Raw genomic sequence first — 229,162 nt, 5'->3', positions numbered from 1 at the left:
TTTATGAAACATTGATTATACCCAAAGGTTGGTCATTGTGTTTCAAATTTATACCATTTACAATAGTAGTGTACACCAGCCCATGAAGCATGATCATACCCAAAAGGTACATTGTCAGAATGCCTCTAGTTATATGATATGTTATTTTCACCAATTGAAGTCAATTCCTTACTAATTAAGGAAAATAAACCGATGAGAGTATTATTGTTTTTGCCAAAGTGAAACGATAATGATACTATTATGCTTGTCTTACAAAAGGTGAATAATAAATAGTCTCATGTTTGTCTTTTTGATATGAATCCCATATAGAGCAATCTCTCACTCATATAGAGAATAAAACAATCGATATGAAGGTTGTCTATAATAAGTGGGAACACTCACAAGGCTCTTTATGAGAAGTGAGAATGCTCAAATAATCTTAATCTATTGCTTTTACAATCGCGAGTGGCTAAGAATATTCAAGATGTCATCTCTCACTGTAAGACAATGAATAAATTTTTGAAAGCCATTGAAGCAAAAATTATTGATTTAAACGATATTTTATCTCAGACCATATAGATCAGAAACTTCATCATTGGTCTTGGACTCTAATGGGCGGCCACTAAAAATCTTATGTGATAATGAAGTTATCGTGCCTTTCTCGAATAACGACAAGAGCTCCACCTCATGTTGACATATGGAGTTAAAATACTTTGTTGTTAAATAAAAGACTGAAAATCATTGAGTGTATATTGATACAATCGGTACGAAGAAAATAACTGTGAACCCTCTAACTAAAAGGCTAGCACCAATATTATATTCTCAACATGCAATGAAGATGGGACTATATGATTCCTTTTGATGTATAACAATATATTATGGTTATATGTGATCATATTTATGGAACTAAATTGATTATCTATGGTTTTATACACTGATGATTATGTGTAAAGTGTCTCTTATTTTGTGAAGAGAGAATAATAGAATAACAATATTAAATGACCAATAGAATGTGTCAGAGACCAACCCAATATTAAAACTAAATAATAGTGTAGTATATGAAAATATGACATCTCACATAGAGGTGTTCATCTCCATAAATTCATTTTTGTGATACAAGATAGCATGTGAATCCACATGAAAATTAAATCGAGATAACAGTAAAGAACCTCGATTATGTGTTTTTCCATGTCAATGAGTGAAGTGGAAGAATGTTGGATTTTGAATCGGATCAGATCTAACCTGGATGTGACCCATATTGACATGGGCATATCAAGGGACATATATAGGTATGACTCTTGGGTTTTGGAGATTACACGACAGTTATGAGTCCATTCATGCCATTCGGGACCTCCACTAGTGCCCATTATAGACCCATTATGGACCTCCACCAAATCTTCCTATAAATAGGAGACCTCCATGGATGCTTGATGAGGGCATACATAGTTGTTGAGTGTCACATTAGTGTTACATTTGTGTGTGATTTCTCTTTTTGAGTTCAAGGGTCCTGCTCACTGTGAACACCCCAAATTTTTTCAAAAATTCAAAAAATCCCTTTTTGCCCCTATGTCTCTTTCTTTGAATAAATCGAGTCAAATTTTAATCAAATTTCTATTCATTTCTCGGATTCACTGGAATCTAGGCTCAATCCTCATTTCTGACCCAATTCTGATCTTGGATCTCTTATTGTTCAAAAAAATAAAAAATTTCAAATTCTTTATATTTCTTAGAGGTTTTTCTCAGTTCAGGGTCCGATCTCAATTCAAAATCCGAATTTTAATGTTTTATCAAAATTCTTGGACCCACATCCATTCCTGAAACTCGATTTCCAAAATTAACCCTACTATTTGCCAAAAACCTCATTTTCAGAAAATCTTTAAACTTCAAAACAAATATATATTTTTTTTACCAGAAACTTTCAAAAGCCTTATTTGGGTCCTGTTTCCCTAAAATTCCTTGAGTTTTTAAGAACTCCTCTCATAAACATGGAAAAAGATTTCAGAAGAAAATAGCCTCTTTTATTTTGAAAAACATTGAAACATAAAATCCCCTTTTGAAAATTTCATAAAATATTGGACCTCTATTGAAAATAAGCCTAAAGGCTTTTTCTTATAAAACTGACCCTCAAGGGGGTCGATTTCTGACCGCTTCTTCACCCCTCCATCTACGCATCTGATCTCTCTCCTCCTTAGCATCATCCTTCTTTTTTCCTTCACCTTTTCTCTGAAGTCCCACAATAGAGCCTCTTCCCTCTTCTGAAGGAATCAATCCGAACTCCTACAAATATAGAATACAAGGGGGGTGCCTCCACTGCTTGAATTAAGATATTGCGGTAAGTATCCCCCCCCCCCACACCTCTCTGTAAAGATTTTATCTACGACATTTTCTTTGGGGATTTCGCTTTCTCTCCTTTGTTTTAACATTTACTTTCATATCACGATGCACTGGGGGCATGATCGGCCTGCATATAGCAGAAATGATCCAATCTGTGCTATATCAATCGGAATGTCTTATTCCAACATAATTTTTCATTTTTTTTTATTATTATTATGTCTCTCTTGTATTTTGCTGTATTGCTTATGTTGCATTTCAGTTGTATCCTGTTTTATTTCAGTTTCCTTTCTTTATTTTTTTTTTCCTTTTACATTTGTTTTTTATTTCCACTCTTGTTGATCGGCTTATATTTCGATGTTGGGTCCTCTGTTCGTAATCTTAATTTAAATTCATGTCGTTTCCTTATCGTTGTTTTATTTATTTATTTCTATTTTTAATTTTGGTTATTTGTGGTATTTTGATTTCATGTCTTCCCTCCTGATTCACACATATTTCCTCTCCATTATACATATATAAAATTCAGCATCCATATGCTTAGATTCTGCACAGCATCTCACCTTTCTCTTTAACCCCTGTTTCTATCTTATAGCATTTCGGTTTAATCATGTCTTTCCCTTTCGGCTTTCTTGTTGATTATAGATTACCTGCATTCCAATGTACTTACGCATCCCTTTTGGTTTCCATAGGCTTTTTGCATGATTTACCATTTGTCTTCTGTCTCCACATAACTTATTCTCTGCTTTGATTCAATGGCATCATCCGTATCGGTTGGTCTGTACAGTATATCAATCCATTTGTGTATTTTGATTTGATCATGTCATCAGATTTGATCACCATCACCGATTGCATCACAGTGTGAATACAAATTGACACTAGATGCATTTGCTTTGATTTGGTTTTTCTCGCATGATGCCTGCGCCTTCTAGAGCATTGCAAAATCTCATAAGAAATTCATCAGAGCACCGATGTAAACATCTCTGGTGATAATCATGATGAAGGCAGCAACTGATGCATGCTTTTCTGCAAGGTCACTATAAACATTCCATTGTGAGGTCTCTCCTCAAGGGTCAATTCCCCCTGTTCATTCATCGAATTTGCATATGTTCATTTATTGCATCCCAGCATTGCATCTCTGCGTCTAGTGTTATGATCTTCAAGTACATTTCATTTGCTTCGTTTACCCATCTGGTATACAATACCAGACCAATAACCAGTATAAGGAGGTCTAGTTATCTCTTTGTTTTAATACATATGCTTCTCCTCTCGAGTCACGGGTGCTGCTTCACAAGGAGTTGTTAACCTAAGAGTCTTGGGTCAAGGGATTTCATCATCCGGTTGGCATTCACCTGCATTTCGTTGGCATCCATTCATTCTTATGCTTGATACATCATACAAGCACAAGGCACAAGTAATAAAGCTAGAGTTAGTTTTGACATTGCTGGATAACGATGAATTGAATCCAGAGCAAAGAATGTCAGCAAATTACTTGGGAACTATGTTGAGTGCAACCAAGACTATTTGGGGATTATACTAGTAATGTGGTTGAACTTCACGATTCCTTGCCACTAGGAAAGGTGGACTCCTTTTAAGAGTTGGTTGCAAACAGTCCTGAGATTTCTAAGTTTTGGGTTTTGCCTTATTGAAATTGTAATCCCAGATACAAAAATTTCCAGCATCCGTAACCCCCCCCTGCAACCCCACATTCTTCTCTCATTTTCACTACCCTCCATACCACATCTCCATCAGTGATTCGATAGGTTCAACTGCAATCTCTACAGTAAGCTTCTTAATCACAACAGAAGCAGCCTCAGGTGCAGGCACAACAACCACTATAGATGGAACTCCAGTAGCCGACATCACCCTCATTGTATCAGATTACTAAAATTATGGGTCAGCAAACATTCAGGTTGTTGTTTTGTCAAATATGTAACCTCAGAAGAAGCAGATAGAGCCATTGAAGCCTTACATAATCATTACACATCGCCAGGGAGCTTGGATCCAATGCAAGTTAGATACATTGAGAAATTATCTGAAACAGAGTCGAGAGTGAGGATTTGTTAAATTTCCCTATAGGGAGATGGTGACTGCAGTTGTAGATGCTCTCAATAGAAAGCATATCATGAGGGGAATAATCAAACCTTTGACTATCAAATTCGCAGATCCAAAGAGATTGAAAACTGGAAATTCAAGGTATGAATCTTCTTTTTTTTTTGGGGGGGGAGGGGGGGGCAGATTTTGGCCAACGATCTGAGTCACCTTGTTAAGCGGGCCAACACCCAACGTTGGTGGCCAAATGGAACCAAGGCGTTATGCACCTCCTTATTGTGTTTTGCATTATTTACCAACAGTATCACTTGCAATACCTCATCCTTTGCTGCACTGCACTTCCTACAAGCATTCCCTGCAACAGCAATATCACTCCATTAGCCCTACCTGTCACCACCACTTGCTCCACTTCACTAATGCATACATCATGTATGTCATCCATGCATAAGCCTCCATCACATGCACAACAAACATGTTGTTGTCTCACTTCTATATGCAATATATGTACCCACAATATACCTCTCCCCTATTACCTACCGCAGTTAGTACACATGCCATGTATGCACTCACTAAACTCACCCATGTTAGCATCATTTCCTGCACTTTGTTGTTACTCCATCCTCATTTCCAGCATCATAATCACTAACAACATATTCAACACTTACACCTACTGAACATCCTTCACAATAGCTTTATATTACACTAATCACCACTTCCTGCACATCTGCTAAACACCCTTCTAGCCTCCTCCATGCTCAACTACATCACTAATCCCTACAGTGACACCTCCATCTAATTACACTATCTCTACTTACCTGCCACACATTTAGAATTTCCTGCAAATGACACTATTCATTATAGCACACCTTCACTGAACATTCTCTGTCTATTCACAATTTCCACATTTACTTGTTGCATCTCATTTACTACTTACACATTCATCATACCACAACATCTCGCTGGGACCTTTTTTCTTTTAATACTTTCATAGCACAACAACCCTAAGGATGTTGTACACTACCAATCTCCAGCTATCTTGCCATGTACCTATAAGCATTCACTTACTCCACCTTCACTGCTGTGCTTACAACATCATACCCTTCACTTACAACCCCAACATATTACCACTGTCATGACACTATTACACATACACAACTTCACCTCTTTTACAACATCTTCTACTTCGCTGCTTGCATAACATCATCAGCTTTATCCCCCCTACAAACAACCCAAGTAAGGTTGTAGGTTCCATGTACCTGCGTCCCTTTTTTTAGTATGTCACACATATGCATTCAAAATCTGCTTCATGGACCTATGCATCACACTTAAACCAAGGTATGTAGGCTCCATCATCAATGTAAGGTGCTATATGTACCTTTTTAAATACACCCCTCATTCAGTATAATCACCACATTTAGATAGATATATGTATATTTCATTACGATTATATGCGCATTGGCTCTTAAAATAATATTTTTTCAGTGTTCTTTATATTATCACATTCAGTCTTGTGCTAACTCAGTATTTTGCAGGAATGCATAGAAATATTGCTTTTCTTTCTTTGTTTAGGATTTTTTATTCAATTTAATGTTGTAATGGCTAAACATTAAATGAGAATATTTATCTTTCTAGCTTAGATTAGAATGTATGTGCATATAGATCTTAAATTGTCTGTTTTCATGTCATTTTTATCTTTTCTTTCAAAAATTCATGAATGAGAACACGAATGGTACGTGCACCATTGTAATAAGAGGTGATTAAATCCTAAGTTGATGATTTGCATCAATGGCCATAGTCAAGGTGTGAACAAGACTTAAGATTTTCATCTTTTATGAAATAACACTAGATCCACACTGGATTCTCCTTCCAAAAAAAAATCATCATATTTTCAAATATTTTCTTCTTTTATCAGAGTTTAATTTAAAATTAGCTCAAAAAAATATATTAATGGCCATAGTCAGGATATATTGAGAGTTAATTTCATTTTAAACTCTATAAAGAAACAAAAAATATGTTTTATTCTTCACTTGAATTTAAATATGATTACTATATAATACATTCAATGACCATAGTCAGAGATGTATTATATCTTTAATCTCATTTTAATTTATTTAAATAATGAAATATGCTTTTCAAATATTCAATTTTCAAAATTCTTTAATTCATTCATCATTTAGGATAGAATTACATCATTCTTTTTCAAAATCCAAAGTGACAATTCTTCAAAATATCTTCTTCAATTCATAAATTCAAATTCATCTTTTCATTCTCAATTCTATCTCATTTTCAAATCTCAAAGTCCAATTTGACTTTGAAATTTCAAATTCATTTCTGTATTCAAAATTTAATTTCCAAATCAAAATTTGAAGTTCAAATCAACTTTAAAAATCCAAATTTATCTTCAGAATTCTATTTCAAATTCAAATTTAACATTTTCAATCAAAATTCAAAGTTTAATTCAATTTTGCAAATTTTTAGATTCATGTCCTGATTCAAGTTTCATTCTCTATCCTTTCTTTCAAATTTCAAAAGTCAAATTTAGATCACTCAGATCCAATTCCAGGTTTCATCTGGATTTTTGAAATCCAATCCTATCTTCAAATCCCATGGGAATTTCTCAAATCTACTTCAGATTCAATATGAATTCTCAAATTCAATTCCAGATTTCTCAAAATCTGATTTTTCCACTTTTTTTTTAACTTGGATATTTTAAAGATCCCAATCCAATTCCAATTTAGATCTTGAAATCTAAATGCATGTTCAAAATCCATAATTCGGATCCAACTCTATTTAAGAATCCAGATTTCGGATTCAACTCTATCTTGGACTCCAGACTTCGAATCCAACTCCATCTAGGACTCTAGATTTTAAATTCAATTCTATTTTTTTTTTAAATCCCATTAAGGATTCTAAATCCAATTCCATCTCAGATTCCAGATTTCAGATGTAATTTCATCGTGGATTCCAGTTTTCACACCCAATTCTAAATTCTGAATCCCATCTAGATTTCTTCCACCTTCCATTCTGATTTCAAATTTTAAATCTAAAGTTCCACTCTATTTTCAAATTTCATCTCAACCCTCAATTCTGGATCCATTTTGAAGTCCATATTCAACTTTCAATTCTTATCTCCTAAACTCCCTTCTTCAAATTCAGGTTCATCTCAGCTTCAATTATTTCAAAGACTCAAGATCTATTCTAAATCCTAAGTTAGAAAATCTAACTTCTCCAAGTCCGTCTTCAACTTTCAAAAAAGCATTTCTTCATTAAATTTCAAAATCACTTGGATAAAATTTCCAAAATCTTCTCAAAAGAGCATACATCTTTTGCATCTACACAAGCATAATTCTTTGTGCATTTTCTAGACTTATAATAAATTCTTAAACAATATTAAGGTAAAGCAAAAAAGCATAAATTCGATCCTTGGTTTGATTACCTCTGGTAAAGGCGCCAGGAACGGCCGAATCTCGTATCGACGAGCGAGCCTTGTCTCCCAATTCTTCCCGCAAATATTTCAAAAATGGAGGTGAGTAATATTTTAAATCTTTTCAAAAATTAAGGTCAAGTGAGACCTTCGCAAAAGAATTCCTTTCTTCTTCTCTTTCTTTTCTCTTCTCTCTTCTTTTCTGTCTTTTATTTTTTTCTTTCAAAAAGGGGGAAATAGAGAATAAAAAGGAAAAGAGAAGGAAGAGAAGAAATCAAGAGGAAAATTTTTGCGATGATCACACTCACCTCTCGATATTTTGGCTTGAGCTCATTGAGGGTGTTGACTGACTGAAGAGAATGCCAATCACCCTTATCCATCGAAGCACCGTTTGAATCGTCCAAGGCCACATTTGGTAAATAGCTCTTCCGCGATCAATTTTATGCCAATACTATGCCCCAGATATTTTGTTTGATTATGGCTTCTTGTTGCTTTTTAGCAAATTTGATACCACTTCTCGTGCTTCTATTTTTTTTAAGAAAATGTTGGGTCTAATTTCATATTAAGATGGAGCAGTTGATATCATGTTGTGGTCTCTTGTGCTTCTGGCGGTTTTGGAGGCATAAGATGATCATTCATTTTAGTAGGGAGGAATCTTGAGGGTGTTATTAACCTTTGTTGCTAAAAGAAGTTATTTCAGTTGAAGGTGTTTTTGGAAGTTGTGAACACCCCAAATTTTCCAAAAAATCCAAAATGACATTTTTGCCCCTGACCTCCGTCCTCTGAATAATCGGGTAAATTTTTAACCAAAAATTTCATTCATCTCTTGGATTCGTTAGAATTCGGACCCAAAGTCTTAGCTCTGACCCAATTTTGATCCAAATCGGATCTGATCCCCTCTTTGAGAAAAAATTCAAAAATAAAAACTCGAATTCTCAGAAAACTCTCTTTTGTAAATATTTTTGCAAAAATACAAAAAATCAGTTTTAAATCTTTATTTCTTGTAAATCTTAGGATTTTATTCTAAAAATACAAAAAATAGAAGAATAACACAAAAAAAACCAAAAAAAAATGGAAAAAGCTACGAGAAAATAAAAAAAAATTTAAAACTTTTTTTTTTAAGGGGAGTCCCTCTTTGTAAAGTCTTGAAAATTCAAGGGGGCTCCTCTGTAAAAACGGGTTTTAGGGTTTTGAAAACCCTTCGTAAACGAGGAAGGGGCGAAAGAACGCCGCCCCCTCACTCTCGCCTCTTTCCCCTTCTCGGCTTCCCTTCCACGACACACTGGAACCCCCATGTGCTCTCCTCCCTAAGCCCTCCATCACCAACGAATTCACCTCCGGCCACCCATCTCCAACAAATTTCTCCCGAATCATCCTCTCCCTCTTTAAAAGAGGCACACAAAAATCCATTCGTTTCATCCGTTATCACCCATCCACCCTTATGTATATATGCTCCTTCTTCCTCTTCTTCTTCCAATTCCCTTTTCTTCCTTTTTCTGCCAGCTGAAGCAAAAGATCCATTCTCACCCCCGCATAGCCTTTCCTTCGGTTTCTTTCAATCGTTTTTCACCCCCTCCACGCGTACCCTTCTCTCTCTTCTGCATATCCCTCTTCGTCGATCCTCTTTTGCTTCTCATTTTCCTCTCCTGATGCCTGTCATCGATCAAGGAAGCTCTGGTCTCACTAACAACAGCCCAAGTTTCTCTCATTTGCTGGATTAAAGAAAGCTTCACCCCCAATTCCTGCAAAGCAAGCAGCTGCCGCCGACTCCTCCTTCACAGTGTTCCTTCCCTAGAGCTCCTGCAACTCCAAGTAAGTGCCATTTTTCCCCTCATTTTTTTGTTTTGTTTTTGTTCTTATTATTCTTCTGAGTTCCCTTGCTCTCATTCCCTTAAAAAGCACATCTGGTAGCGTTGGATTGCCTATGGCAATATCGACCTACCTCCGTGCAACATTAATGGAGTTTGTGAACTCCAATATTTTTCGTTGTTTTTACTTTTACATAGCTTCCATTCTTTCTTTTTCCCGTTATGCATTTTAGTTTCTTTTCGTTACCCGTTGATTATTGAATTTTTACTTTTATTCGATGACCAAGTTGATCCGGATGATCACAGGTTTTTTTTTTTTTTTTTAGATTAACCATTGAGTTTCAACTTAATGTTTAATCTCTGTTTTCTGTGGGATTTTAATCATTCTTCTAGTAAAAATGAAACCAGGGATTCATTAACTTAGTTGTTTCTGTAATTTTTCCCGTTGTAATTCAGTCATTTCTATTTGCATCTCCTCGAATCTGTTTCATCTGTGTCTCGTTTATAGTAATATTTCTGTCGTGTATGTCTAATCCCCCTGCTTTCGATGTTCTTATGTTACGATGTTGTGGTTCTCATCTTAGCAGATTCTTTCATCCCTGTATCTTGCACTTTGAATTCGTGGATTTTATCTTTCTGCGCCTTTTATATTTCTGTGGCTTTTATATTGTGTCTTATTTATCCCTCTATATATCTCAATTTGGCGTAAGCCTGTTTTCATTTTGTTGCTCATCGATTTAGCATGCTGCTCATTTCTTTTTCTCTTTTCTGTCATTTGTTTTGCAATTTCTTCCTCAAATGTCATTTTACACGCACATACCAGAAGGCTATAGATGTGTTTTGCTGCCTCAGTGAAAAACCCATACCTGTTATACAATATCAGCCCATCTTTTTTTTTCTTTCCATTTATCAGATTTAGACAAAGATAATTCATAAGTTACTAAGGTAACAATTGTGGCATTCCTGGATATAACAGCAATATCTGGCTTTTTTTTTTCTTTCTCTTTTTCTTTCAAAAAGGGGAATTTCATATGCCTCTTCGTAGGCATGCTCCTGTATACTTTTGCTCTTGTATGTTATTTATTTTTATTCTTATTTTTTTTTTTACTCACTATGCTATCATTAATGCCTGTGGGGTTCTTTTAAAAGGTCCAGCATCTCAAAGAAAATGGATCTGATAAAATTTTTTTGCAGTAACATGTTGATATATCTCTGAGAATGATGCTAGTTGTTGAAGCTGGGAAACAGGATTGAATTTTTTTTTTTTAGAAAGCCATGTGATCATGGAAAATTATGTATAATGATGTTTCAATTTTAAGTTGGAGTGCCAGATTTGCAGCAAACTTCGACCAAAGGCATAGATGCAGCTTCTTATGCATATCAAATATGGTTTTCTCTCAGCATTAAACATCCTTGGGCTCCAGAATTAACATTTACAGGTTCCCTGCATTCCTCTTTCCGTGGCCTGAATCTTATATTCCATTCCACTGTTCTAGATATTGCTTGCATTCTTTCTTCCTTTGTTTCGTTACTATGATACGTCGACCTTGAGTCATCATGGCATTTATGTTATTTATATTATAATTGGTTGAAGTCCAGTAGTTAACTTGGTTTTCATTACATTTTCTTTTCCTTTTTTTTTTCTCTTATTACAGTCACATGTTTAATTTCCCCTATAGATTATGACAGTGGACGTTAACTCCTTCCATATAGGATTAGACAATAGGTTGCATTAAATTTACCTTTCTCATTCCTGACGGTTATTTAGGTGATGCGTTGAACACATTAGTCTAACCACCTTAACACGCATTGTAGATACCTCTTTTGGATTCAGCATTAGCTCTATTATTTCCCTAATGTATTAAAATTGATCTTCCCTTTGTTTAGCATTCATTCTTTCGACATGTTTTATTTTCTTTAGGTAGATCATGTATTATTCGATTCATTTGACTGCTTCAGCTATATTGTTAGTAGTAATTCAACCAAATGGAAGTTAATATTTTCTATAGCTTGTTAATCAGGTGCTGGATCCTCTAGTATAACAGTTAGTTCATGGGTTATCATTAGTTCTTTTCCCAATAAGTCTGTTCAAGTAACAGATGTCCAACGAATCACCATTTCCTATAGCATTTCCAGAATGAGCATGGGTTTGGGACCTATGGGCAGTAAGAATACTTGCAGTTGCAACAGACAGTTCTGATGCTCTAATGGATGTTACCAAAGGTAATTTTGGTTGTGTTTACTGGACATGTTGCCGAATAGGGTATTGATCTTATGCATGCTATCATGTCGAATTTCGGCTTACACCACCAGGGTTAACCCGACTATCAACCAAACTCAGATTATTCATGACTGTACTTCCTTTTATCCACCCAGCAACACCTATCTCCTGTGACACGTTCCTCTTATTCTTCACCCTACTTGTAGCTTATACCTCTATCTGCCATATGCTACAATGACTTTCCACTTCACTTTCTTGCACACCATCACTTTCCTGGGCGTACATACACCGTGCACACACTCTATCTTTCACACAAGTCCCCATCTCATAACATTCATTTTCCTTATTACCAGCAGCCATTGTTTTTCATATAGCATCTCACCAACTTTTATATATATGAACATATATACATACATACATATATATATATATATATATATATGTATGTATATATACATATATATATGTGTATATATATACACATATATATGTATATATACATACATATATATATACATATATATACTTACATGTATATATAAGTATATATATATAAGTATATATATATATCATTTCTTCTATCTTTCCATCATATTTCATATCTTGGTATATCAGCGTTTTGTAGATATCCACACTATGCATGCCATTTTTTTCCATTTTTCATGATTAATCCAGTTGCTTTGCAGGGAATACGTGGAAGATATCATCATGGGGAGTTGTAAATTCAATTTCATGTATTGTAATAGTTAGATATTAATGAGAATTTACATTTCCTGTTTTAGATAAAATGAATGAGCATCATAAATATCATGAATCACTGGTTCTCATATTTTCTCCTTTGTTTTTCTAAAATCTCACGAATGGTGAAACACGAATGGCACGTGCACCATTGCGTAAGAGATAAATTAATCCTAAGTTGATGATTTACATCAACGGTCATAGTCGGGATGTAAACAAGACTTAGGATTTTTATCTTTTACGAAATAACACTGGATCCACACTGGATCCGTTTTCAAAATTCATCATATTTTCCTTAAATATTTTTCTTCTTTTATCAGAATTTAACTTAAAATTAACTCAAAATATATACCAATGGCCATAGTCAAGGTATATTGAGAGTTCATTTCATTTTAAATTCTATAAAAGCACCAAATGTATTTCAATCTTCTCTTGAATTTAAATACAGATTGTTATATAATACATTCAATGACCATAGTCAAGGATGTATTATATCTTCAATCTTATTTTAATTCATCTAAAGAATGGAATAGCAAATTCAAATTCTTCAAATTCATTCATTATTTAGGATAGAACTGCATCACGTCTTCAAAAAAAATCCTTTTTCAAAACTCCAAGTGATGTAAATATCTTCTTCAATCAATCTTCAATTCTTGTAAAAAAAACCAATTCATCTGTTCATTTTCAATTCTATTTCATTTTCAATCTCAAAAGTTCAATTTAACTTTGAGATTTCAAATGTGTTTTATATTCAAAAATTCCAATTCAAATCAGATTTCAAAGTTCAATTTGACTTTGAAATTCCAAATTCAATTTATATTCAAAACTCCAAATCAAATCCAAAGTTCAATTTAACTTTGAGATTCTATTCATCTTCTAAATTTCAAATTCAAACTTCAAATTCAAAGTCTAACTTGACTTTGAAATTCATTTGTATATTCAAGATTCAATTCCTAAATTTCATTTTTTAAATTCAATTCAAATTTGGAAATTTGGATTCATTCCAAACTCAAGCTTCAAATTCAAAGTCCAATTTGACTTTGAAATCCATTTGCATATTCAAAATTCAAATTCTCAAATCAATTTTGGAAATTCCAAATCCAAAATCAGATCAACTTGGATCCAGTTTTCTAAATACAATTCTACTTTTGGATCTTAAACTCCAGATCCATATCACATCTTGGATTCCAGACCTCAGATCCAATTCAATTTTAGGATCCAGAATCCGATTTCACTTTGGATCTTAGACTCCAGATCTACAATCCATTTAAGATCCAGAATCCAATTCTACTTTTGGATCTCAGACTTAAGATCTAATTCCATTTTTAGGATCCAAAATCTAATTCTACCTTGGGCCTCAGACTTCAGATCCAATTCCATTCTAGGATCCAGAACCCAATTCTACATTTGGATCTCAGACTTCAGATCCAAATCCATCTTAGGATCCAGAATCCAATTTTCCCTTTAGATCTCAGACTTCAGATTCAAAATCCATCTTAGGATCCAGAATTTAATTCCATTTCCAATTTTAGATTTCAAATCAAATTCCATCTACAAATCATATTTGAATTTCTTAAATTCATCCCTATTTTTTAAATACCATCTGGATTTCTCAGATCCCTTTTAAATCTCCAACTTCAAAAATCTAAATTCAATTCCATCTCAAGTATTCATTTCCTAAATTCAAAGTTCAAATTCAAAGTCCATTTCTGACTTTGAAACTTCATTTTAAAGCTTCAAGTCATTCCTTCTCATTTATTCTTCCAACTCTGATTTACTTCAAAGACTTAGAACTTCTCTGATCTATCTCAAGTTCTAAGTTAGATTCTATCATTCAAAAACCATTTCTTCACTCCATTATCAAGCATTTGGAGATTTTAAAAAACATCTTTCAAAAAGAGCATACATCCTTGCATTGCACAAGCATGATTCTTTGTGCATTCTTAGAACTTTAGGATAAATTCTTAGATGATATTTAGGCAAAGCAAAAGGCATAGATTCGATTCTTGGTTCGATTACCTCTGGTAAAGGCGCCAGGAATGGTCTAATCTCGTACCGACGAGCGAATCCCGTCTCTCCATTTTCCCGCAATAATATTTCAAAACGGAGGCAAGTTATCTTTTAAATCTTTTCAAAATTAAGGTCAAGTGGGACCCCGCAAAAGAATTCCTCTTCTCTTCTTTTCCTTTCTTTTTCTCTTCTCTCTTTCTTTTCCGTCTTTTATTTTCTCCCTTCAAAAAGGAGGAAATAAAGGTTGAAAAGGGAAAAGAGAAGGAAGAGAGAGAATATCAAGAGAGGAAAAATTTTGCGATGATCACAGAAGCATAAGAAGATTATTAATCTTAGTAGGAAGCTCAGTGCTATCTCCCTAGGTTGGAAAAAGGGAAGCCTTTAGTTGTTGGCCATTTCCAAGGTGAAAAAGGATTGTTCATCTTAGTAGGAAGCTCGTATATTATCATTTTGGGCTAGCAAATGTGCGACAAGAGGTGAGTTTGTTATTATGTGTGGTTTAGTCTCTCAGTCAGATTTAGCTATTGGTGCTTCAATCATTCAAGTTGTATTATTAAGTGTGGTGTAGTCTCTTAGTCTAATTTAGTTGTTGGTGATTAAGTTTTTTGAGTTTCTTTTGCTTTCATTTGAATTCTTGGGGTATTGTGTATTGTGGTTTATTAGTGTGTTTGTAGCTGGTTTTCTATGGTGAGTATATTTTTCGGTGATGTTCTATACTTGCTTTTCAGACTTTTAATGCTCTTAAATTTTTTCAAAAATATATTATTTGTTTATGTTTGGTTAGTTTATTTATATTGCTTATTCTCATACCTTTCAATGTTTTCTACTCTTAATTGTGTTTCTCCTTTTTGGTATGTGTAGGTTGTATCTTCCTTTATTTCTCTCTCTCTCTCTTTAGCATAAATTTGCAAGTTGAAAAATAAAGAAGTTTGCTATTTGGTTTGCCTTAAGAAGGTGACAAAACAAGTAGTTTTTCTCTTCTAATATATATTTTGGTGTTTCTTTTGGTGCCTTATAACTTTTGATGGATTTCTATTTATACCTAGGTGTTGAAGGTATGATATAATTATTTTTATAATCTTTTTTTATATTTGTTGTCATTGTTTGTTATTGGAAATTATGATGTTGGGAGTAGGTATAGTTCTGTTTCTAAAGAGCTAAAAATAGGTGAATATAAATATTTATATCTTTATGTTGATTATATATATAATGTATAGTTTTATGTGTCAACATTATTGTGGTGATTGCATGATTTATTCATTCATATCATGTTAAATCAATGCATATGCATATTGTCTTTGGAGAATATATTGTTGGCACTAGTTCTGGTATTGTTTCTAAAGAGTTAAAAATAGATTAATAGAAATATTTTATATATTTATGTTGAATGTATATATAATATATAGTTTTATGTGTGTCAGCATTATTATGATGATTGCAAGATCTATACATTTTGTATTTGGTTAAATCAATGCATATATTCATTTTTTTGATGATGAGGATCCCTCGCCTGAGCAAGGAAAACCCTTGGTGGGGCCCCATGACCACCTCGCCTTACGTGGCCTACCTCTGAAAGCTATGACGCACCTGTGCACCAATGGGGTTTGATTTAGTGCCTTCATCTTAGTACCCTCACAACCACCCTAATGACCACTTGGGTGACCCCCACTGATCTATAGTTGGAAAGCACATTGGTGGTTATAGCTTTGATTAATCTCAAATGAAAAACATCAATAGCTGGGTTGTCATATTCGGTATTGTTTTCTTAATTGTATGTATATTAACATTGTTGTGATGCTTGCAAGATGTATTTGTTCCATGTTAAATCAACATATCATATAGTTTCATTTTTTACATTCAACCTTGTTGCAGTGAATAAGCTTGAAGAAGAGAGAATTGTGCATTAGTTATCTCTAGATTTCTTCGACAATGCTTTCCCATCAACAAGTGATATTGAGAGCTCTCAACTTTTGAAGGAGGAGGATGAAGCTTAATTATGATATTGAAAATTATCTCCATGAACTTTTGTAATCTTAATATTGTTGGGTGCTTGTGGTCTGGTAAATGTTGGTAGCTTGTTTTTTTTGTTGTTGAACTACTTCAATTTTACTTTTGTGGATAGTGAGCCTTGCATGGAGATCTTGGCTAAATTAACTCTTAATTATAAAATTCTATCTATTTTGATGGGTTATTGAATTTGTTGCTCATATTATTTTTATTTCAATTGAATAAAATTCATCAGGAAACATAGTTTATTTATCTAGATGTACTAGTCATAGTTGGCAAAGTTGCCTGAGTCAAACTATTGACTTAGTGACTCGTCCAAGTTGAAGCTCCAACATTTTTTTATTTGAGCAAAAATTGGAATTGGACTAAACTTAGTTGTAAGAACCAATGCATTAAACATCTAAATGACAAAGTTTTTGAAGAACCATACTTGGGTTTGTTTCCTTATATGATATTTTAGAAATGGATTTTGAGAATGAAAGAACTTAGGTGTATTATGTTGCTTAATTCTTGAATTCTTCTTTGTTTCCTGAAACAATAATTTCTAAAAATAATTGGCATGTCATCTTGTCCATATGCCATCCTGAATTTGAGGTTGACAAAAGGATTGACATACAATTCTTCTCATGGGTTTTTGAATCTTATTTAATTTTGTTTGACCAAATTGATTTTTGGGTTTGGATTCTCTTGTGATAGGTGTCAGGGCGTTTTTTGAAAGGCAAGGTGGGGTTAGGCAGACCCCTACCAGTTATACAACTATACCATAGGGTTTTGAACATGCAACATCCCAACACAAGGTGATGTGCACGCGCTACTCCTACCATACAAGTGAAGCCCCCATTGGTTGATAGTCAAGGCAAGACTTAGGCACAAGAAAAAAAATACTTTTTTTAGTATGCTTAATAGTAATTTTTTTCATTGTAGAAGTTGATAATAGAAGAGTTTTACTTGCAAAAGCTATCCATATCCACACTCTAGGGCCCAAAGGTGTTTTTGAGGGTGTTTGTCATTACGAATGTCACCGAATTACGCATACGAAAGTGAAAATATGTTATAGCAGTCTCTTTTTGGTGAAGTTATTGGTTGTGGGGTGTTAGATGTTCATCGGATTGGGGAGGTAAGGTTGTTGATCTATAATTTTGTATTTCTCTTGTGATCTCTTTATTGGTAGCAAAATCTTGTTTAGCGTTTTTTCCCATGGATGTAGCACCTTGTGGGTAAACTATATAAATATTTATGTTATGATTTGTGCCTTCTTGTTTATGTTTCTTCTTATTGCTTTTGTGTACATGTGTTTTTTAACGCTTATGTGGGTTATTTAAATTGATTCAATGATGTTGAAATCAGTTTGAATAATAAGATTGGTGGTGGATTAACCACAACAACTAGCATAAGAACATCCAAGTTTTTTTGCACGCAAATTGTTTGTTGATTTAGAGACACTTTAAAATGTGGCAAGCCACAAATTTGATATTGTGAAGTTTAATGATATCAATGATTTTGACATATGAAAAAAACAAATGAAGGCTTTGCTAATCCAATATGATTATGAAAAGGCATTACTAGGAAAATAAAAGATGTCACCACTATGGATGCATAATTGGAAGAGTTCGATAACAAGACTCGGTGCACAATTTTATTAGGTTTGTCTAAGGGTATGTTTTTAAATATTATCAAAGAAACCCTAATAAAGTATTTTGTGAAAAAGGTGTTTGACAAGTTCACTATGAGCAAAACAAAACCGATTAAAACACCACTAGTGACTTACTTCAAGTTGTCTTTCAAAGTTGTCTTGCGATGAAAGAAGAAATGAATATGATGGATGATGTTTTGTATGCCAGTTTGGTAGGTAGTTTGATGTTTTTTATGTTATGCACTAGGCTCTATATAGTGTATGTGGTTATTGTTCTAAGTGGGTTTATGACAAATCTTATGAAGAATAATTGAGAAGCAGCTAAATGGGTATTTTGGTATTTGAGAGGTACAAGTGATTATGTTATCACATATAGCCAAGGTTTTAATATATTGCATTGTTATATGGGCCCAAACTATGCAAGTGATCTTGACAAGATGAGGTTTAATACAAGTTATGTGTTCCAATATAAGAATGGTCCAATAAGTTGGATGTCAAAGCTTCAACCAACAATAGTGTTATCCACTATCGAGAGCGAATACATGACATTGACATATGCTAGCAATGAAGCACTTTGGCTCTAAGGTTTGATATGTGAACTCTATGTGCATTTTAAACCTATGATTTTAATTATTTTGTGACAATATGAGTACAATATGTTTGACTAAAAACCCAATTTATCACAAGATGACAAAACATATTATGGTTATCATTACATTACTAAAGTGGTGGAGGATGGCAAAGTGAAAGTGTTAAAAGTTGAAACCAAGGAGAATTTAGCGAATATGCTAAGGTGGTTGAGGTTGAGAAGCTAGATTAAAGCTTATCTTTTCTAAGTATCAAGGCAAGGTGAGTTTGATGGTTTGGCAATGACAAGTGAGTGATTTTCTATCAAGGTTAGATTATTGGGCTAAGCGATATCAATCACCCATCTTTTCTCTTTAGAGTCGGCTAGTCTTTTTTTTTAAACTTTGTTGAAGGGTATTTTGATTATTTGTGTTTTATTAACAATAGACAGAAAATGTGTAGCATCCTTGTGCCTAATGATAATTTTTTTTTATTATAGAAGTTGAGAATAGAAGGAGTTTTGCTTTTAAAAGCTTCTCGCATTCATACCCTAGGGCCCAAAGATGTTTTTAAGGGTGTTTACTATCACGAATTTCACCGTATTGCATATATAGATGTGAGAATACATTGTAGTAGTCTCTTTTGGTGAGGTTGTGTTGATTGTGGGGTGTTGGGTGTTCATTGGATTGAGAAGGTAAGGTTGTTGATCCCTAATCTTGTACTCTTCTTGTGATCTCTTTATTGATAGTCGAATCTTGTTTGTCTATTTTGCCCATGGATATAGGGTTTTGTAGTTGAATCATGTAAATATTGGCATTGTGGTTTGTGCCCTATTATTATTTTTATTGCTTTTGTGTATGTGTTTTTGGACACTTTCATGGGTTGTTTAAATTGATTGAATGGTGTTAGAAACCTATATATTTGAGCAAAATAATTAGTAACGGTTTAACCACAACAACATAGTTAGGGGTGGCAAAATCTGACATGACCCGCCAACCCGCTTCTTAGCTGGGTTCGGGTTTGGCTTAAACGGGTTCGTGTTGTAAATGGGTCGACCCGCCTAACCTGTTTATTAAACGGGTCGGGTTCGTGTTAGGGGTATGGCAACCCGCCAACCCGTCTGACCCGTTTAATAAACAGGTTAGGTGGGTGGGTCAACCCGTTTACCCGAACCCGACCCGCCAACTCGTTTACCCGACCTTGACTCGCTCGCCAACCCGTTTACTCGAACCTGACCCGCCAACCTGCCCACTAAACCCGCCAAACCGTTTATTAAACGAGTTAACCGTGTCGTGTCGGGTTACCCGTTTAATAAATGGGTCAGGTTCATGTTTGCCACAGCCGTCCCATTTAATAAACGGGTCAGGTTCGTGTTGAGGTATGCTGATCTGCCAACCCGACACAATTGCCACCCCTAAACATAATGTTGAGTTGCGTTGTTTGAACTAGTTATTGAGTGAGACATGATTGCCACATATGAAGACTCTTTGTTGAGATAAACTTTTGGTAACCCTAAGAGATGAGTTTGAAACAGAAAGATAAAGAAGTTCCTTAGGTGTTAAGAAAAAATAGAAGAAAAGAAAGTCATTTTTGGAAATGAGTATGCATTAAATGAAGAGAGAGTGGATGGTTCTCTTGCAGAAAAATGAGTGTTAGTGTGCTACCTAGTCTTTCTCTTTGCTGTTGAGAGAAAAAGAAAGAGAAAGAGAGGGTAGTTATGCTCTCTTGGGTGGTTTTCTAATGTTTGTAATTCTCTTGGTTTGAGAGGAGTCGAGAGAGGTGTGACTTCTTCATGGTGATTGAGAAAGAAATTATTGACTGCGGAGGACCAAAGGTTTGGTGCAGTTGATTCCATTTGTGGTTTTACTTATTATCTCTTGTATTGACATGCGACTTGGTAATTAATTTAAAAGTTCCTGGTACTCTCTTCGCGAATATACACAGCTTGTCGAACCACGTAAACATAGCGTTGTTGTGCATGGTTTATTTCTTTGATGGATATATTATATTTGTATATGTTCTCTAATCTTATTAATATCGGATCCGACCTAGTGTAATCTTGGGCATAAATGCTATTGACCCACACGATTTTGAAGAAGTTGGCTTGATTCTTGCTTCTAGGGGACTTCTCATATTTGGCTAGGTGGGGTTTAAGATGTTAAAGCTACATGACATCATAAGTTCAAGCGGAGCAGCAAGTTTGCATTTCGAAGAGTGGCAGTTTCATGGTTTTACGTTGTCAGGCATGGTAACCATACTTTTGGAGGACTTTTTATCCATCAGCAGTTTTTCCATGCAATGAACCCAAAACAAAAGTTGGCTAGAGTCTTGGTGGTCGAATGGGCTTGAACGGACCAAGAAGTGGGCTCGACTAGATGCTAATTGTTCTTGGTTATGCACAAGTGGAGATTAGAAGTTAGAGTAACTATACATGGGTACAGACAACAACTTAGGCAGGTGAAATGTTCAGATTAGAAAAAAGCAAGTCTGTGAATATATGGGAGGGTTGTGTATGTTCGCCCCCGATGATTCACTGAATCCCACGTCCGTGTTCGGGGGATCGAATGAGCGCCACGTATTCATGCACATGGGGCTCGTATTCCCGTGTATGTTGACATAACTTTGCATCGGACTCTGGTGCTGTTGCAAAGACTTAATCACCCTTACTTGCTTTTCTTGCCCTGAAATGACGGTTCGAGGAAATGACAAAAATATCCTCCATTCAAAAGTTGTGAAACGACGGGTGGGGAAAAGGACAAAAAAGTCCTCCATCCAGAAAGTTTGATGTTAACCATTTAAAGTGGAGACGTTCGCCTGCGCCATCTGCTGTAACAGTTGCTCCCATTATCAACGTAAACTTTGCCTTTGTCTTCAATCGAGCTTTCCGCCTTGTTTTTTATCCTGTTGTACAACACACTGTCGCCTTCTCGTGCCTGCCTTGTGTTACAAAACATTCCAGTGTCTTCTCTTCATTTCTGCTGTCGTTGGGCATCATGGAAGAAAGCAATGATTCACAAACATTCCAACCAGTGCCATTAAGGCATCGTGAGTAGCTTTTCATCTCATCATGCTATCGATGAAGAAGGCATGTCGTCTTGTGTGCCATTAAGGCATTGTTTGGTTATTGCAGGTAGATCTTGTTATTACGAAGGTTGGAAACTTATCGATATTTGTAAGACGCTGGGACCTGTTGACAAGAAAGCTTGTTTGCAGATGCTAGGAAGGGCCTCTACCCCATCAGGTATCCTACAGTCACTCATCATATGCATTGTATCTCAAACCGCTGTATTAGTAACAAACTCTCATTTTTGTGAGATACATTTTTGTGAGTTAATATTGATTTGTTTGCTATTATGTTCAAGTTCTTCCTTATCGATTTGTAATTTATTGTGCGATATATTTATCGACCTTTTAGATAGTATGTTTTTATATCGTCGAGTTATAAGTTATAAATACTGAACTGCCGTATCGATTTTAAATATCCGACAAATCGCTATATATATCATTTTGTAAGATATTATATGTTTTGTAATATGTATTTGTAAGATATTTGTACACAGACTTTGAAAATGTTTGGGTGCAAAAACACATCTTGACACGCATGGCGGGGCGATTTTCACATGCATATCATTGTTCTCTCAGCGACTTCTATTGAACTCGCTTTAGAGCCTCGTGGATATTATGAGAGCGTTATCATCAACACACATGTACGACATGTTTATTTTATTGGCATGGTAAGCGACACGTCGATGCTCAGCATAAGCAAACATCGAACCGCACTTGCTTTGATACTTTCATTCATTAAATCGTTGCTTTGACTTGCGTAACCCTAGTGGTATCCGTTCTTATATGCACCCTGATTAAATCGTAGTAAACCTATGCCGCTTGCTAACGGAAATTGATATATTGCTTACAAAACATTCCACTGTCTTCTTTTATTTGTCGTTGTTGTTAGTCATTAAGGAAGAAAGCAATGATGCACAAACATTCCAACCAGTTCCATCAAGGCGGCGTGAGTAGCTTCCCAGCATCATGCTATCGATGAAGAAGGCATGTCGTCTTGTGTGCCATTAAGGCTTTTTTTTTGTTATTGCAGGTAGATCTTGTTCTTACGAAGGTTGGAAACTTATCGATATTTGTAAGACGTTGGGACCTGTTGACAGGAATGCTTGTTTGCAGATGCTAGGAAGGGCCTCTACCCCATCAGGTATCCTACATTCACTCATCATATGCATTGTATCTCAAACCGCTGTATTAGTAACAAACTCTCGTTTTTGTGAGATAATATTGACTTGTTTGCCATGTTACTGCAAACACAATTTGATATATTGCTTAAAACATTATTGAGCTTATCATCAGGTTGTAATAAAGACGATGTAGCTCAATCAATAGAAAGATCTGAAGAATTGAATATCTATACTTATGACCCAACTGAAGAATTGAACATCTGCACTAACGATGCACATGAAAAGAAGGGTGCAGGCATTAGACCCACTATTGACTTGAATGTTCCAGTGAAAGAAATGCAATTCAATGATGAGGTAGACTACCATGACAACGCACATAATAAAAGTGTATGCACCGGGAATGTACACGGAAATACACCTGACTTCAATGTTCCAGGAGAAGAAATGCAATTCAATAATGATCCTGATTTTGATGTCAGTACACTTAATAAAACCGTAGGAACTGGGAATGTACATGGAATTGCACTTGACTATGTTCCTGTAGAAGGAATGCATTTTAATAACGAAGAAGATGCATATAAATTTTACAATGATTATGCCTTAAAAGTTGGCTTCAGTGTGAGAAGGTTTTCTTGGTCAAAAAATGCACAGGGTGTCTTGGTTAGAAAGACATATGTCTGTTCCAAGCAAGGTTGGAAGAAATCAATGGGAAATCCAACTAGGAGCACGCCAGAATCAAGATGTGGATGTCAGGCGAGATTGGTTTTGAGAAGAGATCCGAATGGGAAATTTGTCGTGCGTACTTTAATCAGTGATCATAATCATGATTTATCTGCATCATTTATGACTCCTATGCTAAGGTCACATCGTAAAGTAACTGTAGCTCATGCTGCAATGGCTGAAATAGCCGATAGCGCCGACATTGCACCAAGGAAGACATACAATTTGTTTACCCGCATTGATGGTGGTCGCGAAAATGTGTCATTCACACCTTTGGATCTTAGAAACCACTTGAGCAGGAAGAGGACAGATAACATGAAGAACGAAGAAATATGTTGTTTGGTTCGTTACTTACAGAATAAATCAAGCAATGAACATGGTTTCTTTAGTGCAATGCAAGTGGACGCAGATGGATATGCCGTGAATATGTTTTGGTCAGATTCAAGGTCTAGATTAGATTATGAATGCTTCAATGATGTGCTTGTGTTTGATACTACAGTAAAGATTAACACTGAACAGTGGTCATTTGCGCAGTTTGTGGGAGTGAACCATCACGCACAGAGTTGTATATTAGGCGGTGCTTTTGTGTATGACCAGACCAAGGAAACCTTTGAGTGGTTGTTCAGAGTATTTACACAGGCAATGAACGGGAAGCATCCTGAAACTGTACTTACAGATGGTGATCACACAATTGCGGCTACAGTGCTTCATGTGTGGCCAGATGCACATCATCGTCTGTGTTTGTGGCATATCTTTCAAAATGCAGCAAAGAACATAGAACACATATTTAATCAGAATACAGGGTTTGACAAACATTTTACAAGGTGTGTACTTCATAGCGTAGACGAGGTCACCTTTAAGTCAGATTGGGACAAAATGATTAAGACATACGACCTTGCTGACTGTGTGTGGTTACAAAATTTATATATAGAAAAAGAGAAGTGGGCATTGACATATGGAAGATAATACTTTTGTGCAGGTATGATAAGCACACAAAGAGCCGAATCTATGCATGCCACGCTGAAGAAAACCCTGTATTCATGTTTAACAATGTTTCGTTTCATGGAACAATATGAATTATTTGTAGACGGTCTAAGACAGAATGAGCTTGAACAAGACGTGAAATGCTTCAATACACGACCTCTAACTTTTGGCATGAAAATATTGATGCGACCTGCAGCTATGTATACACTAATTGTATTTGAATGGATCAAGAAAGAGGTGTTGCATGTCATGAATTGCAAAATAGAAGAACTGGTGCAAACCGAGAATATGCACAAATACCATATTTTTTGTCAAAGCGAAAAGCATCTGGAAAGGCAAGAAGCGCATGTCACGTACAATGTCGACAACCGAAGGGTAGAATGTTCGTGCAAAATGTATGAATTCAAAGGTATCCTATGCTGTCATGCATTAAAGGCACTCAATCAAGAGAATATACAAGAAATACCTGAGTCTTACATAATGCGAAGATGAACGAGACGCGCGAAGATTGAAATGCTCGTTATGGACAATGCGAGTAAATCTGGTGTTGACGAGAAGTGCCACATAGCCTTCCGTTACCAACAACTGTGTAGGTCATTCATACATGTTGCTGATTTGGCATCGAGAAGCGAAGAAGGCTATGCATGTGTGAGAAAAGCTGCAACGAAGTTACTTGAAAACGTGGAGTTAATTCACATTAAGTCTGTTGCAGCGAATGAATACCAACCGAAGGTAATGGGATCGAACAATGTAGGTAAAAATCATGTCTCGCTTGACACTCCCGAGAAGTTGCGCCGAAGCGTAAACATTATCTTCAACAAGTTAGTAGTGAACGTTGTTGATTATGATGGACATATTCATGAAGCGCAGGGTATCAAAAGAAAACCTGCCTCTGATCGCAGTCGTCGGAGGGCAAAGGGTGCACTAGAATTGGTTGGCAAGAAAAGGACTAAGAAACAACCAACCTGTAATAAAAAATAACAAAGCCCTTCGAATGAACAGGTATGTAAAACATTATATTGCTTCACATTGCGTGAAGCTTGTCAAATAGCTAACTCGTGTAATGTCCATCATGCAGCAATACCCTGCAGAAGTACCGGCAAACATTCAAACCTACATTCCTTCCGACTAGATTTTTGGCAACGATCGCTACAGTTTTACAAGGCTTTTGGTATGTAATCGATGTTGCGAGGAGATATGCATTTCTTGTGAAACTTAATTCAGTGTCTAATATTTTCTCTTTCATGACAGGCTATGATGCAGTCGACAGATAGGTTTGGGACACAGGAATCTCGTGTGAGCTATTAACTTAGTTGTCATGCCTCTTTGCATGACCTGATCTCCACAATGCCGGATTTTTTGAGAGTTTATAGTCATTTGTCATTGGCGACTTGCGGTTCGTGGTTGAATTTGTTCAAATCGATAGATAAGCGGGTTTTTGCTTCTGCAGGAAGGCGAATGATGACATCACTGTATGGCGATTTGTGGTTATCGTTGAATAGCGATATGTGGCATCGCAGCGTAGAACGTTGTTGATTATTGTTGGACTGTCAATCTTAGCGTGATGAGAAGGATTGTTCAAGGGTGCTGCGATGTGTGGCATCGCAGCGTAGGACTGTCAATCACTGTGCTGCGATGCCACAGATCGCTATTCAACGATAACCACAAATCGCCAAACACCTTCAGTCAACTTCTTCTCTAGCAAATCTTTCGCGTTCCCGACACCTCCACTTGCCTTTTGAAATCATTATTGTTATCTTGTGAAAAGTTGTATCTATATATTATAAATAAAAGGCTACTCAATGTGTATTTTCCAACGGATACCCATAAATGTTTGAGTTGTCGTACAGTATTCATTGATCATGTTGGTTGAGCAGTACATCTTTTAGGTCATAAATAGTCGCACAAGCACTGGAAGGTGTGTTTGTCTTCTACTTCGTGAACCAGCAACAACCAAACCGACGGTTCCTTTATAAACCTGGAGATCTACCCTCGAACATAGAAAATTATAGTCGGTGAGGCAGACGAAGACAGCTACACGACCAACAATGGCAAATCATGGGTATATTGTCTACACATAGTCTACATGTTCAGCAAAATTCATCTCTTTCATGCGTTTTTTGCGATTTATTTTTGTGTACTATATAATGTAATTTAAATATCGGTCGTTGCAATGTCCGCATTCATTTCAGTCGAACATCCACCGACGAAGTTGGGCGAAAACTTAGTCAATCACTCTTGGAGGACATCAACCGAATGCGCAGTGAATTCGCACAATGCAACATGATCAGTAATTTTGTTAGTATGAAACTAGTAGTAGTTGTCTATAAACGTAAGCCATGTGTACGTATGATAAATACAACACCATATTTGCTGCAAACAGACTATATCCGATTTCGTAAATTATATTAAAAGCAACGCACCAAGCCAGACTGTGAGCGTCGTCAGCCCATATTTCATGGTATATCGGTTGTATTTTATGTTGCTTTTCATTATTGATTTAGTCCAATTGATTCGTATGTTAACGTTGGTGTTAGCAATGTTTCTTTCGGTTTGCAGACTATATTACGCCGTTTGCCATACTCCAGTGGATTTCAAGACGGCAAACCTTATTGGGTTAACGGTAATCACTGCAGAGACCTTATGACAAGTGAAAAGGTAAGCAAACAAACCTACAGTGCAATATTACAGCGTGACAGTGGTAACAACATTTTTTCGATCTATTTGCAGATACTGATTCTTACACTCTGGCAGTCTGAAAAGCATTGGGTCTTATACGTGATGGATTTACGCGAAAAACAACTATGGTGTTACAATTCGTTGGAAGTTGACAGTGGTTTACGGCTAGACATTTCCCATCTCGTAAGATTCCATCTATATGAGTATCGTGTAGTGTACTGGGGTCATGAATTTACTTTCGGTCGCATTATTCTCAGATCGGTTTCCTCATAGCCATTTTGAGAGTCGATGTCAGCGAGTGGATCTATCGCACGACATACCATGCTCCTTTACAAGATAATGGCGTTGATTGCGGCGTATTTGTAATGAAGTAAATTGAAGCGATATACAATGATGCAGAACCCTGTTTCGACGCTGTATGTCATTCCTTGGCCTCTGTTATTGGGAATTAAGGGCATGTCTATTGCTTCTAGTTTACAATCTGTTTTTGCAGGTTGATATACCCGGATTCCGCGAAGAACTCTGCAAAAAGTTGACGTCCTTTCTAATTTCGGAGAAGAAACTGACGGAGGCGAGGATCTAAAAAGCTTGTAATTGATAAAAGATGTGCGCTCAACCCGCGTGATTGACAGTCGCAGGGTGAGACTGCGATGCGTGCAATGAACAAAGACTTCTAATGTTCGAAATGATAATATTCAACATCGCTATGAAATGTTGTATGCTTAAACATCGCTTTAATGTCGCGTTCGTATTTTATGAATAGTACAAAGCGATACGCTTGGTGGTCTAACGTCAAACTACACTGCTACGACCATGAAAACCTGTGCCAGCATTTGAAAATTGTTTAAATTTTAAACGACGGTTTCTTCAATTATGATCTTACAGACCTATGAAAAAGGTATAGACGGATACGACAACTGCGTCGAAGCCGCCTATGCACTCGATTCAAGAATAAGTCGTTTATGCAGGAATTGTCAATTCTGTCGGTTTCTTATTCGCGAAGCAAAGTGGAACTGTGTGTTGTGTCATTCAAATATTAATGAAACGTCCTATCACCCTCCGTCAGTTTTCGAGTATATACGTCAGTTTCATTAAACAAAAAACAAATCTTAAATAAAAAAGCACTCCGCATTAATGAAAACAATGTCATGCCAGAGGGCTATTCTGAATCGTAGTCAATGCAATTGGACCGAATCTTTGGGTCTCAAATAAATCCACAAGTATGTCTCAAGAAATCGCCTTAGGTGTACATTACCGTCGGTTCATCAATACAGCGATTTCTAAGAACAAACCTTTCTTATTGATAAGTTCACGTAATGCGATATTTAGAAATATCTTTCATCGTACAGTATTCTTCATTGTTTAAGAACAACTTTACCAGCATTGGTTATGCGTATACAACACAAAACTATTTCTGAATACAATTTACTTTTCATAGAACACCCGTCAACGGAACGAGATGAACACCCGTCACCGGAACGACAAATCCACTTAGACCTCGCTAGGGAGAGGAAGAGGACTTGGCGGAGCTCCTGCTAGCCACTCTCAGCGCGACTGCACCGACTGGGTTGCTGTCGAGGAGGACAGCGAGAACGGTGATGGAGGGGCTCGTTATGTTGTACAGACAGAGTAATGCGATATTTAGAAATATCTTTCGCCGTACAGTATTCTTCAATGCTTAAGAACAACTTTACCAGCATTGGTTATGCGTATACAACACAAAACTATTTCTGAATACAATTTACTTTTCATAGAACACTCGTCAACGGAACGAGATGAACACCCGTCACCGGAACGACAAATCTGCTTAGACCTCGCTAGGGAGAGGAAGAGGACTTGGCGGAGCTCCTGCTGGCCACCCTCAGCGCGACTGCACCGACTGGGTTGCTGTCGAGGAGGACGGCGAGAACGGTGATGAAGGGGCTCGTTAGGTTGTACAGACAGAGCAATCGATAGGTTTCACTTTATACTATTCTGTCTGCCATAGGTTTTAAACTCAATCAATTTTTCGCATATTTCGTCGCGTATTACCGGCATATGTTCCTGCAACAAAACAGATAATGTGAAACCAATATATAAGAGGAATACCCAATAACATCGGATACGAAGCTCATACAGCGTGGAAACAAGGTTCTTCTCTATTGTATATTGCTTCAATATGCTTCATTACGAATATGCCACAATCGACCCCATTACTTTGTAACGGAGCATCGTCAGCACAGAGCAACATCCACTCACCAATGTCGACACCCATTTGCCCGTTAAGGAATCCCGTCTGTGAAAAAGGGATAATATATTACAGTCCGGTCCACCTCGAATAGCTACTTCACCTTTGGGTACAAGTTTACCAAATGCATAGCATCGCGTTCTACGCCACTGTGACAGTCCAATAAGTTGTAGCACCATAGTTGTTTTAGCTGAAAATTCATCTCGTATAGGACCCAATGGTCTGGATGTTGTTAGAGTGTAGGAAGTAAAATCTGCGAATCGATAAAATCATTTTTCGTTCCAGAGACTTATCGTGATGGAGATATTACGAATAAACCTTGGATAAGAGGTTTGCTCACTTACCTTTCCAAATTTCAAAATGTCTATGCACTCATCATCGTTGTTCCAACAAGGTAGTGCATCTTCGAATCCTATGCCGTATGGCTTTCGCCGGAGGTACATCTGTTGCACGAAATAACAAGGTTTAACCACCAAGAAACGTGAGTACGTCATGAAAGCAAACAGAACAACAGCGGCCCAGACATACCATGAAATACGGGCTGATGATGCGTACTGTATTGCTCGTTGGGTTGCTCTGAATGTAATTGACAAAATCATACATTGTCTGGTTGCACAAAGTTACGAACTTCAGAACATGCAAACCGATGACCTAGAAATTGATAGTGGACAAATACTTACAAAATTACTGATAGTGTTCCCATCTGCAAATTCATCTTGCATCTGCTCGATGTCATCTACGAACTCGTCAGGACGTTGCCGCCCACCCGAGACTATGGATGTTGCACTGAGTGCACCATGAGCGTGGTATTCAAGATTGGACATTGAAATTATTGTCTACAGTAAACAACATTAGTCCAAATACGACATGAAAAGCCAAATGTTCACTAAACCGCTCAGGCGTTTCAAAAAATATATCTCTTAAGCGCTAGTCCTGGTACTGTGGATGTGGTTGTCTTCTTGTTCAGAGCCGTGCGTGGCCGTTTTGCTCCCATCGTCCACTCCATTGGCAACGTGCCTGGTCGTTTAGCTCCCATCCTCCTATCCGTTTGCTCTGTGCCTGGTCGTTTTTCTCCCCTCGTCCACTCCTCTGGCGCCGTGCCTGGTCGTTTTGCTACCATCGTCCTCTCCGTTGCTGCCGTGCCCGGTCGTAGTGCTCCCATCGTCTTTGGCGTCGTGCCGGGTCGTATTGCTCCACTCGTCCTCTTCTTGTCTGCCATGGCTGGTCGTACTGCTCCGATTGTCCCCTTCTTCGGCGCCATGCCTGGACGGAGATATCGATGGCACCTTTGCAATGGAGATACTGAAACGCCGTCCTCACCTACAAAGGTAAAGTCCTTTAACGTGCAGCCATTTTTTGAAAACAGTCCGCTAATTAATTGATTGCGTTTTAAAAAAAATATAAATACGACTTTTCGCATGCCGCCTTTTTTTGATAATCGCCGCCAAATTAAATGCTTGCGTTCGAAGTATTCAAAAATACGTCTTTCCATGCCGCTCATTAAGTTTTAAATATTCAAAAATACATTTTCCACGTGTGATTAGACATTCGAACAATACCCACAAATCACTATGTTGCGATGCCACAGATCGCTCTCCGAATCAAAGCACGAAGCTAATTAATTGATTGCGTTTAAAAAAAATATAAATACGGCTTTTCGCATGCCGCCTTTTTTTGATAACCGCCGCCAAATTAAATGTTTGCGTTCGAAGTATTCAAAAATGCGTCTTTCCATGCCGCTCATTAAGTTTTAAATATTCAAAAATATGTTTTCCACGTGTGATTTGACATTCGAACAATACCCACAAATCACTATGCTGCGATGCCACAGATCGCTCTCCTACTCAAAGCACAAAGTATCCAGCGATGACAACAAATCCTTTCCTTATCTATTGATTATTTAACACAAATACCTTTTCACGATTATCGTATATGGATACAAACCTTTGTGCCATCAGAACTCGTTAAATTATTGTTCATGGCTTAGATCGCCAATACTTTGTGCGCTATTCTTTCGAGGCGAATACAAATACAGCGATTGCTAAACAGAAATGCTATATCTTAGCGATGCCAAAGAGGTTAGGCAATGTCACGATTTCTGAAGAAACATCTGTTTTCGTTTAAAGTTTATTTATTACCGAGACCCAAAGTCGGAAAGATGTAATAATAAAGAATTAAACAGTAAAAGAATTTCACGTTACCGCAACTCATTATACAATTACAACAAATGTATAACGTGATAAAAATGAAAATCTAGGATTTATTCCAAGTCACTAGACGAATCTGATGAAATTTCATAGACTTGTCTCTCACTTTTTATTGGTGGACTGTCTATCCTGGATGGCCTCCTCGTTGCGAAACCTTGCCTAAGAAGACTGGTCATCATGTCCACCACTGCATTCAATTGGGTCCCCATAGTGCTTACTTCTGTCCTTAATTTCTTATTCTCCCTCTCAATAAGTTCGAACCTTGCGGCAGAGACAGTCTTCTCTTTTGAAGCAAGTGTTCGGTCTTCCTCGTGATTTGTTACTGATGGACTAGTCGTATTAACCAGAGCGAGACGACGTTTTGGTTGTAGAGGCTAGGCTACAACATGAGAAGGGACAGTTGGGAGGCATGGGTTGACAATTTTCTCAATCTTCCGATTTCGCCGCATTGGTTCCCAATAGCTTTCGAAATAGAAGAGATCAAATTGTCGTCCTTCATGATCATACGGTACGACAGGGAAACCACCTGAGTTCCAATTTATTAATTCGTCCCTGTAGCGATCGCTCCAATTCACGTGCCTGCCCCCACCAATATTCATCTTCCTTCTCACCTCCAAAGGCTTATTTGGGATAGACTGCCCCAAGTCAGATTGTAGGAAAACTCGACTACCTTGCTGCAACTCGGCTTCAAAATTGCATAATAGCCACAAATCGCGGTCAGACAATCTGGCAGCCTCCGCAACAACGTCTTCATCATCGCCCCCATCTCCATAAGGTCTCCACAAAACCTGTACATTGGTAATTCTTTTTAATAACGAATGACAAATATATTAAAATTTATTTACGCATGATATGGCAACAACGATATGCACTACGGAAGACAATCCTGCAACGATGTATACTTAAGAATGTTGAACATTACAACGACTTAAAATACTCAATGGTAAATGCTGACGCGATTGTAAACAATTTTAGAACATTTACCTCGTTTAATTGCAGCCCATCTAAAATGGACTTAGCATTATAAACTGCGACGTTTATTCTGGCCCAGCGACCGATCTTTGGAAAATCACAAATCAGAGGGCCACACCGTGGACGCAATGGGATAATATGTTCCAACGCCCAGGCCTAACAAAAAAATTATTATTAGCAATGCCACAGACTGCAATGAGATTTGTCTACAAATACTAAGTATGTAATCAACAAATACCTGAACAAATGGCCAAAATCTGCCAACTGTTTTCGTACCATTACTCGCACGGTGGAGTTGACTGTACATGTGTGCGAGCATAGCGGCACCCCAGGCATAGTTGTCGACTTCGTCTAAGTCTGCCAGGTACTGCAGCCACATGGAACTTATTCTCGAACCAGAACAATCGAAAAATAATGTAAGAGCAAAAAAATATAGAAGGAAGCCGCGCAACTCTTGGTCAGTTGTTTCAGATGCACAAGTAGCGAAGTGGCCTTCCCATTTATTACGAAAAACTGAGACCTTCATTGATGTGGAATTGCTTCCACCAGAAATACATTGACTCCATTCGTCCATCGATATTCCTAGAAGGGCAGTGTAGTTTTCCCTTTCGTTATAGTTTGAATGCCGTAATAGGACAGTACTGCCATCGCACTTAAGGCCAGTGATCCTCGCCACATCTTCTAGAGTCATGGTGATCTCAAAAGAATCAAACTGGAATGTGTTAGTATTATCATTCCACTTATTTACAGGTGAGTCATGGTATTCCAGCAAGTTTCAAAATATTGCTGGTCCAAAAGGCCACCGAAGTGCATATTTCGTAGTCGGTCCTTCTGATATGCACTCAGTTGACCATACCAAGACAGAACTACAGGCCATTGACAGCGACCTCCGAGCTTTTCACCTGGTGCTCTACTTCTCCTGTGACCTCCCTGTAACACAAAATAACATATTATTCCTACAAATTATAAATTACTTCCATTTGTACTTATAAATACTATTCTATTAACCGCTATAAATAATATCGGTTGCAGACATACTATCGCAGTAATCGTTATAAATATCAATACCTAACACAGTAATCTCTAAACATATTATTAAATCTTCGCAGACATGATGGATATATTTACCTTGGTCGCTATTTTCTGTTGTTCTGCCTCCAACCTGGGACTTTCTGGTGGGTCCACTGCCTCCAACTGCCTTTCAATCTCCATCTCTACCGGCTCCACCGTCGCCTTCCTTTCTCTCGCCTTTCTTTTCTCATCCTCCTTCTGCTTCCTTTCTCTATCTCTATTCTCCTCCTCCTCCTTCTGCTTCCTTTCTCTCTCCTTTTTCGTCTGCTCCTTCTGATTCCTTTCTCTCTCGCGTTTCTCCTCCTCCTTCTCCTTTCTTTCTCTCTCCCTTTTCTCCTCCTCCTCCTTCTCCTTCCTTTCTCTCTCCCTTTTCTCCTCCTCCTCCTTCTGCTTCCTTTCTCTCTGCCTTTTCTCCTCCTTCTTCTCCTTCTTTCTCTCTACCTTTTCTCCTCCTTCTCCTTCTGCTTCCTTTCTCTCTGCCTTTTCTCCTCCTCCTTCTCCTTCCTTTCTCTCTCCCTTTTCTCCTCCTGCATCCTTTCTCTCTCCTTTTTCGCATCCTCCTCCTTCTCTTTCATTTCTCTCTCCTTTATCTCCTCCTCCTTTTACTTCCTTTGTCTCTCCCTTTTCGCCTCTTCCTCCTGCTTCTTCCTTTCCCTTTCCTTTTCTTCCTCCTCCTTCTCCTTCAGCCGCCTTTCTTTCTCTTCGATTTCTTGTTTCCTTCTTTGCCGCAGTTCTTCCACCTGCTTCTTCCTTTCCCTTTCCTTTTCTTCCTCCTTCTCTTTTCGCCGCCTTTCTTTCTCTTGCAGTTGTTGTTTCCTTCTTTCCTGCAATTCTTCCTCCTGCTTCTTCCTTTCTCTTTCCTTCCCTAACTCCTCCTCCTTCTCCTTCCGTTGCCTTTCCTTCTTTTCCTCATTCTCCTTCTGTTGCCTTTGCATTTCCTTAACTTCTTCGAACTACAACTCCCTCCTTCGCCTTTCCTTTTCTTCCTCAAACTGAGGAATTATCTGTTCCTTCTCTTCCTCCTCCTTATTCATTTGCCTTCGCCTCTCCTCCGCCTCCTTCAGTAGCCTTGCCTTGTGTCGCATTGCTCTACTCTCCAAGTTTCTCCTATGAGCCTCCGCCATCATATTGCTAACATCCTATTCCCACTCCTCCGCCTTCTTCTTCCTCTTTTCCATCTGCTGTGCGTTAATCCTCCGCCTTCTATTTATATTCTCATCAATATTTCTGGCCTTTGCCTTCTCTTCGTCATCCTTGTTCTGCATCTTTCGTTCTTCAGAGTTCTTCCTTTGGTCCGCAGCCTCGATATCTGATGGATAATCCTCCGCAAAATACGATTCCAAGGCTTTTTCCCTGTCTTCATCGTTCTCAATCTTAAGTATATTTTGGTATCTTTCAAAAACTTTAGATAGATGGGACTGGCGGATCACTTCTCTAATAGACAACCCATAGAACGACGGGGTATCTCTAATCTGATGAGGCGCAGACATTGCTAACCTGCACAACATAATACACGATCATCATCATTAGAAATCGTTGAAATATTTGGGTTCATAATACAATTCCTTGTATAAGAACCAATCTTCAGATTGAAGAAAGAAAACTTACACGAAACTCACTGAAACGATGGGAATTTGGATATTCCAACTGTAGAGTAAGCAACAGTAACAACTAATACGCAACAGAAGGTGGCAACGATGCTGCGAACGGAAACAGATGCTCTGGTAAAAAGGAAAGGATGTTTCAGCAACTCGAGATGAAAGCAAAGAATCTCCGGTAGAGTGCTTAGAGCGAGAAAGGATTTTTTTGAACTATTTATATCATACAACATAACGCTTGCTACATACGCAAACTCTGCGGAACGTTTTCCCGCGATATCGATGGAGGGCAGTTTTGTCATTTTCATAAACCGACGATTCAGTTTTCTAGAAGGAGGGCATTTATGTCCGTTCGAGGAAGAGGAACCGACGATTCAGTTTTCTAGAAGGAGGGCATTTATTTCTGTAAATTTTCAGCGATTTCTATTGTCATTTCATTCCCCATTTTAACTTCAACAATACATTACAACCACCTGCAGAATGTTTTCCCGCGATATCGATGGAGGGCAGTTTTGTCATTTTCACGAACCGACGATTCAGTTTTCTAGAAGGAGGGCATTTATGTCCGTCCGAAGAAGAGGAACCGACGATTTCGTTTTCTAGAAGGAGGGCATTTATTTCTGTAAATTTTCAGCGATTTCTATTGTCATTTCATTACCCATTTTAACTTCAACGATACATTACAACCACAATCATCAAAAGAAAGATTGCCCAAGCTAAGAGTCTTGAGAGAGTAGAGGAGGGCCTCACCACCCACCGAATAACAAAAAATACAACGACTCAACTTCAAGTGCAGTAAGGACCCAGAGTCGAATAAATTTAGAGGCAGCTCATCAGTAAGGACCCACAACAGTCAATGTGCAGGTCAGTCGGTGCTTGATGGAGCAATATAGGATCTTGTGATGGATGTGCACAGAAGCAGAAATAGAAGAGAGAGAGAGCGAGAGATGGTTGATGAGCCCGAACGGGTAGCATCCTGTAAGGGCAAAAGGCCATGAACACGCTGGGAGGAGCCCTCAGACCCCCCTTCTGTAAGGGTAAAAGCTTTGAATCAGACTCTATAACTCTTCAAGTTGAGTGATGCTACCCACACTAAGAGGAGCCCCCAAACCCTCCTCCTGTAAGGGTAAAAACTCTGAATCAGGCTCCACAACAGTAAATGTGCAGGTCAGTCGGTGATTGATGGAGCAATGTAAGATCTTTTGTTGGATGTGCATAGAAGCAGAAATAGAAGGGAGAGAGAGTGTGAAAGGGTTGATGTCCAGGGGAGATATCTTTCTCGGATAATCCTGTAGTGCAGAGACTGGGTCTTAAATAATCATCTTCGGGGCACTTAAGTCTTTACAACCACTCCTTTTCAAGAACCGTCATTTTTTTTTGCACCAATGGAGGAGAGGGTACTTAAGTCTTTGCAATCGCATCAAACTCCAACGCTAATTAATGCTGACAAACATGGGGATACGAGACGCACATGCTTACATACGTGGTGCTCTTTGGGACCCCCGATCATGAGATGTAGTTAACTGCCCTGTTCGGGGGGGGGGGGGAACATATAACCTGCTTCGCCCATCTACTATCACCAAAACGGTTAGAAGACCTCTAGATAGCAGCTTGTGGATTCCACTATTAATCGCGTTTATTTGGCTCCTTCCTTTGACCAGATGATTCTTGAAATGATTATATACTAGTTCAAGATAGGTTTTATTTGGGGGTATAAGTGGGTCGAGCGAACCTGATCCCAAACAAGAAACCATATCGATCACACCCACCCATGACCTGACACGATTTCGTTACAGTTGTTTGAGACTAAATTGATCCATGGCCAAAACCACTTGTATATCTATGCTCTGGTTCATTTCTGAATGGTTGATATATATATATATATATATATATACACACACTAGAATATGAGAACTAATGTGTGACCTGCGATATTCATGATTTTTTCGTTCTTTTCTCTTGAATCTAACCATATGGATGTGATATATATATGCTTTGTTTCATAATTGAGAAGATGCTCTTGAATCATCCGATTTTGATGCATACATGAGATTTTTTAAGGCTTTAAAATCAATGGCTCATAATCTTCATAAACATTCAAGCATTCAAATAATCATATTTTTAATTGAAAATACACTATCCAATAGTTGATTTTTAGCAAAATTCGCGATGCCAAGCACATCCACATGGTTGGATTTGCAAAAAAAGTGTTGGAAATACCTATATTTCTAGTTCTCATATTCTAGTGATTTATATATATATATATATATATATATATATATATATATATGGATCATAGATGCGCTCATCATAGTTTGTTTGCTAAGGATCATGTTTTTTCTAATGTAAAAATGTGATCTTTTGAGTTATAAAATTTTGGCACATTGTGGGCAGTTTATTTTTGGATTCCTTTAAAAACCTAATTACATATCATAATCATATGATTTAAAACAAGTTTCATACTAAAACGAACCATGTAGCGTAGCATCTGAACTACAAAAAATTAATTTTTTTTGAAGAAAAAGTGATTTCTACTCGTTAGTTCCTTACATTCATTATTAACCTATATATATATATATATATAATGAGCTCCTTCTTCCCACTTTTTCGTTTTTTTTTTCATTCTACCCCCTCAAAAATCATCATTTTTAGTATTTTTTCTCACATCTAATACCATAGATGTGGTCTATGGGTTTTTTTTAGTGGGAACCGACTTTTGGATATACGGATTTTTTTTGTGATCCAAAATCAATAGCTACGAAGGTAGCAATTTTATTTGGCTGATAAAAACATGTTTTCTTGTCAAAAAAACATGATTCAAGAGTCGATTTCAACTAAATCGAGCATGCTAAACACATCTAACTGTTCAAATATATCATTAACACTTCAAAACTATGGAGAATAATGGGGCAAAGCGATAAATGGGACCTAATACGTTCAATTCTCTCTCTCTCTCTCTCTCTCTTTATATATATATATATATATATATATATAAAATTGCTACGATCATATCAATTTCAAGCCCAAATCCAGCTCTCCCATGCATGATTTAGTTTGGATTCCCTTATACGCTTTGGACTATTACATAATGTTTGAATTTGGATTTAGATGTACTAAGATCCACGCATATCCTGCCTGTTTGCAACCCTAAACCAATAAATTCTGGATTTGACAAGAGGAACATATATAGTAGCAGGCTAGCAGCACTTGCAGCCAGCAACCAATCCCATAATCTTTTGCTTCCATTTTACTATTGATTGAAGGGAATAGAACACCTAGAATCAAGTCACGTTGGGTCCTTGTGCAAAGGAAGCCTTCATTTAATGGACCTTACCAGTGTGTCCCATGTTTTTCCTTTGAATAGAAGGAATTTTAATGTAAAACGTTGTATTATAGTTTTGTTTGCCTGCCTATATTCTGCATACATATGGGGTTCTTGATGCAAATGCACCCATAAAGACACCATTTGATAATATGCTAATAGGTGTATTAGACTAATTTGGAGTGTCAACGGGTCGGGTTTACCCAGGCTCAACCCATACCAAACCCTATAGGGTCCGGATATGATGATAAATAAGAAGACCCGAATAAGACCCGGGTATGGACCCAAAGGTCTGATTATTATATGGATCTGGGTATAGTTTGTGAAATTTTATACCAGACCTGGACCCAACCTGAGTTTGGATTAAGGCCCCCAAATTTTCAATGTAAAAATGATAAAAATAGTATTTTACCGGGTCTGGTTCATGTAGTTCTTATCGGGTTTGGGTATGGTCTCTCTATGATAGGTCCGATTAAACCTGAGTCTGAACCCGATATCATACCTAAAAATCGGGGCCAGGTCTGGTTCCACCTGGGTTCGAACAAAACCCAACCGGTTGACACCCTTAATTAGAATTTAGACCACAGGTTATGGTATAACTCTGTTTCTGTTCTTGTATGACAATCATGGAGACAACTACTGCAATGATGATTAGTGTCAGTGGCAACGATTGGCTAGTTTGAATTGTTAAAACAGAATACTATTTGCATTGCAAAAATGTGCACGCTCTTAAAAGCAATCAAGCTAACCACAATAAAACAAATGATCTAAAACAGGAGAGAGAAGGCACAAAGCCCACTAGTTATATTAAAAAATAGTTTGGATGCTGTTAAAAAACAGAATACTCTTTGAAAGTGAGATTTTTCTCACGTTTTTTGTTAAGTATCACAATTACATAATTTTTATTAGGCAACTACCTATCATTCTATACACTTTTTAAATTTGTAAACGTTGGTCCCCAAAACCAGCTTTCACTGGCTGGAGGAATCACATCGACTATGAGAGGATTGTGGGGTCCATCTAGAAAGTCGTCAAATCAAACGGTGGCGTTTCAGGTGCCGTTCATCACATGGATGAACGGCGAGCAAGGTACCCCTGACCGGATCCCCTCTCTCCAGTATAACAAGTCCAATATCCGACGGCTTATATCGAACCTGTGATTAGGGGTACAAATGGGTCGGTTTTGTCAGTCGTTCAATCTGAACCCAGACTTTCTTAATTAAGTATTTTTCATGAACAGTAAAATTTTGCGTACGCTCTTTTGGTCAAACTCGACTCGTTTGAACCTTTTACACGAGAAAAACCTGCTTGTTTCTTTGCTAGATCTAACATACTTTTTTTGATTCAAGATCCGAATCATACTCCCAAACCAGAATTGGACAATAATCTTTCGCTTAAAATTCATGTTTGGATAAACCACATTCAGTTCGTATCTAATCCATTCACTTTCCTTAGACATGTCGGGTTTGGTATAGACCCAAATGAGGCCAATCCCAGATTTGATTTGAGATGCTGGTACTGGGTCTGTACTTGGGTTCAATTGGATCTACCATAAGAAAAACCATACCTGAATCTTTTAAGGATTACATGAACTAGATAAAAAACAATATATATCTTTTTTTATGTTGAAAAATTACGGATCTTAGTAGAAACTCAGGTTCTTAGTCAGTCGAGCCTAAGTCTTGTATGAAATTTCACAAATCATAACCAGCTCTATATATTAATTGGACCTTTGAGTTTCCCCCGAATTTTAATTGGACCTTCTGGTTTATCACCGAACCTCGACCTATAGGGTTTGGTACGGATCGAGTCGGAATCAAACCCGACCCAGCGACATTTCTAGCCGGGGGCCGGGATAGACAACGATCAACTGAGGGCCCCTTTTTCTTGGATCTGGAGCCGTCTCTCGGACCAACCCGGTCAGAGCCGGCGAAGGGCGGGGAAACACGTCCACGAGGGTTACGCTCACTTCCCCCGTACCCGACGTGACGTTTAAAAAGTACGTCCCTCTCTCTGGGGCCGCACGGTCCTCAACCCTCTCAACTAAAACCACGCTCTTTCTTTCTCTTCCCACACAGAGGGAAAGCCGCGACGGGGAAGGATTTGGCGCCATCGCCGAGCGATCCGCCATGGACGCCTTGACAGAGCTCTGCGACCTCGTGTCGCAGAACCCCGACGCCTTCGCCGACAAGATCGCCTGGATCTGCAGCCGATGCCCCCCTCCCCCCTCCTCCGCCACCACCTCCGGCGGCGGCCCTCCGCCCCGCGCCACCCGCTCGCAGCTCAACGCCGTCCTCGCTCTCGCCAGTTTCCTCTCCAAGTGCCCCTCCCACTCCGACCCCCGCCCTCGATCCGATGTCCTTGACTTCCTCCGCGCCATCCCGGCCTCCTTCCATGAATCCTTTTGGCCTCCCGGATTCGGCCCCGACGCCGTCTTCGCCTTCTTCTCAGACCTCCTCGGCCGCGTCGCCAAGGCAGCCAACGTCTCCCCCACCTTCGCCGCGGAGGTCGCCGGCTTCTTCGGCGGGATCGTCGTCAACTCCGTCAGGTTCGCGGCCGAGACCCCGATCGCCAGGGCCTTCTTGATCGCGGTATCGCGGAGCTGCCCGCCGGTGACGGAGTCCGACGGCGACGAGCTCATCGGGTGCCTCCTCGAGGGGTTCTCGGTTCAGGAATCGCCGAGGGAGGTCGGATCGGTGTCGTCCCCGTCGGATTACGGCTCGTCCGTGGAGAATTCGGTGTCGGCAGCGAGCACGCCGTCGAAAGGGAAGGATAAGGAGGAGGGTTCCGAGGATGAGGCGAAGGGGTTGAGGTTGAACGGGGGCAGCATTGCCGGGCGGAGCAGCCTGGATCAGCTGGAAGTGCCGTTCAGGTTCAACGACGGCGCGACGGTGCTGAAGCAGCAGATGATCACGTTCGAGGAGGAGACAATCGAGGGCTTGGAGAGGCAGGAGATCACGTTTCGGCTCTTCGCGCACGTCCTTGATCGGGCGCCTGTGAGGCTAGGTCATCTGGAACAGATGAGGACGGTGGCCGCAAAGCAGCTCAAATCCTTACCGGTGTTCCTCAAGGTACGGCGAAAATATCCGAACCTATTTCTTCATTTTCTTCTTCTTCTTGCGGTTGCGTTCGTTTTGCTTGAATTGCAATGCTGGAATTGGCGAGATTCGTGTTCTGCAGATTCGGAAGCGGGATTGGACAGAGCAAGGCTCGGCTTTGAAGGCGAGAATTAATAGGAAGCTCTCCGCTTGCCAAGCAGCTGCTTTTGTGCAGGTCAAGAGCCTCCTTTCCCTCAACTCCGAAGGGAAGACTTCCAAAATGCTGCTGCGTGGAACGCTTGCATTGCTCCTGGATGCTGCGGATGCCTGTATCCTTTCTTTCTGGCGGAAGCTGAAAAGTTGCGAAGAACTCTTCAGTTGTTTGCTCAATGGGGTCGCGCAGGTGGCGGTTGCTCGCGGTGGGCAGGTGTTGCGGGTGTTACTGCTTCGCCTGAAATCACTGGTGCTAACCGTTTGTACCCCACCGCCTTCTTCGGTGAGCTACGGTGTACATTGGCTTTACCCCGCATTTGTTACCAGTGAATGCTTATGTTGATTACTTGCATTGGCCTTCTTTCTTAAACAGGGTGATGCTAAGGAGGACGCTCATGATGCGATGTTTGATAGCGTGACTAAAGCATGCTGCGAGATCATTGAGTTTGGTTGGAACAAGGACAAGGCCCCCGTGGAGTCGTTCATTCTGGCATTGGCTGCAAGTATACGTGAAAGGAATGACTATGAGGAGCAGGTAGCTCTTGTCATCTTGATCATTTTTATCACCACTTTTCATCTCCACACAGTTGATATTTGGTTGTGGATTGAAGCTAATCTTACTTTAAATCTAAAGCTTAGAAAGGAAAAGGCAATAGGTAAATGTCTTACGGAAGTGCATAACTACATAAAAACCGGAGTTGGTTAATGATGCTCTCTTCTATTGATATCGAATTTTACATGCTGAAGGGTTGGTCTTATACCTAGCTGAAGCGTGCAAAGATATAGATCTAGGATAACTCGTGCCAGAACTGCAAGTTTTGTGCGTCACCTCCACTCCTTTTTCGAGGTTTTGGCTATTGAAATATCCTATTTGCGATTCATCCTTGAAACCTTATTGTATTCATCCTTTAGCATTGTTCTTTCATTGCCATTGCCTGTGTCCCCTCTTTGCATTACCCTTTTCCTTTTTGTTTCTTCTACCACACAACAAATGAAAAGTTCATTTGGCAATAAAACTTGAGCTGCATGAAGCCATAAACTAGAGGAGGAAGAGGGCTTGCATCGTGAATGCCTAAAAGCAGAACTTTTAAATGAGGCTAAGTGGTTAGGATCCCGAACTAAAACTAGTAAAACATCAATAAACCCTAATCAGGGCTTATATGAGAGCAACATGTAAGATCCAGTTCACTTTACCTCTCCACGTGCCTTGGGAATGCATTGTTTGTTCAACTTTCTTCTTTGGCTGGTTTGGGGCAAGTAGGCTGAATTGAGAGCTGACTAGGAAAACTCCATAATTTTTGGTTTCTGTAAGTCTTCTGCCTATAACATGACATCTATCTTGTTCGGTGACCAAGGTTGCAACTTGCAAGTATATCATACTAACATGGGCGCTTCACACAGTGACCTCTAAAAAATAAGTTTTATGCAAGTTTGCCCGGTTAGGGAGCGGAAGCGAGATATTTTAATTATATGGAGTGTGGAGTAAGAAATTGATTTGAAAGTGAAATAAAAATGAAAAACAAGCGAAATGGGAATCCAGTATATAATAGGAATCGAGTGAGAAGTGAATAAAAACTAAAATAAAAATGACTACTTTAAATTTCATGATTTTTTTATGTAAGTTGATTTTTTGAAAAAATCTAAAAATGATGGTAGCCAATTTAGAGAAAACACATGAAAAGTGAGTGAAAAGCGTGAAACACATAAAAACATGAATAGAAGTGTGAGAGAAGCATGGATGAAGCGTGTGGGAAGCAAGGAGAAGCGTGAGAGAACCGAGATTCTCACCGAGTTTTAGAAGTGAGTTTCTAGGAATCGTGCTTCCTGCCTATTTAAGAAGCTTTCGATAACTCTGGTTTTATATGATCTGCTCTAGGTTCAATTTGGGTCAGCAGGGGCTGCTTTGCCTTTTCTTTCCTTTTTTTTTCCAGAACTATCTCTCTCTCTCTCACACACACACACACGATCCTTTTATTAGTTTAGTTACATGATTGCTCATGATGTCTTTGCACTAGCAACTTTGCATATTAACTGCTTAAATGGTGTCGATAGATAATGAAAAATTTAGAGTCTAATGCCCTAGAATGAGCTTTTTTGCTTCACCTTCTTATTCGGGAAACTAGATAAGTTGGAATCATAGTCTCCAATATTGCTGTTATTTTGAAAGTATCGTGATATTATCAACATTTCAAGGTCACCCCATATTTTCTTGAGATTTTCAAAATATCGTGATATTTTTTTAAGATTTTCTTGTGATATTCTCAATATTTTCAAAAAACATTTTTTACATATTTTAAGTATACAATTTAGCTATTAAGGTTAAAAGAGAGTTAATATCATGGTGGAACGAGGATGTCAAATTAGCTATTAAGGTTAAAAGAGAGTGTTATAGAAATCTAAGTAAGAGTCGTGATAGTGAGAATTTGGAGAAGTATATGATAGCAAAGAAGGAAGCTAAAAAAGTTGTTCGAAACGCGAGGGCTAAGGTATATAAGGAGGTTTATGACAAGTTGGATACCAAAGAAGGCGAGAAGGATATTTATAGGCTTGCAAAGATGAGAGATAAGAAATCGAAGGATTTGGGTATGGTTAGATGTATCAAAGATGAAACGCAAAGGGTTTTAGTCAAAGATGAGGAGATTAAGGAGAGATGGAAAGATTAGTTTGATAAGCTATTTAATGATAGTCATGCTCAAGATCTTGGAGACTTCTCCATTTCTTTTCATGAGATAAATCGTGACTTCATGCGCAAGATTCAAAAGAAAGAAATTGCAGAGGCTTTGAAGAAAATGAAATCAAGAAGGGCAGTTGGCCTAGATGGTATACCTATCGAGGCTTGGAAATGCTTGGGAGAGAAAGGTTTAGAATGGTTGACAAATCTTTTTAACTTGATTTGGCGAACAAATAAGATGCCTAATGAGTGGAGGAAGAGTACTTTGGTGCCTTTATATAAGAATAAGGGTGATATACAAGATTGCACAAACTATCGTGGTATAAAACTCATGAGTCATACTATGAAACTTTGGGAGAGGGTGATTGAGTCTAGGTTGAGGAAGGTTGTCATGATATCGGAGAATCAATTTGGTTTTATGCCTGGAAGATCAACTATGGAAGCTATACATCTTCTTAGACAACTTATTGAAAGATATAGAGAGAGGAACAAAGATTTGCATATGGTTTTTATTGATTTAGAGAAGGCATACGATAGAGTACCTAGGGACGTTCTCTGGTGGACAATGATGAAGAAAGGTGTTTCTCTCAAGTACATTAGTATAATTAAAGATATGTATGAAGGAGTAGTAACCAATGTCCGCACTTGTGGAGGGGTGACAACCAATTTTCCGATAACGGTTGGGTTACATCAAGGATCTGCTTTAAGCCCTTTCCTATTTGCGATAGTGATGGATGAGCTTACGAGATCAATTCAAGAAAATGTACCGCGGTGTATGTTGTTTGCTGATGATATTGTTTTGATTGATGAGTCTAGAGCTGGGGTTAATGCTAAGTTAGAATTATGGAGACAGACATTGGAAGCTAGAGGTTTTAAGTTGAGTAAGAGTAAGACTGAATATATGGAATGTCGGTTTAGTAAGCAACGAAGTAGTGATGGGAGTGTAGTGAAGCTTGGTGAGCAAGATATACCGGTGAATGATTATTTCAAATATTTGGGATCCATCATTCAAAAGTATGGAGAAATTGATGGAGATGTAAATCATAGGATAAAGGTTGGGTGGATGAAATGGAAAAGTGCTACTGGAGTGCTGTGCGATCGTAGAATGCCATTGCGGTTGAAGGAAAAGTTTTATAGGACGACTATTAGACCCGCTTTACTATATGGTACGGAATGTTGGGCTGCCAAGAGACATCATATTCAAAAAATGAGTGTAGCTGAGATGCGGATGCTTAGATGGATGTGTGGAAATACAATAAAAGATAAGATTCGGAACGAAGAGATACGTAAGAAGGTAGGTGTTGCACTCATTGAAAATAAGATGCGAGAGAATCGTTTACGGTGGTTTGGACATATTCGGCGAAGGCCTAATGATGCTCCAGTTAGAAGGTTGGAGAAATGGGAAAATATATTAGTTAAAAGAGGTCGGGGTAGGCCTAGGAAGACTTGGATGGAGATGATAGGAAAGGATATGAATGCTTTGAACCTCACCAAGGACATGGCGTTGGATAGAAATGATTGGAGGAAAAGGATTCATGTGGAAGACCCAAAATGAATTTCTTTTTTGGTTCATATCGCTGACCCCAATTGTTTTGGGATGAAGGCGTAGTTGTTGTTGTTGTTGTAAGTATACAATTTGGTTTCTTTTATATTTTAAAAACTTTTCTAATTGTTTCTTTGTATTTTTACAATAAAATTACTATACAACCTATTATTTCTTATCTTTTTATTACTCTTTGTATTTTTAAAGTTTAAAAACTTCCAATATTTTCCTGAGGAAAACATTTTTTTTAAAACTCTCGAGAAAACCTTGCCGAGTATGATATTGGTGACTATAGTTGGAATATTGCTTTATAGAGCAAAATACAAGTTCCAACCTACCTGTTTTTTTATGGATAAATGGGTGCATGCAATTGGTCCCTGTCGATAACTGAAAATTTTTACTTGAATTGAGAAAATGAGTTAATCACAAAATTTATCCTCAAAAAGACATTTTTGGCCTTTAAAGCCTAGCTTATGCTTATTTCTGCATAAGATGAAAGCTATATTGAAATGACTGTATTTCTATTGATCTTGCCTCATTTTTTTCCTTCACAGTTTCATTCACCCCTGTTTGTTTGCTTCTTCATTGTTGATTCAAACCCTTTCCTGCATTGAATGTGGTAGTTTTCCTGATATGACCATCTAACTATGTATATATGCATTCATGTATGTGTTTTTCTGCATGTGTTGTGTAAATGCATTATAGGAATTTTCAAATTATATTGCTCATAATGTGTATTTTGGCTCTTCCATTTGGATATCCTGGTGTCACTGCTGCAGATTATTCTTTAGAACTAAAAGCTATCGATCTTTGTTCTGTTAGGATAGAATGATGATATTGCTCAAAAAAATTCTGACGTGCCTGTTGTAAAATACTGTTTGTGCTTTGGTTATTCTACCAGCAGATGTACTTACATAGCTTGATATCGTTTTCTCTAGTCTATATCTTTTTCTAGCAGAGTTTCATTTTCTTATCTATAGACTGAAAATGCTTTTTGTGCATGCTTTTCAATTTACAGGACGAGAAAGATAAGCAGGCTTTCTCTGTTGTTCAGCTTAATGTCATCCGCTTTCTGGCTAACTTGAGCGTCTTTATTAATAAGTGGGAGGTTGTAGACATGATACTTCCTCTATTTATTGAGAGTTTGCAAGAGGGTGATGCTTCAGCTCCTAGTCTATTGCGCTTACGAGTATGAAAAATTGTTTCCTGACCATGTATTTTACACCACTCCTTTAATTGGTGCATCCTCTCGTATTATGTTTCTGGAGACTTATGGATGCATTTATCTGTTCTTGTGATTTCATGTGACTATTTTTACAGTTGTTAGATGCAGTATCTCAGATGGCGAGTTTGGGATTTGAGAAGTCCTACCGGGAGACTGTAGTGTTGATGACAAGGAGCTATCTAGATAAACTTTCCGCTGTCAATTCTTTAGAAAGCAAACCATTGCCTCCAGAAGCTACTAAAGAACGAGAAGAGGTCTGTATTGCAATATGAGACCCTGGTTATATATGATTTAGTAATGTGATCTTTATAACTTTCTGGGGTTCTTTATACTTGAAAAGTGTCATGCTAATCAAGTTGATTCTATTTTAGACACTTCCTGCAGGTTTTCTTTTGATAGCTAGTGGGCTTACAAATGCTAAACTGAGGTCAGACTATCGAAAGTGCTTATTAGTTTTGTGCTCTGATGTTGGGTTGGCTGCAGAATCAAAAAGCGGAAAGTAAGTCCAGTGCATATCATGTGGGAAATGTTTGTCTCTAGTTTGGCTTATTATTTATCTCAGTTGGATTTTGTGTTATCTGTGCATACATGGTGGCATTTCAGTAATATGTTGATGCAATGCTATCTTATCATAGTTGGACTTCTATCCATCTTTTCCACTATATATATATATATATATATATATATAGTCTGGAACACATTATGTGCCTGTTTTAATACTGGGTCTTCAATCATTCCAGGAGCGGGGGTGATTTCTTGGGACCTATACTTCCTGCTGTTGCAGAAATATGTTCTGATTTTGATCCTTCTCAAGATGTAGAACCTTCATTATTGAAGTTGTTTCGCAATTTGTGGTTCTATATTGTATTGTTTGGTTTGGCTCCTCCTATCCAGAAGAATTCAGTTCAAGCAAAGCCTGTATCCACCACATTGTCTAGTTTGGTGAGCATGAGTGTCCTTGCTCTTCAAGCTGTTGCAGGACCTTACATGTGGAATGGTCAATGGTCTGCGGCTGTTCAGCGTATTGCTCAAGGAACACCACCACTGGTAAGCCGAACTTTGAGTCCTTTCACTTATCTCAGATCATGCTTCTCAACTTATTCTTCATTTACTAACTGAAAGCTGTTAAAAGTTGTTCACGTATGTGTCAATTGCTTCGGCTGGATCAGAAGCAATTGTCAATGATAGACAAGGAATATGGGTATGGCATATGATATATATTGCTCTGGTCAACAAAATAAATGACACTGAATATAATATCTTTGTGACATGACTGTCAAGGGAAGTATTAGGGTCTGTTTCTGTAAAGATGCAGCCGAACATGCTTGTCTTTTGGTCTTAGTAGTGGAGCCATAAGCCTTTTAATTTATGTGTTGTGCATTCGCAAAAAAATGTCTAGAGGGTGTCAATCAGGTAAGCTGGCCTAAATCGGGCTAAGTGGATATGACAAATTAGGTGACTGAACCTTGCTTTTGCCCCACCTGGAAAGTTTTGTGGTTCTCATCTGGTGGCCACACTAGGTTATGCTTGGTTGCCCGAGTCCCGTATAAGAAATATGATAGTCTTGGCATTTTTAATAGATGGATGTACACACTGTCTCTTAACTCAGATCATCACCCCTGAATTTGGCTGGAACATGTTCTTACACAGGCCTTGCCTTGGCTGTGCAAATACATTGGAGATGGTTGGATATCTGAATTTGGCAAGTTATTTCTGCATTTGCATTCTTAAAATTAGATCTGATTGTGCATTTGGATTGGATTTGGATTCGCTAAATCATATTATTATTTTTTATTCAGATCGAATTCGTATCGGTATCTTAGGTTGGATCTATTTCAGATTTGCATCAAAATCCAATATGATTGCATTTTTTTACTGGATTGGATTCTGGATTCAACCTTTCCTCATTGGATCTGGACCCAGGTTTGGATATACTGTTTACATTTCAGATTTGGATTCAGATCTGGCATGATCCAGCCAGTATCCAATGTGTTTGCACCCCACTGCTTTGACTGCTTCAGCCATCTGGTTAGCCTTCCCTGTTTGTATCAAGCAGTTTGCAAGTGGACATAGTGGTGCGTAGTTTCGTTAATAATACAAGTCATGATTAGAATTGTTTAGGAAACAAAGTTTACTCATAATCTGGAGTAAAGATCATCCTTGGTTTCCAGATTTTAGTTGTTGTAATCATGGAACTGCATGCTTTTCTTGTCTGTGTTTCTCATTTTGTATTTATGTTTCCATGCATTTGTGCACTTGTGCAGGTTGTTAGTTCTGTGAAATGGCTTGAAGATGAGCTGGAACTTAATGCACTTCACAATCCTGGTAGTCGCCGATGTAGTGACAATGAGAAAGCCGCTGTGGCTCAGAGGGCTGCTTTGTCTGCAGCCCTTGGTGGTCGAGTTGAGATAGCTGCCATGGCTACAATTTCAGGTTCAGGATGTACCTTTCATTGAAGATGCAGATAAAATGTTCCACAAGTCTCATGGAGACTTGCTTAATTTTTAATATAAAGTTTTACCTTTCTGTATTTTTTTTAGCCTGTGCATATGTTCGCATGCTTTCTTAAATTAATGGGGTTTATTAGTTTCTGATTTCTATTTTTCATATTGTATCCGGCTTGTAAGGGTTGACAAATTTGCTAATTTGATCTTCGTTGACTTTTACATTTATCAGGTGTCAAGGCAACATACCTCCTTGCGGTGGCTTTCTTGGAAATAATACGCTTCAGTTGCGATGGTGGCATAGTTAATGGTAGCCCTGGATCAACAAGTTCTAGGAGTGCCTTCAGTTGTGTATTTGAGTACCTCGAGACTCCAAATTTAAAGCCAGCCGTTTTGCAGTGTTTGACAGCCATTGTCCATGGAGCTTTTGAAACAGCATGCACTTGGCTGGTACTTCTATAATAAGTGTTATCTAGCTATTTCATAACTGACCTTCCAAATTGCAATTTTAGTAAGTTTGTATTCATCAGTGTTATGTTGCTGTTCATAGGGCTGTTGTCATTTCATTGAAAAGACATCTGAAATTCCTATGTTAAGTTCCTTGCATTTTATTGGAATTATTTAAAAATTTCAAATTGATGATTTTCAATCTCCCATATTCAGATATCTTTTTTGCTTGGAACAGTTTGCGATTCTTTGTTGCTGTACCATTCTCTCTAAATTTGCATACATGGCTAAATAAATAGAGGTTCCACAGCTGCAGTTATTTTTTAGGACACTTACTAGCATTATTTAGGTTCTAGCTTGAAGCTCGTCATTTTGTGATGGCTTCACAATAACAGTATGGTTCTCTTGTCATAAGTAAGCGATGGTGAGATGCTCCCACCCCACCCCACCCCACGCCACCCCTTGATTTCCAAGATGTGCTACACCTTGGCACTCTTTACTTATGCACTCTGGATGTGTTTGTCATAGCTTGTTTACTAATTAATTCTATTCCAATTTCTAATTGATTTTATTTGGTTTCTGGTGTGAGTTCTTGGTGTCACTTTATTAATGGAATTGGAGTATGTTTTAAACTGGACATGAATCCTTTTCCTTTTTATGTTTTCCATTTGTAAGTATGTAGTGTGGGTACCATATGCACTTTATAAGAAGATTCTTTTGTTGATTGGTTGGGTGTGCAGGATTCATAGTCCGCATCAATTGGTTTTCGAGGACATGCTAATAAAAAATGAAGTTATCAATTATCATAAGTTTCATTCTCTAATTTTTTCAACAAAAGTCAGATCAATAAAGAAACGGATGTATTGTCTTTGGTTCATCCAATTATTTTGCCATCATATTCCTGGTTCTGCTGAACTAATGGATGGTAGAATTGTTAACCAATGAATCAATTGGTAAGAAGCAGCACAGATTTCTGTTGGGCAGAGTCATAGATCTGCAGTTTGTTTGGACTTATTGAGTGACCTAGGGAGCAAAAAAGCACAACCTTAAACTAAAATATTCTTTGCATTGTTTATTCCTATTTCAATAAGAACAGGCAGCAATATTTTTGGTTTTCAATAAAAAACTTGAGAAGCTACAGGCATGTTTCTGTTCCTTTCCCCTGGACTTGGTCATGTTTCATTTCCAGTTGATTTATTCACCTCATGGTTTGTGTCATGTATGGGTGTGTTTGCCTTTCTATTCTATTTTAGCTCCTCCCTAAGCAGGCTTCTTGGCATCATTAAATTGACTGGCGCCCAAGAATTTGGATAAATAGGCTCCACTTATTCAGTGCTTCTACAATGTGATGTATTATAGCTTTATGATCAGCTTACACCTCAACTGAACACATGAAAATGAATTCATAAAGCTGAAAACAAGGTCTTTGCATTGTCTTTTCTAGAAAAAGTTGAATAGAATATGATTTCATAACCTTGTAGTGACCGGGGTTACTTTTTTTCATGTTATGTTTGAGTTTGACATTGTTGTCTATATTACTTCATTGTAGTTGCATTTCAGTTTTATTTTTCATTTGTGTGCGTGTATGTTTAATACTTTGCAAGTCTTGCTAATACACTTACAGTCAGTTTAATGCGGGGATTGTTATCAGCCTGTGTAGTAGTGCATTTGATGGATATATGGAACACATAGTAAAAGTTGTTGCCAATAGCTCCCACGAGCTCCACAGATGTCTTTTGAAGACCTCCCAAAGTTCCACTTAACTACCTTAATGTTCGTGGCCCGTGGTTCATCTCTAGTTTCTCTGTCTTTTCCCCTGATGCTGTGCCTCTGAATAAATCACTTAAATTTTCAATGAATTTTCAGCAATCAAAATGCTTTGTTCCTATCTGAAAAAAACGGAAAAGAGAGAGGGGTGGCAGGGGTGGGATCCTCATGTGACACCTCTTGTTGGTAAACCAAACAAATCCTAGGACTGCTTTCTCACAAACTTTTTTTAAAAATTTCCTCTTGGATTTGTGTACCTTTGGTTGGACTTATCTATTTAATATTTTTTTTGTTTTTGAATGATCTTTTTTGCTTTAACAGTCATTACCATGTGAGCACATATTAGAAATAGCTTGCACAGGTTAAATGTGCCCAGGCAATTTTTTGCTTTATGCTCGAGGTTGGTTTTGATAGTGACACTCTGGTGAAAAACACTTATGCCTTTAATCTTGTGATGTTATTTACTCTAGCATTTTGATTGCAATTATTTTTAGTCCCTTACCAATGGGAATAGTAGAAGAAGGTCCCTTTCTTCCTCTATAAAAAGGTCTTTGATCATGATGGTCTTTTAACAACACCTTCTAATGGATGGTTAGTCCAAGATGCTGGACAACAAAATTTGATTTTGGAAAAGCACCATTGTTATGGGAACGTACGAGTGTAGAAAAATTATGTCAATCAATTTAGATATGGTATGCTACAAGTAAATATTTGAGACAAGAAATGAAGCTTGATTTTAAGATTGTAAGCTATGATGCCCATGCGGCTTGAGCTTCACAGTAAAAAGTGTATTATTGCTTGTTGCCCATGTGGCTCTAATGAAATATGCGGAAGCATGAAACACTAGCCACTAAGGGCTTACAAGATCATAACCATACAAGTGCATGTGCACAAGTCCACAATGGGACAATACAAAAGCCAATAAGGCAACAATAAGAACACAAAAAATAAAATTATATGACTTTATTGATCAAATGCTTAACATAAGCATTAAAAGAACAAGAGGGGTTGAGCCCCTATTTATACACATCTCAACACCTAAAGGGGAGGCCATTGGGAGCTCCCAACAGTCGTGTAAATATGAACGTTGGGCAGCTCCAACGACTCTTTGGTCCAATGACCAAAGAGCTCCTTAGTCTTTTGGTTAAAGACAAAAAATAAAAAATAAAAAATAAAAAATAAAATAAAAATAAATAAACTGATAAGTTTTATTACAAGGAAAAAAGATCAAAATACCCCTAACTCAAAAGTAAATTTCAGACATACACTTTATATATATATATATATATATATATATATATATATATATATATATATATATATATATATATATATATATATATATATATATACTATTTTAACACCCCCCACAAACTTACGGTGTAAACACCAAAAGTTTGTTGAGAAAAAAAATGGGGCAACAAGAGCTTTAGTAAAGAAGTCTGCAAGCTGGATTTCTGAAGTGACAAAAGGCAACTCAATAGTTCCTCTCAATTATTCGTCACGAACATAATGATAGTCCATCTCGATGTGCTTGGTGTGCTAATGGAAGGTGTGGTTGTTGGCAATATAAGAACATACACAAGCCACAAAATGGGCTCACACGCCAAATCCACCTAAGATGGTTAACACAATAAATAAAAAAAATATTTTATTGATGGTAGAATAATGCACGGAGCATACATAAGAGAGGGGAGTCATCCCCTATTTATACAAAGCCAACAGTCCCATAGAGAAGTTGGGAGAGGCCTCAACAACTCTATTTAGATCTGTTGGGCCTCTCCCAACGTCTCTTTGAATTGAATTTTAAGTAGTCAACTTTAGAGCTATGTCCAGGTACCAATACCCATGTCGACATGGATACAACACCCTAAGTGCTGTGTTGCGGTAACATAGGTTTAAAGGTAACACAACTACTTCATAAGTTTTTGCTTTCCTAAGGGCATCTAGTTCTATGTTCATAGCTTCAATCCAATGAGGAACATTTTTAGCTTCATAATAATGTGAAGGCTCATGTGAGGCATGTAATGCTATTAGGCAAGTCCTATACTTAGGAGACAATGAATCACAAGAAACAAACCTATTTGGTGGCATAGACTCTCTGCTAGATCTTTTAAGTGAAGTTTCTTCTATAGGCTCACTGTATTGATTTTTTTTTTCTAAGGCACTAGTAGGATTATTTTGCTCATGCCGGGTATAAACTTGAATATTCTTAGGAGAGCTATTAATGATGTCATCACTACTTGATGTCTCAATATTAAAGTATTCATGATTGCCATCATCTACAATTTCAAGATGATTCAAAGAATCATCATAAGTATGTGTATTTTCTCTTGGGGAGAGATCATACAAAAATATATAGTCTATTTCCTCTTTCTTATCATTCTCTTCAAAACCATTTTTATCTTCTAAGAATGTCACATCTTTAGAAACATAAAGTTTATTGTTTTTGGAATCAAAACATCTATATTCTTTTTTATTTTTATGATATCCAATGAAAATACATTCAATTGTTTTTGGGGATAACTTATCTCTTTTGTATAAAAGCACAAAACATTTGCAACAAAAAATTCGTAATTGCTTGAAATCGGGTGTCATTTTGAATAGTTTTTCATAAGGGAAAATATTTTTTAAAGTGGATGATGGCATTCTATTTTTCAAATAAGTGGATTCGGCCCAAAAACTTTTGAGAATATTCTTTGAAATAAGTAGAGTTTTAGCTTTTTCTATTATATGCCTATGTTTTCTTTTCGTTAGTATATTTTGTTGAGGTATCTTAGGACAAGATTTTTGATGGCAAATCCCATTTTGCTTTAAATAGTTTTGAAATTCATTGGATAGGTATTCTCCACCCGAATCCGATCTAAGAATAGATATATTGCTTTGAAACTGATTTTTAACTTTCATGTGAAATTCTTTAAAGAAAGAGAAGACTTATGATTTAAAATTAAGAAAGTAAACCCATAAAGTCATCAATAAAAGTAACATAGTATGAGTAACCACCTTTAGATATGACCGGAGAAGAGCCCCATACATCCAAATGCACTAATTCAAAGGTCTTGTAGAAACAAATGTTCTAATTGAAAACAAAATAGATTTCATTTTTCTATGAATACAATCTTTGCAAGTCATATCCTTTTCGTTACAAAACTTTATTTCAAAAGGAAAAAGATTCATTTTAGAATAGATAGGATGTCTAAGTCTTTTATCCCAAGTTTCAATACCTTTATTTTGGATATAGTTACAAAAAATTTTTAAAGGAAGACAATGAATCCATGAAATAAAGATCTCCCTTCCTATGGCCTTGTCCAATCCGCTTTCCAGACCAGAGATTTTATACAAAGCAAGCTTTAAATGAAAACGAGATTTCACACCCATGGTCGGCAATGTGAGAGACCGAAAAAAGATTTAAATTTAATTTGGAAACAACTCTTAACTTTTGAAACAAATTTTTTTTTGAAAATCTTTAGAATGTAAAGTTTTTATAATTTTAATTTTCAAAGTGGTTCCATCGGCGGTAGAAACACAAGACAACTTTGAGTTAATGCATTATATCGGATAAGGCATTATCATGAGGGGTCATATAGAAAGATGCTCATGAATCTAGAATTTAAGAATACATATCGGGAGAAGATGATGAGGCAATGGCAACACCATGAAGTTGCTTTAAGAATTTGTTGAAGTGCCATGGATATTTGGCCAAGTGTGTCTTTAAGATCACATCCACTTTTGCCTTCTTCCTCCTTGAAAGTAGATTTTTCAACGAAAGCAACCTTATATTTGAAGGTTCCATTCAACTCAGGACAACCAGGTTTAATGTCACTCGACTCATTTCAATGATGACAAATAATAAATTTTCTTTCACCACTATAGTTATTATGATTACTATAGCTATTTTGCCTCCCAAAGTGTGAAGGCTTATAGGTCTTTACATTGTTGTCGGGCTTAGATACCGCCAACATTTTATCACAACCTTTATTCATAATAAGACGAGTTTCTTCTTGGACAATTTTGGCATTGACATCTTCAAGAGTAAGAGGACTAGATCTGCGTAGGAGAGAAGATTTAAGTTGCTCAAATTCAGGATGAAGCTTAATACAAAAATTGAAAAATCTCTCTTGTTCCATTTGTTTTTGCCTAAGTTCTATATCTTCAATGGCAACCCACTTAGGCTTCAAGAGTGCTAGTTTATCCCATAAGGGTTTAAACCACTATAAAGTCTTGGACACTTAAGTCCCCTTGTTTGGTAGTTCTAATATTTTCTTGCAAAAAATATGCTCTTGCGAGATCGTATACATACCTTTCATGAAAAACCAAGCTTCATTTGCTTTTCAAAATTTAGCAATATTAGCACATACCTTAAGATTGACAATGTTCATGATCCATGCAAGAATTTTTACATGGTTACTCTCCCAATTTTTCACTTGCTTATGATGATCCTCAATAGCCTTGACACAAGCACCTCCCTATAAAGCTTTCTCTTGATCCCCTTCTAGTTTTGTGAGCTGGAGTTGAGGTTCGGGGATAGTGCCCATTACATATCCCCAAAGCTTCTTTCCTTTGAGATTATTTTTCATGGCGAAGACTCACGTCATGTAGTTTTTTCCATTGAGCTTGAAGGAGAGGTCAATTTTGGTCTTCATTGAGTGAGAAAGAGAGGAAGATGGAGAGAGTGAAAATGAGTGGAGGAGAGCACAAATTTTTTGGACACTTTGTCGTGAACATGATCACTTGATGGCAACGTTCCACGAGTCCAAGAGCACCATGGCTCTCATACCAAGTGTGAAAGATTTCCATCGCAGCCCTATTCTGCAGAAAATAAGAGAAGAAGAGAAGAAGATAAGAGAGAGAGACTTACAGGAAAAAGGGAGGAGGCTGCACACATGTTAACACCTCTCAACCCTAATATGATTACTTATACATGATTTACAATGTGAATATTATAAAATGCCACTGATTAATGAAAAGAATATAGCACATGCTGAAAACAATATAAGTGAGCAGTTTGGATCCATCAGACATTTGGATCTGGACCCAAACGTTCCCATACTCGATGCAACACCTCTTATCACCCTCCCTCAAGTTGTACATGGTCCTGGTCCATGAACAACTTGCTCTTGAGAAACCAAAAATGATGTTTCGTTAATCCTTTAGTGAGAAGATCTGCAACTTGTTCTTTTGTACAAACATACAATGGTTGGATTTCCTTAGTCTCCACCTTTTGTCTGATAAAATGTTGGTCTATCTCAATATGTTTTGTGCGTTTGTGATGAATAGGATTAAAGGCAATGTTAATGGCACTTTTGATTATCCACCATTAACATTGAATCCTTGACCTTTTCTCCAAGATCCTCAAGCAAGTGTCTAATCCAAGTCACTTCGGCAGTATCGGCTGCCATAGATCGATACTCAGCTTTCGTGCTAGATCGTGCCACAACTTTCTGTTTGCGACTACTCCATGACACAAGTTTTTGCCCAATGAATATGTAGTAACCAGATGTAGACCGCCTCTCATCAGGGTCTCTCGCCCAATCTGCATCTGTATGAGTAATATGCTTATGCCCTGTTCTACCTCCCTCACTCTTACGATCTCCCAAGACCATCTACCACTGTTCCCTTCAGATAGCGTAATATCCTTTTAACTGCATCCATATGAGTATCTCTTGGATCATGCATAAACTGAGAGACATGATTAACATCACAAACAATATCAGGCCTAGCAAACGTAAGATACTGTAAAGCCCCAACAATACTTCGGTATCTAGTGGGATCGGTGCATAACTCTCCATCATCTGCACTTAATCGCTGGTTTAAAACACTAGGAGTCCCAACAAGTTTACAATCCGTCATACCTGTTTTATTCAACAAATCAAGAGTGTATTTCTGTTGCAACAGAATACGAGAGTCGTTCTGCCTATCAACCTCTACCCCAAGAAAGTATCGAAGGTCTCCAAGATCCTTTATTTTAAAAATTTTCATTAGAAGAGTCTTCACTTCCTCTATATGTTTCTCTGAACTCCCAGTGATGACAATATCATCAACATATATGAGCAATAAAGTGATTACCTTTTCACTTTTGAAAATAAAGAGGAAGTAATCTAGGGCACACATGCGAAATCCACATTCTTGGATTTTGAGAGAAAAACTGTCAAACCACGATCTCGAGGCTTGTTTGAGACCATAGAGAGATTTTCGCAATTTACAAACCCATAGTCGAGGATCTCTTTCTGCATATCCACGAGGTTGTTCCATGTATACTTCTTCCTTTAGATCACCATGAAGGAATGCGTTTTTAACATCCATTTGACTTAATTTCTACCCATGTTCTATAGCAAAAAATATTACCACTCGAATAGTGCCCATTTTAACCGCATGACTGTATGTCTCATTGTAGTCCTCACCAAACTGTTGTGTAAATCCTCGGGCCATGAGTCTCGCCTTATAACACTCAATGCTCCCATTGGGTTTATATTTTATTTTATAAACCCACTTGGAGCCTACTACATTCTTTCCTTGAGGCCTAGGAACAATTTCCCAAGTTTGACATTCACGCAGGGCATCCATTTCTTCATTCATTGCCTCTATCCATTTTCGGGATTGAGATGCTTGCTCAAAGAAAACAGGATCATCTTGCTTTGCAGCTTGAGTCATGAAAAGTTTAAAATCCAAAGAGAAGTTTTTGTAGCTTACCCATCTTTGTATAGGATGTAGTGTCCTCCCAGATCTCCTATTCTGTTGCTGTTCCTGACTCCTATTATTATCACTTTCAGAACTCCTACTCCCTTCTTGCCGAGTGTATACAAATCCTGAAAAACGACGAGGCATCGCATTATCCTTTCCCTCTGCATTAGATTGCAAATCTTTTATATCATCTGAAGGACATGATAATGAATTGCTGATCTCATTTCCATGAGTGTTCTCTGCGAATAATTCATCCTTCATCCATGGATCATACACTTCAACTAACTGTGAAGGTTCTACAGACGGACCAAAAATTTTCTCATCAAACACAACACTTCTAGAGATTTTGATCTGCCGGACTGCGGGATCATAAACGTAAACCCCTTATACTCATCTGCATATCCAACAAATTTGCACTGAACAACTTTGTCATGAAATTTATTCCTCAATGAAGCATCATTATGGACATAACATATACTTCCAAACACTCGTAGTTCATTGTAATTAGGATGACGCCCAAACAAAGTGTAATATAGAGATTTGAACTCCAAGAGTGACATGGGTAAACGATTTATTATGTGAACAACAATATGAAAAGCTTCTGTCCATAATGATATGGGCACATTACCATCATGCTCATGTCTGTTTCAACAATATGTCGATGTTTATGTTCGGCAACTCCATTTTGCTGAGGAGTGTAAGGACAGGAAACTTGCCAAGTTATTCCATTATCTCGTAGAAAAGCAATAAAGTCATCTGAAGAATATTCCCCCCCTCCCCCCCACCCACCCACCATCACATTGGAAGCGCTTAACTTTAGACGAGAATTGTGTTTGAATCATTGCATGAAATTCTCGAAATAATTGGAACACTTGTGATTTATGCCTCATGAAGTAAATCCAAGTATATCGAGAGTAGGAATCAATAAACAAGACATAATATTGAGAACCAGATAAAGAATCAATGGGAGCTGGTCCCCATACATGCCCTTTTATTCAGAACATTGAAATGAAGCACATGACTTTTGCAAAGTTCACAACTTGAACACTTCTTGACATTCAAATCAATAGACAAACTGGACACTGGAATAAGACTCTGTGACACAAGCTTTTCAATAAAAACACGACTACAATGACCCAACCGACCATGCCATAAATCTGACTTATTACATCGAAGAGAATTATCAACATCTGACTGAAGACAAGAACTATGAACTGATGACCAAGAAGATGAAGGATGACTTGGCTCCAAGGCTAACTCCAATGAAGACGATGAAGGACTGGCAAGAGGCTCCTTGAAGACATACATGTTTCCTTGTCACTCCCCCTTAGCGAACATCCTCTTCGTTTGAAGATCCTTGACATACACAAAGGAGGGAGTGAATTCGACAGAAGAATTTGTATCGTCAACAAGTTTAGAAACTGAAATAATATTTTTTTTAATATTTGGAGCAAGGACAACATTAGACAAAGACAAAGACAAAGAAGAAGATGACATAGGAATGTGTGCACTACCAATGTGAGTAATGGGGTGACTTTTTCCATCACCAATGACTATATTCCCTCTACCGAAATAAGGTGATAGACTAGACAATTTACCTGCATTTCTCGTCACGTGGGTGGCTATCCCTGAATCAACATACCATTCTCCTTCTTCGTTTTGCTTGATCGTCATGTTTGACAGTGCAATCATTAGCAACTGTTGTATATTATCTGGTGAGGCCCTTTGGCTCTGCCCTATCTGCCTATTCTTTGCTTTGTTTCCTTTATTATTGTTTTGGGGATTGAACCAACAATTTGCTTTTATGTGACCCTTCTTGTTGCACTGGAAACAGGTAGGAACTCTCTTCTGACCCCCTGACTGAAACCCTCCTGGAGAACTAGGCGTAGGAAGAATACCACGACTCCCTTGTCCAAACCGACCACGCCCTCTTCCTCCTTGATATCCTGCATTTCCACGTCCATGTCCAGGTAATGTGTCCATAGCCAACACATTATGTGAATTCCCACCTTGGTCACCACTGCCCGTCAAGTGTTGCTTCATACTCATCTCATGTTGCAATAGCTTGGCTTGTAGTTCTCCAAAAGTGGGCAACACAGGTAAGACCTCAAGAGTTGTAGTGAAGGCGTAATACTCTGGTCCAAGTCCACTAAGAGTTTGTTGAACCTTTTCTTTATCAGAAATCACACTTCCAACTATTCCCAACTGATCTGAGATGGTCTTAACACGATTGAGATACTCCATAATTGACATCGATCCCTTACTGAGATTCTAAAATTCCTTCTTTAAGTAAAGAACCCGAGCCTCTGATATTTGAGAATGTCTCTTCAAGCGTTGCCCATAATTGTTCTGCTGTGAGGCCATTTGTGATGGAGATTAACACTTCTTGAGAAAGAGTAGAGGTGATGTAAGCAACCACACACTGATCCTGTTTCATCCATGTATATTCTGGATTGCGAATCTGCTTAGAAGAAACTATCTCTCCTTTTTCATTCTTGATTTCCTACAAAATAAACTGTGGTGGGTCGGTGTAGAACCATCTAGATGCTCAAAGAGATCTTGGCTCCTTATGAAAGGAGTGATTTGTCTTTTCCAAGTCAGGTAATTAGAATGGTTATGTTTTTCAGAAATGAGATGAGGAAGAAAGCTCGAGGACATACCATTTTGAGTAAAAGAGGAATCCATTAAAGATTGAAAGGACAGAAAAATAAATATTCAACGAGCAGCACAAACTGAATAAGCTGTTCCAAACAATTTGTAAACCTATGCCCGTTTTTTTTTAAAGTCTCAGTAGTAAAATGAACAGATGGTCTGGTTGATGTTCAGACAAGAGGCACTGATTTATGAGCATTCAGTTGTAAATAACCGCTCACAATAAACGAAGAACACCAGTATATGTGATCTTACCTTGCTGGTTGAAAAGGCACAAAAAAAACTGTTTTGAGAAAACAATTAAGAAGACGGAAGGCAGTAGAAAAGAAGTTTTATTGATTCAGGCTGCTAGCAAATAAAATGCAATAGGAATAGAAGGAGAACAAATCAAATCTCCACAACAGAAATATAAGCAAACAGAAATTTCATAGAATAAAAAAGAGTGTATCAGATCGGTGAATAAATCAAGAGCTGAATGATTTGACGTCAGGCCCAAAACAGAAACCGACTAGATTTGACATCAAACAAAGGCAAATCTTAATGACAACACAGGGATATTAGGTTTTGAGAAGAAAAAAAAACTGATTTAAGATAAGAGTAGGAAGAAGCTGAGGAAGAAACAATAGAAATAGAAGGAGAATGAAGAGAAAGAAGTACCCACCATTGGATTGACTGAATCGGATCTCTCTGGGCATACCTTTGTTAGAAAGTGACTTGAAATACATTGGGTTCAATAATGAACCCATACTTATGCATGTGAAGTGCAAATATACCCATTAAAGGGAAACAACATAAGCACATAATGTGCTAACACATAAAACCCATAAAAAGGGAAAAATATGACATAAAGTCATAAGTTGCATATCATTGAAGAATAATGGAGAAGGGGTAAAAACCCCATTACAATGGAGCATAAGCTCCCTCTAGGATACAAAAATACAAAGGGGAGAGCCCCTATTTATAAGCATAAGAAGGAGCTACAAAGGGGGCTCCCAAGAGAGTCGTTGGGAGCCCCCAACGGTCACATATGTGACCGTTGGAGGCTCCCCAACGACTCTTTGGGGAGCCTCCCTATGTGGTGCAAAAGCCAAAAAATAAAAAAGGGAAAAAGAAGAAAAATAAAGAAGAAAAATAAAAATAAAAAATAAAAATTACAAGCATTATTCCAAAATGGAATATGCGTAAAACAGGAATTTACAGAAATACCCTTTTGGGTGAAATAAAGTATATATATTTATATTCATATATATATATATAGATATATATATACATATATATATATATCTATATATATCTATATATATATGAATATAAATATATACGAGATTACAAATGTCGACAATACACATATTTTAACATCCCCCCTCAAACTTTGCGGGGAATAACCCGAAAGTTTGGAAAAACATTTCTTCAAAACAGAGGGAAGTCTTGAAACAAAGTCCAATTCTTCAAAAAAATCTTTAAGGAAAAAGCTCCATCTTCATGACAGTTGAGCTAGGTCTTCAAATCCAATTCACCATCGATCGAATCCATGATGTACCTAATGTTCCACATCTTAGCGATCCTGTAAAAAAACAACAAAGAAACAAGTAAAACATATCTTTGCACTTTTACTCAAATGGAACATTTCTAACTAGCATAATTATGGATGACACATGTTAGAAGTTATGCAAATTATGCAGAAATGACACCAAAGTTTCAAAATCATACATCATGTTAAAACAAAATGAGCGGAAGCAAATTATGCAGAAATAAATTGCAAGAATGCATAATGCATTCATAAGGTCCAACGTTGGACAAATATAACCCCATAATGGGGAATAACAAAATGGTCCACTAAGGGACACCACAATAAGCCTACGAAGAGGCATGATATACATAAACATTATTGAATGAGGGCCCAAAAAGGCCATAAAGAGCATATGCATATACTTATCATGAAATGAATTAATACTCAAAGAACTCATTAATGAACATGCTTCAAACATGTAATGAAGTGCCAAACAAGAGAAACAAAGTCTCCAAGCATACTTTAGGCAAAATAAACCCAAGAGTTCACAAGGTTTTAAAATCATTTATGAAAGACATACTTAATACACATTTTGCATATAAGGGTGGCAAAAACCATAAGCACTTAATATATAAATTAAATGCTAAGAAATCAACTTGATATGCATATCAAAAATATGATTTGCTTGAAAAACACAAGTCATGAATGAAATTTTGCAAATTTCAACAATAGTTTATCCATTACAAACATCTTCCTCATTAGTCCTCCAAAACCCATAAATCAAGTGTATAAGCTACTAGATCAAGAATATAAAGCCATTAAAGGCCAAAGACACACACAAAGGTGTGTAAAAGAACCTCTTGTCTAAATATAATAATACTTGAAATAAGTGCATCTACGACAAGAACAAGAGAATACATGCCAACATGGACTAAAAAGTATCTCTTGTCTACGTAAAAAATACACTTAAAACCAAGTATGTTCAGCTACTAGAACAAGAGTAATAAGCCAACCATGAGCTAAAACATAATACATCTCTTGTCTACATATGATAGCACTTGAAATGAGTGAAATAAGCCAACCATGGACATACATCTTAAGCGACTAGAACAAGGACACAAACGCCAACATAGGCTAAAAATCACACACCATGGTGTGAATCAACGTGTCTTGTCTACATATAAAAACACTCAAGACAAGTGTGTTTAGCTACTAGACCAAGAGAGCAAAAGCCAACAAAGGGCTAAAAACACACGAAGGTGTAATAAAATTCTTGTCTACATATGATGACACTTAGATAATGGGCATAAAAGGAAAAGACTTTTGAGGCAATAAACTTGTAATGAAAATAAACCTTGAATAAAACAATACTCCTTTTAAAATGAATTCTCATAACAATAACATGCATGTAAAAAATATCTTCAACAAGATACTATAATCGCTAAAATAAAATTCTTGAGAACAAATGTGTGAACATACACACACCAAGAACACTTAGAATACTTGTGCAAAATCACAAGAACACAAAATCATAAATGTGCAAATGCACTCATAAGATTCATAAACAAGAAAAGGTTGGGCAATAATCCCAAAACCCTTGATTTAATATACCTTAAAACTTTTAAGGTTTTAAAACACCATATGTCCATCACATTTACATAGAAGCATCCATAATATCAATGGCCACAAGAGAAAAAATGAGTGACACACTCATAATTAGAGATCATACAACAAATCATTTTAGAGTCCCAAGGTGCCCATAACTCACCTCAACAACCATCTATAATATGGAAGGTGGACAAACTAAAATGATATAACACGAGGTGCCCATAACTCACCTCAACAAACATCTCTAATATAATAATAAGGCCAAATAGAAGATGCATTAAATAACATGTGATGGACAAATATAAATGCCACAAAAAGGCAATAAACACTTAAGGAATAAAGAAAAGAGGACCGATTAAAAAATTGAATCAAAAGGTCCAATAATCAATAATGTGCTTTATAACAACAATTTTGCATAAACACAAATTATGCTTAATCTTCAAACAAGTCATTTATACCAAAAAGGACTTATTAAGCAATAAACACAACAACATAAAGAATTTATCAAGACAATCAAGCTTTAATCAAAGAAATCATAAGAACCGTAATGGTTCACAAAGAAGGCTTTAACACAATACTCAAGGAATGAATATTTAAAACACTTGAAAATTTATAAATTTGGGATTAAATCCCATACAACAATTTTAATAAAACCTTTGATTGTGATGAGATATACGGAAACATTCAAAGTGCTAAAAGCACTTACAATGATTTAAAAAGGGCTCAATATCTAAATTCATTATATTTTTCACAAAAATAAATGTGCATAAAGGCTCCATAATGTAAACATGTCTACGAAGAGACAATACACATGTGAGCACAAAAGGCTTTATGAAAGATGTGCACGAAGGCACTCATACAATACTTGAACAAATACACACCAAGGTGTAAACAAACATGCACTAAGGCATGTATTTCATAAAAAAGAGGGAATGCATACAAACGCAAATATTTGAGAAACAAATGTGCACAAAACACAAAAATACACAAAAGTGAGCAAGTATGCACTTTATAAAAAGAGCAATGCTTGAAAGTCTCAAAATTTAACAATTGCAATTGAGGACAAAGAAAACCATATTATGGTCAATGTAGGCATTTTTTTTTTAAAAGATATTATTAAGAGGTTTCGAAACCTTATGAAAAATACAAACCAACAAGTTTATAAAGATGAAAAATGAAATCATTTATACCAAAAGGATGCAAAAGATGAACTATGCACTCTATGTAGTGTGAGAAATTACTTTTAAAAATTCTTTCCTAATGGTTTATCATAAACAATTTTTCAAAAAAGAAACATTGAAAAACTTTTAGGAGTTCTTATAAGTTATCATTAACAAGAACTACTTTAGGATTCAACAAAGATTTTTAGATGTGAGAGATTTTCATATAAGGATTATATCAAATTTTTCAAAAAAATGCACTAAAATTTATAATCAAAAGAGGAACTCAAATCAAATATGGGTTCATATGAGAGTTAAGAAATTTTAAGCAAAGATCATTACTTTAGCAAGAAATCATATATATAATTTTAAAAATTAACTTATAGGTCAATCATGAGATAGTTATGTAAGAATTTTAAATCTCACATAATTGAAGGTAATTAAAAAAAAACATAAATTGCTATTATATGCGATGAGTAGTTCGATAAACACAAATTATATATTTGAACAACAAACGAGTACATACTTCACATATTTTAAAATATACGAGCACACGAAATGTGAAAAGACATAATTCAACTATCATAACCATTAAACGAACAAACTATATGCAAGAAACATATTTTCAAATGCATAATATTTTAAGAAAAGGGATACATACCGAATAACTTCAAAGCAAAAAGGAAGAGCGATGAATACTTCACCATTTCTTGAGCGACACGCTTTCCGTTGCACCAAAGGACAACCCCATCGTGACCTTGCTCTGATACCATGTTAGAAAGTGACTTGAAATACATTGGGTTCAATAATGAACCCATACTTATGCATGTGAAGTGCAAATATACCCATTAAAGGGAAACAACATAAGCACATAATGTGCTAACACATAAAACCCATAAAAAGGGAAAAATATGACATAAAGTCATAAGTTGCATATCATTGAAGAATAATGGAGAAGGGGTAAAAACCCCATTACAATGGAGCATAAGCTCCCTCTAGGATACAAAAATACAAAGGGGAGAGCCCCTATTTATAAGCATAAGAAGGAGCTACAAAGGGGGCTCCCAAGAGAGTCGTTGGGAGCCCCCAACGGTCACATATGTGACCGTTGGAGGCTCCCCAACGACTCTTTGGGGAGCCTCCCTATGTGGCGCAAAAGCCAAAAAATAAAAAAGGGAAAAAGAAGAAAAATAAAGAAGAAAAATAAAAATAAAAAATAAAAATTACAAGCATTATTCCAAAATGGAATATGCGTAAAATAGGAATTTACAAAAATACCCTTTTGGGTGAAATAAAGTATATATATTTATATTCATATATATATATATAGATATATATACATATATATATATATATATCTATATATATATGAATATAAATATATACGAGATTACAAATGTCGATAATACACATATTTTAACAACCTTCAGGCAAGACAGCCGAACCTTGCTCTGATACCATGAAAGATTTCCACCGCAGCCCTATTATGCAGAAAATAAGAGAAGAAGAGGAGAGAGAGACTTACAGGAAAAAGGGAGGAGGCTGCACACGCGTTAACACCTCTCAACCCTAATATGATTACTTATACATGATTTACAATATGTGAATATTACAAAATGCCACTGATTAATGAAAAGAATATAGTACATGCTGAAAACAATATAAGTGAGCAGTTTGGATCCATCAGACATTTGGATCTGGACCCAAACGTTCCCATACTCAATGCAACACCTCTTATCAAAGTGCACATGCACAAGTCCACAATGGGACAATACAAAAGCCAATAAGGCAACAATAAGAACACAAGAAATAAAATTATATGACTTTATTGATCAAATGCTTAACACCAACATTAAAAGAACAAGAGGGGTTGAACCCCCATTGGGAGCTCCCAAAGAGTCGTTGGGAGCTCCCAACGGTCATAAATATGATCGTTGGGCAACTCCAATGACTCTTTGGTCCAATGACCAAAGAACCCCTTAGTCTTTTGGTGAAAGACAAGAACGAAAAATAAAAACAAAAAATAAATAAACTGTCCCTAGTGGACAGGTTTTATTACAAGGGGAAAAGACTAAAATACCCCTAATTCAAAAAGTAAATTACAGACATACACTTATATATATATATATATACACTATTTTAACAGTGGCATGGGTTTAAAATGTAAATATATGAAGATGGCCCATAAGATTGTAATTTCTGTGAGCATTGTTCTCTTAACAATTTATGTTAAAAGATGCCTGTGGCGGTAGGAAATATTTGGGTGTGACTTTGTGCATCATTGTCAAATGACACAAACGTTCTGCTACAGTAGACACATAGTTGACTGTAGATGTTATTATTGAAATTTTCAATCTACCTTTATCTGACTTCTAGGAGGAAAGAATATCTGCAGCCGGCAGTGAAGCTGATAGAAGGGAGACTGTGCTTTGTGCTCATGCATACTTTCTTATAAAAAGTATGACCTTGAGGGAGGAACATGTCCGTGATATTTCTGTTAGTTTACTCACCCAGCTGAAAGACAGATTTCCACAGGTTGTACTTCTACTTCTTATTTGTTTATTTATTTATTTTAGATTGTGACCTTTTTCCTATTGGTTCCACATTGCCACCTGTGTTGAGCAAATGGTTGTGTTTTCATGCAGGTATTATGGAATTCATCATGCATTGATTCACTGCTATTTTCAGTTGACAACAATGTACCTCCTAGTCTTGCTAATGATCCAGCCTCTGTGGCAACAATTCGTTCTGTTTACCATCGAGTAGTTAGGGAATGGGTCACCAGTGCTCTTTCATATGCCCCATGCACAACTCAGGGTCTTCTACAGGTTACTTTTACACTTATTTGCTTGTACCATTGTTGTTTACCTTAGATTCCGCCTTTGTTGTATGCTGGTGTTCATGAGTCAAGGTGTTGGTTTGGCTTTGTTCAGCTTCACTGCTTTGCCTTGAAAATCTAAAACTAACAAACAGTGAGGATAGTTCTAGCAAGGGGTTGGGCCTAATTTTTTTTTGTAATTGCATGCTTATTTTCCAATAATGAACAATGTCAACTCCAACTCATTTCCAATCTAGATATTAGATACAGGTGGCCCGTCCATTTGTGGAAAAGTCAGTTGTTGATGTCATGCTTGTTAAGAATTTTGAATTGTCATCACTTGTTGCTTAATGGTTTTGGGGTTCACATTAAATACTTAAAGTGTTGTTAATTTAGTAAGAATTACATTATCCATAAATTTATGCTGCTCAATGTAGTTTTTAAAACTTAGGTAAGTCTTTGTTGGCCTTAATCATTGAGCAGTGAGATGGTCAGTTTCCCTTATTTTTGCAGTTGGTATGGTATCCTCCACCACACACACACACACACAAATATATATATATATATATATATATATATATATAATATATATATATATATATATATATATATATATATATATATATATATAAAGTCATCTTTAAATGTTGATACTGCCTATTGTAATTCAACATGAAAATGCCAATGGTGATTCATGTTTTAAATGTTCTAAATTAAATAAAACCTCTTTATTGGCAAGGAAACTTGTGTCTTTATCTCTGCTGCTAGGTGAACTGCTGATGCCTTCACTATTGAAATGACTGTTTTTGATTCTGATGTGGGTGGTACTTGAAAATAATTTTTTATCTTTTCATATTTCTACAGTTTGCACTATTTCAAAATTTTCATTAATGCCTTTTTCCTCTTCCTCTATTTTGAAAATTTTCTACTTGTCATAATAACTTGTTTTTTAAAAGTTTTAGAGATGCTTCTTTTTCTATGTTTCAAATGTTCTTCTTGTCATAACCACCTTGATGTTTTTGAAGGTTTCTAAAGGAATTCCATTCTTTTGGATTTGCTCTGTGCACACGTGCGTGCATGTGTGTAGACAATCTTCTGGATTTTTTTGAACCAGTACACACTTTTTGTGTATTCTATTCTTTTAGTATTTTTATTGGTCATTGATTGCCTTGGTTTTTCAGACAATAGTGATTATGATCTCAATGTTTTGACAGCTATTATTGTGCTTAGCAATTGTCTGGGATATGAACTCATTCTTTTTCTATAGTGATGTTCCTGAACTATATGGACAAACATACAAAAGCACACACATATACGTGTAAAATCTGGTGTCAAAAGTTGTAGGAGGAAGAAGAAAGGCTACTGGTGACCCCTTGTTCTATCACAGGTGAAGGTCAATTCCCTGTAGTATACTGGTATTCTTTTTATACTCTAAAGGGGTAAAACTACAAAAGAATGAAACAGTACATCAATAATTATTCATTTAATGTATATGTACCCCTTTGAACAATAAGGCTAAACAACAGATTGAATAGACTAGTTACTTCTGTACCCATATGAGAGACCACTGATCAGATTACAAAAATGGCCTCTGTGTCTATAAAATGATGAAAATACCGTTCTGGCATGTGCGCTTGCACACACACGCACAATCCTTTTGCTTAGTAGTATATGCTGTTTGAGAATGTGTTTGCCTTGGTGGTATGCATTTTTTATTTCTTGATCCACTGTCTTTTCCCTTGCAGCCTTTTATTCAGGAAAAGTTCTGCAAGCTGAATGCATGGCAGAGGACACTTCAAGCAAGTGATGTTGTATCTCTTCTATCTGAAATACGGCTTGGAAGTGGGAAATCTGACTGCTGGACTGGCATTAGGACTGCAAATATTCCTGCCGTTATTGCTGCAGCAGCTGCAGCTTCTGGGGCTAACTTGAATGTTACAGAAGCAATCAACCTAGAGGTGCTTTCCACAGGCATAGCCAGCGCCAATGTCAAATGTAACTATACTAGGGAAATTAGCGGTATGAGGGCACTCTATAGCAGCATTGGTGGGTTTCAACAAAGCATAGCGTCACCAAAGCCTTTTGGTCTGGATCTGGCCTTTCAAGGCTTAAAAGCAAGTTTATCTAATGAGCAATTGCAACCTGAGAAAGATTCTTTTAATGAGATTCTTCTGGCAAAGTATGTGGGTCTCCTTCAGCAATTTGTTGGTATTGCTGAGAAAGGTGGAGCTTTTGATAAAGCATCATTCCGTGAGACTTGTTACCGAGCTACTGCTTTGCTTCTTTCGAATCTTGTAGGTGTCAGATTATGACTTCCAGCTACATAGCTTTGTCATTATGATGCTATCCTTTGTCATGTATTCACGTCTACAACTACTTATGAGCATTTGATTGTGATTGAATGAGTTTTCAGGAGACAGATATGAAACTGAATTCTGAAGGATTCTCTCAGCTGTTGCGCCTTCTTTGTTGGTGTCCATCTTACATTTTAACACCAGAGGCAATGGAGACAGGAGTCTTCATCTGGACATGGCTGGCTTCATCTGCACCTCAGTTGGGATCTCTCCTTCTTGCCGAGCTTGTAGATGCATGGTTATGGACAATAGATACAAAACGAGGGTTATTTGCATTTGAGACAAGAAATGCTGGTCCTGCTGCTAAACTGAGGCCTCAGCTCTCACCAGGGGAGCCTGAACCTCAACCTGGTCGGGATCCTGTTGAAGGAATAGCCGCTCATGGATTATGGCTTGGTTTTCTTATTGATCGATTTGAGGTTGGCAACTGACTATGACCTTTCAGAGTGGCTCCCACTAATTTTTTCTTCTTGAAATTAAGTGAGGCTATTTCTAGAAAATCTTCTGCATTAAAGTTGGATCAATAACCAAGAAGGATTAAAGTGTACCTCTGTTGGTTCAAGTCAAGCAACTTGAATTTTAAAAACTGCTTGCTCCTATGAATCAGATCTCTTTAATGGTCACTTGGTAATTGGAAATTTGATAGAGAGAAGATGGATACAGTGCATGCACTCCACACACATGTACCTGCTCTTTTGTGTATTTGTGTTTATTGAAAGCTATCATAAAATATTCTTTTTATTCATTTTATCTATTGTTTGGTTTTATAGTTTTTTTCATATGTATTATGTACAGTGAATCATTGTATTCCTATATCTGTCACTGGTGTACTAGTTTACCTTTCTTCTGCAGAACTCTTTTTTTTTCTCTCTCTCTCTCTCTCTCTGCATGTGTCTATATCTATGTCACATGGGTGCGGGTGCGACACGGGTGCGACACAATTTCAAAAATTTTGGACACAGGAACACGGCTATATATATATGTATATATATATCCAATGTGTACATATATGTGGATATTGTCCTCTAAAGTTTGGCACCAGCATGAGTGTTTTTACTAACTTTGCAAATTGTACTTTTTGCAAATCTAAGTCATTGTTGGTGCTTCGGCACTGCCATGGTATCCTTTGAATTGTTAAGAACTTAATTTTACTGAACTTGTTGATGTTCACTCATAACAGAGGCTGGTAATGGTTTCCATTTGCTGTGCATATTCTAATGGTAAAGTGATGACACTGTCAATATACAACCACCATTGAGGAGGATTGTCTTGGTGGGTGTTACCTTTTTTATTGGAACTAGTTGTGTTTTTCATGGTTTCTTGCTGGTTCAAAGAATATTCGAGTTTTGTGATCAAAGTCTGGGCTCATCTATAGGGAGGTCTGATGAGTTGTGGAGCCTGATTTAGAGTTTTTGCCCTTGCAGAAAGGGGGGTCAGGGGGCTCCCCTCGGCACGGGTCCCGCTGCGCGTTCAGCGGGCGGGGGTCAGGGGGCAGCGCCCCCCCGAAGATTTTTTTTCTGGGGCTTATGTTTGACACCCGATTTCTTATGGATCAGACCCGACTTGTTTAGGTTTAGGGTTGTCACCCTTGCCTTGTATAAATTCTTTCTTTTCTTTCTTTTCTCTCTTGTTTATTGTTTCCTTCGGTTGTTTCTTGCTTGCGGTTTGCGTAACAAGGTCCCCCCTACCATGAGTTTGAGTTCCCATGTGAGTGCCCCCTTTCAGCAAAAAAAGCAAGAGGCCCTTTAGGGTTGAGTAGGGGCCATGGAGTTTCAAGCCATATATGTGAATATATAACAATATAAAAACATTCATGCTATATATATATATTGTTTTAAAAAATATATATAAAAAAACCATTTTTTTTGTTTTTTGCCCTAAAAATGGACAAAAATAGACTCGGTCAAAGTTGGCCGAGTCTATAAAGTGGACGGACTCGGCCCCAGTGCGTTGACCGAGTCCGCCCCGTGTCGGGGCGTGTCGACGTGGGTGCGTCGACCCCCTAGCCGAGTCCATGTGACATAGGTCTATATACACCCCTACACATGCATACATACATACGTGCAGTGCATACAAACAAATATATGTATGTATACACATTTATCCTTTTTATTTGTCTTGTAACAGTTGTCATTGTTTTATGTCTTCAAGGTTATCCGGCATGAGAGTGTTGAGCAACTTCTGCTTCTTGGTCGCATGTTGCAAGGGACAATGAAGTCACCGTTGCATTTTTCAAAGCACCCTGCTGCAGCTGGTACATTTTTCACAGCAATGCTTCTTGGACTTAAGTTCTGTTCGTGCCAAACTCAGAGCAATATGGAGAACTGTAGAACAGGGCTTCGTCTACTAGAGGATCGTGTATATAGGTGAAGTCATGCAGCTCTAAATAACTCAAATTTTTTTTTTTTTCATATTCTGGTAAGATCTCATATCATATTCTTATGTGTGTGCACATGCATGTGTGTATATGTGTTAACTGCATACCATGTAAATAAGTGCACTCTCAGCTATTCATGCATTTTCAAGTAGATCAGTCTGTAGATATGTGTTTGTCATGATTCATTTAGTATACATAAATTTTCTGTCTAGCAATTTGGATGTCAACAACTTTACGAGTTATAATTTGTTGCAATATATACTGTTCAGTTCTATCCTTGTTTAAATGTGTGTATAAAATGTATGTATGTGTGTATGTGTAGATATATGGAACACTTGATGCTGTCTAAGAGTGCTGCTCTGAACATGTCTCTTTGGTTCATTAAGCGATATCATGTATAGGTAACTGGTGCAAATCTGAAGGTAGGAATGTTGAGGGACGGCAGTATCTCTCAGTTGATAAGATTGGAACTTGATGCCCAGTCCTTTGAGCCAGGGCCTGTTATCAATGGCCTATGTCACATGGGTGCGGGTGCGGGTGCGGGGATGCAGCACTTTAAAAAACCTTGGGTGTGAGGGTGCGGTAGGGAAAAAATATAAAAAATTATATATATGTTATATATATATATAATTTTGAAGTTTTAACGGTTAGCATGAAATAGTCAAAATCCATTCATTTGATCAAGCTCCACAAAACCCATTTTAATTTTTAGCATGGAATCAAAAGCCCCAAAATCAAATAGTCAAAGATCCTCAAAAAATAAATCCAAATTTCATTAACTATATACCTCTATAGCATCATCAATTCATCGAGAAATTTTGGAATGCTCAAAACCCCTAAATAACATTATTGAAATTTTTTTGGAATGCCCCAAACCCCCAAATAGCATTATTGAAAAATTTTGAAATGTCCAAAAACTTATTAATAAAAACCATAGATCATGCTAATGATGCACGTATAATACAAATTAGAGAGAAGAGAGACCGTGAGAGTGACGGAGAGCGAGTGAGAGTGAGAAAGAGAGCGACTGAGAGTGAGAGACAGTGAGAGTGACAGAGAGAAGAGAGACAATGAGAGTGAGAGAGAGAGAGAGGGCGACTGAGAGTGAGAGAAGAGAGACTTTGAGAGTGACAGAGAGCTCGTGAGAGCGAGTCAGAAGGAGACATACCTGAGGAGGAGTGACCGGAAGGAGTCAGAGACCGTCAGCATCGACGAAGGCGTTGGAGACGATGTCGGTGTCGATTTCAGGAGGGAGGCTCGGGAGGATTAGGGCACAAATATTTTGCCCTAATCCTCCTCCTCTCAACCAATAAAACATCGGGCGATTTTTTTTGCAGTCCTAAATTTGGACACAAATGACCTTGGGTGCGTTGACCGCACCCAGGGTCCGGTTGACCGCACTCTCACCCGCACCCGCGTCGACGCGGGTGCGGCACCTGGTTGGTTGAGTCCCCACCATATTGTGTCTCGCAGCACAAGCCATTTGTATTAGAGGCATCAAATTGAAAATGGAAAGGATAAACCTGACAAAGAGCACTGAGGAGATACTATATATATATATATATATATATATATATATATATATATATATATATATATATATATATATATATATATATATATATATATATATATGCAAATTTCCTAAAATGTTATCCTCATATTTAGATATCATGAAAATATTGTAAAACTATCTGAGATCTTGCAAAATAACCTGATAGTTTTTTTATAATTTTCAATTTAAATTTTAAAGTTCTAAGCAAAGTCTTTATCTATCCTGTAGATATATTCCCCTTTAAGGGTAATTTTTTAAAAAAGACACAATGTTTGTGTGATAATAAAAAACACACCTAAGTTTTCAGTATAGTTAAAAGCACACTTAGGGTCGTTTGTTTCATTCCCATGTAAAGAAAAGGCTTTACATGGGAATGGACATGGATTTCTAAAAACTCCTGCTAGCTCAGCCTTCCCATGTGAAAGATTTCATAGCGGGAGGTATGAAAGGATGTACACATAAAAAGTGGTAGGTGGTGAAAAACACTTGTGCCAGCATGTCACTTTCCCAACATGATGATTTGATGTTTGTTTCATTCATGGTGGGAAAGGATTACATCAGTATTTCCAACTCAACACTTTCCTATGAAAGTTACATGAAACAAACGAGGCCTTAATAGTTGTCATGGTTAATTAAAAAAACCCGGATTTGCTTCTTCAGAGTTGCTGTTAAATGTGTGTTACAATAAACAAAAAACATTGCTTTGAGGATAAATTAATAACTTCAACCTTTTAACTCAACTTGGGTTAATGATAACCCAAGATAGATTGGCAGAAGTGTTTTTAATTAACGGAGCATAAATTTAGGTGCGTCTTTAACCACATCAAAAACTTAGGTGTGTTGTTGACTATCGCCAAAACTTTAAGTCTGTTTTTGAAAGTTTTCCATTTCTTTAATATGGTTCTGAAGAAACACTAGTAAAAACTAGCTTTTGTGATTGCTCTAATATAAAATTTTTCTCTTTTTGCCGAGATTTTTTCTTGACATTTATACAAAAGGAAAAATATCAGAGGAATTGTCTTGCCAAAATATTACCGGTGGATAATACATGGAATTACATACATAATAGTTTTCTCACTTTTCTGTTTTCTTACATTTCCTTTTTGTTGAAACTTTGCTGACATTCCTATGAAACAGCAATAACCAAAAAACTGTGTTGACACTAATGTCCCCGTGTGTGTGTGTTTTAATGCTCGACTGTACCATTGACATGATGCAATCGAGCATTTTGAAGCATTATAAGATTTGGATTGGCCAAAAACCAGTAGGATCATGCCAGCCTTCATTATTGGTGCACACCACTGATTTCCCAACAATCTAACACCCCAGTGGCACTGATAGATGGAATGAATTTGTTAGCTTAAATAAGGTTTAAAAGTCACTTATTTTCTGGTACCAAATGGCAGAGGGAGTGACACTCTTCAAAATGACACCAATTCCACCAGTTTTTGGCATCACCAATAGACTTTCCTACATGCTGTGTATACAAAAGTGGTCCATTATACATGTATATATGGCAGAGCTATCATGATATTTTCACATACCAGTTTGTGACTAAGACGATTCATTATGAAATCTCCTTCATGAAGAGTGTTTATGGGCCACATGCTTGAAAGAAAATGCCACCTGTGCAATAGGCCTTGGGATTTGGATGGTTTTCAGCTGGTGACATGATGGTTTGGGTGTTGGAATAGTTGGGCTCTTGTCTTGAAGGTATTTAGGAAAGGGATCCATGTAAGCAAGGGTAACATTCTCTAGTTGGGGAAAGATGGATAGTCTGATGCCTTCCCCTCGGCTGAGAGATACCTATGCCTCTTTAGGGTAGGCTATGTCACAAAGCCACAGGTATGATCCAATGCATGTCATGTGTTCGAGATGTAAGTTTTGTAATTTTTTTGGAAAATAGGAAAGGTCGTGGATTTTTTTTTTTTAAGATTTTAATCAAGAAGGAACCTTTTGGATATTTTTTTAATACATAAGCATACCATTTTATTGAAATATTATTGAAAAAATGGCCATATGATGAAATATGTGAATCACCTATTCTGGTTTTGTCCAACCCTCCTGCAACTATTTAACATATCTTGGCCAGGCATGGTGGTGTCTTTTAGGGCTGAATCATATACTAGGGACCTTCTGTGCTTGCAAAAGGCAAATTCATTTGGCCATGGTGGCTGTTGTGTGCTTGATTGTACCACTGGCTCGATAGGAACACCAATTTTCACTAAGGGGCTTTTAATATTGAGGTCATTCATGAGAAAAGTTAGAACTGACACCATGTTATATGCTGAGAAAAAGTGAACTGGTTCTGCTTATCATGGATTAGTTTTCTTAGGCATGGGGGCTAGGTCTACCATCCCTGGGATGTCAGATAGTTGTATATGCTGTGTTCTTTACATGGTAACTCTTTGTCACCATGCTTATCTCTATCTCTAATAGATGGTTCTTTCCTGCTTTTCATAACAGGAAAAAAGTAATTATGATATGCGTGCATGCATCGACAATGTATTTTTGTGTGTTTTTGCATTTGTACACTTTCATGCATGCATATGACTTATTTGTTGTATGTCAACTTTGGCAAGAATATCCAGATTTGATGTGTTCACTGCATCAGCTGCCCTCATTGCCTACTATGTCACAGGGACTCGGCAAACCGGGTGCCGCACCCGGTGCGGTCAACCCAACCTTGGGTGCGTTGACCGCACCCAGGGTCATTTGTGTCCAATTTTTATATTAAAATAAAATTCTTCTGGGGGCACTGCCCCCCTAGAGACCCCCCTGCCAGGGGCGCCCCCTGGACCCCCGCCCGCTGAACGCGCAGTGGGACCCGCACCCGAGGGGAGGGGGGGGGAGCCCCCGACCCCCCCTTTCTGCAAGGGCAAAAACTCTGAATCAGGCTCCACAACTCATCAGCTCTACCCCTCTCCTTCACAAAGAGGGCGCAGGGAGGGGTTTCGACCCCTCCCCTGCACAAATTATATATATATATATATATTGCTGCACCCCCGCACCCATGTGACATAGATTGCCTACCGTTTACAGTTTTGTGTTATTCTTTAGTGTATCTAGGTAGCTTATGATTGCTATAATAGGTACACAACTCGTAATAGGCTAGTTCTATGTATCGTCTTCTGCCAAACTGGCAGTTACTTACGGTAAGTTGTGCTGCAAAAATGGAAATATATATTTATTTGTTTGTCCTTTAGATTATTTTCTGAGTTTCCATTTTGATAAGCAGATTTGTTTCCCCTAGGCAGATGCTTTTATTTTCTGCATTTTTACAAGTTTTCTGTCTTTAGCTAATTCATATGTACTTGATGTACTGGTTCAGGGCATCCTTAGGTTGGTTTGCTCACGAGCCAGAGTGGTTTGATACAAGTAATCAAAATTTCACACACGCTGAAGCTCAGTCTGTTCAACTTTTTGTTCACCATCTGATGAATGAACGAGTTGATTCACTTCCGGTTGATCAGTCATCCAAAGCACGCAATCGAGAGAATGGAAGTTCATTCAGTAATATGGTAAGACCAATTATCTTTGTATCTATTGGAGTATGTCTTATCCAGACAGCTTTTAACACTACCTGATGTTCTCTATTCTGTTTCTCAGTCTGTGTTGTTTTGAGTTACTATTTTGCTGCTTTTCTAACTTATTTCTGTTTGTGATGCATAGACAGAGCAAGTTCATCCTGTCTGGGGTTGTACGGAGAACTATGCTGTTGGCAGGAAACAGTTACTTTTGATGCTATGCCAGAATGAAGCTGAGAGGCTTGATGTCTGGGCACAACCTTTGAAGTAGAACACTGATTCCCTAGTTGCTTTTCTTTTTACTTCTGCTTGTTAGTTCCCCCAATAAAAGTACTACTGAATGATGCCTTCATATCCTTATCTGCTGCTTGAAATCTCTGAATTATTTTACAGAGAAAGCACTTCCAGTCGTTCCAAAATCAGCTCTGAAAAGTGGATAGAGTATGTAAGGGCTGCTTTTTCTGTGGATCCAAGAATTGCCCTTTCCTTGGCTGCAAGGTTTCCATCAGTATCAGCTGTGAAAAATGAGCTAATGCAGCTGGTGCAAGTATGTTTTTCACCCCCGGTTTTAGTATGCTAGATGTACATGATATGGCATTTTATTCTGGAGGGATTCTCCTCAATGTTATTCTGTTGGAGTTTATGTTGTTGGCCTCAACAAGATCTTGTTAGATCCTGAATTATGTGCATCACTTCTCTACTTGGCTCTATGTTGGAATGGAGGGTTGAGTTTGATAGCTGTGTTTTGCAGAAAACATGCCATCTCAGCTTGAGATATCTTAGGTAGGGATGTCAATGGATAGGATTTTATGATTTTTATCCGATAATCTGAGTCCATTTAGTCGGATTTAGTAAAAGACAAAACCATATCCAATCATTATTGGATGTGGATCTGGTTTTTTATGCTACTGTATGTCACATGGATGCGGGGGTGTGGCAAAAAATTTTATATATATATATATATATATATATATATATATATATATATATATATATATAATTTGTGCAGGGGAGGGGTCGAGCCCCCTCCCTACGCTCCCTGTTGGCAGGGGAGGGGCCGAGCCCCCTCCCTGCGCTCTCTGTGCAGGGAAGCGTCCGAGCCCCCTCCCTGTCCTCCCTCTTTGGGTAGGGGAGGGGCCGAGCCCCCTCCCTGCACTCTCTGTTGGTAGGGGAGGGGCTGAGCCCCTCCCTGCGCCCTCTTTGTGCAAGGGAGGGGTCGAAGATGAGAGGAGGAGAGCAGAGGGAGTCAGAGAGGAGAGAGCGTACTTGAAGAGGGGAGCAGAGGCGGAGCGGTCGGCGGCGGCGTCGGGGTTCGACGGAGGCTTCGGGAGGAGAGGTCGGGAGGATTAGGCCAAACAAAATTTGCCCTAATCCTCCCTCAGCAGCAAAGTTCATTGGGTGCAATTTTTTTTTAAAGTCTAAAAATTAGACACAAATGACCCTAGGTGCGTTGACTGCACCCAAGGTCGGGTTGACCACAGCCGCACGCGCACCCGCGTTGCGTCGACGCGGGTGCGACACCCGGTTTGCCGAGTCCCTGTGACATAGATGCTACTGAATCCAATAGAGATTCGGACTTGACGAATGTCTAAATCTGATTACATGTAAAAAATGTATTTGGTATGAGCTTTTCACCATCCAAATCCAAACCCAAACCCAAACCCAAACCCAAACCCAAACTTGTGTCCGTTTAGCCAACATCTGATTAGTCGGATTTGGTATTAGCCACACCGAAGCCAAATCCAAACCATTTACATCTCTAATCTCAAAGTCAAATTCCACTGTCTATCCCACAATTTATATGTATGACTAGCATGCAATTAGTCTAAGCATGTGGTTACATATTTATTCTGATATACCCATGGTTGCCAGTTGAGGAAGCGGGAGCGGGAAGCGATACGAGAAGTGTGAGAGGGAAGCGAGGCACTTTCAAAATTTTAGGAAGCGGAAAGCGTGGGACCACTTAGGAGCGAGTCAGGAATCGTCTCGGAAGCGAACCGGAAGTGACCTAGGAAGCGAGGGGGAAGCGAAAAAATAAAAAAAAATAAAAAAAATAAAAAATACAAAAAATTGGAAAAAATTGGGGAAGCGTGATGGGAAGCGCGCTTCCCATTTAAAAGTGGCGCTTCCCCGCACGCTTCGGAAGCGCGACGTTTCGCGCTTCCGAAGCGCGCTTCCCCTTTTACCTAGGCGCTTCCGGTAGCTCTGATACCTAATGCGTGATTCTGTTATCTTTAGTTATTTACCCATGATATACATAGTATTTTGTAGTCTGTCTGGGATTTTCTTGATCGGTATCCAGATGTACATTTTGGATGGTCACTAACACAAAAAAAGAGTCTCCAATGACCTGACCTGTAGATATGGCTCATGTTACTTCCCACATAATGATTGCTACCTTATTTATCTTCCTATGTGTTTGTTAAAATCAGCCTAAAGTTTTTTATCATTTGACTTCTATTTATTGACTTTGTCATGTTTATTATACTCTTATAGGAAAAAGTTACATGCACATTATAAATACGATAAGATTACTTAATGCGATATTGTTATAATCCTTTGCAGTTGCATATATTGGAACTCCGCACGATATCTGAAGCTTTGCCATTTTTTGTGACTCCTAAGGCTGTTGATGAAAACTCAGCAGTATTGCAACAGTTACCGCACTGGGCTCCTTGTTCTATTACTCAGGCTCTTGAGTTTCTTACTCCACCATTCAAAGGCCATCCACGTGTTATGGCTTATGTGCTTAGAGTTTTAGAATCCTATCCTCCCGAAAAGGTCACATTTTTCATGCCACAATTGGTACAAGCTCTTCGCTATGATGAAGGGGTAAATACTTTGTTGCCCTTTGATGTATGTTTCTCCAAAAAATTTAATATTGCCTAGTAAGTAATAGTTATAGTGGTTTTGAAATTGTCTTGCAGAAATTAGTGGAAGGTTATTTGATGGTGGCTGCTAGACGAAGCAATCTTTTTGCACACATATTAATATGGCATCTGCAGGTATTCATCACCGGCTTTTACCTTGACAAGTTTTTGTAATTCCATTCTTGCTGAATATGCTGATTTACTTATTGGTTTCAAGTGGCCTTGCTTCCCATTTGTTTCTCATTGCCAACAAATTCCTTTTTTGTATGTTTTAATAGATTCTTTTACATCTGAATCGATTTTCTGCATTCTTGGTTAAGTTAATCTGTTATCATATTAGAATATCATCTACTTTTTATGCTAGTGAATAGCTGTATAGAAAATTCTTGGTATATGTTTCTAAGGTTTACTATATGACAGGGAGAGTCATCTACTCCAGACACAGGAAAAGATTCTGGCCCTACTAAGGTACAAAATGGTTCAGTTTCCTTTTCTTTATCAGTGAGCTATTTTCAAATTCATACCTGCTTCATATGTGGTTCTTATCTTTCAGAATATTCATTCTAATCATTTACTGCAGTAGGGATTTTATATTATTGTCTGGGCGTGCATTTAGAAACAAGTAACCTGCAAGTTTTCCCTCCCTTGGCAGCTCTCCTAGGGTTATCTCATATGGGATCCATGGAAGAAGATCGAGTTGGTCCTTGCGAACAGCTTGATATACTTCAACCCTTGAGCAAAAAGTGACCTGCTTTATATATTCATTGGTGCTTGTTCACATGGAATCTTCTAGGTTGTTTTTGGTGTCTCATCCGGCCCAATCTTTTGTTTCAGCACAAACTTATTTTTCTTATTGATGTTATGTTCTTTTATTTGCTTGATGTGGTTGTCTACAAGATCTTATCCATTTTCTGTTTTTTCTTTGTTATTGAAGCATCACTTTTATCCTATGTCACATGGGTGCGGGTGCAGGTGCAGCGATGCGGCACTTTAAAAACACTTGGGTGTGGGGGTGCGGGAGGGTATATATATAAAATTATATATTATATATATATATATATATAATTTTTAAGTTTTAACAATTAACAACAGTAACACTAATGAAATAAAAAACAATTATCATAATATCATCAAATCAATTCATCATCATGCATACAATAAATCAAATTAACAATCTACAATTCTATTCTTTATCATAAAAACCTATTTATCACATCTATGGTGTTGAATGTGAGAAAAAACACAAAAAAACTGTGATTTTGAACTGAGCAGAATGGGACAGAACAAGAAAGTGAGTAGAACCAGCGTGTGTGTGTGTGTGTGTATATATATATATATATATATATATATATATACACACACACACGCCAAAACATTTCTTTCATTTTTTTGGGAAAACCCAAAATTTTTTAAATACCATAACTTTTCTGATATTTATCCAAGAAAACAGATTTTAGAAAATATCACAAGAAAATGAGATTTGTAATTATGGTTCTTAAACCTATAAACGGATCAAAGTCTTGGGTTATGATTAAAGTTGGGTTTTTAGTGTTCTCAGAAGAGAGATTGAGAGACAAGGGGAGAGAGAGATTGAAGGAGAGAATGAGAGAGAGAGAGAAAATGCGTACTTGGGTTGGAGATGGAGAGGAGGCGTTGCCGGACGGTGGTAGCTCGTACTCATCGTCGGCGTCGGGGTCGGGAGATGGGTCACAACATCGGGGTTGGGAGGAGTGAGAATTTTTTTGCCCTAATCCTCTCAACCCATTTCATCGGGCTCTTTTTTTTTTCAAAGTCCAAAATTTGGACATTTATGACTCTGAGTGTGTTGACCGTACCTAGGGATGGCAGTGGACCGGGGCGGGGGACAAGGTCTCCACCCCCGCCCCGTCTCAAAATCTGAACCTCCATCCCCGCACGGGGATAGATTTTAACCTCCACCCCGCCTCCATCCCCGTTTCATGTCCTCCATCCCATGTCCAAACGGGGGCGAGGCGGGGTGGGCCCCCGTTTCTCCTCGGTCTATTGTCATCTCTTAGAAAGATTGGGGATGGGGCAAGGCTGGGATCGGGACGGGGACGGGGCGGGCCAGGGGAAAGCGTAAGTCCATCCCCACCTCCATCCCTGCACGGTGATGGATTTTAACCTTCATCCCCACCTCATGCCCTTCATCCCCGATCGAAACGGGGGGAAGCGGGGCAAGGCCCCATTTTCCCTCGGTCCACTGCCATCCCTAACCGCGCCCAGGGACGGGTTGATCGCACCGGGTGACGCACCCGCACGCACACCCACGTTGCGTCGACGCGGGTGCGGCACTGAGTTGGCCGAATCCCTGTGACATAGCTTTTATCTAATGATGAGAGTCGAGTTGGGGAGCTTACAAGATTTTGGAACTTCTAGTTTTTTCTTTTATTTGGATTTTTATTATTATATATTTAAGTTTAGCAAGTCAAATGATGGCGGTTGTCTTTTTCTCCAAGCTGAATTTTTTTAAGCTTTTCCATATTTGGTCATGACTTGCATTTACCACTTAGTGAAGCATGGGCCAAGCTTGAGTTTCTTATGGTTGACTAATGGAACTCATCTAGGAATATGCATAGGGAAGTGATATCACTTCATGTGAATATTTATGAAGTTCCAAAGCTGCGTGTGAACCATAGTCACCTATATCATTCAAGGTAATTTTTCGTCAAGGGTTTTTCTCGGGGACATTTTCAAAAGCTGAAAAATCTTGGGAAAATCTCGGAAGCTTAAAAAATTTAAGAAATATAAATATTAGTAAGAAAGAACAGATTTTGTATTATTTTTCTAACACAAAATATAAAGAAACAAGTTTTAAAAGTTTTTAAATTACAAAAGAGATAAAAATGGGGAAAACTGAACTGAAAGTATATAAAAATAAGTTTTTTTAGTTTTTGCAAAAACAATGTGATAATATCATGTTATTTTTGTTTTAGCAATATTTTGAAAATATCACAAGATTTTCCTGATATTATTGGCTACCTTAAAATATCTGTATTTCTTGCGATATTTTCAAAATATCGCCGGTATTGGTGACAGTGATGTGAACAACTGTGACAATGGGTAAGAAATCATGCAATATTTCAAGTCCATTATCAGGCACAGTTGCAAGCAACTCTTCCTGGTTATGGCTGTTTGCTGAATCCATCAGTTTAATTCTAGGACTATTTCCAGCTTTTATTCATGGGATTTAGAATTTCATGAGTTGTCATGCTTGCTTATCCATCATTTTAAGCTTCCAACAATTATTCCAATTCTTACTGCTGGAAGAGCTGCTGCTCTTGCTATTTCATTTGTATTGCATATTAACAAAGCTGGTCTTTGTTCTAAACATTTCTCGCTAATAATGTGAAATTTTGGCTACAGTATATCCATGTTAATTCTTGATGTGACAAATACTAAAAAAATTTGATCATTTGGAGGTTTTGGTATTGTTGGTATTTCCTGCTCATGTTCCTAACCATTTCTGTTGTTTCAGAACTCCTTCCTAGCACTTCTGCCAATTGTCAGGCAACGGATTATTGATAGTTTTACACCTGAGGACCTTGACTTATTCCAACGGGAGTTTGATTTCTTTGACAAAGTGACATCTATTTCTGGTGTACTTTTTCCACTACCAAAAGAAGAAAGAAGAGCTGGTATTCGTAGGTACAATAATGATAACTGTCATAATATTCATAGTAATCTTTTTTACTGTATCAATTTATAGATCTTTGTGCTGTGAATTGATGTATGAACTTATGCAGGGAACTCGAAAAAATAGAAATGGAAGGGGAGGACCTTTATCTTCCAACTGCTCCCAAGAAACTTGTCCGAAGCATCCAGCTTGACAGTGGGATCCCTTTACAATCTGCTGCCAAAGTTCCTATAATGATTACATTTAATGTCATTGATAAAGATGGTGATCCTAATGATTTAAAACCACAAGCATGCATTTTCAAGGTGATCTCTTTTTCCCTGGCTATAGGAATGCTATTGTTAGCAGCTCTTGAACTGTATTCTTCCTACCTATGTCACATAGGTGCAGGTGCGGATGCGGCGGGTGCAGGTACAGGTGCGGATGCGGCACTTTAAAAAAAACTTGGGTGCGGGGAGGATATATATATATATATATATAATTTTTAACAGTTTTAAGTTAACACTATGTGTATTTGTGTGCATTTATGTATTTATATATATAATATAGATAAAAATGGACTTGATTAGGGTTAACTGAATCTACTTTTGGATAGAAATGGACCTCAGTGTGGTTGACTTCACCTAACACAAAGGAAGTTGTCTCCAAGTGTTGCACCCGCCTGAGTGCGGGTGCGGGTGCAACGCGGGTGTGGTGCCCTGTTAGAAGAGTCCGTGTGACATAGCTTCCTCTTTTATGCAAGACCATACTTTGTCCCCATGCATGTGTTCGTGATTTTTTTTTTTGAGTAAAAACCAAGACTCACCACCTTCAACAAAATAGATGGTTTGGCCCTTTCGTGGTTCTTACAGGACCTTTCCCCCTCTGCTATATGGTTCACAAACAGGGCTTCAATTTTCTCTTCATGCAGGCATGTGTTGAAGTTGGTGCATATTATTTCTTTATTCATTGGGAATATGTTTTCTTGCTGTTAAGTTGGCCAGTTTCTTCTTTCACCCGAAGACTGAATGAATATGATCAAATTAAACAATTCAAACTTTTAGGTTGGGGATGATTGTCGACAAGATGTACTTGCACTTCAAGTGATATCTCTCCTTCGGGACATTTTTGGAGCTGTTGGTCTCAATCTCTATGTATTTCCCTATGGAGTTCTTCCTACTGGTCCTGAAAGAGGCATAATTGAGGTACACCTCTCTCTCTCTAAGTAGTTACTCTTGTTATAGTAATGATGCCTTCGAGCCTGAGACATCATCCTTTCATTGTTGCTCTGTATAGTCCACTGTCGCGTAACTACTGGTGCTGGTACGTGGTACAATACATGTGTTTTCCAAAAGAAGGGCGTGACACTGTGGCTAGGTTGTGTATGTTACACATAGTCACGGATATTGGCTATATTTTGAAAGTACCGTGAGAAATTCTGAGATATTGAGGTAGTCAATATTATCGGAAAAATCTTGTGCTATTTTCAAAATATTGCAATATTATCATTATATTTTTTGCAAAATAAAAAAAATCATATTTTTATATTATTGAAGTTGTATTTTAAAAACTTGTTTGCTTATGGTTTTTGTAAGGATAATAGAAAATCTATTCTTTCTTATTATTTATATTTTTTCATTTTTTAAGCTTTCAAGATTTTCCCAAGATTTTTCACCTTTTGAAAATATCTCCGAGAAAAACCTTTGCTGAGAAATTACCTTGAACAGTATAGGTGACTGTGTTACAACTTACATCTACCCACATAAAGTTCAACTAAAATATAAGGCAACACTATAAAAAGTCCAAAGTGTATATAGAAAAATATATAATTTATATTACATTATATAATGTCTGTAGCAGCACCTAAAATCACCCAAAACCAACACCCCTAAGTAACAACATTGATTCTGGGCATGCTGTGCAGCTCGAAGCGGTTACAGAAGTAGTCAATAACTGTGGCAAGGCTTCACTAGCATTTCTAGTAATTAGGCAATGAGATCTTTATAGTTCTTTTGCTGTGGTCAGAGAATAAAAGTAGTTATTCTATACAAGGCATGTTAAAGCAATCAATGGCATGTCTAACTGTGTCATTCCCTCATGATTATGTGAAACCACACTGACAAGCTTTTTTTTTCCTTAATGAACCTCAACATGACAAAGAATGCCTGAAACTCTTTGACTGAATATAATTATGTGGCTAATAATTGAATGTGTTTTTTTCATGGAAGTTGCAAAACTTAATTATGTGAATTTGGCTACCTGCTTGAAATTGTTCAACTGCACTCTTCTATTTAATGTTGTTTTAATTGATATTTTCTCAAGTCAGAATTTAATTAATTACATATCAGATGTGCAGCTGATTGTTTTCTCAAATCGATAAACTAGGTAAAAAAAGAAAACCTAAAAGAACAAGTTCACCACAAATAGTAAAACACTTTCCACACATAAGAAAACAGCAGCATCATTATTGAACAATTCAACTAAGGCAATTGAAACATAATCAATTTCTATGATTAAATACTTGTATGACAAACAACAGTCATATTCACATTATCATGCATGCTTGAAACTTCAACAGTTCAACTCATGTTCGAGAACTTTCTCCTACTTTTGGTAGTGATGAAAGACTTGCATCTTTTTCTATTTGATCTTCCTTAGCATTTGGTACTTGGCTCTCTTGTTCAATGACCTTTTGTGATAGTGACACCCTCCCTATCCTCCTTCCTCACTGGCTGGTTACCATTTCTTCTTGTATCTTAGAGCAACACATGGTTTTACATGGTCACGTGTTTTATGTAGAATGTTGTTTCTGCCTGTGTTCTGCCATTTAATATAGCCTTTATCTTCCTTCCTTGCCCTCTGGATACCGTTTCTTCTTGTATCTTAGAACACACGGTTTACATGGTCACATGTTTATGTAGAATGTTGTTTCAACCTATGTATTCTGCCCAGTGTTGTGAAAAGCGTTGAGGCGTAGCAAGGCGCTCCATCAAAATCTGAGGCGAGGCGTAAAGCGTAAGCCTCAAAGTTTTTTTTAAAAAATTAAAAAAAACTATAAAAAATATCTAAAATTATAAATAAATAAAAAAAATCTTTATTGATGAAGCAACAACCAACAGGAAATAAAAAATCTCAAATAAATACTGAAAAAATATGAGAAAAACAAATGAATTATTCTGCGCATGAACTGCAGCATAGAATATCAGTAAGCATCCTTGTGGACAAAAAACAAACGAATTATTCTTTTCTAAAAAGAATCAAAACTGCCCTGGAACTTAACACATAGATCACTTTCTGTCAATGTGCTTAATACAAAAATTCAAAACTGTCATTAGGCTTAATACATCTATATCCTGATATAGAACTTAACATAAATAAATTTCTGTCAATATCCTTAATACAAAAATTCATCAAAACCGAAAACATGCAAAGTAGGGATTTCTATATAATTATTATTTTTGTCAAACACACGTATCAGATCTACTATGGAAGCTATACATCTTCTTAGACAACTTATTGAGAGAAATAGAGAGAGGAACAAAGATTTGCATATGGTTTTTATTGATTTGGAGAAGGCTTACGATAGAGTACCTAGGGACGTTCTCTGGTGGACAATGATGAAGAAAGGTGTTTCTCTCAAGTACATTAGTATAATTAAAGATATGTATGAAGGAGTAGTAACCAATGTCCGCACTTGTGGAGGGGTGACAACCATTTTTTCTATAACGGTTGAGTTAGATCAAGGATCTGCTTTAAGCCCTTTCCTATTTGCTATAGTGATGGATGAGCTTACGAGATCAATTCAAGAAAATGTGCCGTGGTGTATGTTGTTTGCTGATGATATTGTTTTGATTGATGAGTCTAGAGCTGGGGTTAATGCTAAGTTAGAATTATGGAGGCAGACATTGGAAGCAAGAGGTTTTAAGTTGAGTAAGAGTAAGACAGAATACATGGAATGTCGATTTAGTAAGCAACGAAATAGAGATGGGAGTGTAGTGAAGCTTGGTGAGCAAGAAATACTGGTGGATGATTCTTTCAAATATTTGGGATCTATCATTCAAAAGTATGGAGAAATTGATGGAGATGTAAATCATAGGATAAAGGTTGGGTGGATGAAATGGAAGAGTGTAACTGGAGTGTTGTGCGATCGTAGAATGCCATTGCGGTTGAAGGGAAAGTTTTATAGGACGACTATTAGGCCCGCTTTACTATATGGTACAGAATGTTGGGCTGCCAAGAGACATCATATTCAAAAAATGAGTGTAGCTGAGATGCGTATGCTGAGATGGATGTGTGGAAATACAATAAAAGCTAAGATTCGGAACGAGGAGATACGTAAGAAGGTAGGCGTTGCACCCATTGAAAATAAGATGAGAGAGAATCATTTACGGTGGTTTGGACATATTCGACGAAGGCCTAATGATGCTCCAGTTAGAAGGATGGAGAAATGGGAAAATATATTAGTTAAAAGAGGTCGGGGTAGGCCTAGGAAGACATTGATGGAGGTGATAGGAAAGGATATGAATGCTTTGAACCTCACCGAGGACATGGCATTGGATAGAAATGAATGGAGGAGAAGGATTCATGTGGAAGACCCAGAATGATTTTCTTTGTTGGTTCATATCGCCGACCCCAATTGTTTTGGGATGAAGGCGTTGTTGTTGTTGTTGTTGTTGGAAAGGCATATCAAATAGACTTGAAATCTATGTCACATGGGTGCGGCGCAATTTCAAAATTTTTGGACACGAGGACACGGCTATATACATGTATATATTTAAAAAAAAAAATATATATATATATATATATATATATATATATATATCCAGTGTGTGCATATATGTGGATATTGTCCTCTAAAGTTTGGCACCATCATGAGTGTTTTTACAAACTTTGCAAATTGTACTTTTGCCCTTGTAGAAAGGGGGTCCGGGGGCTCCCCCCGGCGTGGGTCCCGCTGTGCGGTCAGCGGGCAGGGGGTCCGGGGGGGGGGGGCAGCGCCCCCCGGATTTTTTTTCTGGGGCTTATGTTTGAGACTCATGCTATATATATATATTAAAAAAATATATCAAAAAATATTTTTTTTTGTTTTTTGCCTTAAAAGTGGACATTTTTGGACTCAATCAACGTTGACCGAGTCCAAAACAAGGACGGAATCGGCCTCGAGTCGTTGATCGAGTCCGACTCGGCGTTGACCGAGTCCAGCCCGTGTCCGAATCCGCATCCGTGTCGGGGCGTGTCGACTCGGGTGCGGCGCCTCCCTAGCCGAGTCCGTGTGACTTAGCTTGAAATCTAAAAAATTTAGCAAACCTCCGCATATTCCTTGTGTATTGCTGCACACCATTGTAATCGTCAACTATCAAGAGTGAGTTGAAGTCACCCTCCACACCAACAATTCAAAGTTTGTGGGGGTGAATACTCGATCAACCTCTTCAATCTCCCTCCAAAAAAGTTCTTTACGGGCACTTATGCGCTGTTCATAGACTGTCGTTAAGATGAACGATAAGGGATCACCATTCAGGAAAAGAATGAAAATCGAGAAATCTCCCAAATTCACCACAGACCAACCAAATCCTCGTGCCAGGCCATTATAATTCCCTCTGCCCTACCTATTACTGGACACACCGCATAATTGCAATTTCTCCATATTTCGTCCATGAGAGCCGTATCCAATGAACCAATTTTGGACTTTTGAATACCCACTTGGCAATGCTGGGCCACAGCCTGGGTCGTGCTCCATATCATTGAGAATCGGCTCCAACGTTCCAGCGTTCATACCGTTACAGAGGTTAACGATCTTGGAAGTATGTTGGCCTGCAACGATTGTGAAATGCAACGTGTTTCACCCTTATTGATATGGAGATATCACTAATATGGAAGCCTTCCCCTTGAAAACGGTGTGAGATAAGGGCTTGAAAGCCAAATAAATCGAGGCGTGTGCGCTTCAATCCGAGGCGCGCCTCGCCTCAAGGGGTGTGCCTCAAGGCCTATGAGGCGCACACCTCAGGGGTATTGCGCTTTATACCTGCGCCTCAAGGCACAAAGGCCCTCGCCTTGAGGCAAGGCGCGCTTTTTGCGCCTTGAGGCGAGGCGCGCTTTTTGCGCCTTGAGGCACGTTTTTAATAACACTGATTCTGCCATTTATTATAGCAGAAAATAACTGACATTATGTTATGAAATGGTTGATCATCTCACCACATTCCCATACTAGATCAGTTCTTACTCTTTTTTACACTAGTAGATCTGGTATCATGTAAGTGATTCCTAGCAGTAAACCTGAAAAAGAGAAACATTGGTCATTCTTAAGATTAACCCTAGAAAAAATGGCATTTCCTCACCCAATTTTGCTGGTTTAGCCTTTCTGAGCATGATTCAATTTTTTCTAAAAGATCTAGGTGGCTCCATGGTCAAACTAGGGAATGGATTGGATTTTCCATGAGATGCAAGCGATTTGGAGGTTAGAGCAAGGTAAAGTCGGAAAAACCTCCATGTGTGTCAGTGAAAGTCAATATGGGGGTTTTGGGTATGAAGTTGGGTCCAAGATGACCCTCATCTAAGCTCAAAAAGCTGCAAAAGGTGGCTAAAAAGCTTAACATCCATTGTTCTTCTAGTCGATTTGTATGAGATGGTTTGTTGTACATGGTATGGTACTCTATCATATTGCATGGTGCACCTTGATGCAACATGATATCCCATATTCCAATTCACAAGGGTGTATGGTGTCATATGCCGGAATGATTATATGATAATCTATATCATATTTTATTATCCAATGTCATTTTATTTTTTCCATGAGGCTGTGTTTTTAGGTTTTTTTTCTTTCTGTTTGCTAGTAGATAATCTTGATGTTTAAAATTTTCAGGTGGTGCCTAATACACGAAGCAGAAATCAGATGGGTGAAACCACCGATGGAGGTTTGTATGAAATTTTCCAGCAAGACTATGGGCCTGTTGGATCTCCCACATTTGAGGCTGCTCGCTACAACTTCATTATTAGCAGTGCTGGTTATGCAGTTGCAAGCCTTATACTGCAGCCAAAGGATCGACATAATGGAAATCTACTCTTTGACAAGTATGTCATTTGTGACCTTTTCATCTCGTCTTTATATAACACTTTACTAATAACCTTTGTTTTGAACAGTGTGGGAAGACTTGTCCATATCGATTTTGGATTCATCCTAGAAACATCACCTGGTGGTAACATGCGTTTTGAAAGCGCACACTTCAAGTTGAGCCATGAGATGACTCAACTGCTGGACCCAAGTGGGGTGATGAAAAGCGACACCTGGAATCAGTTTGTAAGGTGATCTTTGCCAGCTTTTTGTACTTCGTTTTGCTAGTGCTTTGTGCCTGACCTCTGTTAGATTTTTACTACTTGCTGGAAGATTTTTTTGCATGACCATACAAAAGTATATCCACAGGAAATCATGTCACTTTTCTAAATCCAGTTTTCTTGAATTATCAAGCTCTCTTTTCATCCTCTAATGACTGGAGGGGCTCCTTGTATTCTAAAACGTGATGCTATTTTCTTTAAGCAGTGAGAGAATTGAAAGTCCCTCTCTCTCTGGAAAATGAAATCGTAGATGACACATTTCACTTTCTAATGATGCAATCCACGACTGTCTCAGGAGATAACGTGAATTGTTTGCACTTGTTCATTGTGTTCAATGATTTTGACTGAAAAGCTTTGCTCATGCTAACATGAATTGTTTACACCTTGCTGTTTACTGTTTTTTATTTCGAAAGCATTGCTCATGCAAGGCGGGTGGAGAGAGAGAGAGTTTTTCATGTTGGTTCACATACTGAGCTGATCTTAATGGACTTGTGGCTTATATCTGTTCTGCAGTTTGTGTGTGAAAGGGTATCTTACAGCAAGGCGGCATATGGATGGGATTATAAACACTATACTGTTGATGGTGGACAGTGGACTCCCATGCTTCAGTCGTGGTGATCCAATTGGAAATCTTCGGAAGCGTTTCCATCCAGAAATGAGCGAGCGTGAGGCTGCAAATTATATGATCCGAACCTGCACTGATGCCTACAACAAGTGGACGACTGCTGGCTATGACCTAATACAGTATTTACAGCAAGGCATAGAGAAATAGCGCACCGTGTTCTGTTCCTGGCCACAGGTAGATTACACCAGGGAGGCACATGTATATGTAACATTATGAGTTGTATGCAAGTTATTCTTCTGAAATAGGAGCTGCGGTTCTTCTTGTGCTCCTCCTTCAAGGTATTTAAAAGCATTGTGTGTTGTAGGGAAAGGGGGTGGGAAATTCCTTTGGATTACATTGGCTGTCATCTTTGTAATTCTGGTTGACATGTATAAAGATAAGTTGTAGCTCCATTTCATGATTCAGATGAAAGCTTTGTGATCATTTGATCTTTTAGTCCCTTCTCCATTTTGTGCTTCCAGTTTGCCACCATTTTTTTGATGTAATTCTTTATCCAATAGGACCTAAAATAAGGCTTTAGGCACTATACTGTTATCAAGGTCCCTTGCCATCATCTCGATACTGGTTTATTGTCAATAGTTCTGTTGATATTTCCACCAAATTGTGGTCATGACCAGTCTAGGGCCAGAAATTGGTTAGGAACTTTGTGTGTCTCCCTCTTTGGTGTGTGAGCTAATTTTTTCAGGGCTGGTAAATTGCTTAAGCGATTTAACCTCACAAATGTAGTTATTATCTTGAAGGTGGAAAAAGCATGCAAGTTCAGTCAGATTATACCAATTAGCTTATGCAACTTTGTCTACAACGGTATTACTAAAATCATGGTTTAACAAAATCATAGGAGTGCTTGATAAAATCATTAGCAGAAATCTGATGACCTTTTTGAGAGGGAGGTCAATCCAAGATAGTATTTTCTCAACACACAAGATGATAGATTCAATGACATCAGGAAATAAGTGTGTTGTGTTCAAAACCGACCTAGCAAAAGCATATGACATGATAGAGTGAGGTTTTTTAGCCACTCTTCGAAAGTTTGGATTTAAGCAGAAGTGGGTTGAGCTCATCATGCAATGTGTCAGCATCCCTAGTTTGTAATGATCATCAATGTTGAAGCCAGTGAACTTTTCTCTAGTGCTGGGGGCATTAGGCAGGGAGATCCTATGTCACCCTACTTATTCTTGTTCCTTATGAAAAAATTAACAAGATGGTAGGGTAGGAATAATAATCTTGGTTAAGATTAAGAGTTTCTCTTGGCACCGTAGCTTTTATGCATATGATGCACTATTCTTCCTACAGAACAAGCGAGAATCACAAGGCATTTCCTTTTGTTCACTGAGAAATTTGAGAAACAATGGCCTTCAGGTTAGTAAGGAGAAGTCAAATTTCATTTCCTTCAACCTTTCTCACTTTAGGACAACCCATATTCAATGGAAAGGTTGGCAATCAAAGAAATTACCTCACTTATCTTGGCCTTCCTCTATTCAAAGGAAAGTTAAAAAAAAGAGGTGTTCAAAGTTAGTAAATAAGTTCAGATCCCAAGTGGAGTTGTGGCATGGAAAACTCCTAGCCTTGGTGGTGAGAATTGTTTTTATCCGATCAATCCATGAATCTTATTTAATATCTTGGGTGGGCAACTTTCACCTCCCAGCATCTATATCCAAATAACTGGAACAGATTTTCTATGGCATGAGTCAGAAGGATGCAGGCACTATCATCCCATGAGTTGGTAGCAGGTATGTAGGCCGAAGTTAGAAGGAGGTCTTGGCATTAGAACTATCAAAGATATTAATAGAGTTGCCTTGGCCAAGCTTGCTTGAAAACTCTGCCACAATAGTAAAAGCCCATGGGTAGAAGTGTTGCAGGTCAAATATTTGAAAAAAGAGTCAATTTGGGTTCTCAGAAAGAATGTAGTGGCTGCACATGGATGGGGGACTCAAATGGGGAGCTGGGGCACTTATTGATGGAGTTCAATCAGAGGTAGGGGACGGCAGAGACGCCAAGTTTTAATTTGACCCATGGATGGCAAATAGCCCTCTTATAAATCGACTGTCTCAATTCTCAGCTAATCTTGTACTATGATTTGCGTAACATTACCGTTGAGTAAGTGATAGACATGAACTCCCTGCTGCAACTAAAACTTGCAGATACCAATGCCCATTAGACACTCTAAATCATGAGAGAGGTGGAGGAAGGATCAGTTCTATAAAAGGTTAAGGAGGGGTTCTCAATGAAGAGTGCATGGAACCTAATTAGGAAGAACTGATAAGACTACAAAAAGTTTGGCATAAGAAAGCTCTTCCAAAAGCGGCTATCACTCTCAGAAGTGTGAGCGAGTCAGTTTTGCAAATCCTTGAAAACTCAACCCACCCCGTGTCTTCCAGATGGAGATTGATGTGACAATGGGATCCACCCCCAGGGATGGGTTAAAGTATGCATTCATAGCATATATAAGTATGGTTGGCATATGGGATATGTGATGAGGGAGCATGAAGGAGACATCGTAGAAGCGGGATGCGGAACTTGAGAATGGAGGGTTTCGAAAAAGATTTTAGAAATCTCCAACTTAATTGAAAACATGATGTTAGAGACAGGGCGAGCTGACCTGGCTGACATCCTACGCTCGGGCTCCAGAAGGAAGGGGGTCCAACCCATCTCATGGACATGTTATATAGCCTTGATAAAGTGTAATGTAAATCTGTTTTTTTGGTTAGAGATCTTGGGGGAGTGGCTTGGAAGACCACCCTCCCATTGGCACCCACTATCCAAAGGGTGATTTTGTATACCTCTTTTAATTTAATGAATTGGTAGGGGGTCTGCCTAACCCCTTGATTATAAAAAAAAAAGTCTCTCTCTCTTTTGGCCCACCAACCGGATAACCCTTGTGCTAGTTTTTTTCTTGCTAAATATAGGGATCCAACTCTTATTCCGGTTTGTCTGGGAACCCGAGGTTTGACGCTCTCGCATTTGCGTAAATCGTGGTTGAGGGCTTTAGCCTGGTTTAGAGACCATTTTGAGGTCTTCGAAAATTTTGGTCAGTGGTTGCAGTGGGCGTTGGCACCAAGTGGAGAGTTTCTCACCAAAAAAGTCTATAGATCGTTGCTACCGCAAGGGGCTGATTGGTTGCCCGAGGATGTGCTTTGGAGTCCTGGCTTGATTTATTTTGCACGATAGGATCCAGACCCACAATAATTTAAAGAAGTGGGGCATTCAACTCCCGAGTTGGTGCGTGCTTTGTCAAGCTGCAGAAGAATCTACGTTTCACTTGTTCTGGTCTTGCCCAATATTTATGGAAATCTTTAGTAGGACCTGGAGGCATCCAGAAGTATTTGTTAAGGAGGAGTCCTTTGCGCTAGATCTGATCTTGGGGCCGGTTTGTATTAGGCGCAGCAAGAGGTGGAGGTTCATCTGGCGAACGTGGTTGATAACTTCTTGGTGGTTTGTTTGGATGGTGCGAAACGATGCTCATTTTCGTCATATTCGAGTTAACATTCAAAACCTGGTGCATAAAATCTTGGTAGATGTTTATGCGATCTTGTGTATGCATCTTAGTGATCTTCCACTCCCTCCTGCTGATGCTACCTATCCTTTGTCGCAATCTGGGCAAGCGGCTATGGCGTGAGCCCATTTTATCTGTCTAATGTTCTTTTCTCTTGTGCTTTCTTTATTTGTTTTGGCTTTTGTTCTTGTTCAGTTCATGGGTTCAACATTTTGTTGATCTTCATGAGTGGTAATGTTGAATTACTTTCGTCTCTCTCTCTCTCTCTCTATATATATATATATATATATATATATATAGAGAGAGAGAGAGAGAGAGAGAGAGAGAGAGAGATTGGCTTAAATGGGTTCATGTTGTAAACGGGTCGACCCGTTTATTAAAGGAGTCGTATAGGGGTATGCCAACCCACCAACCCGTTTGACCCGTTCAATAAACGGGTTAGGCGGGTGGGTCAATCCGTTTACACAAACCCATCAACCCGCAACCCGTTTATATATATATATATATATATATATATATATATATATATATATATATATATATATATATATATATATATATATTAACTTATCTAACCATAACTCCTAACTTTACGCTTTAGTCACCCACCTAACTCCTTCCTACCCAGCTGCAGCCGAGAGCCCGAGACCTCTCCTCTTCAGTAGTGGTGTGTGCCTATGCAGTTATCGTGTCTATGTTATCGGGTCGACCCATTTAATAAACGGGTCGTCGTGTCGTGTAATCGTGTCGACCCAACCCGTTTATTAAACGGGTTAACCGTGTCGTGTCGGGTTACCCGTTTAATAAATGGGTCGTGTTCGTGTTTGCCACATCCGACCCGTTTAATAAATAGGTCGTGTTCGTGTTGAAGTATTCTGACCTACCAACCCGCCGACCCGACCCGATTGCCACCCCTAGCTAGGATGTTCATGCTAGTCGTTTCAACCCATCATTCATGACTGTCCAAGTTGCCCGCACATCATCATCAAACAATGGATATTTGAAACATAGCATATGAGTACGGTCCAAACAAATGTTGAACTTGAAATAGTTGTTACGGAACAAACAAAACCAATGTTTCGTTCTGTCTTTTTTGTTCATTTTATTCCAACCCTGAACAAGCCATCAAACATACCCTAAAGGATCACTTTCAGGGCATGGTGAAAAAGTTCTTATGTGACTTCTACGTGTCAGGCATGCAGTTACCTGAAACTAGGACCCAAAATGCCTCCTAGGGCAACTTAGCATAACTGGACAAAAAAGGGTTAACAGAACACAAGCTATTTATGGCTGTGCAACTCCCACGTCTTGTGGTGGGGGAACCTCGATTGCCTTCTATACGTGTGTTTAGTAAAACTCTTCATTTTAAGGTAAAAATTCACCTACTTGTCCATTCATGTAACATGGACTTGATAGTTTTTATCATTTTCTTTATCTATACATATTGTTGATCTGATTGAATACAAGATACGGTAGGTAAGATGCCACGATTCCACCAGCTGGGCCATCACCCACTCTCTCTTATATATATATATATTTGCTACTAATGAAGGCAAGAAACTAATGAGCTAAAAATCATAGGTGCAAGTTGTATTATAAACTCAATCTAACCACATAGATATGTTCAGCATGGTTTGTTTGCTAAGGATCAAGCTTTGGATTGTGCTTTTCTGCTGTAAAAATCTAATTTTTTGAGTTATGCAATTTTTATACATTATGAGCCATTGATTTTTGAACCTCTTTAAAAACCTATTTACTTGTCATAATTGAACTATTCAAAACAAGTTTCCTACTAAACAAAATATGTAGATCACATCCGTAACCTTTGATCTAAAAAAAATGAGAATTTTTGAAGAAAAGAGTTGTTTCTACTCATTAATTCCTTACCTTCATTAATAGCCAATTATATATATATATATATATATATATATATATATATATATATATATATATATATATATATATATATATATATATATATATATATATATATATATACATGAGAACTGTCCATATTAGGCTCCATTTCTCCCCATAGGTTTTAAGTGTTTTATAATATATTTGAACTGTTAGATGTGTTAAGCATGCTCAATTTAGTGAGAATCGACTCTTGGATAATGTTTTTTTGATGAAAAAGTATATTTTTTTGAGTTGAAAAAAACCCATACCTTCATAGCTATTGATTTTGTATCACCAGAAAAACCTGTATATTGGATTATTCCAGCGATTCAAAAGCCAATTCCCTCTAAACAAAACCTATAGATCACATCTATGGTGTTAGGCATGAGAAAAAATACTTAAAACTATGATTTTTGAAAGGGCCCAACGAGACCTAACGAAAAAAGGTCCTAAGGAACGCATTACTCTATAAGTAATGTTACGGTGCTCCATGAATACCTATTCTCACGGAGAATAAATCATAAACGTATATTGCATCTTCCAAATCAATCTTCATACATGTGTTTAGTATAGTTTATTTGATATGAATCATGCTTTGTATCATGTTTGGACATAAAATAAGATTTTTTTAATCATGAAATTTTGGTACAATGTGGGCCATTGATTTTTGAAGGTCCTAAAAAAATATACAAACATCACAATCACATTATTCAAAACTTGTTTTCGACTTAAAAAGGCATGTAGATCGTTTCTATAAGGTTTGATTAACAAAAAGACTCAAGAATTTTGAAAAATCAAAGCTTCTGCTAGGTGAGAGTAGGTGCACCCGGAGCACCCTATCATTGCTCTCTCTCTCTCTCTCTCTCTATATATATATATATATATATATATATATATATATATATATATATATATATATAGAGAGAGAGAGAGAGAGAGAGAGAGAGTCATGATTTGGCTATTCCAAGTCTCCTCGACTTAAACAAATCATCAACTTCATGCTCTCTTTCTTATCTAATGTGAACGAACAATAAAGTTAACACTTATATCTCGTGTGCATCGTCTTTCTAAATCTGTTTCTCTTTGTACTCATAGTCAACCATAGTTAGTGAGGCTGACAAAGTTTCAAATTATCACGTATGAAGGTGGGTATTATCCTTTTAGTAGATAAATGAACAAACAGAAAAGTCCACTCATTTATTTGTCAGAATATTCAAAGATCTCATCTTATCCAACATATCAACTGGTATCCCTCTCTAGCAACCAAAGCAAGAAACGTGATTTCCTTTTTCTTATCTGGTATTAATTTTCCTGAAAGTTTCTTGGTAGCTGCATCAGCAAAGTCTCACTATTTTGTATGACCGGTCTTGAGTTAGAGCCGTACTGTCCAGCCATAAAGGGCTTAACCTATGTGGTCGCAGGGCTTAAAGAATCGGGACCTAGTTCTGTTGATCCCACATTAATATTGGCAAGCAGAGCATGTGGTGGGGAAACCAAACTCGAATGAAATGACAGACTAAGTGGTGTATGAATTAGCTTCAGTTGGTGCAGAACTGGTCCACACTCAATTCACAAGAACAAATCTTGAGAGAGAGAGAGAGAGAGCGTGTGGGGGGCTAGCTAGGCTCGGTCAAATTCATACTCACCCTCTCTTCTCTGTCTGTCTACCTATAACATGTGTTCACCATAGAAAACATTTATGTGCATTTGAGTTTTCCAGAAAAGTAAAAAAAAATCTTATACTGAGAAGCATGATGATGCACACGGGAAGTCAGAGGCCATATCAGTCTTGCATATAGAAATCTGAGGGCAGTAAGTGTCTCTGAGTGGGTTCTTGTGTTCTGAGTTTATCCAGTGAAGTAGAATTTCAAACTTGTGAAGTTAACTACTACAGTTTTTTACCTCTCTAAAGTCGTTTTTTGATGAGAAAGTGAATTTTTTGGATTTCTTCTAATAAAACTGCATGGAATCTTTGGCAAGATAAGCATTAGCCCAAGGCACCCATAGGGGAAATTCCTAATACCAACAAGATGTCATGATATGGAAACTGACAGTGAGGTAAAATAGTGCACTGACAACATATCCCATCCATCAAGATTCAATTTGATGGGGGCAGCGCAAGGGTGCAACACCAGTTAATGCAGTTTGTCATATTCCTGGTATAGAAGGTGTAGTGCTGATGCTGACACTGCCTCTTGGTTACTGCCATACACATGGCTTTGGAAACTTCGCTATGGTTAACAACTTTCCCCCCTGGGTGAGTGGTTCCATTTAGGTCTCTAATTGGAGGGGGCCTACAGTTGATGTTGGTGCTCCAAGTCTACTTTTCCGGTGAAATACTTTAAGAAACTTCACTATGCATTAGCTCTCTCTCTCTCTCTCAAACTTTTTTTTCTGTTTTTTGAAGAAAAAAGAATACTTGTAGTCTTCCTATGAAACTATGATTTGTGGTTCTTTTCTTAACCTTTCTCAATAAGAGACGTTGGAATTTCTTTAATCGATAAAATCAGAGGATTTGATACGCTAATTAAATTTATGATTGTTTTTCCCACATTTTTTTTGCCAACTGGCCAGGTCTGCGGATGTACTATCGGTGATCCATTGCCATGAAAAGGCTTCTGGTATTCCGTAATCCATGCAATGAACGGTGTCCAAAGCATCATGGTTAGATTCAGCTTCTTTTAGATGATCCCACATTTTTTTATGTGAACCATTGATGATCTAAACAAAAGGCATATAGAAAAGAGTTACCGAAAGCTTCTTAGCTAGGTGGGAAACACACTTTCTGAACTTTGGAAGTGCGATACTCTTTGCTTCCAAAATTTTATGGGAACGTCGATTCCCCCACGCTTCTTCTCACACATAGGGTCTATGCTTTCCACATGCATGGTATATGCTTATTATATGCTTTTTTCATATTTCTTTTCGTGTATTTTTTCTCACGCTTTCACTCACTTCTCATGTACTTTCTCTAAATCGATAACCATTATTGTTAGATTTTAACAAAAATTTAACTCTTACTGGAAAATCATGAATTATAAGAATGATCAATTTTATTTTAATTTTTATTTGTTTCTTGTTTCTTATTTAGTTACCATATTGTTTTATTTTTTATTCATTTTTTTGCTTTAAAATTATTACTTCACTTTTTATAAATTTTAAAATGCCTTGTTTCTTGCTTTTGCTTTCCCTGTAGTTTTTCTCTTCTGCTTCCTAGTTTGGCAACCTTGATATAGAGTTTGCAAAATGAAAAGCTAAAAACATAGTTCAGCCATGGTGTTTTGGATAGAATCAATGTTGTCAGTATCATTGCTTATCAGCAGAAAATTGATAGGCTTTACCCCTAAATTGGTTATTTTTTTAATAAATATAAAAAACTTAAAATTATTAAAAAATAATTTTAATAGCTTTAACAGGTTGACATGTAATAATTTTTTATTATTTTTTGACCCGATTCACTTGAGTATGGGTATTGGCCGATTCACCCTTGTTGGCCCAACATTATAAGGCCGATACCTATACTGACAACATTGGCCAAGATGACCCAAGATTCTCTACCTTCACCGGTTTCTCCATTGTCCTAGTAGATAGACAGTTTTCTGCCATTAATGGAGATTTATTTAATGGCTGGATTTGGCCTGTTTGAACCGTTGGACTCCAGGACAAGGACAATCCTGACCTACTAACCTCCTATCTTCGTTATTTTATTCCCAAAATTCACATTCGCGCGTGATTGGATGTCATTCATATAGTAATCATATTCATACTTAAAAAAAAACATAATAATCTGAAGGACAACTAATTTTATTATTATCCGAATGCTAAATAATCAGTAAATTGAAAGCAATACTAATTTTTTTCTCTTCAATTTATTACTCAAAAAAACCGCATTGGAGATAGAAGACATAACACCCCTGCTCGGTATCCTAGAGGCATAACACTCTGAGTCTAGGGCTCTAGCCCGAGGGCCTATGCTTGGCGTTGGCTTGTTCAGGAGGTGATGCCATAAAAAATAGAATCCTGATTCCTGACTGCCAGTCTAATAGCCAAGGCCCCACTCCACTACACCAACCCCTTGGTAGCTAAAGCTATATTTATTTTCATAAATTTGCTTCTTTTTATCTCTCTCTCTCTCTATATATATATCTATCTATCTATCTATCTATATATATATTAGTAATGAAGGGTATGTTCTAATAGAAACTTTAGATTCTCAAACCTTTTGAACTTTTTCTGCTGCCTGTAGATATGATCTAAAAGCATTATTTAGTAGAAAACAAGTTTTGGATCATATGATTATAGTATATATGTAGGCTTTTTAAGACCTTTAAAAATCCATAGCTTATGATGTATCAAAATTTCATGACTTAAAAAATCTTATTTTTATTTCTAAAACACTTAAAAAATCTTATTTTTATTTCTAAAACACATGATTCCTAAAAAAAAAAACTATGCAACCTAAAACTATGATTTCTAGTACCTAGGAGTAGGTGCTCTCTCTCTCTCTCTCTCTCTCTCTCTCTATATATATATATATATATATATATATATATATATATATATATATAGAGAGAGAGAGAGAGAGAGAGAGAGAGAGAGAGAGAGAGAGAGAGAGACCTCATCAAGTGCAAATGGGGTCGGGTCATGTCCACCTGATAAAGTATTTGATTTTTTAGAGAGGGTTCAGATTTAGATACAGATCTAACTTGGATCATATAGTGGTGATGTTTTGGATATGCTTAGGATCTGAGGGCTCTGTTATTGGGTAGAGAATCAAAATTGGTTCCAAACCAAATCTGACTCATTGTTCGATATGGATTACATACATCCAAAAATGACATTGATTCAGAACAAATACAGTACTAGGTCTGCAAATGGTTTGGATACAGGTAGATTCAAGCTTAACCCAGGACTAGATCCATATTTCAAAGAGTGGGATTGGTTCCAGATCCAGATACGGCTCAAATCCCAAACCTGGATATGATCCAACAGTTAGTGGCACTAAATCTGCTGAAAAGTCAAATATATTGATTTCCATGTGGAATAGATAAAACAAGTTGGGTGAAACACAGTTCCCATCCGACCTTGTTCAGGGCATCTTGTTTTCTCACTTCTTAAATGGGTCTGACTAGACTCGACCCATATTTGTTTTGAATCTGACCCATACTAAGATACGTGTTACTCATGCTCTACACTATGGGTCAGAGCTCTGGCCCACATGCGTACCTACCCAAGACCACATGGCTCAGATCCTAGGCTGATCTGGAACACCTCTTTAAGATCCATGTCAGATCCATATCTAAATCTAAACGCTGTCTCTAAAATCAAATACTGGATTATGTCAGCCACAACTCAACCAATTTGCACTAAGATTGGGTCCACCCAATGAGAGAGAGATTCATGTCATCTACCCAACTTGAGTACACATGCAATTTAAAGTTAAGTGAATACCATATTATTTTTCTTTTTGGATAGTCCAAAGAAAAAACCCATCATAGTTGACCCCACTTTGACTGACCTACCATAATTAATTTTTTTGACAGATTAAGCGGGGTTAGGCAGATCCCTGCCAGTTATACAACCATACCATTTGGGGTTCGAACTTGCAAAGTCCCAACACAAGGTGACGTGCACTAACTGCTGCTGCCAGATAAGTGGCAAGCTTGGCCACTTGTGAGTTTTGAACTTTGTGATATTCACAAGTCACCTCTACCAGATGAGCTGAGCCCTTGTAGGCATACCATAATACCTTTTGAATCATATGGTTCGGATTTGAGATCTCTCGACCCATCATAACCGAACCTGTTTATGTGAGGTTTGGTCGGATTTGGGTATTACCCGAATGATTGGATTCTACTTCTTCTAATATAACTTCATCGTATTTTGAAAAGCTATTTTGCTTTCTTCCATTAGCCAAATTGGATAATATGGGTGCTAAATTGGGGAATGGATCTTGGAGATTTGAAAAACAAATACACATGCAACTTAATGGTTGCGAATATCGACGAATATTCGTAGAAACTACTTTACACGTGTGTGACAGTGTATATGAGAGAGAGAGAGAGACTCAATTCTCCAAAATCCCGGATTATCTCATTTATTTTTTTGAAATCCTTTATGCTCAATTACCATAATAGTCTGGGCCATGTTTGTAATATAAAAATCTATTATTTTTCTTTTATCTTCAAGCAAAATAATTCTCTAAACAAACTTTCTGTCCCTATACCTGAACAATTTTCATTTTTCTATCAGAAAATGACAAGTCTATTCTTCCTAAACTCGCCTACTTTCAACCACATACGTGCACCCTTCATGGGTGTGGCTACGGAGGGATGACTTGCAGTTGCATCTCCTACATAGCATGTTTCTAACAAATTGTACTGAAAATTAAGGGTGCGTTTGATGCCTGGAAGTTCTCTCGGTAAAAAAGTCGCAAAGGGGACATCGTGACTCCCCCCCCCCCCCCCCCCTCAATTTTGGGGTAAATTAAACTTTCCCCCGAAACAGCAAAAGATCGGGGGAAAGTTTTCCGTGTTTGATGGGGGGTGTGTGGGCCTCGTTTTCAAACATGCACTAAAAAGAAAAGTTGGTAAAATTTAAGGCTTGTTTGTTTCACTCCCCTGAAAAGGATGACTCTGTCAATGCAAAGGACACGAGTTTTTATAAACTCCTGTCAGCTTAGCTTTTCCGTAAAAGTGTTTTCATTTGAGAGGAGGCGGGGAAAACTTTTCACATGAAAAGGTGGTGGTGAAAAAAAAACGAGCGCCCACAAACAAATGCTATCATGACACGTTTTTTTGTTTTTTTTAAAGGCAAGCTCGGGTTAGGTAGACCCCCTACCAGTTATACAATGAAACCATTAGGATTTGAACTTGCAACAGCCCAACACAAAGTGACGTGAACTAGCTGCTCTTACCAGACAAGCGAAGCCTAGGGATGGCAGTGGACCGGGGCGGGGGTGGGAGACAAGATCTCCACCCCATCCCGTCTCAAAATCCTGTCTTCCATTCTCACACGGGTTTTGATTTTAATCTTCATCCCCGCCTCTATTCTTGCTTCATGTCTTCCATCTCCTTTTCCATCCTTATTTCATGTCCTCCATCCCAGGTCTAAATGGGGTGACGCGGGGCAGGCCCTGTTTTTCCTGATCCACTCCCATTCTTAGCGGAGCCCCAATTGGTTTGGGAAAGGGATGCCAGCTCAGTAATTTCTCATAAAAAATTTATGAAATAAATGAAGCTAAAAAAAAAAAACTGAGTCAATTTGACTCTTTAAAAATAAGGGTGGTATGGTCATATTGGGGTGGTCCCCATGTTTAGATTGATCTAGACCCGAGCATATCTTTATCCCAGTCCCCTAAAAGAGACAGAAGGATCACTATACACACCACGAGCCCCCCCCCCCCCCCACACACACACAAAGGAACTGTCATTCACAATCACCAAAACCTGTCTGAGATTACTAACAGAGTGGAGCAATCCTTGGTAGCCCCATGCTAATGCAATGTTCCAAACCAGGCCTTGCCTTGGTTCTGGATTTCAAATTTTGAACTTGGTTTGGATAACACAAGTCAAGAAATTAAACCGGGTTGTGTCCGATGAAGGGGGGGGGGGGGTCCGTTTATCTATGAAACTCCGATAAAATCAGACTGTGTACGAGCAGTGTTAATTATTTATATGTCCTGACCCAGCTAGCCAAGACTGTTGAGCCATGGCAAATTAATGTTTGACTGAGTGTGTCTGGCCAGTCAATGAGCCATCAGACTGGACCCAGCCTAGCTTGTTGGCTCTAGATCCATCCACACTGCTGTTTTTGTCAAAAGGGCTTTTAGGTCATATATATTGCTTTACAATTGAAGTTGAAACAAAGAAATGGAGTCCAAGGCAATGTTGTCAGTATCTTATCAGCCCTGTATCGTTTGGCCAAAGATTTAGTTGAATCGGCCGATGCCAATACTCAAGTGAATCGTTCAGAATTGGCAAAAAAATAAATAATTAAAAAATATTATATGTCAATAAGAACGTGGCACATGTTAAAGTTATTAAAATAATAATAATTTTATTATTATTATTAAAAATAACCGATTCAGGGGGTGAAGCGTATTGATTTTCTACTGATACGATACGTTTTGGTCGATACAAATACTGACAACATTGGTACAAGTAAAAGAAGTAAAAAAGATCGACCTAAAGGCATGGGCCCCCCATGTGAAATCTGGACTTGGCAAATCATCTACCAATGAGGTGCTCTTATTTCCGATGGGCTCGCAGAACAGCCAATGAGAGAAGAGATAAGGTGGGTCGTGGGTCCCAAAGTACCTCAGAGTCTCTGACACCCCTATAAAAGGGAAAGGCCGAAGCCAAGGTGCAAGGTCAAGTGTGGGCCACCACCTCACCAATTATTGTCTTACCTCTCTAAATAAGCATTGCTGATATTTCCACTGTGTTAGAGTCGTTTCACCTATTCTAGCACCTTCTGTCTTCTGCTGCTCCTCTTCCTTCCTTCTCAGTTTGGTTCTTATGAATACTGAAATAGAAAAGAAAGTCGTTAATGCCGTCGGCGGCAAGACGGCCAGGCCCTGCGAAGATTGTCGCCGACGGCGTGCTCGTTGGTACTGTGCTGCTGATGATGCCTTTCTTTGCCAGGCATGTGACAGAACAATTCACTCTGCGAATCCTTTGGCTCAGCGCCATGAACGCATCCGTCTCAAAACCTCATCATCAAATTCAATCAAGACCATGAGTGGAGATCTATTGCCTTCATGGCATAGAGGCTTCACTAGAAAGGCTCGGTCAGCCCGCCCACACCCGCATGCTAAGGCGGCCAAGTCTGAGCAGTTGGCTGAACCCAATTCCTTGGCGATGAACCAGTTCCTTGTTCCGGAACTTGGTGATGAACTACAAGAAGAGAATGAGGAACAACTCCTTTATCAGGTTCCAGTATTTGATCCAATGGTCGGCGAACTCTATGCCTCTGAAGCTACTACCACCATCACCACCACCAGCTCTGATGACCACAAGCATTCGCCAACGCCGGATCCAAATGAATTGGACCTCAATTGTGCTCTAGACAATCTTCCTTGTTTTCTTCCATCTGACACCGATCTTGCCGAATTCTCCGTCGATGTGGAGAGCTTACTTGGCACAGGACTTGATGATGACTCCTTCTGCATGGAAGGTCTCGGGCTCTTTGACACAAGAGAGTCCCAATTGGACTATTCTAGGAGTAGGGTGAAGATGGAAGAGGATGATGAGATACAAGCAAGGGCAGTAGCCCAAGTTGAGGCCATGGTGGACATCTCAAGGGACACCATGGATCTCAATTTCAACTACGACACGCCGACAACAGGGGAGGAGGGTGAGGAGAAGGTACAATTTAGCAGTAACACTCAAGTGGGCAGACATGGCTGGTTTGCAAAGCGGATCTGTTTGCGGCTGGACTATGAAGCCGTGATAACCGCTTGGGCTGGTTGCGGCATGCCTTGGACGACTGGGGACCGGCCGCTGCGTAACCCCGATAATTGTTGGCCTGACTTCAAGGTTAGTATATTCTTAAAGAAGTAAGTTACATAAATTCATGGTTTTACTCTTAAGTATCCTATTATTTCTATAACAATGAATACCTAGAAAAGGAGTTCTAGTTTAGTTAAGTCCAACTCTCTCTCTCTCTCTCTCTATATATATAGATAGATAGATAGATAGATAGATAGATAGATAGATAGAGAGAGAGAGAGAGAGAGAGAGAGAGAGAGAGAGAGAGAGAGAGAGAGAGTAAACCATTAAATGTTATTGAAAGAAAGATTGAAGTTTACAGATGAACGCAATGTCTTTTTCAGTGGGTCTTGTTTCTATGAGTTCTCGCTTCAACCACCAAAAAATGTTGGTGTTTTGGCTGTTGTTGAAGGATTTCAATGTCATGGGTGACAGATGTCCAATCAAAGGGACATGATAATCTCATGAAGATACTCAATTATTTTACTTAGATTTGGATTGAATGAGTGACCATGAATGGTAAATTTAAACCTGTTTATTAACTGTAAAACTAAACTTAGCTAATGGGTTCCATTGAAATATACAGGGGGTGGATGGAATGGAAATGAGCTCCTATGGAGAGACTAGTGTAGGCTTGCATTTGGCAATTGGAGATGGTGGAAGGGAAGCAAGGGTTTCAAGGTACAGAGAGAAGCGAAGAACACGCCTCTTCGCAAAGAAGATTCGGTACGAAGTTCGTAAGCTCAACGCCGAGAAGAGGCCGAGGATGAAAGGGCGGTTTGTGAAGAGAATACCTTCTTTTGCTGCGCCTTCTTATTGAGGAGGCCTGCTTCATCAAATAAGTTTGTGATCGATTTTGGAAACGATTAGGCTTTCCTTAATTTGCTATTGAATCTATTAATTAGGCACTTCTTGATCCCAGAGTCACTTTTAACAGTCCCCGGCCTCTTCAGCTTCTTGTTGAATTATTATCAAGATCACTAATATCCATCGTTTTATAGGGAATATATATATATATATATATATATATATATATAAAAGAGAGAGAGAGATTGTACTGGAATCACTAGAATATGAGAACTGTAAATATGAGAACTAAATGTGTGAACGGCGATTTTTATGAATTTTTTGTTCTTTTCTCTTGAATCTAAAATGATCTACATACTTGGTTTATAAGAACCCGTTCTTGAATCATCAGATTTTGATGCATAAAAGAGATTTTTTAAGGCTTTAAAATCAATGCCTCATAATCTTCATAAATATTCAAGCACTTTAAAATCATATTTTTTCATCCAAAATACATGATCTAATTTTTTATTCCTAGCAAATTCACCATGCCAAACACATTCACATGATTGGATTTGCAAAAAAAAGTATTGAAAATGCCCATATTTCTAGTTCTCATATTTTAGTGACGATTGTACTGTATATACAATCTAGTTAGAAAATCATAGGTGTGAGTTGTATCTCATCCAATCTGATCTCATAGATGTGTTCAGGGAATCTGGATCATATTTTTTATGTAAAAATATGATTTTTTGAGTTATAAAATTTCGATACATTGTCGCCCTGCGAATTTTTGAAGTCCTTGAAAAACCTGCTAAAATATTTCCAACACATGATCCAGAACATGTTTTTACTAGACAAACTATGTACATCTTGTCTGTAAGGTTAGGTTAAAAAAGAATTGCAAAAGAAGTGAAAAAATGTATTTTCTACTCAATTTCATGTTTAGAGAACAAGTGTAATAGCAAGCATTCACGAATTTGCAGCACACTCTCTCTCTCTCTCTCTCTCTCTTCACCCTGTTGGACCCTCCTAATTATATGATCGTGGATCTGGTTTCTTTCATACCTATGCAATTGCTTTGTGTTTTATGTTTTAGATATGAGTTAGATCCAAATAAAACCGGGTCCATGTCCAAATTGGCATGTGGTCTCCGTTGGACCACATCATCCAAGGCACCTTTAGCCTATTCAGCGCCCATAAATAAAGAATTTATGTTCATAATTGCAAAAGTTCAGAAACTTCCAACAGCAAACTTTAATAATGTTCAAATAATATGCAGCGAAGCTGCATCATGCACAGCCCACACAGACGACCATCTTGGCATTTCTCGAGATGGGCATAGTCTTGAGACGGGTGTTGGCCTCCATCTCGAGAAATGTTGAGATGGGTGGCTGTCAGTGGCAGCAGATGATGCACCGTCGCTGCATAAAAAATGTCATCCTCTAATCTAATAAATGGACGCTGATTTGATATCATTGTGTCACATATGTAAATTGAGTGGTTCCTCTCAGTTAACTTGAATTTGTCGGAAAAATGAAATATTGATTCTTTTTCTAAACCAAACGATGAACGGCACACATAAAACTGTATTTTGTGAGGTTAGATGCTGAAGCTGGCATCTTATGCACAATGACAAGAACGATCCAGCTGGATACGGTGCAGCGAAGGCAAGTATCAATGAAGAGATAAGGCCACAGCAGGATATCGCGCAGCTAAGGAAGGTACGGATGATGATAAGGTAAGGCTGCATCAAGACAAAGGAACGAAGGCAAGTCAGGTAAGGTAAGCACCAATCAGGGTAAATTGAGATCTTTACGTGAATACGATGGAAATATGTCAAGCATAGATCAAGGGGCCAGATTTACAGCTGAATGGTAAGGCAAGTATATGAAGTCTAGCCTAATGGGCAAATAGTAGAAAACTACAACCGTGGAAGCGCCAATTTTATGGGCTGAAGCTAGCGTGCGTGTAGAAATCATCAGAGATAGTCCAAACTTCTCAACCCTCTTACATTGCTGTAATTGTAACCCCCCTTCTCCAACGAAATCATCGGAAGAAATAAAATAAAAAATGATGGTTTCCCTTTAAAAAACACATTTACAAAAGGGGGTGAGGATAAACTTCACCCCTAACAATTCGCGGGAGGGTGAGAGTTATCCTCATCCTGCGTGAGGGCTATAAAAACCATCACGCAGCCCCCTCCACCGCATCTCAAACGACCGACAAAGAGAGAGACAGAGAACACCAGAAAGAGTGAGAGATGAGAGCTTACCGACGACGGCGATGACAACGACGACAAGGTAATCGGTCTCCTCCTTCTTTTCATTTTCTTCATCTTCGACGGGTTGAGGGCCGACAACCATGGCTGTCGACGAGGGTTGAAAAAAAAACAGAGGTTATGAGGGGGGGGGGGGGTCCAATGCCGGTGGCCGACCCCTCTACCGCAAAATGGGATAGAGAGGACCGGCTCCGACAGTTGGCCCCTCTCTAACAAGGATGAAGGGGAGACAAAAGGGGTGATGCCCTTCCGTCCCCCGCTATTAGGGTTTTTATCGGGGGGACCGAGTTGGTCTTGGCACGACCTGAACTGAACCCACTAGTCTGGGTCACGCCCAGACCGAGCCAGCTTTAAATAAAAAAAATTCAAGACCGAGACGGTTTGGGTGTAACCCAAACCGTGACAGACCCCCCAAAAAAGTGTTGGTTGAACCGATTCGGATTGACCCATTTCAGACCAAACCGGTTCAGGTTGAACTGATTTATGTAGAGTCAGTTCAAACCAAACTGGTTTAGGTGGAGTCAGTTCAGTCTGAACCGGTTTGGATCAACCTGAGTCAGATCGAACACTGGGTCTCAATTCTAAGTTCGGATTTAGTTTGATCTAAACCAGACTAGATCTAAATCTAGACTGACCGTTTTGGATTTGATTGGATCACTCCTAGATCCATATCAGAATTGAGTCTAGATCCAATTAGACAGTTCTGGGTCCAGTCAGACTATTTTGGATATAGACAAACTGTTTTGGATCCAATTAGATTATTCTAGATCAAGTCAGACAGTTATGGATCCAGAAGAGTAATGAATCTGAATCCAGTTAAACTGTGTTTGATCCAAATCACAAATAAATCTGAATTGGGTTGTGAGTTATTCTAAAACTGTAAAAAAATCTAAAATGACCAAAATACCCTTTTGAGTACCCGAGATCTATTTTGGTAAAATGGGTATAACTTTGCACCCCGAACTCATAATTGAGTCAAGTTTGGTGCGTTGGACTAGTATAAAAGAGAGAAATCTACTTGTTTATTAGTTTTGGTTAAATTAGTGAAACAAAATTGGGGTTTCACGAGTCAATTTGAGAGAGGTATTTTTATAATTTTATAAGAGGCTTTGTACATTAATGCGAGTATGCTTATGTAATGATTATATTCTACTGTCAGAGCACCTTGAGATTTGCTTTCAACTAGAGCACAACATTCAAATCTGAGATAAGAGATATTATAAGTAATTTTAGATGTAAATAAACATTTTTACGTTACATGCTATTGTAATATTACAAATTAATATGATTAGCATGATAACTTTCGAGTAAGAACATCAAATGCATATAAATTACCATATTTGACATTATAAGATGATTTTATCTACATGTTTATTGTGATGTACATGTTGTTATGGTATGCCATGCATATTAGATAAAGATTATGTTGTAATAGCATGTATGTGTGATTACTGATAACATGCATTGTGATAAGATTATGTTTAGATTGGAGTCTCATTTCTTCTATTCATATTATATAAATAAATATTTTGAGATCAACATGCATGACCCCTTAAATCTTGAAAGTGACGACCTATGGCAAGGGCTACCTAATTCATGTCAGAGTGCAGCCACCATAGAGAGTAGCCCACCAGTGATTTAACTATGTAAAGATACTATATCATTGCATGCTTAGTATGCGATAGTGTGGATCCTAATGTCATCATGAGATTAAAAAATGAGATCCGTTGTGATCAGTTTTACGACATCACTTGTGAGAGAATGAGTGAATTACGCGCTTGAGAATGTAGTTCAACGTGTTGAACTTAGTTTATGACATAGGATTACACTCACATAATGTTTAAAACTCTGGAGGACCATGGATGATTGATAACCATCATCGTTAGGATGTGAAAGTGCAGTAGGATCGAGACAACGAGCACTAGAGATGGGGTGAATAGTGCTTTTAAATAACGTCTTCGAAATTTTGATGGATTTTGCAATTCGCAAAGCAAACACACAAAAAACACAGTAATTTATCTTGGTTCGGTTTTTCCCGACCTACATCCAGTCCCCAAGCAGAACCAGCTTGAGATTTCCACTATCAACCTTGTGTAACTACAAGATCATACAAACTAAATCCGGTCCCACTTTCAGTAACACACCTACTGAAAGCAAACTCCTTTAAACCAAGGAGTCCTTTCATTTTACAGAAAATTGAAATAAATAACAACTTACAACACAACCTACGAGCTCTTCTTATGAATGCAAATGGGATGTATTTGGCTTTTGAGGTTGTTGAAATACTCAACTCACGAATTCACTGTCTCTCAAAGGAATTTGAGTGAAAAACTGAATATGAGTGAAAAGCAAAGAGTAATTCAATGTAATTGCATTCAAATTGATTGCTTTTGAGTGTGGAATGCACTCATATTTATAGTTGAAAGATTCCATACGTTGAGGGTATGAAAAGGTGTCAAAACAGTCTATTTTGAACGATCAAAACGTTTAAAAAATGAAAAGACACGCTTTTTAAATGTTTCAGGAAAAACGACAAAATTAGTCGACTGGAACAGTAGTTAGTTGACTGATAATTAGTTATTAGTAGACTGACATTTATTGTCGGTCGATTGATATGTTTATCAAGCCGTTTGAAAATCTGAAGTTTTGAAACTTAGTCGACTAGAGAAAAAGTTAGTCGACTGATAATATCATCAGTAGACTAAAAAACTTTTCAGTCGACTGCTGCTAAATTTTTTTGAAAATACATGTTATGTCCGGTCGACTGATAAAATCATTAGTCGACTGCTGCTAAATTTCCAGAAAACAGACATTCTGTCTGGTCGACCGATAAAACTTCGGTCGACTAATTTGACAAAAATGATATTTTGTTTAAAAAATTTGGCGCGAAAGGATTAGTCGACTGGTGAGTCTATTGGTCGACTAATAAACACAAAAAATTAAATAAAGAGTTTTCTAAAAAGATTTTCATGAAGGGTTCTTTTAGAAAAGTTTTTCTAAATACTTTTTAGGTGAAATGCAACCAAAATATGCATTATAAGTAAGGCTCTTACAAGAATCTAAGACTTTTAATGAATTTAATATTAGCACACTAGTCTTCAAAGATTCTTCATCGAATTCTTCAATGCTTGTCATCTTTCTTTATTGCCTTAGCTAAAATGCAGTTGATTTACTTGTTCATCATCAAAACCTTGTACTTGAAGTATCATGTATGGCTTCATTGTCGTAACAATCTTCTCCTTTTTGATGATGACAAACTAATCAAATATGGAGCATTTAGATGCATAGATGGAGATTTTACTCCCCCTATCAATATGCTACAAAACATTAAAAGTTAGTACATTCAAAGCACATATATCACATATTGATTGGTTTGCATTTCCATCATTACTTCATGTATTTCTAAAACTTTTTCATAAATGCAAATTTTCAATGCTTTCACATGATGTAATTTTCATGTCATGATGCAATATGCAATTTCTATCTTTTTTCTCTTACTTTCTCATGCAAGTTCTATCTTTTTCTCATTTCCATGTGATGCAATTTCTTATGTAATTTCCGTGTTTTTTTCCCCTTTGTCATAATAAAAAAGAGTAAGTGCGATATAGCATAAAAAAATGCAAATTCAAGTTCAAAATATTACAACCCATAAAGTATCAAAGTTCAGTAAGGACATTAATCAAAGATCAAGAGAAGTGTTGCTTGATCATTTCCTTGAGTTCAGCAATATCTTTCTGAATTAAAGAAAGTTGTTGAGTCACATCTTCACGAAAAGTGTGTTGATGCAGCTCCAAAGCTTTCATTCGCTGCAAAACGTCATCATTGTCTTGACTAGTAGAAAATTTCTTTCGTTTTGCTTGAGATGAAGGTGTCACAGAAGATGATGAAGATTAAGAAACTGATGGTTCAGATGGTTCAGTTTGATCAATATACCAGTTTAAAGGAGGCAGATATTTGATTTTCATACGTTTAAAAATAGTTTGATCAAAGAACTCCTTTTGTTCAATGTATTTTTCATTGGTTAAGGGTACTTTGAAATATCTGAAAATACGAGTAAGAAGACATCCATACAGAAGAAAAGGTTTTTGTTTCCATAAATTAGTAAAATATACATTTTCCCAATTTACAGAAATATTTCCAAATAAGTCATAAAGAACCGTAGATAGATCTGTGAAATAGTAATCAAAAGATCCAGTTTTAGGTAGAACATTATGGGCAAGAGTTCGTCTAGCAATGCGTGCACGAGTTTAAAGATTGGTATTTTTGAAAGGAGGACAATGAGGTGCACCAGGAAGAAGAATTTGTTCAAAAATTCTTTCATCATTAAGTTCAATAGTATTGAAAAGAGTTTCTGAAGGTGGATAATCTAGGATTTGTCCAAGCAGTTTAGAATCAAACTCAATTTCAACATCGCGAACAAGAGAGGAAAGAATTTCAATTTCATGATCAATTTGTAAATTTGTGTAAAACAAGTGGATCAGAAAAGGATAATGAAGGGGGTCTTCTCCGACATCAAAAAGATGTGAAATACCTGGAAATAATTCTCTGATTTTGTAACAAGAAAATAGATGAAACATGACATTTCGGCCTGGTAAAATGGGAAGTGCAGAAATCGATCCAAAAGTATCATATAAAAGAGGATTTCTGAGTAGTCTGAGAGAAAATCCATGGCATGCTTGTGGTGTAGTTGGAGGAGAACCTTGTGTGGATGCAGTCTTCTGACGAGGCATGGTTGATAAGGAATGAAACAGATTCACCTGAAAAAAATTTGCAGTGATCACTGTTTGATAATGCAAAACATAAAATGTCGCACTGACCTTAATCATTTTTTTTTGTTTGAATTGTTTGTTTCTTTTTTTTCTGGCGTCCTACAAGATACTGATTAGTGCACACACGTTCACCGACAAGGATCTGTCAAACCTTTCTTTGATAACAATGTAAGAAACTAACTATGGAAGTGCAAATTTTATGGGCTAAAGTGTACGTTGTTACACTCGGAATCGCCAGATCCAAACTTCTCAACCCTCTTATACTATAGTAATTCTCTCAAACCCTGAGAATTTAATTGCTAAAGAATTCTTTGTGTGTTTCACACAATCATTCACTGCATTTATAATCATGTAAGGGGTTCAAGTTTGGTTTACATTCATGAGTGAAATCCTTTGGGCCCCAAGAGGCACATCTCTTTGAGATTCAAGCATCTAAGTATATCTTAATATATATTATTATCTTGTAATTTTGTTTTATTAGTTTTATACTTTTAATTGTTATATGCTTGAACAGTTGCAACCATTGAGAGAAAGTAACTGTTGAGATGACCTCCCAACAGTCATCTGATGGCGACTACAATTCAAAATGATCCTAACACGTTAAATTCAAAATCATCTGAGGTGCATATGAGGATTTAAATGGAAAGAGAGAATCAAGCAAATTTAGCTCAGCATGGAAATGAACAGAAGGAAATAAAAGATCTCGACAAGAAGGAAGTTAGGAAGAAGAAATATATTTTTTTCGAAATTATTGGACTTTCTTTCCAGCTTGGCATTGTCTTCTTCTCTCTTTTGTCTTTGGTCTGCATCTGTATATATTTTTGAGTGTTGATGAATAAAAACAAGCCTGACAGCCATTATCCCGTGGACGTAGGTTCAGCATTGAACCGAACCACTTAAACTGCATTGTCTCCTTTTCTCTTACCTTTGCTTGTTTTGCTTTACACAATACTTATACAAAACGCGCGCGCGCACACACACACACACACACACACAGCTAATGCATACCCATGACCTGTTTACTGCCTGATTTGCCATATCATTAATATTACAATAAGATTCTTTTATGATAAATAACTTTATTAACTATAAAAAAGAAGGATCTAATAAAACTTCAATCTTTTCATCTATAAATTTTAATTTGCATGTTTTTTTTGTAGGTTTTTCAATTTAATGTTGTTCGTGGTAATACCTATTAACAAAAAAATTTGTTATACAGGATAATATTTAACACGATTATTTTTGTAAGTCCATTTAATATCCAATTCATTTATATGCAAATCTATTAAGACCCTACAGGTCTGCAATCTGCCATATACCCAATCCCAAATCAGATTGGTTAAAGATTCATTTATACTTATCCCAATGTATATCTGAACCTGTTAGCTCATATGGATCTATAATCTTGTTTAGATCCAATTTTAAGATTTGATCGAAGAGTGGGTTTGCTTAATCCAATATGTTCATACCCGACCCAATTTATAGCAAAACCTATTAATGCGGATGGATCCTCAAGTCCAGTCATACTTATACTCGGAACCAATTTGAACTGGATTGAGTTTGGGTAAATGATGGGAATTTAAATTGGGGAAAGGCCCATATATAACCAAATTATTTTGTACCCGAACATGTTACGCACACTAGTCTATAATCTTAGTAATATCCAAACTTGAATCTTAATCAGGATCAAATTGGGTCAGCTCGGGTCTAATTTTTAGATCCCATTAAACAATTGGATTTTATTTAAAGTCTACTTGATACCTGAGCATGATATACCTAAATAGAGGTGGACATCGGGCCTGGCCAAGCCGGCCAGATTAGGGCCAGACATGCACGACCGATATTGAGGCCCGACCTAGTTACAATCAGTCTTGGGTCAGGTCGGGCTTAAAGGGCCTGGTCGGACTTGAGCCCAGTCCGATTGTAACTGGGTCAGGCCGGGGGCTCGGGCCTCAATATGGGTCATGAAAGAAATGATGTTATTGGGGCCGTCCTACTGTTCTTGGATAGAATATTGAATATGGAAAACTGATCCAACACTGCTCTCAATTCTATTGGGCATTTGAATCGGCATACGTGGAAAGATCAGTCTAACCTCATTGATCCAGTTTTAGGTAGAACATTATGGGCACGGCAGCACATCTAATTAACTTTTAGAGTTTGAGTTCCCAGGACGCTACTTGTCAAAAAGCAAAAAGTTTGTGACTGACCTCACTATCCCTCTCCCTGGTAGAGAGTTCGGTTCCACTCATCCCCTAACTTCATACCCTTCTTAAATCTTATGATGCAAGTTGTTTTGATCAAGTCTGACCTTATAGATGGATTCAGCATCGTCCATTTAATAATAATTGTTTCTTCCTATCTTTTTGATGAAAAAATGTGTTTTGAAATAACAAAATTTGGTGTTTTGTCAACTGTTGATTTTAGAATCGCCGAAAAATCCTGCACACAAGTTGGATTTTGGCGATTTAAATGCCAATCTTACTAAATGAATGATGTAGATCACAAACTTACATCTATGAAGTCCGATTTAATCAAAACAACTAGTATCAATGAAGGGTACGAAGATATGGATGATATAGGGGATGAGTGGAAACCGATTTCCTCATAGAGCAGATTTGATGATTATTGGGACTGACCCAACCAGGTAGCGCCGCATAGTGGCCGGCCCACCAGACCCCCTCCCCCTATTCAAAAGGGCCGAACACCGATCACACAACCACATCTCCCCTCCCCAGCACCCTAGAGTACGAGGCCCCATTTGGATGCATCCTCTTATGAAATTAAATTTTAACAAGCTTTTCATTGTTTAATTATCTAATTCCTCTTAATGTTTACTTTCCACCAGACATCTTTATTTTTTGGATAGGCAAGCTGGGGTTAGGCAGACCGGTACCAGTTATACAACTTGTACTCGTGGGTATTAAAGTCATGACATCACACAGCATATGAAACATTCACAATCTCCTCCGATCGATCATATGAATAGAGCCCTGGTGGGTACATGCCATTTTGATTATTTTGGAACTGTCTACAGAGAATTTAGTTATTATAAACTGAAATTGAACTTGGGGGCACCCACATCATTCACTAGAAAACATTCTCATTAAGTAAACCTGATTACCCGTATTCATGAAGTTGGGAGTACTAGAACTAAAAGAGTGACTGAAGAACAAAAATTTTCTGTGTTGGTTCAATGATGTCATAGATGAAACCATCATATCAGCAATGGCTTTCACCAGTCTTCTGTCAAAATAAGAACAAAGTTTTCACCAGTCTAAGCTGATATTCTTAGAGAGGAAGAGCTTGTCCACATATTGTATCACGACCTCAGATGCATCAATGTACCTTTTCATTTTCTTTACTACAGATAACTCTGCAACAAAAATTATCAGTTTGTGAGATCATTGAAATTCAGAAGATATAAAATGCATGCCAAGTAGAAAATTGGTGCCAAGTGTGAGGAAGCACACTGGCAGTGATCTACAACGGCAGTGAATGTCTTATGATGCAAGGACTAGCTATGTCACATGGATACGGCTGCAGATACAGGGATATTGCCATTTTTTTAAAAAAATTCCAATATAATTTGTATATAAGGGGATATTGGAAGGGGAGCCAAATGGAGTATCCATGTGACACAGGCAAGTAGAGACAGCTTTTGTTTTTTCTATTATATTGATTATGTTTTGCAAAAATTGACAGCGGAAAAAAGGGAAAATATTTGCTACTAATGAAGGTAAGGAACTAATGAGATAGAAATCATAGGGGCAAGCTGTATCGGCTCAATTTAACTGCATAGATGTGTTCAGCATGCTTTGTTTGCTAAGGACCAAGCCTTGGATCATGCTTTCTGATGTAAAAACATGATTTTTTGAGTAATGAAATTTTGGCACAATGTAGATTATTGATTTTTGAAGACCTTTAGAAACCTAATTACTTGTCTTAATCACATGATTCAAAACAAGTTTCCTACTAAACAAACCATGTAGATCACATCCACAACATTTGATCTACAAAAAAAGCTGATTTTTTTTTAAGAAAAGTGATTTCTACTCATTAGTTTCTTGCCTTCATTAGTAGCCAATATTTACCCAAAAGAATAAAGAAAGGCATTTATTCTTTTTTATGACGAGAAACCTTCCCAAGGAGATGAAAGTCCATGCGGAGGTTGATGGTTATTGGCTTGCTGTTATTATATTCTGACTGATAATCCAATGGATTTTATTTCTTGTGTGCCCCATGTTCTCCCTAAAGCTCAGTCCTTTCTCACATTGGAATGAAACGAACAACAGCATCAATGGATAGGAATAGGATGAGCTGGCAACTTTTCCTTTCCCCCACCATTTTTCAGTCAATCCTCCCCCCTCCCCCATGAAAACATTCTCATCCTGCCATCTATGTTGGTAGCTGAGTGAGCCCCAAGCATGGGAAAAATGCCCTTTTCCATTCCCACATCATGGGATTGAAACAAACAGGCTCTCAAACTTTTGATATGGACTTTATTTTGGTGGAAATAGAAATGCTCCTTTCCAGACTAATTTTGATCTACATAATTAAATCATTAACCTAAATGATTTTAAGACCTACAGGCTTCAATGGATGAGCCTTGGTGCAACCATGTCAAAATGGTGATCCAATTTCAAATGATCAAGCAACAACCAATAGTTTCCCTTTCAAAGTGAAGCTTAACAAGTAACCTGTTTCATTCAACTTCACTAGAAGTTGTTCCCTTGTTGGCAATGCATACATTCCAGCAGCAACTGCTTTCCTGACTGCCCAGCCATGAAATGGTGCACAGACTTGGGCATATGCTATTGTTGCAGGCTCTTTTAAGGAACTGTCCCTGAAACAGACATAATAGAAACATCAGTCATCCTAACGCAAATTGCAGCTTTTGCACTACAGGTCCCCTGGTAAAAAGTTAGTGCAGCATGCAAATATGCATGTGTGCATGGCTTTCCATGGATGCGGCTAGCTTATGGCAAGAAAATCAGCTTTCACAATAGCAACAGTATACTATACAATAATCGATCACAACAATCTCAGCAGAACAGTTTGACAATATTTGATATAATCGTATAATTGATTCATATATTTTTGTACAAAGTAAAGCGTCAATTCCATCTAGTTAGGCATACAAAGCCAGACCAGGGAATTAGGAACTCCATGAAACAGATTATGGGTGTTACCATGTTTGGAATGCGAATGCAAATTAAGAACCACTCAGATGGCCAGAAACAAGATCCTTTAAAGCCTTCACTTCATACAATCCTGAAATGCTCTCATTTGATGGCTTAAGATCTTAAATACTTATGATTGGGACATTTTGCTTACAAAAAAAACTCTTGGTCAATAACTGGGATCCCTGTTTATTTTCGTTTCAAGTTTGACCCAGGGACTTCATCAACCACCGCTACTGCTGGAACAGAAAAAGTACATATTTAATTTGTCTAGAATGCAAGAAATACAATACATCCTTATTCAAAGATCTGCCAAAATAGCAACCGTTATAGACTTAAAATAAACTCAAAATTCCTCTTGAGCCAACTCTAAAATCTAAATATAATGAGCAGAAAATTTGTATATAGACTCATTTTTATAGGTTTTGCATGGAAAACCATTAGGCAGTAATAATGAACTGGTACATATGTGCCTTCTACTAAGATTGCAGGATAGCATATCGACAGGGACCAAAACTTCACCTATGTTTCAGTCATTAGAAAGGCAAAGTTCAATGGTGCATGGTTTCTTCTGGAATGGCATATCATTTCATGAACTAGACAAAAAGCCAAACGTTTATGATTAGCATGATATTCATCCAAGCAATATTGGACACTGGATCCTGTGTTTATCATGTGCACCATGTAATAGTTAGGGACTGATCAAATTTAAGCATCAAAACCAGAGCTTCAGCAGTTGAAGCATATGCTGATGTACATGGATGATGATAAAAAATTAAGAGACGATGAACCATACTTGGATGAAAGGAATTCCTCAAATAGAACTTTGATGAGGTCCAGACCCTGCCTAACTCTTCGCAAATTTCGTGAGTGGCTTCCGGGTTTTCTCACAGAGGCATGCCAGACGTCATGATCCAGAACATCCTTTAGAGTCTGGAACGTTTTCGACGCTTCCAACAGGTCATGTACCTGATCATTCCATTGTACAAAACTGTAAAAATCCTGTTCCCTAAAAAATAACAGGAATCTGCAGAACATGAATTTCAAATAACTACACAATGAATATCGGCAATATTTTGAAAATGTCGCCATTTTATCATGAATTTTTTAAGACTAATATAATAAACACACAGAAAAAAAAGAGCCAAAGTATTTCCAAAATATTGCCTGTGGTGAAATTGCATTTTTGTCGTGCTATTGTTCATATACACTTTTATATATGCCTATATTTTCCCAAGAAAAACCAATTTTTCCGAATTATCCCAGGATTCCTCCCGCCCCCAGAATGGTAACATTGGTAAAAACAGACCTTGGCGACAAAATCGATCTCGGCAAACTTGAAGGCAACCCCCAAGCATCCAAACAGGCCAGAGAGGAGGGAGCAGGCATCGGCGAAAGAGGTCAGGCGGAGGTCGACGGAACGAGAATCTATGGACTTTGCGAGGCGCTCGAATGATTCGGCTATGATGGAGAGATGCGTGGCGGGGCTACCATTGGGAGTTCTCTCTCTCTCTCCCACCATTGCTGGTAATTCTCAACTTCATTGTTCGTTTAGGATGGAGGATTAAAAGGGTGGAGCAAATGGGGAATTTTGGAATAAAGTGGCGAGAGAGATCACCACCACCACACAAGCTTTTGGCTTTGTGGTGGAAGGCCGTGTCCATTCATACAAAAGGATAGGCATGGGAGGTCGCCGAAAGCTTGTGCTTTTATTTTTTTTTTACTCTTTTTGTGGGGGAGGTGAGATTTGGATTTGGATTCCTTTCCCTCCAAATGCGGTCTTGCTTTAACGGTTGAAATTCAAATAAAAACTAACGGTCGAGAGAGGTTTTTCTCTGCCCAACTGGGGATGGTGATGGCCTATTACCTTTTTATGGAGTGTTTGATGCACCCATTTATCTTGATTTTGCATAATGAATGACAATGTAATTTCTCGGTTTATCTCATTTGTTCTGGAAAAGTGGGTACATCCCAAACGCCCCCTTAATTAGGTGTGGGCATCAGGCCCCGCCCAGGCCCGTTTAGAGCTCCTCGTCTTATCGGGTTTGAAGTGCGGCCTGACCCATTTATTAATATGTTGGGTTTTGCCCCGGTTCTTAATGGGCTCCGGTTTGAAGAGCAGCTCATGACTAGACTAATTTTCCCAATAGGTATTGGTTCAGTGGGTCGGTCCAGCCCAACCCAAACCTATTTGTAGGGTATTTTAGAAAGAAGTTTATAAATTAATTCCTATAATACAAAAAACAATAAATTAATGAAAGATTAATGCACCGAGCTAATTATCTTTCTATTTCTATTATAATTAATGCAGCTAATTAAGTAAATAGTAATAGTTACTGTGCAACCAGCTACTAAAAAAATAATTATGTAGCTTAGGAGCATCGGGTAGGCTTGATAGTCCGTGGGGTCGACGAGGGTCAGGCGCATGTATATATAATATAATCGGCCGAGTTTCAACCCGGTAACTAACTAACTAACTAACGGATCCAGACCTAAAACTTTAACCCAAACCCAACCTATATATAGTGGGCCAAGTCGGCTTGGCCCACTGAGCCACCCGGCAGCGCATTGCCCACCCTTACTCTTAATGTGAACTTCGAAAAGGGGCCATTGCTTGACGTGATGGTAAAATGCTCCTGCTTTGATTGCCGTTCATCACATAGATGAATGGCAGCCAGAACACCATAGATGGATATGTTGTTTCTTGGATGGTCCCACAAATATTTTGAGACCCATTCAAGTTTTAGATGAACGGGGTCCACAGCTCCAAAAAATGAAAGGCTGAAACAAAAAGAAACAATAAGGTGTTGTGGCAGACTTTCATCACATGGATGAACAGCATCTAATTTACCGTCCGATCTGATGCGTAATATTCTTGGACTGATGCCACAAAGATGCAAGTATAAACAGGTCCGATCTAGGCATTACCAAATCTGACTTAATCACTTCTAACCTGATCGGATTCAGGGTTGGATGGAAAAAGATAAAATCGAATCCGAGTATGACTAGCTTAAAACTTGGTATTTACACTTATTGGGGTTCAGGTTTTATTCTGACCTGGTTTTAAATTATATTCAGATCTGGGTTAATTTTAATGCAAAACTCAATACGGAACCCGAATGCAATTTTTAGTCAGATCCACATTTGGCTCCCGAATTCAGCTAATTAATCGGATTTGGATTCAGGTAGGTCGGAAGTATATAAATGTTTTATTGTGTCATATCATGTCTGATTGTATCACTAGAAACGTACTGACAAAATGGTGTGCTCTTGTGACTAGGGATCTGGTAAATGAGCCAATGAACCAATCAGAGGGTGTTCAAGCTTGGATATTTTTTGTGTCGAGACGAGCCGAGCTTAAGCTCATGAAAAGCCCGAGACGAACAAGCCAAAGCACAAGCTGATTTACAAAAATATATTTTTAAAAGTTAAAAACAATAGTATTAATTTGGACTCTAAGCCTACTAAGCTCAGCTCAAACTAGCTCTTTACAGAATAAATATTAATTATTTCAAACTAATAAGCAATAGGATTTGAAGTCTGAACTTATAGCTTGCAGGCCAAACACTTCCATTTTCATTCTATAATGTAAAATATATATGAATATATATTTACTTTCAATGAACGAGCCTATACTAGCCGAGCCAAGATGAACATTGGTTATTCATGTTCAAGCTGTTGTTGAGCTTAATTCACGAGCTCTTTACGAGCTGAACATGAGCCAAGCCACGAGCGACTCTCATCTCATTTCCCAGCCTTGTGGCGTAGCATTAAAAACAGACTGCACCAACGTGACCCTTTTAACGTGAAGTGCAACAAGTGGATGTAGTCCAACAAGTGTCTGCCTTAGTCAATCAGCCAAAGTCAGACACCTTAGACTGGTTGATCAAGTCAGCTGGGTCTAACACCTAGAACTTGGAAACCGGGTACATGGAGAGAGAGAGAGAGAGAGAGAGAGAGAGAGAGAGAGAGAGAGAGAGAGAGAGAGAGAGTTGTATTAGGTTTTGTTTGGTCCTAAATCAACTTGAGAAAGTGTAAGGATCCCCTTCCCATGAAAAGTGGCACAGGGTTAGGTGACTCCCTTTCTCAAGAAAGTGGATGGCACGTTCATTTTCAACCTACACTTTTTCAAGTTTGCAAGCACTTGAGAAAGTGGCTGGATTGTGGATTCTTCTGCTTTGAAAATCCGAGAAAGTAGACTTTCTCATGAGGTGCTTATGAACATGGAGCCTCCGTTGGTGAGTTATAGCAGACTTTCAAAATTAGAAAAAAGATAAAAAAAAGGATATTTTAAGAACCCTCGCTGCTTGAAAAGTAGCAACCAACCTTTGTTCTTCGCAGCGATTATTTTTCAAAGAAAAAAACATGGGGACCGCGAATATAGTTCCGTGAGAAATTGACTTTTTTAAATCAATGCACCAGATCTCGTTCATGAGAAAATACTGACAAGGAAAAATATCACAATATTTTTGAAAACATTGGTTTTCTTGGGAAAATATGGATACAAAATATAATTCACATATATATAACTTTGCAAAAAATGTTTTCTTGCATTAATATTGTAATAGATATGTCATATTTTCAAAGTTGCTAATATTTTGAAAATATTGCATTTTCTAAAAATCACGATAAATCATGATATGTTCAAAATACCGGTGACATTTGTGACGTAGCATTTTATTACTTGAATAAGAAAATGTCTAGTCATTTTTCAGTAAATTTTACCAACAACCATTCTTTTTTATTTTTCCCTTTAATTTTCTTTCCTTATTATTATTTTTTATGACGAGGAACTTGCCAAAGCAACGGAAAACACCAGGTGGGGGCCTCACGACCACCGGCGAGGTTTGATCCTGGGTCTTCAACTCGACACCTTTGCAACCACTGGGGTTTCCTTATTGTTATTTGACAGTAACAAAACACAACCAATAAAAATAATGCTCATGCAAAATATTAATCAGCGATTGCCTTCACTTGGTAACTTCCCATAACATGGATGACTACCATCATATTTGCAGCAGCAACCAGCCACTGTGGGCGACTAAAGGACATGAGGATGGCCAAAAGCCCAGTACCCAATAATTGAGTGTAGTGGGGAAGAAGTAGCAGAAGACAGTGATGATGTAGGCGACCACTGTGCCCCTCCACATGGGTAACTTTGATGGCTTCTGTGGGGTTGAGGGGATGGTTGCCAGGACAACCCCATGGCCTGCATATGCAAAGGATATCTGCCCTAGCGCAATGAACACCCTGAACATGGCGTCGGTTGGGGTAGTCTTTTTGTAGGCATAGCTCACGTTGGGCATTGGTCCCTGGCTAGGCATGTTATGGTGGAGTAGCTGCATCAATTGAAGCAATTAAGAGAGAAAAGAAGCCTTTGTCGTGATGACCACAATGACCAAGAACCTAGTTGTGGACAACTTTCTCAGGGAGTGTTTGTTTCATGCGCTTTCCTATGAAACACACTCTTTCATAAGACAGAGGGCCTCTTTTTCTAATAGAAATGAAACAAACATCTTCTTGATAAATATGTGGTAGGGCCCACATAATAAATGCGAAAAAGTAACTTTCCTGTCAAAATGAGTTCACACCGGGCATGGGGAAGAATTTTCCCTCCTAAGTGTCCCTTTCAAGGGTAAATAGCTTCCCTGGGTGAGAGTAACAAACACCCCCTCAGAGAGAGAGAGAGAGCCGAAAGAGGATCAACATTATCACACATGAAGATCAACAAAATGTTGAACCCAACAAAATAGAAAACAAAACTAAAATATAGAAAAACAAAAGCAAAAGGAAAAGAAACTACTGCCAGCTAGCAACAAACAACAAAGCCAAGCTCAACCAGGATCCTCTGGAAAAGAAGGAACCACCGATGAGTGAACGTTGTTCAGACGGAAGGAGAGGTCTCTAAGATGCATACGTAGAATCGCGTATACATCAACCAAGATTTTATGGACAAGATTATTAAGGATGACCGAAATTTGACGGAAAGTAGCATCATTGCGTGCCATCCAAACAAACCACCAAGTAGTAAGCAACCATGTCTTCCAGATCAGTCTCCACCGCTTGCAACGTCTAATTTCAATAGGGCCTAGGAGCAGATCAAGCGCAAAAGACTCCTCTTTAACAATTACATTCGGAGATCTCCACGTGCTATTAAATAGGGCCACGAAGATTGGGCAGGACCAGAATAAATGAAAAGTAGTTTCTTCAGCAGCTTGACACAGCACACACCAACTTGGGAACTGAAAGCCCAACTTCTTTAAATAACTGTGAGTCTGAACCCTATCATGCAAAATTAACCAAGCCAAGACCTGAGATCTTGGGGTAGGGCCCTTACCCCATAACGCACACTCAGGGAACCAATCTGCCCTGGGGCGAGCAACGATCTATACACTTTATGGGTGTGGAACGCACCATTTGGTGCAATAGCCCAATGCAACCACTGATCATAATTACTTGTATCCCCAATTTGATCTCTGAAGGACGATAAGGCTCTCAGCCACATGCTTCGCAAGTGCGAGATCGCCAGCCCCCGGGTTCCATGACGAGAGTTAGATAAATCAGGAGCACCATATTTAGCATGAAGCAAACGAGCACAAGGAGAACCTGGTTGATGGGCCATCCAACATTGCTTGGCCACAAGAACAATACTCCTCTGTCTTGGAGCAAAAACACCTAAGCCAGCCATACGCTTAGGTAACACCAACGTTCGCCAACCAACCAAATGGCGCTTACTCTTAAGCTGACACCCAGACCAAAGAAAATCCGTCATTAAACGACAAATCTGCTTCTCCACGCCCACCGGCATCACGAACATTGACATGAAGAATTCAGGGATAGAAGAAAGAACATGTCTGATTAAAGTCAGACGGCCAGCAATGGAGAGATAAGACGCCTGCCACGAAAAAAGCTTGTTTTTCACTTTTTGAATAGTTGGAGCCCAAGCAGCGGAGAGAGAGATTTGCATGCCTCCAAGGCACTAGTGAAAGGCATATTGTTTTTTTGGCCCTTCGGCCATAGGGATGTATCTGGCATGGTCCATTTGTTAGGAAATGGTCCTTGGATGTTTTTGAACTAAAATTTACACATTTTTTAATGTTTGAAATTTAAAATATTATGGATGGTTAATTTTTAAAATCTTAAAAAATCCTGCTTACATGTTGGCATCCGATGATCCCAAAGCCAGTCCCACCAAATCAAGACATTTGTATGCTCAGACTAAAAAAAATAAAATAAAAGAAAGGTGGAACAAAGATTTGGGTCTTTGCTTAATTCAAACTTACAGATGCATTGTCTACAGCTTACTTTCCAAAAAAACATGTATTGAATTAGGTGTTTTTCATGTTTCCGTATATGCTTTAGAGCAATCAACAGCTCATATTGCACGCATTAAAACTTGATGAAAATTAAAATCAAAATGTTTTGTTAAATTGTTTGTTTCCAAAGCATGGTCTTTGGTAAATGAGCAATGATAAATATGTAAACATAATATGAAAAAAAAAAATAGACACTTGTAACCAATAGATGATTTGTACTCAATGGTTTCGTACCTTCGTTGGTACCAAAAGTTTAACAGCATATATATATATATATATATATATATATATATATATATATATAGTAATGGGTCCGTGCTAAACCACACGCTAAATGAGTTTTTTAGACTTTTTCCAATTTATTTTTAAACAATGACCGTATAAATGTGATTTATGTACTTGATTTTAGAGGGATCAGCTCTGAAGTTTTTTATTCCAAGACATTGGTGGGTTTTTATAAAGTTCAAAAAATCAAAGGTTCAAAATCTTTGTAATTTTTTTAGGCTCTAAACATCATTTTTTTTCATTGAAAACGCATGATCCAGGCGTGGATTCTTAGTAAATCGACTATGCCCAACACATTTATGATTCCAGAACTGCATAAAAAGCAACAGAGAAGCCCGACCAACCCATTTAGCACGTGGTTTAGCACCAAATGGGTTTAGCACCGACCCATATATATATATATATATATATATATATATATATATATATATATATATATATATATATATATATATATATATATATATATATATATATATATATATATATATATATATATATATATATATATATATATATGGTTCATTTAAGTTAGGGACATGATTGTGGCAGCTAGGGACAGTCCAGCAACATAATCAAGATTTGGGAGGTGAGAGAGGAAGACATGGATGGCTCCAAAGATGCATATCCAATACCACTGCCGACACTGCACGCAGTTTGAACAGATAATCTCTGCGGGCTTCCCTCTGGTGACCATGAACATGATGTCACACCCCACTTGAACAATCAATTGTTGAGGCAAGATGACCGACCGTCCAAGCTTGTGCCCCAAAACAGTGGTGGAGCAAGGAATCTAAATTAGGGTGGGTACAGACGCATAGTAAAAAACCAAGTCAAAACCCTAAATCTTAACAAACATAGGCTAATTGAAAAAGAAAAAGAAAACCCTAAAATTCTAACCAAAATCAAACATGCATTTATAGAATCATGTCTAATGTTGATTGAAAACAATAGACAAAAATACCTAATTAAATATTTGTATCATTTGAAAAAACAAAATAATACAAAAATACCTAATGAAAGATTTAAGGGTTTGCTAACCAAAATCAAGCTTCATTAATGAAATCATGTTAAATGATAATTGAAAAGAGAAAAGAACACCAAAAACCCAAAAACCCAAAAACCATAATTACACATTTGCATCAATTGGAAAAATCCAAATGAATACCCTAATTCCTAAAAAATTCATAGATTTATGCTCATTGAAAAAAAATCCTAATATTCTAACCAAAATCAAGTATTCATTTCATGCCTAATGCTAATTAAAAAAATAGAATAAACTAACTCTAAATAAACATTTATGCTATTTAAAACTAAACTAAATAAAAAACCTAAACCCTAACAAACATCATACATTATGCTGATTCAAAACTGACCCAGGTCCAACCCAATTTTACAATGAATTGAATAATGGGACAATGCTCACATTTGGTCCGAGAAGAATTTGTATTGCACAATTGGGTATGGTCACATAGTGTGTGCGCACACACACACACAGCTTTCTATTGCAATAGATGTACTAAATAAGAGATTTTCATGTTTGTATTGGTTTATAATGAAATCTAAAACACAATGTTTCACGATCTACCAAAACTTCACAATAAAATTCATGTGTTAGGTAATTAGATCCAAAGGTGTTACTGAAACCCTCATATTTTTCAAATCAAGAGAGTATCAGAAGAACAATATAATGCTATAAGTCAAACAGGAACAGGGTTACCCAAATTCTGCCTAACCCGTTTAAAAGCTTTATAGAATAGACCACTAATATTGTTAGATGAATTTGTCAAGTTGTTTACCAACAAAATTTATTACTATTTTGAATATGGACTTGACAATCCAAGCATAAATCCATATCTTGTCCAATAAAAAATGACGAGTGCAGCTCATTGACATCATTTGCTAATGGATTTGAATGATCAAATGTCAAAGACCATTGGCAAAGGAAATCAAATTACAACACCACAACCAATCTATAACCAGACTCATTGAACTAAGCTAGGTTGCTAGAGTCTTTAATTCATGGGTTGTGAATCACTGGAATTTTAAACTTTAAGCAATTATCATGTAGTTCTTTAGCCTCTGAAAAATAGCTTTGCTGGTCAACACGCTGGTCAACACAACACTGGTGATGACATTAAGACCAAGTTGTGTAAGAAAAATGTTTGATGCACTTCTGGCTAAGTCAGTAGCATCAACAATGACAATTCCAATACCTGACTTATTCAGAGCAGGAGCATCATTCACTTCATCTCCATTCATTCCACCAAAGCAGGTTATATGTCCCCCCCCCCCCCGAACAGGGCAGTTAGCTACATCTCATGATCGGGGGTCCCAAAGAGCACCACGTATGTAAGCATGTGTGTCTCGTATCCCCATGTTTGTCAGCATTAATTAGCGTTGGAGTTTGATGCGATTGCAAAGACTTAAGTACCCTCTTCTCCATTGGTGCAAAAAAAAATGACGGTTCTTGAAAATGAGTGGTTGTAAAGACTTAAGTGCCCCGAAGATGATTATTTAAGACCCAGTCTCTGCACTGCAGGATTATCCGAGAAAGAAATCTCCCCTGGAGGAGGCCATGAACATCAACCCTCTCACTCTCTCTCTCCCTTCTATTTCTGCTTCTGTGCACATCCATTAGAAGATCATACATTGCTCCATCAAGCACCGACTGACCTGTACATTGACTCTTATGGAGCCTGATTCAGAGTTTTTACCCTTACAGGAGGAGGGTTTGGGGGCTCCTCCCAGCGTGAGTATCATCATTCAACTAAATGAGTTGTAGATCCTGATTCAGAGTTTTTACCCTTACAAGAGAGGGGTAAAACCTCATCTCACTCTCTCTCCCTTCTCTCTCTACTTCTGTGCACATCCAACAAACGATCCAACATTTCTCCATCAAACACCGACTGACCTGCACACTAACTGTAGCATCGTTCAACTTGATGAGTTGTGGAGCCTCATTTAGAGTTTTTCCCCTTACAGGAGGGGGGTTTGGGGGCTCATCCCAGCGTGGGTAGCAGGGTTATGGTTTTTGACCCAAAACTGGTATGAAAACACCATAGAAATCGCTGAAATTTGGTATGAACAAACTAGATTCAATTTAGAAAACAACCCTTTTTACAGATTGGAAAGATCATCTCTGGTTAGGGAGAAATCACTCTCGCAAGTTAGTCATGATTCTGCTAAAATCCTGACGGTGCAAAATAACAGGTTTTGAATCTCGATTTTTAAAGTGAGTCAAACAAACTCAGAATGATCTGAGTTTTTGTGGAGAGCATGAAGACATATGCATGAAGTTGCAGTAAAAAATTCAAATTAAAATGAGCTCTGGTTACATACAAATCGATAGATCTAAAATGCACCAGAATTCAAAGTATAATTTAGAAAGCAACTGAACATGATGAAAGCAAACTGCACATGCGTGGATGTTCAAACATGAGATCTAATGCCTTAAAATATGAATGGGTAAAAACTTTGAATCAGACTCCACAACTCATCAAGTTGAATGATGCTACCCACACTGGGAGGAGCCCTCAGACCCCCCTTTTCTGTAAGGGTAAAAACTTTGAATCAGACTCCACAACTCTTCAAGTTGAATGATGCTACCCACGTTGGGAGGAGCCCCCAGACCCCTCTCCTATAAGGGTAAAAACTCTGGATCAGAATCTACAATTCATTTAGTTGAATGATGCTACCCACGCTGGGATGAACCCCTGAACTCCCTCCTGTAAGGGCAAAAACTTTAAATCAGGCACATAAGTAGAGAGAGAAGGGAGAGAGAGTGAGAGGGTTGGTGTTCATGGCCTTCTCCAGGAGGAACCCTTTACCTCCCTTGATTTCTTCTCTAGAGAGAGAGAGGGTTTTACAGTGTTTTACTAAGAAGGAAGAAGAAGAAGATGACGATGGAGCAATGTAGGATCGTCTGTTGGATGTGCACAAAAGTAGAGAGAGAAGGGAGAGAGAGTGAGAGGGTTGATGTTCATGGCCTTCTTCAGGAAGAACTCTTTGTTTCCCTTGATTTCTTCTCTAGAGAGAGAGAGGGTTTTACAGTGTTTTACGGAGAAAGAAGAAGAAGACATGTTTGTCCTTTTTTTGAACTGTTTGTTTTTTCTTTTTTGAATGAAGGGCATTTTTGTCATTTTCCCAAACCATCACTTTATGAGAAGAATAGCAAGAAAGGGTACTTAAGTCTTTGCAACAACACCAGAGTCCGATGCAAAGTTATGTCAACATACACGGGAATACGAGCCCCATGTGCTTGTATACGTGGTGCTCATTCAAAGCCCCGAACACAGACGTGAGATTTAGTGAATCATCGGGAGCGAACATACACCACCCTCTCTCATTCCACTGATATGCTTCCTTTCTTGCAGTTTCCTCATGAAATCATACTTGTGCTCGGATGGGTTCTTCAAATTGGTATCATGTCACAAGAGGCACATTTCATAGGATCCCTTAAAATCCTTTTATTATTTTTCAGGACATTTTTTTTCTTACAACCACTGCAAAAAAACCATAACCCTAACAAATTAACTCAAGTTGTTGATTCTGCAACTACAATAAGAACCGATCTATAAAGAATGATAAAAATGAAAACCCTAGAAGAACCAAAATGAGGCATCGACAACCAGAATTTCCGAAAATCGGAAGGGGCACACACATATATAGATAGATAGGTAGAGAGAAAGAGAGTCGCTAGAATATGAGAACTAGAAATATAGGCTTTTTCTTCAATATTTTTTTTGCAAATCCAACATTGTGGATGCGCTTGGCATGGTGATTTTTCTAGGAATCAACCATTGGATCGTGTATTTTCGATGAAAATTTATAATTTTTGAGTGCTTGAATATTTATGAAGATTATGAGCCATTGATTTTAAAGTCTTAAAAAAATCTTGTTTATGCATCAAAATCAGATAATTCAAGAGCAGGTAAATCAAGTATTTTTGTCATAATGAATTTCTTAATAGTTAGATGTGGCTAAATATAAATCGCCATAATTTTAGGTGCCTATATGTCAATTACCCATATAATGTGTGTATGTAATTTATCAAATCAAGGCTGTGCAAATCATTTTTTACTTTGCTATAGTTATCTGGTGACAACCATCTAAAACGTTACTTCTTTAAAGCATATGGAAATTCAATAATAAGAACAAGAGCACTTTACGTCATTTGCCCCAAAAGTTAGTAATGTGCATACTTTATTGCTTTTTGAGTGCATATATGCATGTAATCTAGGAAGTCCAGCGGATGCAGCAGCTTTTGAAAGCAAATGGCATGAAATATTTCCCATTTTAAAAAGTACCATTCTCCGTGGGCATATAGACTTGTGTTTGTAAATCATTTTGAACGGATAGTTACTAAGAATAGCAAGTCTTAACTGCTATCCTTGTTGTCATCATTATTTATATTGCTTGGAAGTTCAGAAATTGCAAAAGCATCATGGCTAAATTGCATCAACTCTAGTTATATTTAACTTGTTGGAAGTGATGACATTGTTTGAAGAATTGATGTTACAAGAGTCTGAATCTCAGAGGATCATGACAGCAAGACCACTCTGTCACTCAAAGGTATGTTTGAATCACTGTCCCCTGCTCGAAATGGGACGAAATGGATGCGGGGCAGGGTGATTTCAACAAAGATTGGATGCAGTGGATGCTCGGAACGGCGTCCACCGCATCCTTAAAAAGTTGTTCTTTTTGTAACACCCCTCCCCTTGTTATAAAAAAAACAGGACACAGGGAACACTTTAAAAAAAATCGGGGTAGGGGTCCCCCAGACTCTCTCTCTCTCTCTCTCTCTCTCTCTCCTTGGCAGCCAAGTATGAAAAATGTGGTTTCCTTGAAGGTTTCCTACCTATAATCGAATCAATGCATAAATATTTTTCCTTAAAACAAAAAAAGTTCTGAAAGTCCATAAAGTATAGCATAAGATGCTGCTCATAGCTCTTACAAGGTCATATTTTTAGGTCTAACATCAAAGTGGCTTTATCATTTTGCAGTTTAAATATTATATTTAATCACTTATCTACGCCCAGATCTTTTGCAAAGCTCACATTGAGTGGGTTGGTATGAGATATAGGGATGGCAGTGGACGGGGGAAAACGGGCCCCGCCCCGTTTGGACTGGGGATGGAGGACATGAAATGGGGATAGAGTCAGAGATTATCAAAACCCGTGCGGGGATGGACTTATGCTTTTCCCACCCCACCCCATCCCCGTCTTCATCCCCGCCCTGTCCCCAATCCTTCTTTAGGGATGGCAATGGACCGAAGGAAAAAAGGCCTCGCCCTGCCTTGCCCCGTTTGAACTGGGGATGGAGGATATTAAACGGGGATGGAGGTTAAAATCAAAACTGGTGCAAGGATGGAGGCGGGGATGGAGGACAGGATTTTGAGACAGGGCGATAGTGGAGACCTTGTCCCCCGCTCCCGCTCCCGCCCCAGTCCACTGCCATCCCTTGAGAGATAAGGTCTACAATTGTACCGCCGTGGATTGGTATACCATAATACTCGTCATCAATTATCATCAACATAAGCATTAGTATTATCATGACTATTATTGTTATTATCATTGTTGTATTATAGTAAGCATAGCATTGAATCTTAGAAAAACAGTTTCTACTATTACTGTTATCTTTTAAGAATAGCTAGTAAAATGCAGGACGTCCACTAAAACATGCAAGTTGTATCGGGTTTATTTATTATCTTTTTTTGAGGCAAGAAAGAAAGTAATATATTAAAATAAGAGTATCTCGGCTTTTATATCACTCAAGGTAGGCATGACACTATATTCACCCAAAAAAGTTAAAGGCTTATAACTCTTGTAATATATTCACACAAAAAGCAGTTTTTATCTAAAAAAAAGTGTGAAATCATGAAAAAATGCTTATTATCGATTGAGAAATCACGTTTTTAAGTGTTTTGTTTCTAAAATGTTGAATGGGCGTGAAAACAGTAATTGTTTCCCAAAATAATTAGATTTTGCTTTGTCTGTTTTTTTTTTTTGAAAAATAGCATTTGTACAAAGAAATATTGATGTGCAGCGTGCTTTTCATTTCTCTATGATTAGGAAGGTTTGTACATTATATATATATATATATATATATATATATATATATATATAGAGAGAGAGAGAGAGAGAGAGAGAGAGTAATGGTAAAGTGCTAAATGAGTTTTTCAGGGTTTTTTTATTTTACTTTTAAATATTGACGGTACAAATGTGATCTATGTACTTGATTTTATAGGGGTCAACTCTTGAAGTGTTCGATTATGACAGATGAGTAGATTTTTATAAGGTTTGAGAAATCAACGGTCCAAAATCTTTGTATATTTTAAAGGCTTCAAATATCATATTTTTTATGAAAAACACATGATCCATGAGTAGATTTCTCGTAAACCGACCATGCTCAACACAGTTATGGGGTTGGAACTGCGAAAAAACACCAAAAGGATAGAAAACCCCATTTAGCTCGTATTAATTTTGCACTTATCCATTTCAAGATACATATGTGCGGTTGATATTGGCTATCAATGAATGTACGTAACTAATGAGTTAAAATCATTTTTTCTTAAAAAAGTTTTAACTTTTCTTTGGCTAGGTATGTGGTCAGGGTTTGTTTAGTAGAAAACTTGTTTTAAATTATGTGATCCAAAAATCAATGGCTCACAATGTGCCAAAATTTCATAATTCAAATGATCATATTTTTTACATAAAAAAAACCATGATAAGACTTGATCATTAGCAAACAAACCATGTTAAGCAAATCTATGTAGTTAGATTGAGTAGCTACAACTTGCACCTATGGTTTTTAGCTCATTAGTTTAATACCTTCATTAGTAGTAATGTTTACCTTATATATATATATATATGGGTTAATCTAATATTAAATTAGTTGCATTAGATAGATTCAATTATATTAAAATTATTAAAATAACTTTTAAAAGAATGACATTTTAGAAAATACATTATTGCTTTTTGAGGTTAAAAATGTAACTTTAATATATTCATAGAGTTACTTTTTTGAAAAAGGTAATTGACTTTTCAATTATCTTTAAATTCAAAAGATCGTATAATTCCAAAAACAGTAACTATGCATTTTTTAAAATGACATTCTTTGAAGAATATTTTAGTTATTTTAATATGATTGAATGTAGCTAATGTTAAACATTACTTTAATGTTAGCTAAATCATATATGCAGAGAGAGAAAGAGAGAGTTCATTTACCTCAGGGACATGATTGTGGCCGCTAGGGACACTCCAACAATAAAATCAAAATTTGGGACCTGAGAGAGGAAGACATGGATGGCTCCAACGATGCATATCCAACATGACTGACTAAAATGTTTGCAGTTTGAACAGATAATCTTTGCAAACAACTGGGCCAACCGATCAACTGAATGAACTGAGTCAAGGTGAGTCAAAGCCTAGAGTTATGCATATGCGTAGACAAATGCAAATGCAAATGCAACCTTAAGCTTCCTTATGTAAGGAAAGTTTTCCAAACTTCTACGCCTTTATAGGAGAATCCATATGGCCAATCGGCATGTTGGCCCGACATAAGGAGAAGGAGAAAGAAGCAAAGTCCAAAGTGCACCAGTGAGGTAGGTGATCATAAAGAGAAAGAAATGTGCTTCTTGTGTCGGTCTGGGAAACGAGACGAGCCACTCATGATTTTGCTCGTGTTCGGCTTGTAAAAGAGCTCGTTGAAATATATGAAATAAGCTTAGATGGGCTGCACATGAATAAAGATTGTTCAGCTTGACTCAGCTCGTGTAGGTTTGTTAATTAGCAACACAAATCGTATTGCTTACAGCTTTGAAATGATACGTTTATTCTGTAAATAACTCTGTTTAATTAATTCGGCTCAATAGCTTTAGAGCCCAAAATTTATTATTTTTAATTTAAAAGGATTTTTTTTGTCAACGAGCTAGCTCAAGCTCCGCCTGTTTAACTCAGACTCCTTATGAACTCAAGTTCAGTTTTTACAATGACTAGACTAAGATACACTTCCCTGTTGGCAACATGAATGAGGTGAGCTTGAACACCCTTTTTTATGTAACCTCTAAAATTATTCTTAAGTAACTAAACTATAAAAACTCAAATTTAATGAAAAATAAGTAATTAAATCAAAAGAAAATACTCAAAATTCATTCATCAACCAACAATATTGGTAGCAAATATTTGTAAGCAACTAATAAAACCATAATCTTACAATGAATCTCGGATCAATCTGATATTGAAATTGAATTTAATTAAACAAACTCAAAAAAGGGAAATTAGATCTACAAGTGGGTATGGTCTCCATTCGCTTGGCACGGGCACCTGCTCTTGCATCACTTTTGTTCCACTAGTTTATACTGGCATCCAGGCCTATGCCTTACCCCGCTTAGTGAGGTCTGGTTCTAAATGTATCCCACATGAAGTGGGTTTCTGTATGGGACGTCCTCTTTGATCTTCCTCTATAAATAAAAGATTGATCCTCCCACCTGAAATAACAAAAGAGAAAAGAGGACATAAATCCTTGTGATCGAACCACGTTAAAAATTCTTGTCTTTGTGTGAGTGCTTTGGCAAGGTTGGTACTCTTTCAAACTCAACATAATATGCATTGTTAAGAATGGTTTTCATGAAAGAACACGAAGGTATTCAAGGGGGCCTTTCTGTAAGATTCAATTTTATTAGTGAGGCGTCTGTAATATGAGAATGATAAAACCCCTTAAATTTTATTAGTGAGGCGTCTCTAATATGAGGATGATAAAACCCCCTAAAGATAAACAGTGACATATTGGCGGTGGGGATTCTAAAAAAACAAGAACTTGAGAGATGGTGCAAAATGTGCATCAGTACTCATCCCCACTTGCTATTCTCATTCTCGCTCATTTGATTCCCTCCAAACTCTTTCTTTTTTCTTTCCAAACAGGTCCATTCCCTGTCTGAAGCCCCTCACCTTGCAATCCCTCATGGCAGCTCACACCTCAACCTCTATCGTCTTGTCATGGTCTCTCTCTCTCTCTCTCTCTCTCTCTCTCTCTCTCTCTCTCTCTATATATATATATATATATATATATATATATATATATATATATATATATATACATATATATATACCCATTTGATGGTGCTTTCCTTCTTTTTGCAGGGGTTCTGGTGAAGATGGGCAGTTGGGTATCGGGAACTCGGAGGAGAAAGATTGGGTTTGTTCTGTTCGAGCTCTTGAGAGAGAAAGAGTTTGCGGTGTTGTTGCTGGGAGTAGAAACTCCCTGGCAATCCGCGACGATGGGAAGGTGGGTGCCCATTTGATATTTTCAATGGGTGTTTCTATGGCTTCAGATACCCTGTTTATGCGTTTTTATGTTTGGTGGGTCAGTTGTTTACTTGGGGATGGAATCAAAGAGGCACCTTAGGCCACGACTCCGATGCTCAACCCCCAGAATCCAAAACCAAGAACTCACCCATTCAGGTGAATCCTTACTTTCTGGGGTAGCATTTGTTGTTAACTTTCTCTTTTACTTCTCTCTCTTTCGATAGCTTATTAGGGACCCTGACGACCAGGAATCGACAGGAAATCAGAAACGCATTTGGTTTGTTGAAGTTTTTGCGTTTCTTTGTTGTAATGCAGGTCAGGGCCCTGGGCCATGCGAGAATTGTGCAGGTGTGTGAAATACTTGCTTGCTCAATTGTATTAGTGCTCTTTAGAATACGTGCTCTAGAATTTCATGATATAATTCTTCTTTATCCTTTTTAAATAAAAAGTATACGTTTAGATTGTTCATGAAAAGAGTGAAGGTATTTGTTATTTGGGTACCAATTATTGCTCATTTTTATTGACGCAAGAGCATGACTCTTGCTAAGGGTGTAGTTGTTATATTCACTTGCTTATTTTAGAAGCTAATTGAAGGAATGCATCTATTGCCGGAATCTGATGCTTTGATGTTGGGATATTGCGGACTAGATGGCTGGATGATTCTTTGTTTTTTGTTTTTTTTTTGCTTTTTCTTTTTCTTTTTGCAGGCAGCAATTGGAGGATGGCACTGCTTGGCTGTTGATGATCAAGGCCGTGCATATGCTTGGGGTATTCTGCCTGCTGTTTTGTTTTTTTGCCATTGAAAGTCCATGGTTTCAATATCTGTAGAATCAAGTGAGAAGTGGCATGGTTTATCAATTGGGAGTTTGAATTTGCAGGTGGAAATGAGTATGGGCAATGTGGTGAGGAGCCTACTCCGAAGAATGATTACACCCCAGCTCCGAGGAAAAAAGTTGTCAACCCTCAGCGTTGTGCACCCAGGTTTTCTGTTCGACAGGTGCTGCCATTGCGCAGAAACTTTCATAACTGAATTTTATTTGGTCCTTGATGTTGCCCAATCCTTTATGATGCAACGTTTTTTGTGTCTGATTATATTTCAATTCTTTATTTCCTTAGCTAGCTCTGTTAAGGATTGTCCCATAGCCTGTGTTCAATCAATATCAGCTACCTTACATTTCTCAACATATGTATTGATTTTCTCAAGCAATTTAAACTTCACACCTTTTAGCATCTTGCATAAGTCAGCAATTTGGACTGTACATCTTGTAGCATCTTGTCTAAGTGTATACCTTACTTCATCTTCTTCTTAGAACCAGGGGAGATATAATTGAAATCTATAACATCACTGCACTGCCCTTTGGATTTAGTTGTAGTCACCAACATGGCTCTTGATATTAGTGAGCCAATTTCTCGGGGTATCATCATTTTTATTTGTTATTAGAAAGTATCAGGAATATCTCTGAATCTTTAAAGCAAAGAAAGAGATTAAAAATAACATGGGATAACATAAAGTTGAGGTGTAAATGCATCCATAATGTTGAAAGAAAAAGAAAAATGTGATAGTTTCAAACTATTGCAATAATTTTTACCTTAATATGCTTCGTTTTGCTTTATCACATCATATTCTCAAAATTTTGCAGATATTTGTTGCTACATGTATATAATATATATTATTTATTTGTCCTTATCACTTCTCCACTCAATCATACCCTCCCTATCCTCTGTTATCCACTTGTTGCTTAATAATTTCATTAGATCTTTGAAATGCTTGTCTCTTTTAGAGTTGGATTTATTCAGCAAATGGTTTTCCAGACCCTGATGCCCAACCAATGTCACTGCCATGACCTGTTTTATCCTTGACCAAAGCATAAATAGAAGGGAATCTCTCAGCCAAGTGAATCATTTCAAGTCCATGAATCTCTACAAAAGCTCTTTCTTTCATGCCAATCCAGTTTCATAGGAACATGGCTTTGCTGGAGCTATGTTTCTGTGTAAGAAAGTTTGGAATCTATATTGCCACATCTCTGAAGTTGCTAACAGGTCCTAATTATCAGGTGGCTGCTGGAGGTACACATTCTGTGGTGCTCACAAATGATGGACATGTATGGACATGGGGCCAACCTTGGCCACCAGGTGATATGTACGCTGTTCTCTGCTTGTTCTCTTCAATGATTTTGTGTCCTTATGATTCTTTAGTAATTAGTATGCATTTTTTCATTATTTATATTTCGCCTTGATTGAGTCCTTTGATATTGCTTATCATAGAAAGCAGATTTCTACTCCTGTGCGTGTACATGGTCTTGAGAAGGTCAGGCTGATTGCAGTTGGTGCTTTCCATAACCTGGCTCTTCTCGAGGACGGTATGTTGTTGGCATGGGGTAATAATGAGTATGGCCAACTAGGAACTGGGGATACCCAGCCAAGATCACAACCTATTCCTGTTGAAGGTCTCTTGGGACTCACCTTGGTTTGTATTCAACTCACTCATGCCTTACCTATCTTTTTGTTCACTTTATTATCACTTTTATATTTTAATTTGCAAGAATAATATGTTCATAAGGTGCACAATCCATTGTCAGTTAAATCTATTTCAATAAGCAATTGTTTTGATAAATGGTGGAAAGGAAAATATGTATGATACAGAATGAAATGAATATGCTACCACTTCGATTTTCTTTAAAATGTTTTTATCTTCTGATACTGTAGTTTTTTCAATTGTTCAAATATCAGCCATCAATGCATTTAGTGATAAAAGTGCATGATTCTGCTGTTAAATCAATTTTTGACCTAACACTCTAAAGAAATTCATGATGCATAAATCACAAATGGTTTGCCCACAAGGGCTCCACCCATCTGGTAGGGGTGACTTGTGAATGTCACCAAGTTGACAGGACGTCACGAGTTTGAAACCCATGAGGGCATCCTTTGCTGTAAGGTCGAAACTGGGTGTACCCCCTGGTGGGGAAGGGGGGGGGGGGGGGGGGCTCAAGGGTTTTACCAACCAGAGGCCTGCCAATATGGGGTGGTTTTCCCTTGGCCTAGCCAAATCTATATACAAATGCTTTTTACTCTCACCCTACTGCACTTTGCTATCCTTTTTTTTTCTTTTGTAACTATTCATTTAAGGCAATCTAAGCTGTTTATTTACTTCTCATGTACTGTGTTGACTGTTTATTACTGGAACCTGTATCTCCTTTGAATTATTGTATCGTTACTAGAAACATTTAGGAATGGTATTTTTTATGTGCTAAAGTTGCTAAAAATGACTTAGGATGCCTTGTTAAGCATTTTGACACAGGATACTTTTGATTGCATGTTCATTCATTTATTTCCATTTTGGTGATGCCTAGAGCAATCGTCTTAAGTTATTCTGCTTGGACCCAAATCCAGAAACCACCAAATCTAACCCATGTCTTGTATTCATTTTGAATTTGCGAATGAGTAATTGCCTATTGGACATTCTTAGCCATTCATAAGCTTGATGCTATTCATTAAAACATTTTCATTTTAACTCTATAGAGAGCAATACCTCAATTCAATCTAAACTCTTAGCATAACTACTCTATGAATCACCAAATTGAAGGTGCTCATCTGGTAGGGGTGATTCATGAAAGTCGCCAAGCTGAAAGTAGGGGTGGGCAACAGGTCGGGCAACCCGCGGGCCGGACCATTGCCCCCCCCCCCCACGGCTGAAGGAACATCGTGAATCGAAAGTTGAGACCCATGGGTATGCATTCCTTGCTGAGGCTGAACCTGGGTGTACTTCCTGGAAGGGAAAGGGGAACCTAGGGTTTTTACACCAATAGGCTCATGAGTAAGTGAGGTAGTTTTCCCTGATTATCAAAAACAGAATAGTGACTATGTTTGAGGATTCAGGGAACGCTCTTAACCATATATAACATCTGTGAATGTTCATTAAAAGATTTCCACTTAGCCATGCATAGAGCATTGCTCCAATGACTGAAGTGCATGTTCCATAAATAAAAATTGATAGGATATCCAAGTGGTTGAGATCCCCAACCATGGATCTCATTCTTGGACTGTGAGAACATGTTCCATGATGTACTTTCCCTCGTGTGTTTTGATGATTGCATTTCCAGAATCACCTATAATTTTTTCATGTGCAAAGATCACAGATTCTGATCATATTGGTGGATTTATTAACACGGAAACACATGAACATTGTGAATCAGTGCGTGCAGATAAATAGGTCAGCATGACTGACACAGCAAGCAACTTTGGTTCATATAATCATATTGCAGAGTTGGCTTCTCATTGTGTGGCGATTAGCATGGGTGAATCAGGATTAGCTGCACCATCACAGGAACTAGTTTTGTGCAAACTGGATCATATGAGGAGTGAAACTGTTCTAGCATATCAAGATCACTAGGCATCTAGCAACCTGTGATCATGACCCATAAGCTGTGACTGGTTTGACCATGCTTTGCTTGCGCGGAGACTGATGAAATGGTATAAGGACATGTGACTTGTCTAGCCTGAGCCACATCGTGCAGGAAAATTGTGGAGCTCTTATATTGAGCTGTATATAGATTAAGATGATTATTATCTATAAAAGGTGTATTGTCCATCAAGTCAGGACTATTTTAAACCATATGTATTAATTCAGGTAGTCAGTTGTATTTGATGTAGATGCAACTAACCTGGATTGCTCTTTTAAATCTCTTATAGAATGCTTAAGCCAGAAATTTAAATAAAACTTGATGTTTTAAAAATGTACAGAATTTTGACTGCCAATCAACACTATTTTGCTCTGTGTTTGGTCAAGCTTGGGCATTAGTGACTTGATTGAACTATTTAGTTTAGATTGACAAGGATTGAGGGTCTATAAGGGCCATGGTCACCAGATCTTTTGAATCCATTAGTTTTTTAAAGTTTTCTCTGTAAAAAAAAACTCCAAAAATATTTCGATCAATAAAAAAAATATTGTAAAAAAATATCCCGTTGCAATGTTATCATGACACTTTTGAGAAATCCAATTGTTTTGAGTTTTTTAATAATAATAATAAATATTATCATCATCATTTTCTACTCGAGGAAACTGCTGGTGATATTATTGTGAGAACAATAAAAAAGTTCCTCTTGAGTCTCAAGGAAAGAAAGCTAGCATCGGTCGAAAAGAAAAGAAACTTAGCATGGCCTTCAATCTGTTATGGAGGATAATTGTTTAGTGTCATGCTCATTATGTAGCTTTGGCTATTCTGTTCTCACATTTGTTGATTTGTAGCTATTATTTTTATTCTGTTTCCTTTGATCCGTTTGTCCACCATCATGAGCCTTTGATGTCTCTTCGATTAATGAAGGAAACCTATTTTATTTTGTTCTGTAGGTTGACATTGCTGCTGGAGGATGGCATTCCACTGCATTGACTGATGATGGAGAGGTCTCTCTCTCTTTTCTATTCTTCCACAAAAAATGGTGAATCTATGATGTGCATCTATTTCTACATATTTTATCATGCAAAATTTTGGTAATTACAGAAGATCTACTGCATATCTGTTGACTGGGTGGAGAATCTCATCTGGAAGGAATGGTTGTTTGAAAAATGACATCATATGATGCTTTATATCTTGCATGTTCTTATTGATGGCTTGAGTCTATTATTATCTTTTGCTTGTGTGTTTTCCTTTGTTCCTTTTTGTTTGTCGGAAATATAAGGGAATTTTAATCCATTTTATTATGTGCATGCTTTTAGATGTTGATTGTGTTCATGTACTGATTTTGCCTGTAGTATACTGTCCAACGTCAGACAACTCTATTATGTTTCTTTTATGTTTGTCATCTTTGTGATGCATTGGGTTTTATACATGCAATGCTTCTGTTGGATCTTTTGTTGTGCTTTTTGATAGCCTGCAAATGAAGTAGACCAGTCCCTATTTTCATGTCATAGAAAAGCAGAATTTCTATTAATGAAATATGTTTATCTACCAGTGAACCAGTTGGTAGAAGTTATCATTTGGTGGTTTCTTATAATTAAATTAACTTGTTTTAAATATTCATAGGTTGTTCTTGTGCCACCTTTACCCAGTGGCTCTTTCTGTGGTAGTAGAATACAAATTAACCATGGACTTCCTTAAGTACTTCTGCCAAAGATTGGCTAATGCTACTATAAAAAATTCTTGCTTATCCAGGAAAGAGGTGCATATCCATTGTTTGGATGCCATACAGTAGGACCAAGCAGTAAGCCAAGAGTCAATATCTCCTGATGTGGAGGGAGACCATTGTCACAAATGTCTCTGATATTTTGAAAATTCCTTCATATGAAAACATGAAAGATATTATTAGAGATATTCTATCAAATTTTAGTAGACAAAAAATTTCAATGTAACATGATCTTATTATGATGCATCTCCAGTTTAAATAATATATTCTCCTAATCCAATATGATTTTTAGATATGGATATTTTTTTCTACTTGTTTATATCATCATTCAGAAAAAACCGTTATCTTTTTTTATTTTCTTTCTTTGTTTTTCAGAGTTCTTTTCTTTTACAAATTGCCAAGATCTTGATATCTTCTCTGAAAAATGATATTGAAAGTTCCCCAAATTGCTGTGGAGAAATAGCCAGTATCAATCTGGTGACTTTGAAAGGGGTCTAAATACTGATATTGGTTATTAGCTTTTTTGTGATATCATCTTTATTAATGTCTTGTATATCTTTTTTTTTTTCTTTTTTTAAATTTCTTGCAAATCCACCTCTTGCAGAAGGCCATCTTGTTCGCTGATCTGATGAGCATGTATGCATATCTCTGCATGGGTCTCTGTTTGTCAAAATTTAGTAGCAGTCTTCCTGTCTTGCAATCTTTTTAAACATGTGTCCAATTTTAACATATGAAACCTCATAATCTTCTCTGTCACCTTCCAAAAGTAAGATAAGTATTTCATCCGGCTATTTATTCACTTATTTATACGAACTAATGCTGCAATTAAGTGAGTGGCTAAAAAACAATGAATAAATTGACAAACAAAAGATGGGCGCTCATCTGGTAGGGGTGACCTGTGATGTCACCAAGTTGACAGGATGTCACAAGTTTGAAACCACAGGGGTTGTCTATTGCTGCAAGGTCAAAGCTCGGTGTATTTCCCAGTGGCAGTGGAACCTCAAGGATTCTATCAACCAGAGGCCTGTCAATGTCCAGAGGGTGTTTCCCTTGGATTAGCCAAAAAAAAAACGTCTTGTAATGTGCTCAAGATACCAATATGTGCGCCACCTTACGAAACGTGTTGTAAGATTGCTTTTCTTGCTCTTCCTGTGGTTGTCTTACTAGGATATCTTGGATATGGCTGAGACAGTGTTATCTTCAGCCTAAATCCTTTGACTTTATTATTGAAGGTGCACCTGTCCTTGGCCTTGTTGAAAATTTTCATTATCTGGTGGCCATCAACAAACTCATGACCTTATCATGGACAAAAGGATTACAAACAAGATATGCATCTTCCAAAATGGGATGGTGATTAATGTGGTGGTTTCCTCAGTGAAGATTTTGTAAAGCATTATGGACATCAGGGCCCACGTCTGGGTTAAGTTTGGTTTAGTTTTTTGGTTGCAAATGAGTTTTGAATAGTGCAACTAGGGTGTTGTCATTGTAGCTTATCCTTTAAAATAGCTTCTTTTAAGGGCTCAATATAAGCATGGTGAATCTCAACTATCATAAACACCTTTGCTGTTGAATAGTGGTTTTACATTGTTGAACCAAGTCTTATGCAACATCTCTGTGTATAGAAAGTTCTTGTCATCAAGTGCATTGCTCAATGGCAGTATGGAAAAGGCCCACTTCATGTTTAAGCTCAACATTGGCATCAGGAAATGCCAAGTTCATGTGTATTTCAATTTTTTTAACAGTATATGTACTTTTCTTGGATTGCACTGTAGGTTTATGCATGGGGAAGAGGTGAGCATGGTAGGCTTGGGTTTGGTGATGACAAAATTAGCAAAATGGTACCTCAGAAAGTGCAGCTTCTCTCTGGCTTGGTGATCGCTCAGGTACTTGAATGGCATTTGCATGCATTGTAACACATAACCAGCTCTTTGAATGATTGATCATGCGCTAATCTTTATATTGACAGATTTCATGTGGTGGAACTCATTCTGTTGCTCGAACACGTGATGGCCGTATGTTTTCGGTGAGTATCGATGACTCGATGCTCTAAACAGATAGACAAGCTGTTCGAATTATTGATTGTCTTTTATTTGCCTTAAAGTTTGGACGTGGAGATCATGGACGTCTGGGTTATGGCCGGAAAGTGACAACTGGTCATCCAATGGAAGTCCCAATAATCGTTCCACCACCAAAGGGTTTTGAAGGCACAGAAGGACGCTGGTTTGCAGAACAGGTTGCCTGTGGTGGTCGACACACACTAGCAATTGCTTCATGGATTAGTGAGCCCAGTTGATATTTGGTTAATAATAAGTTCCCATGTCATAATAATCAGGAACAGCGTAAAGGAATTGATTGAAATGAGAGCACCAGAACTTGTATAAATTATAATGAAATTATAAACTACGCAGTGATTTAATGAAAAAAAAAGCAATGAATTTAATTAGCAGGAGGGGGTGGCCAAATTGTTACATTGTATAATTCCCTGTATTTGGTTTTCGATCTTCAGATCATTGCTTTACAAGCTTTTTCAATTCTTTGCGGTATTTTGGGGGGCATTTGCATCATGTGTCAATAGGGAGAGGGTTTCTGCAAATACAGAACTCAACGTGTTTTCCATAGGCCCCACTGCATGATGCAAATGGGAGGGGCACTTTCTTTCTGGAAAGTGCCCCCCAAAATCAATGCCAAAAATTATTTCTGGGTGTAGGCTTCAGGGTCAAACTTGCTTTCCAAGGAAAAAGGTTCTGCGAGAGGCAAACAAGGGCTATTGTAAACTATAAGAGGATGGAAAACATATTTTCTGAGAAACCTTTTTCAAAAAGGAAAATATTAAAAAGGATAAGAGACACGTGTTTCCCTGGGAAACACGTTTCCTGCACTATGAGAAACATGTTTCTCTCATGTTTCTTGTGTTTTCCCAAGCATTTTCTTTTTGTGGATACATGTCTCATGCTTGGATTCACTGATTTATTATGTTATAAAGGTTTTTCTTTGTCAACATTTTCCGATTTGTTTCTTGGTGGTTTCCCGTTATCTGACTTAAAACCTCGTTTTCCATTTTTGTCTTCCTTTTTGGCAACCTTGAGTCATACATATCCTGCTCTATTTATCTGTTGTTCCCAGAGTTTAAGTTCTAACTGAAACTAGTACTATAGAATTCTTATGGTATAAAAAATAATAATGTAAAATCCTTGGTATCGAGCATATCCTTTTCAAGGTTTATAATGTAATACTCATGTTGAAGTCTAGATCAGAGGGGGTGACTAAAGTGAAGAAGAGAAGGGATGATGAGACTCTAGTTAAGAATGTAGTTGAGATTGGAAGAAAGAAAGTCATTTTCACTATCATCACCAGTCTCAACTTTGAAATTTAGTCGTCTGCTGTCGTCGAAACACCCTTTGTCGTCGTCAGAGTATTCTTTGCTATCGTCTGCTCATGAGAAATAGTTGAACTATCAGAGAAATTGACATTTTGTTTTTTATTCATCATAATACCAGGGTGCAAGCGTCGAACTGAGAATAACGATTTATAATAGAAATAATGATAGCAACGTCAAATTGAGTAGACAAAGAACAATGATTTACAACAGAGATCAGATCGAAAAGTAACGATTTACAGTAGAAATCAGATCAGAGAGTAGCGATTTATAGTAGAAATCAGATCAAAGAGTAGTGATTTACATTAGAAATCAGATCAAAGAGTAGTGATTTACATTAGAAATCAGATCAGAGAGTAGCAATTTACATTAGAAATCATATCAGAGAGTAACGATTTACATTAGAAATCAGATAAGAGAGTAGCGGTTTATAGTAAAAATTAGATCAAAGAGTAACAATTTACAATAGAGATCAAATCAAAGAGTAGCAATTTACAGTACAAATTAGATCAGAGAGTAGCGATTTACAGTAAAAATCAGATCAGAGAGCAGCGATTTATAATAGAGATCAGATCAGAGAGTAGCGATTTAAAGTATAAATTAAACCAGAGAGTGATTTACAATAAAAATCATATCAGAGAGTAGCGATTTACAACAAAGATCAGATTTCTACTATAAATCGCTACTCTTTGATCTGATTTCTACTGTAAATCGTAACTCTCTGATCTGATTTCTACTGTAAATCGTAACTCTCTGATCTGATCTCTACTGTAAATCGCTACTCTCTAATATGATTTCTACTGTAAATCGCTATTCTCTGGTTTGATCTCTATTGTAAATCGCTAGTATCTAATCTGATTTCTATTGTAAATCGCTACTCTCTGATATGATTTTTAATGTAAATCGTTACTCTCTGATTTGATTTTTAATGTAAATCGCTACTCTCTGATCGAATTTCTACTGTAAATCGTTACTTTTTTATCTGATCTTTATTGTAAATCGTTACTCTTTGTTTACTCAGTTCGATGCTGCCACCATTATCTCTGTTGTTAATCGTTATTCTCTATCTACTCAGTTCGACGCTTGCACCCTAGTATCATCTGTTGTTAATCGTTATTCTCTATCTACTCAGTTCGACGCTTGCACCCTAGTATCATGATGAACAATAAACATAATGTTGATTCCTCTGGTAGTTCAATTATTTCTCATGAGCAGACGACGACAAATGGTGTTTCAGCGACAATAAACGACGACAAAGGGTGCTCTGACGACAGTAGACGACAACAAAAGGTGCTTCGACGGCTGCAGACACTGACAAATGATGCGTCGTCAAAGGAAGCTCCTGTTATAATAGATGATGCGTTGTCAAAGGGTGATCCACTGACAGCATAAGAGTTTACTACTTAGGACAAAAACAAAATGTTTGAACTTTTTGAAGAGTTATCATCCTTCCTTTCTTGGATGAAAAACATTTTTGTCTTTTTCTTGAATCGTCGTTTCATAGCGAAAATAGCAGGAAAGAGTACTTAAGTCTTTGCAACCGCAATGGACTCCGACGCTAAGTGATGCCAACACACATGGAGATACGAACCCCACATGCTTATACATGTGGCGCTTATTTGAACCCCCAAACATGCGTTGTAGCAAACCCTGCATCTTCGGGAGAGAACACACAACACCCTCCCTGCGGGGAGGGGTCATAGGTGGGTTAGGTGAGATTCACTGTTCCCTCAAACCCCCATTTTTTCTTTTTCATCTCCTGCTCTCAAACAGAGCAAGATGTTCTATTCAAGATCTGTAGTGTGACACATCTAACACCCCTACGACCCCACGCCAAAAACCATACAATTATCCCTCAACAGAAACACGATGAAAATGAAAACAAGTTAATGTGATACAGCAGTAAAAAATTTCTAGTGTTTTTTGTTGCAACTTCGTTAACATCTAAGCCACCTTGAGTATATATAAACCACCAAAATTAGGAACTTCCAACTGTTTGTGCAATTAAGACAGTGCACCAGATTGAAACCATACTACAAAATTGAGGGGCTCACCAATTTGAACAAGATAGGCATCCTCTGAACTAAACCTATGACCATGGGGTAAAATCATGGATTTCAGCAACCACCACCGTCAAAGCGGCTTGCTTTTCACAGTAACTCCGAGCTTGCCTGCAACTATAACGGTGGTAGCCATGTTCAAGAACATGCCATGTTCGATAACACCGGTGAGCCCCAAGATGGCCCCGCTCGCTGCTTGTAGATTCCCAATAGGCCCATCGAAGAACAAGTCCACTATGTAGTTGTTGTTGTCCGTGAGGAACGGCTCGCCTCCATCCGCGCACCTCCTGAGCTTCGCCCGGCAACCCACCTCTGCAAAGAGGCTCTGGAGCCTCTCTGCAGTGTATTCCCAGCAGAAGGGGACGATCTCGACGGGCAGAGCCATGCCGCTGTCGCCCAGATTCTGCACCAACTTCGACTCGTCGACGATAACGACGAATTTTCGGCAGGCGCCCTCGACCATCTTCTCTCGGAGGAGCGACCCACCTCGGCCTTTGATGAGATTGAGGTCGGGGTCGACCTCGTCGGCGCCGTCGATGGCAAGGTCGAGGACGGGGCGGAAGGAGAGGTCGGTGAGGGGGATGCCGGCCTCTGCGGCCTGCCTCTCCGTCTTCTTGGAGGTGGGAACCCCAACTATGTCCCGGAGTTTGCCGGTCCGGAGGAGCTCGCCGATCCGGTCGATGGCGTGGGCGGCGGTGGAGCCGGTGCCGAGGCCGAGGACCATGCCGCTCTCGACGTGATCGACCGCTCGGTAGGCGGCGATCCGCTTGAGGTCGTCCTGGGTGAAGGAGGGGGCGGCGGGGGAGGGTGGTGCTGGTTGGGAGGCGATCTGCATTGTGGTGGAGATCTCGAGAGAGAGCAGCGGACGGCAGTGCACGGCCATCTCTGCACCGAGAAAGACGCAGCAAGGTTGAGAGAGAGAGAGTAACGCCTATTGATTTTTGGGAAAGAAAATGCTCCAATGAAACGAAAAACACCTGTTTGTACTCGCCCCTCTTTTTGCACTCCGAGAGAGAGAGAGAGAGAGAGAGAGAGAGAGAGAGACCCAATCAAACGAAAGAAACTTGTTTCTTTCTGCACTCGATAAGAGAGAGAGAGAGAGAGACTAAGTGCCCCAATCAAACGAAAGAAACCTGTTTCTTTATGCACTCTGTAAGAGAGAGACAGTTACAGATGGCAGGTGGTGGCAGAGTACTGCTCTCTACAGAGGGGTGGCAGCCGGCCAGAGAGGGAGATTACAATTGAGGCTGGTGGGGATTTCTCGAATCCCAGTAGCAGCTTTGGCCAATGGTGAAAAAGCTGAATCAGAGAGAGAAAGGGAGAGAGAATTGGGCCTCTGCTTTACAGCTTTCCTTCCTTGAAGTTGGTTATTTGTAGGCTCACAAATTTGTTTTTAATTAAGCAAGTAGACCCCACAGCCACAGTCGCAAAATACGGCTTTTAGGTTCGACCTTTTCCAAGAGCCAGATAGGTCAAAATGGTCTACATGGCCAACAGGAAATCTTCTGTTTTTTTTTTATGCGGTGGGGGAGGTGATAGACCTAAATGGTGGGGTCGTATTGGTGTGCAGGAACATTGGTACTTGGGCCTTGTAGCCATCATCATTGGTGGACCATGAATAAAACATCTTGGTGTCTTTGTCTTTTTTATGTGGACATGAAAATCTTTGCCAGGGTTGGATGTTCTTTAGTAGTGGTTGAGTTCAGAGACAAGTAGCCTTTTTCCTGTATACCACATTGGCCTCTTTCCCATCTTTCCCATCAAGCCCCAATCAATAAAAAGGCCACAAACTCTCTCTCATTTTTGAAAGAAATGTAATCTTATGGACTAGGACGCATCATGGTATAGCCCTTCGCTATGGGAAGCTCATTTTTATGATGCCAATAGACATCAATGAACAAAATTGTCTAAACAGTCTTGGTTTAATTATGACTGGTATGTCTAGGGCTCGCAAACAAGTCCAGCCGCTCGTGGCTCAGTTCATGTTCAACTTGTAAAAGAGCTCGTTCAAACTAGAATGGTGTTATGCCGTTAACGTTGGGGATCCAAAATGAATTAAAAATAAAAAAAACAACAAAGAAAAGTCGATCGGCTCTCTCTCTCCAACCCCATTCCCTCTTCATCTTGCCTTGTTTCCACCAACCCCAACCACATTTTCCTCTGCAACCTTTGTCATTTTTCAGAAACCCACATGTGATAATGCTTCTGTTTCTCTTCACCACATGAGGGAGAAGAGGGATAGCCCGCTGGGCTAGCCTCTTCTATTTGGGAAATCCTTTTGTTGTTTGTGGAAGGATACGATGGCTAGACACCGGTCATACATCACTCTCTCTCTCTCTCTCTCTCTCTCTCTCTCTCTCTCTCTCTCTCTCTCTCTCTCTCTCTCTCTTATGCCAGTCCTTTCATGAAAACCGTGGTAGGAACATGCTTAAAATGTTAGATTTTGAATAATTTCCCAATAACAGGAAACCCTAACACAGAAGAGACTCCTTTGTGGTGTTCTCTTCTAATTTCTTTGACCAATAATTTGTTGTGTAAAATCATAAAATTTCTGATCTTTGGATGTTTGGCATTTATATACTGGTTGCAAGACCAGAATCCAAGAAGTTCATGGATAGAAATTGTACGTTTGGAGGCTGACAAGAATCTATCAATTCTAGGATAATGTTTGATATATATATAAACTATTCAACAGGCCCACCCCACCACCATCACCATCACCATAATATCATCATAATAACGGTAATGAAAGACATATTCTTGTTTTCCATACAAGTACCATTATCATCATGCATGTCATATTTTTACACCATAACTCTCTCTCTCTCTCTCTCTCTCTCTCTATATATATATATATATATATATATATACACAAAGCGTGAAAAAACACGTGTCAAGTTACTAGGGGAAGAATACGAATGAGCACATAATTCAATGGTAATTCAAGTGGATTGGCCCTCCACAATGCTTTTTTATTCTAAAAAATTATTGATGCCGGTTGAGAATTTTGGCTTTTCTACATTGACCAGCATCCAGAACCCTAAAATTGGAAAAAAGAGAAGCCCACTATCAGCAGTGACCCACCAAGTTGAATGAACCTACAGTAGGCCGCACCATACTGTATGGACTCAGGTCAGAATTAATGGGCTACAAAAACAGCACAAAGTTTGCAGAACAATAGGTTCGCTCATTGGCAACCCCAGGCAGTTGATGCTCCACATTCCAAACAACAGTTGAAAAGTTTCAAACGGTTGTTGTATGTAGAGAAAGCCAAAAGAAATTTTCTGAGATAAGAAAGCTACGGCTCATTTTATAAGAATTATAATTCAATGGAACTGCAAAATAGAAACTTCTTTTGTCTTTTTAAGGATAGTCTCACTCTTGCACAATTTCTTCAATTTGGGATTCTATCCTTCGGTTCATTCCTTCCCCAGCTCTTGCACTTCTGTACTGCAGCCGTTGGTGAAGGGCCTCGGCCATCTGGTGGAAAAAATCAGCATCCCATGTGTTGATTAGGGCAGGGTCTTCAGCATAGCAGATGTAAATGGACGTTACAGCACTTTCAACCACCACCATAGCCAGACCAACCTGAGACAAGCACATATACTTGATAAAACTCAGATTAAGAATGTTAAACATTTGGAACTTCATCTTACACGACAACCAATTCAAATTCAAGTACTGCACAATCAACAATCACATAATTCTGCCACAAAAACCAAAAAGGTCCAGTATAAGGAGCAGTGATATGGTGATCCAAATGCAATCCAAATTTCCCAACATTTCATGCTGCCAAATTGTATAAGATTAAGTGCATCTTTTAAAACTAAACAGGTGAAAATGACTTGGGGAAAATCTTCCATTAGGCTACAGCTGGGTCAGAAAATCTCTCCTCGTATTAGAACTGACCAAGAAAACAAAATGGTGTGAGATTACATGTTGAATACACAATATCACAATCCTTCGGTATTGTTGTAGCACGAAAAAGGACTTCTCATTGTGGCTTCCACATACATGGAAATATCGCACTTGTTCATTGGCCTCAGCTGGCCTGAGAAAACAAAATAGTATATGCTGCACATACATGGAAATATCGCACTTGTTCATTGGCCTCAACTGGCCTGAGCAAACAAAATAGTATAATTAAGCCACCCTATTGCATGGAACAGCTTATAGCGATGCAGAATTTGAGAACAAATGAATCTTAACATGAAAACTTAACATATGCTGGCTGAAGTCAACACAGAACATTTTCCTAGTCTAGAGAGTATGGTTCATCCTTTGAAGGAAGATGATTTACAAATAAATACAGGATATATGGTTCATCCTTTGAAGAAGATGATTTACAAATAAATACAGGATATGCATATCATAAGAGAACCATAAGTCACAAAAAAAGGAAGAGATGTAAGAGGTGACAGAAAGAAAAAACTTTGAAGGATGACTCAAAGAGGATGCAGGTGGCTTCCCTTAATTTGGTAAAAGGATAGGTGAGACCAAGTACTTTGTAACATCAAATATAAAAAATAGCTTTGTTATTGTGACATCTTAATGGCTTTTAAGCAAGGAATATTGTGTAATGCAGGCTGATATAAAAATAAAGGAAGAAAAAGTTTACAAAAATGCCCCAAACTTATCAGCTATATACATAAATACATCCAATTTTTCGTTGTTACATTCAACTGCCTTCTTTTTCAACATACTCGCCAAAGGTATAAAAGTCACCTTTCATCTTAGGTTCTTTTGTTAAAGAAACATATACTGAGGGCAGTATAGTTAATTTTGTTTCACTAAATGATCAACTGAGTGAATTCAGACCAAGCATGTCTTTAAAACAAAGATTAAAAATTAAATGTAATAACCACAAGGTTGTGCACATTTATTTAAATATCTGATAAGTTGGGCTCTTTCACAATTTAAAAGGGAAAGAGAAAAGTTAAAACTCACCAAGGTCATCCCCATCAACATAGAGGTAAAACCAACCATAACTGCTCTGTCACTCCGCTTAAACCATGCCCAAATGCCAGCAGAGGTCCCAGCAATTAGCCCACCCAATACAGTACCCATTAGTAAAACCGCCCCAGAACAATCATAAGCTATAAGGGCTTCAATTCCAGTTGATTGAAAAAGCTCCCATGCATCCCTTGCTGAGTGGTTAAAGCTCTTACCATGAACTGCTATCTGGCATGAAATAACGCATTCTCAGATTTTTCTCACAGAAATAGTTGAAACAGTATCTTAGAAACAAGGGTCTCTTGTATAAGTCATAAACATCTGAACAAGAAAAAATTAGAGCAAAAGTTACAACTTGCAGAAAAACCATTTGGATGCACATTTTCAATCAGTTCAAACATGAGATCCGAGAACAACTTGTAAAGTTACATCATTATAAAGACATCATAAAAGCTACTTATATAAAAAACTCAACAACTATTCTTTACATCTGATATCTCCCAAGAGTAACAGTGTAGCACTTAAATTCATGGCAAGTTCCTACTACTAGGTTCAAGTGAAATGAACATGAAAAAAAGTATATAATCAGATTACAAAAATCCACAAGCTAGCGATGAGTGGTCGCTCACAATGCATCTCAGGACATGGATGCATAACAAACTTCAATGGAAAGAAATTGCTCCTTGCCATTTATACTTATTTTAAATAGCAAGTTTTGGTGTTTGGATCATTTACTTTTATTTTTTTTAATACTTTATAAATTTCACCCCTTTTTTCAAAAATACGGGGAGACCTTTTTTTTGTAAGTATTTATTTTCTTCCATTCCACCCCCATCTCCCCCATCACCATTACTATGATCACCATCACCAATGCAAACACCAACCATCCACCACCACCATCATCACCATTGCAAACACCAAGACCACCATCACCACCGTCATCGCCATCATTATCACCACCACCACTGTCATCACCATCATTACAACCACCACCATCACCATTGGCATCACCACCATTATTGTCACCACCACCACCATCATTGCCATCGCCATCATTACCATCACCACCATCACCGTCACCACTAGCACCGTAACCATTGTCATCATCATCATCATTACCACCATCACCATTGCCACCACCACCACTACTCTCACCACTTTCACTATCATTGCCATTACCACCACTGCCATCCACCACCACCATCCAACATTGCTACGATCCAACATCACCCACCACCATCACTACTCTCACCACTTCCACTATCACTGCCATTACCACCACTGCCGTCCACCATCACCATTACCACCACCACCACAGCCTGGTCCACTACCATCCAACATTGCTACGATCCAACATCATCCACCAATACCACTACTCTCACCACTTCCACTATCACTGCCATCACCATCACCATTACCACCACCACCACCATCCAACAATGCTACGATCTAACATCACCACTACTAACTAATCTTCTTTTCTTGTTCATAAAAATTTTAAAAATTGGTGATCCAAACATTCACTTAATTAAAACTAAGGGCAAGCATTTCCTTTATAAAAATGCTTTAATTTATTTTTGTTCTTGAGCAATAAATAAAAATAGATCCAAACAGGGCCCTAGTTTTCAATCAAAGAACCTGTTAGTGCCAAGTTACTTGCTGAGTCAGCAAAATAATCTATGTCAGCAGCAGATAGATTTTCCAGGAATAATTCCATTCAAACATTGATTTTTGTATTTCAGATTCAAACATCTCTGGCATAAATTCAAGATAGTATAAATGCATTATCTGCTCCCAATTTAATCAATGGATAGACTTGACAGGTGATCCGCTACTTGAAAAACCTAAATCCGATCACTTTCTACCTCAAAGAAGAAGTGCGGTGTTTCATACAATAGTCGACAAAAAGCTAAATCCAGTAAATACATGTGTGTGCACACACACACACGCCCAATTTAATCAATGGCTAGACTTGACAGGTGCTCCTCTACTTGAAAAAGCTAAATCCAATCACTTTCTACCTCAAATGAGAGGTGTAATGATTCATACAATAGTCGACAAAGAGCTAAACCCAGTAAATACATGTGTAATGCATGTACGTGCACACACACACACATACATCTAGGACCAGAAAGGATTTGTATAAATAAAAAGATAACAAATACAATCAGGACTATAGAGCAAAACAATTTAAACAAATCAAGGACCCAGCCAACATCCAAAAGAGTTTCATAGCAATGCACAGCCATGAAAGAGGATAAACTACAATCTCATACAACTGAATATTCAGAATTAAGTGTTTAGCATGTCAATTTCTATCCTTCAGGCTCACACTTTCCAAACACATGAGAAAAGCATGATGGGGGAGTGTGAGATGAAGCAGCATGCTTATCTAAGTTGGATCTTCCTTTGCCCAAAGTCACCATGGATGAACTAAATATACTCTTAGCAAAAGTGTGCATATGTTTCAACACCCTAACATGGACAAGCAAAGACCAAGGAATTCAGAATACAAGTTTAATGCTGCACTTCAATGTTCGAATAGAAGTTTACAGAGTCTTAGCAAAAAAATCGAGTCAGACTGATGGATATGCCTGTGTTATTTATTGAAAAGGAAAACAAAATCAACAGATACAACAGATACGATATAAACCTAGAAGCTATAAACTTAAAAAGTAAATAGTCAGGGTGGACTTTTAAGTGAGATGTTCAGGAAAAAAATGATCGAGTTTTGGAACAAGGATACTTACCTGTACATATGCGTACTTATTGAAAAATCGGACAAGTGTCTCTACAAGATTGAATAAAAAATCAACACAGCACAGCAAGCATTCATTATTTCCAATCTTTGACCGGATTCCCCTGATCTGTGACATGTCAGAATGGAAAATCTAAGACGCATACTACATAAAAGGATGCTTTGTTTATGCATAAGCTACACTGTAATCATTATTATGGACAGTACCTCCCACCGCACTGTTCGGATGGCAGCAGTAAAGAGTGAACCATAGCATATGCTACCAAGAGAGGTTGTGGCTGCATATCTTAGAGACCTTAACAATGGATTCGGAGGCACTGAGGAAGCTCTTTCACCACCATGGATGAGCACATGGAAAACCATTCCAGATACTACAACATGAAGTGTATTACAGAGGACTGCACCAGTCCAAAACAAACTGACTGAAAGTATCTGTCAATCATAATAAAGTCTGTTATACACAAATGTTTCTTGCTTCAACTTCAATCCATGAATATACTGATAATGGACTGTAGAGAAAACTTGCCAGCTCACCCCGAGAAGCCACCAGTGCCCTGCATCACCTGTGCTAGAAGCCACAACTCCAGCTACACCAAACGACCAAAGCGCCAACCATAAAAGCATCACCACCATAAATGAATATGCTACCCTCATAACTTCTTGCAGGTTCCAAACCATTTTGACAGCCTTTTGCAAGACCAACATGGTAAAAGGAAACCTATGGAATTTATGATACTAAATCATTTCATGTATATCAAAAGCAACTGGAATAGTCATTGTGCCAGGAAAAACAGTAAGAAAGAACACAGACAAGAATGGTAAAAAAAGATGACGTGCATGTAACTGACATACCTTAGGTAGAAGCAGGAAAAAAAAAAAGACGTCAGTTACCTTTATATAGTGCATCTAGATTTCCAGTTGGTAACATAAACAATAAAACGGACAAGACAAGGAATAAGATTTACTTGCAATGGCGAAACATTTAGATTTTAACATAACTATTAGCCCACATATTGCTGACATGTTTATCAATATTAATAATTACAATCACGAACGTTAAAAGTTTGGTGCCAACAATCACATATTGGGCATTCTTAACAAAACCAACAGTGGTAGAAATTACAAGAACATTAACAATGATATAACTCAGCATACAACTATTCTCCAATAAAGTATACGTATGTTGAAAACTGAAGAACAGAATATGATTGTACTTTTAGTTTCTTCAGCGTGGGCATGTTGGAATTGCAATGCTCATATAATTATCATCAGTGAAATATGGAAAACACGCCATACCTATCCATCACAGACATCACGTACATAAACTGCAAAACCGCGCCTATTGCAAATGCAATACCCCAGAAAATTTCTCCATCCCAAAAGCATAAGACACTTATAACAGAAAGATAAGTTGTTAAACTGTATGTTGAAAATTTCATCATCTGATGAGCTCGTGTACCAAGAAGAGATAACCAGGCACATCCAAGTACAGTACCAATGCCAGCAGCTGCAGCATACAAAGGCCAAAATGTCTCCGTTTGTCCTGACTTATTCTGAACAATCTTATTAACAAACTTGTCTATTTGCAACCTATCAGGTCTTTTAAACCTACTGATTCCAAGAATTGCAAGAAGAAATCCGAGGCCCACCAAGTGGATGACAAAAATACACAACCAAAAAACATCTCTCCAATGTCTAGAAGAGTCTGGAATTGTCCTAAGTGAAGGTGTATTACTTCCATCGTTGCTTTGGCTTAATTGACCATCCTGAGATCAGAAAAACAAACGGGAGACGAGTATAAGAGGGGGGGAAAACAACCAAAATTCTCAAAGAGAAACTATATAATGCATAAGATGTAAAATTCATACATCAACTTCATTAAGGCGTGTTGAAACCACCAATAATTTTGTGTCTTTTTTGAAAAAAAGAAAAAGAAAAACCCAATAGTTTCCAGAAGCAGCAGAATGCAGTATGATTCAGATACCAACAAAGTAAGATTGCAGAACCATGACATCTAGCACATGAATTCTATAAACCTTGTGCTTCAAACTTCCTGATTGTAACACAGACCAACACAAATTCTTCACTAGTTTTGCACGTATCCAAGACAGAGAATAAGTCAAAAACTACATATTCTTCACACAAGTCACCTGCGAAATACGAAGCAGATCAAGACAATAGAGTTGATTTGCAACAATGGTCATGATGTTCCTAACAACCAATAAAGTCCATCAAAGCAAACAAAGTTCAATCCTTCTTCACAGGAAGGCTTACTGCAATTCCCCATCTTCACCCACCCGAAAATCACGTTTCCATTAATATCATCACAAGCATTTTTCTATACATTATTCTGAATTCAAGGTCCAAGCTCTCTCCTTTGTTCTCCTTAGTTCCCATCTCCGCCAGGCATATGTACCCACCAAACCGGCAGAAACTCCCTCGAATCAAAGTGTCAAATGTCCCAATTGATACATGAAAAAGAAAGAAACCACCTCCCAACCAACCAACCAAGAGGAAAAGAACCAAAGAGAGACCCACAAACCTAAACCAAAGCTCATCAAAAACCATAAACTTTAGAAACGACCACCTTCTCCAAAAAAGTAGAAGAGAAGAAATAGAAAGAGAAGGGAGAGGAGGATACCTCTTCTATGGTGGGAGACGATCCGAGATCCGATGGGGAGGAGGCGCTCTGCATATCCAAGTCAGGAAGACTCCCTCATGATCTGGAAGAAGACCAGCATTCCATTCCAAACAGCCTGGATCAGCTACGCCAGGTAGGAAAAAGAAGAAGAAGAATGGGAGAGAACGGGGAAGAAGCAGAGGCATAGCATGCATCCGTGCCCTAACCTTAGTATCATTTTTTGTTTTAAACTATTCCCCACAACGGCTAGAAAATATGGGTTTTGGGGAAAGCACTCAGCAAGGATCTCTCTTTCTCTCTCTGCCCTCTGCCACCCTTATGAACTTGCAAAATCCTTTCTAATCTTCTTCTTATATTTTATTAATAAGCACTCCTGCTCTTCTTTCCTTGTATGTTAAATACATTAAATGGGGGCAGCAACAGACACAACGCCGCCGCCCCCCCTCTCTTTGTTGCAGGGACACGCGGATCTCATGAAGGTTGGGGATGGCCAAAAAGTTAGGCTCATGGATCTCTCTCTCTCTCTCTCCCATGGTCCACTTGGGGGGTTGGATGTCTTCATCAGCGTGAGTAAAAGCAGCCCTGCCACTTGTTGTTGGGTGTCCCATCGGATTGGGAAACAGGACGAGGTTGGCTTTCTTACTGCTTACCACTGCTGTGTGCTTTCTCATTGAGAAGTACGTCGAAGTATCGTGATGTTGTCAAAAAAAAATTTATATTCTTTTGTTTTCGTGTTTTGATGAGATTCCTCCTAAATTTCCATTATAATATATTCTACCCTCTCGTGAAAGTCCCCACCCGAGATTTTGTAACACTGGTTAGGTTAAAGAAGGATTGACAGACAGGCACAAGGGTCAAGCTCTGTCCACCCTACTGTTTCTTGCATATAAAAAATGTTTTTAGGCTCAGTAAACGCCACAAAATAGCTTGAACAAAGAGAAAAAATGGTCCTTTTTTACTAGTTCGTCTTAACACAAATGAAGGGAAAGTATTTTACCTTTGTAATTATTATTAAGCCAAGATGCTCATTGATTTTTGTAGCCAGTAAGGGTGGGCATCATAGGTCCGGCAGCCCACGTGCCATGAGAACCCAGTATGACCTGGACATCAGGCCCAGCCAGCTATGTTGTTGGGCCATGTATGAATATTAAATACAATTTCATTTCATCCTTTCTTTCTAAGACTAAAAGTTCAACCTTTTCATTAAATCATGCTAACATAGAATCACATGCATGAAAGTGAAACAAAGCCTGCTTCGCCAAGAAAAATAATCAATCGGCCTCGTGTTCAAAGCACTATCACAAACTTCCTTCTCCCACAAATCTCTGCAAGAAACATCTCACAATAAATTGAGATTTTTTACTTTTTTGGGAATATATAAAAATAGAAAAGATGTGGAGAATAATTGTAAAAGAAATAGTTATTAAAAAGGTTTTTATCACAATAATATTGGGATAAAAAAAATTACAAAAGCATTTTTATAATGTTAAAGTAAAATGCATTGTATAGAAAAATGCCAAATTTTTAAAACATTGTTTTTCTTTTCGGTAATGAATCGACCTTCAAAAAATTCACCATAAAATCACGCCTTCAAACTGTGACATAGGCTCAAAGGGTTGACAACCAAAACCTTGGGACATTACTCGATGCAGATTGCTGTAAAACACACACACACACACACACACACACAGGAATTACAGGAATTGAACCAACACAAAGAAAAGAAGAGCCTGAAACAGCTGCATGAAGCGACCACAAATGGATCTCACGCAGACACGGGTTCCAATATGCATTTAAACGGGAAGATTATAGCTACCCTCATGGGTTCTAAACCCCATAGATAGATAAGTTGTTTTGATCAAATCTAACCTCGTGGATGTGTTCAGGGAATTGGATTTTTTATTTTATTTTTTGATGGTTGATAATATGAACCATTGTAAGCATTGTCAGTGATTTTTCAGCCACCGAAAAATCTGACATACACATCAGAAAAACGCGAACCAAATGCTGGTTTCTAATGAACCTAACACCAAACATGTAGATCACGTGTAGGGTTAAACACAAAAACTTAAAATAAAAAAGAGTTTTTAACAAAGTATGAAATCCACGAGATTAAACCACTCAACAATCTAAACGTCCCAGAGGGTAAGGGGTACGCTGTCAGGACTGCGACCATAAATACGGCAGGCAAAGCCAAGGCTACTAGGTCTCTGATCCTGGGGCAGTAAAAAAAAAACAATCGAAATGGCAATTTTAGGGTATTTTGGCAAATATGTTTAACATGGGCGAAACAAACATCAACATTATCACAATCCTGTCAACGGGCAAACGCTCAAGGGAGGCCATCACATCTGAAAAGAAGGGATGTACAGCCTACATGAACTTTGTAAATGCATAAACTAGCAAAGGATTCAACAGTTACACCACCTTCGCTGATATGAATTAATCAGCTGGGATCTTTTTAATGTTGGAATTTGATTTAAACTCAAACTGTAATTTTTTATTTTATGTTAGGTCATGTTTAGTTGTGTTATCTTTTAGCTGAAAGTGGAGTCTTTGTTGGAGTCTGTTGGAGTCTAGTTTTCCCTATAAATTAGGAGTAGTACTGGCTGTTTTTGATATGTCCTGAAGCGAATAAAAATTCTTTTCTTTCTTCTATACGTTTTCTTGCTGTTTTTTTTATCTTGTCTTTGGGAAACTAAAGATTTCAACTTTTGTTTCCTGCATTTGGTATCAGAGCTTTGGTATTTTTTTTAGTGTTCTTGTTGGTCTAAGTTTTTTTCTTAGATTGCTTGTAAGCAGTGTCCAACAATGAACAAAATTTAACTTCAGCTTTCGAAGTTCAGCAGAAAACAATTTGATCAATGGTCTATCCAGATGAAGGCCTTGTTCAGCTTTCAGGAGCTATCCGAGATCGTTGAGGTCGGATATGTAGAACTAACAGTAGCAATAACACTTACTCAAGTCCAAAAGGATAGTTTGAGAGACAACAGAAAGAAGGCCGAGAAGACTTTATTCTTTCTCTACCAAGTTGTAGATGAGATTGTCTTTGAAACAATCTCAAGTGTAACTACAACTAAGGAGGCATGGGAGATGCTACAGAAATCCTACAAAGGTGATGAGAAGGTGGAGAGTGTAAGGTTGCAAACCTTACGAGGTGAATTCGAATATTTTAAAATGAAAGATTTTGAATCTATATCTGACTATTTTTCTCACGTTCAATCTGTTGTCAATCAATTACGGGTTAACGGGGAAAAAAGAAAGATATATGTATTATTGAAAAGATCATGAGATTCTTGACAGGTCGTTTTGATTATGTTGTTGCTACAATCGAGGAAGGAAGAGATCTTTTAACCATGACAATTGAAGTTCTGATGGGGTCATTGTGTGCCCATGAATACAGAATAAATCAAAGGTCAACTGAGCCAGTTGAGCAAGCTTTTCAATGCAAGGTGAATCTTTCCAACTAAAGTAGTTCTAGTGGTGATAAAGCATCAACACAAGACAAAGAAGGTAAGTATTCTAGCCCCAAAAGGAGTGTCCCCTCTCAGCTCTCTCAAAAAAGTACCACTGACCAACAAACTTTTGGTCATGGAAGGTATGATAAGTCCAAAATTCAGTGTTTTCGTTGTAAGAAATATGGACATTATCGATCAGAGTGTAGAGTCAAATTGCCCAAAGTTAATTGTGAATGTGCTAACTATGTTGAAGCTGACATACCAGAGAAAGAATACTTGTTTTTAGCTTGCAGCGCTTTCGAAGAAGAAAGCTTTGACAAGTGGTATTTGGATACTGGATGCAACAACCACATGTGTGGCAAGAAGGAGCTATTTTCTTCTTTAGACGAATCCATTTATGGGGAAGTGAAATTCGGAAATACAGCTAAGGTTTCAATTTTGGGCAAAGGTAATATTCTCATACGAATGAAAGATGGCGCTTGTGAACATATCTCTAATGTTTTTTATGTCCCTAGCTTACATTGGAATTTATTAAGTATGAGGCAACTCTCTGAAAAAGGACTTAAAATCATCATTGATGGTGGGGTATCCACTATTGATAATCGGAAAAATGAACTTGATGCTAAGATTAAGATGACTAAAAATTGCATGTTTCTTTTATCTCTACAAACTAATCTGATCTGGGCTTTTAGTGCTATTGTTATGGATACAAACTGGTTGTGGCATTTTCGTTTTGGTCATCTAAACTTCAATGGATTAAGGTTGTTGGCGAAAAAAGAAATGGTTACAGGGCTGCCTTTGTTGGGAGATTTTAATCAATTGTGTGAAGGTTGTATCCTTGGCAAGCTACACAGGGACTCTTTTCTTGTGAAAAAGTGACATAGAGCACGACAGCCATTAGAGCTTGTGCATTCAGATATTTGCGGATCAATGGAGACTGTAACTCATGGAGGTAATTGATATTTTCTTACTTTCATTGATGATTACAGCAGAAGAACTTGGGTCTATTTTCTAAAGCAAATATCTGAAACTTTGGAGATATTTAAACAATTCAAAGTCTACGTGGAAAAGCAAAGTGGTCAGAGTTTAAAGATGCTTCTTACGGATAGAGGAGGAGAGTACACCTCTAATGATTTTTCTGTTTTATGTAAAAAACATGGTATTAAGCATCAACTCACGGCTAGTTATACACCACAACAGAATGGGGGTAGCTGAGAGGAAGAACCAAACAATTGGTGAAATGGCTCGTAGCATGTTGAAAGGAAAAATTTTACCCAAAGTGTTTTGCGCAGAAGCAGTGTCTTGTGATGTTTATATTTTAAATAGGTGTCCTACCAAAAGTGTTTTGGATATGACAACTGGGGAGGTATCGAGTGGTCACAAACCTGATGTTGGAGCCCTTTGAGTGTTTGGCTGTATTGCATATGCTCATGTCCCAGCTGAGAAAAGAAAGAAGTTTGATGGTAAAGGTATAAAGTGTATTTTCTTTGGTTATAGTGATAGAACTAAAGGATATAAGTTGTTCAATCTAAACACAGGTGAAGTTATTGTGAGCTGAGATGTAGAATTCAGCGAAGGTGACGCTTGGGATTGGACAACGGATGAGAATGAATGAATGGGGATTGATTGGGATGAAGAATCAGTTGGTGAACCACAATCTGAAGTGACATAGAATACCAGCAATACAATACCCTATGATCCTTCTTTGAGTCACGATGGAGTAACTCGTAGTTCATCACGGAGTCGTGCCTTGCCAGCACTCTTGTGAGATTATGTTATAACCAATGATAATGATGTTTCTGATGAGAAACTTGTAAATTTTGCATTGTTTGCAAACTGTGATCCCCTCACTTTTGCAGAAGCAGTACAAGATGATGGATGGGTTCGAGCTATGGATGAAGAAATTCAATTAATAGAGAAGAACAATACTTGGGAGATCACTTCTCTTCCTAAGGGAAATACACCAATTGGTGTCAAATGGGTGTACAAAACCAAGTATAAACCAGATGGTCAGGTGGACCAGTTGAAGGCTAGGTTGGTTGTAAAAGGATACAAGCAAAAACTAGATATTGATTACTATGAAGTTTTTGCACCCGTAGCAAGACTAGATATTATTCGTTTGGTAATTGCTTTAGCTGCCCAAAAGCAATGGCAGATACATTAGATAGATGTAAAATCTGCATTCCTAAACAGGTCACTCGAAGAAGAAATCTATGTGGCTTAGTTGGTTGGATATGTAAAGAAAGGTCATGAAGATAAGGTTCTGAAGTTAAAAAAAGCATTGTATGAGTTAAAACAAGCACCACGGGCATGGTACTCTCGTATTGACTTATATCTCCAAGAGAATGGTTTTCTTAAGTGCCCTTATGAGCCTACCTTGTATATCAAATTTGATTCACATGAAAATATGATTATTGTATTGTATGTTTATATGTGAATGATGTGATATTTACAAAAAATAACTCAAGTATGTTGGTCAAGTCCAGGGAGGAGAGGCTATGACTAGCAATTTTGAAATGACTGATATGGGGCTTATATCTTATTATCTTGGGCTTGAAGTTATCAAAATAGGTGTTGGGATATTTGTCTCGCAGAAGAAATATGCAGCAGATATCTTGAAGAGGTTTAAGATGGAGTCATGTAAGCCTATCAACACTTTAATCGAAGCAAGGTTGCAGTTGGATAAATCTGGTAATAGTAATCTTGTCAATCCAACCTATTTTAGGAGTTTAGTAGGTAATATACGGTATTTGATTTCTACTAGACCTGACATTACTTTTGGAGTGATTAGTCGATTTATGGAGACACCAGTCAAGCTCATTTACAAGTTGCGAAATGAATCTTGAGATACATAAAAGGTACAATCATGGTATTTTTTATGCATATGCTACTAAGTGTAATCTTGTTGGGTATTCAGACAACAATTGGGCAGGTGATGTTGAAGGGAGAAAAATTACTTCCGGTTTTGTGTTTTATATTGGCTCGAGGGTAATTGCTTGGTCATCGAAGAAACAACAGGTTGTTGCACGGTCAATTGCTGAAGCAGAGTACATGGTTGTTGCCTCTCCTGCATGTCAAGTTGTTTGGTTGTGCCGGTTGTGTGATGAGCTGAATCAGAAGCAATTGTTCTCTAGGAAGACTTTTTGTTTCACGGGAGAAGTAAGCCCATCAACATCTAATTTCACTATATACGTGAACTTGTCAAAAGAAGCCTCCTTGATCTAGTGTTCCCATGAGAAACTATAAGAATAGCAATATAGAAGACACTTGATGAAGCCTCCTTGATCTCATCCCCAGTAGCCTCCTGCCAACAACAGATACAATGTTCAGTTAGACCACCACACACACACACACACACACACACACACATAGAGAGAGAGAGAGACTGTATATCAAAAGTCCATAGGGTTAAGTTGTCATGGAGTAGTTGCATGATCAATGTGTTGTCCTTGTACGATTCTTCACCCAGAGTATCCAATTCTGAGATTGCTTCATCAAAAGCCTGAAAAGAAGTGTATATGAGAGCGTTTCACGACTCCACTTGCATATGAACAATTTAAAAAAAAATGAACACAGCAAAAACCACTTGCACATGAAAAACAAAAACCAAAGGCAATGGAACGGTTAAACTATAGGAATTTGATCATTCTGACACCACATTTTACCAACAAAACAAGAGCTTTGAGATGTGTGCACGTGTACATACACAAGGGAAAAACACAGCTAAATTGATATTTATGAGCATCAACAAAACTGAAATGAGTATTGTTACATGAAACATTATGCACTCATCTTCTAAATCAAATTGAAGATCTGAAATAAGCACATGTTCACAGTCGCCATGCCAAGTTGAACATGTTCCACCAGAAGAACCAAACAAACGCTAGAAAAAATTCACCTTTAATTGTGTGAAAAACAAAGTTTAGAGACAAAGTTGTTCAAACAACTTGCCTATTTGCAGCAAGAACAGACCCTATTTAAGAAGTAGCACCAGTGCACTGTAAGAGTTTCAGAAGAAACAACAAATCCGCATGTGATAGGAGACCTACCCCAAGATCCCTGAACATCGTAACACTAAGGCCCTTCTTTATGACCCACAAACAACATACCTTGAAAATTTAAAAACATCGTGGTAGGAGACCCACCCCCCATCCAAGCAGCATACTTTGAAGACCTACCCCAAGATCCCTGGACACAGTAAAATTTTGTATAGGAGACCCATCCTGATAGGAGATGTTTTAATTTGTGTGTTTTAAAATTTGTATAGAAGTCCTACCCCAAGTCAGTAGCCATTTGGTATTTTTTATGTTTTAATTTGTGGCATAAAACTCATTAATTTGTATTAATGATTATAGGTGCCTTGAGTTGTTTGCCTCGGTTGCACGTCAAAGCTAACTTATGTCCACATTAAGAAAAATGTGACCACTCCAATAAAAGATCATATCACACCTAAAAAATGGAAGTGCAGTCTTTCAAAACATACCAAAGTTCAGTAAACCTAAAACTCAAATTCCCAAAATGTGAGAAACATGATCAATTATGGAAGAAAGCAAGCATCTACGTCACAGAGACATTTCACTTAGCATGTGTATCCCATGCAGTGTTGTGAAAAGCGTTGAGGCGTAGCGAGGTGCTCCACCAAAAATCAAGGTGAGGCATAAAGCGTAAGCCTCAAATATTTTTTTTGAAAACTTAAAAAAAATATCTAAAAATAAATAAATAAAAAATGTTTTATTGATGAAATAACAACCAATAAGAAATAGAAAATCATAAATAAGTACTAAAAATATGAGATTAACATATAAAAGTAACTAAAAACTGATTACATAACTGGAAAATATATGAGACTAACCAAAAAAAGTTAAAATATACTAAGAAACTGATTACATAACTGAAATAACTGAAAAATATATGAGATCAACCTACAAAAGTTAAAATATATGAGATTATTCTAAAAAATATGAGATTAATATATAAAAGTAACTAAAAAAATGATTACATAACTGGAAAATATATAAGATCAACCAACAAAAGATAAAATATACTAAGAAACCGATTACATAACTGGAAAATATACGAGATTAACCAACAAAAGTTAAAATATATGAGATTATTCTAAAAAATATGAGATTAACATATAAAAGTAACTAAAAAACTGATTCCATAACTAGAAAATATATGAGATTAACCAACAAAAGTTAAAATATACTAAGAAACTCATTACATAACTGAAATAACTGGAAAATATATGAGATTAACCTACAAAAGTTAAAATATATGAGATTATTCTAAAAAATATGAGGTTAACATATAAAAGTAACTAAAAAATAAATTTTAACTGGAAAATATATGAGATTAACCAACAAAAGTTAAAATATACTAAGAAACTGATTACATAACTGAAATAACTGGAAAATATATGAGATTAACCTACAAAAGTTAAAATATACTAAGAAACTGATTACATAACTGAAATAACTAGACAATATATGAGATTAACCTATAAAAGTTAAAATATATGAGATTATTCTAAAAAATATGAGATTAACATATAAAAGCAACTAAAAAATTGATTACATAACTGGAAAATATATGAGATTAACCAATAAAAGTTAAAATATATTAAGAAACTAATTATATAACTGAAAAATATACGAGATTAACCAACAAAAGTTAAAATATAGTAATATACTAAGAAATTGATTACATAACTGAAATAACTGAAAAATATATAAGATTAACCTACAAAAATCTTGTTGATCATGTCTCAAAAATCTTGTTGTAAAAAAAAAAATTTGTGCCTCAGGCTTGCGCCTTGAGGCACAGAGGGTCGCATCTCAAGGCGAGGCACGCCTTTTGTGCCTCAAAGCACGCTTTTGATAACACTGATCCCATGTTAAACACCACATGCTATCAAACACGATACCAGACACACAATGACACTTCATGGACATAGTCAACATGATGTCCTCAACTTCCTCTTTCTTTTTATGATCCCGACTTTGTAATTTATAGTTACTTGTATTTTTTCTTTTAAAAAATTATCAACGAATAAATTGCATTTCAAATTTTCAATATATGCATATATGTGTGTGTCCAGGTATCCTAGTTTTACAAGACTCTCGTGTCATACCAAGTGTATTCTTGTTGTCTTCCATAGATTTGCATTATGCCATGTACTTTTAGTATGTAATTATGAATTTGTCAAGGCATGCATATTTTTTTCCACAACAAATCAAGTATTACTTGCATGGTAATTGTGCAATTTTTTCAAATAATAAAGTAGGCAACTTTCGTAAATCTCTCTCTCTCTCTCTCTCTCTCTCAGACATTTTTATCCCTCCTTTTTAATAGGCACAAATTGAGGAATTACTAAATCTCCTTCCTTCTGTGCACGTACCTCTCTCATTCCCTTCTTGATTAGTTTGTTAAGTTATGTAAATCTCTCTTCCTCTAAACATGTTTCCCCCTCATTCATTTCTTAATTAATTTGATAAGTTGGGTAACTCTTTCTTCCTATTCTGACTCCTCTCTATATTTCTATTCCTCACTCCCCTTCTTCCTTAATTTTCTTGATATTTTTTTGAGGAAAGGATTGTTAACCTTTTGAGCTTGGGTATGGTTCGGAATATAGCTGTAGTAATTTTTGTGGAGTTGCAACTTCACAAATTTAAAATATGATAATTATAGATTTATGATTGCTTTATGAGCTTATCAGTGGTTCCATGAAAAATATGATAATTATATATTTATGGTTGTTCTAGGAGTTTATTAGTGATTCATGTATTTTTCTCATATTTTTGGTTTTTTTTATTGTGTCATCTTCACAAATTAAAAATATGTAATTATAGATTTATGGTTACTTTATAAGCTTATTAGCAATTCGATGAAAGGTACGATAATTATAGATTTATGGTTGTCTTATGAGCTTATTATTAGTGATTCATGTATTTTTTTCATATTTTTGTTCCTATTTTTTGGTTAATTTTTTTTTTGCCAATATGCGGTTTTATATATATATATATATATATATATATATATATATATATATATATTTTGTTCCTGTCAACATGGTCCTAACCATGTTCAAGAGGGTTCTATTTCACCTCTCTGCAACAACATTTTGTTGTAGTGTTCTTGGCATGGTTTTTTGTTTGTTAATGCCAAGATCTTTACAAAATTCACACAACTCATTTGAGGTGTATTCACCTCCCCCGATCTCACCTAATTATTTTAATATATCTTCCAAGTTGTCTTTCAACTTCGCTTTTAAATTCTTTAAATTTCTCAAGAGCTTTTGATTTATGTTTAATCAGGTATAAATAGTTGAATCTTGAGAAATCATCAATAAATATTATAAAATATAATATCCCGCTGTGAGTTTAGACTCTAAATGGTCCATAAATATCAGTATGAATTATTTCTAACAATTCTTTAGCACGTACAACATTTGGTGGAAAAGGTTTCCTAGCCATTTTTTCATATATACAAGTTTCACATTTTTCAAAGTGTGATTCATTGAATGTAGGAATTATTCCTTGTTGTGCTAAATTTTTTATTTTTTTATGCTTATATGTCCAAGTCTTTTATGCCCTGCATTTATATCAATGTTAAAGACACAATCAATAAAAGTAGAAACTGATTCTTTTTTATCACACAACTTAAACATACAATGTTCTTTGATAAACATTTCTTCAAATATGACTCTACTATGTTTTCCTATTGTGACTTTTCCAGGAATGAATCTGACTTCAAATTCTTTTTCAGTCAATGCAGGGACATAAACTAAATTCCTCCTCATCGAGGGTACATAAAGAACTTCATTAAGGACACTTGTTCCACCTACATTAAGTCTATAAGACCCAATTTTACGTACATCGCAATAAGTGTTATTTCTCATGTACACCTTATGTTCTCCTTGACCTAGTTCTTTCATGTTTACAAATCCATTTGTGGCCTTGGCTATGTGTCGGGTTGCTCCAGAATCAACCCACCATCCTGAGAGTTCCTCGTTTGTAAAGAGGCATTCAGACACCATGCAGACAACTTCTTTATTATCAGGTTTTCTTTTGTTGTTTTGTTTTCCATGCTGTCCATTATTCTTGTTGAAGGTTTTTGTCCTACAGTTCCTTTGGATGTGTCCCATCTTTCCACATTTGAAGCACTTTACTTGAGGTCCATTTCTCTGAGGCCTTCTGAAGTTGGTGTCATGTCCTTTATTGAACCTGTTGTTTCCTTTTCCTTTAAAGTTATTGTTGTTCCTTTTAAATGGTACTTGATTGCTGGACAGGACATTTTGAGCTATCATGAGTTCTAACTTTTTGTCCTTGACAATGTGTTATTGTTCTATTGCCAGTTGAAGAGGTAACTCATTAAGGTTTAAACTTTTAGTATTCAACCTAAGTATTGTGGTTACCATCCTCCAAGATACAGGCGGACTATTCAAGATTGTTGAGATTTGCATCCTTTCAGGTATCACGTTTCCAGCTATTGCTAAGTCTTTTGCCATGACCAACATACGTTTCATGTGATCTACTACGTTGTCTGACTCTTTTATTTTGTATGAGTTGTATTGTTCTAATCGCAGTTGAACATGTACTTCAGATGTAGTATCATATTTAGACCCAATTGCTTCCATCATTTCATTAGCTGTTTTATAGTCTTCAAAGACTCTAATCAAGTCATCATCCATATATGTTAGCATAATTGTTCTAGCTATAAGATCATCTCTTAAATATTTTTCATATTTTTCTTTCTCCTCTTTTGACCCTGTTTCTCAAAGATTTTCTATTTGTTTGTGTAGTATATATTCCAAACTCTCAAGTATAAGAGCTAAAGGTATTCTTATTTTCCAGATTGAAAAATTTGTTTCATTTAACTTATTAGTTTTGGCAAGTTCAGAAGCACACACACGGCTAGTCATCCTGTTACGCTTTTGTATATTTTAATTTATAGCAATTTATTTATTGTTATTATATTTTATTTATTTTATTATTATTATATACATATATTTATTTTTTTAAGAAACGAAATCGTAAACCACAAATCAGTATCGGCCTATAAAATGTTGCACTGAGAAAATAAGAATAAAAAAAAAAAAATAATAAGCGGTCTTTAGCCAGAATTATGAAGAAATATTAATACTAAAAAAAAATGTTTCTGTAAATTTAAAAAAAAAACTGCTTCATAATGGAATTTCTGGTAAAATCAAACACGCAAACCTCTTTTAGCAATTTTTTTTTTAAAAAAAGTATGCAGGTTAAAATTTTAAATATTATAACTGGTTTTTTAATAACCTACAAAACAGAGGGGCATTAATGTATTTTTGCACCTTAGGGTATAAATACCCTAAAGTCGACTGAAAATTTTATTTTTCAATCGACTTTCTCTCTCTTCTCTCGAAAGTTCGCCGGAGAAGCCAAACTCCTCTTTCAAGTTTCTGGCGAGGGATTCCGACAGGAAGCTCTGCCGAGTGTTTGGGTCGGTGCTCTCGACTCAGATCTATCTATGGGAAGAGACCTAAACCAAACCGGTAGTCGGACGACTGACTTCCAGTGTTTTCCTTTTTCGGTATTTTCTCAGATGAGTTTTTCAGTATACTGTTTGTTTTGTTTGCCTTTTTAGGAACGACGGTGGATATCTTCCCTACTGATTACAGTTTCAGAGAGAGAGAGAGAGAGAGAGAGAGAGAGAGAGAGCCAGTCACAGACCGAGGCCACGGATAAAGTAGCAGCGGTCACCGGAAAAAAGGAACGACGACATACAAACAAGGAATAGTTTTTTTTATTTATTTAGATTCATATTCTTGTTGTAGGTTGCTACGGATGAAAAAAAAAACTCTTCATCACAGGTATGGTTTTCTTCAGATATATAGAAGTAGCACAGAACACAAAAGAAAATGTTTACTGCATGCTTTCAGACATTAGATGCAACACAGATCAGAGAAAGGTCTTTGATCTTTTAATCCCTCAAGCAAAAATGCATTAAAGAAAATATCTTGTGTCTATGCAGATTTGCAGCCACAGAAAAAAAAATAGAGGGCTTCCTAAAGCCCGACTAACCTGTCACGCTTTCCTTGCAGGTTTCGATAGGCGGAAGAAGAATAAGGATGCAGCAGACTCCAAGGATCTCAGCCTGCTCTGATACCACTGATGGATGATGCAACAGAGGTACGCAACAACAGAAGAAACGAGAGTAGTTCGAGCAAGAGAGGAAGAAGAAAAAGGTTAGGGTTTTTAAGGCTTGCTTCGAGAGGTTTTCTGTTGTGTTGTTTTTCACACTCGATTGTTGAGCATGTACCCATTTTATAACTTGCATTTCTCAGTTTCCCTTTGGCTCAGTTTTGCAGATAAGCTCAGCGAGATTGTTGGAATGGGCAAAAAACAAAAAATGTTTTATAAAGGTTTATTTGAAATTGGTTTTAATAACTGCCCAAGCATATCCACGAACAGGCCCTTGTTCGTGGATATGCCCAGACGTGCGGATAATGGCCACACATACCAACACTTTTCCGCTCTCTCTGCCTCTCTCTCAATCGATCTTGCTACTTCGGTTGGAACCTGTTTGTGGTTTCAAAAACTGTAGCAATATCGTATCTTGTTAGGGCTTTATTGGTGTTCCCTTTGTTCGCCTGAGCCTGCTTGATTGTTGTCTAAAGGGATTGGGATGCCCATTTTTGTGGGGTTCAGTGTCTTGTTTCTTTTTTCTCCACCATTTTTGTGGGGTTCAGTGTCTAAAGATGGGTGAGGGTTTCAGCCATAGAGATAGGGTGAGAGAGTGACGCTGCTCTCAAGTTCCGGTGATGCTCCGGTCCGATGGTTAGAGGGAGAGAACAGCAAGGGAGGGACGTCGTGAGAAAAGAGGGGAAATGGGCTGGCATTGTGAAAAAGGGTATTAAATACCCTTTTTTCCAGCCATTGGATCTAGATCTGATCCAATGGCTGACATGGGAAGGCTTGGTCAGTCTCCAAATTAATCACGCTTGGACATGAGAGAGAGAGAGAGAGAGAGAGAGAGAGAGGAAAATAAAATATTTGATCTGATCCAATGGCTGACATGAGAGAGAGAGAGAGAGATAGAGAGAGAGAGGAAATTAAAATATTTGAAAAGTATTTTCTGTCAAGTTTTAAGTCGGAAAAGTGCAGTTCGAAAGGTTAGCAAAAATAACATTTTGCCTAAAAGTTCTTGATGAATAAAAAAAGGTAATTTCAATTGCATTTTAAAGTAAATGTGATACCACCTAAGCGGGGTCCTCTGTCAAGCTGATAGCCCAGGATCGAATCCCTCGGCGGTTGTTGTTTTGGTAGGGGTCCGCTTAACTCTGGCTTGCCTTTCAAAAAAAATAATAATAAATGTACATTAAAATTGCTCTAATTTTGTGTCAAGTTTGAATCATACTATGAGAGAGAGGTGCGCACATTTACTTGTTTTTTTTCTTTCTAATGAACATGGAAACCATCAAAATTTTAGAATTGCTCATGAGGTGCACATTTACTTTGCCTTGTTCCAGCTGTCCCTTGGTGTAAAACCCTATTAACCCTTATTCTAGTTAGCAAACAAACTTGCTTAGGCTGATAGATGGATCAGTTCTATGCATAGAAGCTTCTCACCAGGTCTTTCCCACACCACACATTGTGAACTACTGACATTTCATCTTTAACTGAAAAGGGATGCTTTTTGTATGAAAAAAAAAACAATTGACGAGCGACCCTTCAAATCCCAACTAGGGGTGGCAGTCAGGCCCGTCCAGGCCAACCCAATTACAGGCCTGTAAAAGCACGATGGGCCTGACTGATTTGAACAGCCACCAGAAAGCCCGACCCAATTATTCTCGAGTCGGGATCACCTCAACGCTAATCAGGTTGGGCTTTTGTGGCGATGTCGGTGACCTTTTTTTTTTTTTATAAGCCGAAGAAACCGCACCTGGCTCAGCCTGCCATACCTACGGTCATCGTGCCAGCAGATTAAGACTCCGAGGCTAGGACCCCTTTCCGCAGAGGGTCCACGCCCATGGGAATAGAACCTTGATTGCCCGTCTAGCAGCCAAGGCCCCACCCCACTACGCCAACCCCCTTGGGACAAAAAGCTACGATGTCTGTGATCTGCCCAAATGACCTGATAAACCCAGTTGCCTGAAAACCCAAGAAATCCACTTGTTGGAAAGGGAGGTCAGCCCTTTTTCGGCCACCAACACACACACACACACGCCGATGTGTGTGTGTGTGAGAGAGAGAGGCATGTTAGGTGGTCCATATAGGGTCCTACAACTTTTCATGCATAATAGTCAACGGTTTTACAAATGCAAGTTTGTGAATGCGGTGCTCAGGCCTGGAAGTTGATTTCATAAGATGCTTGCCAACATTAGTTAACAGTTTATATAGGCAAAAAAAATTGGGTCTCTTGATATTGCTCCCTAAAATAAATGCTGAATGATGTGCTTATGAGTTGTCATTAGTAGTGAAATGAATGGTGCTTTTGTTATCACAAAGAAAATGTGGTAGTTAGTACATGGCTCCTTCAAGTTGGCCTATTATACATTGAAGTTTAACTCAGGAATGGCACTTGTCAATCGGTTGATAACTGTTTACTTTTCTTTGATAAGTTGCACAGGAATTAGTGAATAATTTGCTTTTGAGCTAACAGGCATAGAACAAATCTAAGAATGAACAGAACCTTGACAATGACTAGTATCTTGCACATTGACAGACAACTATGTGTGGGCATCAAATGGGGTGAACCGGCCGGTCAAATCTAACCGCTATTCGGACTTTCTGTTGATTTTTCTTTTCAAATTCATGATTCATCAACAATTATCTCAACTCTCATCGTTCTATATTTTTTTTTCCAACTTTACATGTCAACTAGATAAGTATCTGGACATTAGCTAATATCTTTATAAAATTGATGGATAAATCACATCGTAGATAGTAGCAATCTTGACAGTTCCAAGTTCTTAGATTATGCTGATATAACAATTATGTTCCATGTGTGTGCTTCACATGGGTTTGTGTTTTCATGCATTAAAAAAAAAAAAAAGCCCAATCGGGGGGGGCAGTCATTATCCTGATGTATTTGTATCCATTTAGAGATTCACAGGTAATGGACGTATGCAACCAGTATGGCCAATTTAAAATGTCTAATTAACTCTTTTTAGTAGGAAGAGGCTAAAATTTAGTTTGATGAGGAAACAAGGCAATGCTCCTCTCTCTCTCTCACACACATACACACACACAACCTTTAGCAATTTTAAGTAGAGATTTGTACGACATTTGATTCCCACCAGTCTTTTGCATGAAATAGCTGATCTTGATCTTATTATTTGAAGCAACCGTACTATAATGCCTCTTGACTAGGTGGGTAGAGAGCATTCTTGAAGATTTAAGCATTCACAATCAAAGCGAAGAGGTCTGTACCAGTTTCATTTAGTTTTCTATGAAAATTTTCTTCTTGCAAATGGATTTGGTTGCTTTATCTGTTTTTGTGTTGGTTAGTTGATATGAGGAATACCAGAGCTGGATGGTGTGTCCTATGCTGAATTACAAACATCGGCATTGTCTGACAAAATATAGTTTTCGAGCACTAGAAAATTTATAGCCGAGAAGTGGAAAATATAATGCTCTCTCTCTCTCTCTTTCCTTTTGTTTATATGTTTCTCCTTTGGAGTTGTGGTGGTGCCTCCTCAATCACAACTTTCAAACTATCAAATGGAAATATAATGCAAGCGGTGGAGATTGATCTGGAAGACATCTATAAAATCCTGGTTGATGTATATGTGATTCTACGTATGCATCTTAGAGACCTCTCCTTCCGTCTGAACAACGTTCACTCATCGGTGGTTTCTTCTAATCCGACGGATCCTGGTTGAGCTTGGCTTTGTTGTTTGTTGCTAGCTGGCTGTAGTTTCTTTTTCTTTAGCTTTTGTATTTTTATATTTTAGTTTTATTTTCTATTTTGTTCTGTTCATGGGTTCAACATTTTGTTGATCTTCATGAGTGATAATGTTGATCCTCTCTCTCTCTCTTAGGTTGAAGGAAAGACTTAATGGATGAGGCATAGAAGGAGACAACTAATAGAATGGAAAGAAAGGAGGCTAGGAGAGGACGGTTTTGATTTGGGAGAAATTAATGCACACAAAAACTATTTGATGAAATGTCTATGAGAAACATGGTTACATGGACTCCTATGAGTCATGGAAAGTTTGGGGACTTTCAATGTCGCACGTAGAATCGCATGGTGTTATGATCCTTGCCTTGCCATGCAACTGCATCATTGTTTAATATCGTAATTGTGTAGAACTTAGTTTGACTACTTGTTTGATATCATAAATATATATAAACAAGGAGGCAAACTAAGTTCTACACAATTACGACATTTAGGAGCCGAACATGAGCCGTTTCCCATCCCTGCTCAGAGAGAATCCATTATTAAAACTAATAGTATTGTGGACAACAACAAAAACGACGACAATGGTGTACTCTTAATTCATTTCATGACATGAAAATACAGCAAGCTAACACCACCCACCGTACCGTGAGGAACTTAACTAAATTACAGAACGATCGAACTGAAGCGTTACCACACAAAAAGAAGCACCAATTAAACCACAAATAGTTAAATACGGGGAACAAGAAGTGCCCCAAGGGAGGTTGGCTTAGTGAGGTTGGGGCCAGTCAAGGTTCGATTCTCATGGGCGTTGCTCATCTGCACAAGTCAAATAGGCACCGGGGGCAGGGATCCTAACCTCTCCTGTCCGAATGTCGACCGTATATATGGCAGGCTGAGCCAGAGCGACCAGGTCTTCGGGTGCAGTTTATTTGGGTTATAAATTAAAAAAAAAAAAAAAACAAGAAAGAAAAAAAGAGATACCAACAAAGATCACCTGAGAGAATTACCACCTAGGCAAAATCCGGCGATCCCTTACCGGGAAAAACCTTAAACCGAGGCGATCATCCCCGTACTTCGGGCATAAGCGAAGATCCCACCCGCCTGAATAACCGGTCCGGCGTCCCCGATCGGCTTCAACACGTACACCTTCCCCGTTGTGTGATTAACGAGCGAATTCTCCGCAAGATCGACCGTAACAACGTCTCCCGTCTGGCATTCCTCGCAGAGGCGGGAGTCCGACTCCAGCGGGTAGAGCTCGCCGGTGGCGACGGAGTTCCGGAAGAAGATCCGGGCGTAGGACTCGGCGACGACAGCTTTGACGCCGGAGGCGCCGAGGGCGACGGGGGCGTGCTCGCGGGAGGAGCCGCAACCGAAATTGGCTCCGGCGACGACGATGGGATAGTCGGTGGTGGAGCGGCCCTCGGCGACGAAGCGCGGGTAAAGGGAGGGGAGGCCGATGAGGGCGAGGGAGCCGAGCTTCCGGTACTCGTCGGGCTTGGAAGGGAGGAGGGTCAGGTACTCAGCGGGGATGATCTGGTCCGTGTCGATGTTGTCGCCGACGACGAAGCAGGGGCCGTGGAATCGGGTGGCGGCATCGGTGGTGGTGGTGGCGGAGGAGGAGGAGGAGGCATCGGCGGAGGTGGAAGTTTGGTGGCGGAGAGGGAGGTGGTGGTGGCGGAAAGAGAGGGGTTTGGGGGAGGAGGAGGAGGTGGGTACAAGGGTTTTGGGGAGGGGGAACCAGAGGGACGCTGGTGGAGCGGCGGCGAATCGGTGGCGATGGATAGTGGTGGCGGCGGTGGCGGTGGGGATCGCCATTGAGAGAGAGAGAGTTGTCGGGAGGTTAATGGCGGCTAGGGCTGAAAACTGGGAATGGTTCGGGCCGGATCTGATTGGAAGTGAGACATGCAAGTTAGATATGGGTCGAAATATTAGGGCTGTCAGAGGGTCGGTCAGGATTGACCGGACCCGCCCATATAACTAATAATCCGGTTCGGGTTTTGTCGGGGTCACTAAAATTGAATCCCAAACTTGGTGTCACACTTTCCATGCTCTGACTTGAGGATTCGAGTTTGGATCGGGACGAGTACCCGATACAAACTTCGCCCATTAACAGCCCTAGGTCAAATCCATATCCGGTTTAGGTCCTTGATGAGTTAGGGGTGTAACATGATGATCTGATGAGTAATGAGCATGGTGACAAAAGTTTTAAACGGCAATTTATTGGCAGTGAATTTCTCGGGAGATTTTCAAATTTTTGAATATTTCTAGAGTTTTTTTTGGCAAAATCTTGGGAAAAAAATAAAAAATCAAATAAATTAGCAAAAAAAATCTAAAAAAAAAAATGTAAGTTTACACGAAAAAAATATATAAAATCCATTTTCAATCCTACTAACCATATCTAAAAAGTACTTGCATTCAAATAAGTATCAAGCATAAACTAAAACAAGCACTTTGTAGGTTAAATTGATGAAGCTTGAAAATGACCGAGCGTTCTTTAACACAGTCACAAAAAAAAATGCTCACCACTGATGCAAAAACTATCCACCACCTATAAATAAGAAAGTTGCATCAATCATTTTGTCTAATAATTCAACACCCAAGATCAGCTTCTATCATTTTCACCTCCACTGCAAACCACTCAATCGATGTCCATTATGTTGAAAGGTGTTCTCAACCCTTTGCTGTCATGGAATACTGTGTTGAGCATCAACTGAGTCAAGATTTTAACGCTACAACCCTCGATTACCACGAGATGAAATTATAGGAGAATCGATTTCTGGATCATAGAGACCATTTTCTAAATTCGTTGTTGAAAGAAGAAATTGAAAAGCAAAAAGGATTTAGAAAGTATCATCCCACCATTTTATTAGTATCATCCACGCTCTTTTCTGTAATACAATAAAACACTAAAACCCCTGAAAATCCCTAAGAATCTGGAGGCTCAAAAACAATAAAATCCTTAAAAACTAAAGAAAATGTAACCGATTTGCAAAAAACATCACCATAAAAAAACTGAGAGAGAGAGATGAACCTATTGGCTTGGCTGTTGCAGACTTGCAGTCGGACGGTTGTTCCCTCTCAGAGATCTCACAGTCATAGCGTTGTTTTTTTTTGCAAACAAGTGAGAAGGGTTTCAAGGATTTTTGCAGTGGGACGGTTTTTGCAAACATGCTAGAGTAGAGTCTAGGGTTTCAAGGGTTAAGTTTGGCTCTTAATCGTTAAGACCATGGAAAATAACGTGTGACAAAAAACTCGCGATTTAGTAAATCTCGTGATAATATCGTGAGAAAATGTCACAAACCAAAAATCTTGAAAGATTTTGTAAAGCTCGCGAGATTTTGTAAATCTCGCGAGATTTAACCGTTTAAAACGTTTGCATAAAATCTCACATTTTTTTCATGAGAATTTCATAAATATCGCGATATTTGTCACCATGGTAATGAGTACTTAATCAAATCCATAATCGATAAATTATCTATTTTATTTAGTTTTCAATGACATAAATGCATTATAGGCCGGAGAAAATGTGAAATTGAATGTAGCATTATCATGTTTTGGTTCTTTTTTGTTATTTATTATGAGAAAAAACCGCATCAAGGATCCAAGACCTGATCAAGCTGACTCAAGCTGTCATTAGGGATGCAGACGAGCTAGGGTTGTTCAAACTCGGCTTGATTCAAAATGTTTATGTCCAAGCTCGGCTCAAGCTTGGAGCCGAGCTTTAGTGCATTGTTTAGACTTGACTCGGTTCCGAGCTCAAGCCGAGCCAAGCTTCAAGGCACCTCAAAAGAAATAATTTTAGAGAAGGTGAGATTCAAACCTGAACCCACCACTAAGCCAAAGTTTATATCTTATTCATTGAGATTGAAAATGGTATATGCATACTAAAAATATTTTATAGAAAAAAATTTGCAAGTATATTGTATATATATTTATATTCGACCCTTATCGAACTCGATAGGCTGATCAAGCTCAGCTCATTTGCTCGCTTGAGCTTTAACACAAAGAAAAATGTTATTTAGAGACAGAAATTTGCGACAAAAATAATCCAGCGCAAAGTTATGACGGATTAGCGAGAGAAAACTATTCGTCTCTAAAATTGGAATTAGTTATAGAATTAGCGACAAAAAATTTCTATCGCAAACGCCATCGCAAATTTGCGACAAATTAGCAAAAAAAAATTATGTTTCACACTCCATTGCAACTTCGCGATGAATGATCGACACCGTTTTTCCATCGCAAATTGACGACAACGTTTGCGACGGAATTTTGCCGCAGCTAATCCGTCGCTAAATTTCCCGTAAAACCCTAATGTGAGCCCCCTTTCTTTTCTCTTTCTGTTTCATTCATTGCACACACCCGCCCTTTCTCTCACCCCGTTGCTCGCCCTCCCTTCTCCCCCTTCCGGCCACCGCCTCCCTCTCTGACAGCTTCGCCGGCACCACCTCATTAGTCATCTGACCTTTCTCTCACCCCCTCTTGCTTGTCTCCTCTCTCCTTCCCTCTTGCTCATCTGCCGACGCCGATGACCTCCTCCCCCAAGTACGTCTCCCTTCCCTTCCCTTCCCTTCTCATATTTTTTTGTTTGTTTTGCATATTGCAACACATAACAGAGTGTTTCGACCTACGAAGTTAAGGAAACTTGCTTCATCTTTACCTTCACACAAGGCGAAGGACGATTGAAGCTTGTAATGGTGTTCCCTACGTTATAAAAAAAATCCAAGTCCCATCTTTTTTTAACCTAAATTTAATCATCAACTTTTTATGATCGTGATGGGATATCGTAATATTTTTTTTATTTGTTGCTAGAATTGCATTGCGACAGAGCTTTAAAAACTCTGTTTTTTTAGGTTTTGTTGTTCAGATGGCAATCCCTGTGTTTGTCCGCTACAGTTTGGTTGTCCTCTGACAACGTCGTCCGTTGATCCCAATTTGTAGATTCATGTGTCTATAAAAATCTATGTTTGGTCGTCTGGTGACTGCAAAGCCTACAGTTTAGCCATTTGCTGACAACATTGTCCTTTGACAGCGCCGCCTATTGATCCCGGTTTGCAGACTCACGTGTGCAAAAAAAATTGTTTGGCCATCTCTTGACTATAGAGCTTGCTATTTGGTCATTCAATGGCCACTGAGTTTGGTCGTCTGCTAACTGTAGAGGTTGTAGTTTAGTCGTTCACTATGTTTTGGCCATCCAGTGACAGCGTCGTCTACTGGCCACTGTTCTCTCAGACCTATGTGTCTTGCAAAATCTTTGTTTGGTCATATGCCAGCTTTGGTCGTCCAGATTTCGTCATTCGATATCATTTGCTCGCAGATTTTGCCAGATAGCATTGTTTGGTAAACCTTTGGCTGTTTCGCAGAACCTCGTGTCTGCACGTTTGTTCATTTCTGCTAGACAGCGCCATTTGCAGACAATACCATCCGAAAAGCTGAGTGGTTAAAGAATCTCTTGATGGAGATATCATTAAGAGATTATTCCTGATAGTTGTTGATGAAAACCCAACCACATGATAAAGGTCAAACCATGTCGAGTCGTTCAATGGGAAGAACAAGTCTATGAGTAATCATATTGAGCACTTAATATTTTTTCATTCATAATGTTAAGTGATTGAAATCCGTGTAAAGCGGTTGAGTTTAAATTGAACTCTTAATAAGATTCATAGGTCTTATGGTTGAGGTGTTTAAAACAGATTTACACCCTTGATGAACTTACCTATGTGAGTGTGAAGGTGATGGTTGCTTTCTATGAAACTTGGGCTTTGTCTCTAGAGCACTCATGAAACTGAAATACAACACAAGACCCTTAATGTGCAACTTCTATATATTGGTAGACAGACTATGACGACCTAAATTGAAAGTGTGTGTTACAGTGTTTGGAAGGTCAATTAGGATTCTCAATTAAAAGCTAACACTATTGAGGTTCCAGACTGACCAAGACTAAGTAACACTAATATGGGAGTTTAAACCCAAAATATACCTTGACTTTATGCATTGAATCTTCATGAACAACCTCTTGAATCTTCTTCTTATAGTTTTGATTCACGTGGGGGATTATTGGATTTTGGCTCAAAACTGCGTAAGTTTACATTCTATTTTTAAAATCTTTATTATGTATGTGGGTATAGGGTTCTCTACAAAAGTTTAGTCATATATTGAAATTTGTAGAAACTTTTTTTGTCCTTATATAGGAGGGTGGTGCTTTAGAGGGCATGGCCCTCAAAGGCATTAGATTTTGGGCTTGAACAAGCCTTGTATTTTGGATTACAAACAATATATATTTATATTTATATTTGAATTTGGGTTTGAGTTTGAGTTTAAAATTTGGACCCAGACCCGACTCAGTTCGGTCTGGCTATGATTTAACTTTTTTGACCTTTGGATGATTTTGATCTCATGTCCATATATGTCTCTTGACCTAGCCATAATAGTATGCATTTATCCTACTAAACTGATTTTTTTGACCTTTAAGACCCAAACGTTCCAAGATCTGATGTCTTTATCCCTGGACCTATTGACCATTGACTTTGATCGGTTGAGGGATGGTTAAAGGTCTAAGAGGGTCAATTTGGACTCAACCAATACCCTTTTCTCTAGGTTTTTCGACCTTACCTGCTGGACCGTTTGGTCTTCTTTATGACCCTTTAATGAGGCTTGGGGGCTGAGAGTCTATATAAACCCAACTCCTCCTCATTTTTCATCACTCACTGCTCTCTCCTCTCTATCTCAAACTCAACTTTCCTCTCTCTCTCTCTAGTTGAGAAGCTTTTCTCTCTAATTTTGGTGCATTTCTCTCTCCTAGGTTAGACCAAAATTCAAGTAGAGATCCAGATCTGGTTTAGCTCAGATCCAATTGTGGTTAAGATTTAGATTTCGTTGTAGATCCAATCCTAAGATTCAGATCCATTATAGTTTGGATCTCTATTCTGGATTCAGATTTGGTTATAGTTTGGATCCTTATACATGATCCAAATCTGTTATAGTTTAGATTTCTATCCAAGATCCAAATCTGGTTGTTGATCAACACATATTCAGTTATAGTTTAGATCTCAACTCAATTACCGTTAGAATTTAGATCCAAACACAGGATTCATACCCAATTCAACCCTAATCAAGAGGTTTTCAAGGTGATCCATGTTGAGGTTGTTGGACTCACCTAGTGCAGGGTGTGGATCGATCATTCACGAGAAGGCGAAAGCTCAGTTATATCCTGAGAGCTTAGTTGCACGAATACCCATTGCACCGAGGAGTATAATTTCCATCACGGTCCTTCTCAATAGTCACCTTAATCGAAGATGATGGTGTAAAGTTGAGTGGTAAATCTACCTATATACGAGCATACTCTCCATAGATTGGAGTTCCATCATCAACATCAAGGAGGTGACCATGCAAAAAATGAGCCACTGTTTGTTCCAAAGTTCTGCTGAAAGATTGGGCAGTCTTATCCAAAGAGAAACCAGAGTAGTGAGATCAAATTTTAAGTCCATACCTGCTACCCATCTTTGAGGGCCATGCTCCTCGCTTAGAGATGAGGTTAAAATCAGTCTCATTCGATACTCGAATGAAAAACCATGTTTTTTGTATATGACACTATAAAGACTGATGGCTTGGAAGTCAACTAAAAAAAGCCACGTTTTTTCACGATAAATAGCAGATAAAAACATACATATCACGTTTAAAATATGATATTTATGTTTTTGATGGAAAAACTTGTGAGAAATTACCGTTGTTAAATTTGGGGTAATTTATTGCTAAATTTTTAATAGATTTTCATAAATCTCACGAGAATTGTCACTATGCTTATGGCTTTCCTGCTTGGCCATCATGTTATTAATTGTTTTTTTTTTTATGTAACGTAAAGAAACCACTGCTATGGTTTGGATGTCAAAATTACTGGTCTAGAGGGTGTCACATTGATGTTCTTAAATGTTTTCTAAGCAACGAGATGCAAAGGGGATACAAATACAATCTCCAAAACAAAAAGTACAGTTATTGGAGAACGTTGAATGTTCAACATGGTAGTTGAAGTTTTTGGTGGCCAATCTATAACGTTACCGAAAGATATCCAACTGCTTCTTGATGTGCACCACCATAATCATGCTATTTTTAAAGATCCAAAATCTTTTTATTAAATTTGAAGAAAGTCTGAAAAACAAGCTCGTGCACGGGTGTGTCCATAGCTTTGAGAGGTGGGCCACGTAAGTAGGGATACACACGAGCCGAGCTTGGCATGTATAAGTTCAGCTTGCTCACAAAATTACAATGTATAGGCTCGGCTCATGCTGAGTATCGAGCCGAACCGAGCTCGACTTGTTAAGCTCATTTTGACCACAACGGACTGAGTTGGCCCGGGCTCAGCCGATAAAGAGAGAGAGAGGGGAGGGAGCAGACAACAACAGAAATCCTGATTGTAAATTCCTAGATTTAGGCTTCTTCAATGGTTTCATCTCAATGACAACAGAGGAACAAAGCCTAACCTTAACTTTGGAATCAGATGAAACTGCAGCGCAGTGCTGAGCTGCACCACCGCCTCCGAGTTCAGCTTCCTCTTGAGCGGGTGGTTAGGGTTTGAAGGCGGCCTTGGAGGAAGAGGGGTCCTCGTCTTTGTCGCAGCTTTGCTTACCTCTGGTGACGGCAAAGATGACAAGTCCATCTGCACATTGGGATGTATAGGGGGATGTTGTCGATTGGCGACTTAATCCACCGGTGGTTGCCGACCGACCAGGGCTTTGGAAGGAGGAATTTTAGCGAAGAAATCCCCCTCAGAAGCTGAGAGAGAGCTCAGAGAGACAAGATGGGAAAGAGAGAGAGATCTAAGAGATAGGGTGGGAGAGAGGGACGACACTCGAGGTAGGGGGGGGGGGGGGGCTTGAAGCGGGACAATGCTCGAGTCAGGGTGGGGCGAGTAGGTTTTAATATATATTTTATATAATTTATATTATCGAGCCTTATCGAGCATATACCTTAAGGCTAGTGGAAGTCTTACCAGCCTTATCGAGCCCAGTAGGCCGATCATGCTCGGTCGAGCCTCAGAGATTAATTCAAGCTTGGTTCATTTACGGGATGAGCTGAGACTAAGCTGAGCTTTACCAAGCTGACTCAGTTAGTTCTGCATTCCTCACGTAAGGCAGGGTGGTTGTGGGGCCCCACCAGGGATTTTTCTTGCTTCAGCGTGGTTTCTTCATCATCAAAAGAAAAAAAAAATATGAAAGAAGTTTGTCTGGAAGGTATTGGATCTAGAGATATTGAAAATCATTTGCACCGGATGCCAAATCCCAAAATTCTTTTGAACGAGGGTCTTGGCATCTAGATCCGGCCCTTGATCCACCATGATGGGAGGTGGATATTGATAATCACCATCAATGGTGACTTTCAATATCACCCCGACCTCTGTCCAAGGAAACAAGATTATGAATGGTTGTTTTCTATAACAAGATACATCATTTTATCCGTTAATGAGAATTAAGCATACAGATGGTTCAGGTTTTGCAACGATAGTTCTTGCGTAAGCTAGGGCCGTCAACTGGTTGGGTACCTGACCCGTAATAGTGTGTACCCGAACCCACCCAAGTAACAACTAGTTAGGTAATTTGGTTTGGGTTACATCGGGTCAAGAAGTCCCAAACTCCGACTCATATTCTATAATTTATAGTGTATTAAAATGTATTTTTTTTAAAGTGTATTAAAAATGTAAACTCAACTAACCATTTTGGGAGGGAAGACAGCCTGTGCAAGGATCGAGAGAGCGGCTAAGTGCCATGGCTATCTGACACTAGTCAATCACATGACAGCATTGCACGAGGCCTATAATTTCATGTGAGGCCTGCACCAGTGGCGTAGCTAGGATTCATGTGAGGCGTGGGGGGCAAACAGGGGTGTAGCCAAAAAAAAATGGTGTGATAGTCGGGGGTTCGGGGGCAGTGCCCTGGATTTTTTTTTTTTTTGAAATAAAATAAAAAATGGCTACAATTATTAATAAAAATCTTTTTCATATGGACAAATCAAACTATTTGCTACAGTCAGGGCTAGGACTGGGCTACAAAAATGGATAAAAATCTATTTCATATGGAATCAGGGCTGGGCTAGGACTGGGCTTTAAAAAAAAAAAATTAACTGTTTATGGAGGCAGCCCCCCCCAGCTCCGCCTCTGGCCTGCACTATGCAGTTGTAGGCCTCATGCAATGCTGTCATGTAGTGTCACATAACCATGGCACTTAGCCGCTCCTTTGATCTCAACTCGAGACAGTTGAGAGTTGCATTGGGAGCGAAAACCACATTAAAACACAGCGAATTTCAACAACGTCCTTGCAAGGATGTTGTCGCCAAATCCATCTTGGTAACTCCTATCACCACCCCTCCCAACAACGGCTTCCAAACAAAGCTTAAGAGAAGTAGGGATTCATCATTTGGCATTGAGAAAACAAATGATCTACTAATGAAATGTGAAAGGCTAGCAATAATATTGTTATATGGAATACATCCCAAGTCAAGGAAGATTTTCTAGCATCATAAAATTGATTAATCAATAAGATAAGATTATTGGTGCTTCATTTGGTTGGCAAATGTGATTCAGTCTGATTACTGAAAGATTATATTGGCATCATTAACAAATAGAGTTTTTAACTCTGTCTTTGAAACAATGAAAGGGTTGAGTAATATGAAGAGTATACTTTAAAAAATGGCTCAAGACTGACTCTGTCACGTCTCACTTTGCCACTAGACCACGGTACGTAGGAATTGCAGATGCCCAATTCATTGGACCAACCAACCAAGCCCATTAGGGTTCTCTATGAGAGGTTCAATTTGGATTTATTTGTCAGAGTCCTACTAGGCTAGCACTCAACATTTCATGGTCCAACAGTTGCAAGTTGGACCTTCTTATTGGCATTGACAAAGTAGTTGCGCAAGCCATGGCGTCATGGATCCACCAAGTGGTTGAGAAGGTTTCTTGTAGTGGAGTTGTTTATGGTATTCTCACGGTGCTAAATGAAATATGATAGTGGATTTTTGGTGCTTTTTTTAGAAATTGCAACCCCATAGATGCATTCAGCTGATTGATTTATTAGAAAATGACAGTTGGATCATGCATTTTGGATGAAAATTTTATAAAAATTGTAGGCTATTGAATTTTAAAATCTTGTAAAAACTTATCAATACATCCAAATCAAATGCTCTAAGAAGTGGTTCCTATAAAAATAAGCATATAGATCACATATGTAAGGTGAGCATTAAGAAAGAACATCCAAAATCTAAAGACATGTTTCATTTAGTAGTCATGCCCATTTTGTAGGTTTTCATTTCTCTATATATATAAAAGTAATGGGTAATGGGTACGTGCTCAATGAAATATGCTAAATGAAACGTGCTAAATGGGTTTTCCTGTTTTTTTTTGTATTTTTTTTGTTCTGACCACATAAATGTTTTGAGCGTGATTGATTTACTAAGATCCATGTGTTTTCAATGAAAAAAAATGATATTTGGAGCCTAAAAATTTTACAAAGATTTTGGACCATTGATTTTTCAAATGTTATAAAAAACCCACCCATATGTAGGAATCAAACACTTCAAGAGCTGATTCCTATAAAATCAAATACATAGATCACATATGTACGGTTAGAATTTAAAAATAAAACCAAAAAAACCAGAAAAACTCATTTTTCACGTTTCATTTAGCATGTACCCATTACTCTCTCTCTCTTTCTCTCTCTTTCTCTCTCTCTCTCTCTCTCTCTCTCTATATATATATATATATATATATATATATATATATATTAATTCAACCATTTCATCCAACACGGCAGTTGTCTTGTGTCAGCCGTGAGATCATGATTTTGAATATGCAAAGTGGTCATTGGACAAGTGTATGATGGGCAATTATTCCTCCACCTTTGAAAGAGTTTTGTGGTAGATGTTTTTTTGCTTATTCAATCTTGAATTTCAAGATCCCCAGGCAACGTATGGAATTGGGCAAAGAATGGGAAATCCTGTACAATATGGAGAAATCATAATCTTCCCGTGCACTACCAAATGAGAGATATTTTTCATACTTTTGTGTGATTTCGTCATTCATACATATGAAAAATTCCTCCACTTAGGGCACACTTGAAAGAGGGAAAATAGTAGAAAAAGTGAAAGTAGAAAAAAAAAACAGAATTTTTTCATCCGTTTCAAACGAGAAAGAATTACTAAAAGAAAAGTTTTTTTAGAAGTGATTTTTTATAGAAAAAATTGGGTAGAGGAATTTTTCTATCAAAAAACTTTGTTTTTTTTTTTTTTAATTAAGGCAACCTTCACCCACAATTCATCTCATTCCATCATCTGTAATAAGAGCTTCTTTCATCTTCATCTTGCTCCCACTCACCACCATTTTCAGGTCTCTCTCTCTCTCTCTCTCTCTCTCTCTCTCTCTCTCGTCTGGTGGACCCCCCTCTCATTTTCTAATGATACACAAACAAGTAAAAAAAATCATTTGGAAAAGTTATCATATCAAAACTTCTCATAGGCAAAAAATTTCCTTTGCTATTAGAATTTTTATTACTTTCACATGTGCCCTTAAGGAGGTGGAGAAGTGGTGGTAAAATTTGTCGTCGTTGTGCATCCCAAGTGTTTGATTTTTCAAGAAAAAAATCTTCTCCCAATTCCAAACATGGCATCTTTTTCATATGAAAAAAGTTTCTTTTGTTTGAAAATGCATTAAAATATTCTGCTTTTGCTGTTCCACAGAATTTTCCCATTTTTTTCCCACTTCCAAACATGACCTTGACGGTGAGTGCATATATATTCTAATGGGTTTTTCTTCAAACTCAGTCAAATGCACATTTTTTATTTTTTTGAAAAAACAAGAATTACCGGCGGTTTTGAACCGCCACTGATTCTCTGCTTTCGCCCAAAGATTTAGCAATGGTCAAGACTGCCACTAAAAATTGTGAGTATGCAAAAAACTGACAAAGTGTCACCACTTGATCGGGCACGACACTTAATCCGACTTATGTGTTTGATGATATGGGTTACTATATATATATATATATATATATATATAGAGAGAGAGAGAGAGAGAGAGCACTAAAATGTATAATTCAGGCGTCACTAATCAAAGCTACGTTTAGATTTCTCTATAGCAACTAGAATCAACAAGTCTCCCATGTCCTAATATGATCAATCCTAAGATGGATTTCCCCTTGATATCCCTGCTTATATTAGAAATATTGTAAATTCTGCATGCCATGGTCTGAGGTCATTGAATGTAGCTTAATCGGTAGGTGGATCTGTTTGATGATGTTATGGGTGGACTTTTGTGGTTTGGGTTGTGTTTATTCCTTAAGTTTGTTCCATATGGTCAATTAGTTACAACTCCACTTTTTACTTTTAGAAACATTATTTTCTGTCATATATAACTGTCCCATACGGCAGATTGCTTAGAAAAGTAAGATGCGGGTACCCATATTCTTACACGAATGAAAAAATCCTACTTAAGAATCTTGCAAACTTATCCCCACAGCCCATAAGGACTCCTCTCCTGGGGTCCTACCTCATCTGGTAGGGGCAACTTGTGAATGTAACCAAGTTGACCGCGATCTTGAAACCCGTGGGTGGCATCCCTTGCTGCAAGGTCAAAGCTGAGAGTACTCCCCCATTGGGCTGGGAGGACCTCAAAAGTTTTATCAACTGCGATGACAGATTTTTCTCATGGATGTTCAAGAAAAAAAAACTTATATATATATATATATATATATGAGAAATAGAACCTATTGGATAGAAAAAAAAAATACCAACCCTACCCACTAATAAGAACTTTTTCGGCATTTTTTCAAAATTTTGACCTTATAGATGTGTTCAGCATGATTGTTTTACTAGAAATTGACACTTGGATCATGCATTTTGGATGAAAAAATGGTATTTGAAGCCTCAAAAATTTATGAAAATTACATATAATTGATTTTTGAACTTTATAAAAAACCTATCCATGTATAAGAATCAAATGATCCAAGCATCAATTTCTAGTAAATCAATCATGATGAACACACCTGTAAGGTCAGAATTTTGAAAAAACATCAAAAATTGATGGTCTCAAGCAATTTGATACCATTTGGTAGGGATGGAGTCATGTAGCTTCTCACGACCTATATTTTCAATATATTGTGTAGGAAGGCAAGCCCATTAAGTGACCAAAGAATCTGGTCACTTAATGGGCTTGCCTTCCTACACAATATATTGAAAATATCATGCTTTCTTTTTTTTTTATTGAAGAATCACAATTTTTTCACCTACAACTCCAGAAAGTCTTTAATTTTTATAAAAAATTTATCTTTTATTTCCTATATTTCTAATATTGATTTGTTTATTCAGACACACGTGTATACATATAAACTAAAAACTTCTCAATTTAGTGGTTGAGGCCAACAATCCATAGTATCGGTAGTGATTTACTTCCAAACACATTAGAGATGCTCAAAGGTAGGGATGCCAACAGATCGGATCCAGTATGAAAGTTTTATGATTTTGGCTGTTCTGACCCGATCCAGACCCGACTTTTTTTATGTTTTTAGTTGATCCAGATCCAATCCGCTTGCATCCCTACTCAAAGGTACTCTGGTTACTGTAGCTCATGGATTGAGCTGTGCGTAAAATTTGGGCTGGTAAACGGATCAAATGAGCTGAACATGCGGAGTTCAAACTCGACTCCATTTTGTGGTGAGTCAAGCCAATCTCAAGCTCATGATGAACTCGAACTAAACAAGCCGTGTTCAAGTTAGCTCGTTTATGAAAAAATACATAGATTTGAATTCTAGACCTATCAAGTCAAGCTCAAGCTTTATCGTTTATAGAAACATACATTAAATGCAATAGGTTTTTGAACTTTAAAACTATAGCTTGCAAGTCAAATATTTTGATTATTTATTTTACACTACTTTAAGTGATATAAAATCTATTTATAATACACTTACTAGAGAACATGTCGATCTTTCAAACGGGTCACATACATGCACATAACTTACACTCAAATACAATTATACGTACACTCCTTAAGTTGAAAATTATCTATAATTTAGCTGTTTTTTATTAATAATTGACATATTTTTATGTATCCCACACTCTCTCTCTATTTTTTGATAATTTAATATCTACATATACATCACTTTCTAAACTACCTAACTCTCTCTCATAACTACCAACGGGATTCCGCTTGTGTGGTAGGAGCAGCTAGTGCACGCCACCTTGTGTTGGGAAGTTGCAGGTTCAAAACCCAATTGTATAACTGGTAGGGGTCTGCCTAACCCAGCTTGCCTTAAAAAAATACGGTCATATCTCCACAGGATCCTCCTTTATTGATTGGTCCCATATAGGGATGTAAACCGTTCGGTTTCAGTTCAGATGTATCCTTTGTTGATTCCTGCCCAATCCAATATTGGTCATTTGGCTTTGGATACAGATGCAGAAGGGCAGTACCGAATTTTGGAATTTTATACATAACTGGTTTTGGGATATCTGTCAGATTCAGTAGTAAAATCACAAACTGAATTGGAATCCGTTTATTAGCTGGATTCAGTTTGGTTTACCAGATCTGACTGGATTGGCACCTCGACTGACCCGGATCCAGATACGGATTCAAGCCAACTTAAGCAAGACCCCTTTCCGATCCAAATCAGTGTGATGGCAGCCCAAAAAGCCAACGGCAAGAAAATTGCCCTCCACACGAGAGGCATCCCACTCTGGAGAAGGGACAAAGTGTCATTGATGTCTACCCTCATTGGGTCCTCTGATTAATGCAATAACTTGGCTTTTTTAGTTACAACCAGTGGAAGTTGATAGTTGAAGACACAAAAGATGTTGACTGAATTTACTGCATCCCATGAGCATGTCAATGGATTATCCATTAACCAAAACCCATACATTGCATCCAGTCACTTCTATTTTTTTTTTGTTTTTGAAAGAATTCCACTTTTGTGTGTGTGTGTGTGTATATATATATATATATATATATATATATATATATATATATATATATATATATATATATGTGAGAGAGAGAGAGAGGCATCTTTCTTGTTAAGCGGGATTGTCTTTTTTGGATGTAAATATGCAATTCTGTAAATGATGAAAATTGTGATAGAGTGTAAGCCTTTGATTTTATAAGCTCTTATGTCACTATCAAATGAACCAAAACTCATGTTATATTAAATATAAATGTAAATTTTAATGGGTGAAAAATTTCAATATATATATATATATATATATATATATATATATATATATATATATATATATATATGAGAGGGAGAGACTAGAATAAGAGAACTAAAAATATAGGCATTTTCAACACTTTTTTTGCAAATCAAACCATGTAGATGTGTTTGGCAGGGTGAATTTACAGGGAATCAACCATTGGATCGTGTATTTTCAATGAAAAATTCGATTTTTGAATGCTTGAATATTTATGAAGATTATGAGCTATTGATTTTAAAGCCTTAACAAATTCTCGTTTTTGCATCCAAATCTGATGATTCAAGGGCAAGTTCTTATAAAATCAAGCATGTAGATCACATCTGCACGATTAGATTTCAGAGGAAAAAAAATAAAAAATCTATGAAAATCATGATTTACACAATAGTTCTCAGATTTTCAATTTTCATATTCTAGTGACTCTCTCTCTCTTTCTATCTATCTATCTATGTATCTATATCTATATATATATATATATATATATATATGAAAATGAGAATTGTTTTGCCCTTTTTAGTTAAGCCACAATAGAACCCTCCAAAAATCTTGTTTTAAGTCTTCTATGCTAGATATAAAGATGTGCTTATCATTGCTTATTTATTAAGAAACAAGCATTGTTTCAAATTGATTTGATGAAAAAAATATGAATATTTTTACCATTAAATTTTAGTAAATACACATCTGAGCATAAAAATGTTTAATCAAAAACATGTTTTTATTTAATAATCAATGATAAAGATTCAGATATAACTTGACCTAACGATAAAAGAGGCTACACAATCCACACTCTTCATCTTTCCCTTTCTTTATACATATATAGTCTTTATTTTGGTGTGCACGTGTGCTTACCATGCTCTTGTTAGGATGAAAACAGAAGACATAAAAGATTGCAGACCACACTTGCTCAAGTGTGGGCCAGGAAGAAAGGGAAACGACCAATGCCTTTTGTGCCCCCACCACATCCCTCCCTCAGCGGTTTACCCAATTCATCATTGGTGGGCCCTCCACCCATAAAAGAAGAAAAGTCACTGAAACAAAAGATAGCATAAATGAGCAACAGTGTGCCAAAATTACAAATTGCTCCCATTGGGATTTGAACTTGCAAAGTACCAACATAAGGCGACGTTCACTAGCTGCTCATACTAGACAAGCGGAACCCCGTTGGTAGCTTTAAGGTCCCCTCAAGAGGATTATACTCTACCTGAATCATATGGCGATCTATATAGAGCATATCCAAAGCCCTCAAACTCTCAAACTCACAATAGATTTGTTTGATTTTGGATCCTCTCTCGGGTCCAAAATCAACCATTTAACTTTGGATTGGTTTCATCAACTGAATCCAATTCCGAATACATAGGTTAATCAATTTGAATATTCACTCCAAATACTTCATAAATTCTCATTTAAATGATAGATAATTTAAATAACTCCTAAAAAATTCATGGATATTAATTATATTCTACCCCTTAAAAAAAATTTGTCCTCAAAATATCTTTTTAGAACTGCAATACATGATTATCAGAAAACTTGTTTGGAACAAAGGTTGCTCTTCATGGATTTTGAACTCGTGAGATGAGGAGAGCCCGTGTGGGTGTGTGATGTCTGATTATGACTTATACATGGCCTTTTAGGTGTAAGGTATTCTATACATATGTATAAATTTGGCACAAACACACACCAAATGCAACTGGTCCGACCTGAGCCCAACACTATAGTCACACTTTATTCATGACTTAACAAATATGAGGTCAACTCCATCAACATGAACATCCAACGGATCCATGGCTGGCAAGGGGAGGGTTGACTTGGTCATAGATGACCTGCACGTTTCTTTGTTTATATGTTTATAATCGGGTGGTCAACCAAAGGTGGTGGTGGGCTCGGAACCATGCTGGGTTGAGGGTGAGTAAACTGGGCCATGGATGGTCAGCACATTTTGCATCTCCGGAGGATGTCCACAGGATCAAAATCGTCAATGACCAATGAAAACATGTACATTTTAGTCATTGGCACGAGGCAGCATCTCCGCGTCATAAAACAACGATGCCGCCACCAACGGTCCTTTCTTAGGGACTGGACGACACCAATAGGTCGCTTTCGGTCGGTCCAACCACAATTTCGCGAGGGCTGACGTGTCAAGCACGGTTGGTCCTTATGGGTGCGTTGCGAGTCGTGCGACTGCTGTAAACGGCTAGGTGGACCAAGGGTCCGACCGGACCCAACAAGCCTTCTTGGCTAGGCCTGTCTACAAAAGTTCTAACCCCTAGCGCCGCCCAAGCCTTATCATAGTCATATATCACGTAAACAAGAAAATGACCAAAACACCCTTTATTTAATCTATTTTATTGCGTAAAAGATTAAAATTATAATAAGTTTTATTTGCTTATGTTAAGATATCAACAAGTTAATTAGCCTTTGTAACAATAAGGGTATTTTAGGTATTTTTGGTATTTGAGCTGAGGGTGCTGGATGTTCAAATTTCAAGCCAAGGGTGATGATGACATTTTAGTGATTGATGTAAAATTCTTGGATTTATCTTTTCTGATGTCATTGGGGGCAGAGTTTAATTGATACGATTAACCTCATGAGAGAGAGAGAGAGAGATCAGTTTCTACGCTCTAAACCCGTCGTTCAAAACCATAGTATTTTTTTGCCATTTCTCAAAAATACAATTTACTAATAAGATATTTACAATGACCAATCAAAGGGAGAGGTGGTCAAATGACATAGATAGTTACCAAAGTTTACAATTGTGACCTTGAATCTTTTAATATAGTTGGTGTTGATTATGAGAGCTGTTTGACTTGACTAACATTAGCTTATAGCTAACCAAAATGAGTTTAAAATGTTTGATCTTTAATTGGTATGCTTAATCAATTCAAGTGCATCAAAGATAACCAATGAGTCTTAACTCTACTAGCCAAGTTTAACTCAAGTTCATCACAAGTTTAGCTTGTTAACTCGACAATAAATGGCTGATAGAAATTTCTCACACCTAAGTCCACACTATGGTTGGTGTACCAACTTCCTAAAATTCCACTTATGACTCAGGTTAAAACTTAAGATTATCTTAATCTTGCAGAATCAAGTAATCTTGACACATGTTCAACCGTATAAAGAGAAGCACCCACTGCCATTAGTTGTTATCACTGCTTGCTTTTTCTTCTATAAAAGGAATTTAATCCTCAATAATCTGGTGTGGTAGTACAACAAATTAAAGCAAGTAATTAAAAGTTGGCAGTAATTTCTCAATGGACTTTGATAAGGGGCATGTTGGTCACTGTCCCTCTTGAATATATACCAATGAAAAAACAATTTATTATTATTATTTTTCGTACAGCTCTTTCTTTCCTTCCTCTTCTTCCCCCTCTCCCTGAGCCTGAGACTTTGTCCTTTTGGACATCCATCTTTTTCAGGTTTTCCTGTGAGAAAATCAGGACTCTCTCTCTCTCTAGAGAGGAAGTAATAAATAGGAAAGAGGGTGGTGGGGAGGATGGTGCTGCTTCTGCTTCTGTAGGGAAGGAAAGCGTGGGGGGAGGGAAAGAGCTCTAGAGCTCGAGATGCCTTCTTGGTAGTTCTGCTTTTTTTCTTTTTCTTTTTTGGTTTTTCACTTTTTCTCCGTTTCTTCCTCATAGTAATAGCGATAACAGGAACAATGATGAAATTGTAAAAGATACCATCATACCACTCTATTCTTTTTTCTCTATTACAAAGCCACTCTCCTTGATTGCTTTTCACTTTCTTGCTTTCTTTTAATCTTTCAGCCTACGGTCTTTCATGTTTTTCTTGGTATTGATTGTTTATTCGTGTGTGGCTTTCATATCGGTTTTCTTGTTTGAGTAGCGGTGACTCTTGAGTTGGTTTTCGTTCAAAATCTTTGGTTTTTGTTTTCTTATGAAACTTGGGGTTTTTCTGTTATGATTTCTAGGGGAATTGTTTCTGATGGTATTTTGGGTGTGTTGGTGATTACTGGATAGTGGATTCTTGTTCCACCATGGTGGTGTTTTTTTCTTCCCTTTTTTGAAGCAAGATTATAGTTCTGTTGGGGTTGTTTTTCTTGTAAATTTGAGTTTGAGGTTGAAGGATTGGATTAGAGTGGAAGTTGTTGAAGAGGGTATTTCATGGTGTCTGTACGAGAAGGTCAAACTGTTGTTGGACCATCATGATGGAACAACCTCAAACGAGGTATTGAAGGGTACCTTGAATTGGCAAAGGGTGTAATATCTGTTTATGGGGATATCTTACAGGTTCTAAAAATAGCAGCCGTCTTGCTTCTTATGTCTGTTTTTTATCTGAATGAGGCAGGCGTGTGTATGTGATTGTTAAAGCTTGGGTTGGATGCTGGAATGTGTTTTCACATGTTCATGAGAGCAGGGTTGTGAATTCATGTCATCGTTTTTAGTAAGTGGCACCTGCTACGTTAGCTTATGGTGGTTAAGACTTATTCAACTGGGGTGTTCTGTATCCATAAAAATATAATTGGCTAGGTGCGCCTCATTGGTATGTTCTTGCCTAAGCGTGTATGTCGCATTTCGCCATTGGGGAATGGATAACCTTGTGAAAATGGAAGCCCTTGGATGTCAATGCCGAGTCTCTGTTGGAAAAGAGTGGTCTATTACGAAATATTTGGTAGTTTTTACATATGTATGATACTTGTTGTTTGGTCGATTGATTTGGGCTCCAACGTATCTTTATTCTTAGCCATGAAACGGGAAAGTTATGTAAGAATGTGATAGATGGAACAGAAGAGTTTCCTTATCTTTACCAATGACACCTGGTGCAATCCCCTGGCATGGGAATTGGAAGGAAGGAAAAAATAAGAATAAAGGAAATTGGGCAAACAAAAGAGAACCAGTGAAGGTGTGAGGATTATGTGTATTGAGCTGCATAAAAGTGCTGAACTGCATTGGTATGTGCCTTTCTTGGCAGGAAAGTCTTTGGCAAGTTGTATGAACACATGATTTCCAAGTTTGATCTTGTACGTCGGTATAGAGATTGAGAATGTGCCTAATTTTTTGAGTTTCAAATGGACAATTTGGGTGGTTCTTGAAGTTGTGATCAGACAGAACATGCTTTTTACCAATGAAAATAAATCTCAATCAGTGGGAAGCCATTGTTTCCCTTTGAATGTAATGCGCGTTTCCTCTCTGGTATTAATATTCTTCTGTTCATGCAAATCAAGGCCCTTCTATCTCTGCAGTCTATGGGGGCTTGCTATTTAAATCTGTTTACGTTATTTAGCACATTCTCCATACTGTAAGCGAGTGCTTCAGGATAACTCATTCCTATATTTTGTTTGGTGCGACTTAGTCTGATTTGGACATTGCACTGTTGATTATAATACATTGGTCAGTCCGTTTCTTGTGCAACTTAGTCAGGTTTGGACATCACACAGTAATTTGCTCTTAACATTAGTACTGATTAAATTGCAGATGTCAATCCATTGCTTGTGCGTCCCCATTCATTCAAATTCCTTCATTTTTAGTCTCTTGAGTTATTTGTTGAAAATCTCTCAATTTGTGTTGACTATTTGAAGCAGATAGCTATAGGTAAGTTGACAAATGGTTTTCTGTCCTGTTATTTGCAAGAAGAATTCTACACTTTGACATGAGGATGAGTTGCAGCTCTAAAACAAGGGACCTATTTCGAGTATATTTGTGAGGACTGAGGAGAGAGGTGAGTTTGAATATCTTGTTCCTATTGAACTAAAATGGAGGCAAGAATAATCTTTAGGATTTGTCAGAAATGTGTAGAAAGGGCTTCAGCATATTTGTCCTGAAGACTTCAACAATGCAGTAAGTGATGGGCACTGGTGCTTGTGTGAAGTTCTGAGGAGTGGACAGTTTATGTCATTGTGATTTGGGTTTCAAATCATCTGAATTGTGTTTGTTTTCGGAAAGGAGTTCTCCAAGATAATTGATTCACAACCATATTCTAGCCCCCAAGATGACCAATTCGCAACCATATTCTGGCAACTCAGTAACTTCACCAGGAATGGCCATTTAGCATTTTGTTTACTATATTTCATATTCATCGTATTACCCGCAGAATCCTGGCCTTCAATGGTAGGGTTTAGACATTGGATTTACCTTCTTGACTTTATGAATGGCCTTCATAAACCCATATCTTGTTCTCCCTATTCATTCATTGGTAAATATTTAGGTCATAATTCATAAATGTGAATACACGTATCATATATTTTCTGTTCCTGTGTCCATTGTTGTATTCTCAATAGTATCTCCAAAGATGCCTGTCAGACCTCAACGTTCATATTGTGTTTTGATATCATCTAGCACAGGGGGTTGTAGCTTGAAATTCTCTTCTTAGTAAAATGCTTTTTTTGGTGGGTTCATTTGCATAAACATAAGTTCAATTTTCATAAGCTCTATTTGTGCATTTCGCAAGATGCTGCTGTCTTAGTTCTGCATGTGCTATAATAACCTGTTTAATGTTTTCTTCATATAGTTCCTTTTCAGCCTATAAACATCAGATATATTATATGATATTGACGCCAAAAAGAAAATTACTAGCCAGGATCAAGAGTTATGTTTATCATCCCTTATATTTGTGATTTATTGGTAGTGTTTTCTCTCTTTTTTTCTGCACATGTTTATATTTTTGTTTCAAAGGCATGTGGCAGTCATCTGATATCATATTTTTATGCTTTCAGGGCGCGTCACTTTTGGCTATGCAGATATGGTTATCTGTTTCTTGCTCTCCTCTTATCTAGCCTTTTTGGGGTGGTTTTGAGTGCACCTTGCACGGTGAAGAACCATGTATCTCCAAGTGCCAATAAAGTAGAGAATGACCTCGAATTTAATGTGTGTCAATATCATAGGGGAAACAATGTGGGTCTTAGAAATCTAGTTTTAGGTGATATTAGTTCAAACCATGTCCAGAGTAATTTGCAAGAAGCTTGTAATTCCAATAATTTCTGTAGGAACTTGGAGCAATTTTGCTTTCAGTCTACTTTGCCTACTTTTTCTGTTAAGAAAGAAAACAATGGAGTTGCTTTTTCTTCAGAAGTATCTCAGTGTCAGGATGGTAATTCGTTGGTATCTGGAAGATCACATGTACCTGGGGAGAATAACTTGAGCACGAATTTTGACAACTTTGCTTTTAAGTTGTTAAATGGGCAGATAATTTCTTGTTCTGTGAGTTCAATGCTTTACTCACTGGAGACTGAAGATGTTGATTCATATGGTGTCACCATTTCAGGCATATCATCTCATGAAGGTAATTGTCGGCATAAGTTTGGTAGAACAAGTTCTACCTTGGGTGATGATGGTCTTGACAGGGTTGAACTTAGTACCCTTACTAGTGTTCCCTCACTGAATGTAGTGGTCAATCCACCGGTTTTGGATTGGGGCCTTAACCATCTGCTCTCCCCTTCTATTTCTTTCTTAACTATCACCAATACACATAATGAGAGCATACTACATGTCCATGAACCATTCAGTACTGACCCACAGTTCTATGCATATGGCTTTCAAGAAAGGTTGCTGACTCCTGGGGAGACTAGCTCAATCACTTTTGTCTTTTTGCCTAGGTTATTAGGTTCTTCTTCGGCTAACTTGATCTTGCAAACTAGTGCTGGAGGCTTTATAATCCATGCTAAAGGTGAAGCTATAGAGTCCCCTTATCGAATCCATCCTATGGTATATCGGAATCTACTTTCTGAGTGGAGTACTCCCAAGAAGTTGTCATTGTACAATCCATTTGACGATAACCTTCATGTTGGGGAGATAACTGCATGGTTTTCAGTCGCCATGGGGAATACCACACATTTTGCACATGCTGCTTGCCAAAGTGTTGAAGATGATGATGCTTTTAGTTCCTTTTTGAATGATAATGATTGGATAACAGTCGGATCTTTTCCATTGGGATTACCTTTTCTGCAGATAAAGCCATCCAGGCTTTGGGAAATAGGCCCTGGAAAAAGTGAAAACATTGTTGAACTGGACCTTTTATTGCCAACAGATGGGGACATTTTTGGGGCCATCTGTGTAAGTCTCTGGAATTTCTCACGTGATCAAGTTCAGAAAATTGTTGTTCCTTTTGAAGCAGAGATGTTCAGTAGGGTATTTTATAGTGATTGTAAAGGTTCATTATCTTTGTTACTGGAGTCCCTTGTGACACGTGATGGTAAGGAATCAAGTATGTTTTCTCTTACATTGACAAATGATGCTTCATATTCATTAAAGGTTAATGAAATTAGGGAAGTTACTGAAGGCATGAAGCATTTTCAGATCAAATATGTGCAAGGCTTGATACTTTTCCCTCGGACTCTTACACGAATTGCAATTGTCATTTATAGTCCTCATACTGCATCTTCAAAAAGTATTGCAGATGAAGTCCCAAACATCAGATCCAATTGTAAGCTGCTTATAGTAACAAATGATTCTATTAGTCCGCAGATTGAGATCCCTTGCCAAGTTATATTCAACACATTCTCTGAGGATCAGCTTGAGTCAACTACCGGTGCCCATGATGATTTTAGTGTTCTAATCAGAAGTGAGGATTCAACTTTTGACAGTTCAAGAACTCAAACTTTTAGCAGCTTGATTCAGCCACAATCACTGATGAAGGTACTCTTGTCTGTTTTCCCTTCAGAATTAAATAGCTTATGGTAATGCCACTTACTCTGTGATACTGATCCTCTTCTTTTTGGCCATTTTTCTTGTGTTTCTTCTTTTAGTTGATGGAAAGAATTTAATTAGTTGACTTGATCATAACCTTGGATGACATGGAACAATTGATCTCCTTTTGTTATATTTGTTGGGTAAGGCCTTGAGGTTTATTCTGTGCTGATATTCACTTAACATAATCAAAGTGTGAAGATTGCTGTTTGTATTGCTTTTATTTTGCAATACAGATTTGGTTCTTATGTAGACAAAACAAGTAATTTCTTTGTGCTTCCATATTGACATCATTTTTCAAATGTCATGCTATCTCCAATCTGTTTCGTATAAAGAGGATCATATGTTGCAACATATTGAGTTGATATTCAAATATTTTATTATTTTGGAGCTCATGTTCCTTCTCCCTTCCTCCTGCTTCTTTATGTGATTCAGTTACTGGCCATCACCGTTGATTGCATCAATAAAAACTCTCTTATTGCCTTTCCACAAGGAATATTAAAAACGACACCTACTTCTATCTTTTACCTGTTTTTGTACATGCTGTACTGTATTTATTATACTTGCTTGGTTCACTGGAAAACCAGGCTCATTTTGAATATAAGTTCCAGGACACTTGAAATGCCAACACAATTGGTTCACTGAATGCAGCAATAATTCAAAATTATCGTGCTTCTAAGGGATTCCTTAAAGAAATAAAGATTCCAAACTTTCAGAACACATTTCAAAAGACATATGGCACATTTGCAATGCCCTATAATTCTTGGATTTTCTCATGATCCTATGATCATATATCACAATCACACACTTTCTCAAGTTTAGTGAAACATGAGAAAGTAACTGTGATTATGATTCTCACTTGAGAATGCTCATCCTTTGAATCCTGTGATTTTCGATCACAAGTTTGACCTTGTGACCAACAATCACACCTTGTACTTTCTCAGCTGTGGTTGCTCATCCACGTCACCAAAGTAAACATGCCCCTAACATGAAAATCGTATGATAACATTGCAAAGATATGATGGAATTATCACATTGTTGTCTGAAAAGTGAATTTTGAATGTTCCCATTTTTTATTAAAAAGTTTGAGGTTTCCAACACGCGGTGCTTAGTTTTAAAGATGCAAATTCATTGGCCTTGCCCATTGCCAGGCTGGTACATAGTATATAGTATATACAGATCTTTGAAAACACCAACCATTACCACAGGTGGTCACCTTCATGAGCAAAATCTTTTGTTTCATATTTCGCTTGCCTCTTATCATTCTCTTCTACTTTTCCACCATAATTTAGTCGATGAGGATGCTGCTCCGATGTACTGTGTGTTGATTTTATTGCAAAAGAACTTCAATTTACTTGCTGCAATAACTTTCACTGGGAACTCCTATATGCATGCCAAAAGTAAGACTCGTGCCACCTCTGCAAGTGGTTATTTCATTTAAAATTGTAGAAACGGAAAATTGGGAAGTAGACATATATGCCATTCTTAAAACTCAACTTGTGGAGAGTGCCTCTTGGTGAAATAGGGTCTGGCATGTTAGGCTTTTCAACCTTGTTTTGATGAATTCCTCTCTGGTCTTACCATTGCTGTCCATGCTTTTCTATTTGTTTTAAGCAGATAGTGGATTTTGCAGTGGCTGATGTCACTAGGTTTCTATCTATTTCTACAGCATCCATGTCAGTGCATATTTGTGTGCATCATTCCATAAGTTCATACTTTTGTTTCTATTCTGACATTTAGTTGGTACAGTGGGAAGAATAGAGAAGCAGTATGTGAATCAGAACTGGGACGCAATGCTTTCAATTTTTTTGGGAAACAGGAAGCAGTACGAGGAATTGTTAGGAAGCGATGGGTGAAATTGTGCGAACATAGGAATCGGGATTCCTGAGAGAAGGGGGTTTCTTGAGGAAATCAAGGTACTGGAATATAGGAATTGGAATTCAGTCATGAGAATTGGAATCCCCGTGCAAGGAATTGGAATTTTGATGTCAAGGGAATTGGAATTCCTGAATGCAGGAATCGAGATACCCATGTCATGGGAATCAGAATTTCTGAATACAGAGCCAGGATTCCTATGACATGAGAATCACGATCCCAACCACCTCTGCTTCATGCTTCCTAGAAATCACGATTCCTGCTGGTTCTTAGCACCTCTGGTGATTATGTTCTGACATAATATTTGAATGAACAACATTTCCAAACCATATTTGCAAAGTTGTAAAGTTAGAAGTTTTCTGTTCATTATCTTTGTGTATCAACTCATGGAACATTTTGGCGTCCATGTGAATGTGCACATTATTTTGCCTCTAAAAACAATTAACAATAGTAGAATCTTTACTATCTATCTAACCCATTAGACATGGCAGGCCCATCTAAATTGGGTGCTTCAAAATGTGCTGGTACTTCAGTGCTGGTGCTGGGTGCTTCCGTGTTCTGATGTTGTGGTCACTTACCGCAGGTTGCCGGCATGTCGTCATCGACCGCCAACCCTCTCCATTTTCTTCTTCTTCTTCTTCTTCTCTTGCTCTCCAGCAGCTAGATGTCCTGGTTGCTGGAGAGTGTGAGGGAGCTTCATTTTGACCAATGTTGTAATGAGCATATCAGAAGCCGTATCTCACAAGCTTGAGATGTGGGTGCGGTGTTGTATGATATGGGAGAAAAAGCGTTTAAATTATGAAAAAATCAGAAAAAATAAAAAATCTAAAAATTAAAAAAAGTGAAACTTAGAACACAAGAAAAAATAAATAAACAAGAACGAGTACAAATGTACGGGAATTAAAAATGAGTAATTATATAAAAGTAAACATAGTAGACTATTGACATGTCATTCACACGAAACAAAGTTCAGTAATTTATTAGATAAAGTCAATAACATTGATGATCTCATGATGTTGATATTTGATACTTTATAGAACATATAAGCATAATTTGCTACGTAACTACAAAAGTCAAAATGCTCCAAAGTGCATTACATAAGCTGAAAGAAATGGGAAATCAGGCAGAGATATTGAAACAGTCTCTCGTATTGCTGTATTCAAAACAGAAAAAATTGAATACAATATATATAATACAAGGAAGCGCCCCATCTCCTGATAACGCTTGGACGTTATCTCTTGGATTCTAGCTAAATCTGTTTCCTAAAAATGTGAAGACGTTTCAGGAAATGTATATTTCTTGATATACATCAAATGAAATAGCAAAGGAAACAAATAAAATGAATTAGTATAGAGCTATGTCACATGGGTGCGGGGGTGCGGCACTTTCAAAAAACTTGGGTGCGGGGGTTGGGGGTGCGGCAAAATACAACAACAACTACAACTACAACTACGCCTTCATCCCAAAACAATTGGGGTCGGCGATATGAACCAAAAAAAGAAAATCATTCTGGGTCTTCCACATAAATCCTTCTCCTCCAATCATTTTTATCCAATGCCATGTCCTCGGTGAGGTTCAAAGCATTCATATCCTTTCCTATCATCTCCATCCAAGTCTTCTTAGGCCTACCTCGACCTCTTTTAACTAATATATTTTCCCATTTCTCCATCCTTCTAATTGGAGCATCATTAGGCCTTCGCCGAATATGTCCAAACCACCGTAAACGATTCTCTCTCAATGGATGCAACGCCTACCTTTTTACGTATCTCCCCGTTTTGAATCTTGTCTTTTATTGTATTTTCACACTTCCATCTAAGCATACGCATCTCAGCTACTCATTTTTTGAATATGATGTCTCTTGGCAGCCCAACATTTTGTACCATATAGTAAAGCGGGCCTAATTGTCATCCTATAAAACTTTTCCTTCAACCGCAATGGCATTCTACGATCGCATAACACTCCAGTTGCACTTTTCCATTTCATCCACCCAACCTTTATCCTATGATTTACATCTCCATCAATTTCTTCATACTTTTGAATGATAGATTCCAAATATTTGAAACAGTCATCCACCGGTATTTCTTGTTACGAAGCTTCACTACACTCCCATCACTACTTCGTTGACATTTCATACATTTTGTCTTACTCTTACTCAACTTAAAACCTCTTGCTTCCAATGTCTGTCTACATAATTCTAACTTATCATTAACCCCAGCTCTAGACTCATTAATCAAAACAATATTATCAGCAAACAACATACACCACGACACATTTTCTTGAATTGATCTCGTAAGCTCATCCATCATTATAACAAATAGGAAAGGGCTTAATGCAGATCCTTGATGTAACCCAACCGTTACAGGAAAATTGGTTGTCACCCCTCCACAAGTGCGGACATTGGTTACTACTCCTTCGTACGTATCTTTAATTATACTAATGTACTTGAGAGAAACACCTTTCTTCATCATTGTTCACCAGAGAACATCCCTAGGTACTCTATCGTATGCCTTCTCCAAATCAATAAAAACCATATACAATTATTTGTTCCTCTCTCTATATCTCTCAATAAGTTGTCTAAGAAGATGTATTTCATAGTTGATCTTCCAGGCATAAAACCAAATTGATTCTCCGATATCATGACAACTTCCTCAACCTATACTCAATCACCCTCTCCCAAAGTTTCATAGTATGACTCATGAGTTTTATACCACGATATATATATAAAGTCCAAAAGTTGGACATAAATGACCTTGGGTGCAGTCAACACACCCAGGGTCAGTTGTCTCATCTCTCCAAGGGCTTTGCTTGTTGGGGGTAGGTGGTAAAACCCATGATTTTACAAAAAAAAAAAATTGGACCCGAACCGGAATCGAGTCCAAGGAAAACCCCTTAAATTTTTTTTGAACGCCCGTGCTGATTAGGGAAAACACTATTGGTTGTTTTTTCCCCCCTTTGCTGATAAGGGAAACCCCTTTGGGGTTTCCCGATTTGCGTCCTCCCATGCTCTTTAAATCACGCAAGGGTGAAGGGGAAGCCCCCACTCTTGCGCTCCTCCTTCTTTGCCTACTTTCTCTTGCTCTTGGCGTGTGACAAAACCCCGACATCGACTCTCTCTCTCTCAGGTACGCATCTCCTTCTTCTCCTTTTCTTCTTCGTCTCCTTCTGTTTCCTAAAGGGCTGGCAGGAGGCCGACGGCTCCCTGCCATGCCCTCCCCCTTTCTCTCTGCCTTCGTCGGAAGGTCGACGACCCCTTACCTCGTCCTTCCCCTCTCTCTCTCTGCGTTCGTCGGAGGAAAAGTCGGGACACAAATGAGTCCTGTTGACTGCACCAAGTGTCACCTAGTTTGTCGAGTCCCTGTGACATAGGTACAATGTAAAGGTAAGATGTGTGAATGGTAAAAAAGGTAAGAGATATGAATGGTAACTTCTAATACGTCCCCTCAAGTTGGAGCATGTGGATTTAACATGCCCAACTTGGTCTTCAATAGAGAAAATTGTTCGCTACCAAATCGGGTCTGGATCATGTCGCTTTGGACCTTCTCTTAGAAGGAGGTGACTATCGATTTCAATATGTTTTGTTCCCTCATGGTAGACTAGATTAGCAGCAATGTGCATGGCTGCTTGATTGTCGTAGAAAATGAGCATGGACTGAGGTTGAGAAATTCTAAGATCTGCCAATAAATACTTGACCCAAGTTAGTTCACAACTGGCTAGAGCCATCGATCAGTACTTGGCCTCTGTAGAAGAGCGGGAAACAGTTGTTTGCTTCGATTTCCAAGTTATAGGACTATTCTCGATCATGACACAGTAGCTCGAAGTGGATCTTTGGGTCATGGGTCAAGAGGCCCAATCTGAGTCAGAGTAACCTATAATGTCCAACTTGTTGGTGGATGACATGATGACTCCCTGGTCAGGAGTGAGTGCCTTTGATGTAACAAATTACTCTTTGTGCTGCCTATGCGGCTTACGTGGTTGGCTCAAAAATTGACTCAGGGTATGGACAATAAACAAAATATCCGGCCTTGTGATTGTAAGATAAACAAGCCTCCCAATCAAACATCGATATTTGCTAGTATTCGCTAATGTAGCACCATCCTCGTTGTTGAGTCGCAATTGTAGATCCATAGGAAAATTGCATAGTCGAGCTTCCTGATAGCCCATGTCGTCCAAAATATCTAGAGAATATTTTCTTTGAGATAGAAATATGCCCTATGTAGATTTTGCCAAAGTATTTGAGGTGACCAAGATCTTTGAGACAAAATTGATGATGTATGAGGGATTTGAGCTCTTCAATGTGAGTTTGATTATCACCAACAATAATAATGTCGTTGACATATACCAAGATGAAAATATGACTCTGAATCTCAATTATGGAAAACAAAGAATAATTTGCCTTTGACTGAACGAAGCCAACTTGCTTTAAATAGATGGAGAGTTTTGTAAACCAATTTCTAGAGGATTGCTTAAGTCCATAAAGGGACTTGTTGAGGTGACAAATGCGTTGCTCCCCCTTACCACAAAATGTGGGGGGTAGTTGCATATAAACTTCTTCATCCAACTCTCCATGAAGAAAGGCATTGTTGACATCAATCTGGTAGAGATGCCATCTTCGTATAACTCCGACAACAAGGAGAACACAAACTGTGATAAGTTTAGCTATCGGTGTATAGGTCTCATTATAATCAAGTTCTTCGATCTAAGTGTATCCCTTTGCGACTAACCGTGCTTTGTATCTATCATAATTTTGTATATCCACTTGCACCCAACTGGTTGTTTCCTTTTTGGTAAATCCACAAGTGACCAAATATGGTTTTCTTCAAGTGCTCGAATTTCCGCGGCCATGGCATCACGCCAATGTTAGTGTTCCATGGCTTGTGTAAAGTGCCTTGGTTTGAAATTGTGAATGATGGCGGCTAGGAAGACTCGATGGTGTTGAGAAAATTTATCATAGGTAAGATAGTGACTAAGAGGATAACGATTTCTTGGAATCACGACACATGAAGCATCTAACTGAAGCATAGTGGCTCAATAGTAACACTTATAATCCTTGAGATATGATGACGGTTGTCGAGTCCAGATTTTCGAATTTGTGGGACTTCTGTGGTGGGAGGTTCAGTAATGGCGGGTATGGGATCCACACCATTTTGGACGGATGGATGGGACTGGAAAGGTTGATTACAAATTTGTGGGATGTGGTGATCAGTAGGTGCATGAGGATGGTCTTAGAGCTCAAAAATTGGTATGGGCAATATATTTCGACCATCATCATCATGAGATTTATGATCTTGAAACGGAAATTCGGTTTCATAAAACTTGACATCTCTATTGGCAAATATTTTTTGTGTTTCAAGATCATAAACTCTATAACCTACTTGACCATAGGGATATCTTGCAAAAACACATTTTCGAGTACGATTGTCAATTTTGTGAGTGTAATGGATATTAGAAGCATAGCAAAGGCACTCAAATATTTTGAGGTGATCATATTTGGGTGCTTTGTTACGAAGAGCTTCATGTGGCGTTTTCCCCATCAACGGTTTGGATGGAATGCAATTTATGAGATAAGTCATTGTGAAAATACATTCGTTCCAAAATTTGATGGGTAGGTTAGCCTAAAGATGGAGGGCTTGTTTGCCGTTAGATAAGTCTCTATGTTTGCGTTCAACGACTCCATTTTGTTGTGGGGTCGCGACGCAACTATGTTGATGATTAATCTCTTTTTCTCTAAGATATGATTTCATATCATTTGAGAAAAGTTCTGTACCATTATCGGATTTAATATTTAAAACATTGGTACCAAATTGGGTTTGAATCATCGTAATAAAATTTTTAAGAATATCATAGGTCTCAGACTTATATCGCATGACATAAACCCATGTACATCAACTGCTCCTGACATTGATGGAGTTTGATATCCTCCTCAAATGTCACCGTGGATCAACTCGAACGGTTTAGAAGAGGAAATGGAGCTATTGGGAAATGGCAATCTAGTTTCCTTGGCCATATGGCAAATGAAGCAATGATCATGGGATATTCACTTTATTAGAGTTAACAAGAATCTGAAGTCTAAAGTTTGACAAGTGACCAAGTCTAAAATGCCAAAGAAATGAAGGAGAGGAAGTGCTTAAAACATGTTTGCCATCAATCTCAAGAACGTAAAAATTACCCTGCATCCTACCCACTCCAATCATTGTCTTCGAGTTCGGGTCCTGAAAGAAACAACGATCACGGATGAATATGACTTCGCATTTCAGATCATGAATTAATTTACTAACAAATATAAGATTGAATTGGAAATGAGGAACATATAAAACATTTGACAAGGTAATTTCTGAAGCTGAGATGACATTTCCAATGTGAAAAACATAGGTAGATGTTCCATTTGGGAGGCTAATGGGAGGATAAGAGGCAACAACAAGAGAGGTAATGTTGGATAATGAGTTAGTCATGTGATCGGTATCTCCTGAATCGATTATCAAATTTTGAGAAATAGATAAACAAGCAGAGAGTTTGGTGAGATTACCTGCATGGTTGGCCATAGGTGATGCGGTTTGGTTACCTAAATTGGCGATGACCATGATTTTGTCGTACAACTCTTGTGTGAGTTGAGATACGATGGATTTTGGGCTCGACTTTTCTTGCTCGAAAGAGGCAAGGTTGGTGTTTGCTTGACCGTTGGAATGAGCATTGGGAGAACACCTTTGTCGGTTAGGAAAGCCGTGAAGGTAGTAACATTTTTCTTTCAGATGTCCCAATCTGCCACAATGGTCACATTTTGGTCGTGTGCGACCTTGAAATGACCTTGGCTGGTTGGTTCTCATGGGTTGATTGGACCTGTTCACGACAGCAGCAACTGGTTCATGAGTGAGCGAAAGCTGGAGATCGCGTTGTCGTTCTTCTTGAATTATTAGTGCATAAGCCTTGAAAATAGTGGGCAAGGGAGTCATGAGGAGCAACTGACTCTGAACTGATGTATGTGGACATTTCGTCCCACAACCCTTTCAGTTTTGTGTAGTATGCCACCACAGATGATTGCTCTTGCCTTTGATTGATGATTTCTTGTTGAATCTGATATATCCTTGGGGCGTTGGATTGTGAAAAGCGTTTACGAAGTTCTGCCCAGACTTCAGCAACCGACTTTGCATAGATGTCGCTTGATGCAAGATCTTTGTTTAGTGAATTGAGGATCCATGATAAGACCATGTTGTTGCATCGCTCCCACGCAGCAATGTCCGACGCAGGTGAACTAGGCTTGGGGTGCATCCTGTCGATGAAGCCTAGCTTGTTTTTGGCGCTCAAGGCCATAGATATCGCTCGACACCACATGGAGTAATTGTCTCCGGTGAGTGGCTGAGATATGATTGATGCTCCCGGATTATCTGAGTGGTGGAGGAAGAGTGGGTTTGCTGATGATTCATGATTGATTCTTGAACCGTTGATGGAATAGTTGTTGTTGCTGCTATTATATGAAGCCATGCTAAAAAATTGTTCAGCTTTCCTGTTAAAACACACCACTGTGTGACTGCTGATGAACACAAAATGCGATAATGCAGTAGAATGAGGATGGACCAGCAGACAGTGGAGGTATGCAGCAGCAAACAACAACACACGACCAGGGACTGCAGTGGGCAGTCACAGGCATGTGGGTGAAGCACAAATAGAGATTAAGGATCATCACCCGTTTGTCTACACGATCAACTGTACAAATAGAGATTAGGGACTGCAGTGGACATCAAATGAAATAACAAAGGAAACAAATGGAATGAATTAGTACAATAAATATTAACCGAAACGGTAAGATGCCTGAATGGTAAAAAAAATTAAGAGACATGAATGGTGACTTTTGACATAAACTCATAAAGTTAATAACATTAAAATTCACTGCAACTACAAAGTTGACTACATGACTAAAAAAGTGAAAAGTCTCAATAGTTCACTACAACTGCATAATTCACTACAACAAGATTCATCGATCATCTTCATTATTAAACATTTCTCGTTCATAATCAGAAATGACATCTTGTTGTGGGGAAGCTGGCGCTTCTAGTTCTTGTGCCTCCTATTGCTCTTCATCTAAATCAGATTTTGCATTTCGTTGTGCCAGTGGAATGAAGGCCATGCACACCTGCTAATTCTTGTAATCTTGCTTCTTGCCTTATCTCACCAAGATTGACAAATATTATAGCACATGCATCATTTGGAGCTCACACACATGGTTGCACTGAAGCACCAGGTTCTCGAACAATGTGTTGTTTCATGTGATGCGTACCTCCATTAATCATTGCATGACAGAATCTGCATCTCAATACATTACGCCACTCGAAATCATCAACAATCTCACAAAAGCGCCACACTGGGTTATTACTATCCCTTTCAAAAGTATCTCTAAATTTGCCGGTTTGCAATATTTTCATGCTGGATCATTTGAGTCACTACGTCTACCGTCCATCGATCTTTAGGGTACGATTTTGATATTTCAGAATACAAAAATAGGTGATTTAAGTTAAGAAAAAGCTAAGATCGATAACACATTTAGGACTAAATGCAAAAGAAATGAGCTTATCCTTGGTTTTGATGCTTTCAGCGTTCTTCTAACTTCAATCTCACACAAATCAAACTCTTGGGACTCGATTTTGAGGGAGTAAAAAAAATGCATGTATAGGATGAAAATAGGTGGATTTAGGGTAAATCACACCACTATGACTCGGTTTTGATGTTTAAATGCCAAAAAACAAGTGTGTAGGATGAAAATGAGAGGTTTTAGAGTAAAAGAGGGGCTTTAGGTTTTTTTAAAGGTTAGAAGCCAAAAAAATGTTGTGTAGGATGAAAATGAGTGAGGTTTGAGGCAAATCACACTTCTAAGGTTCACATCTAGCAAAAGCCTCAATTTTTAGGGCGGATTTGATCCTAAAATAGGGTGGGCAGGCTTGGAAAGGAGATTTGGAGAGGAAAAACATGTAAAAATGGAGTCAAAATGATCCTTGGGGGCTAAAAAATAGCCCTCATAAATGTCCGGTTGCCACTTTTCCGCACAAGAAAAGTTAAAGAAACAGGGGCCGACTCGTACAATACGGTACAAAACACACATATATCATAAAAGTCATATCGTATCGGTATGATAATCATATCATATATGATATGGGGCTCATATCGTAACAGTCTCCTTACAGACACTACGATATATCGATACTGATAACACTGATTTTGACTGTCTGATCACTCTAATCAATGCCTTAGGAGGGCACATGTTAATCATTCTAATTTAGTGTGCTTTCCATCACTAAAATGAAATGCCATTCCATGGTATCTCATATTGACAAAACTCTTTGATTGGCAACTTCTTTGTGTCATTTCATGGTATCTCATATTGACTGGACTCCTGGAATGGCCAATTCTTCCAACGCTCAAGCAGGTCATGTCCAGATTAATAGAAGACAAAACACATTGAATTGACCGACTTTTGTCCATGAAAAGTAGTGAGAAAAATGATATAAAGTTTGTGAATGGTCAACATAATGTTTCTGGCGTTTTTACCAAGCTCTCGTGTTATAACATGCATCTGGCTATGCCAATAATTTGGAAACATATTTGCTGTCATTCCTGGTTTGTTTTGATTGCAACTACCCTATAAGTTTATTCATAAAAAAACCCTGCAAGTTTACAAGATTTTTCTTGATGTTGATGCTGCCAATATGTGAAATACAACTGTCAAAGCTTGTGGCTTTATTGACATAGTTTTTGATAGTAGAAAAGCTATGGTAGTATCTACCTGCCTATCAATCCCTTTCTCGCTTCTTTTTCCCCATCCAAGTTACTATTATCATATTAGAATGGTGTAGTGGCATGCATGCATCTGTGTGCATGGAAAGAATTAAGATGCCCAATTAGGGTGGTAGCATCTAAAATCTGTTTTTTTGGATGACGAGGAACCCTTGCAGAAGCGAAGGGAAAACCTCGGGTGGGGCCCCACGACCACCCTACATGGCCCACCTCTGAAAGCTACGGACACACCTGTGTGCCAGCAGGGTTTGATCCAGGGTCTTTAACTCAACACCTTCACAACCACCCTGCTAGCCGTGCTGGTGGCATCTAAAATCTGTTGAGCTCCTAGATAAGTTCTTGCCTCCAGGTTCTGCCACTAACTTTTCACTTGTCCCTTGTGTGTACTTGCTTTAGGGCTCAGATATCGCAAAAGCAGATGAATGGATTCTAAACAACTGGAGGTCACAGAGAACAGCAATGGGCATGTCTATCCTTGGTGACCTCGAAATATTGTTTCCAATTGTCCAAGTTGGGGCACATTGTTCAAAATGGATCACCGTGAAAAATCCAAGTCAAAAACCCGTTGTTATGCAGCTTGTGCTGAACTCAGGAGTAACAATCGATCAATGTGTAGGTATTGGTGACCTGTCACAGCATGTGAAAAGTAGTTCAGCTAAATATGAACCTTCAACAAAAAGAGATGGGTTTTTCATTTCTGAGGGTGGGATAACTGAAGTGTATGTTTACCCAAATGAAAGTGCTTTGCTTGGGCCTATTTCATTTCGTCCATCAAACCGTTGTGTCTGGAGAAGCTCTGCACTGATAAGAAACAACCTTACCGGCGTAGAATGGTTACCTTTACATGGTGCTGGAGGGTTAGCTTCTTTGATACTGCTTGAAGGGTCGAAAGACTCGAAACCGGTGCAGAGCCTGGAGTTTGATTTTGGCTTCTCTCTTTCCCTTGATGCATCACCTCCTGAAAGATTATTTGATATGAAATCAACCAGTGCCACCTGTGCAAGGCCGCTTTTGAAAGTACTTTATGCAAAGAATGCAGGAGAAGTGCCACTAGAAGTGAAGCGGATAGATATTTCAGGAACTGGCTGTGGGTCAGACGGGTTTTCAATAGATACATGTGGCAGTTTTCTTCTGCAGCCTGGCGAGTCAATGAGGCTTCTTATTTCATACCAGACAGACTTTTCTGCATCAGTGGTTTATAGAGATCTTGAGCTGGCACTTTCGACAGGGATCCTTGTGATCCCCATGACAGCAACCTTTCCTACTTACATGCTTAGTCTGTGCAGAAAGTCATTTTTCTGGATGCTGCTGTGGAAGGTATCTCTTGTAGTCTTGGTTGCAGCTTCTGCAACCTTCTTGGTCTTCTGCCGCATCCTTCCACAAGGAACTGCCTCTGAAGGTGAGGAATACTTGTTCAAGGATGAAAAGAAGGCCATCGCCTCAGTTGCAAGAACTGGTAAACTGGCTCATTCACATCAGAGTCAGAGTTTCAGGTTTTCTCTCTCTCTCTCTCTCTCTCTCTCTCTCTCTCTTTGGCTTTCCTGCCATTGTCTGCATGTGATTGATGTTCCAGTTCTCTGATTCTCAGGTTAGCTGCTAAGTGTTCTGCGCAGGATATGGGATTTGATGGGCATGGTGTCACACACAAAAGTCAAGAATCTGAAACTATCTCTTCACATCTGAGATGGATACAGGATAGTTCACGCTCTCTTGCGTTGTCATCTTATAATGAGGACTACAAGAGAACTCAGTTGTCTTCATGCCATTCTGTAAGCATGTCGAAGTACATAGCAGAGAGCTCAGATTTAGCTGAATCACCCAAGATCAGCAACCTCACAGTCAGGACAGGGAGAGAAAGAGGAAGGCGGAGGAAAAAAAGAGGTGTGTTATCAGGAAAACCTGATGTTTCAAGTAGCCAGAGTGGCAACTCCACTCCTTCTTCACCAGTGTCTCCAATCACACCTTTCACATCGTCTTGTCTGGGTAGCCCACTTGTTAAAGGGGCACCAGCTCTAACACCTGATATGGGTGCAGTTCAGGTGCCTGAGTATACTTCCACTGAAACATCCAACACAGATTGTGCTGTCATAGCATCAAGGGCAGTTAAATTCTATGGCAACAATATGTTATCTAAACAAATTGCAGTCGGTCCTGCTGCTGAGGAACCTTGCTTGAATATGTCCAGGCAAATGAATGGTCGACCTGTTTTGTTGCCCTCTGCAACGTTTCCAAGTAGTGGGAAGCATGACGCACGAACAGCTTGCAACTCTTCTATCTTAGCATCATCACCATCTTCTCCATGTTTGTCACTACATTCTGCCATTGCTCCATATGCACGCGCTCCTGGAGCAAGGTCTGGGAAAGAAAGAACAAGTAAACAAGTGAATGAAAATGATGGATTGTTAAGGGATGAAGGCCTTACCTATGATATATGGGGTAGTCATTTTCCTGAGTTCCAGCTCATGGACAGCCCAGTTGCATTTTCTTCTAAGATATGTGATATGTCACCTGATTCACAGAGCTTTTTTGCCAAACCGCCTCAGAGCCACTTGCAGAAGTCTCCATACTAGTAACTCCCTCTGCTTAAGTCAGCCCTATTCTGTTGTAATTTCTCTCTCCTTAAATTAATCAATTAATTTCTTGTCAAAAGTTTTGAGATATTGAAGTGTGTGCAATGCGCCTCCTTGCACCATTTCCAACTGTATATGCCATCTCTCTTTTGCTGTTTTTTTTTTTATAATTTTTTTTCCTTTTCCCTTTTTGGTTTGTGATGATGCTATAGTTGTGGTATATGGAGATGCAGGTTGGTTTAAGCACTTGCGAATTCGTAGTACATTACTGATGCAGGTTGGTTTAATACCTTTAGATTTCGTAGTACATTACCCTTGCAGCTTCGATGTTCTGAGAGAGTTGGTTCTGTTAACTTTTTCCAGAGCGTTGTTTTGTATTAGATAAGATTTATATACAAACTTTGTATCTTAGGTAGTTAGGGATGAGTGCGTTGTTGCACCTCCGCCCAAAGGGAGTCAGAAGGGGAAGCACTTCCTATAAATTCATTTTGGTAGGAAAGATGTTTTTTTCTATTTATTAACTGAGCCCCCACATTTTTTTCATAGAGATGTTTGTTTCACTTGAGAAAGAGAGACTTTCTAATGAAAGGGCATATTTCATAGGAAAGATCATGAAACAGGTGCCCCCTTATTGTCCCTAACATATGTGTTAGGTAAGGCTATTCCACTATTGGTAAGGCATGCTAAGTGGCAGTGAAGCTTCTCATTTGCGGGCATTCTCATAGTCAGGTAAGATCCACCATTTCAGGCACCAGCCATTTCTTTGGATCAATCTGGGGGATACCATGTGTTTGATCTTTGGAGTGACGACTCAGCTTTATTGCCTAGGCAGATTGCAAGGCCATGTTGAATCCAGAGTTGAGCGATCATCCATCCTTGACTGTTTGAGCTTTACCAGGGGGATCTTTGTTCTTGACTGATACAGATGGGCAGTTGCTTTATACTGCACCATTTCTCAAGTTTTACACACCAAAACATCAAGTTTTACACATTCTTTCTTCCTATCATCTTTGGATTGGTATCAGTTTTTTTTTTTGGGAAAGACGAGCTGGGGTTAGGCAGATCCCTACCAGTTACTATTCAACGTACCACTGGGTTTTGAACCTGCTACGCCTCACCACAATGAGACATGCACTGACAGCTCCTACCAACCATGCTGATCCCTTTGGAATACCAGTTTTGCAGCATCTAATTTCTGCAATGATGCAGCACAGTGAATACCATTCCTTTTGGTGATGGTGATTCAATCCAGTGTGTATCATTGTGTTTGATACTGTCATGGTAAATCTTATTCTTGGTGCCAAACATGGGCGAAAATAATTTTCCAAGGCATTTACTTAGTGAATAGGCTTAGCGAACTTGTAAAGTATTATAGTTGATTACATTGTTCCTGATTGTAAACATATTCTGCACATCCACTCAAATGAGCATTCAAGTCTAATGCAACTTTGATAATCAAATGCTTATCTGCAATAGGTTGGGTTAATATAATGAAATTCACACACTATATATTGTTTTCAAATTGGTTTCGTACCATGTCATGCATGCTAGGGTGCCTAGCATGAAAATGATATGTAATAGCAAATGCAGCTAAGCTCAATCGGATGGTTCAGCCAGGTCCACCAATCATACCTCCTCCCCTGCTATTCTTTGTTGCTCCATTGTTTGTGTAATCCTGAAAAGATTCATGATTATGGCTCGTTGATACAAGAATAGGTATCAAATTAATGCAATATGGTCCAACAGTAGGCTTGATGAATGCCAATCTCCAAACAGTAATCAAACATCGTAGCCATATTCACACCTACATAATGGAAAACGGATATGGTTGATCCATCTCCTGCCCTTCTCGGCTGTTGTGAATCCAGGTTCAGGTATTGGCTGATCCGAATTCATGAAATGGTCCATGAATACAGGTTCAGGCATTGGCTGATCCAAATTCGTGAAATGGTCCGAGCCATCATTTGTCTACTCCGAAGTTTGAAGCCTTCCTGATGGTGTAAACCTGTGGCACAACCATTGCCCCTAGGTAGTCGGCAGGCTTTGGCTGTGCAAAAGGCTTATTCCTTGGCCTCGTCAATGCAAGGAATTTGATACCCATGGCCATGGGAATGAATTCCTGACCACCCATCCAGTGGCCAAGGCCCCCACCAGCCTCCAGTGAGCTACACCCCTTTGGGGCTTTTTAATAGGATGGTTGATTGTTTATCTTGGCTATACTTTCTTGGTCATTTCACAAATTGTGCACCATCTTTTCTTTTCTTTTCTTTTCTTTTCCCAAAGTAATTAATTAAAAAGTATTCTGTATACACATAGCTGCTCACTCGTTAGGTGATCAAAAGGAGCTCACTCACGCTGATCAAAAGGAGCGTCCATAGCGCGTTGTGATGGACACTCAAAAGTGTATTTTTTGTGCAAAAATGCTTTTACTGTGCACTAAAAGCGCCAATAAAAGTGTAAATGTGTCGTGCTGAGACTTTTACGGACGCTATTTTAGTGCCAGTAAAAGTGTTTCTGATCAAAATGACGCTCTCAATGTGAGTGATTTAGTTTTTACCACCTAAAAGAGTGAGCAGCTACCAATTTTCGTGTATATATAATGTGCTTATTAAAACTATTTTAAAAATACTTATTGTATAAACAATGATCGGCTCATAATGATCTGATCTCAAACAGCCCAAGCTCGGCTTGTTTGGCTCGTTTACCAGCCCTAGTTCATACCAGTGGCAAAGCAGAATTAGTAAAACTTAGTTTGAATTAATGCTGTTGAATGCTTCAATGACAACCATTTAGTGGTAATTTTTAAACTAGTGAGCATATAAACAATTTGTGCACGCTTGCTTCAAAAACCCGATTTGTGAGCGCTTGTTTAAAAAAAACCCAATTTGTGAACACTAACAGTTATATATTTTTTTATATTTACACGGAGAAACCACCCCAGGATCAGAGGCCTAGCTGCGCTGGCTTTGCCTGCTGAACTTACTGTCACTGTCCTGGCAGCGCAAAACTCTATGGGCTTACCCCTTGCCCCAGGGAGTCGCCACAGTTCAACTTGCACAAGGAGTGACACCAGAGCCGGACCTGTAAAGAGGCCAATGAGGCTTGGGCCTCAGGGCCCCTGGGCCCAAAAAAATTTTATGGGCCCATTTTTAAGGCCAATGAGTATTGTTTAGGTATTTTATATAAATATTTTATATATTTTTATTTAATATAATATAAATATTTGGAATTATATTTATTTAATGTGAATGCAAATTTTATTGTTATTTTGATTCTTTAAAAAAAAATTGGGAGAGGCACTGACCCCCCCCCCCCCCGAACTCCTACTATTAATAGGGGGCCCATTTTTTCCCTCCACTCTGAGTGACACCCCTGTTTTTAGTATTTTCTTCCATTGTCAAAATTATGCTGTATGACAGAAAAAAACAAGTTTTGGAAACCCTTTGTTTTTCTCCTAATTAACATCATTGTTTTAATTTGTTCGTTGATTTATGTATTCCTAGTTGTTCACTGCCGATAGACGTGCTTGCATTTCAAGTTATTTAAACCATGTCAAATGGTAATCTTTGGATGCTACCTGTTGTATCTCTCTCTCTCTCTCTCTCTATATATATATATATATATATATATATATATATGAGTCGGTGCTAAATGGTTTTTTTGTTTTTTTTTAAATTCTGACCGTACAATAATTGATTTTATAGAGATCTGAAGTGTTTGATTCTGACACATGGGTGGGTTTTTATAATATTCGAAAAATCAATGGTCCAAAATCTTTGTAAAAATGAGGCTCCAAATATCAATTTTTTCATCGAAAACACATGATCCAGGTGTGAATTTCTGGTAAATAGACCATGCACAACACATTTATGGGGTTGAAACTGTGAAAAAAATAATGAGAGAGGAGAAAAAACCATTTAGCAGGTTTCATTTAGCTCTCTCTCTCTCTCTTTATATATATATATATATATATATATATATATATATATATATATATATGCTACTTTTCGTCAAATTCCGGTCATCCTTAATAATCTTGTCCATAAAATCTTGGTTGATGTATATGCGATTCTATGTATACATCTTAGAGACCTCTCCTTCCGTCTGAACAACGTTCACTCATCGGTGGTTTCTTCTAATCCAGCGGATGCTGGTTGAGCTTGGCTTTGTTGTTTGTTGCTAGCTGTTTGTAGTTTCTTTTTTTTTAGCTTTTGTTTTTTTATATTTTAGTTTTGTTTTCTATTTTATTCGGTTCATGAGTTCAACATTTTGTTGATCTTCATGAGTGATCATGATGATCCTCTCTCTCTCTCTCTCTCTCTCTCTCTATATATATATATATATATATATATATATATATATATATATATATATATATATATATATATATATATATATATATATGACGAGTAGCCTTTAAACAGTTTATGTCCTTAACTGTCCTAAACAAAAACCATAGTTGCATGTCTTTTTTTGATTAATCCTAATTTGTCCATGTCCTTGTCATTGCCTATTCACTAAAAACCATGCTTTCAATCAAAGTTCCTGGGAAGCACGAGCCATTAATTTTCAATCACTCTATATATGTATTTAAACACTAAAAATACCCAATTTGTTACATGTTTCCTACCAAGTAAGCTATAGACAATACATCTAAGTTCAGACTGATCAAATGTCTGAAATTTTATATATACCCAATCTATTTGGAACCCTATCCAAATGCTTTCACTAACAGCAAAACCGAGTCTGGTCTTTATTGTCTCAACCAAACTGCTAATCGTACCTGCACAAGGGCTACTCCAACTCGGTACATCTCAAATGAGCCACTCCCAGCTGGGTTCAAGTCAAATGAAATAAACAGTGACCCTAAGTACGTAAGGCAGACAGAGCCCGAGCGGCTAGGTCTCTCATCCAGGGGATGGGGATGGTTTCTAAAATGAAATAATTGATAGACTAGTACTTTGAGTTAATGTAGCTATGGATTTTCTGTCATATTCCAATCCTTAGTTGAAGGATGTATCGTTATTAGAGCTATCAATGTATCCATCCACTGCAAGAAAAGAAAAATGTGGATTAGCGACGGACGTTATCCATCACTAAAGTGTTTAGCGACGAAAAGGATCCATCACAAAATCTTGGTCGCTAAAAAGCGATAGAATTAATTTGTCGCTATTCCGTCATTAATCAGTGACAGATTCACGATGGATCATGGCCATTGCTAATCCGTTGCTAAATAATGACTGATTTGGTTTTGCGACATAATGTAATCCGTCGTTAATCCATCGCTAAACTTTAACGACAAATACGTATCCATCGCTAATGTCCATCATCAATTTTGCGAGGGATTAGCGACGAATTAAATTTCGTCACAAAACATCGACTGATTTAAATTGCCGACGAATATTAGCGACAAATAATATCCGTCGCTAATCTATCGTAATTTTTTTTTTGAAATATGAATATCGAGAAAAATTTCTCGTTATACAATTTATATAACCTGTGTATAAAAAACAAAGTATACATAAAAAATACATATACAAAGCAGGTAAAACAAATTGAACACAAGTTATAAGTGAAACAAATTTAACAACCCAATACAGTCCTTGCCAAGTTCTAATTAGTTACAAGTACGTGAAACAAATTAAACATATGAAGCTAATCCTCGCCAAGATTTGGGGCATCATCCTCTTCATTTTCTCGATCTGCCGCTTCATCCATGCCTCCATCAACTCCTTTATGTTGATCATCTTCAGCATCCTACAAGAGAACCAAAATGTTAGTATTGATAAACAAAATATAATAAAATAAATTATATGCAATGCACTTAATCTAATGCAATCAAAGTAAATAACTCAATGACACGTAGACTAGAAATAAAGTGAAAGACATTAACATAATTCAAATATGTGTTCTAAGACTTACAAAAAAAAAATTATGGTGATTCAATCATGCAAATATGTGTTCTAAGGTTGTAAAAAAATGTCACAGTGATTAACGCATGCATATATGGTCTATAAGGATGTCAAATAAATGTGTTATGTATCACAATCATGCATATATGTGTTCTAAGGTTGTAAAAAAACTTTCATAGTGATGAAATCATGCTTATATGTGTTCTAAGGTTGTCAAAAAAATTTCATAGTGATTCAATCATAAATATATGTGTTCTAAGGCAATCAAAAAATTTTATAGTGATTCAATCATGCATATATGTGTTATAAGACAGTAAAACAATTTTATAGTGATGAAATCATGCTTATATGTGTTATAAGGCAGTAAAACAATTTTATAGTGATGAAATCATGCTTATATGTGTTCTAAGGTTGTCAAAAAACTTTCATAGTGATTCAATCATGTATATATGTGTTCTAAGGTTGTCAAAAAACTTTTATATTAATTCAATCATGCATATATGTATTATAAGTCAGTCAAAAAACTTTCATATATGCTAATATCATGTTCATATGTGTTCTAAGGTTGTTAAAAAACTTTCATAGTGATTCAATCATGCATATATGTGTTCTAAAAGAGTCAAAAAACTTTTATAGTGATTCAATCATGTTCTAAGGTTGTCAAAAAACTTTCATATTGATTCAATCATGCATATATGTATTATAAGGCAATAAAAAAACTTTCATATATACTAATATCATGCTTATATGTGTTCTAAGATTGTCATAGTGATGAAAGAATGCTTGTATGTGTTCTAAGGTTGTCAAAAAACTTTCATAGTGATTCAATCATTGCATATATGTGTTATAAGGCAGTTAAAAATTTTTATAGTGATGAAATCATGCTTATATGTGTTGTAAGGTTGTCAAAAAACTTTCATAGTGATTCAATCATGCGTATATGTGTTCTAAAAGAGTCAAAAAACTTTTATAGTGATTCAATAATGTTCGAAGGTTATCAAAAAACTTTCACATTGATTCAATCATGCATATATGTATTATAAGGCAATAAAAAAACTTTCATATATACTAATATCATGCTTATATGTGTTCTAAGATTGTCATAGTGATGAAAGAATGCTTGTATGTGTTCTAAGGTTGTCAAAAAACTTTCATAGTGATTCAATCATTGCATATATGTGTTGTAAGGCAGTTAAAAAATTTTATAGTGATGAAATCATGCTTATATGTGTTGTAAGGTTGTCAAAAAACTTTCATAGTGATTCAATCATGCGTATATGTGTTATAAAGGTGTCATAAAAATTGTATAGTGATTCAATCATGCATATATGTGTTCTAAAGGTGTCAAAAAAATTTATAGTGATTCAATCATGCATATATGTATTTAATCATGCATATACTAGCTTGAAATCTAACGACATGAAACAAATTACATGAATCTTTATACTTGACGGGCACCAGAGCTCATGTTGAATGCAGACAAAGATCTCCTGTCTCCAAAAAAGTTGCACAACTCATTATGGACAAGGTTGAGAATGACTTCATGTAAAAAATCACGCATTTTGTCCTCAAGACGCTGACAGACACCATCCCAAGACATAGCAGGGTCAATCAGATGGTGGGAGTTGATGTTGGTGGGAGAACTCTGAGAGCCATGGCTGCAGGAGACAACAACTGGTGTTGTGTTCATGTTACTCCCAAACCCAAACACACAACCCTTTTTGGGTTCACCGGTTGCAGTCACCCATGTTGCAGGATCAAAAGGCGGATGCTGAGTGGAGTCATCGCCATATCGCTCTACCATCTGCTGCTCGTATGACTCCTACAAAATAATGATTACAATATAGATTAATAATTAAGAATTACAATATTCATGGTAACTTGTCTATTACAATATTTATTAATACAATAAATAATACTGTTGTCGCTCTCGCCTTCTCTAATACGAACTCTTCCGTGCTCTTACGTTTATGTGTTTCAATAAACACATCCTTGTAAGGCACAATGCCTCTTTTTTTTGCTTCCTGCGAGGTTAAATGATATAAAAATTAATTCAAAAGTATGCAAAAATACTTATAAATTTGATAATATATATTAATGAGTTACCATTTTCTTCTAGTGGCTCCCAAAAGTCTTAGATCCATTTGTGTGTAGATGAGCATCAAACATCTTTGCTCAGTTTTGTGTAACCTTTGTTGAGCGGTTTCAAAATTTATTGCTCGCCCACTTGTCGCATATTCTCTCCCAATATTCTTTCCTGATAGTAGAAGGGTCATAGCCCTTCCACTGCGGTGGATCATCCATCCTACCAGCTGCTTTTATTGCTGCAGTCTTTATATTGTGGAGCATGTCTACAAATCGATTGACAGTTACCTTTTGCCACACTACCTTCGCGTCCTTCTCCTCGTTCACAGTTGCGAAACCTACAAATACTTTATGAAAGTTAACACACATTACTATAACAAAAAATTTAATATGAAACACATTAGTTATGATAAATGATTGCATATCATGAATGAGAACAATAATATGTCCAACATCTCCTTTGGGTACTCTTTTCATTGAGTGATCAGTCTTAGAAGATGCTGAAGTAGTGATTTCTTAATTTCTTATATTATTTTTTGTGGTTCAAACTTCACGCTGCACATGAATTGATACACATTAACATTCGACTGTCGATATACACTATTTATAAGATAAGTATTGAACAAGTGACAATGAAATACTTACGGTCGACTATCAATATATACTATTTGAATGAGTCATCGTGTGTCGGACTGAGAAGAACCTACATCCGGCGTTGTCTCGTGATGTGTATGACTAGCTGGTGTAGGTGGATCATGTATAGGCGAAACATCACCTACGGAATAATGAGTTAGAAATTCACACAATGCATATTTAAACTAATCAAGTATATAATTATTTAAATGATATACCTATCGAAGCATTACGTGAAGACGAAGACTGAGACTGACTATCATTGAGCTGGAATCTTATAAAGATGATTAAAAAGTAACAATTTTTATATCAATATATAAGCAAAAATATAATGATTGCCTATATTTAAATATAACACAAAGACATCTACCTAATGATGTCCCACAACCTCCACTTGGTCCTCGACCACTGGATGCTCGACCACTGTTATCTCTACGAACCATATTTTAACAAATAAAAATGTTATTTGGATCAGTTACATGATATGTAATTTCATAGATACATAATAAAATAAAAAATAACTTAATGCAAGCATGGATACAATCACATCAAACATGACAATATATTTAAATCATTCATATCACATCAATGTCCTATGATGTTACACATATTATCCTAACCAGTTAAAAGAGAATCATAAGAATGCTACGATGAAGAAAATATCTAATTTATCATGCATTCATGGTGAATGTAATGATTTGATATATAAATAAATAAAAATATATATATATATATATATATATATATATATGATGTCATTCAATCACAAGAACTATGATGCATGCATTGATAACTTAATATTTTTATGTGCAAAACCATTCATTTAAATCATGTTTGAAGCATTGATAAGTTATCATTCATTTTCATGTGCAAACTCATTCATAACACGATACAATCATTTGACGCATATTTTCATGATATAATTTCACATGAAAGGCATAATCAAATTGAAAATAACTTTATGCAAGCATGAATACAGTCACATCAAACATTGTAATACATTCAAATCATTCATATCAAAACAATGTCAAACATGTACCTGCAACACACTCCAATATCCCACTAACTACTACCATGACTACTATGAAATCCAAACTCCAAAAATAAGAAAACTTCTATTTTTATACATTAAAATCTTGTTCAGCATGATCTCTGAACTCCATCAAAGTAGTCCTAGATATCCACAATTAAGTGAGTGTGTGAACAAAAAAGTGTTGCATCTAAGAAATTAAATAACCTGTGATGTCTTGCATCACTTACTTACCACGGGTATTTACCCGATTTGCATTGCTTTTGCCTTTGCATTTTTTTCTTATTTCTTTTTGCATTGCATTTTTAACCGCATGTGATGCTTAGCACTAAGTATCACGCAATTAGCTCAGCTACGTAACTGCAAAGCACAAATATACAAAATAATCTACTGGCGAGAGGGAGACCGTAAGACAGACAGACAGGGAGGGGGCTTGACCCCTCCCTGGCGAAAAAAGTACAAGGACGACTCCGAGCCTCTCCTTCGCATCCCGTAAGACAGGGAGATAGGGAGGAGGCTCGGCCTCTCCCTAGCGAAAATAGAACAGGGAGGGGGCCGAGCCCCTCCCTCGCATCCCGTAAGACAGGGAGATAAGGAGGGGGCTCGGCCCCTCCCTGGCGAAAAAAGAACAGGGTGGGGGCCGAGCCCCTCCCTCGCATCCAGTAAGACAGGGAGATAGAGAGGGGGTCGAGCCCCTCCCTAGCGAAAAAGGAAACAGAGGGAAAGAAATAGGCTCGTTAGTCGATAAAAAAGGAAAGAGAGAGGAGAGTCGGGGGTTACCTGAAAGGAGCCGATGTTGGTGTTGGCAGATGAGAGAGACTGGAGTCGAGAGAGGGAGACAGGGTGAGGTCGAAAGGGGGTTGTCGGATGGGGCTCGCCGGCCGAAAATATGACGAGAGTGAAAGAGAGGGGAGTAGAGGTGAGAGGGGTACTGAGTCGAAGGGGGAGGTTGACGGGCGGCAGACGACAGGCGACCGACGACGGGCGAGAGATGAAACAGAAAGGAAAAGAAAGAAGCTCACATTAGGGTTTTACAGGAGAAATTAACGACAATTTTTTTTTTATCATGAATCCGTCGCCAAGTGGTGACAAAAAATTTCTGCCATTGATCCGTCGCTAAGTTGCGACTGAGTTTGAGATAGAATTTTTCCGTCGCGAATCCGTCGCAAATTAACAATGAATTCACAATGAAATTTTTTCTGTCGCTAATTTTGTATATAATTTGAATGTTAGCGACATATAGTTTTCTCCAGTTAATCCGTCGTAAATTTGCGACAAAAAAAATTCATCACTTATTAGAGTTTTTCTTGTAGTGATCATGTGTTCATAGAAATAAGGACCCCAATAATAATGGGCTCATCAATATCTTAGTATATGGCAATAAAAGATTGAACTCAATTAAAGATGTAAGTACACTTGTACTAATTGCATGACAACCCTTGAGGAATATGGGATATGCATTCCGGTGTCACATTCAATTTAGGGCTGTCGACTGCTCTGGTATCTGACCAGTCAGGGTAGATCCAAACCCACCCCAAATAACAATTAGTCCATTCGGGTTCGAGTTCGGGTACGGGTTATGTCAGGTCAAGAAAATGGAAGCCCAACCTGTATAATTTAGATGGTATTTGGAGTATACCTTTTTACATTAAAGTATACAAGAAAACACTTGGGTCAGCCAGGTTGTGCCAGATATCATGCAAAAAACCATGACCCACACATCTGGTTGAGTTTTTCAATATATATCATTTGGGTTGGGTTTGAGTCGACCAAGATAACATTCTGGTTGTCATTTTTATGCCCACACCCAGATATCAGGTTCATGTGGATTCGGTACCCGAGACAAATCCAATCCATTGTCTGCCCTCTTTATAGGGTCCAAAATGGTTGGGGTTCACCGGCAACATTTTACTGTGAGCATGTTCTCAGCCATTCCCTACACAATGTTGCCAATCTGACTTCATCACAACATTTTTGCACATACAAATTTACAGTTACAAGTTTGGTATGGGCAGTTAGCCCCAAAAGGGTTTGGCATAGTGGGATGGGGCCATAGGCTACTAGGCATGTAGTCTAGGTTCAAATCCCATGGGTGTCACCCTTGCGCAAGCCAAAGCGCGACGATTCCTTACAGAAAAATAGTAAGCCCACGGAGTTTTACACTGACAGGACAGTGATCGTAAGTATATATGGCTAGGTCTCTGATCCTAGGAGCGGTTTCTCACGAAAAAAAGTTTGGTATGGGAAATTCAATTGCACTCTTTGAAGATTGAGCCAGAAATAATGGGCCAAGCCCTGTGGCTACTGATTATTGCTAGCCATAAAACTGTCAAAAACATTAAATCATATAGCCAGACACTTTCATTCACAGCAGTAGCAGTCCCACAGCTTGGAGAATCCTCTAATTGCAAGTTAAAAAGGACTACAGTATTCAAACCAGAACCTAGCAGTTGGTCTTTGCAAAGTCACATGACACCAAAGATTTGAATAGGTTTCTATATGGCTACAATTTGCCACAAAGTCGCATGTGATCTATTTGCTCTTTTCCACTATGAATGCAGTTAGCAAAATTTGGCTA

General features: G+C 37.9%; 6 protein-coding genes and 2 pseudogenes across 9 annotated transcripts; 4 read left to right on the top strand and 4 right to left on the bottom strand.

Moving 5' to 3' along the window:
• The first annotated feature begins 40,826 nt into the window (after window positions 1-40,826).
• On the top strand, window positions 40,827-93,205 carry LOC149846556 (phosphatidylinositol 4-kinase alpha 1-like). Its single transcript, XM_089996403.1, has 26 exons — window positions 40,827-41,805; window positions 41,915-42,268; window positions 42,359-42,520; window positions 47,218-47,388; window positions 47,520-47,678; window positions 47,796-47,923; window positions 48,165-48,471; window positions 49,689-49,857; window positions 50,101-50,318; window positions 68,070-68,228; window positions 68,339-68,521; window positions 70,257-70,805; window positions 70,925-71,284; window positions 73,017-73,231; window positions 78,129-78,318; window positions 78,470-78,591; window positions 78,718-78,871; window positions 80,890-81,156; window positions 81,252-81,329; window positions 81,615-81,662; window positions 84,691-84,860; window positions 84,959-85,154; window positions 85,893-86,033; window positions 91,688-91,896; window positions 91,966-92,127; window positions 92,671-93,205. Exons 1-26 carry the CDS (start codon window positions 40,864-40,866, stop codon window positions 92,927-92,929), a joined length of 6,072 nt encoding a protein of 2,023 aa, XP_089852529.1. The 5' UTR covers window positions 40,827-40,863; the 3' UTR covers window positions 92,930-93,205.
• Window positions 93,206-106,627: 13,422 nt separating this feature from the next.
• LOC149846555 (zinc finger protein CONSTANS-LIKE 16-like) lies at window positions 106,628-108,572 on the top strand. The gene is made up of 2 exons (XM_089996402.1): window positions 106,628-107,713; window positions 108,252-108,572. The coding sequence occupies exons 1-2, from the start codon at window positions 106,694-106,696 to the stop codon at window positions 108,483-108,485; spliced, it is 1,254 nt and encodes a 417-aa protein (XP_089852528.1). The 5' UTR covers window positions 106,628-106,693; the 3' UTR covers window positions 108,486-108,572.
• A 10,020-nt stretch (window positions 108,573-118,592) lies between these two features.
• On the bottom strand, window positions 118,593-122,228 carry LOC149846554 (ACD11 homolog protein-like). The gene is made up of 4 exons (XM_089998067.1): window positions 121,994-122,228; window positions 121,481-121,653; window positions 120,202-120,347; window positions 118,593-118,877 (listed from the first exon to the last, which is right to left on the bottom strand). Exons 1-4 carry the CDS (start codon window positions 122,204-122,206, stop codon window positions 118,771-118,773), a joined length of 639 nt encoding a protein of 212 aa, XP_089854193.1. The 5' UTR covers window positions 122,207-122,228; the 3' UTR covers window positions 118,593-118,770.
• Window positions 122,229-138,096: 15,868 nt separating this feature from the next.
• On the top strand, window positions 138,097-147,123 carry LOC149846553 (ultraviolet-B receptor UVR8-like). Its single transcript, XM_089998066.1, has 12 exons — window positions 138,097-138,286; window positions 138,428-138,572; window positions 138,656-138,748; window positions 138,908-138,940; window positions 139,300-139,360; window positions 139,471-139,589; window positions 140,647-140,732; window positions 140,858-141,059; window positions 143,940-143,993; window positions 146,485-146,595; window positions 146,679-146,735; window positions 146,814-147,123. Exons 1-12 carry the CDS (start codon window positions 138,249-138,251, stop codon window positions 147,003-147,005), a joined length of 1,191 nt encoding a protein of 396 aa, XP_089854192.1. The 5' UTR covers window positions 138,097-138,248; the 3' UTR covers window positions 147,006-147,123.
• Window positions 147,124-149,976: 2,853 nt separating this feature from the next.
• On the bottom strand, window positions 149,977-151,031 carry LOC149846552 (putative ribose-5-phosphate isomerase 2 pseudogene; annotated as a pseudogene).
• Window positions 151,032-153,086: 2,055 nt separating this feature from the next.
• On the bottom strand, window positions 153,087-160,967 carry LOC149846551 (uncharacterized). 2 transcript variants are annotated; one of them, XM_089996399.1, is made up of 7 exons: window positions 160,501-160,967; window positions 159,156-159,625; window positions 158,394-158,577; window positions 158,067-158,291; window positions 157,852-157,968; window positions 155,096-155,329; window positions 153,087-153,754 (listed from the first exon to the last, which is right to left on the bottom strand). In XM_089996399.1, the coding sequence occupies exons 1-7, from the start codon at window positions 160,552-160,554 to the stop codon at window positions 153,524-153,526; spliced, it is 1,515 nt and encodes a 504-aa protein (XP_089852525.1). In that variant the 5' UTR covers window positions 160,555-160,967; the 3' UTR covers window positions 153,087-153,523. The 2 variants fall into 2 exon arrangements, with proteins under 2 accessions (XP_089852525.1, XP_089852526.1); XM_089996400.1 differs by having other exon boundaries at window positions 153,087-153,736.
• Window positions 160,968-178,027: 17,060 nt separating this feature from the next.
• On the bottom strand, window positions 178,028-179,736 carry LOC149846550 (3-isopropylmalate dehydratase small subunit 1 pseudogene; annotated as a pseudogene). Of its 2 annotated transcripts, XR_016430537.1 has the most exons (2): window positions 178,837-179,736; window positions 178,028-178,360 (listed from the first exon to the last, which is right to left on the bottom strand). The product of XR_016430537.1 is annotated as a 3-isopropylmalate dehydratase small subunit 1 pseudogene, transcript variant X2 (transcript). The 2 variants fall into 2 exon arrangements; XR_016430536.1 differs by lacking the exon at window positions 178,028-178,360 and having other exon boundaries at window positions 178,419-179,736.
• Window positions 179,737-197,384: 17,648 nt separating this feature from the next.
• LOC149846549 (uncharacterized) lies at window positions 197,385-217,003 on the top strand. The gene is made up of 4 exons (XM_089996398.1): window positions 197,385-197,631; window positions 200,731-202,648; window positions 214,751-215,847; window positions 215,943-217,003. Exons 1-4 carry the CDS (start codon window positions 197,621-197,623, stop codon window positions 216,922-216,924), a joined length of 4,008 nt encoding a protein of 1,335 aa, XP_089852524.1. The 5' UTR covers window positions 197,385-197,620; the 3' UTR covers window positions 216,925-217,003.
• Window positions 217,004-229,162: the final 12,159 nt, after the last annotated feature.

The sequence above is a fragment of the Nuphar pumila genome, chromosome 2, assembly GCF_984573655.1.
Source record: "Nuphar pumila chromosome 2, dmNupPumi1.hap1.1, whole genome shotgun sequence".
Lineage (NCBI taxonomy): Eukaryota > Viridiplantae > Streptophyta > Magnoliopsida > Nymphaeales > Nymphaeaceae > Nuphar > Nuphar pumila.
The sequence above is the reverse complement of the archived record's forward strand: the minus strand, read 5'-3'. Positions and strand labels throughout refer to the sequence as shown.

What these genes read in the sequence shown, in the direction of transcription:
- LOC149846551 (XM_089996399.1), bottom strand. Translation starts at nt 160,554, where the DNA reads ATGCAGAGCGCCTCCTCCCCATCGGATCTCGGATCGTCTCCCACCATA. An exon ending in GGCACTGGTGGCTTCTCGGG is followed by an intron (nt 158,292 to 158,393) that starts GTGAGCTGGCAA and finishes TATGATTGACAG; the next exon opens with ATACTTTCAGTCAGTTTGTT. An exon ending in ATAAGTACGCATATGTACAG is followed by an intron (nt 155,330 to 157,851) that starts GTAAGTATCCTT and finishes ATTTCATGCCAG; the next exon opens with ATAGCAGTTCATGGTAAGAG.
- LOC149846555 (XM_089996402.1), top strand. Translation starts at nt 106,694, where the DNA reads ATGAATACTGAAATAGAAAAGAAAGTCGTTAATGCCGTCGGCGGCAAG. An exon ending in ATTGTTGGCCTGACTTCAAG is followed by an intron (nt 107,714 to 108,251) that starts GTTAGTATATTC and finishes TGAAATATACAG; the next exon opens with GGGGTGGATGGAATGGAAAT.
- LOC149846549 (XM_089996398.1), top strand. An exon ending in AGCCACAATCACTGATGAAG is followed by an intron (nt 202,649 to 214,750) that starts GTACTCTTGTCT and finishes TACTTGCTTTAG; the next exon opens with GGCTCAGATATCGCAAAAGC. An exon ending in CATCAGAGTCAGAGTTTCAG is followed by an intron (nt 215,848 to 215,942) that starts GTTTTCTCTCTC and finishes TCTGATTCTCAG; the next exon opens with GTTAGCTGCTAAGTGTTCTG.
- LOC149846556 (XM_089996403.1), top strand. Translation starts at nt 40,864, where the DNA reads ATGGACGCCTTGACAGAGCTCTGCGACCTCGTGTCGCAGAACCCCGAC. An exon ending in AAGATTCTGGCCCTACTAAG is followed by an intron (nt 81,663 to 84,690) that starts GTACAAAATGGT and finishes CTGTTGTTTCAG; the next exon opens with AACTCCTTCCTAGCACTTCT. An exon ending in ACCTGGAATCAGTTTGTAAG is followed by an intron (nt 92,128 to 92,670) that starts GTGATCTTTGCC and finishes TCTGTTCTGCAG; the next exon opens with TTTGTGTGTGAAAGGGTATC.
- LOC149846553 (XM_089998066.1), top strand. Translation starts at nt 138,249, where the DNA reads ATGGCAGCTCACACCTCAACCTCTATCGTCTTGTCATG. An exon ending in ACCTCTATCGTCTTGTCATG is followed by an intron (nt 138,287 to 138,427) that starts GTCTCTCTCTCT and finishes TTCTTTTTGCAG; the next exon opens with GGGTTCTGGTGAAGATGGGC. An exon ending in AGGCCGTGCATATGCTTGGG is followed by an intron (nt 139,361 to 139,470) that starts GTATTCTGCCTG and finishes TTGAATTTGCAG; the next exon opens with GTGGAAATGAGTATGGGCAA.
- LOC149846554 (XM_089998067.1), bottom strand. Translation starts at nt 122,206, where the DNA reads ATGGTGGGAGAGAGAGAGAGAACTCCCAATGGTAGCCCCGCCACGCAT. An exon ending in AGATCGATTTTGTCGCCAAG is followed by an intron (nt 121,654 to 121,993) that starts GTCTGTTTTTAC and finishes TGGAATGATCAG; the next exon opens with GTACATGACCTGTTGGAAGC. An exon ending in AGTGAAGTTGAATGAAACAG is followed by an intron (nt 118,878 to 120,201) that starts GTTACTTGTTAA and finishes TTTTTGTTGCAG; the next exon opens with AGTTATCTGTAGTAAAGAAA.